Source organism: Neovison vison, chromosome 7, assembly GCF_020171115.1.
Source record: "Neovison vison isolate M4711 chromosome 7, ASM_NN_V1, whole genome shotgun sequence".
NCBI lineage: Eukaryota > Metazoa > Chordata > Mammalia > Carnivora > Mustelidae > Neogale > Neogale vison.
Genome location: NC_058097.1, coordinates 202,590,602 through 202,801,166, shown reverse-complemented (window position 1 = coordinate 202,801,166; position 210,565 = coordinate 202,590,602). Strand labels below are relative to the sequence as shown.

At 61.6% G+C, this 210,565-nt stretch overlaps 14 protein-coding genes and 1 long non-coding RNA gene across 34 annotated transcripts; 8 read left to right on the top strand and 7 right to left on the bottom strand.

Annotated features, from left to right (window-relative positions):
* Positions 1-682: 682 nt before the first annotated feature.
* On the bottom strand, positions 683-6,804 carry TMEM80 (transmembrane protein 80). 8 transcript variants are annotated; one of them, XR_006385708.1, is made up of 6 exons: positions 4,766-6,179; positions 4,098-4,273; positions 3,355-3,731; positions 3,169-3,261; positions 1,249-1,574; positions 683-921 (listed from the first exon to the last, which is right to left on the bottom strand). XR_006385708.1 is itself a non-coding variant. In XM_044259902.1 (6 exons), exons 2-6 carry the CDS (start codon positions 4,775-4,777, stop codon positions 2,240-2,242), a joined length of 1,290 nt encoding a protein of 429 aa, XP_044115837.1. In that variant the 5' UTR covers positions 4,778-5,160; positions 6,777-6,804; the 3' UTR covers positions 2,177-2,239. The 8 variants fall into 8 exon arrangements, 7 of the variants coding, with proteins under 7 accessions (XP_044115841.1, XP_044115837.1, XP_044115842.1 ...); XM_044259902.1 differs by lacking the exons at positions 683-921; positions 1,249-1,574 and adding exons at positions 2,177-2,871; positions 6,777-6,804 and having other exon boundaries at positions 4,766-5,160; XM_044259906.1 differs by having other exon boundaries at positions 683-1,574.
* A 723-nt stretch (positions 6,805-7,527) lies between these two features.
* Positions 7,528-30,363, top strand: DEAF1 (DEAF1 transcription factor). 3 transcript variants are annotated; one of them, XM_044259899.1, is made up of 12 exons: positions 7,528-7,836; positions 9,873-9,970; positions 11,812-11,941; positions 12,237-12,383; positions 12,928-13,067; positions 13,869-13,934; positions 17,334-17,460; positions 18,042-18,170; positions 18,551-18,679; positions 19,093-19,340; positions 26,344-26,430; positions 29,907-30,363. In XM_044259899.1, the coding sequence occupies exons 1-12, from the start codon at positions 7,548-7,550 to the stop codon at positions 30,009-30,011; spliced, it is 1,695 nt and encodes a 564-aa protein (XP_044115834.1). In that variant the 5' UTR covers positions 7,528-7,547; the 3' UTR covers positions 30,012-30,363. The 3 variants fall into 3 exon arrangements, with proteins under 3 accessions (XP_044115834.1, XP_044115833.1, XP_044115835.1); XM_044259898.1 differs by having other exon boundaries at positions 26,341-26,430; XM_044259900.1 differs by lacking the exon at positions 26,344-26,430.
* A 3,617-nt stretch (positions 30,364-33,980) lies between these two features.
* DRD4 (dopamine receptor D4) lies at positions 33,981-36,877 on the bottom strand. Its single transcript, XM_044261214.1, has 4 exons — positions 36,608-36,877; positions 34,934-35,046; positions 34,312-34,799; positions 33,981-34,183 (listed from the first exon to the last, which is right to left on the bottom strand). Exons 1-4 carry the CDS (start codon positions 36,875-36,877, stop codon positions 33,981-33,983), a joined length of 1,074 nt encoding a protein of 357 aa, XP_044117149.1.
* Positions 36,878-47,659: 10,782 nt separating this feature from the next.
* SCT (secretin) lies at positions 47,660-48,430 on the top strand. The gene is made up of 4 exons (XM_044261213.1): positions 47,660-47,736; positions 47,850-47,951; positions 48,046-48,138; positions 48,307-48,430. Exons 1-4 carry the CDS (start codon positions 47,660-47,662, stop codon positions 48,428-48,430), a joined length of 396 nt encoding a protein of 131 aa, XP_044117148.1.
* Positions 48,431-49,913: 1,483 nt separating this feature from the next.
* On the top strand, positions 49,914-56,496 carry CDHR5 (cadherin related family member 5). The gene is made up of 15 exons (XM_044261212.1): positions 49,914-50,037; positions 50,118-50,293; positions 50,632-50,682; positions 52,186-52,278; positions 52,356-52,457; positions 52,532-52,642; positions 52,729-52,899; positions 53,454-53,544; positions 53,692-53,789; positions 53,889-54,089; positions 54,169-54,282; positions 54,359-54,449; positions 54,578-54,928; positions 55,499-55,713; positions 55,980-56,496. The coding sequence occupies exons 1-15, from the start codon at positions 49,983-49,985 to the stop codon at positions 56,403-56,405; spliced, it is 2,346 nt and encodes a 781-aa protein (XP_044117147.1). The 5' UTR covers positions 49,914-49,982; the 3' UTR covers positions 56,406-56,496.
* Positions 56,497-58,731: 2,235 nt separating this feature from the next.
* Positions 58,732-61,360, top strand: IRF7 (interferon regulatory factor 7). Its single transcript, XM_044260348.1, has 9 exons — positions 58,732-58,751; positions 58,832-58,994; positions 59,086-59,305; positions 59,624-59,676; positions 59,770-59,977; positions 60,179-60,256; positions 60,330-60,812; positions 60,901-61,019; positions 61,105-61,360. Exons 1-9 carry the CDS (start codon positions 58,732-58,734, stop codon positions 61,258-61,260), a joined length of 1,500 nt encoding a protein of 499 aa, XP_044116283.1. The 3' UTR covers positions 61,261-61,360.
* Positions 61,361-61,799: 439 nt separating this feature from the next.
* On the bottom strand, positions 61,800-88,911 carry PHRF1 (PHD and ring finger domains 1). Of its 3 annotated transcripts, XM_044259896.1 has the most exons (19): positions 88,830-88,911; positions 85,633-85,708; positions 85,024-85,139; positions 84,512-84,619; positions 80,652-80,878; positions 78,467-78,550; positions 77,240-77,358; positions 73,781-73,878; positions 73,463-73,638; positions 72,749-72,878; positions 69,306-69,433; positions 67,965-68,146; positions 67,541-67,660; positions 67,030-67,184; positions 63,508-66,084; positions 63,084-63,241; positions 62,704-62,964; positions 62,495-62,623; positions 61,800-62,153 (listed from the first exon to the last, which is right to left on the bottom strand). In XM_044259896.1, the coding sequence occupies exons 3-19, from the start codon at positions 85,115-85,117 to the stop codon at positions 62,010-62,012; spliced, it is 4,890 nt and encodes a 1,629-aa protein (XP_044115831.1). In that variant the 5' UTR covers positions 85,118-85,139; positions 85,633-85,708; positions 88,830-88,911; the 3' UTR covers positions 61,800-62,009. The 3 variants fall into 3 exon arrangements, with proteins under 3 accessions (XP_044115831.1, XP_044115830.1, XP_044115832.1); XM_044259895.1 differs by lacking the exon at positions 85,633-85,708; XM_044259897.1 differs by lacking the exon at positions 85,633-85,708 and having other exon boundaries at positions 67,541-67,657.
* Positions 88,912-95,997: 7,086 nt separating this feature from the next.
* Positions 95,998-98,791, bottom strand: RASSF7 (Ras association domain family member 7). The gene is given in 7 exon segments (XM_044261211.1): positions 95,998-96,468; positions 96,546-96,591; positions 96,594-96,627; positions 96,702-96,830; positions 96,970-97,682; positions 97,906-98,036; positions 98,710-98,791. Coding segments are annotated over 6 exon segments (1,329 nt in total). The 5' UTR covers positions 98,030-98,036; positions 98,710-98,791; the 3' UTR covers positions 95,998-96,185.
* A 265-nt stretch (positions 98,792-99,056) lies between these two features.
* On the top strand, positions 99,057-104,879 carry LMNTD2 (lamin tail domain containing 2). Its single transcript, XM_044259889.1, is given in 14 exon segments — positions 99,057-100,413; positions 100,416-100,487; positions 100,644-100,851; positions 100,929-101,081; positions 101,428-101,806; positions 102,075-102,146; positions 102,237-102,325; positions 102,658-102,947; positions 103,250-103,376; positions 103,564-103,753; positions 103,839-103,958; positions 104,046-104,475; positions 104,556-104,608; positions 104,730-104,879. Coding segments are annotated over 14 exon segments (2,367 nt in total). The 5' UTR covers positions 99,057-100,361; the 3' UTR covers positions 104,862-104,879.
* Positions 104,880-105,275: 396 nt separating this feature from the next.
* LRRC56 (leucine rich repeat containing 56) lies at positions 105,276-122,164 on the bottom strand. The gene is given in 13 exon segments (XM_044259890.1): positions 105,276-105,727; positions 106,850-106,950; positions 107,164-107,306; positions 107,514-107,578; positions 107,658-107,834; positions 108,210-108,393; positions 109,175-109,375; positions 109,448-109,544; positions 117,254-117,314; positions 118,161-118,248; positions 121,476-121,567; positions 121,570-121,662; positions 122,103-122,164. Coding segments are annotated over 12 exon segments (1,617 nt in total). The 5' UTR covers positions 121,652-121,662; positions 122,103-122,164; the 3' UTR covers positions 105,276-105,401.
* A 3,924-nt stretch (positions 122,165-126,088) lies between these two features.
* HRAS (HRas proto-oncogene, GTPase) lies at positions 126,089-129,178 on the top strand. Of its 4 annotated transcripts, XM_044259894.1 has the most exons (6): positions 126,089-126,189; positions 127,288-127,448; positions 127,609-127,787; positions 127,907-128,066; positions 128,162-128,243; positions 128,730-128,799. In XM_044259894.1, the coding sequence occupies exons 2-5, from the start codon at positions 127,338-127,340 to the stop codon at positions 128,222-128,224; spliced, it is 513 nt and encodes a 170-aa protein (XP_044115829.1). In that variant the 5' UTR covers positions 126,089-126,189; positions 127,288-127,337; the 3' UTR covers positions 128,225-128,243; positions 128,730-128,799. The 4 variants fall into 4 exon arrangements, with proteins under 4 accessions (XP_044115829.1, XP_044115828.1, XP_044115826.1 ...); XM_044259893.1 differs by lacking the exon at positions 128,162-128,243 and having other exon boundaries at positions 126,095-126,189; positions 127,285-127,448; positions 128,730-129,178; XM_044259891.1 differs by lacking the exon at positions 128,162-128,243 and having other exon boundaries at positions 126,096-126,189; positions 128,730-129,178.
* Positions 129,179-145,992: 16,814 nt separating this feature from the next.
* Positions 145,993-147,489, top strand: LOC122914576 (26S proteasome regulatory subunit 10B-like). The gene has a single exon (XM_044261210.1). It carries the CDS (start codon positions 146,003-146,005, stop codon positions 147,170-147,172), a length of 1,170 nt encoding a protein of 389 aa, XP_044117145.1. The 5' UTR covers positions 145,993-146,002; the 3' UTR covers positions 147,173-147,489.
* Positions 147,490-158,883: 11,394 nt separating this feature from the next.
* LOC122913217 lies at positions 158,884-162,530 on the bottom strand. Its single transcript, XR_006385706.1, has 2 exons — positions 161,980-162,530; positions 158,884-159,369 (listed from the first exon to the last, which is right to left on the bottom strand). It is a non-coding gene; the product is annotated as an uncharacterized LOC122913217 (long non-coding RNA).
* Positions 162,531-163,538: 1,008 nt separating this feature from the next.
* RNH1 (ribonuclease/angiogenin inhibitor 1) lies at positions 163,539-172,955 on the top strand. 4 transcript variants are annotated; one of them, XM_044259884.1, is made up of 10 exons: positions 163,539-163,595; positions 168,913-169,018; positions 169,704-169,874; positions 170,214-170,384; positions 170,786-170,956; positions 171,046-171,216; positions 171,294-171,464; positions 171,736-171,906; positions 172,503-172,673; positions 172,758-172,955. In XM_044259884.1, exons 2-10 carry the CDS (start codon positions 168,933-168,935, stop codon positions 172,843-172,845), a joined length of 1,371 nt encoding a protein of 456 aa, XP_044115819.1. In that variant the 5' UTR covers positions 163,539-163,595; positions 168,913-168,932; the 3' UTR covers positions 172,846-172,955. The 4 variants fall into 4 exon arrangements, with proteins under 4 accessions (XP_044115819.1, XP_044115818.1, XP_044115817.1 ...); XM_044259883.1 differs by lacking the exon at positions 163,539-163,595 and adding an exon at positions 166,699-166,767; XM_044259882.1 differs by lacking the exon at positions 163,539-163,595 and adding an exon at positions 166,881-166,992.
* On the bottom strand, positions 172,909-196,981 carry PTDSS2 (phosphatidylserine synthase 2). Of its 3 annotated transcripts, XM_044259886.1 has the most exons (12): positions 196,777-196,973; positions 188,639-188,740; positions 181,358-181,440; positions 177,855-177,922; positions 176,163-176,297; positions 175,642-175,692; positions 175,301-175,414; positions 175,082-175,200; positions 174,545-174,659; positions 174,328-174,473; positions 174,033-174,218; positions 172,909-173,883 (listed from the first exon to the last, which is right to left on the bottom strand). In XM_044259886.1, the coding sequence occupies exons 1-12, from the start codon at positions 196,956-196,958 to the stop codon at positions 173,727-173,729; spliced, it is 1,458 nt and encodes a 485-aa protein (XP_044115821.1). In that variant the 5' UTR covers positions 196,959-196,973; the 3' UTR covers positions 172,909-173,726. The 3 variants fall into 3 exon arrangements, with proteins under 3 accessions (XP_044115821.1, XP_044115823.1, XP_044115822.1); XM_044259888.1 differs by lacking the exon at positions 181,358-181,440 and having other exon boundaries at positions 176,269-176,297; positions 196,777-196,981; XM_044259887.1 differs by lacking the exon at positions 176,163-176,297 and having other exon boundaries at positions 196,777-196,976.
* Between the last annotated feature and the right edge of the window lie 13,584 nt (positions 196,982-210,565).

The window sequence follows — 210,565 nt, the reverse complement described above, 5'->3', positions numbered from 1 at the left end:
GCCTGCCCTCGTCCTTCCTGGAGCCTGAGCCTGGGCGGGCAGGCACGCACAGAAGGGAGCAGCAAAGGTGGGCAGCACTGCGTTTCTGAAATTCAAGTCCCTGTCCTCAGACTGGGAGGCAGCAGGGGGCCTCTGGAGCCATGGTGTCCTCTGAGGACAGCTGACTGCCCCCTGAGTGGCCAAAGCGATAGGGGAGTCAGGTCCTGGCCTCGATCCTTGGGCAAGAGGTCATGAATGCTTAAGGCCACAAGTGTCCTGCTGCCAGGTCTGCCCAGGAGCTGGCTGAGCACTCCCACGGAGAGCAAGTACACCGGCCCCATCTTCCCAAGTCCCCTGGGGGGTGCCATGGCGCCAGAGGCAGGCAGCTCTGCTGAACACCCCAGCAGCAGGTGAGCACCAGGGCGCCCACGCGCTGCCCCTGGGGCCACAGATGTGCACTGGACCAGAGCCAAAGTCGGCGGAGTGGGGGGCGGCTGGCTCCTGCTCCCACTTGCCCCTGAGAAGGACAAGACGACAGAGTAGGCTGCTGAAAGCCGGTCTCTGTGGAGGTCCGGGACCGGCCCTGAGGCCCGGCTTTGCTGCTTTCCGGGGAAGGGGGAAGCACTGCTCCCTGGGTTTCTGGGTGAGGCCTGGGCGGGGTGTGCTTCTGTGTAGGAGAGAAGCCTGGAAGAGGCGGGCGGTCTTAGGAGAAATGCAGGCAGCTACACACGTTCCTTTATTCGACAACAAGGCCAAGAGCAACCGTCTCGACGTTCAAACAGTTATCCCGAACACGGACAGGGCGCGATGCGAACGAAGGCAAGTTACTGGGGAACCTGAACTCAGTCCTTCCAGGAGCCCTTCTGGTCTGCAGACACATCCAGCACAGGGCACGCTCTTGACGTTTCTCTGACTGAGGCCTGGACTGGAGCCCCGAAGCCCCTGCCCAGGACAGTGGCAGGCTGTTCCCGGTCACTCACCTGTTCCCTGCCTCCCTCCCCTCAGTGCCGGGGCTTTAGACCACCTCCCTGCAGAAGCCCCAGAGGGAAGGGGCCACCACTGCAAAAATCCCCCCAAACACCAGAGCTTGCCGGCTCCCTGGCATTTTTCTTTCTGTTGCAAACCTGGTGTACGCTCGTCCAGGACTTGGCCTGCTGTGGGCCACGGTCCCAGGCTCCCCACACCACCCCGGAGCTCCCAGGGGACCAGCGTGGAAAACACGGCATCCCAACAATTGTGTGCAAACGTGCGCCGTCCTCACCCACTCACCTCGGCGGTCAAGCAGGTTGGCGCAGCTGAGAGGGAGCCACCAGGCATCGCCGAGCACCCAGGACGTGGCTTCTGTCCGGGGTGTCCCACCCAGCGTGGGGGATGCCAGGTACCGCCTGCCTAGCTGACGAAGGCAGCCACGGCCACCAGCTGCAGGACGGCCTCCAGGCCGCGCAGTGCCAGGAGCGTGGCGCCGAGGACGTGGTCTGCCCACAGTACCAGCGTCTGCCAGAGCAGGAAGTAGGTGGACAGCAGGGCGCCGCCCGCGGTAAGGACCAGGCTGACGGCCAGCGGCACCTCAGCCTCCGTCAGGTTGCCCTTGGTGCCTGGAGAGCAGAGCAGACGGGTGAGTGGGTGCTGGGCTCCGGGACACCTACTCTGACCCGTGTGTGCCCGGGAGGCCTGTGAGGCGGTGGGGAGGCCGAGGGCAAGCTTGTCACCAGCACGGCCCTCTGCACGCAGGGCTGAGGACCTCCGGTCCAAGGTCCCGTTGGGGCCACATCACTCATGAATCGTCAGAAAGCGAAGTGTGACAAAGGGTGTGCTCTCCCTAGAGAGGGTAAAAACCAGTTGCCAGATAGTGTTTGAATCTCAGCCTCTGGGTCAGTTGCGGGGGTGGGAGGGGCATTTCCTTTTCTAAAATCGATACCAGTTGCATTCTGATACCTTTTCCTAATTCCAAATGGACTGAGAAGTTTTTGTTTAAAAACTTCCAAAAATTGGGGCGCCTGGGTGGCTCAGTGGGTCAAGCCTCTGCCTTTGGCTCAGGTCATGATCTCAGGGTCCTGGGATCGAGCCCCGCACTGGGCTCCCTGCTCGGTGGGGAGCCTGCTTCCTCCTCTCTCTCTGCCTGCCACTCTTCCTACTTGTGATCTCTCTGCCAAATAAATAAATAAAATCTTAAAAAAAAATTTTTTTTTTAAGAAAATTTTTTTTTTCCAAAACTATTTTACTCTGGGCTAAGGCCAGCTCCGGAAAATGCCATGCACGCCTATAAAAAATCAAACCAAAGTGAGTACTTTACAGACAAATGGCTCGATCCCAGGAAACGCTGATCCCTGGCTGCTGTGGCGGACCCAGGGGCCCAGCACCATCCGCCTCCCTCCCAGCCGCGTGGGCTCGTCTGTGACAGCGGACACGGACAGCCCCACGTGCCTAGCATGATGGCCCAGGAGACTCGCTCCTGTCCCCTGAAGAGTCCTGAGGCGCTGCTGACAAGGGCGCGCACCCCTGACGGTGCCACTGGTGTGCGTGTGCACGGGACCTGGGAGCGCCAGCTGTCACCGTTTCGACCAGCTCTTCCAACGGAGGGCGTGTTTCCCAGACGTAGTCGCGGAACACGCATGTACGATCCCATCGTGGAACACAGATGTGCTGGCATGAGTGTGCCTGTGAGCTGGCCAGAGGCGGAAGCGGGGCTGGGAGCCTGCACCCTGTGTGCTGAGCGCTGGCCGGGCCGGGCTACAGGGCAAAGCTCACGCTGAGGGAGAACCGAAACGGAGCTGCCGAGGGCCCCCGCACGGCCCGGCGCTGGACTGAGGCTGCTCAGGGGCCCTCCCGCAACTCCAGGCTCCGCCGGCCTGCTGGGGACTCGACAGAACATCCAGATCCTGCTCCAGACTGCTGAGGCCAACGGGAGGGGGAAGGAAGGAGATGAATATTTTGGGGCTCTCGGCGCCGCGCGTCCCCCTGTGGCTTCTCAGGACAGGCTTCCAGTGGAAGCTGCTCTCCCAAGGCCACTGCCAGCGTTGTCCTGAATAGGCCGGCCGGTGCTTCGTGACAGGGGGAGGCAAGCAAAGCGAGTGGCTGCGTGGTGGGCTCTAGGAAGCACGTGATAGAGGATGAATGTCGTAAAGGGTTCCCCGGCCGGAAGCGAGGAATTCTGCGGCCCTCTGCACCCTGTGGTCCCCAGCAACTCACCAAGATACAGCCGAGTCACGTCCAGAACCCCCATCAGAAGCAGCAGAGTCAGGTCGAGGACCAGGTGAGGATGAGGATAACTGAAAACCTGACCTGCAGAACAGCGGGCAACAGAGCAGAACTCCAGTTACGCAGGGGCGGGGAGCGGCAAGGACACCTCCCGTGGCCTCTGCGCTGCAGACTCACTTTTGTACACAATCATCAGGAGCGTAGCTAGGAGGTACAGGGCACAGTAGGCCCCACTCAGGGACAGCAGCAGCTGCAGAGAGACGGACGAGAGCTGGCCCGCCGTTAAGGACTCACGGGCCTGGAGACGGGCCCTGCCCCCCCCCCCCGCGTCCACCCCAGGGGGCACACCCGCCAGCTGCGACAGCTGCTCCTGCAGGTGGCCGCGGGGACCTGGCCGCCGGCTCCCTGCCTGGGGCGGAGCGGGGGGGCTTCCACCCATCTCCTCCGGTGTCACAGGAAGTGTCCTAGCCTGGAACAGGAGGGCTGCGTCTGTCCCTGGTGACTGCAGGCAGGATGGCCTTGGAACACCAGGCTTCCTTGGGGGCTCACCCTGACTGTGGCCCAGGTTACGAGATAGAAAAAAATGACTTTTTCTTTTTTCATTTTCTTTAAAGAAAATATATTCTTTTCTTGTGCAGTTAAACGCCTACCAATCCTACCGTTTTGTTTACAGTAAAAAAGTTCAAAGGGAAGGGCCTCCACCGTCTTACCCCGGGGTTGGGCGGGTCCTGGTGGGAGGGAGGCAGCCCCCCCCCCACGGACACACACAGACACACAGAGACACCCCCCAGCCCGCCCCCGCCCGTGCAGGGGAGCCGCCCACTGAAGTCCCATGGACTCTCTCAATCTGTTCACGAGTGTCCCTCCCGCGGAGCCACCTGCGCCGCCCATTCGGTTCCATCTAAAAGCAGAATTCCTACCAGAACTGGGAGAAAGGGTGTGGGGGGTTTAAAGGAACAGAAAGCTGGAACTCAGAGCTGCCTTCATGTGTCCAGCAAACGAGCTCTCGGGTGCCGTCCCGGGGCTGCCCGGGCCTGAGGCCAGCTGAGGGACCCAGGGACACAGCAGAAGGATACCGCTGCTGAGGAAGCCCTTCCTGGAAAAGAAAGCGTATCAGTGAGTGAGGCCGCAGGTCCAACGCGGTGCCCACCTGGGCCGTTTCCGGCCCTGACGGAGGATCCCGGCTTATTCTTTTCTCCTGTATCTATAGAAAGAAGCCACCCTTATCCGGGCCCGTAGCTGGGTCCCTCATTGTCGTCACCCCTGCATCTGTCCCTCCGAGGAGGGTCTGCCCTCTGCTCTTCCGAACCTGGGGCTGGGAGAGAGCACCCGGGACCCCAGCGGCGCGAGGGTAAGAGGCCGCCAGCCAGGAAAGGCAGAATCCTGCCGCGGGGCCGGAGCTGGGGCCGGGGCCGGGCAGGCGGGGCGGGCGCCGGCAGACACAGCGCTTCTCATCCCTCTGCCTTCCGCACACTGACCGCGGGGATTACAGGAGAAGCTTCTCTAATTCACGGTACAAATCCTTCTTGGGGGGCAACTGATGATACTTCCTCTCCCCCAGCATTTTGTACATTGTCCCAAACCTCACCCAAACAGTCATTTCCCACAGCAGCCATCCAGTCTTTCACGGGCGTCTCGACGTCCCCCACCCCACAGCAGGTACGCGTCTCCCCGCATCCTGCCACGGCGGCGGCCGCTCTCCCCGCGAAATGGTCTTCGGAACCAGCGCGGCTGAGCCTCTGCTTGAATGTCTCTCGGGGCCGACTTCCTGTCTTAAGAGGCTCAGGCTAGTGGCACATTCGTGACAGGCAGGAACGTCAGTGATCGTTTAGAATCTGGGCGACGGGCCCATGGAAGGAGACGGGAGCCACACCGCCAAGCAGCGAGCACGACAGCGATGGGAACCATCTGTCTGGCCTTCTCTCCAGTTCCACTTTCCCTGAACCCCCAAGAGGGCGGGAGAGAGACGCGCAGCCTCGGTGTCTGTGGGGGACATCAAAGCGGATTCGGGCCTTCTGGCGTCTCGCGTGGGCAGAGGTCTTCAAGGGGTCAGCAGGGGAACCGGCCCCCGAGACCCCGAGCTCAGCGTGCAGGAGGCAGCACGGAAGGAGGGAGCGGGAAGCCGGGCGGGAGCCTTTGGAACCTGGATCGCGTTCCGGGCAGTGAGCCCCTGAAACCCAATCTGCTCCTCTCGTGCCCTAGCGAAACGTGGCGGCCTCCGTCCGCACTTGCCGCCATTTGGGTGGGTTTCGCATTAACTGGGGTTTTCCTCCCTTTTGATTCTTCTCTTGAAGGATGGCTTCAGGCGCTTCAAATCTACCTGCCAGCCGCGGTCACAGACCAGAACCGCGGGGGCTCCGGGGGAAACCGTGGCATAAAAACCCTACACCATCCGGGGCTTAAATAATTGACATTAAAGGTGGCTACAATCGGGTCGGCTGGTCTAGGGGTTTCAGACCTCCAGGAGCTCGGCCTAAGGACAGCTTTCAGCAGCCGCACGTTTCGCCGAGTCCCTCTGACAAGAGGCCGCAAACAGGGGCAAGTTCCCATGGAAGTGAAGGGGGCACCCGCTCCCCCCGAGGTGACCGAGGACGCTGCAGAGACCCCGTGGGACTTCCTCACTGCAATGACCTGGAGCGGAGCCGGGCGGGGGCTGGGGCTCTCCGACAGCACAGACCGCAGGCCCCGCGGCTCCCCACCTCGGCCCCCTCCTGTCCGTCCTCCAGCCAGACGTTTGGGGGCAGGGCAGAGGCTGGGGAAGGAGGCTTTGCGTCCGGAGTGGGCGCGCACCCCGACGGACCCGGGCGAGCAACACAGCCGCCCTCCACTCGCGCACGTTCTTCTCACGGCACAGGGGTGCGCACAAGAGCCGTCCGGCCTGCCGACAGCCGGGAGCTGCAAGGGACACTGCCCGCGGGGACCCGCTGGCGCGAGCAGAACCTGCACCGGCAGGAGCAATGCCCACCGCCGACGCGGGGGACCCGGTCTCCAACAGGGGCTTGCCGCGTTGCCCAGCACTCTGTCCTGGACACAAAGCTGCTGGCGACGGCGACAGGGTGCCCCCGGCGCTGACAAGCTCTTGCCCCGCCTCAAGGCCCCCGGTGCCCCCTCCCTCTCTGGAGCAAGCCGCTGCCCCCGCCGGCCGGGTCCACGGCCACGCCCGGATCCCAGCGCCCGGGGCCCATGGCAGGGTGCACGCCGCCCCCCGGGGCCGGCGGCGGGAGACGGGGCCCCCCCGGGGCCGGCGGCGGGGAACGACCCCCACAACCCCCCAGGGCCGTGCACAGCCGGGTGTCTGCGCCGAGCGGGGCGCCGGCCACCGGAGGGCAAGAGGCGCCCGAAGGGCCGGGGCTGCACCTCGCCGAGACACTCGAGACGGCCGAACCGCAACCGCCGGAGCCGCCTCACACCGGTCCGCCTTTCCATCACCAGAAAGAACCAGACCCGACCAACCCCCCCCTTCCTGAGATGACCTCCGCCCCCGCCCGCCCGGGCCCCCAGCCCAAGCCGCGGGCCTACGGGCTCAGCGCTGTCCCGAGACCGTCGCGTCCCGCCCCGGGCCCCCGGCGGCTCGCCAAGCGCCCATCCCGGGCCCTCACCTTGCCCTCCGGCAGCCATCTTGCCGCCCGCCCCGCCCGCCCAGTCCTCCGCGATCCCAGCAGTCTCTCGGCTCCGCGCTATTCGCGTCCCTTCGGCCATTTTCGCTTCTGCTCCCGAAGGGGCCCGACCGCGCCGCGCTTCGGAACTTGATTCCGATCCGCGGCCGAGGCCGGTTCAACCCGTCCGGCAGCGCTCGGGCACTTTCGTACTGGAGGAGGCGGAGAGCCGAGGCTCGGGCGTATCCGGGCTCGGCAGGGTTCGGCTCCGTTCGGCTCCGCCTCGGACGGACTCGGCTCCCGCTCGCGGCAGGGGCGAGCGGAGCCTGCGGCGAAAGGTTCTCTGGGCGCGCTGCGTCGGAGGCCGGCGAGATTCGGCCCCGCAGTCGGCCACCCCGGTGCGGGGGACGGCGGGTGGCGCAGGCCTCCTAGGCGCCGAGTGAGGGTAGCGCAGAGCCGCTCGGAAGTCCTCGTGCCGCCTCGGGCCAATTCGGACAGACTCGGCTCCGCGCTTCGGGCCGCTTCGGCCCTCCTCGGTTCCGGACTCTTGGCCGTCGGCAGGGCTCGACTGGGCCGCTTCGTGCCGGTTCGGCCCCTGTTCGGGCGGCCTCGGCTCGGCGGGGCGGGCGGCTTCGGGCAGGCTCGGCTCGGCTGGCAGCTTCGGGCGGCCTCGGCTCGGCTCGGGCGGCCCTGCTCGCGCGCCGCGCTTCGGCCTCGGTCCCGGCCTTCGGGCGGCCCCGGCCGACGCCTTCGGGCCGGCTCGGTGGAGTCCGGATGGAGGACTCGGACTCGGCCGCCAAGCAGCTGGGCCTGGCCGAGGCGGCGGCGGTGGCGGCCGCGGCCGCTGTGGCGGCGGCGGCCGCGGCCGCAGCGGGAGGCGAGGCGGAGGAGCCGGTGCTCAGCAGGGACGAGGATTCGGAGGAGGACGGGGACTCGGAGGCAGAGCGCGAGACGCGGCGGGTGACGGCCGTGGCGGTGATGGCCGCCGAGCCCGGGCACATGGACATGGGCGCCGAGGCCCTCCCGGGCCCCGACGAGGCCGCCGCGGCCGCAGCCTTCGCAGGCAAGTGCCGCCGCCCGCGGTTCCCGCGCACCTGCCCCGCGCGCCTGCACCTGCCCCGCGCACCTGCCCCGCGCACCTGCACCTGCCCCGCGCACCTGCACCTGCCCCACGCACCCGCCCCGCGCGCACCCGCCCCGCGCACCCGCCCCGCGCGCACCTGCCCCGCGCACCTGCGCACCCGCGCGCACCTGCCCTGCTCACACCTGCTGTGCGCGCCCCGGCGCCCCGCCTGCCTCTGCTCCCCCGCCCACGTGCCTCCTGCGTGCCTCACACCTACCTCGTGCGCCTTGACGTTGCCGCACGCGGCCCGCGTCGCCGGCCCTGCCCGCCCACCGCGCACTCTTCCCCGAAACTGCCTCCCACACCTCTTTACCGCGTGCCAGCGCCACTCCCCCTGTGAAGCATCCTGTGCTCCTTCCAGAACCTTCCCCGCACCTGCCTCTCCCCCTGCCTGACCTCTGCTCTGTCTCTCTCTGGCGCTGGTGACCCTGGGGGCTGGGGGGTTAGGGGAGTGGGGATCCGACCTGGCTCCTGCCCCAGAGAAGCCTGGGGGTGCCTGTGTCTGGTCACCTGGAATCCTAAGGGCCAGCTCAGGGTTGACCTGAGAGCTGGGGAGCAAGACAGTGCTCACCCAGCTGGGGAGGCCCTGTGACCTTCGGGCGCATCATCCTTTGACTCCTCAGATTGCCGTCCTGGTCTGTCACTGTCTCCCCATTCTGCCAACCCAGAGATGGCAGAGACTTTCCCAGGTGTTGGACCCCGCCTAACTGGGAGCTCCCCGGTGGCCCTGGAGGCCTTGGGGACTCAGAGCTGTGTGTGGGAACCCTGGCAGAGCACCATGGTGTTGCCCTCACACATTGTCAGGCACTTTCCCCTAGGGAGCCTCCTGGCTTCAGGGACTGGACAGCAGCTGCCTCGGTCCTCGTGGTCCTGGTCACTCCAGGTGTTCACCTGGCCCTCAGGTGCAGGCCACGTCCTGCTGGCCCCCGTGCCGCTGCTCTGGGTGTGGTCTGCTCGGGGTCCTCCCGAACGAGGGGAGAAGGCTTTGTGGCTGTTAGAGTCTTTGGGTCTTGTCACTAAATTGGTTTAATATTGGGACTTGGGACCATGAAGCTTTTCTTTTTTCTTTCTTTCTTTTTTATTTTTTTTGTGATTTTTGCGTGTACTTTTTGTGGATGCGGAAAAGAAATGGGATACCGTTCATCACAGCCTCAGAGAAATGAGTTGTTTTTCCTGCAAAATTTTACCACGTTGTACATACATGAAACTATTAGTGCTTTTCTAAGTTCCTGAGGTCACGATGTTTCCAGGTGGAAACAGCCCAGCGGGATGTGAGGCTGCCTCCTCGGGGCAGAAAGCTGCTTGGCCGAGTCCGGTGTGTTCAGGCGGGGATCCCCTCGGCCCTCCTGCGGCGTGGTCTAGGGCAGGGTGCAGACGGGGGACAGGTGTTCCAGCGTGGTTTGGGGGGCGCTGGCTTGATGGAGTATGCAGGACTCCTCCAGCCCGTGTTTGTGGCTGTTTCCCACGTGCCAGAGGCTGCCCAGCAGCGTGGTGGGACCCAGCCCCCGAGCGGGAAGGAGAGCCTCTGCAGCGGGCAGGGGCCTGGAGAGGGGGAGGTGGAGGAGGAGGACAGTGAAGGGGCCTGAGCCTGCCTTGTGTTGACCTGGAGAGGGGGCGGGGAAGAGGGGGAACTGTGTGCTGGCGACATGGCAGGTGTCTGGTCACAGGATGACCACAGCACGTGTGGAGCCGTGGTGTGCGGTTTTCTCCTAGAGGGGAGCAGGCAGCCCGGGGGCAGCTCAGTGGGAGCGTGGCGCGGCGGTTTTCTCTGTGGATGAAAGGCTCTGATGCTGGGAGAGCCTCTCTTCCTGAGACCCGGGTCACCTAGGCTGCGGCCTAGAAGTGTTGCACTTAGTGTACAAATGTCGAGTCCCTTGGTTGGAAACGCAGATACCTGATGGGGAGATGCTGTTTTGGGGTCCAGGTGGGAGGCCCCCGGCTCTGATGACGTGCTGAGTCAGGCCCCTGTGTTGCAGAGGTGACCACGGTGACCGTGGCCAACGTGGGTGCCTCCGCAGACAACGTCTTCACCACGTCCGTGGCGAATGCTGCCTCCCTCTCGGGACACGTTCTGGTAAGCGGCCCTGCGAGCACTTTTCCCCAGACCCCAGAGCGCGTCTTCCCTGAGGCTGGCTCTCCCAGAGGCCTGCTCTGGGTTCCCTGGCTGCCTGGAGGCTTGTGGCTGCGCCCTGCCCTCAGGCTGTGCTCGGGTCTCCCGGGCCTTGCCCGAAGGCCGCACCATGTGGGACTCTTCTGGAGCTTTGCCACAGCTCTTAGTTACGGTTTCTTTCTTTCTTTCTTTCTTTCTTTTTTTTAAGATTTTATGTATTTATTTGTGAGAGAGGAAGAGAGAGAGAACGCAAGCAGGCAGAGAGGCGGAGAGAGAAGCAGGCTCTCTGCTGAGCGTGATGCGGGGCTCGATCCCAGGACGCTGGGATCATGACCTGAGCTGAAGGCAGAGGCTCAACCCACTGAGCCCCCCACGTGTCCCTTAGTTACGGTTCCTTTCTGGCCTTGGTCACGCACCTCGGGTGCCGAGTCACGCTCGGAGTCCCAAGCGCAGACCGCGGAGTTCAGAACCTGCTTCATTTCTTGGGTAGTTGAACGCACACGAGCCAATAGGTGATAATTTCACGCTTCCAACTGGTCTCTCCTTCCCAGCAGCAGATTGTGGGCTTTTCTAGAAGAGCCTGGAGCCAGAGGTCAGGGAGCTAGGGAGGACCATCCTGGGTGTGGTGCTCGCAGCAGGCTCTGAGGACAGGAGACCTGTGGACTCCGTGTGACCCTGCTGGAAAGCGAAAGGGAGCCCAGTATCTCTGTACTGTCGTTGGCCTCAGTGAGGAAAACGGTTCTGTGATTCGTAGCTGAACACGGAGCCGAGGGTTGCACGTCTTCAGCGATTCCGGCACGAGCCGTGTGGACGTGCTTAAGCAAGCAGTGACCCTCCAGGTGGAGAAGGCCAGGCCCTGGGTGTGGGAGCTGCTACTCACCTTCCCTGACTGGATTTTCAGAAGTGAGGGAAGGTCTTTTTCTTTTTAAAGATTTGATTTATCTATTTGACAGACAGAGATCCCAGGTAGGCAGAGAGGTGGGAGGGGGGAGCAGGGCTCCCTGTAGCGCGGAGAGCCTGATGCGGGCTCGATCCCAGGACCCTGGGATCCTGACCTGAGCTGAAGGCAGAGGCTTAACCCACTGAGCCCCCCAGGCGCCCCAAGGGAAGGTCTTTTTAACTCGCCTTTGCGGTTTCTGTTCTCACCAGGAAGCATCAGAGCAGCCCAGGTGCTGGGTTTGAGCCGGCGGCTTGGAGTGAGTGGCGCCCGCCCCAGGGCGGTCAGGGCAAAGCCTTGAGAGTTCGTTTGCCGGAGCCCTGTGAGGCGGGCGCCTAGGGACAGCAGGGACAGGAGGGGGTACCTGGCTCGCCTGGGGAGCAGGGCAGCTTGAAGGACGAGGCCAGGCTGACCCAGAGGAAGCAGGTGCTGTCACTGTAGCCCCTGGCCACCGTGGCCGGGTGTGTGAGCAGTGTGGCGGGGGAGGTCCTGGTGTGCAGCGGCCATCGGCAGAGCTGTGCTTGGGCACGGGTGTGAGAAGGGAGTCCCGTGCCAGACCCCGGCTGTGACTGTGCTTGGTTTCTCGGGACCCTCCCTGGAGACCTGTGAGCGTGCGGGCTGCTCAGGTAGACGGGAGGGCACTTTTTTCCTTTATGGGACGTGCTCCTTCTTTCCCTTTGGCAGGTGGTGCTGAGGGTTTGCACAGGGCCTCCCCGGTAGAGCATGGCCCTTCTTGTGCTTGGCCCTGTGTTTCGGGAATTGGGCACCTGAAGTCCAGTGAGGTGCCCTTGTTGTGGCGGTTGGCAAGGACCAGGGGCCAGGCCCCGTAGCTGCCGTCTGAGACGACTCAGGGATGTTCTGTCTCCAGTCCGGCAGGACAGCGCTGCAGATCGGGGACAGCCTGAGCACTGAGAAGGCCACGCTGATCGTCGTGCACACAGACGGGAGCATCGTGGAGACGGCCGGGCTGAAGGGGCCCGCTGCTCCGCTCACCCCAGGTGCTGCCCGTCCCCCTCCAGGCCTCCCGGGGCAGAACACACCCGAGTGCGCACAGAGTTCCCTCTGGGATTGGCTTAGTCTTGTGGTAAACTTGGAATAGAAATGCTGTTTGAGTCGAGGACGTGGGCTTTTCCAGGCTGAGAAGGGGCTGCCCAGGGTGGAAGGGGGCCGTGCTGCTGCGTCCGGGTGGGAGCGGGAGAACCCGCCGGTGGAGGCCAGGAGATGCTCGTGCCTTTCCAGGTAGGCTGGGTGCGCCCCGCGCCTCTTACTTTCCAAATGCTTCCTTTGCCCAAGGCCCTCAGTGTCCTCCAAGTCCTGCAGCTCCCGGCCAGGAGAGAGGGGGCACCAAGTACAACTGGGACCCGTCAGTGTATGACAGCGAGCTGCCCGTGCGGTGCCGGAACATCAGCGGCACGTTGTTCAAGAGTCGGCTGGGCTCAGGTGAGGCGCGCGGGGCCTGGGCTGCGGGCACGCCCTTCCCCCCGGCAGTCCCTGCCCCGCGCGGCCCAGCGGGCCAGGCCAGGCTCGCGGCCCTGGGCACCAGAGCTGAGGCCACGACGGGTTTGGGGCATGGTGGGGGCACGTGGAGAGGACATCGTGGCCGAGGGAAAGCCAGGGGAGAGGCAGGACTGGAATGGGCTCCCTACGTTCCCGGGTCGGGGTGGGGACCCACGGGCGACGGGGACTCTCCCCCATTCTGGGAGCGGGGCAGATGCCATGAGCTCCGCGTGAGACCGTGGGGGGTTGTGGTGCGCGGGGGGCGGGGCGCAGAGAGAGAGCAGGCACGGCCTGCAGGCGCCAGTTTGTGGGGGATTCCGCGGAGGGGGCGCGATCGTGTAGGCCTGGGCAGGGGCTCTGGTGTGGGAGCGGCTCAGCGGGAGCTGGGTGGGAGGCGGGCAAGGGGAGCAGGGGGACCCGGCTGCCGTCGGCGGGGGTGCTGCGGGCGGGCCGCGCCTTCACTCTGCCGGCCCTGCTGTCGCTTCAGGGGGCCGGGGCCGCTGCATTAAGCAGGGGGAGAACTGGTACAGTCCCACCGAGTTTGAGGCCATGGCGGGGAGAGCCAGCAGTAAAGACTGGAAGAGGAGCATCCGCTACGCAGGCCGGCCGCTGCAGTGCCTCATTCAGGTGCTGCGTCTGACGGAGGGCCGAGGGCGCCGGCGGGGGGGCGGGGGCTCCCGGGACTGGGCCGGGGGGTGTGTGTGTGTGGCGAGGGGGCTTCCCTGGGCCACCGCGCCCCGTGGGGAGCACAGAATGCAGGTGTGAGGTCGGGCTCTGGGTCCTCTGCCCCTGGGACGTGTGGCCTTGGGCCGGGCGCCCAGGCTCATCTTGCCGGGGCTTCACGCGGGGCGGTGACGGTTTGGGCAGGAGCATGACACGACGTGGCCAGTCCGGCCGAGGCCCAGGCCCTCTTTGGAAGCCCGGCTTCCCTCTGCCTCCGTGTGCTCGTCACGTGAGGACAGGCCTCTGACTGCTCCTCGCAGCCGAGCGCTTTGGGCGCTGGTCAAGAAGTGATGGCCCGGGCCGCCTGGGAGGCTCAGTCCGCTGGGCAGCCGCCTTCGGCTCAGGTCCTGGTCTCAGGGTCCTGGGATTGGGTTCCGCGCCGGGCTCGCTGCTCAGCTGACAGCCTCCTCCTCCCTCTGCCCCTCCCCTTGCTCGTACTCTCTCTCCCTGTCTTGACAACCAAATGGATAAAATCTTAAAATAGAAAGAAGGAAAGAATGCCCATAGAATCTTTTCACCTCCTGGAGAGGAAACGGTGGATCCTGCCCTTGGTAATGGCCTTGTATAGACGTGTGGGGGAGAGCAGTTTCTGGAAGTGACAGGGCTTTAACCCACGAGCGGCAGAGCTGGCTGCCCCTCTCTAGCGCTGGTGGTTTGCGCGGAAGGCCGGCTTTCTCACGCACCGCGGGGCTCTCTGAATTTCAGGACGGGATCCTAAACCCTCATGCTGCGTCTTGCACCTGCGCCGCGTGCTGCGACGACATGACCTTGGTGAGTCGCCAGGAAGTGACCAGTCACCAGGCTCGCTCAGCGGCTCTGTCTGCTCACAGGCGCTTCCGACCCTCAGCTCCCTGCTTGCGTGCCTGTCCTGTCCAGCTCTCGGGCCGTGTGTCCTTGGGTCCCTCGCGCCCCGCAGCCTAGCGAGGGGTTGGCAGTGTCTCACCCAAATTCAGCTTCTCAGATGTTACTCTGATGCTTCGGGTGGTGCACGCAGTGGTCACAGCACATGGAAGGGGACTTGTCCCAACAGTAGAAAGCGCCTGTGACGTCACCACCTTAACCCCAAACCAGACGCACGCTTTGCTTCTGTGCTTATGAGACGTGTACATGTGCTGCTTTATGTTCTACAGTTTTTAACGTCATGTCTTAAAACTACTATGTTGAAATTATTTTAAAGGAGCTTTATTATCTTTTGAAATATTTTTTTATCCTGAATTCTTAACAGGTTCGGAAAGGATAATTGTTTTTCATTGATTTTAGCGGATGTTGCTGTACGGCTTTCTAACGCGTGGTACTGACTCGCCCGAATACCCTGGTGTTCAGTCTTCCTTAGTGTTGGGTTCTGTTTTAAAATATTTTCAGATTTTAATAGCTACTTAATGAGATTTCCTGACTTTATTTTGATTACTCATCTGCTTCATTATTAGAAGATTTGAAAGAACATTTAATTGAAGAGACATCACCCCCTTGGGTGGAAAACTAAATATTCTAGAATTGTCTAGCTCCTGTATAGACCAGATGTGATTCTGGTGGAATCAACAATGGGATATTTTTGTGAAAATTAAATGAATTTGCAGTTCACCTGGACAAGCTAGTGGTGAGATTCCGGGGACTCTTGTAGGGGGAAAGCGGTGGGAGGAAATTCGTTCCGTTCGGAAGTTCGGACCACTTGGCAGAATTGCCTGCAGTTACTCCGCAATGTTGAAATGACGTGAATCTAAGAGAACGTGTACCGGATCCGTGTGTGAGAAACCTAGAAAATGCCGTCGAGAAGACCCCGGGGAGAGCCGGGACAGGCGCACCAGGGCCGTGGGGTGGACAGCGAGGAAAGTGCCGGCTCCCCTCAGTGCTCTGTAGGTTCCCGCGGTTCCCGCCACAATCTCCGCGGGGCCCTGGCGCTTCAGACGAGCTGACTTGAAAACGCATCTGGAAAGGCCAAGGGCGCAGGTCGGCAGTTTTGAGAAGGCGACTGAAGCTGGAGGCGCCCGGCACAGGCCGCGTAGGCCCCGCCCCACATTGCTGTCACGATGACCTACCGTTCGGCGGCGCCAGAGGCTCCGTGTGCCCCCGCATGTGCTGCGGGCACAGCTGGACGCCGTGCGCTGGGGACACGCCTTGGCCTCACCCCGCCGCTTTATGTGCAAGTGCCTCCAACACGCAGCACGGATCCGGATTTATCCAAAACACAAACCTAACGTGTGTGGAGGAAAACGGGAGAGCTTCACGGCCTGGGGTTTCTCGGGTGGGAAACCAAAGGCACGATCCGTAAACTAAAACTTGGTGACTGGAACTTGTAAATGCTAACACTCCGGCTTCCCCCTCAGGGACAGTAGCCCGAAGAGCCCCGCACACCTCATTCCCGCTTCCCTCCAGCGCCGTGTGCAGGGAACCCCACTCCCTGTCCCCTCGGCACTGCGACGGGACCGGAAGGACAGCAGCATTTCACGGGCCCAGTCCTGGCTCTGAGTTGCAGAAACTAAATTCTGGGCAAGCATGACCAGGAGATTGGGGTTCTCTTCCTGCACCCAGCCTCTCCCAGAGGCTGCCCCCAGGAGTGTCCAGGGAGGGATACCGTGCCCCAGTGTCCCCCAGCTTGCTCCTAGCGTGGGGGTCCGTGCCACGGGAGGCAGGCCGGGACCAGAGGCTCTGCACCTGCCCAGTGCCCTGCTGCTAAGGCAGGGCCGTTGCCCTGATAGACGTGGCGACCCTTCCTGCCCCCACCTCCGGAGCAGGGCCGTGTGGACATGAGCCCCGCGGAGGAGGCCGGCAGAGCAGGAGAGCAGCAGGCTAACCAGAGAACCAGTCAGAGGAGTCCTGGGATAAGATCAGACCCCAACGATTTGTCTCGGAAATTCCCTGTAAAGGAGCCCTCCTGCAGTTGGGGTCCGACGGTGGGGCAGTTTATGCCCCGGGCATATGGGGGCAGTGGTGTTGCCAGCGGAAGCCACGGAGCACCTCTGGGGGTGTGACCGCCCCCCAGAGTGACTCCACTGTGAGACTCTGCAGGGGTGACTCCCCGCCCCTCACAGAGACTCTGCCGGATGGGACTCCCCCACCGGGGGACTCCCCTGTGTGACTCCGCCGGGGCATAGCCTGGTCCCCAAGCCGATGGGCAGCAGCAGGAAGCCCCGCAAAGAAGGGGTCGGTCTCAGTGTTGCTAGAGTACAGCCCCTAAAACGTCCAGTTTTCAACAAAAAGTTGTAAGACCCTGAAGCAGCGAGTGCGAGCAGAAGGAAAGGCGCGGCGGACTCGGCTGAGATGTCGCTGGCACGGAGGCCGCGGTACCGTCGGTGTTCCCAGAACCGAGGGACGCATCTGGAGAACCCGCGGCCCGTGTCTCAGTCCTCCAGCGGCCGCTGCAGAGCACCACAGACCGGCGGGGCGGGGGCTTCACCCCTGCACTGGTTTCTAGCAGGCGCGGCCCCCTGGCGGCGGGGTGTGCACGTACAGCCCGGTCCCCGTGGCCACACTTCAGAAACCGCGGCTGGGGGTCCGGCCTTCACCAGTGCCCAGTGCAGAGCGGGGGCGGGGCGGGCTGTGTTTCTAACAAGTCGGGAATTACAAGAAAGCTCCCGTGGAGATTCTAGAACTGGAAGCCAGAAGACCCAGGCGAAAGCCCGAGTGGCGGGGTCCACGGCGGTGGGCCTGCGTCCGCTCCTGAAGGTCTCATGCCCCTGGGCACTGCGCGGTCCAGCAAGAAGGTGTGGCCCTCGGGGTCTGCAGTCATCATCCACCGCAAACCCCCCCCCCCCGCCCCCGCCTGGCGGATCTGGTCCGTGTTGGTCACGGCCGCTTCTGTGGTTGCTGGTGTGTTGTCTCCCCTGGGCTTGGCGACCACAGGGCTGCCTCCTCCCTGCTGAGACCCTCTGGTTTGGGGCAGGGGCTCTCCTGTCTCCTTAACTCGGTCGCGGTTTGCTTTGTCTGTTTGCACCCCGTCTGTTGGTGATACTTCTGTCCTGTTCGAACAGTGTGAGTCACGTGTTCTTTTAAAAAGTATCTCTTCTGTCCCAGTAAGGAACTTGGGGTCTGAAGGAGGTCGGTCCTTGGCCGTGATGCGTCTCGCCCTGCCCCCAGGGCAGGGGGCAGCGAGCTAGTGGGAGCTGGTGGCTGCGTCCGCAGTGGGGCCGGGGGCGGCGCTGCCCTCCCCCTCACTAACCCCTCTCCCCGCAGAGCGGCCCGGTCAGGCTCTTCGTCCCCTACAAAAGGCGCAAGAAGGAGAGTGAGCTGCCCGCAACCCCCGTGAAGAAGGAGCCCCCCAAAAACATCGCACTGCTCCCTGCCGCAGCGGCCGCCGCCTGTGAGTGGGAGCGGGCGGGGCCGCGCCGCCTCCGACCTCTGACCCCTGGGGCTTGCCTTGATGTTCAGGGCAGGGTCCCCTGGGGGTTCCTCTCGCGCGCACGTATTACCTCACGAGGCGAGCCCAGCGCAGCTGCCCCCGGGCGGGGTGGTCCGCGCGAGCCTTCCCAGCAAACGCTCTCCTTGGGTGTCGGTGCCCGCGGCCCATGAACAGCCGAGAGGACCGGAAAGTCCGTGTTTGTGGCCCAGGCCGGGGGGCAGGAACCGAGGGCGTGGGGCAGGGCCGTCCTGGGGGGCCGCGCGTCGGGCCAGTGCCAGGCACCCGCAGAAGCTGCGGACACGCGGTGGCCGGGCAGAGTCGGGCAGAGTCGGGCCACGGGGAGCTGCCTTTGGGGGGCTATGCTTTGTGCCTTGTTCCCACCGAGGCCCTTCCTGCCAGTCGGGATGCGAGTGGGGTGTCACGGAGAGCCTGTCCCCCGTGCCTCGGCGCCCAGGGTCCCTGGTCTCTTCCTGCTTTGCAGAGGCATCTAGGGCCTGCCCCGTGGGTGAGCCGGGCGGTGAAAGGTACTTGTGCTTTTCCAGTCACCGTGACTCCCTCAGGACAGATCACTACCTCGGGCGCGCTGACCTTTGACCGGGCGTCCACTGTGGAGGCTACCGCCGTCATCTCAGAGAGCCCGGCCCAGGGCGATGTCTTCGCGGGAGCCACGGGTGAGTTGTCCTCAGCACCTGCCCCGCGGGGACCCGTCACCTCTGTTGACCTGGGGCACGGTGGGGGCAGCCTGGAGCCGAGGCCTGGGATGGGTGGGTGCGGGGGGGACACGGGGCAGGCCTGCGGGCGCGGGTCCCACCGCTGTCACAGAAAGTGCTCTGGTCCGCCCATGGCTGCTGTCGGCCTGCTGCGCAGCTCGAGCCCCTGGGAGCACCGGTAGGGGCTGCGGGAGCGGTGGCCAGAAGCCGGAGAGACGCAGCTGGGGCTCGGCATGGCCCGGGGTACCCCGCTTCCAGCATCTCGGCCGCCCCGACTGAGCCGGGCGCTGGTGCGGCCATAGTCAGGTCAGCAGGCCGGCGGGTCCCGTCTGTCCCGACAGTGCAAGAGGCAGGGGTGCAGCCCTCCTGCAGAGTCGGCCACCCGGAGCCCCACTACCCAGGTTACCAGGACAGCTGTCAGATCGCGCCATTTCCAGAAGCTGCGTTGCCGACATCTCATCCCAAAATAGGTGGGTCCGAGAGCCCGGCTTGCAGGCTGGGAGCCCCGAGTTGCTCATGAAGGTGCACTTCGGAGGCGAAGTGGGTTTTGTCTGGGGTTTTCCGGTTGAGGCGCTCCAGCGGGGGCTGGCGATGTCCCCTCCGCGGCCCGTGTCTGTGGCTGCGTGTCAGTTTGAGCTTGGCCCACGTGGCGGCCCACGGGGGGCCCGAGCCACGGCGGGGACCTGCCAAGGAAGGCGGTGCCCTCGCATCACCTGCCTGCGGGGGTGCACGGTCCCTGCGGCCTCGCTGGTGTCTCCGGGGACAGCAGGGCGTGCTCAGTGTTGCCGAACGTGGAAGGACCCAAGTTGGCGTCGCTCCGCATTGAAACCTAGTAAGGAGGCGTGTTGACTTCCTGTTCCGTTTCGCTCTCCGTCTGACCCAGTGCTAACCTCGCTGCCGGCCTTGGCGGTTCCACCGTCCGCCCCCACCAAAGCCGCGTCTCCCACGGCGGTCACCGGGCTGGAAATGTCGGAGCCGCGGAGCTGGCTGTACCTGGAAGAGATGGTCAACTCCTTGCTCAGTACGGCGCAGCAGCTGAAGACGCTGTTCGAGCAGGCCAAGCAGGCCAGCTCCTACCGAGAAGCGGCCGTGGCCCAGGCCCGCGTCCAGGCAGAGACCGAGCGGAAAGAGGTAATGTCGGGCGGAGCAGAAGGCCCGGTCTGTGGCTGATCGGCCTGCGCCTTCTGCCGGCTCGGGGGCCCTCTGTGCGCTGTCTACGTTGGCTTACGTTCCCCATCTTTCTGGAAGAGTGGGACCAGAGAATCGTTCACAAACGAGGCTTTTCTCAGAGGGCGCTGACCGCTCTCCCTTGCTCGGGTGTTTCTGTTCTTGTAAATGGGGTTGGTGTGTTTCAAGAGGGAGAGTGCTCTGCCCCGGCCCGTGGTGCGTGGTTTTGGACCCTCACCTGTCACAGACCGATGTCGTGTGTACTTTCAGACCGTGGGCTCTGTGCAGTTTGCAGAGGCCTCCTCTGGGCTGTCTTGGAGGCAGCTGGTGGGCAGGCGTGTGGCTTTCCCGTTTCTACCCCCTTTCCCGTCCTAGCCCCTCGTCTGCATCTCGGTGCCCTGCAGAGACCGCCTCCTTGGCCCCTTGGGCACCGTTGTGGGCGTTTCCCTTAAAGCTTCCATCATGTTCTTCAGAATAAGATCCCAAGCATGACTCAGGGTGCGTGGGCCTCGGGACAGAGCGCTTTCTCACGGCGGCTGGTCGCTGCAGCACAGAGAAGGCTCAGCCCCTTTGGCTTTTCTTGCACGGCCTTTCCGTTGCGGGGGGCCTGTCTTCCCTCCACCGTGGCACAAGGACGCAGGCGTGCGCCCGCGGGGGCGGTCTGTGTGCAGTGGAGTGTGGTCCGTTCGGTCGCACAGGACGGAGCAGAGGCTGGGAACACTCCAGCAGGCGATGGTGGTGGTGCTTTCTGTAAAGATTTCATCTGTCTGTCTGTCTGTCTGTCACACACACAAGCAGGGGAAGGGACAGCGCAGAGGGAGAAGCAGGCCCCCGCTGAGCAGAGAGCCGCCGCGGGGCTTGATCCCAGGACCCTGAGACCATGACCTTAGCTGAAGGCGGACACGTAACCAGCTAAGCCACCCAGGCGCCCCTGGGTTCTTAATTTTTTTAGAAATTTCTTTTCAGTGTCCCAGAATTCATTGTTTATGCACCACACCAGTGCTCCAGGCAGTACCTGCCTCCTTAATACCCACCGCCGCCCCTCCAAAACCATGTTCGTTCCTCAGAGTCCACAGTCTCGCGTGGTGCGCCTCCCCCTCCGACTTCCCCCCACTCCCTTCTCCTCTCCGTCTTGGGAGCTTAATGTAGGTTTTTTTCCAAGGAAGAGAAATGTTGCTCCCTCGAAGAAGCAGATAAATTTAAAATATTTTTTGAAAAACTATAATTTTAAAGTAATACATAATCCATGATGAATTCTGTAAAAAAAGAGAAAAGCAGAAAAAAAATCTTAATCTCTTTACCTAAAGATAATGACTGGTAGGTTCTCAAATGTTTGAGAGTTTTCTAGATTTCTTCCTGATGTTGGTCTCAGACCGAATCCCGTGTCAGCGAGAGGCTCTGTGGTGCTGCTTGGCCGCTTCCTGCGACAGCTCTCCCTTGGTCAGCGGTCTGGTCGGCGGCTGTGGGTGCTCACAGCCCCACTGAGCCCCGCGCCTCTGCCCTGGCATTGGTTGGCGCATGGCGTGCCTCGTGGCGTGGCACGGGCACCGTGCCCCCTTTCCTCCCGAAGCCTGGCAGCGGGGCTGATGTCATGCAGACAGTGAGGCTCAGGAGGCCCAGTGCGTGGGAGGGGGTGTCTCCCTGTGCTGTGCTTCCCCTTGGGGACACGATGACAGCCAGCCACTGGGCCACGCGCCGTCTGCGCCGGGGCCGTCTCTCTGCAGGCCCTCTGCCCATCTTAAAGTCGGTATTTGTGTTTGCTTAGAAAAAGTACTCTTAGGGGCTCCTGGCTGGTTTGGTCAGTTAGGCATCTCTTTTTTTTTTTTTTTTAAACAAGGCAAGGATGCCCATTCTTTTTTTTTTTTTTTTTTTAAAGATTTTATTTATTTATTTGACAGACAGAGATCACAAGCAGGCAGAGAGGCAGGCAGAGAGAGGAGGAAGCAGGCTCCTGCCGAGCAGAGAGCCCGATGCGGGGCTCAATCCCAGGACCCTGAGATCATGACCTGAGCTGAAGGCAGAGGCTTTAACCCACTGAGCCACCCAGGCTCCCCTGGCATCTGACTCTTGATCTCAGCTCAGGTCTTGGTCTCAGGGTTGTGAGTTCAAGCCCCGTGAAGTCAATGTGATTGTAAAAGGTAAAAGTGACTGTGCATTGGGTCCCCTGTGATGGCTGCACGTACCCCCAGGGGCTGAATGGGTGTTGCTGGGATCTTCCCCCAGAGTTAAAAGGGATCTGGGGGATCATTTTAAAGGGTGGGGAAAGGGGCGCCTGGGTGGCTCAGTCGGTTGAGTGTCTGCGTCTGGCGTCATGATCTCGGGGTCCTGGGATCGAGCCCCACATTGGGCTCCCTGCTCAGCCGGGAGTGTGCTTCGCCTGCTTCCCCTGTCCGCCCTCACTCTCACTATCTCTGTCATTGTCTGTGTCTCACATAAATAAGACCTTTAAAGAAGTAAAAATTAAAAAAAAAAGAATGAAGGGTAAGGAAGGAATCCGAGCTGTGAAGGAAAGCCTCCTCCCCGGCGTCCTGTGGCCCAGGCCGCACACGGGGCAGCTGCCAGCTCTCCGACGGCTCCTTCTGTCTGTCCAGCAGCCTCCTTCTGGGAAGGAGAGGCACGTCCCTGCACCACTGCCGGGCAGCGTCTAGGGACTGAAAAGGAAGAAGTGTCTGCGTTTTGCTAATTCAGACTCCGCAGAAGCATAGACCGGAAAACAGACATTGGTGTTCCTACTCAGAACGGTCACTGAGCTGCGGGCCCCCTGCCCCGGGGGCACCGGGTCGGCGCCCATCCCTGGTGGCTGGCGCAGCCTGGTTCCGTGCTGCGGAGACTAGCGTCTGGGGACACTCTGTGCTCTGTGCGCCCCCCCCCAGCCGGGGGCATCGGGGCCGCCTCCAGGTGGCACCGGCCGCACAGAAATCTCAGCTTCGAGCTGGCGAGGAAAGGAGCGGGGGAGGGGGTTCTGGTTTTAGATTTTTCCACACTCATTCACGTGGGCTTTTCTGTCACAGGAGAGACTTTGTAGGTGACCCCTTGGTCAGAGTTCTCCAGTGACGAGTAGGTCAGACATGAAAGCACACGGAGACACAGTGGGTGGGGGTGCCCGTCTGCCGGGGCTGCGGCCACACTCAGCGGCGTGGAGCTCAGCACTGGGGCCGCCGGCACGCCCGCTTTCTCCCGTGCAAGAGCACACACGTTCTCTGTTCACACTCACGGTCCAAAAGCCGAACTCCTGTTGGGAAAAGTGTGTGACACGGGGGCCAGTCTCTTGCCTGTGGCTGGATTGGGAAGGTTACCCCCACCCCAAGGTGGGGCTCTGGATTTTATTGGTAATTTTATGTATTTTTAAGAAAGAAACAGACACGAAATGCTTTTATTCTCAAATATCCACAGGTGGGAGAACATAGCGTTTCTGGGAAAGGGCCGCTTCTGGGCGGCCCCAGTGTCTTCCCCGCTGAGCACATCCATCCCGTTGGTGTCCCGCGCGGTGGAGTCAGCTGGACCTGTGACAGGCGCGTCCGTCTCTTCTCTCGAGCCCTGGACAGGACGTGTCATTCAACTACTTGACAGACAGGGATCCCAAGCAGGCAGAGAGGCAGGCAGAGAGAGAGAGGGGCCCTGAAGCAGGTTCCCCGCTGAGCAGAGAGCCCGATGCGGGGCTCGATCCCGGGACCCCGAGATCATGACCTGAGCCGAAGGCAGTGGCTTAACCCACTGAGCCACCCAGGTGCCCCAGGACATGTCATTCTTAAATGTGGGTGGCCTGGTGACGTCACGTGCGCTTGCAGAGCCCAGTTATGCTCATGGGGGATGACAGGTCTGGGCTCTGTGGCCCTGTGGTGGCCACGCCTGCATTGCTGTGGTCTTGTGAAGTGAGGGGACCTCGCGGTCCCCATGGAGAGCCTGCTGTCAGGGACCTTCTGGGGCCTGGCGGGGTTCGGAAGGGCAGGAAGGCCCCCCCGCAAGCGGGTGCGAAGGGGGAGGCCCAGAGCAGGTGTCCCGCCGCGAGAAGCAGCCCCCAGCATGGGGACAGAGGCCCGTGAGGCGGCCGGAGAGCCGCGTGGGTCCACGGGCCGTCTGGGCTCTTCGTGCGGAGTGTCTCTGTGGCGGGACTCGCCGTGACAGGAGTGTTGGACCTGGGCCAGCGTGAAAGCAGATCTCCCTTCTTGCAGCTCCCGCCCACGGAGAACACACACGTTCGTGCCATCGCGGGGCGTCCTTCGCTGTGACTGCGGTGTGGGGACACGTTCGGGGTGGGAAAAGCACACGCCGCTGGCTGCTTGACTGGAAAGATCGTGGTGCAGCCTGTCCCGAAGTATGTCCCCAGGAGTATCGGGGGGTCAGGGTCAGGACACGAGCAGTGAGGGCCGTAGGGGTTAGGAAGACGCCGGGAACCCTGCCTCGGGGACTCCCTGAGCAAGAACGCGACTGTCGCTGCCGAGGGCGGCAGGCATCGGACCGCCCGCCGGACGTTTTGTCCACGATTGCGAAGGAGATGGCAGACTTGGCCGGGGCGAGGCGATTCCCACGTTCGCAGTTTTCTTCCTGCGTGGTTTGCGCCCGCGCGTGTCATTAGCTCAGCAGCCATCCCACGGGGCAGAAGAGCAGACCCTTCCCTGTGAGGGCCATGGTGTCCAGCAGAAGCCGGCCCATGGCCTCGGGGTCCTGGGCCCCGGCTGGGGCCGGCCGTGGTGCTCCTGGCTGATGGCCCTGCCCGGCCACCAGTGGCCCTTCGCTGTGCCTCAGCCTCATGCTGGTCATCCTCACTTTGAAGACCCAAGCACGGCACGGCACCGAAATGCCTGGTAGAGGGGTTGCACGGGCACCTGGGGCCCAGACAGTCCCCTGGGCCGGGGTTGAGTCGGGGCGCCCGCCGGCTTGTGGGCTCGGGTTCCCGAGGGCCTCTTCCAGGCTGCGGACCCCACGTGCTCATCGTGGGCTCCCCTCGGGGCACGGAGCGCGCTCTGCTCTCTTCGGGGCACTCATCCCTCATGGGCCCACCCTCTGGCCCTGATCTAACCCTGAAGGACCCAAGACCCCAAGGCTCGGCTTGGGCACCTGGGGGGCAGGCCACAGGCAGCAGGAGGCTCAGGGGTTCTTCCTCCTGCCCGGCAGGGCACGGCAGGGCTGGGTGCGGCGTCCGGGTGTTTGGAATTCTTGTGCATTAGAGACTCATTTTCTGTCCGTTTGTTCGCATCGGGATGGCTTGTGGCCGTGTGCTTCCTGCCGGCTGTGCCCTGCTCCTCTCCTTCCTCTGCCCGCTGGGCGCTCTCGCTTGGCTCCTGGGTCCCTCTGGCGTCCTCCCATGGGTGCACTTTCTGGCGCTGGACGACCCCCCCCAGACCTAGCTTGGCCTCCCCTTCCCCAGGCCTGGAACCAGCCTCTCCTCCGGGAGCCCTGGTTCCCTCGCTGGAGGACGGTCTGGGGAACCGAGTTGCGGGGGCCGGTGTGCTCGTCGCCACTGGGGCGTCGTAGCTTCTGGGCCCCTTGGCGGACGGACGGAGCCGCGCGTGCTCACAACCCGCGTGTACAGACCGGTCGGTGTTTCTGTCCGTGTCCGTCTGTCTCTGTACCTGCAGCTGAGGCGGCAGACTCTGGTGCCAGCCGCAGTGTGATTTCTGTTAAATACTTACCCCCGTGCGTGGGGCAGGCGGAGATGCGGGGCGCTCCCACGCGCTGGAGGCGTCCGTCCCCGGCCGGGTGTTCGTTGTGACCTTTCGATTCCGTTCCGAGGCTCTGCTTCCCGTCGGCACCTCTGGGCGGTTGGAGCACGAACCCGGGGGAGCATGTGCTCCCTGCGGGGAGAGACGCGGGGGGACTCGGAGCCCCCCTGCTCCTGCAGCGTGAAGCCTCTCCCGGGCGCGGGGATGAGGGCTCCCCCGGGTGCACGCTCCCACCGAGCCCCTACCTGGGAGGGCCTCACGCCCAGCCGCACCTCTGCTTCCACTTGGCGGGCCGTGAACTCTGGGAAGCCCTGGCTCTTCTGGAGAAATTTCCGGACGTGGCTCTAGACGGTCTTTTCTTCCCTTTGCGTGTTTGTCTCATAAAGCAGAGGCGGGGGGCAAACGGACCCGCTTGGGTTCCTGCTGTCGCTCCTACTTCCTGGAGCGAGCCGCGCTCCTGGGGGGTTTTATGAGCGGAAGAACGTGAGACACGGAGAACACGACGGCTTGTGAGGAAGGAAGCGGACGTTCAGAACGGAGCCCTGCGGCCGGCCGGCTGCGGCCACTCACCCACGCCGAGCCGGGCCCCCGGGGACCAGCAGGCGCGTCTGCCCCACGTGGGCACTTCCACACCCTGACCCACCGCCGCACGGGCCCTCGCTGGCCGTCAGTGTCGCCGGGACACTCCCGTGCTCTCTGGCCTCTGCAGACCCCGTGTCCCAGCCTGTGCCTCGCACCGGTCTCCATGCCGGAGCGTAGGCGGGGAGCCCACGGCCTGATGGCCCCTGCTCGGGCCGCGCCACTGCGGTCAGCCGGGACGGGTCACTTACCTGCGTGAAGTCCTCACTTAGTTCAAAGGCAAAGCTCCAGTTACGGGGTTCGGGGCAGAGCGCACAGAGCGTGTGTCTCCACGGACGTAGAGACCGGCGGGGCTGGTGGGGCGGCACAGGCTGGGGACGGGGTGGCGGGGTGGGGGTCCCAACGTGCTCCCGGCCACTCGGGCGCAGCCGGGGGTCCGCGGGCGCAGGCGGCGTCAGCCCCGACTGATGGCCGTCGGCCGTGGGCAGTGAAGGAGGTCGGTCCCGGGCTGGCGTCCTCCGCTTGCTCGGCGCCGATGACGTGCCTCGGACTCCGGAAGAGGCAGCTTGTTGCCGGGTCCGCGTCTGCCGTGGGCGAGGCGCGTAGACCCTCTTGGGTGGGGAGAAGGAGCTGGCTGTGGGCGTGACGGGGACGTGCGTCTGGGCACCCCGGGGGTGAGGGCGGATGGGCGGGACGCTGACCGGCCTGTGTTCTTCTTGCAGCAGTGCTGTGTCAACTGCGGCCGCGAGGCCCTGAGCGAGTGCACCGGCTGCCACAAAGTGAACTACTGCTCCACCTTCTGCCAGCGCAAGGTGCGTGCTCACCGCCCCGCCCCACCAGTCCCGCTCAGAGACGCTGCCCGGCCCCTTTCAGGAGGCCCAGCCCCCGCCCGCCCTGGCTAGCCTGTTTGCCCAGGGTCTGTGGGCTCCGTGAAAGTCCTGCAGGAGCCGCCGTGGCAAGTACTGTGGCCAGGCCTTGGGGGTCCCCTGCCCTGAGGCTGCCACGGTCCACACTTCCCGGCCCCGGGCCCTTGGGTGTGAGTCCCAGCAGGTGGCTCTGCCCGCCTCTCTGCTTCTGGGGCTCACGGGCATTTCTGGAGTTCGCGGCTCTTCCTGCGGACTCAGCACGGAGCTGAGCTGCACGGCGACCGCGGGCGTGATTCCCTCTCGGCGGCGGAGCCGAGAAGGCGTTTTGTTGAGTGGACGAGCAAATGGAGCCGTTAGGGCCGCCGTCCTGCTGCCTTTACGAGGTGGACATGTGCATCCTGACATTGCTGTCCCCAGCCAGGGCACTTGCCACTTGGTGGCTTTCCGAAGCTCTCCTCGGCCCCCAGTGAGTCTGTGGCCCGGGGTAGCGATGCTGGTCTGGAGGGCGCGGAGATGATGGGGCGGTGAGCGCCGGGTCTGCGGGAGCCTGAGGCCTTCACAAGGCAGAGGCTGCGGCCCAGGGAGGAAGGGGCCGGTTCTCCCGTCCAGGGCATGTTGCTGCTAAGGCCTTGGTGGCCTGTAGCTGTGTCTGTGGGGGCGGGACCTGCCTCCCGTCTGTCCGTCCGTCCGTCTGCGTTTCCCTGCAGTGGTTGTCAGCAGGCTCTGCACTGAGGAGATGGAGGCAGGGTTCACCGGCCACCGTGGGGCAGGAGCCTGTGCCCAGGACTGAGCTGGAGACCTGACCCGTGGGGCCGGGAGGGTGCAGCGTTCTAGGCTGGTCTCCGCCGTCCGCCCTGAACGGGGGCCTGCGCAGGAGGGTCTGTGGGTTTATTTCTTGGTGGGATTCTTTCAGACCAGGCTTTGTCTGGATGTAAACTAGGGTCTGGGGCCTCCGTCTGTGAACTGGGAGGTGTTGCGAGGCGCGGGCTTGTTGACCGATTCCCCTGCTCCATGGGCCGCCTTTCCTGTGTGTTGTGTGGACGAAGACGTGCTTTTATTCCTGCAAGTTGGTAGAAAATGTATTTTGAAAACTGTACGTCTCATGTTGGACCCAAAATGAACTCTGGACGGGGTATGAGGGAGAGCCGGGAACCCGAGCCCCTCGGAGTCGGCTGGAGATGCCAACCTCTGGACCCGCGCGGTCCCGCCGGAAGGGTGCCCCGAGAACGGGTGATGGGGTTGGTGCTGCCGGGTGGCCCCGGGCGGGGCCCTTGTGGATTCCAGCCCTCAGACCGCGTCCTTCCTGCGTCCCGTGCCCACATGCGGGGTGCACCTTCGTGGACAGGTGACGGCCACACCGCAGAACTCGCCCCTTTTCAGGTGTAACTGAGGGATTGTTCAAAATGCACGTCCCCTTCAGAACCTCCCGCCACCCCGGAAGACCCCGTGCTGCCCCCCCCCCGGCTCTAGTCTGCATAGAGTTGCCTTCTGCGGGCAGCCCAGTGCCCAGAGCCTCTGGCTTCTCGGCTCCGTGTGGTCGCCTGGCCCGTCCACTGTGAGGTGCGTCCGTCTCGGCTCCTGCGCCAGCGGCACCGACGCCGCCCGTTCCTGCCCCGTGTGCTGTGCCTTCTCGGGTGTGCATGGGCCCGCACGCCCGGCTGGACACAGTGGTGCAGGCGTGCTGGGTCATCTGGAAGTTTGAGTTTAGCTTTGCTGAGACAGTTCCCAACTGCTTCCCACACTGGGTGCCGAGCGGCAGACCGTGGCCATCTGGGCCGGGTCCGGGGTGTGCCAGCGCGGTTAATCCGCACTCCGCCCGTAACTGGGGACGCTGAGGACCCTCCCTCCCCCGCTACTGGGAGGCCATGCGTCCTCTCCCGCGCTCGGTGGGCGTTGGTGCATCTTTTTGGAGGAAACATTTATTCAACTATTTTCCCCCTGTGCGCGGAGGGCTCTGTACACCTGGACACGGTCCTTCCTCGGACTCCTGACTCCACACGCTTCCTCCCGGCCTGGGACTTGTCCGCTCACTTTCTCACCGGTGTCGTCTGCAGGGCAAAGGTCTTTAGCGGAGATCGTGCTGTGGGCATTGAGTTGTAGAACTCTTGCCAGTTTCCTGTTTTCTCTTAAAACACGTATGACTCCCGCTGTCCCACATGCCGCCACGACGCAGGTTGAGTGAACTGTCCCTTCGGGCGTCAGATGCGGCGGACCTGACGCCAGCCTGGAGGCCTCACACACTGTGAGGGTTTACAGAGTTTATTTTAGGTAATTCCAAGTTAGACTTCCATTTTTTTGATATAACGATTTTATTTTATTTTATTAAAGATTTTTCTTATTGGGGCGCCTGGGTGGCTCAGTGGGTTAAGCCACTGCCTTCAGCTCAGGTCATGGTCTCAGGGTCCTGGGATCGAGCCCAGAGTCAGGCTCTCTGTTCAGCAGGGAGCCTGCTTCCCTCTCTCTCTCTCTGCCTGCCTCTCCGCCTACTTGTGATCTCTGTCAAATAAATAAATAAAATCTTAAAAAAAAAAAGATTTTCCTTATTTATTTGACAGAGAGAGAGACAACGAGAGAGCGAGCACAAGCAGGGGGAGCAGCAGGCAGAGGGAGCAGCAGGCTTCCTGCCGTGCAGGGACCCCCCCCACCAACACGGGGCTCCGTCCCAGGATCCTGGGATCATGACCTGAGCCATAGGGAGATGCTCAATGATTGAGCCACCCAGGCGCCCTGATACAATGCTTTTAAACGTTGCTATTTTATTGTACAAATAGGGCGCACTTACTGTAGGGAGTTTGGAGAACGTAGGACCGTACCAAGACGGCAGGAGTCCTGCCGGCCTAGGAGCACCTGTTGGCGTGCGGGTGCGTGTGTCTCCCTGAGCGTGTTTACAGTCACGCGTGTCCTGTCACTTTCTAATCAAACACTGACCTCGTCTAGGGTTACGTCTGTCTGTTTTGACTAACGCCCTCGCTGGCCCTGGCCGCCAAGCCGCCTGCAGAAGCCCATCCAGGCCGAGAGGCGGCTCCACGCGGCCCACCTCGCCGGAGCTCAGCCCTCTTTCTGCCCACAAACAGGCTGGTGGCAGCCTCTGTCCCGTCTTCTCACGAGCCAGTGCCACCAAACCGTTCTGTGGACTCGTGGCTGGCTCCAGCTTTCCTTACTTTGGGATTACAAATAAAACCGCGGGCAACAGTATCAGGTATAAAAATTCCCTTGTACACACACGCATTTCTTTTGTGCGTCTCTGAAAGGCAGGAGGGGCCGGAGTGTAGACGTGCTTCTGGGTCTCAGTGTTTCAGGCTCGTCCGTCTGCCACGTGAGCTGGGCGGAGAGCAGAGGCTGCTGTCGGGTGGCCCCGCCCCAGGCCCCGCCCCGCTGTGACGCGGTCGCTCATGGTGACGGGGGCTGTGCTCTCCTTTCAGGACTGGAAGGACCACCAGCACCTGTGTGGTCAGTCGGCAGCCGTCACTGTCCAGGCGGACGAAGTCCACGTCACTGACAGCGTGATGGAGAAAGTCACCGTGTGAGGGTCCCCGGGTCCCCCCGCCTTGGTTCCACGGAGCTGCCGGGCGTTGGGGACCTCAGGGGATGTTGAGGAGAAGGTGAAAACACTTGCTGGTCAAGTTGTTAACAGACTCTTAAGTGACCTGTGCCCTCAGAAATGAGCTCCCGCCACCCAGAAGTCCTGAGGGAGGCCGGGGCAGCGGCTGGTGGACGCAGGCCCCGGGCCCTTGGCGCCTTCTCTCGGTGCTGTTTTTATCCCCTGGATCGCGAGCGCCTGGTCTTACCCACAGGCGTGGCGTGTGTGCTAACACACGTGTACATAACGTGTCTGTCAATAAAGGTGACCTCCCTGCCCCTCCGGGACGGGTGACCCCAGCTCCAGCTTCCCAGATGTCCAGGAGGTGGGTGGACCCCAGTTTCGTCTCTCCTGACTGCGTGGGGCAGCGGTGAGGCCGGCCACAGCGTTCATCCCACAGAGGCCTGAGCGCCAGGCGGGTGCTGCCCCAGGCCCGGGGCCCCTCCTGTCCCGTCTGTCCAGTGATGCGGCCCCGGCTTCCTTCCTCTCTGCTCCAGCACGAGGTTCTACCCCGAGTACCCTGACCGCTCGGAGCTGAGGCCAGCCTTGCTTCCCCCTGCCTGCTCTGAGGGGCAGAGGGCAGAGGGTCACTGGGCCCAGCGCCTGGGGGGTCAGGCTCGCCTGGCCCTGGAACCAGGACCTGCCTCCCCCCGTTGACCAGGAGTGGTACCTGAGGAGCTGTCACCTGTGTTCTGGAAGCTTCTGTGGGTTTCCAGAAATGCCCTTGTGGCCCTGGAACCCGTGGCCTGCCGCCACCATTTTCGCCGCACTCCCGAGGCTCGGAGGCTCCCCTGCGCCCGGGGAGAAGGTGCAGCCTGCGCCAGCAGGAGACCGCATCTGCCGAGCGCTGGCGGTGGCGAGCCTGCCCGGCTGTGGGGGCTGAGACCACCTGTGGGGGTCGTCCCGCGGTTTTGACGCGCGCCTCCAAGTGACGTTTCAGTGAGCCGTGTGTGCTCACGCCTGCGAGGGCGTGGAAGACCATCCCCAGCCCTGCACACACACACACACACACACACACACACACACACACACGGATTCTTACTTCCGGAAGGTTCTTCCAAGTCGGTAGCACCCTGGAGACTTGGCTTTTGGGACACCGGCTCCGGCGCGGGCCGAGGGGGCATCCACCGCGGTGATGGGCAGAGCCGTGAGCTCGGGAGTCGCAGAAGCCGCTACTGCCCCCTCAGCCGTGTCCCCGGGGCGGGCCCGGCCTGGCCCTGGGCTTAGGACATTAGCGCAGCCGGCGGCTCTCGGGGAGCCCACCAGGAGCCCCGCTCTCCGGACCCCCGCCCTGCCTCTGTGCTCCTTGAGCTCTTCAGCGGAGCTGGGTTCTTTGGGTTTTTCGTTTACTGAGTCTAACAAGTACCGGAGCCCCTGTGGTTCATCTTCCTGCCTCTGCCGCCAGCTCTCGGGGAGATGGAGGCCGAGAAGTCGGGGCCTGTGCCCAGGGCTAAGGAGCTGGCAGTGGGATGTGACCCTGGCCCCATCGTGTGCCCCAGACCGTCTCCCCCAGGGCACCTTTATCACACACGCGGAGCGGTTTTTCCGCCGCTGCAGACAGAACACGGCGGGAAGGGAGCAGTTCTCAACCCTTGGCCATGGGCCTGCTTCCCTGGGGTGGGGGCAGCAGGTCAGCCTCAGCGGAAGGGGTCTGCACCTACAGAAGCAACCTCTCCACCCCAGAAATGCTCGCAAAGTAAGCACCAGAGTCCTTGCAAGTAAAGCTCCGCCCCGCCCCGCCCCTGCGCCCCTGCCGCGGGGCTGGCTCCATCCCAGGGTGGGGGCACCTGCTCGCCCCAGGCACCTGGGTGCCTCCGTCGGTTAAGCGGCCAACTCATGATCTCAGGGTTGACAGTTCAAGCCCCGTACTGGGCCCCACACTGAGCATGGGGCCTCCGTCAAGGAAGAAGAAAAAAAGAGAGCCCTCAGGACTGACGTTTTGGGGACGGTTTTTCAGTGTCTCCTTTCTTGGCCACGAAGTGTTCTCTGTGTGGCCGCACCTGGGGGGTGGGCAGGAGACCGGAGGAACGGCCTTTGTTGCGGGTCCTCAAGAGTTCGGGTCAAGGCTTCTGACAGCATCTCCTGCTGGGCGCAGCCTTGGGAGACAGGCGAGGGGCCAGCCGTCGGCACAGGCCAGGCCGCTCGGGGTGCTGTGGGTCTTCTGAGCCGAAGCTCCAGGGAGCGACAGGCTGGGGTGACCCTGGGCGTCGGTGGGGGTGGCTGAGTGAGCCGGACAGCCGGGGCTCCTCTGGGGGCTTCCCTGGTAGCCAGGCCCTCTGCGGCTCTGTGTGTGCACCCCTACCCCCAGTGCGCACCGTGTCCTCTGCTGTGGGAGCTGCAGGTTCTGCCTCCAGGGCCAGTGGGGACCGTACGGGGTCCCCAGCAGCTCCAGCCTGTTCCCAGCTCGGCCCGAGGGCAGGTGCAGCTCACGGGTGGGTCAGCCCTGCCCGCACACGCGCAGGTGAGGAGCGCACCCAGGGACGGAGCTGAGCTCGGGAGCGGCCCGCCGTTGCCATGCGGTGCTGGTCAAGGGCACGGCTCGCTGTCTACCTGCAGGGGCTCCACAGGTGCCCCTGGCGGAAGCATCAGAGGGCACAGGGGCAGGGGGGTTGCTCTGACCTTGCCTTCCACCGGGGTCCCAGGGACCCTCCCTGGTCTTCAAGTCTGAGACCCCCAGGAGGGACCGTCTGTGCCTGGGATAGCCAGTCGGGACAGCTCCATTGTGCCATTTGGGCGTCCGGTCCCCACATCAGGGCTGCTCCCTGTGGGGAGACCCAGGGTGCCTGCTGCAAGTATCCTCACGCTTCATGGGCAAGAGGGTGCCAGAAACCCAAGGAGCCACCAGAGCCAGAGTCTACCACATGGCCCTCGCCTCCCTCCCACAGAGACCCTGAGCGAGGGAGGGCGAGCACCCACAGGCGGGGAGGGGCAGCCCCGCGTTCTTATGAGTTTGGGCCCCAGGACTGGGAGAGCAGGTTGGAGGGGCTGAGAGCCGCCCCCACCTCCCCAGGATGGCAGCTGGGTGGCTCGGCCTTGCCTTGGGCCAGGCACCTCCTCCAAGGGGAGGGAGGCTGCCTCGCCGGGCCCAGCCAGCACCCCAGCCCTGTCTCCTCAGGGCTTTGGACTTTGTCGAAGCTGTGCAGGCAGGGAGCTGCGCTCTGACCTGGGGGGCAGCCGCCAAAATGGTGGGCAAGGCCCGCTCCCCGGAGAGGGGTGTGAAGCCACCTTGGAGTTCCTTGCTGAAGCAGGGGCCGGGTCTGGGCAGGGCTGTCTTCCCCCTGGGGAAAGGGCAGTCTCAGGAAGCTGCCATGTCCAGCCTGCAGGACAGCTGTCCACACACTCCCACTGAGAGAGGGGCACCGGCTGGGCCAAGGGGGATGAGGCTGCGGACCCGGGACAGCTGGGATGGGGGTGTCAGGAGGGAACCTTTTGGAGGACGGTGTGAATCCCGTTAAGTGAGCCTGTAGGCAGCCCCGCAGAGTCCCGGCCTTCGCGGGCAAGGGCTGCGCTGGTTCTGGCAGTTTCTCCCTGGGACAAGCGGAAGGGACCTCCCTGGAGCCTCCCTCCCCTGCACCCCCCAGAGCTGGCTTGCTTCCCGCCTCACCTCCCACCCCAGCCTGGAGCCGGCTTTGTGGGGTCTGTTCTCTGGGCTTCCTCAGGAGGGAGGGGCTTAGCTGGCCGGGCCGGTTTGGAGGGGGGGTCTGCGCTCCACGTGCGGCGGAAGCTCCTCCTCCGCGCACCCCCCACCCCTGCCTCCTCCCCTCGCGCTCCCCACCACCGGCCTTCCCAGCAGGTGTTCCGGAAGGTACTGGTTTAATCAGCCCGAAAAGCCGCCCCCACCGTTGCTGGGGTCCTGCCCCCTGAGGCACCGCCAGGTCCCCTCAGAGGACTCTCGGGGGCGGGGGCGGGGGGCTGCTCAGCAGCAGAGGCGAAGGGCCTTGCGGAAGACCGCGCGGAACTCGGCGTTGAAGACCGTGTAGATGAGGGGGTTGAGGGCGCTGTTGACGTAGCCCAGCCAGGTGACGGCGCTGACCAGCCGCGGAGGCACGGCGCAGGCGGGACACAGCGCCCCGGTGATGTGCACCACGAAGAAGGGCGTCCAGCACACCAGGAAGGCCCCTGGGGGCGGGGGCGGGGCGGCGGTGAGCCGCGGTCCCCGCGGCGCCCCCCGCCTGCCCCGGGCTCCGTCTCCCGCGGTGGGCGCGGCCCGCTTCCCCTCCGCCCACCGACCCCAGGCCGGTACCCACCGACCACCACGGGCAGGACCCTCATGGCCTTGCGCTCGCGGCCCGTGATCTTGGCGCGCCTCTCCTCGCTCGCCGGCGGCGCGGGCTCGGCCGGAGTGGCGTCGGGAGTCGGGACGGCCTCGGGGCTCTCGGGGGTCTCGACGGCCTCGGGGGGCGGCGGGCCGGGGCCGCTGGGCCGGCGCGGCCGGCGGCCGTGCAGCTTGGTGCGACGGGCGGCCTCCCAGCGCCGCAGGCCGCGGAACGTGGCCCAGTAGAGCAGCAGCATGAGCGGGCAGGGCAGGAAGAAGGAGCAGACGGACGAGTAGACCACGTAGTCGCGGTCCTCCAGGCGGCACACGGCGGGGTCGCGGCCGCGCGCGTCGTTGAGGCCGCACAGCACCGGCGCCGCCACCGCGGCCGACAGCAGCCACGTGGCGCCGATGAGCAGCAGCTGACGCCCGCCGCCGCCCTGGCGGTTGTAGCTCAGCGGCACGGCCACGGCCACGAACCTGTGGTGGGGGGCGCGGCGCGGGCGGCCGGGACAGGGGAAGGGCGCGGTGAGGGCGCGGTGAGGGCGCGGTGAGGGCGCGGCCGGGCGCGGTGAGGGCGCGGCCGGGCGCGGGGCGGGGCGGCGGCGGCTCACCTGTCCGCGCTGATGGCGCACAGGTTGAAGATGGAGGCCGTGCACAGCATGACGTCCATGGCCATGAGAGCGTCGCAGAGGCCGGGGCTGAACTGCCACACGCCACCCTGGACCTGCGCGCCGGGAAGGGGCACGGGATGCGGGGGACAACAGACACAAGGCCCGCCGCTGGTCTCCCCCCAGACCTCATAGCCACTGGCACTGGGCACTTCTGACCCCCACATGCCTGGGGGAGCGGGGATGTGCCAGAGGCCCGCACACCTGGGCAGTCTCCCCACTGAGCTGGACAAGATTCCCTCCTTCCCCACTTTCTGCAAAAGCCAAGAGAGGCCTGGGGGCACCCCTGGAGATGGGGCCTCCAGGGTTCAGGACTCTGATCCCTGATGCTGCAGAGTTCGGGGGAGGGGGTGCTCCCCCAGGAGGCTGGCTGCCGGGAGCCTGAAGCCCACTGATCTCCTTTCCTCCCAACAGGATGGCTAAGAGTCAGCCTGTGTGGTTAAACTCCATCACCACTCTGGGATTCCACAGGTCACCTCACTTTTGTCCCCTCATCTGTAAAATGAGGGTGACAATAGTATCCACACAATTGCCTTGAGGGTAAATGAGTTGCAAGATGTAAAGGCCTCGGCACCGGCCCGCTGCCCCTACCAAGGGCAAAGGAGCAGACAGCCACCCCCCCTTCTAAATCCCCTCCCGCTGATTTGGGGCGATTAGGAGCTTAAGAGCTGTCACTGTGACGTCTGTCTGTGGCTCCGGGGGAGGGGCAGGTCATGTGTGTCCTTGTCCTGCTAGCTCTGTCCCAGCCCTGCCCAGTCTCACCATGTCCACTTTAGAAAAATGGAGCCTCCCCGACTCTCTCCCCTGCCTGGGTCACCGCGCTCCCCGCCCAGGTGTAAGCAGCTTTTCTTTGTCCAAACCACGAAGTACACAAGGGCTGCACCAAGGAGGACCCACCTGAGGGCCAGATGTGGTCTGGGGATGGAGGCTTCTGGGCCCTGGTTCTTGGCAGGGGCGCTGGACCCCACACCAACCCCTGCTTTGGGTTCCAGCATCAGGGCAGGGCCTCCCCTTCCAACCCTGCTCACTTCCCCTCAGCTCCTGGCAGCTAAATGGTCCTCCTGCTGTGGGCAGTATGTGTACCAGTGAGGGTCTCCTTCCCTGGGGTGCTCTGATGTGCGCATGTTCCTGGTCATGCCTGGCTGTGGCTTTGCGCAGTGATGTGTGTATGTCCCTGTGCCCCAGGGAGAGCAGGGGTGGTGGGGGGAGAGTAAACCCGAATCTGCCTGTCCATCTGGCTCCCCTGGGGAATGGAACCTCAGCTGAGGAGGTGGTGGGTGGCTGGACTGCCCACGTTGCCTGTTTCTGAGGTCCCTAGTTTGAAAGGCAAAGACCTCTCTTAGGTGGGAGACGCCAAAACAGGGACAGGAGAAGAGAGATACAGAGGAAGGACAGACAACCAGTTAGCCAAGCAGGTTAACTGACAGTGAGATGCTGCGGGGAGTCCGAGCGGACCGAGGTCCAGACCGAAGACCAGGCACAGGGTCCTTGCAGCCGCCCTGGCTCAGGGTTCCCGAGAAGCCCAGCGGCCGGGTGGTTCTGGGTCCTCAGGGTGGACGGGGACAGGGGACGAAGGAGCAGGTGAGGCGTGCGCGTGCGGTCCGGACGCGGGCTCACCTCGGAGTAGACGAAGAGGGGCAGCACCAGCAGGGCGAGGAGTAAGTCGGCGGCCGCCAGGCTCACGATGAAGTAGTTGGTGGGCGTCTGCAGGGCGCGCTCGGCCGCCACGCTGACGCACACGAGCGCGTTCCCCGCGAGCACCGCTCCGATGAGCAGCACGCCCCCCGCCAGCGCCACCGCCGCTCCGGGAGACCCCGCGCCGCCGCCGGTTCCCGGCCCGCGCCCCGCCAGCAGCCCGTCCGCGTCCGCCGCGCTGCGGTTCCCCATGGCTCCCCTGCCCGCGGCGCCAGGGCGGGCGCTCAGCACCGCGGACAGCGCCCGGGTCGCGACCCCGGGAGCCCCGCCCCCGGACACGCCCCCAGCGCGGCAGGAGTCCGGGCCGGACCCGCCGCGCTCTGTGCTCCGGGCCTTTGTGGCTCTTGGGTTCTCGCGCTCCGACAGCGCGCAGGACGCGTGCAACGGCCCTCGAGGGAAGACTTAAGCGAGATGATCGGCGCGGGGGGACGCCATCGCCCCGCCGCGCAGGGCTGGAGGTACGCGCCGGGCTGCGCTCTGGGAAACCGACCCGGGTGGAAGGTCTGCCGGACCCTCCCTCGAGGTGTGCGGACGCCCCACGCCAGCGCCGTGCCCGGGCCCCGGAGATCCCGGGCCCCACCTGCGCCCGAGGGGCATCTGCTCCCCGGGAGGCGGCTCCAGGCGGAGGCGGGGCCGCTTCTCGCGCCACAGGGCACCCCGAGAACACCCTTATCAGGCCGGTTCCGCCAGACGGCGGGAGACCCCAACTCCTCGCCGGTCTCCCCCGTGGGCCCCCTGATGGGGCTTCCCTCGGTTCACCCGACCCAACCTCTTGTGCCCCAGGGCGTTCCCCCCCCAAATGTTTGCAGGCCCCACTTTGGGGCCTGCGCCCCATCCCCTGAAGCAGCCTCTCGTCCCGACCCAGACGGACCCTGCCCAGTTACTCTCCAACAATGGTCGCGGCCGGGTCCTTCCCCGTGCGTGAAGTGAGGTAACAGGACGACTGTGCGCTCGGAGCTTCGCGATTGTCTTGGTCCCGCCTGCCCCAAACGAGACCCCCTCAGCCTGCACCGCCAATCCCACAAACTCGCAGGATCCCAGGCCAAGTCGGTGGGTCACCTCCGCCTGCCAACACATGACTGTGGGGGCATGGGAGGCTGGGGCGGTGGGGGCTGTGGGGGGCAGTGTCTCAGGTCCGCGTAGGCGGGACTGCTCACCGCACAGAGTTAGCGGGAGACAGCGGGGCGGCGGGGTCAGCCCGGCTGCGGGGTCAGGTACACGGAACTTGTCGTTTGGCGAGAATTACTAAACCAGAGTGACCCAGAGCCCAGAGCCCCTGGCCAACGGGCGGGAAATGGGCCCTCCACCTGCAGGGCTCTGTGGGACCGCCCCAGGCGCAGTTCCCACCCCGGGGAGGCCCGGAGACTCAATGGGGGCCTGGAGCACAGAGCTGCGGCCAGGAACTCACAGGGGCAGCAGGGGACGCAGTGGCCAGCTCGATGAGCCGAGCACCTGAGTATTAAAGAGAAAAAAAGGGGCGCCTAGGTGGCTCAGCATCAGACTCCTTCCTGGTTCCGACTCAGGCTGTGATCTCGGCCCCTGATCTAGGCCCCCAGGGGACTCTGCGCTCTGCGGGACTCTGCTTGCGCTCCGCTGCTGCTCCCTCCGCCTCCACCCCGCTCCCTGCTGGCTCTCTCTCTCTCTCTCTCTCTCAAATAAAGAAAACCTGGAAGAGAAAACAAGGACTCTGGGGGGGAAATGCCGTACTGGTTGTGTTAAGGGGTGAGGGCACATGGATCTGGCACCGGAAATGTGTGTGCAGGGCCCGTGTGGCTGGACTCCCAGATCTGAGCCCCGTCTGGCACCCCCATCCCTTTCGCCCGGAGCCGTTGAGGGACAGGCAGGCTTTCTGCCCTGCGGAGCCTCGAACAAGATGGCTCGTGAGGCTGGTGACTGGAGCAGGAGGAACGTGGTTCTCTCACAGTCCAGGGCAGAGGCGGCCCCGCCATCTGGGGCTGGGTGCCAACTGGTGAATGCGGCCTAGCTTCTGACCGGCTTGGAGTTTCCTCCTGGCCCCCAGATGTCGGCGACCATTAAGAGTGAAAAGGCTTGGGGTCCCTGGGTGGCTCCTGGGTTAAAGCCTCTGCCTCCGGCTCAGGTCATGATCCTGGGTCCTGGGATCGAGCCCTGCGTGGGACGCCTGGCTCAGTGGGAGCCTGCTTCCCCCTCTTTCTCTCTCTCTCAAATAAATTAAAAATACAGAAATAAATAAATAAGATTAAAAAAGAGTCAGATACATGATGTGAAAATATTTTCTCCCAGGCTGTACCTTGTTACTTCATTCTCCCGTCTTACTCTGTCTGTCTGTCCTTGCCTATGGCTGTCCGATCACCTCAGCATCATCTGTTGAAAAGACTCTTTTCTCCATGAGATTGCTTTTGAACTTCAGAAAATCACTTGATTGTACTCGTGTGGGGCTCTTTCTTTTTACTCCCTGTCCTGTGCCACTGTCTCCCACTAGCTACAGGTCCACGTGTCTGTCCCTTCAGCCACAACACACAGCCTGGACCGTGGCTTCATGGAAAGTCAGGAAATCAGGCTCTAGGAGTCCCTGAACTTTGTTCCTTCACCTAATTGTTTTGACTGTTCCAGTTCTTTTGTCTCTATGTATGGATTTTTAAAAAGATTTTATTTATTTATTTATTTGAGAGAGAGAGAAAACAAGCAGGGTTGAGAGGGAGAAGCAGGCCCCCTGCTGAACGGGTAGCCCAAACGAGGGCTCGATCCCAGGACCCCAGATCCTGACCTGAGCTGAAGGCAGACGCTTCAGTAACTGAGCCGCCAGGGCGCCCGTGTGTCTGTGGATTTTGATCAGGTTGTCTGTATCTAGGAACACAGGCCTGCTGGGAATGTGGTCGCCATCATGTTCAATCCCAGCCGCTAGTTTGGGGCCAAGTGACCTCTCCAGGGGGTGGGGTCCCCCAGTCTGTGAGTACAGGCGCTTCTCTCCATTTGATTTCTTTCTTCAGTATTTTGTTTTTAGCATAAGGATCCTGCGCATATTTTGTAAGATTTATAACTAAATGTGTCATGGCTTCTTTTTAGAAATATTTCTAATTGTCTTTGTTAACATGTAGAAATATAGGGTTTGTTATTTTTTATTTTTAAAAGATTTTATTTATTTGACAGAGAGAGAGAAACAGCAAGGGAGGGAACACAAGCAGGGGAGCGGGAGAAGGAGAAGCTCCCGGCAGAGCAGGGAGCCCGATGCAGGACCTGATTCCCGGACTCCAGGATCCTGACCTGAGCTGAAGGCAGACGCTTAACCGACTGAGCCACCCAGCTGTCCCCAGAAATACAGTTTTTGTGTGTTGACCTTGTGTCTTTGTTGTTGCTAAAAGTTATTAATGCAAGGATTTTTGTTTGTTTGTTAGTTTTCCTCAGAATTTCTAAATAAGTACAGACCATTCTATGTCTCCCTTTCTCACCTGGACGCCCTTCCTTCATTTCTTCCCCCTTATTTTACTAACTGGAACTTGAACATAGGTTCAGAAATGGTGAACGCAAACGTATTTGCCTTGTTCTTACGGGGAAAGCTTTCGCCTGTCCCCAGTGAGCGTCCTGGCAGCTGTGGGCGTGGGTTCCGCTGGCGGTTCAGGGACGTCTATTCTTCGCCTGCCTGAGCGCAAACAGGTGTCCAGTTCCATCGAGGCTTCTCACCGCCTCTGCGGAGTCTCTGCTGTGGGGGAGCTGGGTCGGGTGTGGGGTGCTGGGCCGGCCTTGCCCTCCGCACGAAGCCCGCTGGGCGGGGTGTCCTGCCTGTCACAGAGGCCGGATTCGGTGCGGCAGCGATTCGGTGCGGCAGCGCGGCCGTGTTCTCTCTCAGGTGGCCTCTGTCTGGCGCTGGTCTCCCTCCCTGCACGGCGGGCGCTCCCCTCGCTGCTCTTCTCTGCACCACCGGGGAGAGCTGCCGACGGCGCCCGGCCCGTGTTCTCGGCTCCGCGGCGCGAGGCCGGCGAGGACGCGTGTCTCTGTGCGCCCTGGAGCCGGTGTCTCCCGATCGCTCTCACGGGTGAGGGCCGTTGTGCGCACATGTCCCTGCACGAACCCTTGTCTACGCGCAGGTTTCCGTTGCCAAGGCTCCTTCGTCCCTGTGTTCGAGAAGTGTGTGTTTTTCTAGAATACAGCAGCCTTTCTGCTAGAGGTTTATTAATGTTACTCATCTCTTCAAAGAACCAACTTTGGTTTCATTGATTTTTTTCCCTACACTTTGTTCTCAGTTTCGCTCATTTCTGCTTTTATCTCTGTTCTCTCATCCTGCGGGCTCTGTCCTCAGTGTGTCCTGTTTCTGGTTTGTGAGCCCAGTGCTTTCCTGACACAACCACTTAACGCTACAGATGTCCCTCCGACGTGCGTCCCACATATTTGTGTGTCTTCCATGGATCACGTTCAGTTAAAAATAGTTTCTTCTGGGGCGCCTGGGTTGCCCCAAATCTTGCCCCAAAGACTTTTTTTTTTTTTAAAGATTTTATTTATTTATCAGAGGGGGGGGAGAGAGCGAGCACAGGCAGACAGAATGGCAGGCAGAGGCAGAGGGAAAAGCAGGCTCCCTGCCGAGCAAGGAGCCCGATGTGGGACTCGATCCCAGGACGCTGGGATCATGACCAGAGCCGAAGGCAGCTGCTTAACCAACTGAGCCACCCAGGTGTCCCATCCCCCAAAGACTTTTTAAAAATCTTTAAAAAAATGTTTATTTTTTAAGACTTTTTAAAAAAAAAGATTCATTTATTTATTTATTTGACAGACAGAGATCACAAGTAGGCAGAGAAGCAGGCAGAGAGAGAGGAGGAAGCAGGCTCCCCGCTGAGCAGAGAGCCCGATGCGGGGCTCGATCCCAGGACCCTGAGATCATGACCTGAGCCGAAGGCAGAGGCTTTACCCACTGAACCACCCAGGCGCCCCTGAATACATTTTTTTAAATTCATAGAACCATACCTCAAAAAGAGTAGCCATAGGGATGCCTGAGGGGTTTAGTGGGTGAAGCCTCCGCCTTCAGCTCAGGTCAGGATCCCAGGGTTCTGGAATCAAGTCCCACATCCGGCTCCCTGCTCAGAGGGAGCCTGCTTTCCTTATCCCTCTGCTGCTCCCCCTGCTTGTGCTCTCTCTCTTGCTCTCTCTCTCTCTCTCTCTCTCTCTGACAAGTACATAAATAATAAAAATCTTAAAAAAAAAATAAAGGTGCAGAGCTGAGCAGCTCAGCCTGATGGAATGCTGTCCTAATTCTGTCCAAAGCCTCTGGCTGGTGAAAGCTGGGATGTGCAGCCTCGAAGGCCCCTCCCCCTGCTGGGACTGATGCGTGTCTGCAGCCCTCAAGACTAGGACAGAAGCCAGAGCGGTCAGCCTCGCGGTGACACTGAGACAGGTGCTGGAGCCAGTTTTGTAGCCATTTGCTGCAGAATTTTATGGGATGCTTGAAACATTCTAGATAACACTCATTTGGCTTGCAAGAGTTGTTTGATAGTTTAAGACTCTCTCCTTAATCAATAGAACAAGTAGAAAGTCAGCAAAGCTATAGAAGAAGCTGTGTGACCATCAACCAAGTAGACAGATTTGACATTTATGGAGCAGAGCGTGCAATGACAGAGAAACACAGATGCTCTTCAAGTCGACATGGCACGTTCACCAAGCTAGACCATATTCTGCATCAGAAAAGAAAGCTTAACAAATGTTTTTAAAAGAATGTAAGTCATACAAAGTATGTTCTTTGACCATAAAGGGATTAAACTAGAAACCAACAGAAAGCAGAAAAATCTCTAAAAATTTTGGAATTAATACAATTTGAAGTAAAAAGTGGGTCAAAGGAGAAATTAGAAAATAATTTGAACTAAAGGGAAAAAACCATGATATCAAAATTTATGGGACGGAGCTAAAGCTCTGTTCAGGGGAAAATTCATAGCATTAACTACTTAATTTGAAAAGAAGGATGGTTTCAAATTAATGTAAAATGCCATTTGGCAATCCAAAGAAGAAATATCACATAATCGTATTGACTGATGGAGAAAAACATTTGAGAAAATTCAATATGTGCTCATGAAGAAAGTGCTTAGCAACCTAGAACCGGAAGGCCCACCCTCAACCCAGCAAAAGGCATCTTCAAACCCTGCAGCCAGCATGACTCTTAATGATGCAAGATTGAGTGTTTCCACCTAAACTCAGGAAAAAGGGTGTCCGTTCTCACCATTGTTCGTCAACATTGTGCTGCCATTCCGGCCAGTGCAACTGAGCGATAAAAAATACACGAATAAAATACATGCAGATTGCAGAGGGAGAAGCAAACTGCCCCTATTCACAGACAACATGACTGTCTAAGTAAAACCCCAAGGAAGCTACAAAAGCTCCCAGAACTAACAAGTCAGCTGAGCCAGGTGGCAGGGTACAAAGCTGACACATGAAGATCCTTGTGTTTCTGTACACCAGCGACATATAACTGGAAGCCAAAACTAAAAAGTCAAAGCACAACAGCATTTACAACAGCTTGTGTATTATGTACAACAATTACATTATGTATTATGTACAATTATGTATTACAATAATACATGAAACATGTAGAAATCTGACAAAACAGGTACTGGATTGGGGCTCCCAGGTGGCTCAGTGGCTAAATGCCTGCCTTCAGCTCAGGTCGTGGTCCTAGTGTCCTGGGGTGAGCCAAGCTTGGGGCTCCCTGCTCAGCGGAGAGTCTGCTTTTCCCCCTCCCTCTGCCTCTCCCCATGCTTGTGCACTCGCTCTCTCTCTCATACTCTCTCTCAAATAAATAACATCTTTTTTTAAAGTTTAAAAAATTTCCACTCATAGAATAGGAGAAAATATCAGCAGATTACATTTTCAGCAAAGGACTTGTATACAACATATATAAAGAACTCTCAGAGCTCAACAAGGACATCACAAGAAAGAAAGCTCCAGATTAATAACCCTTATAAATATATATACAAAACTCTTCAACAGGGATGACCACGGGGCTCAGTCGGTTAAGCGTCTGCCTTCCACTCGGGTCATGATCCCGGGGTCCTCAGAGGGAGCCCCGCATCCTGCTCTCTGCTCGGTGGGGAGCCCGCTTCTCCCTCTGCCGGCTGCTCCCCCTGCTCCTGCTCCCTCGCTCTTTCTCTCTCCCTCTGACAAATACATAAATAAAATCTCTAAAAAGAAAACAAAAAACCAAAGCTCTTCAACAAAATCTGAGCAAACTTAATCCAGCAGCATTTTTCAAAAGATTATGGACTTGGTGGTGTTTATTCCAGGAAGGCACCAGTAATTCAACAGAAAAAACTCAGCAAGTGTAGTACATCACATTGCTAGAACAGAGGGGAAAAGCCCATTTAATCAATGCAACAGATGCAGAAAAAGCATTTGATGAAATCCAGTACCCTTCTATGATAAAAAAAAAAAAAACCTCAATAAACTATGAGTAGAAAGAAACTTAAAAAAAGAAAGAATGAAACTTCCTCAACGTGATAAAGGACATCTATCAAAAACCCACAGGAGGGGCGCCTGGGTGGCTCCGTGGGTTAAAGCCTCTGCCTTCGGCTCAGGTCATGATCTCGGGGTCCTGGGATCGAGCCCCACATCGGGCTCTCTGCTCAGCGGGGAGCCTGCTTTCTCCTCTCTCTCTGCCTGCTTCTCTGCCTACTTGTGAGCTCTGTCAAATAAATAAATAAAATCTTTAAAAAAAAAAAAAAAGACAAGGTCACCCACTTTTGCTGCTTCTCCTTGTCATGTGCTAGAAGTTAGAACAATTAGGCAAGAAAAAGAAATAAAAGGTATCCAAAATTGGAAAGGAAAAAATAAACTATTTCTAATTGCAGATGACATGATCTTATGCATAGAAAATCCAACAAAACAAAACCCTATTACAGCTAATAAATAAATTCAGAAAAGTTGCAGGGTGTGAGATCATCATGCAAAAATCAGTTTTATTTCTGTATACTAACAAAGAACAATTCAAAAATGAAGTTAAGAAAATACTTCATTTGTAATAGCATCAAAAAGAATAAAATGCATAGAGGGCAACCCTCTCGGGTTCTTCCCTCTTCTGGAACTTTGTACTGTCACTCAATAAACTTTACTATCCGTCAATAAACTTTTTGCTGCTCACAAAAGAAAAACAAGGAATAAAATAGTCAGAAAAAAATTCCAGTGGGGCCCGTGGCTGGCACGGTTAGCTGAGACTCCACTCTGGCTTTCGGCTCGGGCTGTGCGGTCCGGCCCGACTGGGGCTCCACACTTCACTCCCGCCACTCGGCATCGCCGTGGGGTTCTCTCTCCCTCTCCCTCTGCCCTTCCCACTAGTGCGCGTGCTCTCTCTCTCTCAGCTGTCTCTGTCTCTCTCAGATAAGTAAATCTTAAAAAAAAAAATAGAGAAGAAGAAATTTAACCAAGAAGATGAAAGATGTGCACACCGAGAGCTATGAAACGCTGCCAGGGAGATTAAGGACGAGGACGTTCACGGCTTAGAAGACTTCGTAGTGTGAGGACGGCGTTGCTCGGCAAACCCAACGGCCGATTTGGTACCCTCCCTAGCCAAATTCTCGTAGCTTCTTTTTTTTTTTTAAGAAACAGAAAAGCCAATCCTAAATTCGTACGGACATGTATGTAAGGAACCACAAATAACCAAGACGATCTTGAGAAAGAAGAACAGTCGTAGGACTCACGGCTCCTAATTTCAAAATTTACTACAAAGCTACAGGAATCAAAACAGAATGGTACGGGCATACGGTCAGACATACATCAATGGAACAGAGTTTAGAATTCAGAAATCAATACCCATACATTTAAAATAAATTGATTTTCTTGTTTAGAAAGATATTTATTTATTTATTTTAAAAAAGATTTTATTTATTTGACAGCGATCACAAGCAGGCAGAGAGGCAGGCAGAGAGAGAGGAGGAAGCAGGCTCCCCACTGAGCAGAAAGCCCGATGCGGGGCCCGATCCCAGGACCCTGGGATCATGACCTGAGCCGAAGGCAGAGGCTTAACCCACTGAGCCACCCAGGTGCCCCTATTTATTTATTTTTAAAGATTTTATTTATTTATTTGACAGAGAGAGACACAGCGAGAGAGGAAACACAGCAGGGGGAGTGGGAGAGGGAGAGACAGGCCTCCCGCTGAGCAGGGAGCCAGGTTTGGGGCTGGATCCCACGACCCTGGGATTATGACATGAGCCGAAGGGAGATGCTTAACAACTGAGCCACCCAGGCACCCTTAGATTTTTATTTATTTGATAGAGAAAGAGCACGCTAGAGCACAAGCAGGGGGAGGGGCAGAAGGAGAAGCACACCCCCTGCTGAGCAGGGAGCCCAGGGCAGGGCTGGATCCCAGGACCCTGGGTTCTTGACCTGAGCGGAAGGCAGAGGCTTAACCAGCCGGGCCCCCAGGCGCCCCAAATCAACTGATTTTCAACAAGGGTGTCAAGACTGTTCATTGAGGAAAGAAGAGTCTGAGCCGCACGGTGTTTGGACGCTGCGTCCCCGAGCACGACAAGAACTACATGCAAAAAAGAACTCAAAATGGATCAGAGACCTAAATGTATGATCTAAAACTGTAGAAATCTTAGAGGAAGATATAGGAGCAAATCTTCATGACCTTGAATTTGGCAATGGTTTCTTAAGCCTAACACCAGAAGCACAAAGAAAACACCAAGTGATAACTGGATTTCATGAAACAAAAATCTTTTGTGCATCAAAGGACACTATCAAAGGAGTGAAAACAAGACTCACAGAATGGGCGAAGATATTTATAAATCACATATCTGATAAGTGACTTCTTTTATTCCCGCCGCCTGGGTGGCTCCATTGGTTCATGAGGGTGTAGGACAGGACCTTGGGGAGGCCAACCCAAGCCCCAGACTCGGGGTGGGGGGGCGGGCAGGGGAGAGGCGTGGGGTGTGGAAGTGGGCTGCAGGCAGAGCTGGATCCAGCCTCAGAACGCCCTTCATTTGAACTTCCCAAGGCTGGAGAGGCTGCATGCAGACGGGTCGGACAGGAGGTGGAGATGCAGACAGACTGCCGGGAAAAAGGCAGGCAGCCCAGTTACTCCTGCTTAATCAATAGGGGATTAAGTCAGTTTAGGCTTTTAAAAACCAGTACTAATGAAATCCTTAAACAGAAATTACAAAACTAGTAAATGAAATCATAAACCAGTAGTTTTTGTGTTAAACTTTACATTCATTTTATTTTATTTATTTTTTAAAGATTTTATTTATTTATTTGACAAACAGAGATCACAAGTAGGCAGAGACACAGGCAGAGAGAGAGAGAGGAGGAAGCAGGCTCCCCGCTGAGCAGAGAGCCCAATGCAGGGCTGGATCCCAGGACCCTGGGATCATGACCTGAGCCGAAGGCAGAGGCTTTAACCCACTGAGCCACCCAGGTGCCCCTTTACATTCATTTAAAAAATTTTTTTTTGAGTTTTTATTTATATAAGTAATCTTTACACCCAATGTGGGGTTCAAACTCACGACCCCAAGATCAAGAATCTAATGCCCTACTGACTGAGCCAGACAGGTGCCCCAAACTTTACACTCATTTAAAAATAATCAGTACAATTTCATAAAGAGCAGTTTTATGTTTAAGAAAAATTGAGCAGTAGGTTCGGGCAAGAGGCACCGGCCCAGCCTTCCCCATTCCCACCGCCCGCCCCGTCTCTCCCGCGGAGCCCCCTCTGCGCCCAGAGCGGAAACGGCGGCTCGGAGGCTTTGCACATGCTGTTCCCGCTGCAACCTCGCCCGGATGTCCCTCCGCCCTCGGGGGCGCCCCTCGCGACCCCCGCGGGCGCGCGCCCCGGCGCAGCGCTCCCCTCCCTGCCCAGCCAGCCAAGGGGCGCCGACGCGGCGGTGGGGGCGGGCGGCCAGCCCGGGCGACAGCTGGGTGGGCGGCTCTGACCTTCGGGTTCGATCGATGCCCCGCTCCCGGGCGCTATAAAGGGGCCGCGCGGAGCTCGGGCGGCCGCAGCAGCGCTCAGCACCCTGCGCGCCCGCCATGGCCGTCGCGTCCCTGCTGCTGCTGCTGCTGCCGCCGCTGCTCCGGGGCTCCGCCGCGCTCCCCGCGCCCCCCAGGTGAGGGACCCACGCCCGCTCCTCGAACCCCACCCCCGCAACCCCGGCCCGGCGCGCCCCCCGCCCCCGGCCTGGCCCTGAACCGGCGCGCGCCCCCGCCCTCCGCCCCGCAGGGCCCCGCGGCACTCGGACGGGACGTTCACCAGCGAGCTCAGCCGCCTGCGGGAGAGCGCGCGGCTGCAGCGGCTGCTCCAGGGCCTGGTGGGCAAGCGCAGGTGAGGGGCTGCGGCGCTCCCCCGGCTGCGGGAGAACTGCGGGGCGTGGGCGCCGGGCACCTCCGGGACTAATTCTACTTGGGATGCGGGGCAGCGAGCAGGACCCGGAGAACAGCACGAGCTGGACCAAGTCGGCCGAGGGCCGCCTCTGCCTGCACTGGCCGTACACACCCACCCTGCAGGCCTGGTGAGCCCCGCCGCCCGCTGTGCCCACCAGCTCCTGCCCCGCACCCTTCCTCTGCCCCCCCCACCAGGACCCTGGGTCTGGGAAGGGGAAACAGTGCTGGTGACCAGAGGAGGCCCGGGTCCCCCAGGGGGCCGCAGACTCCCGCCCCTGACCTGGCTGTCCCCGCAGGATGCCCCTGAGGGACCCCCTGGATCAGACCTGGTCTCCCCAGTTGCCTCCTGGGTCCGGGTCTGGGGCCACCTTTGCAGAGCCAGCCATCCCCGCTGTGGAGGCGACCCCGAGCAGGCCCTGAGGAAGAAGGAGTCCCCGCCCCTGCACCGGCACCTGCACGCCAGCCGCCAGGGGAGGGTGGGGAGGAGGAGGAGGGCTTGCACTTGTCGCCAATAAAGGAAGAATTCAGACACTGGCCCCGTGAGCTCACTCCGCGCCATCTCCCAGGTCAGGGCGGTCAGAATGCAGGAGGCCCCGACCGACCGCAGCCTGTAGCCCCGTGACCGCACCCAGCTGCCCTTTAAACCTGGGAAGCCAGCGGGCGCCTCTCCTCCCTTATCTCTGCTGTCCCCGGAGCTTCCCGGAGACCCACCTGCATCCCTGCCGGCCACTCGGCAAACACTCTGGGGCTCTGGGTGCGCGGGTGGGGGGCACAGGACGTCTGTCCCGGAGGCCCCGCGTCGGGCAGTGGAGAGGCTGAGGGTGGAGAGTGAGGGGGGCAAGGAGGCCCCGGGCAGGAAGCGGCGGCAGAAGGGCCCCGGCGTCCGCCCAGAGAGAAAGGACACCCACGCATGCCACGGCTCCGGCTCCAGGCTCTGTGGTCTCTCGTGGCTGGACTGCTCTGAGCCTGACGAGTGGGGGGGTCACGACACCCCGGGAGGAGCTGGGGCCTGCGGGAGCCAGGCAGGCACCACCTGCAGGGGCCAGGAGCCTTAGGGGGCGGCGGCCAGGCAAAGCTAGAGAGCGGAAGGACCACAGCCACCCCCACCCCCCACCCCCCCACCCCCCTGGCGTGGTAGCAGCCCCTCCCTCCTGCCTCTTCCTCGCTGCTGCTGAGGCCTGGCCCGTGGGGGTGGGGCGGGGGGCGCCTTTGAGGGAAGGGCAGTTGGGGGTCTGGGCCAAGGAGCCTTGCCAGGAACTCCTCCCTCTGTCGAGCACCAGAACCCATGGGGACCCGGGTCCCCCCAGGAGCTCCCGCAGCCTCCGGAAGCTCAGCCATCCTCATTTCTGCGGTCCTGCGCACCCCACCCCCTTGGAGAGGATGGGCTGGTTTCCAGGACAAGCAGGGGTGATCCCAGGGCACAAACAGCTTTTTCCTTCCAGACCTAGATGGCTGGTGTGGGGGTAGGCAGGAGGAGGTGGACCTGGAGGGAGCAGCTGGGGCCTGAACCTTGCTCCAAGATGATTCTGGAAGAAGAGGCCAGCAGAGGGGCTGCCAGGATTGGGGGGGAGGGGTGGGTACAGCCAACACAGAAGCCACAGCTCAGCCCCTGCCCCTGCCCCCCAGCTCCCTGCCCCAGCTTCTGCCCACCCAGCCACGCCCCTCAGTCCCCTCCCCAGGCCCAGGGTATCCTGAGCACCTTCTGCGTCCTGCCCTGGGTTTGAGAGCTGAGCCCCCTTGGTCCCCCATATGTGGCCCAGCTCCGTTGGGGAACCCCCAGCTCACCCCCTCCCCGCAGCAGGGTAGGCCTGGCCCGGCGGCCGGCGGGAGCCCCCTTGGAGGAGGCCGGTGGCATGTAAAGGATCATAACACAGGGCGGTGCCTGGCCGGGGGCGAAGGTCGCCCAGGCCCAGCCGCCACCAGCAGCGCCTGCCAGCTGCTCAGAGGGTCTGGCCAGGGGACGGCCACCAAGATGGGGGCTTGGGCCCTGCTGCTGTCACTGCTCGTGGCCACGGCCCGGGCCCAGGGTACCTGCGGGGCGGGGGCAGGGGGCTGGGCGGTGGGCAGGCCCCAGAAGGGCACTGACTCTTCCTCTCCAACGTTCCAGTCTGCTCTGTGAGCGACACCATCTTCGAAGTCGCAGAGAACACTAACCGGCCTGAGCCCCTGGCTGACATCTCTGTCCCCGCGGGCCAGCAGGTGACCCTCGGACCGTCGTCCACCCCCGACGCCTTCCGGATCCAGGGGACTCAGCTCTTTCTCAACGTGACCCCCGACTATGAGGTGCAGATGGCAGGCCGGGCGGGGTACCCCCGTGGGGGCGGTGGCAGGGCTCACCCTCCCCAGGACCCAAGCCGCCACCCGCAGCCTAACCCCAGACATGGCGTCCCAGACGGCCCGAGGTTCCTCCGGTTTCTGCGCCCTCCAGGCAATGACTGGCCCTTCTTGGGGCCCCAAGGCGGGTAGGGTGGTTGGGGGCTCGAGCTGCCTGGGCCCCCGATGCCCTCTGGACTTAGCAGGGTTGCTGGAGACCCTCCCCGCCTGTCTCCTCACTTGTGACGTGGGGCCAGCACGCTGTGGTCCGCTGGGCAGGTGACCCTGACCCTCGTCTGCCCCCTCAGGAGAACACGATGCTGGAGGCGCACCTGGAGTGCAGAAGTGGCGGCGCCGTGGTGAGTACCCCCGACCGCACCCCTGCCCCTGTGTGGCCGCCCCCAGCCTGTGATGTCAGCGCACTCCGGGCGACCTCTCCACTCTGCTCAGCTTGGTCCAGGGCCACTCCCCGGTGACCTCACCCTGTGCTATGTTGACGCCCACACTTCCTCCCGCCAGACTCTGCCCTGAGATGCAGACCCCAGCAGATACCCCCAACCCAGAGCCCCCGCCACGGAAGGCACTTCACCCTGCCGGGTCCCTCACCCCCCACGGACCCCTCATGTCTCTGTCAGCAGGGCTGTGGGCTCTGCCTCAGGCAGGACTCCACACCAGTCAGAGCCTTGGCCACCAGCACCTCCTTTCTGGAAACTTCCAGCTGTCAGCTGGTCCGCTGGCTCCCCTCTTGGCCAGTCCACTGTCAGGGCGGCCCAACACTCTTATCGAGCAAGTGGACAGCCCGGCTGCTTTCTCACTCGGAGCCGAGGCCGCACGGGCCGTGGGGGTGCAGGCTGGGTGCGTGGACCCCGACCTCACTCCGGCCAGCCTCGAGCCCTCTCCCCAGATGGGCACCTGCTCCCTCTCCCTCCGCCGCGCGCCTTCCCTCCGAGCTCCCCTTCCCAGGGAGGCATCGACCGCCCCGTGTTAAGCTCCGAGCCCCGCGCGCACGCACCTGCCGGCTGGACGGGACCCACCGCCCACAGGCTCCAGCGCTCCAGTGCCTGGAGCTGTCCCGGGGCAGACGGTACGCACAGCACCACGACACCTCAGCACGGGACTCCGGAAGACAAGGCCTTCCTAAAGAGCCACAGTGCCGGGCCTCCGGGAAAAGGGCTCCTCAGCATCATGTCCCACCTGACGCCCTCCCGTTCCCACAGTCACAGAGACCCCGGCAGAGCCCACCTGCTGAGGCTGGCCGCTCCCTTCCCCCTCCCTTCTTCCTTCCTAGGTTGGTGGATTCTTGAAGTCCTCTGTACCGGCAACGTGGGCCTGAGCTCACAACCTGAGGTGGAGAGTCAACTTCTCCCACTGAGCCAGCTGGGTGGCCTAAGTCTCTTATTTTATTTTTTTTAAGATTTTTAAAATTTATTTGACAGAGACCACAGGTAGGCAGAGGGGCAGGCAGAGAGAGGGGGAAGCAGGCTCCCTGCGGAGCAGAGAGCCCGACGCGGGGCTCGATCCCAGGACCCTGAGATCATGACCTGAGCCGAAGGCAGAGGCTTAACCCATTGAGCCCCCCAGACGCCCCTTCTTAAGCCTCTTTCAATCTACGGGTTCTCCTCTCTTCCTTGTTCTTGAGGATAATAATTTCTGAAGCACCTCGAGCGTTCTCCCGCTGTTCTCGTTGAGGGCTTTGCCGGGCGCCCCCCGCCCTGCCCCGCACCTGTGCTCTCTCCTCCGGGGCGCCGGCCGCCTCGTGAGCTGCGGGGCTGTGTCTGTGCTGTCTGCAATCCACGCTGAGCAGGAGCCCAGGGCCGGCGGCCACCAGAGCGCAGCACGGCTGACCCCACCCTGTCCCGCAGGTGACGCAGCTCAGAGTCTTTGTGATTGTGCTGGACATCAACGACAACCCGCCCGAGTTCCCCTTTCAAGTCAAGGTGGAGAATGTGTCTGAGGTGAGCGAGAGGGCCAGGGGCTCGACCACGGGGGTCAAGGGTACAGCCAGATCACTCACTCCCCCTGCGTCCCCCAGGACACGAAAGTGAGCACCATCGTCATCCCTGCGACGGGCCTGGAGGCCCAGGATCGCGACCAGGATGACATCTTGTTCTATACCCTCCAGGAGGTGACCCCGGTCAGTGTCCCCCCAAACCCTCCTTCTGTGTCCTCCTGGGCTCCAAGACTGAGTCCCATCCCCTGCCTCCCCAGGGCGCCGGTAGCTTCTTCTCCCTGGTGGGCACCAACCTCCCCGCCCTGCGGCTGGACCGGCGCCTGGACTTCGACGCGCGGCAGAGCATCGACTTCCTGCTGCTGGTGCGGGTGAGCAGGCGGGGGCCCAGGTCCCCCCCGAGCCGCCCTCCGCCCAGGACCCCCGGGCCTGATCCATCCGGGCTCCACCGCTGCAGGACACGCGGGAGGAGGGCGCAGAGCCCAGCCACACGGCCACGGCCACCTTGATCGTGGAGGTGCAGCCTGCTGACCTTCGCCCCCCCTGGTTCCTGCCCTGTGCCTACTCCGACCAGCACGTGTGCATCAACGCCGAGTACCACGGTGCCGTCCCCACGGGGCACCAGCTGGTACGGGGGGCAGGGAGGGCAGGAGGGACGCAGGGGGCAGGGCTCGGGAGTCAGGGGGCCGCATCTGGTTGCGATTTTCATGCGAACGTCCTTCGGAAGCCAATCCCATCCAGCCACGGGGGGCGAGCGGTGACGGAGCCCCTCAGCGTAGACGGAGGCGCGGGGCCTGGTGGTCTTGGGGCAGGGCCGGGCAGCGCCTTGGGGACCGAGTCCCGTGCGCCGGGAGAGCAGGCAGCGTGAGGGGCCATGGTGGTGGTGCTCCAGGCGGCCTCTGACCCGCCGACGTCCCTGCTCCGGCCCAAGAGGCCCACGGAGACGCCGGAGCACAGTGGAGCGTCCTGAGCACCTGACCCCGACTCCCCATGACTTCTGCCTGTCCCACGCGCGTGCCCGCTCTGGAAACGCCCGCCGTTCCATCAGTCGGGAGTCTTTGCAGCGGGGGGGGCCGGGAGGGCCCTCGCGGAGAGACGACTTTCCTGTTAAGGGACGTCGGACGGTCAGCTGGGCCAGACACCCCAGCCCCACGGCGTCTCCTCCTGTCCCTGTCCCCGCAGCCGGGCCCCCTCGTGCTCCGTCCAGGGCCCGTCCACGCTGTGGACGGGGATCAGGGCATCAGCCAGCGCATCCTCTACAGCATTGTGCGGGGTGAGTGCGGGCCGCACCCGTTTCCCTCTGTGTCCTGCACCCCACCCTGGGCTGCGGGGCTCTGGGGGACGTGGGCAGAGCCCGTGGGACCCTCGCCCTCAGCCGCTGGAGGGGGCAGGAGGCCAAGCTTTCCCACCACCCTCGTAGGACAAGAAGATGGCACGTTCGCCATTGGCGCTGACTCGGGCAATCTCACCATGACCAGAAGTGTCCCCAGCCCAAAGACCTTCACTCTGGTGGTCAAGGTGGGCGCCCTGGCCAGGCCTCCACGGCCTTCCTGAGCCTCAGGCTGCAAGACTTGCCCTTGAGCACCCGCTGGTCGCTGAGGCCTCCCCTCCCCCCAGGGTGAGCAGGCAGACGGCGCCCGCTACTCGGTGACCTGGGTCAAGATCACGGCCCGAAATGCCACCGGGCGCCCGCCCTACTTCGCCAAGAGCCGCTACCACGGCATGGTGGCGCGTGGCTCTGGAGGAGGCGTGGAGGTCAAGGACGCAACCACCCCCTCCCTGCCTCTGAGGGTCTGGGCGCAGGACCCTGACTTTCCGGTAGGCGCCAGCCCCGCTGCGGGTGGGCTGGGGGGGTCACAGGGGCAGCCTGGGCCCGGGCTCACTGGGCCATGTTTAGGACCTCAACTCTGCCATCACCTACCGCGTCACCAATAACACTGACTTCCGGATGGATGGCGAGACCCTGCTGACCGCCTCCCTGCTGGCCGACGAGGGGGTCTTCTACGCAGAGGTGAGGGCAGGGGGCATCTTCAAGGCGCAGGGGCTAAGGCGGGGCCTGCGAGGGACAAGCCCCCTTTCTGCTGCAGGTTGAGGCCAACAACACAGTGACCGCGGGTACAGCCCGCACGGTGGTGGAGATTCAGGTGCTGGAGTGGGAGGAGCCCACCCCCCCCACAGGTGAGCCAGACGCGGACCCCCCAGGCAGCGGCTCAGGGAAGGCCTCTTGCCTCAGCTGGGCTGGTGGCTTCCCCAGGGCAGGCATGCTGGAGGCAGAGCCAAGCCTGAATCCTGTCCCTTGTCCCCAGGCCCCCCAGAGACCCCCACATCCCCAGAGACCGGAAGAACAAGCAGGCCCCCCAGCAGCACCACTTCAGAAGCCCCCAGGCCCCCGGGGCCCTCTCAGGGACCCCCTCCGACCAGCTCTGCGACCCCGGGGCCCTCTCAGGGACCCCCTCCGACCAGCTCTACGACCCCGGGGCCCTCTTCAAGCACAATTCCAAGGCCACCTGCCTCATCTACGCCCGGCGGGCCCCCCAGCGTGGAAACCAGCAGCTCCCTCCCATCAGCTTCAACCAGCGGGGGCTCAACACAGTCGCTGAAGCCAGGAACCTCTCAGCCAATGCCCTCTGGGCCCAGCAGAACTCCCCAAACCTCAGGTAACCCCTCTCATTTGCCCCAGAGTCACCCATATATTCCCTGATGCTTACTGTGGGGGTCCTGGGAATCCCTGTAGGGCAGGGCCCACCCGGGGCAGGGGGAGGCCCAGCCTGACCACACTGACCATGAAATCCCAGGGGGTTTGCTCTGGTCTGGGCAGAGACCTGTTCTGGGGCCCCCAACAAGGTAACCTGGGGAAGGTGTATGGAGGACGGGGCAGAAGCCAGATTTGGGGTCCAGTGGGCCTCTAATTCCAGGCTGTTCTCTCCAGGGGCCCCAGCACTGCCTTCATGGTCCCTCCTATGGTGCTGGGCCCCCCACTTCCACCAGGAGCTGGTGGGCCTTGACCCCCATCTCCCCTCCCTCCTTTTGGCAGCCTCCCCAAGGGCCCCGGGAACACACAGCTCCTCGGCAGGGCGGTGGGCAGCAGGGGAGTGGTACCATGCCCCAGAACCCCAGCTCTGGTGGGACACCCGGTCTGGCTTGTTGTCACGGTGTCTAAAGCCTGGGGCAGGTCTGTCTTGGAAGTGCTTGGCATGCTGATGGTCAGTTGCTGGTGTTGCTCCCAGGGCCAGCCCAGACTGGAGGAGGCAGCACTGCGGGGACCCCCGGGGACAGCGAGCCAGGTGTCGGTGCCGCCGGGGACCGGCGCTTCTCTGTCGTGGACATGGCGGCCCTGGGCGGGGTGCTGGGCGCACTGCTCCTTCTGGCTCTGCTCGCCCTCCTCATCCTGGTCCACAAGCACTACGGCCAGCGGCTCAAGTGTTGCTCTGGGAAAGCTGTGGTGAGGCCCTGGGGGGCTGGGGGCAGGACTAGGGAGGGAGAGACAGGCAGGTGAGGACAGAGCCAAGGAGAGGCAGAGAGGGCGACAGAGAAGGGGCAGGAGCGGGAGCAGAGGTGAGGAAGGCTGGGGTAGAGTCCACAGGATGGGGAGGAGGCCGAAAGAGGCAGAAAGGAAGGACTAGCCTGGGTCCTTGTCTCTGGGGTGGGGGTCCCGGCCCAGGCCTGGGGTCCTGGTGGAGGACCTGGCTGTCCCTCTCCCCTCCGCAGGAGCAGCCCCTCAGCTTTGACAATGAGGCCTTTGAAGCCCCCCAGGAGGCCAACTGGGCGCCAGCTCCCTACTCCTCCCCTGGCCTCATGCGGGCGGCCCCGGAGCCCGCGGAGCCCCCGGAGCCTGCGCTTCCGGAGCCCCCCAGCACTACGACCCTGCGTCCAGCCTCAGAGTCCCCCGAGCTGACCCGCGATGGAGGCAGCCCAGCGGCCGTGAGGTCCATCCTGACCAAGGAGCGGCGGCCTGACGGCGGCTACAAGGCCGTGTGGTTTGGGGAGGACATTGGGGCTGAGACCGACGTGGTGGTCCTCAACGCGCCCGCCTCCGACGCGGCTGGCGCCAGCGACTCTGGCAGCGACGACGAGGACGCAGATGCTGGTCCCCAGGCCGATGACACGCCTAGCACTGGCTCCTCCTACGTCTAGCTGGGCTCCCCGCCTCCCCCGTGGGCAGGACCTGATGTCTGCCAGCCCCTCGCCCCCACTCCAACGTGCACAATAAAGCGACAGTTTCCCAGTTCGGCTGCATGAGAGTCAGCGGCCCGGCCAGCCAGGGTCCCCCACCCCCACCCCCCGGAGCTGCTGGCCGTGGGAGGTGACGGCCCATCCCATCCCTGGCCCCGCCCCCGCCTGCCTGCGCCGGTGGCCCTGGGGCTTCCCGTAAACCACGTGCTGTGCCCGCCGGCAGTGGGCCTTTCCACACCAGCGCCAGCTGGAGGCCTCAGTTCCTCTCAAGGCCTGACCGCGGGGGCGGGAGGGAGGCCTGCACTGCGGGGGCCCCCATCACCCCAGCTGACATGGAGATTCTTGCCCTGAAGGAAAATGAGGCTCTCCAAGATGGAGTGCAAACTCCCTGGAGACCTCGCAGGGGGTGACAGCCTGTGGGCCTGTGAGGTCCCCTGTGGGCAGTAAACACTCGGGGTGGGGAGGCACCCGGTCCTGGCTTCCAGACTGTCACCTGTGGCTTGGTGCAGGGGCTGAGTGACAGGACTGGGAAGCAGTGGCTGCAGGTCATGGGCGGGGGAGGGGGATTATGGCAGGTGGACCTCCGCTAGGAGGGGCACCAGAGCCACAGAGTGGGGGACAGAGCCTCCTCTGCTGGCCTCCCCAGGGCAGGACCGCAGGCTGGACTTCCTCCCTGACCCCCTCTACACTGTCCCTTGTGGGTCCTCTGCGTTTTTCCTATGAAAAGCCACCACGAACTGCTTTCCAAATGTCTTATTCTCAAGGGTGTGAGTATTCTTGTCTGAACAATTCTCATTAAGATTACAAAGGCGGAAAAAAAAAAAGATTACAAAGGCGGGGGGCGCCTGGGTGGCTCAGTGGGTTAAAGCCTCTGCCTTCGGCTCAGGTCATGATCTCAGGGTCCTGGGATCGAGCCCCACATCGGGCTCTCTGCTCAGCCGGGAGCCTGCTTCCTCCTCTCTCTGCCTGCCTCTCTGCCTACTTGTGATCTCTCTGTCCAATAAATAAATAAAATCTTAAAAAAAAAAAAAAAGATTACAAAGGCGGAAGGGTGGGGGGCTGGTTGGCTCTGTGGGTCACCCACGGACTCTAGATTTCTGTTCAGGCGGTGATCTCCGGGTCTGGCTCGGCACTCAGCGGGGACTGCGCTTGGAGACCCTCTCCCTTCATCCTCCCTTCTGCTCCCGCGCCTGCAAGCTCTCTCTTCCACAAATAAATCTTTAAAGAACCCCAAGCCAGCGGGGTGCCTAGGTGGCTTGGGCCGTGGAGCACCCCACCTTGCTCTCAGCGGGGGGTCTGGACGATGGGATCCCGCGGTGGGCGCTACTCTGGGTGCGGAGCTACTTTAAAAAAAAAAAAAAAATCCAAAGGGCAGGGCTGCCCCTTGGCCCACGCTCTCCTCCACGACCCACTTCCCCGGGGAAGAGAAGAGATGTGTGGGGTCTTCAGTTCACCCCACTGCCTCCCCACCCCCACTAGTTGCCAGCGGCGCCCTGCCCCGTCCCTGCGTGTGCGGGGCTGGGTGCTCCTTGAGGGAGAGGAGTGACTGGACCCCGCAGGACCCGCCAGTCCCGCCGCCCCTGCACGACCCCCACCCGCACCCGGGAGGCTCGGCGGGGGCCCGGGGAACGCGTCCCCCCAGCACACAGGGAACCCCGCCGCCGGCGCACGTGACTTCCTCGGCTGCACCTGCAGCCCCGCCCCGCCCCTCCGCCCCCCACCCCCGCAGGCGGGTCCCCATAAAAGCGCGCGCTCCGGCCGCTGCGGGAGACCAGGCTTCCAGCCCCGGCGGCCCGGCGCGTGCGGCGCGCGAGCGCAGTGAGGCGCGGGCTCGTCGGGAGGGTCCGGCGCCCGGAGTCGGGGCGGGACGGAGGGGCGGGGTCGACCCGCTGACGGGCCGCGGGTGGCGAGCGGCGAGCGGCCCCGGCTTCGGCTTAGGTTTCGCTTTCCCGGCGCCCGGAGCGCGCCCCAGCCCGCGGCCGCCCCCGCGGTGTCTCCGCAGGGGGCCCCGACGGCGCCCTCCCGCCCAGGACTGGGCGCCGGCTCCACGCCCGGGACCCCCGGCGCCCGCGCAGCCCCCGGCAGCCCCGCGCCACCGCCGCCCAGAGCCCGCACCTCGGCAACGTCGTGGCCCGCGGCCCTCCGCCGCGTCTGGGGTCCCCGCACGTGGAGCGCCTGCGCCGCACGGTCCGTGGGCACCCGCGAGCCACGCTTCTCGCCTGCGGCCGTGACCGCCCCTCCCGGCGGAGACCCCCGCGCCCCCCGCGTCGGTCCCGCGCAGCGAGCCATGGCCGCGGCCGCTGACAGGTGAGCCCCCGTCCCACCCCGGCTGCGCGGCCACTCCGCCGGCCGCCCGCACCCTCACCCGCCGGCCGCCCCGCCCGCAGGACGCCCCCGCGCCTGCTCTTCGGAGACTGGCTCCTGGGGGAGGTCAGCAGCGGCCGCTACGAGGGCCTGCGGTGGCTGGACGCCGCCCGCACGCGCTTCCGCGTGCCCTGGAAGCACTTCTCGCGGAAGGACCTGGGGGAGGCGGACTCCCGCATCTTCAAGGTGGGACCCCCAGCCCGGTCGGGTGGGAGGGCCGGCCCGGGGCTTGGCGCGCGCCCCCATGCTCGCTCACACCGTCGGTCCCTCCCTCCAGGCCTGGGCGGTGGCCCGCGGCAGGTGGCCGCCCAGCAGCAGCAGCGGCAGGGGCGGAGGTGACCAGCTGGCCCTGGAGGGCGCGCTCCGGGCGGGCTGGAAAACCAACTTCCGCTGTGCGCTGCACAGCACCCAGCGGTTCGTGATGTTGCAGGACAACTCAGGGGACCCCGCTGACCCACACAAAGTGTACGCCCTCAGATTCAAGCCTGGGGAGACAGGTGAGGAGCCGGGGTGCGGGGCAGCCGTGGAGGGGGCTAGGACGTTTGGGGCAGAGATCGGGGCTGGGAGGGCACTGGGATTCTGCTCTCCACTGGACACAGACCCCATGGACAGAGCCGTGCTTTCCAGAAACTGGCCTCAGAGAGGCTGGTGCCAGGTTATTGGGGGAGGGCAGGGAAAGCTGATTGGGACTGCTGGGATTAGTGGCCGGGCGGGGGGGGGGTGCAGCTCTGAGGGCCTACTCAGAGACACATATACAAGCATCCCACTCCACGGTCTCATCCCACACTGCCCTGATCCCAATTCTCTCTTGTAAGGTGCGGGCACTCAGCAGGGGGAGGTGGCCCTGGAAGATGCCCTGCCCTTGACGGTGAGCCTGTTTAGCCCTCCTTGTCCCCAGGTGGGGGCTGCCGCTCTTCCTGGGGACGGGGAGCTGCTGACACCGGCCCCTCCTCCCCTGCAGGCTGGGCTCCCAGGGCCATGCCTGGCAGGAGACGCTGCTGAGAAGCCAGGGCTTGGGCTGAGCCCTGAGCTCGGCGCCCCAAGCCCCCCTTTTGGCGCAGCCGACAGTGCTGGGGACCTCTTGCTCCAGGCTCTGGAGCAGAGCTGCCTGGAGGCCCACCTGCTGGAAGCTGCATGGGTGGGGAACCCAGTGCTCCCAGAGGCTCCCGGTGAGAGGCTGTGTCGGGTGGGGGCGCTCAGCCTTGCAGCGTTTCATGCCTGGGGGGGGGGGCCCGAAGGCAGGAGGGCAGAGTCCAAGAGGAGACGGAGAGGCTAGGGGTGGGGTGGGGGTGAGGAGCACGCCTGTGGAGATGGAGCCGGTCACAGCTGGGCCTGTCCGGCTGCTCCCAACGGCGCATTTTCCTCCTCAGGCCTGGAGCTCCTGAACACAGAGCCTTCTCTGACAAGGGCCGGACACACGGTCCCTGTGCACCAGGCGCAGGAGACAGGTGAGAGCCGCAGGGGTGTGTGTGGGACTGAGGGCCCGGAGGGCCAGGTTTCAGCTTGGGCCTTCCTCCCCAGATGCAGGCCTGGCCCGGGTCCTGGAGCCCTGGCAGCCTCCACCAGAGGTGGAGCCTTGCCCCGGGGTGGCTGCTGAGCCTGGATCGCACAGAGAGCCCAGCCTGAGGGCCCTGGATGTGACCATCATGTACAAGGGCCGCACAGTGCTGCAAGAGGTGGTGTGGCGTCCAAGCTTCGTGTTCCTCTACGGATCCCCAAGCCCAGCCACCACGGCCACGGAGCCCCAGCATGTGGCCTTCCCGAGCCCGGCCGAGCTCCCTGACCAGAAGCAGATGCACTACACCGAGAAGCTGCTGCAGCACGTGGCCCCGGGACTGCAGCTGGAGCTCCAGGGCTATAGGCTGTGGGCCCGGCGCCTGGGCAAATGCAAGGTCTACTGGGAGGTGGGAGGGCCCCTGGGCTCTGCCAGCCCCTCCACACCCCCCCGCCTGCTGCAAAGGAACCAAGACACCCCCATCTTCGACTTCAGCACCTTCTTCCGAGGTCAGTGATGCACCAGACTTGGGGCCGCGCCACCCCTGCCCGCTCCCGTCCTGCTGCCCCCCCCCCTCACTGGAGTCCCCTCCCGCAGAGATGATGGAGTTCCGGGCTCGCCGGCGTCCAGGCTCCCCGCACTACACCATCTACCTGGGTTTTGGGCAGGACCTGTCAGCTGGGAGGCCCAAGGAGAAGAGCCTGGTGCTGGTGAAGGTGAGGCTTGGGGTTCCGGGAGGCAAGGCCACACACAGCCCCCGTCTGTCCCGTCCTGTCTGTCCTGACGACACCCTGCCCACAGCTGGAGCCGTGGCTGTGCCGGGCGCACCTGGAGTGCGTGCAGCGAGAAGGGGTGTCCTCCCTGGACAGCAGCAGCCTTGGCCTCTGCCTGTCCAGCTCCAACAGCCTCTACGAGGACCTGGAGCGCTTCCTCATGGAGGTGCAGCAGCCTGCCTGAGGGCCGGCCCGTCTCCAAGCCAAGAAAAAGGCCTCAAGAGTCAGTGCTGGTGTCCTGCGCAGGGGTGGGCTCGGGCTCAGAAGGGGCAGCAGACTTCCGGGAGCCCCCAACACCTACAGGCCCAGGACGCGAGGCGACCACCCTGCCCCTGCCCGCCCTCCTCCGTCTTCACAATGAAAAAACAGGCCACACGCTTTAGAGCCAACAAACTCTACTCAAAGAATAGAAAACGCCCCGGGGACAGGAGGTATCTGCCCCTGCAGGTGCTGGGGAGGGGGCCCCACGAACGGTCGACTCTGTGCTGTGTGCAGCCCCCTCCCCGCTGGCTTCCAGACCCACGGACACCGCGCCCTGCTGGTGGGAGGCAGCAAACACGGGCGTCACTTACAGAGCGGAACAGACGGCTGGCCATGGCCTTCCCTTGTTACTCCAAAAAATAAAATCAGGCCATCGGCGAGGGGGGTCAAGGAGCTCCTTCCACCCGCCAGGCCCCTCCTGATCACCAAAGCCTTTGACTTTCAAGTACTGAGTCAATCAAGAAGTTTCTAAAGATAATCCATTTTTGATAAATTAGAACACAATGGAAACTGTGTATCTATAATATACATATAAAAAGGCCCAGTTCGAAACTGAGCAGGACTAGTGCGCAGGGCACATGTGATCGCGGGAGCCCTGATACGGGAGTGCTGGCCGGCTGTCTTCCGAGGTCTCTGCTCCTGCCGTCCCCAGCGGAAGCGCCAGGGGCGGCCTCAGCTCTCCGGGCCCTGGGCGGGTGCCTCCTCCCCAGCCTCCGCCCTCCGGTGCCGGCGCATGTGTCGGTATTTGTCCACATAGGCCTTGACCAGGTTGCCCACCTTCACGGGGTTGATCTCCCCGCTCTTGCTGTGGCATATCTGGGGGCGTGGGGGGAGGGGCACACATGACCCAGATAGCCCCCCAGGGGTCACATCCCCCTGCCGGGGCCGCCTCGCAGGCCTGCTGAGGACCCAGCCCCTGGCCAGACACGTGTGGCCGTGGGCCCCGGATTTGGCCCCAACGCCCTGGGCCCGGGAACCACCCCCAGGCTCTGGCCCCCCAGCTGCGGAGGCGGCGCATCCGTACCTCCTCTCTCTCGCCCGCTGAGCAAGGGACGGGGGCGCCGTCCTGTCCCCTCCCCGACACCCGCTGCCTTCTCCCGAGCACCTGAGCTCCCGCGACAGGAACACGGAGGCGGCCCCCCCCCGCGCGCACCCACCTTCTGCACAGCCTTGCGCAGGATGTCCTTGTACTCCTCCTTGGTCACCTCCCGCTTCTGGTAGAAGGGCTTGATGGCCAGCTTCACCTCCTCGACCGCCCGCTCCTGCATCTGCAGCTTCTTCATGTACTGAGGGCGAGCCCGGGGGTGACCAGCAGGCCGGGGCCGTGCCGCCAGCCCCCGCTGTGGGGTCGGGGACCCATACTTACCTCCTCATTCTTGGCCTTCTCCGCAGCAGGCCTGGGAGCCGCCGCCCTCTCCTCGGAGTTGCTGGCACCGGTGCTGTAGGCGGCCGGTTCGGAGGCTGCGGGCAGGGCGGGGGGCCCCGGGGCCGGGCTCTGCGTGACCCCACAGCTCGCCAGGGGAAGGCTCCCGTGCAGGATGTACTGCACCGCGGGCTGGCCAGCTGCTGCGTACGGCGGGAGACTCCCGGGCAGAGCTGGGGCGGGAGGCAGGTTTGGGGTATACACCTGGACAGAGACGCGCACGGTTAAGGGTAGCGCTCCCCACTGCCCCAGCAAGAGCCCCGCCAGAGAGGGGAGTCCTTGGCCCCAGCCTGGCACCACGTTGCTCCAACCCAGGCACCTACCTGAGAGGGCTCCGCCTCGGGGAAGCCGGACTCTGGAAGCACGTAACCGGCGGGAGGGGGCTCAGAGAAGGGTGCCTGCTGGAACCCCACCGAGGGGCCCATGTCTTCTGTTTCCCAGACCCCTTCCCGGGGCTTCTGGGGCCTGTGGAGCGGCATCCCTGAGGGCCAACACAGGGGAGGGTGGGTGCTCTTGGCCACCCTGGGCCAGAAGCGGCTTCCCAGCTGGAAAATTCCAGAAAGGCATCCCAGCAGCAAGGACCACGGCCTAGGCTGCAACCACCTCCCTGCCTTGTGGCCTATGCTACCCGAGGGACCGAAGAGATCTGTGTGCGCCCGCACCCCTGCCAAACACACAGCCCAACGGCCACCACCCCGTGCTGCCCCGAGCCATGTCCGCGAGTGCCCGCAGGAGTGTCCTACTCACGCAGGCCTGGGTCCGCGGCGGGGGCGCCACTCTGGGCCTCCTGCAGGTTCCACGTGACTCTCTTCACCAGCGCTTTAGCCCGTAGGAGTGGGGGCTGGGGGGGGCCTTCCTCCTTCCCCACGGGCGCCGCGCCCACAGCCCGGCTTCCCAGGGCGCCGGCCACCATGGCGGCCCCAGTGGCCTCCTGCTGGAACCCGGGCCTCTCTTCAGGGCCCTGTGCCTGGGGCGGGGCCTGGGCGGTGTCTTCACCGTGGATTGAGGACACCTCCCGGCGGATGACGGCCGCGGCCAGGCTGGTGTCCTGCTGGTGCCCGGCCGCGGGTGGGATGGAGGGCGTGGGTGGGAAGTCCCGCTCTGGGGAGGAGTCTGTGCTCTCAGGGGAGGGCGGGGAGCTCATGTCATCCAGCTGCAGGAAGAAGGCTTCGCTTGAGAAATCCTCAAAGACGTGTCCTGCCTCGACAGAGTCACCGTAATCCAGGTCCTCGGGCGGACGGCCCACCGGGGCCTCTGGAGCCATCTTGTGGGTTTCGGCCCCGGCTGGGGACGCGTCTGCTCCTGCCGGGGCCAGCGGCCTGGCTGGCGGCTCCCGGTCAGGCTTCTGCTCCTCCTGGAGAATGGGCGCCAACTTCCTCTCTGGAGAGCGAGGCCTTGGCCGCCTCTCATGGGAGCGAGGACGCTGGTGCTCCCGGGCCCTGTGCTCTGCGCTCGGCGACCTGGATCTACGCTTCCTCCTCTCGTGGGAGCCCCACCGGGTTCGGGGCCGCTCCCGGCTCCTCTCCCTCGGGTGCCGGTGCCTCCGGGCTCTCTCTAGGCTGCTGGGGGGTGAGCACTCCCGCCCCCGAGACCTGGACCCTGACCGCCTCCGCTTCCTCCTCCTGCTCTCCCTGCGTTCGTGGGAGGAGCTACCGGGGCTGCCCGAGCGGGACCTGGATCTCCGCCGGCCGTGACCCCAGGAGTCCCTCTTCCTCCTCCTGCCCTCATCCTTTGCCTTCTTCCGCTTGGCTCGCTCGTGGCTGCTGGAGTGGTCGCTGGAAGACCTCCGGCCCCGGGGCCTGGCCTGCTGCCTCTTGGGGTGGTCATCCCCTACCGGGGGCGACACAGACCGTGAGCTCCTGTCCCCAGAGCGGGAACCTGAGCGGGAGCCCGAGCGGGTCCTCCTGTGCTCCCTGGATGTGGCTCGCTTCCTCTTGGCTTTCTTCCCGCCACGGGAGCTGGACGTGGAGCGGGAGCACGACGGGGACCGCAGCTCCACGATCCTGTGGGTGGTCGTCTCTGGCGCATCAGGGCTGGGTGGGGCCTCCGGCTCGGCGACACTCACGCACGTCACCATCCGCTCCTCGGAGCCAAAGAAGGTACTGCAGGGCGGCTGGCCCTGGTCCTCCCATGGCTCCAGCGGGGAGGGCCTCTGCGCCCGGGAGGCTGAGCCCTGACCCTCGCGCAGCCCCTCGCACTCCAGGTCGGAGGTCCCCTCGGCAGCCCCCTCGCCCCGGAGCTCAAGCCCGCTGCAGGAGGGCCCCCGGGAGGGCTCGGGCTCCGTCCCCAAGCCCGTCTCCACGGTGTACGAGGTGACACAGCGCACGGTCTGCAACACTGGGGCCTTCGGGCTGTTGACGGAGATGGTGCGTGTGATCTCAGAGGGCAGGAGGCCAGAGCCCAGGCGCTCGGGGCTGCTGCCGGCAGAACTGGAGTCGGAGCCTGTGGGGTCAAAGGGGTCGTAGATCTCGCTCTTGAGCTGTTTGGTCTTCCTGATGGAGAACAGGGGTGAGGGATTCTCCTTCCTCTGCACCTTATTGTCGACCGGCCGGAACGTGTTACAAAAGCCGGGGTTGGAGAGTCTGCCGGAATGTGCTGTGTTCCCGGGAATATTGATCCTGAAGCTCTCAAAGGTTGAGCTGACCCCCTTCCCCTTCGAGGGTCCCAGTGAGGCGGGGGACTGGGAGCCACCCCCGGAGTGCGGGCCAGGGTCCTGTGGGCCCCTGTGGCTTGGCTCCCCCTCGGCTCTGGCACCATGGCCGGGCTGCCCAGGGCCCTCCCTGCCCGTGAGCCGGCTGATGCAGGAGCTGGGGATCTCGGCGCGCTGCTCGCTGGCGGGCGCCGCGTCCGTCTGTCTGCCGCCGCCGTCCTCCCTTCTGACCTTCGGTATCCGTGGTAGCTCAGAGATGTCGGGCCTCCTGGGAGCTGGCTTCAGGGCCTGGCCCAGCAACGCACCGGCGGGCGGCAGGTGACAGCAGCTACTGGGGGTCTTGGAGGGCGCGGAGCGGGGAAGCAGAGCGCGCCGGCTGTCGCTGTCCCATCGAGGGTCGTCCCTTTGCTTTAAGCCCGGCCCGCGCGCGCCTGCCAGGTTCTGAGTCTGACCGGACAGAGGGGTCACAGACGGGTCCAGTCTCACGGCCGCCCCAGTCCTGAGCGCAGGGACTCGGGAGGGCGCCGGCCCGCCACGACAGCTCAGCCCCGCGCTCTGTGGCCCACTTCCTGAGTGCGGCGCTCGGGGCTGCAGGCAGGCCCTGGGCCCACGGTGCTCGGCGTGCTCGGCGCCTTGGGATGAGCCGCCTGTGCTCCGAGGGAAGGAAACGGGTGCTGGAAGACAAGAGGACGAGCGGCCATCAGTCCCCGCCACCTGCCTTCTCCTGCGCGAGCAGTTCGTCGCCTGGCCCAGATCACAACGGCCTTCCCCTAAAAGCTGTGCTTTTAACTGCCTATTCCCGGGGCGCCTGGGGGGCTCAGTCAAAGTGTCTCCCTTTGGCTCAGGTCACGATCTCGGCCTCCTGTGACCGAGCCGTGTGTCGGGCTGGGGAGCCTGCTTCTCCCTCTCCCTCTGCCCCCCTGACTCCCTGGCTCTTGTGCCTGCTCTCTGGAATCAATGAATAAAACCTTTTAAAAAGTCACAATAAATAGATAAATAAAGGCCAGTTCCCCCCTCAGCCCTGACTGAGACCTCGGTGCACCTGGAGGTCGGGCCAGGGCTCAGGTCTCACGTGCCACCAGAGATACTTCCTCGTGGGTCTCACGGGTGTGCTCTGCACCCATGGAAAGTGTCCCTGCCAGTTACAGAGGCTTGTCATGGTAGGGGTGTGTGTGTGTGTGTGTGTGTGTGTGTGTTTGTGTGCACGCGCGTGTGCGCCACGGACAGGAAGGGTACAGCCAGCCCCATCCTCCATGGCTGGGGACCCCCACCCCAAAAACCTCCCAGGCCCGGCTACGTGGGGGAGGGTTCTACAGGGGCTGGCTCTGTGGCTGAGGGACCCACAGAGAGTCTGTGGGCTGGTCCAGAAACCCCATCATCACCTCGACTCAGCCTGTGAACTCTTTCAGAAAGGCAGGTAGAGTTAACGGAGAAGAAACGAGAAAACCGTGCCCCCTCAACGTCCATTCTGAGCAGAGAATGCGTTTTAGTTTTAGTTCAACTGTCTCCTTGACCACCGGCTCAGAGGTAAGGAGAACCAAGGGGCTCATTCCCAGAGGGTCAAGGCAGAGAGGACGTCCGCATGGACGCAGATGGGCTCCGCGTGGCAGCCACCTCACCTGCCCTCTTGGCACTGAGGGAGCCGTCCCGGTGGATGACGATGTCCGCCCCATTCATCATCAGCAGGCTCTGGCCCGACAGGATGCTCCCCACCAGGTCTGGGACGGGGGCCTCGTCCACCTCCGGCTCAGGCGCCACGGCAGGAACACTCCTCCTGCAGGTACCGACCCGCAGCTGCCTCCCTGGGCCCAAGACCCTCACGCCAGGTGGGAGCCCCCAGCCCCCCAGCGCCCTGCAAGCGGGCAGCATTGCGCACAGCCAGCAGCCCCCAAAAAGAAAAGCAGGCTGTTCGGAGGTGAGATCATCTGACGCTTCTGACCCCAAATGCCCCCAACAGTCCTGCGGCAGGGAGGGTGTGCAGTGGTGGCCTAAGCTCCCATGGCTCCTCGCCCCCACCGCACGCCCAGACAGACTGCGGCACTTCCTCCCAGGCCAGGTGGAGCGCCAGCCCCTTGGAGCCCCGCTGGTCTGGGCCGCCCCCCGGGACCACGGCCCCCTGCCCGCACACACCTGGAGAGCCCCACGGCCACGGGCCTGGCTACGGGCCGGTGAGAACGCAGCGCTGACTGGGACAGGACCCGCCTCTTGGCACTCAACGGGGAAGCAGGGTTTGCAGACGGCTCTTCACTGCTGGAGAGAGCACGCGGGCCGAAGGGACGCTGACCCCACACTATCCAGGGAGACCCTCGGCCCCTCCTCGAGGGCACACGTGCCCCAAGTGGCACACGGGCCCCACGGAGGGGCTTCGTGCCGGCGACAGCTCGCTGGGGCAGGTGTGCAAGCTGGACCTCCTCTGCTCGAGCAGAGGCGGGGTGTAGGGAGCTCCGTCACACCCCGTGACTCTGAGGGGTCCGCAATCGCCACCCTCGCTGTTCAAACGCAATGTCCGAGGCCACTGCCCACAAGGAAAGGAGGGAGGTCGCCCTGCCCTTACCTGTCAAAGGGGTCCAGCTCATAGGGGTCTCCAAAGAGCGACAGGGAGGCCACGCCGATGTCCGCACGCATCAGCCCCAGAGAGGGGTCTGCCGGCTTGTGCACAGACGGGATGCAGGCTCCACGGGCCGGACCCCGGAGGCCCAGTGTGCGGGCGATGCGGGAGCGAGCTGTGGCTTCATTCTGAACCGAAGTCACAAAAGGCAAGGAATGGTAAGCAAGACGGGAGCTGAAGGCTCCACCCACCACCCAGGAGAACCACCACCCAGGAGGCTGAGTAAACGGCAGACGGGAGCTGAAGGGCTTCCTGTGTGTTAACAACATTTAGAGGCTTTATTCCAACAGAGTTAACGAGCACATCTCAACATCCCCAACGTAACACACCGCAAAACTGCCCGCAGGAGCTGGGCAGAGCTGGTACACCGTGCCGTGGGGGCGTCCGACCCTGCACACCTGGGACCCTCCCCATCGCAGGGTGGGGCGTCCGACCCTGCACACGCACTGCCAAGCAGCATGACGGGCTGTCCAGGTGACGGCCGCCTACACACCTGAGCAGCAGCGCTGGGGGACCCACCCCCCACGGCAGGTGTGCCACCAAGCCCCAGGACTCTGGCATCGGCGGACCATCGGAGCAGCTGCCCGCTCTCACTGAAACGCGAGTGTGGGCTGTAAGCGTGAGCTCTACGCACTCAGGCCATCAGGCGACGACAAAGGTCCAGGCGTAAGTTCACGTTCAGTCGCAACAAACACCCGCATGGCGGCCACAACTGGGCTCGTACGTCCCATGTTAACACGCTCTCAGCGCGCGGCCCGTGAGCGCGGGGAGGACGACCCTTCAGAGCTGGGACGCGTGACTCAGGCGGCACACGCACCAGGAAGGGCCAGCCCTGAAGCCTGGGGGCTAAGAGAACCAGAGCATGGGGAACGGCCTGACGCGGGCAGTGCTCGCAGGGGACCCTCGAGTCACCTCGGCAGGACAAGAGTGTCCCGGACGAAAACCTGGCCACACGCCGCGGGCAGCGTTCCTCTCTCAACTCCCCCACAGCTCCCAGCGGGCTCCCGGGCACCAGGTGACCCTCCGCCTGCCTCCCGGACAAGCTGCTGGCCACGGCCCTGCGGCCCCAGACCCGCTGCGCCGCCCAGGGCCCAGCCCTCGGGATGTCCAAAGGGTCCTGGGAAAGCTCTGGTCTCAGCCCCATCTTTAATGTGTGCTGGGGAAATGTCCATTTTTATCGGTGGATCTCTAAGCAAATACAGAAAAAGGGAGCTTTTCTGTGCGACCCGCCACCTGGCCGCAGGAAGGAACGGACGGCACACGGGGAACGCTACCGTCCCAGGCTACCTTTGACTTTTTCCCTTTTCTCTTCCTCACGCGACCCTGGCGCTTCTTAGATCGCGTCCCGGAGCTTCTGCTCTTCACAGACGACCTGGACTGCGTCTTCCTTCTTCCCGACACTTTCCTCCGTCTTCCTACAAAAAGCACACGGAGAGTCTATGCTCCCCTCCGCGCCCTGAGCCCCCTGGCCCTGCCCCCGGGGGTCCCCCCTCAAGGACGCACTCTGCGCCCCAGGACCGGCGCGAAGACAGTCCCGCGCAGAAACAGGTCGTGGCGTCACCAGCATTTCCGCGTGGAGAAGCGCGGAGGGAAGGCGCGGCGGCGGCACAGAGCCACCCGCCAGGCCGGATTTTAAACCAGGGACGGTCCCACATCATTTGTCACACAGCAAAACCAAAGGAGAAGCCAAGCTACCAGCCCTGATGACACAGAGCGAAATGAGATGAGGAGGCCCAGGTACGCGGCCACCGGCCGACCCCGAGGCTGCTCCCGACGGCCTGGGGCGTGGGGCACTGACCGCACGGCTCCGGCAGCCCGTCCTCCAGACCAAACTGCCCACACTCTGTGCTTCGGCCCCGGTCCGGCTCAGGGACGCTACCATGGGCTCAAGAAGGACCCTCACTCCAGGACGCCCCAGCAGCCCCTGGAACCCGGTGGGGGCTTCAGCCTGGAAGGAGCGGCCTCCGCAGGGACGGAGCAATGGGCCCTTGCGAGGTCTGCGGGGAATAACGCCCGCCACGGCCCACGTGCAAACTCTGGCCCTCAGAGCCCTGCCTGAACTCCACCCAGCAAGTGACTAGCCAGCGAGCTTCGGCGACAGAAACCCGGGCCTGCGGAAGGACTGGGATCCCACCCCACCGCGGGGAGGCCTCTCCCTGCCTTGGTGAGCCCAGCGGGGCCCACCTGCGCCCTCCGCCGGGCCGCTCGCAAACCCAAATCCAGTCGGACGACAGTTTCGGGTGAAGCCGGGTGAAGGCGGGGGGACCCTGTGGCTCCGCTCCTGGCCGCCACAGCAGGAGGGGCGCCCCGGCCCCCCAGCTGCCCCCAGAGTCAGGAGCTCCCAGAGCCACTCACCGGGCGCGGCCGACAGTGTAGCACGGATCTTGCCAGGCTCTGGATTCAAATAAACCGGGTTTTAAAATTCCATCACATTCATGACACAATTAGAACCTTCAACCGGAGACTAGCTCACGGCCTTACGGAGCCCCTGTTTGTCTTCTCAGGGGTCGCGAGCGTACTGTGCTTCAGCTCAAAGGAAAAAAGACTGCGTCTCTCAGAAACACGTGAGAAAATACCTCCAGGTAAGAGGCTGATGATCTGCTTCAAGAGCACACGGAAGGGAGCAGGTGAGGGGCACAAGTGAGGTCGAGGCCGGACGACCCAGTGGCCGAGAGAGGACTCGGTACGCCCTTCTCCCTCCAAAGCCCTGACGGAAGCGAAAAATCCACTAACAAAACCAAAACAAAATGAAACAAAACAGGAAACCAAAAAAGAACCCAAAACCAAGGTGCCTGGGTGGCTCAGTGGGTGAAGCCGCTGCCTTCGGCTCAGGTCATGATCTCGGGGTCCTGGGATCGAGCCCCGCGTCGGGCTCTCTGCTCAGCGGGGAGCCTGCTTCCCTCTCTCTCTGCCTGCCTCTCTGCCTGCTTGTGATCTCTGTCTGTCAAATAAATAAATGAAATCTCTAAAAAAAAAAGATCCCCAGACCAAAGAAAAACTACCAGGCAAAAGGGAGCAAGCCAGACGCAACCAAAGACAGAAGAGCTGTTCTCTGCTGCATGAGCACAGGGAATGGGGTGTGGCCTGTCCTCAGTAGGGTGTGCGCTGGGGACCAAAGCAAACACCTCCAGTCCTGCCTCGAACCACAGCGCTGGCAAGACCTGAGCTGTTATGAGGCTGTTCTCTGGGGGAGGAGACGGGTGAGCAGGGGCACCAGCGAGCACTGAACTGCGAAGTTTCTGACACCAACACCTGAAGATGCAGATGAGACAGTACAAAACCCCATAACCTTTGTTCAGTCAAGTCACGAACGGCATGACCTTAGCATGGATTTCCCGGCTCTGTCCACTAGAAAGGGCTGGAAGGGACGGCCCACCCTGGCGGAGAACACGCACAGAGCGCGGTCGCACGGCGGGGAGGCCCACGAGTGCAGGCTGCCCACCCCCACACCTTCGCAAGCCACAGAGCCAGACAGTACCTGGGTCTCTGCCCCAAAGGTGGGGAACGCAGGGCACGGGAGGGCGTGTCACACACCCCGCGGGCACAGCGAGGACAAACGCCGACCATCCCCAGGACTGCGGGGGGGTGGGGGGCATGTGCTGCTGACGGGTGCGGAGCCGCAGAACCCTAACTGCATCTTCCCCCCGTGCGCCCACCGTCTCCTTCCCCAGGAAAAACCGAGCACCCGCCGGCAAGCCACCGCCACGAGGACATTCAGAACACTCGCAGCAGCTCTGTCCCAACAGCCCGCAGAACACAAGCCAGGCGACCCGCCTCAGGAAACCCGTCAACAGACGACGGCACGTTCAGGGAACGCTGACCCTCCGCAACAGAACCTCTTCCACCGCTGGCACGGGCTCCGAGAGCACCACGCCACGCCAAGTGACAAGCCACTGTGCGCTCGGGAGGACCTCACGGACGTCTGAAAACGGGCAAAGCGAGTGTCCAGGGCGAAGGACGCCGGGGCTGCCCGCCGAGGCCGGGGGCACTGGCTGGGAAGGGAGGGGCCGGGCGGGGCAGCGATGGCTCCTCTGTCAAACCTGATCAGTGCAAGTGACTCGGGAAGACCTCAGATCATAACCCAGCGAGTAAGTCCCCGTTTGCCGACAACCGACGGGGAGAAGCAGAGCTCCCCACCGGAGCCCACGCCAGCTGAGGGTCAGAGCTTGAGCCGGACCCTGGAAGCCACCCGTTGCACTCTGCGGGCAGGTCTGGTGTGGGGCGGGGCGGGTCCTGCCACGAGGACCCCAGGGCTTCTCCCCGGGAGGTGCCTACTGACCCCAGGCAAAGACCGGACTTACGGGGACAGAATCACCAGAACGAACACAGAAAGAGACAAGAAGCCCGTGAATTAGTCAGTTCAATGGCTCCCACAGAGCAAGGCCCAGAACCAGGGGCTTCCTGGTGTACCGCTGCATCTGGGGGGAAGCGACCGTTCTGCCACCGAGGCCTACAGAGTGCTTCTCCCCAACCAAGCTGGGGACGGCCGAGTCGCCCGGATGCGCGTGCAGGAGGCCTGCGGTGGATGGTCAGAAGGCCTGGGCGGACCAGACCAGCCCGGCCCACGCAGCGTCTGTGCCGTATTTCTGTGATGTGCAAACACCAGCTTGCGGAACGTGACGCGGCTCTGCGGGTGAGGCTCGTGGGAGGCGAGCACGTGGCATGTGGCCGGCTGCTGCCCAGGGACACAGACGCGCGGCCCGCCGTGGAGCCACCACACCCGGGCTTACCTACTCTCCTCCTGCGCTTGGCGGCGGCTCGGGGCGTCACGGGGCGCTGGTACACAGCAGAGCTCAGACCCGCAGCGACGGCCTCGATGGTCTCGTCCAGCAGAGAAGACATGAGGTACCGCGGGACATGCTACATGGCAAGGAGGGCGCCGTCAGCTGGACGACTGCCCACGGGCTTCTCACGCAGGCCCCGTGCCCTGAGGAGGACTCCGGGCAGGACCCCAGCAGGGCCGGCACCCCCTGGGAGCCCCTGAGGGACCCAGTGCCAGCCCCACCAAACCAACCACGGAAGCTGGATGCCCTCGGCCTGCAGTAACAGACCTAGCGGGTGCGCCCTTCTTGCTTCCGACAAACGCTGCGCGCCTCCAGCGGGCAGTCCGGGGCCTGGGAGGGCCTCCTGAGAAGCGGGTCGGGTGGTGAGGAGCCGACTGCGCAGGCTGCCAGCCACGGCGGGGCCCAGGGAGATGGGGCGCAAGGCGGACACAGGAGGGAGGCAGGATGCGGGCATCTGGGACGGGGCGCTGGGGTAGCCGCCTCCACCAGGTCCTCTCACCCGACTCCCTGAGCAGCCGGACAGCAGAGAAGAGCCCCCCCCACTCCGCCCCCGGGCCAGGGCTGTTCGTGGCTGGTGTTGCCACAGGGTCCTGCACCCCGAGGGGCTGAGTCGGGCACGGCTCCACAGCGGGACCGGCAGCCTCAACAGTGGGCGCCCACCTGAATCCTCCTGGCGGTGGAGATCCGGTTCCGGTTCACAGTCGCTCGGACCCTCTCGCTCTGCCGCGTCCTGGCAATAGCGCGGGTCCTCCCCGCGTGGGGCCGAAGCCGGCTGGTGGTGGGCACCACGTCAGCCAAGAGCAGGGAGACCTCCTCCTCACTCACAGGACCCGCATCTGGGAAGAAGGTGCATCCTAGACTGATGCGTGTCCGCCATGGCCTTGGCCGGGTAGGAGGCATCTCCCCGGGGTTCTGGGCTGCCCTGACAGAAAACCCTTCAAGTTCTCCCAGAAGGTGCGGGGGAGGCGGCACCTGTACCTGCAGCGGGAGCAGCTCCAGGCGCAGCACATTCCGGACAGAACCACTCATCCACTGGCACCTCCTGGAGAGGAGGGTCCAGACACTCCATGTGGTACCTACAGGAACGAGGAGCAGACGGGGCTTTAGTACCACTGCCACGATCCCGGGAGCCACCACCATCATCCTGGTGTATCCCCAGACTGCCATGCCCCCGCCGTAGACTGAATCGTGACCCCCAGTCCCCATGTCGAAGCTCTAATACCCAAAGCCGCTGCATTTGGACATGGGGTCTCGGGGGTGGTGAGGTTACCTGAGATCATAAGGGAGGGGCCGTGACCCACGGACCGGGTCCTTGGGAGAGAGAGGGACCCAGCGGAGAAAGGGCCTTGAGCACACAGCGAGGTGCTGCGGGCAGCTTCCACCTGGAGCATCTCGCCAAGCTGAGCTTGGGGACACGGTGCAGGCCGGCCCGCTCAGAGGTCCACATGCATCAGATGGGAGACACGAGGCTCCCTATCTTCCTGCACCCTTCCCTGGGGCGCGCTGGCTATCTCCGCCCTCCAAAGGGGGCCCAGCGGCTCCGAATCCTCCATAGGAGGTGTACTGTGTGGAGGGATGGACGCAGGTGGCCTCGTGATGGAGGGCAGCTCTGTCCCGTGGGGGGCGTGCGGCCAACCATGGCAGGTATCCTGCACCTGCCTGCACCTGGAGCCTCACTTCTGGCTGGTTATGGGACCTCAGCTTGTCCTTCCCCGCCCCACGGTCACTCGGCAGCCCCAAGAGTTTCAAATGTTGGCACCGCATCCTTTACAACCCAGTCCGAGGAGCCAAGGGAGAAAGACAGGTTCTGTGTGCTGAGAGCAAAGAGAAACGGGGCCCAAGCCCAGTCTCCCAGTGGCTTCGACCCAGTCTTCAATGAAAGCAGCTTGGGAAGATTCACTTCACGGCTGGCACGGGCTGCCCACGCCACCTCTCCAGCTTCACGCCAAGACCCCAGACAGCCCCGAGCCAGACGGACACCCAAATGGGGTCCCCGCTAAGTCTCCGAAGACCCAAGCTCAGATCCTGAGCAGCTGAAGGACCACCTGCTGGTCACGGGGTGGGGGGGGTGGGAGGACCCAGGGAGCCAGGCTGGGGGAGGACCTCCCAAAAGGGCCACAGGGACGGGTGGGAGGCCCCTCCTGGAAGGCAACCCGGCCAGGCCAGGCCAGCATCAAGTCCTGGGGGGCACCCCAACACCCCAAGTAGATCCCAGCCTCAGAAGACCCTTCTGAGAGCTCCGTGGTCACAAGAAGAGACTCGGGAATCGTACGGCTTCTCACAAAGCACTCCAAGGACCCGACGCGGCTCACTCCACGCTTTCCTCGGGCCAATGTCCAGGGCCTCGAGGGGAGGCCCCTGCTGTGTGACAGGTGCCTGGCCCGGCCAGCCTGTGTCCTGCGCAGTCTGTGCACAGGCAAGACTGGCTGGGGACTCACACGGAGGGAGGGTCACAGAGCAGCCACCTGGGCACAGCTCCCGTCCCCAATTCCCCGCACAGCGGGGTAGACCAGGCACCCAGAGCTGACCTCCTGCCTGCAAGGACCACAGCGACGGGACGCAGTGACGTCCTCAGTGGCTTCTCTGGTGACTCAATGCCTTTCCGTTCAACTGCAAGTTTCAAAAAAAACCAGGGATAATCTGTACTTCACTTCCAGTAATAGTGCAAGGATCCGTCACACACATTTGTGTATCGACAGCCTTGGGACTCCACTTCCGATGTAAGGGGGTCATTTCAGGGGAAAGACGCGCGACCACGACAGGAAGGCGCGGCAGGCGGCTGGAGGCACGAGACCCCTATGCGCGCATCTTAACGTTTAGATCCACCAGGATTTTTGCGTACTTGAGCTCTTACCTGCTAAATAATTCAAGCACGGAAAATACAAACATCGATACGTGAAACTCACAAACATACTTTATAAGAATAAAAAAGTGAACAAAGCTGTGAAACATCCCTACAAGCCTCTGTCCAGTTTCTAGGATTACACAGAGACCCTGGCGCAAAGCACTGAGGCCATGGGCCCAAGTCGGAAGCGGCAGGGACACGGGCCGCCCGCGAGCCCACGTTCCAACGGCCTCACGGCCTCACGGCCTCCTCCGGCCACTTGCAGAACCAGAAGGCACCTGAGTCTGGCACCCGGCTGGGGGGCCCTGGGCTACAAGAGCAGAGGCCAGTGGCCAGGCCCACGGACAGCCCTTCCCACCCCGGATGGCCTCTCCTATAGCCCCCGGCTGCTCCAGGCCCCAAAGGGCCACAAACACGGGGGGAGGACCGGTTTCGCAGGGAAAGCGGGCTCTGAGAGCTAAGCCCCGGGGCCCCACGAGACCGCGCTGCTTCAGCTTCCTGCCAGTACTCAGGCAAGACTGTAAACGAGGCACAGGGATGGCAAGAGCAGGGACTGGTCTCAGGGTTTGCAGGACGCCGGAGGCACCCCTCTCCTGTCCCCCAGACTCATAGCGACCAAGGAGCAGGGGGCAGTCAGACACGCCCCCCCCGGCCCCCCAGATGGAGCACCCTGAGTGGAGCACTCACACGGCACGCACGCCAGCAGCCCCTCGTGCAAGGGCACACGGGCAGAGCGTGCCAGCCGTGAGGGCAGCACCAGAGAGGGAGGCCCCGGGAGGTGCCTCAGGGAGGTCAATGCACAGCGCGCGTCAGCTGTCTGGCGGGCGAGCACGCAGCCAACTGGGGCCACACAGGAGGCCCAGGGCAGGGTCAGAGCTTGGGCCAGCCTGCGGCGGAACAAAGCGAGCGCCTCCAGGGCCAGCTCTGAGTCCCCAGGGCTCGAGACTTCCTCCTGCTGCTTCTCAGCCCGATCCTGAAAAGGGCTACCTGCAGCCCAAGAGGAAGTTCCAGACCTGCCAGCCCCGTGGGATTCTCTCATGCCCGCCTGCGCCCCGAGACGCTGCCGCGGCCCCGTCACCACAAGCTTACAGACTGATCTGCAGACGTCCAGGGGCAGCCCCTGTGGGAGTCCCTGAGAAGAGGAACCACGATGGAAGGAGGCTGGGCAAAGGCTCCCAGGAGCCAGGGCCTGCTGGACACAGGGGTCACCTGACCTCATAAAAGGCGGGGTCCCACACAAGTCCTTGGTCTGGGCCCCCGGGGCTGCTGACCGGCCCCACAGACCCCAGCTTTTCTGTCTTGATGTGTTACGTGCATCTCTGTAAGGAGCCTCGCGACATTTGGAAGGAACAGGCAGAGGGTGTAAACGGCAGGGAACGGAGGAGCCTGGGAGGTCTGCTGGCTACCAACCGGCGCCTGGGATTCAGGTGCTCCCGACACAGCGGGCTCGGCCTCGCGACCGCAACCGCAACTGAGGGGAGGAAGCCCAGAACACAGGGCTTCCTGTGGCACTTCCCAGCCGTCAGGGACTAGGGACAGCAGAAGGGGCTCGGGGCCCTTCGGAGCCACCACGAGGAGGGCCCCAGGCTCACCCGGCATCACAGCCGTCACAGAGGAGCAGACGGTCCTCCCGGTCACTCCTGCCGCACACCTCACAGAAGGTTGGGTCTTCTTCCTCGTCCTCTCCGGCTCTGGCGTCCTCCACTGGAATCTGTGAGGAGAGCCCCGCTGGTGACACGGCAGGTACAGCCCGACCCTGAAGCAGACCGCGCAGCCTCTCCCTGCCGGTGGCGGGGACGGGGCCGCAGAGCGGAGGGGGCCGGCAGCCACAAGCCCGGACGCTGGCCCTGGAGCACGAGGAGGGAGCAGGACAAAAGCAGCAGCCTTTCCTCTGGTGAGAAGGGCTGCACGACCCGGCAAAGACAGGGAGACGCAGATGCCAAGGACCCGGTCCTCACATGGGCCGCCGCACGTGGGGCCGGCCCTCAACGTGCAGGCTCAGAGATGTGGTCCTCGGAGCTTCCGTCATCTGAGCCTTCCCATGTGCGGGGTCTGGGGACACAGTCCCCTCAGATGGGACACCACCTGTCTCCCCACGCCACAGGGCACAGCCTCTGCCCCTCTCCTCCTCCTGTCACACACACACACACACGGCCTTTTCTCCAGAGCCGGGCGGGTGACTCCCACACCGTGGCTCCTGGACCTTCTCCGGCCGGGCTCGCTCATGGCTGCCAGGACCTCTCCGCACACCCAGCAAGGGCTCGGGGTCCCCTCTGGGTAAACGGAGGCTGCCCACCAGACGTGGGAGGCGCTCCCGGGTGGAGGAGAACAGAGCGCCCGCGCCAGGGCCAGAACCACAGCTGCCTCCTGCAGCACAAACCGGAGCCCAGCAAGGGCCCGAGCGCCCGCACACCTCGGGCTCCAAGAGCTGCGCCAAGGACACGGCAGGCCTACCGCCAGGAGCTCCGCGTGCCTCTACAGAGCACACGCCTCAGAGCAAAGGAGAACCCCTGAGCTGCCCTGCGCGCGGCCCTGCCCAGCGCCGGCGGCCGTGTGGGCGCAGCGTCTGCCGCGGCGCAACGGGAGAGAAGCGGGGAGGCGGAGGACACTGTCTGCGTCCCCCGGAACCAGCGGCCGAGGCAGCTCCTCCTCCAACCAGCGTCGCCCCTACAGGCTGCAGAGGGCCCGCAGTGGCTCTGAGAAGCACTTGGCCAACACGATCCCTTCGGGAAACCGACGGGCCCCGCAAGCACGTTCTGCCCTCACACAGGGACCGACGTGACCCGCGCGGGGGGCTCGACCGCTGCGCCTCCGCTTACCTTCTTCAGGATTTTACCACCGAACCGGGCTCGAATACAAATACACTTAAACACAGTTCGATCGACTGGACAGGAATTGGCATTCTGGAAGAGATAAAAGTTGTGTCAGGATCCCGCAGGATCATTTTCTCCATTCCAAATAAAGAATTCCCTCAGGAGTCAAAGACTCATTATAACCTCACCATCCAACCTTCACTTAACACCCAGCCCAAGAGGTACAGGGGCTCCCGTCCTGCCCCGTCTTCGGTCTGACCCTCGGACCCCTGTGGTGTGTCTCGTGGTGGAACCTTGCTCCCAGCTGGCCTCCTTCAAGTCCTCCGGCGGCCCCGGCTCGGGGTGAGGAGCCGTTCCCTGTCCTGACAGGCGCCCTGCATCTTCTTCCGAAGGCTTCAGAACACGGCTCGCTCGCTTCCGATCTTGAATCCGGGGGATGCTGTGTGCATCCGGGCCCTCCTTCCTTCCGTCTCACACACACGTACTGAGCCCCTCTCTCCCTCGTGCGAGACGCTGCCTGCTGCCCGCCATGTGTGGCAGGACCTTCGGGTCCCCACCACGCTCCCGGGGCCTGGTCTCCATTCCTGGAGCAAGTCCGATGTAGTCACTATAGTTTCAGAAATCTCAATATCCAGGAGGTGACTTCTCCATTTCTTGAAGGGACCGGCAATTCCTGGTATTTTCCTGGTATTTTCTGTCCCTCCTCTCCACACTTCACAATGCTTTGAGGGCCCAGGAGGCCCCGGGGTCGCCGTGGCCATCTCTTGGAGCTGGGACTTCCCCTCCAGAAAGTGCTTTCTTCATTCAGACTCGGTGGTTTTAGAAAAGGTCTTCACAGGTGTCACGTGTCGTCCGATGGCTCGCTTCTGAGTAGGACTTTTCGTCTTTGTTTATCCTGCGCTCAGCCATTCGCTGCGCTTCCCGTTCTGACAGTTCTGGAAAACGTCTATGTCGACAAACTTACTTGTGACGAGAACCTTTTCCTACGGGACACTTCTACCTATATTTTCTCGTTCTGCTAATCCAGTATGATACCAACTAGAAAACCAGCACCTTGTCAGGCTCCTCAGTTTAGAAGGCTTTGGTTGTGGAAAAAATTTAACCCTTAATCTAACCTGTGCCATCAGGTCCAGCCCCACAGGACAGGAGCGAGGAGCACGGGGGCAGGGAAGCCCTGGGAGGACACCAGTGAGGCAGCAGACAGGTGGCCTCGAGGACAGCACAAACATGGCCAAGGTCCAAACTCCTGGGCTGTCCGGGAACACGGGAAGCAGGACTGGGGCTGTGGGGTTACTGTTAAGCTCGCGAGGGCAGGTGGAGGCATGGAGGTCCACTACATCCACACAGCATCCATGCGGGTCAAGTTCCAGGCTGCCCAGAGGAGGACAGATGGCTCCTGAAGGCAGGGACGGGCGGGGGTGGGGGCGCACGTCACTTCTCCTGTCCTCTCCTTCATCTTCAGAATTTTTCACAGTAAGTAGTTTAAAAAGTTGGAAGAGGGTTACTGCTGCTCAAGGTCACCATCAGGCGGGGCGGGGGGGGGGTGCGCGCGTCTGGGGGGCTCAGTCAGTGACACATCTGCCTTCGGCTCAGGTCACGATCTCAGGGTCCTGGGATCGAGCCCCGCACTGGGCTCCCTGCTCAGCAGAGGGCCTGTCCCTCCCCTCCCCATCTGTGCTCTCTTTCACTATCTCTTTTCTCAAATAAAATCTAAAAATTAAAGTTCATCACGCAATATACTGTTTCCGATAAGTTCCCTTTATCTGTCTTCCGGTGGGCTCCCTGTCCTGCTGGTTGTCATGACTCGGTGCCGAGCTCCGTCCCACGCTCTGTCTGTGGGGTCACGGCATACCGGGCTGCCTCTGCCAGCCACAGACTGCCCTGAGTCATTCGGGATTCCCGCACACAGGTCCCCACGGGGCACTGACCCAGAAGTAGCGTTTCTCTCTCCCGCCTCCTCATCCCATGCTCCACGGGCACAACACCCCCCACTGAGCTCTCCTGGAAACCCCAAGAGTCAGGAGCACACCAACCCAAGTGAAGACCACACGAGGACCCAATGCTACGGCCTCCAGGTCTGCTGCGGAACAGAGAGCGCCACCGGCAAGAGGCTGGCAACTGCAGGGTCACTCGGAAATGGAGAGGGCTCATCCTGAAGGAAGGAAGGACCCCAGAGAAGCTGCCTCCTCACCTTGGACCATTCGACGATACAATCCAGGCAGAAATAATGGGCACAGTTCTCCGGGGTCCCCACAGCCTGGTCCCTGAAAGTATTGAGACAAATCGGGCAGCTCTCGGAATCATCATCAGAACTGAATGCGCCACTGGCTTCCAACTTCCCCTGAGCGTCCACCACAGCCACTAAGGCCTCCGCGCCCTCTTCTCCTCTTCCTCCTTCTTCTTCAGAGTCTTCCGAACCTTGAAAAAGGAGAAACGTGACTTTGCGAGCTGGGGCCCTGGAAGCAAACAGGCCACAGCGGCATGCAGGAAGGCACGTTTCTAAACCCTATACTCAGGGGACAAACACCTTTCTGACGCCCTGCCCGACAGGCCCACCCCTGGGCACCTCACTGAAGTGGCTTCCGAGCTAAGAGGATGGGACGGGGGCTGAGGGGCCGTCCCAGCTCCATTAGCCCCTCCCTTGCTGCGGAAGCTGAACACTCCCCACCAGGGCAGCTGCCAGGGGCCCGCCCCCATCGGACAACGGCCCCTGAGGAGCACAGCAGCCCCCAGAGAGGGCCACACACCCCCAAAACCCTCCCCCAAACATGGTCTTAACAAACCATCTGCCTCCACACGAGACCTTCCTTACAGGTCTATTGTTTTTTCTTTGGGGATGTAGGGGCCGTGGATTCCTAACTGGGCAATACGGCTATAACAGTTCTGATCGATTTCTGAGAGGTTCTAGGGCTGGATCCGGACCAGCAAAAAGGGGGACACTGTCAGTTCAACACAGCGGTCAGCGTATGCAAACTCCACGAGAGGTTCAAGTTCACCTGTGTGGCAGGAGGGTCCTCACAGCGCCCAGGACACAGCCACATGCAATCCCTTCCAGGGCAGACAGAGCCCGTGTCTCCCCTACAAGCCTGCTGCTGCATGGCCGAGGGAAGTAGTCCTTGCCCAAACAGGTGCCTCCTTTAAAAGCCATTTTCCCCAGTTGGTCGCAGAGAAAGAAGTCAGAGTGGAATGCGCCCGCAGGCGTGGAAGCAAACAAGCAGCTCTGTGACCTGCCGGTCAAGGGAGTGGCCTCCAGGAGCAGAGGACAGTCCCCCGCCGACAGCCAGCCAGAGGTCACGACTTCAGCCCTACCCCCTCAAGGCTCTGAATTCTGCCAACACGCAGTGCCCTTGGAGGAGGAACCTGAGCCTCAGGTGGGCCCTGTAGCCCCGGGACCCCCGATGCTGGCGAGTGAGACCTGGGCAAAGGAGCAGCAACGCACCCTGGACTGCTGACGCGGGAAACACTGCAGTTAGGAGCACACTGTTCTGAGCTGCTGGTTACACAGCAAGAAAATAAAACCTAATGAAACTGGGATGCAAAAATTTTGAAAAGGGCACAGGGGAAGCTGCCCGAGAATGGGCTTCTCTCAGCTTTCCTGCTTTGCTAAGGGCAGAGCGAGCAGAAGGGGGTTCAGACCAGGCGGTCAGATTCTCCCTATGGAATTCCGGAAGGCCAAAGAATTGGCCATCTCAGGGCCGCGAGACCCCGTGTAGCATCTGGAACGGTGCTACGGCAATGAGGGACGGTGACCAGCAATGACCGGAGCAGTAAAGACCCACGTGGGTGTGCGGGGCCCGGAGCCATCTACCTCCGTTCACCCGTCCGCAGGGGCTGCCGATGATGGTCCTGCCTCACTAGGGGATCAGTGAGGAAGGTGCGGACGAACGCAGGGTCCCCAAGAAGGGCACGGTCCATGCCAGAGCCAGAGATGGGGGTGCCCGGGGGCTGCAGCCTGAGCAGGCCACTGTCACTCCCACCCCCTCGTCCATCACAGCCCCCTGTGGAGCAGTGTGCGCTCGGCCTGGAGGCCGGGGGTGAGGCCACAGATCCGAGGCCAACGTTCTCAGTTTTTGTGGTAAGACTTTTCTAATACATTTTTTTAAAGATATATATACATTTTTTAAGATTTTTTTTTTTTGACAGACAAGGGAGTACTAGTAGGCAGAGAGGCAGGAAGAGAGAGAGGGGACAGCAGGCTCCCCGCCAAAGCAGAGACCCCGATGTGGGACTCGATCTCAGGACCCCGAGATCATGACCTAAGCCAAAACCGAGAGTCCGACACTCGACTGAGCCACCCATAGGGCCCTTTCAAGTAGCTAATACCTGAAGTTGGAAAGTCAGCAGCCTGCTATCAAGCTAGCCGTTTACAAGATGAATGCTACGGCAAGAAAAGCCGCAAGCAGAAAGAGCTGCTCTGGGAAGGGCCAGGCCTGCGGGGATATAGGAAACGCCCCTTCAGGAGATTCCCCTTCTCAAGGTCTGGCTACACTGCCCGGAACCTGCTAAGGATAGGCCGCCCCCGGTCAGAAAGGCTGGTGCCCAAGGAACCAAGGGCACTCGCATGAGCAGACAGGCCTGTGAGCCACGGCCAGGGCCTCCGTGCCCTCCCTCCATGCAGCGCCTCCCCACCTGCAGGCCTGGCACCCGCATCCCCCTCCCTCCTGGGCACTCGGCTCGGTGCCGCCTGCCCGTTTCCAGCAGCACACGGTCCGCGACCGCCAGCCCCTGCCCCTGTCCTCCACAACACAGCTTAGATGGCCCCTCTGGAGGCTTCTCCTCACCACTCTCGGCCCACAGAACCCCTCTTCTGGCGATGGCCCTAGGTACCTACTCTTGCCACGGACCCCCCTTGTTATAACCACTTCCTTACATCACTGTCTTTGCTGCTAAGTGGTGAGCTCGGGAACAGCAGGTCAGCGGGTTCTGCACTCCCTCCGGGCCCCACCCAGATTCTCTGGCATCCAGCAGGCCCTCAGACCTTTGCTGGAGGGACGAACCTCCTGCCTTCAGCTCTGCCAGTGCCAAGAGTCCGTGCCTGAGACCTGCTGCAGGTCAGCCCAACGGCACACGTCACTCGTGGGGGACAATCGGAAGAACTCTATTCGTGACCTGCAAACTCAGGACATACTTTCAGGTCCCTGTGTGCAGCATCCGAAATCCAACTGTGGACGAGTAAGTCACCGACACGCACAAGTCGCAAACTCCCACCCGCTCGTGCTGCTGCAACCCTGTTCCTTCAGGAGCCCGTTACCGTTCTGTAACATTCTAACACTGCCAACTGCAAGAGCCCGAGAGAGACCGTGATATGCAGATGGTACTTGCTTTAGGACCAGGCCTCTCTCCCGACTTGATGACTACTTCCAAAGCCCAGCGCCCTATCAGCAGTTAGGGCCAAGTGCGTCCCACCACCCCCCCCCCGGAAGGTGAGCACAGCCGGTCTCAGACAGGGTGGCCCGGCCTGGGGGCCTTGGGAAGCCATGCGGCAGCCAAGGTGGCTGGAGGGACAGGGAAGGAGGTGCTGTGAGCCCAACCAGAGTCTCTTATGGCAACATTCCCTATGCAGAAGTTCGAGGGCACAGAAGTCAACCGGCATGAACGGGCTAGGAGTTCCTTAATGAAATCACTGCCTGCGCTCGTCCGCTCTCGGGGGCTCTGGTCAGAAGAACGAGAGGAAGCCACGAATGGCTACGCGGAGCTGGCCTGTTGAGAGTCCTGGCCAGGTGGCCCCGGGCCACGGCACGCCTCTGCTCGCTGTGCCGGCAAATCCACTCCACTGGGCTCACCCCAGAAAGACCCTGTTCGTGTTGCTCCACGTCCCTAAACATTTGCGTCCTTAACGAAGCCGTGCCGTCAAACTGAACTCTGAAACGAAGGGTCACAATGAAGATGAACCCCCGCCCTGGCAGAAGGTGAGGCCCGCTGGGAGGGGAGCCTCTCCCCAGTTCCTCGCGGCCCTCCGCTGGCCAGTGTGCGCAAGCCACCGTTCCATAAACAGGGGTCCCCGTCACGGCGAGGGAAAACAGGAGGCCGCGTAGACGGCGGCACTCTCACCAGACGGGTCCTCCAGGCCCCCATCCTCGTCCTCTCCGTCCGTGCTGCAGCTGCGCTCGCTGCCCGTGTCCTCCTCAGAGCCCCCGCCGGTGCCGTCACTGCTTTCTTCTACAGCAAAAGAAGTGGAGACGGGGGCCCCGAGAAAGTGTCACGACCAAGGCAGCGAAGAGGGACGCCCCCTCCCGGAGGCACGGAGGGGCCCGAAGCGCCCACCAAAGGGACTACGAGCAGCTGCCCACATGGGTGAGGACAGAAGCAGGGAAAGCACATCCTCTCACTGTATTTACATCTGTACGACTCAGCTGCACAGTAAGATAAACGTACGTACCCCTCGTGCAATCAGAGACAAAGAATAACTTAGAAAAAGGAGTAAAAGCTGAAAACCGACCCACGCAGATAACCCTCCAAAGGGACTCGGCACACGAGGCAGCCCCGCTGCTTCTGAGAGGTACGAGCCGCAGCCCCCTGCGCCCCGCCCGGGCTGGGGAAGAAGGGGTGGGAGACCGGCTCACCAGCACTGCTGGCCAGGGCGGCGGGGCTGAGTCGCCGGCGTCCGGCCGGCCCTGGGCTTCGGTCCACAAGCTCGTCCAGACTGTCGTCATCCATCCCTGGACATTGGCGCTCGGCTCTGAAATAAACCGGAGTCAGAAACTTCTCAACTGTCCCAGGACGCAACGCTCCCCTCCTGAAAGCCCGACAGTCCCTCGGCACACAGCGCGGCCGGGGACAGGTTCGTCCGGAGGACAGGGAGGCCGAGCCGTGAGAGAAAGCAACTTGAACTGCAAAGCTGTGCACAGGTAGGAGAGAAGACACTGATTCTCACCTACAGAGCAACGAACTCAAATCCCAATTTACGACGAGCTAAGTAAGCTTCAGTCTGGCGCCTACGGCACCTCGCCAGTCCCAAGGAATCCTGACGCCAGGCACCAACGCGAGGGCTTATAAGCTGAGGCAGAGCAGGGATGTCAGCCTAGCGGGGTAGGCGTCAGAAGGGCGGAGAGGGCTCAGAGCCCTGTCGCTCTTGGCCAGCGTTGGCCGGCCTGCCCTCCGCGCACCCGGGGCTGCATGTGCGCTGAGCTGTTCTGGCCGCACCCCGCACGGGACACAGAGGTCAGGCTCACCTCTCAGACACCACGGCCACTTTGCTCTTGGGCTCCTGATGTCCGGGAGCCCTGTCCTGCCTCCTCTGTCCTGTCACTGCAAGGACAACACAGAAGACCGAGACAGATGACCTCGCGAATGCAGCAAAACACACCTACCTCCATTGCCGGACCTCCAACTTCTGACCTCCAGTAAGGGTTCCTTTCTCAACAATGCCAGTCACTTCATTTCCCAGGTGACTCTCGGAGGAAACGCTTCCCACAAGGAGTCCCTCAGTTACTTACAAAACCAGGACGAAGAAAACCCTCCCTGGGGTATGGTGTGCTTTAGGCCAAGTCCTCTCTCCATGGTCAGAGGAAATGGGTCACACAAAAGACCAGAAGGCAGAGGGGCAAAGCAAGAACTGGGAAGGAGGCCCGACCAGGTACGGCTTCTTCATGGACCCCACACGCAGGCTTCCTCCCCCATGGGCCACGTGCCAGCACCCAGAGCTTCACGTGGCAACCAGAGAAGGGCTTATCACCACCACCTCTGCACAGATGCTCCCGGAGAATAATCCCCTGGTGGGGCTAAGGCCAGACTCAGACTCTGGAGAGCCTAACTTCCCTTACAAAGCCCCCAGGTCTAAAGTAGTGAGGGCGTGTCAATTTGATGAAACTGCCAACTGCCTTATGCCGTTCCTACCCGCAAACAGTACACTCAGAGGTGGTCCCACAAAATCACTCACCCCTAAAGGCGCCGCCTTTCCTCTACTTAGTGTTCTAAGGTTGAGAACATGAGCCACGGCCCCACTTGATTAAGGGTCTGCACCCTAACTGTTTGGCAACTCAGCAACACGGCAGGGACCCAGCCATCCTGCAGCTCCCGGCCATGACTCCTGCCGGAGGCCATACAGACCTCAAGATACGACAGGGCCACAGCCCTTCCAGCAGGATGACACCTCTCCTGTGGGGTCAGGGAAGAGGGCCTAGAACATTCTGGCCTGTGTCATCACCATTCCCACAACTGGACTCCACAAGGTCATCCTGGGACACCTACTCCAATGCCTACCCTGCCCCTAAAGTGTGCAGCAAACTTCCTGCCCTGCAGGGAGGGAAATACCTTTTTGCAAGTTGGCCCCCAAAAACATGGGTTTGAACTGCACAGGTCCACTTGCACGTGCAAAGTTTTGGGGGGAATACAGCACTATAAACATGTTTTCCTTCCTTACGACGTTCTTGGTAGTATTTTTCCCTTCAGCTCACTTTATTAAAAGAAACACGCGTTCATCAACTGCTTATGTCATCGGTAAGGCTTCCATCCAACAGGGTGCCGTCAGCAACTGTCTTCAGAGGGAGTCAAAAGTTACGCATGGATTATCCACTGCACTGGGACTGGCGCCCCTAACCCCTGTGCTGTTCAAGTGTTCGCTGTACCAACACACATAACCCTACCAGGGAACGCTTCACACACCAGAAAATGTCGCCCCTGAGGCCACCTAAGAGATGACAGAGCAAAGCCGAGGGCAGATTCTGGGGCGCAAATTCTTTCCCTGATGATGTGTTATACAATCACAAGTTCAAAAGTCTGAACAAACAGCCCCTGGCTTCTCCCCTGGTGCACCAAGACCCAGGTCCACCAGGAACGGGCAGTGGCAGGGCCTGCCTCAGAGGGCTGTTGGAAGACGTCAAGGCCACGACTGGGGTTGCGATCCTGGGGCGTGCCAGAAATACCCACCCAGGAATGGGGCTGAAGTCCACCAGTCCCGGCACCTGCGGGGTTAAGTCCCATGGAGCCTGAGCTGCTCCACCACAGCTGTGAGGGCAGCAGGAGAGTGTCAGCCACGAGGCTGAACATCGTCTGGTCTACCATCACCACGTGACAGTTAACTGCTGGCAAAACACCCAGGCAGCCTCTGAAAGTACTTCCCAGAGTAAGCACCTGTGCAAATACCGAGAAGGCAGCCACTAGAGACCCCAGCAGCCCTCTCCCTGTCGGGAACACGGTGGTCAGAGCTGTGTGTTCCTGGGGCCACCAGCAGCCCCGGCTCACAGGAGCCTGTCCATGCTCACCATCCCCACCCCAGCCGGCCCGCTCCCCGCCACAGGCAGTGCTGGCGGTACTCTGGGGCTCTCCTCTCTGCTCTAGATTGAGGGAGCTGAGAGGAAACAATTTCTCTCTTTTCAAATGCAAGGACCCAAAGCACCTACGATTCTGACCATTACGAAGGAACCCAAAGAACTTCTGGTGGTAACCGGCCCCTGTGCCAGGCCCTGAGCAAGCATGCAGGTCCAACATCTCACACCCGGCCGGGGCTGTCATTCTGGACTCCACGTCCGCCACGAAGGACAGGAGACCTGAAAACTGAAACTGCAACGGAAGTGAAAAAGTAGGGCCAACGAGGTGTATGCAGGGCTGACGCGGACACCAAGCGTCCATTCTGGGGGGGCTGCAGAGAAGCCCAAAGCTGGGCTCGTCCTGGCGGAGCCCTGCCACTGGCCTGGTGCAGAGACTGCACCGGAAGGCGCCAGCCGCTGGTTCTCTGACTCAACACTCTCCCCTGAACAAACCCTCCGGAGGTCCTGGGAGGCTCGCCTGAGCCTCGGGGTCCAGCCACACGAGCCCTGGCTAGAAGGAGGCTCCCAGGCCGACTCTCACTTGCTCCGAGAAACGACGACAGCACCTAACCTCCGCGCCTGACAAGGCATAACCGGGCGCGGCTAAAAACAGCGCAGAGCAGGGGCCGGAGGCTGTGCGCTCGGCAGCGGCGCGCCCGGGGCAAGCCGCGCACCCCTCACGCGCGCAGCAGGAAGGACAATACCTACTCCGGCGGCCCGCTGCGAGGACGACCCGAGCTAACAGGAAACCATCCCGCCGGCCGATCGGGCTGCCCAGACGCAGACGAAGCCGCCGGCCGCAGGGGCCACCAGGAGCTGGGAACGAGTCGGCACAGGGTCACGCCTCGCTCACACCGGGCACGGCTCGGGGGGTGCCCACGGGACGAGGCGGGTGCGCCCCCCGCGACTGTGGACAGGCGGCGACGACTCCAGAAACCCGCGTGCGGGCCGAAGGGGCTCCCGGCCTGGGCGCCGGCCCTCCCCGCCCGCCCTCCCGGGGCCAGCGCGGCGCAGGCCTCGCCCTGCGGGGCAGGCCGCAGACAAAGCGCGCAGCGCTCGGGGACGGCCCTCGCGCCCGGGCGCGGCCGGGACCCCCAGGCCGCCGCGGGCCCCGCCCATACCCGAGACTCTTGCGTCCCTCCGCCGCTCCCGGGCGCTCGCCGCGCTGCCCGAGCGCCGGCCTCGACTAGGCCGCCGCCACCGCCGCCGCAGCCGCCGCCGTCGCCGCGCGCTCCCCGACCCGGAAGTGCACGGAGCCGGCTTCCGGGCCTCCCGCCTCGCCCCGCCCGTTGGCGGGGACCACTGGGACCAGGGAGGGGAAGAAGAGCCTGGAGGGGCGGAAGCCGCCGCTCGCCGCGGCCGAGGGCCTCGAGGCTTCGCAGACACTGCTCAATGCTGGCTCACCTCCCAGGAAGACCAGTGTCTGGAGGAGCTTGTAGGGTCTAGGCCCCCGCCGTAGGCTGTTCCGTGTCAGCCCTCCCCCGCTGGAACTTGGTACGGTCCGAGCCCCCGCCCTCCGCCCGGGGCGAATGGCAGCGGCCTTCCGGCACACCTGAGACCCCGCCCCCAGGCTTGGCCCCGCCCCACGGCCGTGAACACGCCCCCACCCTGCTGCCTGCCCCCCACGCGGCGTCCCGGCCCTCCCGGCGTTGGTCACGCCCTCAGCCCGCGTTGCTCTGGCCACAGCTGCCCCGTGGCGCTCCCGCAGCGAGCAGCTTCGTGACCTGCAGTCGCTCCTGGACCAAACACTGACGGAGTCCTGTGTGGGCGGGCTCCTCCAGGTGCCGGGCACAGCGGGAGGAGACCCCAGCCCCGCGCCCCGTCTGCTTCAGACGCCGGAAACCACCAGCGCTGTCGGTCAGCACACCGCGTGGTGTGTGGCAAGCTGACCCGTGCTGGGATGAAAGATAAAGCAGGGTCGGGTCCGGGGCTCAGGAGGCTGGGAGGACTGGCCCGTGTTAGGCAGTGAGGACGGATCTGGCAGTGGCAGGGGTGGGGAGAGCCCCGAGAAGCCGCTGACGGACGTCGGAAAGGAGGCCAAGCCGGGATGGCCCGGCCCCGTGCGGGAAGTGGCCAGAGGCGCTAGGGGCTCTGGTGGATCTGGAGCTGGATGACACGTGCTGGCTTGCCGGCCCGGGGGGAACGGGACAGCAAGGTGGGGGAAAGACTAGAGCAGTGAGGGCAGACACAGGGGGACCCCAGATCGGGAGCCATGGCCTGGGCTGGACTGGGCGCAAGAAGCTCCTGGTAGATTCTGAAGAAAGTAGATTCTGAAGAAATGTGCGAAGTAAACAGGAGGGCAACCTGGAAGCCAGGCAAGGAAGGACATGTGGGCACCTTCTGTACATACCCACTGTCACCTCCAGGCCACACTGACTAGCCACCCACCTGCCACCTCTCACATGCTAGATCCAAGCAAGGACACAACATGTGTACCCTGCCCCATGCCCCTCAAAGACCTGCACTCTGTATTCCCTGCTGGGTTTGGGTGGTGCTTGGTGCACCCTGTTCTCCTGCCCACCCCAGCCCAGGCAGGAACAGACACGAGATGCGCTCTGCTCTCTGATACAGGAGGGCGCAGCAGGACTGGGAGCTACCTTGGTTCTACCCAGCCCCCACCAGCTCTTTCCCCTGCCATCAGGCCTGCCCGCAAACAGGGCCAGAGCAGGTGGGGGGAGCCAGATACGGCTGTGTTCCCTGACTTGGGAAGGCAGGCTTGCTAGCATCCCAGGCCTGCCTTAACCAGTGACCACAGACTGGGTACCTTAAAACAACAGATGATTTTCTCACAGTCCTAGAAGTTACAGATCTGAAATCCAAGGGAGCTCTGCTCTGTAGGAAGCCCTTTCCTGCCCCTTCCAGTTTGTGGTGCTCCAGTCTTCCTTGGCTTGTGGCCACATCACCCCAAAGTTTGCCTCTGTCTTTACATGGCCCTCCTCTCATCTGTCTCTTATAAGTAAACTTGTCGTTGGACTTAGGGCCCACCCAGTGAAACCAGAATGATTTTATCTCAAAACCCTTAATTATGGCTGCAGAGACCCTTTCCCCAAGTAACCTAATGTTCCCAGGGTCTAGACATTTGGATATAGACATCTTTTTGAGGGGACACTATTCAACCCACTACAGAAGGTGATAAGGGGTGCATTTGGAACCTGCAGGACTGGGGGACACAGCTGAAGATCATACCAGTAACGCTAAGACAGGAACTCAGAGTCACCCTGACATATGGCTTCTCTCTGTCCCCCAACTCCAGACTTCTTTCCTCCAAACCTCTACCCTGTCCTGAAGGTGTGGGCCTTCTCAGGGGTCCTGCAGATTACTAGAGTTCTTCCAGACCAAGGTATCTGGGCTTTGCTGACCCCTCCCCTGATGGCACCAGTAGAACTGAGCCCGTTCCTCCGTCCTCTGTGCTCTTTCCCCACCCATAGGCAGCCCCACCCACAACATCCCCGCCTTGGGTTTCTATCCCCAAGCTTCAGGCTCCGATGTCCCAGAGCCTCTGCACTTAGCCACTCAGGCGATGGTTTTAAGGAAGAAATGAAATGAGTGTGGTAATGGGAAGGGTGCAGCAGGATCTGTGCTGGGGCTGTGGCACCTGGGGGGCTCCAGGCCCCACACAGGTAGGATGCAGGGGGGTCACTGGAGGAAGGGAGAACCGGGGAACAGGTGGTGTAGAGGCAGTAAGGCCGCAGGTGAACCATGAGGGACAGGGGTGGCTGAGGCTGAACCCCTGGGCAGTGAAGAGCCGAGGGCTCCTTTGAAGCCGGCTGGAACCAGGTGAGTGGGGTCCTCTAGGGAGGGCCAGGGTTGAGGCAGATGCGGGAGATGAGTGAGTGAGGTAAGGGAAAGTGGGGAGCCCTGGCTCACTTTGGAAGAGCGCAGAGAGCTTGTGAGGACTCCTGTGTCAATAACAAAAGGAGAGCAAGGGTCTCTACCCCATTGGGGGTCCGCATGACCCCTGGTTCTGCCTCAGGGGTCCCCTTGGCCGTGGAGGCGGGGAGGAGAATGTGAGGGAAGGGGGTCAGGGCCAAATCTCCCTTGGCTGCCACCTTAGGGCATCACCAAGGAGTCAATAACTCCAGGTCTGAAACAGTCTGTTCTCACGCTTTATACTTTTTCTTTTCTTTTTTTTTTTTTTTTTAAAGATTTTATTTATTTATTTGTGAGAGAGAGAGGGAGAGAGAGCGAGCACAGGCAGACAGAGAGGCAGGCAGAGGCAGAGGGAGAAGCAGGCTCCCTGCCGAGCAAGGAGCCCGACGTGGGACTCGATCCCAGGACGCTGGGATCATGACCCGAGCTGAAGGCAGCTGCTTAACCCACTGAGCCACCCAGGCGTCCCACGCTTTATACTTTTTCAAAGCCCAGACAGGACGGGGCAAAGCACCGATGGCCCTGCGCCCCGCGCCGTGTCCCCTCCGCACTCAGATTCCGAGCCTTACAAGGTGATGGATTCCACTGGGGTACCGCGGAGCCCCGGCCCGCCAGCCACAGTGCTCCGCGGGGCCGCGGGCAGCGCGGGCCCCATGTGCGTCCGGAGGGCGCAGCCGGGATACGTGCACCCCAACCCCGCGCGTTCCCGGGCGCTGCGGGCCCACCTCGGGCGAGAACGCCTCGGGCGCTACCACCCGCCCGGCCCGCGGGGGAGCCGCCCCGCACCGCAGCAGCGCGGCGTCCGCTGGCCCCGCCCGGCAGGTGGCGGCCCCGCCCCGAGGCCGACGTGCGGAAAGGAACGCGCCGGCCGCGCCCGCAAGGGGCCGCGCGGCGGTGGGCGTGGCGGCTCGCCCCCACCTCGCGGCCACTGGCTGGGACGCAGCAGGGCGGGCCCAGCCCGGCTGGCCATTGGCCGCGAGACTCGCGTATTTGCATACGGGCCGGGGGCGGGGCGCGGGCCGGGCGCCGGGGGCGGGGTGGTCGGGGGGCTGTCGGGGGCCGGTCGGGGGCGCCGGGGGCCCGCGGCCGCCGCCGAATTTGGGCTGAGAGCCGGCGACGGCCCCGCGCCGCGGTTGCAGGTGACGCGCGAGGGGTCCCAGACCGGCGGGCGGGGGCTCGGGCTGGGCTGGTGCGGTGGGGCTCGGACGTACAAGTTGGAGGGGAAGGAGGGGTCGGGGGTGGGACGGCCCTTCTGTGCACCCGGTGGTCCCTCCAGGCGCAGGGCAGCCACTGCCCACCGCACACTGCGCTGCTCCGGACCCACTGTGCGTGTGACAGCGGCTGATCTGTCCCTGGGCAGCGCGACCGCCCCGGCCCTTCTGTGACCCTGGTGTGTCGGGCAAGGGACGGCCAGACCAGGTGGGAGGACGAACACCAAGGCGGGGAGAGGGCGCCCCTTTGTCGCGCTCAGCAGCGGGGTGGGGAGGAAGGGGAAGCACCGTGGGGCTTCACAGCCCTCCACACGAGGGGGCTCAGATTGGTCCAGATGCGCCTTTGGAGGGAACTTTCCTTGTGTGTCGCAGGTGCCAGGACCTGCAGAGTTGCTGGATGGTCTTCTGAATGTCGCCAAGCTGAAGCAACGTGTTCTGGTCAGACCCGTGGCCCTCAGGACCGGACCCCCTACTACCTGCTACTACCTGCCTCTTGAGGGCCACCTCTGGGAACTCAAGGAAGATGGTGACAGATTTGGCTTTTCTGCGTATTTCTGCCACTCAGCAAGAATGCCAAGAACCCACTTGTGCTCAGCGGTGTGCCCTCCTGGAGGTGGGGGCACCCGGCCGAGCCCCCAGCCTGTCTGCTGCAGGGCCTGCTTTCTGTGCTGGGTTGTTTTTTTTTTTGTTTTTTTTTTTTTTTAATATTTTATTTATTTAGTTGACTGAGAGATCACAAGTAGGCAGAGAGAGAGGGAAGCATGTTCCCTACTGAGCAGAGAGCCTGATACGGGACTCAATCCCAGGATCCTGAGATAAAGACCTGAGCCGAAGGCAGAGGCTTAACCCACCGAGCCACCCAGGCGCCCCTCTGCTGGGGTTCTCAAGCCACTGTGAAGATCTGCTGGTCGGAAAGCATGGCCTGAGCAGCCTCCAGGCATGCAGAGGCCAGGATGCCTGCCGCAGTCCCTGTCTCCTCCCCAGATGGTGGGTGTCGATGGCTGGCACTGGGTCCGCCATTGTCAGAGCCGCTTGAGGGACAGGCAGCCTGAATTGAGGCCTTGCATGGACTTGGATTCACCTTTGGAGGGACACTGTCGTAAAGGTCACTGTGGTGCCCTGAGGGTCACACCTAGCAGGCTTGGCAGGACAGGTTCTGCAGGCAACAGGGAGGTTGTGGGTGGCCCTTGGGGTTGAGAACCAATGATGCCAGTTGCCTGCCACAAGGCAGTGACTTGCTGTGGGTGACCCCCAGGGAGCCCCAGTGTTCCAGCCAGCTCACAGGAGGACTTTTGTACTGGGGGTGAGCGGGAGGGGCTCCAGTGCCATCCCCCAGCACAGTCTGGCCATACAGAGACACTGATGATCACTGGGTCCTGTCTCACCTTGGCCGGGGAGCTGGGCTGACCTGGCTCGGTCCTGCCCTGCCATGGCCTGGATGTGTGTGTCTGGCGGCAGTGGGGAGCTGGGTCTCCTTGGCTCAGCCTCGCTCACATCGTTGTTTTCAAAGAGCAGCTTAAAGCTCCGAAGTAAACTTCTCAACAGCCCCAGCGTTCGCTTGCTGATACGAAGCACTTCTGGCCACTTTTGGGGGATATGGGATTTTGTCCACCTGGAACAGCCGGAGGTGGAAGGTTCTGCCCCCTTCCCCACCCCAGAGCACACTGGCTACCTGAGGACCCTTCCCAGGTGAAGAGGGCTCATCAGCTTTTCAGCCAGTAGCAGACTGGGGACAGGTCCCTGGCGATGTCTTCAGAAGGAACAGGTGTTCCTTGGAAAATAGACACAGACCAGGGGTGTGCAAGCTCTGCCAGTACCAGGACTGCTTCCCTTTGGGGTGTGGGAGAGCACAGACACCGGGAGGGAGCGGACTTCCTTCCAGCCTGCACCTGGCTTTGCCCTGTGCTGGCCAGTGTGCTCAGCTTGGGAGACGACCCTGTGCTGGTGCTCAGAGGCACCCACCCTCCTGAGTACAGGTGAGGGCTGTGGGTGGGGCGACCAGGCCTCTTTGACCTGGTGGTGACTGCCCGCCGCCCACAGCTCCAGCCCTCCCACCCAGGGCACAACATGATCGGCATTCGCATTCCAGGCTGTCGCCGTGTGACTGTGCACTCAGCCCTGTCTCCAGTGGGTGGCTGTGTGATGGACCGTGGGCTTAGGTGGCAGCGAACGTAGGAGCTATGTAGGGCTGGGGGCTTTGGAGTGAGGAGCCTGGGCCAGAAGTCCCCTGCTGCTGCTGTCCAGTCGTCACTCCCTGTCCTGTTCCACCTTGGGCAGGAAGTATCCAGTCCTCATTAATCCCCTCCCCCCCCAAGCTGCTCTTGGTGACGTCCACACTCCTGTACTCAGGACTTCTTGTCCCCTATGGTCAGCCCCAGAAGAGGAGAACACCAGGCTGAGCTCGGGGGCCACTCCAGAAGGCTGAGTCCATCCAAAAGTTGCTGACCCCCAGCCTTAACACAGAGACCCCCATCATCTAGGGTGCCTCCATCTCCTATTCCCCAGTATGTGTGGCTACACCGAGCCCCTGTGTTTTGACCATCACAGAGGGCTCCAGTGCCAGCCACGGTGCTCACAGGTGGGGCCGGCAGCCCCTCCCCGGCCCAGGACTGTGATCACTGCCCTAATTTTGAGCCTGCACACTGACCTGGGAAGCAGAGGGGGCCTGGTGGATGGCTGGGCAGCCACACCCTCATGGGGCCAACAGCACTCCTCTGGGCAGAGCTCCTGGGTTCTGGGCAGGAATCTGGGGACCTGCCCCCACAGGCTCTCCATAAACCTCAATAAACCTGATAGGCAGGTCTGGCACGTCCTTGAGTCCTCTCGTCCAGGAAGCATCTTCATGCGGTGGCAGCTCCTGCTACTGGTGAGGAGCAGGCCAGAGGAGGGGCGCCAGTCGGGAGAGCCCACACAGACACCCAGACCAGGCCCGAGGCTGCTCTAAGGCCCCACACTATGCAACTCGCAATCCAGGCTTGGGCTGCCAAGGAGAGCCCCTGGGTGCGGATGGGCACAGCAGCTGGAAATGGGAGGCCCTACAAGCCCCAGTTTGGGGCCCAACTGACCACTGGTCCCTGGGAGACCCTTTTCTCAAGAGCCCTGGTCGTGGCCAGCCCCAGGTAGCTTGGGGGACTCCCCAATGACCCTGGCTCGTCTCAAGCTTTAGGGCCCACAGTCCCTGTCCGGTACAGCTTCAGGACGCACTGAAGCCATTCTGGGCAGTTTATTGAGGTTTTAGGGCTGGGGTAGGGGAGGCGGCATGCCCATGTGTGTACGCAGGCTCGAGGAAGGCTACCTCCCACACACAAGCACACACCCACAGCTGAGCAGTGTCCACACGTCTCCCATCCTCCACAAGGAGCCGTGACCTTCCGGGTGTAGCACGTTCTGAGCTGGTCATGCCTCCTGCCTGTCCAGGGGTCTCAGCAGACTCCCTCCACCCCCACACAGCGGAAAGCCCGGGGCCCTGCGGTGCTCTGTCTCAGGCCCAGGGCACCAGGGCTTCCCACTGCATGGGAGAATGACTCCTCTGCGACCACCAGGTCTCCTGTCTTCCAGCTCAGGCTGGCCTTGGCTGCCCTTGCTCGTCGTGTCGTGGGAGCCCGGGGCCAGGCTGGCAGTGGACATCCATTTTGGGGCCAGAGCTGCTACCTCCAGGAGTTCTGCCTCATTGGGGCAACTGTGGGGAGGAGACAGGCTGAGGGCACTGAGGACAGGAAGGCCCTGTCCCACCCGAAGTGGGGAAGACAGACGTACTCTCTGGGCTCAGGCCGGACACTAGAGCAGGATTCCGAGGGGTTCGCATGAGGGGCTCTTCTCTGGCCAGAGGCAGAAGACCCTGTGGGGAGAGTAGCTCAGCTTGGACCTGGGCCAGGCCTCCCACGCCTGGGCTCCCTCTGGCACCACTCTGACCTGTGTGCTGAGGGGGCCCCTGTCTGGCCGCGGGGCTGGTGGCAGCGCAGCCCCCGTCTGCTGGATGAACTCCTGCAGGTTGCACTGACGCAGCTCCCGGTTCAGCTCCTCAAGTTCCTGAGCTTGGGCCTGGGGCACATGGGGCCCTCAGGGGACGCAGCCCCGGGGCTCCATGGCCTCGCCCTCTCCTTGGCCTGACCCGGAGGCCAGCCCCCAAACCCGCTCGCACTGGGGCCACTGGCAGGGGCTCGGGGGCCTGCGGGCTCACCTGTAGGGCGTGCTCGGCCGCCTGCAGGGCCCGGCTCACCAGGGCCAGGCCGCCCTGCACTTCCGCGCTCCGCCGTTCCTGGGCAGCCAGGTCCTTGCGCAGGCGCTCCGCTGCGGACGCTGTGGGCGAGGGGGGTCCGGGGGCCTCTGAGGCCAGATGGAGCTCCACCTCCAGGGCCCGGGCCTGGGCATCCAGGGCCTGTAGCTGGGCAGCGTGCTCCGCGGTGGCTGCGCTCAGGGCCTGCAGGCGCGCCTGCCCCTCCCGCTCCCGAGCCTGCTCCCGTCGCAGCTCCTGCTCCCAGAAGGCCTCCTGACCCAGCTCCGCGGCGTTCCTCCGCACCCTGCGCTCCAGGCCCTGCAGGTCTATGCTGGAGCCTGGGACTGCTGCTACGGGGGCCACAGGGTCAGGTGGTGCAGGGCTGGGGGCCAGTCCGGGGCACCCCAGGCTGAAGGTCCGTGCTTTGCGCTGCTCGTGGCCCAGGGCTGGCCGTGGCTTCGGGGGGAGGCTGGCACGGACTGGGCAGCGCTCAGGAGGTGGGCAGCTGTCTGAGGAGGGCCTCCCAGCAAGGCTGGGCCCTGTCCGCCTCAGGACAAACTGGACATCACTGGCAAACTGTCCACAGGTGGCCTGGGCACCCACTGGACACTCTTGGGGCAGCAGCTGCCGTTCCTTTTCCCTGAGACGCTGCACGAGCACAAAGCGGCCCGTCTGGCCTGGGGTAGGAGGAGACAGGTCAGCTGTTGCGCCCCCCCATCCACCTGGGGTAGGAGGAGACAGGTCAGTGATGCGCCCCCCCCCCCATCCACCTGGCTTGAGAAATTAGGAGAGGGCAAGAGGGATCAGCAGCCAGCCACAGCCTTGATGGGGGAAGGGGATGGAGCACCCGGCCCCACCTCAGGTGCACCTGTTAGGCTATCTGTGCCCGAAAGGACTCACCTATTGCTTGGGCTAGTGCGAAGACTACTTCCTGACAGGTGGTTTGCTCTGAGACCCCACAGACCACGCGCTGTATGCCATCCACCCACACCTTCAGCTCCATCGCTGCTAGCCCAGACAGCATCCCTGTCCTGCAGGGAGGACAAAAGCCAGAGGGTCAGGCCCTGCCTGGCCCCACCACGCCCTGGCCTCTCCTCTCCTCAACCCCAGAAGTGGTTCAGGGCTACTGCGCGCCCCCCACCTCACGTCAGTCCTGCTCTCCTACAGCCTAGCCCCGCGCGCAGGTCATACACTGCGGGGGTGGAGGCACGACCAGGCCCCCCAAGGGGTAACCAGGGTGCCCTCCAGGAGCGCTCTGAAGCTCCCCCACTGACCAGCCTCCTCTTGCCCCGCCCCACTCCCCCGGAACCAGGCGAATCATTAACCAGATCCAGCACTTCCTGCCTTCCCAGGCACCTGGCTCCAAGGGCACTGCCCCTCCCACGGGACGCCGAGCTCGGGCACCCAAGGGCGCCCTCACGAAAACACGGCTTCCCGCTGCCATGGGAACGCCGCTTCCCCGCCACTCCGGGCCCTCCGGAGCCACGGAACCGCTCCGGGGCGGCCCTCGCCGGGGCGAGCAGCGCCCTGGCCGCTCCCTCCAGCCGCGGCGCTCGCCCCCCACCCCCGGCCGCCGTCGCCGCCGAGGGGCAGCTGCAGGTGCGGCGCGGCCCCCACGGCGGCCCAGCCCGCGTCCCTCCGTCGGAGTTGCCGCCCGAGGCCGCGCCCCGCACGCGGGAGGACCCGGGTCCCTGCGCGGCTCACCTGGGCGCCCGCTGGCCTCCGGGACCCAGACTCGAACTGGCTGCTTCCCGGAGCCCGGCGCCGCCGCAACCTGCCGCCTCCAGCGCCGCGGGCGAGCCCCGGCTCGCCACTGCATTGGCCCGCAGCCCGAGGGCCCCGCCCCTCGCCCTCCTATTGGCTCCCAGGGTCGCACCGCCCGCCCTGAGCCAACGCCCATTGGCCACCCCGCCTGCGCCCCGCCCCTCCCATTGGCTCCCCGCCCGCCCCGCCCCCGGCGGCGCCCAGGTGTGGGCGGAGCTCGGCGGCGCGGAGGGGCGGGCGGGGCCTCGTCCACGCACGCCTGAAGACCGCGAGCGACGCGGAAGGGCTCGGGGCCGGCTGGCGGCGCGCGGCACAGGTGTCTGGCTCCGCTTCCGGGCCCGCTTCCTCGGAAGCCTCCCAGTCCCATGCGTCTCCTGCCGAGGGAGGGGGCGCCGGCCTGGGACCCCGCGGTCTCTGCACGCGGAGGGGCGGGCGCGGCCCGCAAGGCCAGGGACCGCCCTCGCCCCCCGACCCGGCTCCGTCCGGAGGACGGGGGCGCTGCGGGAGCGGGGGGCGGGCGCGGCCCCTCTCTGGCTGCCGCCGCCCGGTGGTCCTGATGGGGGAGAAGGCTGCTCTGAAGCTGCTGGGGACAGAGCAGGACAAAGACCCTGGGCTCTTTGCTCGCACCCCTCCCTGCTCCCAGTGGGGCCCGGCGCCCCTGCGACTTGTGGACACACGTGGGCACCTTGAGCCCAGCCCAGCAGCCAGGGTCCCTCACAGCCTCCGTGCTGTCTGTGGACCGGGCGTTGGGAGCCTGCTCTGCCTCCTCACAATGGGCCATGGGGGGGTCCTCCCCAGCTCAGGAAGTCCCGGGGAAAAGCAGAGTTGAGGATCTTAAGGAATGATCGAAAGTGGGGAAGGGGGAGGTGAAGGCTGGAGGACATTGGCCTGTGTGTCGGATCTGGTGCCTCACTTGTGTTCTGGGGCAGAGAGAACCGTTGTCATAGTTGGGAGGCTGTCCCCAGGGCTCCCCAAGGTGGGAGATGGACTGGAGAAGGACCGGCTTCTGACTTGGGGTTTAGGTAGGTGGGCGTCAGCCTCTGAGTGGGAAGATGCTGTGGGAAGCACTTGGGGGGGCTCACTGATGGCTAGAGTCGGGTAAGCCCCTCTACACCAGGCAGCCGTGTCCCCGGTACCTGCCTGCTGCCATAGTGAGGACTATGGGAGCCTCCCCAAGGTTGGCTGGGGTGGCAGACTGAGCGTGTGACCGTCTGTGAGTCTCTGAGCATGGCAGGGCCTGCTCCTTGCTCCATGGTCCCCTGAGCCTGCGAAGGCCACCTGGGCAACAACCCAGCCTTTCAGTTTCTCCTTCCGGCTGGGTCGGGAGGTGGGCCCAAGGCTCACTAAGGGCCCTGGTCTGGGGTTTCCCTGGAAGCTCCTGGTAACAAACAGCCCCTCCCCTTCTGGGTGCTGGTATCCATGGCAACACTCGAGAGCCTTTCTTTCCCTAGGCCCGCTTGGATTTCAGGCCTCAGGTGAGTGTTTGGGGTAAGGCCCTGGGCCTGGGGGCATCACAGGCAAAGGACCAGTCCCTCTGGGGACTCTTGCTCTAGGTTAAGGGATAGGACCTCAGGTCCTAGAAGGCAGGGGTGATGGGGATGACAACAGGAAATGTCCACTCAGGTGACATGTTGCCTGGGGGTGACCTGCTGCCTTGACCTGGTCAGAAATAGACAGATGTGGGCACACATGCGACCAGCAGTCTAGCGTCCTGTGGGGTATGTGCATGCGCATGCAGACACACACACAGACCTCTGTGGAGTGGTGCTGGGTAGGGCTGTCAGACTTACACACACGCATGGCCTTGTAAGGAGAGGCCCGCAGGCGTAGCCACACAGAGGACACAAGGATGACCGCCCTACCATGCCTCGCAGCTCCCCCAGGAACACCGAGAATGGCGCCTGAGTCTTGCCAAGAGGATGAAGCAGCCGAGAAAAAGGCTCCCTTATCCCAGGTGGACCAAGAGCTGGTCAGCGCCCACCTGGAGCCTCCTGTGGGCGCACCTCAGGAGCCGGGGGGTCCCACATGCGCACAGGACGCCACGCCCAGCTCTACACGGGTGGTCTTCTCCGTCCACCTACAGTAAGGAAGGAGGGATGGGTGGCCAGCCACTCGGGCCTGGCCAGCTAGGGGACGGGGCCTGATCACTGGCATTGCAGGTTGGCGCCTGAGTCTCTAGACACTCGCACCTTGCGGCTGCTGTGGGGCCAACGGGAGCTGCAGATCCAGGCTCTGCGGTGGGCTGTCCAGAACGGCCAGGACGCCCGGCACTGCCACGTCCTGCGCGAGGTGGCCGGACTTCCACCTGAGAGGTGACCAGCAAAGTGCTAGTCCCCCAGCCCAACCCCGCCTCTGTCCTGGCCCGAACTGGTTTTTGTCTGACCCCCATCCCCAACCACCGGTCCTGACTGACATTGTAACTTCTTACTCTGGCCTTAAGCCTCACTTGAAGCGTGACCCTCTACCCTGACTCCGAACACACTGGGAGTCGCTGCATCTAGACCCCATCTGCAGCCCAGACCTCTCAGAGCCAGACTTGGCCTGGCTCACTGGAACCCTATGCCCTTGGGCCCCCAGTGTCAAGGAAGAGGGGCCCCTCCTCCCTTCCTTGGCTGCTGACCTCGAGGCAGGGGCTGCTATGATTGCCCCTTCCCCCAGGAGCGCACGTAATCAGGAAAAGTTCCTGCAAAATCAGGTCCAAAAGCTGACTCTGGACTTGAAAAAGCAGAAGGAACAGGCCCAGCTGGTGAGGGGCAGGAAGGACCAGGGAGTCGGGGAGGGGACCCAAGCTGGGGTGAGGGGCAGGGCCCAGGTAGGGGTTGGCCTTGTGGGTTCAGCAGCTGGAGAAGACCCTGCGCACCTATGCACCCTCCGGGAGCAGGAGAAGACCCAGCTGGAGGAACGTCTGCTGCAGACCGTGACCACCACGCAGCAGCTGGAGGCTGAGCTGCAGGCCTTCCAGAAGTCCTGCCTCCTGCAGCTGGCCCGCTCCTCCTGGGTGGGGCGCATACTGCGCTCCTCCACCGGCAGTGTGGAGGTACGCCCCGCTCGGCCCATGCACTCGCCTCCTGAGTTCCCCTCCCCAGCCTTCCTTGGATGTCCCCTGGGTAACCATTGTGTCTCCTGCCGGTCCTTTGGTGGGGCTGGCCTGCCCAGGAAGCCTGTCTCCCCTCAGGACCACGGGGCAGGGAGGAACCCCCTGGTTCCACCCACCTGATCCACCGTGAACCTGTGCCTAGCGAGGTCAAAGGAGAGCACCTCTCTTCCCCGGCCCCTGCCCACTGGTCTCCGCTCCCCGTGCGCAGGTGGTCACCGCAGAAACCCTGATGGACTTCAATGACGTCTCTGAGAGTGAACAGGGCCCCTCCACTGGGGAGGTAAGAGAGGTGAGCAAGGTCCCCCACGTGCTCTCATAGCCGGCAGCCTTGTGGGAGGGGAGGGCCACATGTCTGTTGCTTCGGGACCAGGGTTTCCGGCTGGAGGACGTGGACTGGAACAGCATTGCCCAGCGGTATCCCAACCTCTTCAGCAACGTGGAGTCCAGCTCAGACCCGAAGTAACTGCTCCTTGTGCACTCCTCCAGGGGTGCGGGGTGGGATGCGGGGAGTGCCTTGGCATTTGTGGACCAGAGTCCAAGTTCTACCCTTAGTGTCCGTGGACAAGTCACTTTCACCTTCCAAGGTCAGCTCTCCCATCTGTAGGACGGGGTTCACAGTGAGGGGAAAGGGCTCCTGAGCCCTCACGGTCCTTCCAGGAGCCCTTTCCCCTCCCCCCACCCCCGGGTACCAGGGTGCCCCACCCCCTGGGGGGGGGCTAGATGGGCGTGGGGCTGGAGTCTAGAAGTCAAAGGCAGCCGCCGCAAGCCGATCAGCAGACTGTGGCCCACAGGCACCCACGGCCCCTGCCACCCCCGGAGGCCCCCCTGTCGAGCATGGGGAGCTCGGAGCTGCGCAGATCGGGGACAGAGCAGCGTCTCAAGAGTGTCGAGTGGAGTTCCCTGCCCTTCATGGGCACGAGCAGCTCCGGGGGCGCGGACTCCGACTCCAGCAGTGGCCAGCTGGCTGAGCGTTATTGTGTGCGGAAGGTGACAGGGCACCCCCCGTGCGCGCCAAGCCGGGACGAGCTAACTGCGGCCAGCTCCAGGAGCCTCAGCAGGGAAATGCAGGCACAGTCTGGAGGTGGGGCGTAGCAGCTTTCCCCCGTTACTGACCCCCTGCAAGGCTGTGATCTCTTCCCAAAGCCCTAATAGCATGTCCCCCGAGAGCTCGGTGTTCATGGCCGCCTGGAGCAAGGTCGCTGAGGCCACTGCAGTCTCAGCCCTGGGGCTCAGGGTGGTCTTGGAGGGTACCTGCTGCTGCCTGTGCACTCTGGCTATCCACCCAACCCCCCGTACTTGGGAGTTCTCCCTCTGCTTCCCTCAGCCTCCCGGGTCCAGCCTTCCTGCTCTGGATCTGAGCTCCAGAGCTGTGCCTCTCCCCAGTGCACCTGTGGGGTGCTGAGCGTCAGTCTGGCCTCGCGGGAGATGTCCGCAGTGCGTGCGGTGTACGGGGTGCCCCTTCCGACAGGTCTTTCCCTGGATCTCAGGACGGCTCAGTGGGACCAGCCAGGTAGGACAGTCCTGACCCTGACTGGGGAGCCCTGTGTAGCTTCTGAGCACCCGCACTCAGGGTGCCCCTGGAGGTGAGGGGTGACCCAGCGGGGTCCTGGCAGGAGGGGGTCTCCAACTAGGACGCACTGGAGGGGTGGCCAAGCCTCTCTGCGTAGTGCACCTACCCTCCTCACACCTCCCCCCAGCCCAGGGTGTTCCTGCCTGAAGATTGTGGCAGTCAGTGCCCGGGAGAGGTTCGTGCGTGTCCTCAACCAGTCGCCGGAGGAGACCGCGGACCTGGGTGGCCTCACGCTGCAGCAGCGGGAACGCGGCTTTCCTGTGTGCATGTACCGCTTCCCACCCCGCACGCTGCTGCCTCCGCGCCACCATGTCACGGTGTGCCCCCCCACCCCGCAACTCCACGGTGGCCTCGGCTCAGGCCCGCACCGCTGCTCACCCACCCCCTGGCCATGTCCACCAGGTTTGGGGCGAGGGGCCCCGCAGCACCAAGAAGCACCTGCCCTCGTCCTTGGGCCAGGAGCCCGTGCACTTCCACTCTAGCCGGGGCTGTGTGACTCTCCTCCTGAACCCCAAGGGCGAGGTCAGTGTGCATCCCAGCTAGCGGTGGGGTGGGAGTGAGCCCTGGTGGATGGGGGTGACCCCCGTGCCTCTCCCGGCCGGCCCGTAGGTCCTGAGCGAGCATCGGGCTGACCACTGCGTGTCCCCCGCCTCGAGGATCTTCGCTGACAACACCGATTTGTCCATAGACCGCTTCCCGCTCTCAGAGGCCGGGCTGGTGGCTGACACCGGCACGCAGAGGCCCGGCCCTCGGCAGCTGCGGGCAGGCAGGGTGCAGGAGGCCCCGGCCAGACGGCGGAGGCCCACATGGGCTCCGCAGGTCCCTGCTTCCCCAGGTCCCGGCCTCTCCAGGCTCCGCACCCCCCCACCCCCGCTTCTTCCCGCAGGCAGGCTTCGGATCTCACGAGCCCCTCGCCCCGTCAGGACGCGGGGCCTCTTCCCCCGGCTGAGCGCAGGCAAGACCTTCCGCCCGCGGGCGGTGCCAGCGCCGGCCGATGCCACCGAGGCGCCGGCGCCGGAGCTCCTGCCCACCATCCCCGGTGAGCGCGCGGTGCGCGGTGGGCGGCCCGGCGAGGAGGGGGAGGCCGGCCGGACCCCACGCGGTCATTGTTCCCCGCAGAGGCCGGGCTGCGCCTCGAGGACTGCCAGGCTAGGAAAGAGCCCAGGGTCCGGGTGAGTGCGTGCGCGCGCCCCGGTCCGCGCCCCTTGGCCCCCTCCCATTCCCGGCCGTGCCCCCTCCTCCGCGCAGGCCCCCACCCTGGCCCCGCGCGCCTCTGAGGCTCCGCGCCCCCAGGTGTGCTGCAAGGGCGTGGACCGGGGCTGCCCAATGGTGGCATTGTCGGTGCAGAGCGCGGCTGAGAGCAGATACGGCTTCCGCTTCCTCCCCTGCCCGCCGGTCACCGCCGTCCGGAGAGCGCGGCTGTAGGCGGGCTGAGGGGGCGGCGCTGGGAGAGAGGCGGGGGAGGCTGGCCGTGCTGGCGGCTGCGTTTATTGAACCAACATCGCCTAGGAAGTAAAGCGCATTCATGTACACCTGAGAGTCGAGAAGGGTTTGCTTGGTTTTGGGATACCCTGCCCCAAGGGAAGGGAGCTGGCTGCCCCATCCCTGCGTGGGCGAGGAACTGCGCAAATGAGCCCCCGCCCCCCGGGGATGGGAGGCCTGGCCGCACCCTGGCATCTGGAGAGGGCCTTCCAGAGAGCTGGTGGGCCTCCCTGGAAGGAGCTGGCAGCTGGGCCTGTGCTGCGGACCTGCGCTCTCTTAGCCTGGGCTCTTCCTTGTGCCTGCAGCTGGAGATCCCAACCCCCGACTCCCCGCCACCAAGAAGGGTCTCTCCTTCCTCAAGCCCGTTACCCATCCCCCAACACCCCCCAAGATGCTCTGTGTTCCATGAAGCCAGAGTGCACCTGGGGCTCCCACAACCACACTGGGGCTCCTTGGCCCTTGGCAGTGGATGGGGGCGTTACACTAGGGGTGGAATTGGGCTGGGGGGATAGGGTTCAGGTGCGGCAAGCACGGGAGGCCAGGGGGTCTGGCTGCTGGATCCGTTGCTGGCTTTGGGGCTGGACATCCTTGGGCTGGAGGGCTTGGGCCTGAGGTCACCTCCAGGGCTCTCAGAGTTGTCACTGTAGCCGGTCCTTGCCCCAGGCCAGGCGCTAAGCTACACAGGGCTCTGAGCCTCCGCCTCCCGGACTGCAGGCCGGTGGAGCCCCAGGAGCTGCTGCTAGAATCAGAAGGCATGGGCATCTTGGGGGGAGAGGGTGTCAGGTTATAGCCCAAGGTCCTGGAAGGCTCTGGAGAACAAGGAAAGACAACATGTCAGACAAGGGACCCCATAGGGATCACTAGGTGTGGTGGGGGTCACCACAGGCAAGGTGGCTCCTCCCCCTAGGCCATCGCCCCCCCCCCCCACAAGGCAGCATCCCTCTCTTCCATTCCTCTGCTCCCCTGGGTCTCTGCAGCCCTGTGACGGCTGATAGTTGCTGGGGATGCAGAGGCCACAAAACCTGGGTTCTGGTTTTGAGTCACTGGATCCCAGCCCCAAGGGTGTCCCCGGGCCAGGTTCTAAGCCTCTCTATAGAGTGAGCCCCGGCACCTCCCCCTGCCCCCCCAACGCTGGGCAAACCGGATGAAATAGCCATGGTCGCCCTGTGCCTACTTGGACCTGGTCTGGAGTGGGAGGCTCTGGTACCTTTTCTCCCTGAGTCCCCACGATCTGTCATCACTCCGTCATCCGGCTGCCCGGCCTGTTCTCCCTCAAGGGCCCCCCCCATAACTGACAGTGCGGGTCTTGGGGCCCACCCTCTCCGGCCCCAACCCCCAGGCACCTGCCGGCACATGGAAGCCGGAGGCTTTGTCTGTCGTGTGTCCCTGTTCCATCTTGGCTCTTTTGATTCGCCACCACAAGGCAGGGCCATTCAGCCAAAGCCCCCTGCTTACAAGACCTCTCCCCAGGCGGGCCCTCTCAGTTCTCCCAGTCAATCCTGACCCTTCTTTTGGGAAGCCTCCACGGGCTTGGGCTTGCGGTCCTTCCTGTGTTTGTGCCACTCAGCCACTGTCTGTCTGGAGCCAGTGTTCTGAGCCCAGCACAGGCCCCGGGAGCAGGGTATGGGCAGCACCCTCCCCACCATAGTCTCCCGGCCCATCGGGTGGCCTCTCTCTGCATTGGCCTGTGCTCTGCTCCCTGCCCAGTGGGCCTGTCCTGGCCACTCATTGCCACCCTGCCCTCTTCCGGTCCAGACTCCCCGCTCACAACCCCCTGTGACCCCGTGGGCTCAGGGAGGAGGACTTGGGGCTGGAAGCTCTTGAGTGTAAGCAGTGCCCCCCCTCAGGAGAGGCCTGTCCTGAGTCCCGCTGGGGAAGGGGCCCAAGCTGACGAATGCTGGTGTGGGGCAGTGTGTGGGGTCACTCGATACCTGGGACCGGGCACGGGGTGCCGGAGGGAGTCTTGGGCCTAGACTGGTCCTTCCGTGGGCCACGGGGGGCTACGGCACCTTCCCGCTGGGGCTCCAGGGACCTACCAGGGAGGGGGCTAGAGTGGGGGGAGGGGCCTGCAGCCCTGCCCTTAGAGCCCGTCCCAGAGGAGTGTGCCCCTGGGCTGATCCCCCAACCTCAGGCTCCCGTGGCCCGCTCCTCCCGCCCACCTGGTACCAAGGCTATCCCCGGCCACGACCTCCCACCGCACAGGACATGCGATGGTGGGTCTTGATTGCGGTGGGGGGCTACTCACCGCAGGCGCAGCTCCCTGCAGGCCGGAAGACTAGCCAAGGCCGGGGATTCACTGCTCTCCGCAGGATCAGGCCCTGGGCTGGGGGCACTGGCAGCCAGGTCCTTCAGTCTGGGTGGGCGTAGCTGCTCTGGAACCAGCCAGGCCTGGCGCGAGAGGGGGCTGGCTTGAGGTCACAGCCTTCAGGGGGGCTGGGCGGGGAGCCCCCTGAAGACAGAAGGGCTCTTCTGGCTGCTGTGAGAGAGCTGGGGCCTCTGGCCGGCAGTGGCTGTGGGGCAGGGGACTGTCAGGTTGGGATACCGGCCCCTGGAGATGTCCTGGAGCCCTGACCCAGCTGCGGACGGCAGGCCTACCTGGCACTGGTGCCGACGCTCCCACAGGCCTTTGGTGGGGTTCCCACAGAGGACTCGACTAGCCCCTGCGGAAGAGGGTGTGGCCAGGTCTGCTCTGGGGTTGAGGGCTATAGGGTCAGCTTCGTGCTGAGATGGGTTCCTTACCATGGGTGAGGTTGCTTGTGTCCCCCTCTGGAGCTGGGTCCTTGGGAAGCAGGCTTTCAGGCAGGGGACCCCCACTGACCAGTAGGGAGAGCGGCCATGGCCTGGGGGCCCATGGCTGGGTCTCAGGCAAGGAGAGCTTGGAGCTGAGTCTCTGAATGGGGGCTCCGTGGGGACAATCTGTCCGAGGGTCAAAATCAGAGGTCATGGAAACCCACACCAGCTGGCCAGCCCAAGAGCCCCACCCCCCGCCAGAACTGTCCACAGACCAGGGACCCTGCCACCCAGCATCTCTTGTCTGGAGGTCGGCGCCCCACCAGGTGCTGCTCATAGCCCGGGGGCAAGCGTGTAGGGCTTTGGGAACAAAAGGTTAAGGCCAAGAAGGGATATGAGATGTGGCTCTCCATCTCTACGAGGCCTAGGGGGGTGCTGGGGGTATAGAGCTCTCTCCCTGGGGATGGTGGGGGCTGGCAACCTCTTCTGGAGCTCAGCCAGTAAGGGGTCCAGGCTGGGTGAGGCAGCCCTTGCCAGAGGGCTGGTGAGTGGCTGCCGTACCCAGCCCAGGGAGCAGGCCATCCAGGACACTGCCCTCCTTGATGGCCTCCTTCACAATGAGCCAGTCCTGGCCCGGCTTCCAGGAGGCCGACCGGCCTGTGTGCGCAGCCGGCACCTCGTCCAGGACCTGCAGCTGGGGAATTTGCTTCCGCACCTCCGTCCGGTAGTTGTAGCCCCGGAGCACCTGCAGGGTGGAGAGTGCGGCAGGCCTGGGTCCGGGGGGCCCTTCAGGCCAGCTCTGGCCTATGGGGCTTTCTCCAGGCCCTCTGTGGGCAAGGCAGGGGAGCTGAGGGTTGTCAATGCCGCCCCATCCTGCCGGGCTGGCCTGGGTCACTCTGAGCCAGCAGGGACTCTAGGGACCCTGGGCTCTCACCCGCATGCAAGCTCACTCTCCAGGCTCACAACCAGGGCCTGGTGGTGTCCTCTGGCCTGTGGGACTGTGCTGAGCTCAGAGCTGCGGCCCAGCTGGGCAGCCACCTTACATGGCCCCCCGCACGGCGCCGTACCTCTCAGGGCAGGAAGCGTGAGCGCCGGGTGTGCATGGGCAGTGCTGGGGGGTGCGGCTGTGGAGGTTGTGGTGAGCCCCCATGGGTGAGTGCATTCCCACCAGGGGCACGCCCAGGCCTGCAGGGGATGGAGAGGGTCCCGCTGGCGTGCCTGCGCATGTGCGCGAGTCCGTGTGCTGTCTGAACAGACCCCACAGGGCTGTGTTACGGGCTGGGGGCTCTGTGGGGTCTGGTTGGGGCCCAGAGGGTCCCCAGCGATACAAGAGGATGGGCATTATTATGGTGGGCAAGTTCCAGGTGCAGGCGGGCTGTGCCCTGCAGACGTGCCCTGGGGTTGCCCCTGTTGCCCAGCCTGGATGTGGCCCGTGCTCAGGTGGGCAGAGAGGCCGCTGGGACCGCGGGGAACCCCAGAGTGCCTCCCCCTCCGGTGCACGTGCTGCTGGGGGCCCAGACACACACCTTGTTAGAAGGGCTGGGCCCCGGCCGCAGGCACACCGGGTTGCCCTCCAGGGTGAGCGTGGCCAGCCTCGGGCACAGCCGCAAGTAGCACACCTGCCCCAGGTCCTCCACACTGTTGCCCTCCAGGTCCAGCACCTCCAGCTGCTCCAGTAGGCACAGCGGGCTCAGGTCTGAGACGTTGTTGTAGGAGACGTAGAGTTCCTAGGGCATCAGGGGGCTTAGCCAGGACTTGGCCGGGCACCCTCTCCCCAGCCCAGGGCACCAAAGACCCACCTTCAGGGCCAGGAAGGAGCCGATGCCGTCCAGGTCGGTCAGGCCGCAGCGAGCCAGCCACAGCACCTGCAAGTGGGCCAGGGAAGTGCCCAGGTCTCTGTAGAGGGTAGGGTTGGCTGGTCAGTGCTGTCTAGGGCTGGAGGGCCATGTCCGTGTCCATGAAGGCCCTGTGCCATGCCTCGTGCCCATCCACCACCCACCCCTGGCTCTCTCCAGGTGCAGGGGTGCCTGCGAACCGTAGCTCATGTGTGGTACCCTCCAGGCCATGGAAGGGGCCCGTGGAGCCCCTGCCCCCCTGCATTCTCTCTTTGCTGCCACTTCCTGGTCTCAAGCATGGGCTGAATCCACTTTCTTCTGCCCCTGGAGGGCCTGAGGCTGGCGGGGGGAGTGTGGGGGGTGGTACCTGCATTGGACAGCTTGGCTGGGCCCCACCTGCTGCCCATTGCAGTGGGGGTGGGCAAGGCGGCCCCTTCCCCAGTGGGGTCAGCCCAGGGGCTTCTCCCTTCGTCTCTCTGTTTGGCCTTTCTTGTGGATGGCTTCCCCACATACAGACCCTCCACCAGCCAGCCCTGCCCGCAGGACCTCCTCCACCCCTGCCACGGCCAGTCCCCTGCCCAAGCCCTGGACTTGTCCTTGCCACCCTCCCTCTCCGCTGTGGATGGGCAGGCCAGGGCTCTTTGGGCCCCACCTCTGCCTGTGGGGTCCTCTTGTCCTCAGTGTCCCCTGAAAGGGCGCCGGTCCGGTGTTCAGGTCCTTCTGATTGGCTTCTGGGATGGTCTTGGTGGCGTTTCTTCTGTGTCTCCCCTGTCCGTGCTCCCTGTTCTCACGCATGGAGCTCTGCCACTCACGTGTTGGTCCTCTGAGAACGACCCCCATACCATTGTCTTCTCTGTCCCCTTTACCGGTTGTGGCCTTTCCCTCCGCATTCTGGGCGATTTCCTCACTCCAGCCTGGCCCGGACATTGTCTAGTTCTGAAGTTAGCGTCTGAGGAGTCTGATTGTTTTCTGACCCTTTCTCACGCTGCTCCGCTTGTTCTGAACATACCGAGACGCCCCGTCTTCTGTGGGGCTCACCGTATTGGCTGAAGGAGTCTGGAAGTCCTACGCCCCTCCCTGCCCTGTTGGTCTCCTCCGGGACCCTTCGTTTTGACCTTTTCCTCTCGTGCTGCAGAGCCCCTGGCATTCCGATTATACTATTAATAGCTTCTCGGGCATTCAGGTTGGGAGCCTCGGTGTGGAATCCTGCGGGGAAGAGCTGGGCCACTGGGGGCCCTGGCGTGGGCGGCGCCCCTGCAGGGGCACGAGGGGGTGGGGGGCGGCGCTGGGGGCAGAGTGTGCCCACGCTGGGGCGGGCTGCAGGTCTCCCCGTGTTCCCCGGGGTGCACCCTGCACCCTCACACGGGGCACTTGGCCCTCGCCCTCCCCCCGTCCCGGCTCAAGTGCCCACGTGACACATGATGACATGTGCGGGGCCCCTCTTCCAGTGCACAAGCGTGTGCACTCAGGGACGTCTGGCCCACTTCCCACCTGACCAGCGTCCCCTAGCCTCCAGGACCCCTTAGTCTGTGCCTCCCAGTTACCGAGACGCCCCATGTGTCCACAGCCTGTTGCCCCAAGTGCATTTTCCCGCTGCCTCTGAACTGGCTGAGATTTGTGTCCAGGGACTTCTTCAAGAGGGTTCATTTGACCCAGTGATTGCCCTCGGTCTCACTCCCTCAGAGCCGCTGGCCGCGCATGCAGGTCACGGTTCATGCCTCTTTTCCACGGTCCTGTCGTCTGGCTTTGAGTGTCTCTGTGGCGCAGACTCAGGAAGACGTCATTCCTCGTCTTCTGAAGGACGAGGTGGTCTGTCTCCGCGGCTGCCTCCGAGCGCCATCCTCACGTGGGCGCCTTGGTGCTGGCCGGGTGCTTTCGATGCTGTCTTCCAGCCCGCAGTTGAAAGTCTTCTTTTATGCCCAATGAGTTTTCCCGAGTCTTTGAGCTTTCGTTCTGTTCTGTGGTTTCCATTTCCTTGTGCAGCGGATGCACGGGTCAGGCCCTCGGTCCCACGGGTGTTCCCAGACTCTGTGCACGGATGGAGAGCTGGGCTCGCGGTTGTCATTCCCGTCTCCTGTGCGATCTCCCTTTCTTTTTTAAAGATGTTATTTATTTATTGGACAGACAGAGATCACAAGCAGGCAGAGAGAGGGGAAAGCAGGCTCCCCGCCGAGCAGAGAGCCCGACGCGGGGCTCGATCCCAGGACCCCGGCATCAGGACCTGAGCTGAAGGCAGCGGCTTCACCCACTGAGCCCCCAGGCACCCCCGTGCCTCTCGACAAGGCCTCCCACAGTTTTGCCGTCAAGTCTGTCTTTGTGTTTGAGCCGTTGTTATTGTTTCGTTCTGTCTGTGCTGCTGGAGAGTCTGGGGACTCCGTGCCCAGCTGAAAATGGGGAGTCCCCTTTTTATGGAAGATACAGATTGGGGAATAACTAGTAGATGTTGCCTCATCTCACATTAAATAGGAAAATTACCAAATAATTAGAACTACTGACAACAAAGCATCCAAAAATCTGTGAACCCTGCCTGAGGCGGTACATAAAGAGAAACAGCCTTCCACACTTTTACCCAAAAAACAGTGAAAGTGTTACAACGATGAAGCTGGGCCTTTAGCTCCAAGGGCTAGAAAAAGAACACCACCAAACCGCAAAAAGAACAGGAAGAGGAGACATAATGAAGGTCAGGATGAAAGTCGTGACAGCCAGACGGAACGTGGGGAAGCTGTCGGAGCCCAGAGTGCGTTCTTCGGGACATTAATGGACGACCTCCAGCCGGCCTGATGACCGGGAGGAAGATGAATGAACAGACAGCACCTGAGAGGAGGAGTCGCCGGCAGAGCAGTAATTGAAGAAACAGGAGATCGCTGCAAGCGGAGTGCGTGCCCACCGTTTTGGAGCCAGAGAAAGCGGCGCCCGAAGAGAGGGACACTGGACACCGGCCTCGCCGGCAACCCTCTGAGTCCTCAGGTCCCGACTGTCTTGGAGAGTCGGTTCTAACGAGCCGTCATGGAATAGACGCTCTCGATCTTGCACAACGATTTCTCACACAAGAAGCTTCAAAGTTAGAGCAGCCGGAAAGAACGAGAAGAGGGGTCGGGCCTTGACCCCGGAACCCGAGACGCACAGCGCCGGGGGCGGGGGGCAAAGGGGTGTCCCTTGTGGATGCGGGCGTGAAAATGCCCAGCGAATCGTCGTTCCGTGTGTCGGTGCTTGCTGGGCTCGGCCACTGAGTGTGCCCCGTGCCCCGGTGGCCCGAGGCGACTCACCGGCGTCTGACCGTGCTGACGGGGCACAGACACTCACACACACCCCCATTCAGGTAAAACGCACACCAACGGTGCCTGCGGCTGTCTTGCGGATACTGAAGACCCTGCTAGAAGGCACGAGGACGAAGCACGAGGGCTGGAAGTGAAAGACGGCCCTCGACGTGCTGATCAGACCCTCACCAAGACACAGACTCCAACGGAATTAACACACTTTTGAATTAATACGAGCTTGGCAGTTTTACTAAGGAGAAAATGAAGACGCGCTATTGCCAGATACAAAGCCCGTTGGGAAACTCAGGCGTGTTTCACTGATTTAAAACTTGTGTTCTGGGGGTGCCTCGGGGACTCAGTGGGTTATGTGTCTGCCTTCAGCTCAGGTCATGATCCCCGGGGTCCTGGGATCCAGCCTTGCATCGGGCTCCCTGCTCTGAAGGAAGCCTGCTTCTCCCTCTCCTGCTCCTGCTTGTGTTCCGTCTCTCGCTGTGTCTCTGTCATAAATAAATAAAATCTAAAAAAAAAAATAGTGTTCTGGGGGCGCCTGGGTGGCTCAGTGGGTTAAGCCGCTGCCTTCGGCTCAGGTCATGATCTCAGGGTCCTGGGGTCGAGGCCCGCATCGGGCTTTCTGCTCAGCAGGAAGCCTGCTTCCCCCCTCTCTCTGCCTGCCTCTCTGCCTACTTGTGATTTCTCTCTCTGTGTCAAATAAATAAAAAAGAAAAATCTTTAAAAAAAAAGTTTTCCAAATCAACATAATGTTTCTGTATGCTCGTAAGAGTCAACCAGAAAATGCAGCAGGAACAGGACCTCATTCATGATTATAAAACTACTGTAAATGTCTGGGAATTACTTGGTTCTGGTTTAAGGGAACTCTTGCTTCATAGAGTGCGGGTGTCCTGTCCCATTCCAAGTGGCCGTGGGGAAGGCGTGGGGGCGGGTCCTGGTGAGCCCACGCCAGTTCCCGTTCCATGGTCCTCCAAGCAGCTGGTGCTCGAGGGTGCGTACATGCCACGGCTCTGCCCAAAGAAACATAGGAAGGATGCCGGGAACCTGCTTGTTCTTACGAGTAGACACAGGAGGTCGCATCCCTGTCACAGGATGAATTGTGTCTCCCCCACCCCCACCGATGTGCGTGTGTTGAAGCTCTAAGCCCCGGCAGCCCAGGATGTGACCCTATTTGGAGCTGCCGTTGTTGCAGATATAATCAGTTAAGAGAAGCTCACGCTCCCTGGGGCTAATAATACATTATATGTTAATTAAAGAAAAAAAAGAGCTCATACTGGGGTGGGTCCTTATGGTTATGTACCTTTTGGTACTTATGTACCTTATGGTACTGCTGGTGCCATCTGGGTCCTTATGAACAGGAGGCCCAGGGACGCAGCCCCAGGTGCAGGGAGGAGGCTGCATGGACGAGACGGCAGAGACTGGGCTGCGTCAAGGGAACGTGGAGGACAGCCAGCAAAGCCCCACAGGCGGACAGGGGAATGAGGTGGGTTCCCGCTCAGCCTCGGAAGGAGCCGCGGCTGTCCACCCCGATCCTGACCTCCGGCCTCTCCGACTGGGCAGGGATGACTCCCGCCGCCAACCCGCCAGTTCGTGGGCAGTTTGCTCAGCAGAAATCTGACAATCCCCCCCCGGCCGCTGGCGCAAGGGATGCCTGGGCCTGCGGATGCGTCGGGTCCTGGGAGGGGACGTGCAGGAGTCGGACACGGGCTCGCACGCTGTGGGGAGACCTGCTGAATGAACCGAGCCCAAGAGCCAACGCTGGGCTTCTCATGGACTCCACGGGGGTCGGGCTTCTCAGCGCTGAGAACTGGGTTTGGCCCAGAGCACGGCTGGACCCAGGTTTCTGTGACTCGCCACGGAAATCTAACTGATAACAAGCTTCACAGGCAAGTTGAAAGACGCTCTTAAGCATATAAAAGAACGCAGGAATGGAGAGTGATAGCATATTTGGGCATGAAGATGGCTTAGCAAATAACCCAAGTTAGCATGTGAATCTTCTGTAATTCCCAAAAGGAACTCCAGACAGAGTCCCGTGTGCAAGACACAAGGTCGGTTCGTAAACTCCAAGTGTGGCACCTGTTCCGGGGGAAGGAAGACGGAGATGAGCGCGTCGGACGCGGATCACTGGACACAGAGCCCCACCAGCGCCAAGCGGGGCCTCGGGGCAGGGACAGACCAACAGATGAGACAGAGCCGGCAGTCACATCCACTCCTGGTTCCCCTAAAGGGCAGAGTGGCGCCCCAGCCCGCAGGTGAGCGGGGATCGTGGGGCCGATGATGTCGGGAAGACAGACTCACTTCACGGCAGCAAGGAAAACTGGGTCCCAGCCTCACGCCATGACCGAAGGTGACCTCCCAGGTGAGATGGAGCCAAGACCCGAGAGGAAAAGGCGAGACCATGAAAGTGAGTAAGAGGAAAAGCGGATCGCAGCCCCCTGACTTTGGGGTGGGAAGGAGCTTCTTCAGCAAGACCCCGATCACCAAGCAAAATCGATGCAACAGACCAAAACGAAAGTTTCGGCTCAGATGAAGGTGGGCCCGGGGGGTTCACGGGGGTGGGGGGCGCCTTGCCGTGTGAAGCCCGGCCAGGCCACGCAGGGACCAGGAAGCGGCGAGCGGACGGGCCCCTCCTGAGGGACTGCGGAGCGAGCCCGATGGCCTCGGTGGGAGACACGCATGCGGCTCAGTTAACAGCTCGTTAGCGGGCGGCGTTCTCCGAGCTGGCCGGGGCCGAGTTCTCTCTCAGCTTCCACTGGACATACAGACACTACGTTGAAAACTGTTTTCTAGTTCTTGATATCCTGCCCGAGATTTGATTTTTGTTTTTTTAAGTAATGGCTGCGCCCCCCATGGGGCTCGCAGTCTGGACCCTGAGGTCCGGAGCTGTGCCCTCCTCCCCGGGCCAGCCAGGCTTCCCTCCTGCCTGCGACTCCAGCATCCTGAACGCGGCTGTCCCCAGCTAAGGCGTGACGGGAGCTTCCCGGACTGTCAGACTCAATCAGTTTCCGTTTACGGACTTCTGTCCACCTTCAGCCCGTGGACATTAGCAAATGTCCTGTGGCCAAGCCTCAGCATTTGATAACGGAAGGAACCACGCGACTCATCATGTTTCTCACTGTTCTCATCAAGGGACAGAACAGGTTTTCTTGTAATTTATGATCGAATCATTTTTCCTGGAATTGAATTTTCTGTGTTGTCACAAATGGTGGGTCATACTTCTTAAATCTTCAATCCCTTCTGCTGCTCCTTATGACCTCCTGCTCTCAATGTACCTTATTCCTCGTTGAGCTAATCTGTACGGCTTCACGAGGAAGGATAAATGCGATTAAGCTGTCAGAACACTGCTTAACCACGCATGTGGGGCGTCTCCGAGGCCCGGTTTCCAGACGCTCCCACGGCCTCGGTGGGAACGCGCCAGGCCGCGGCTCCCTGACACCCGCTCGCAGCTTCTCTGCTCTGGGGGCCACGCGGTCTTCTGGCTTTCTTTGCTTCCATTTCCAGGCCTTCAGGTGTTTTATTATATTCTTTTCGATGATTTTTAAAAGATTTTATTGACGTAGTTGTTGGAGAGAGTGAGCGAGTAAGCACCTGAGTGGGGGGAGCAGCAGAGGCAGAGGCAGAAGCAGGCTCCCCGCTGAGCAGGGAGCCCCATGGGGGATTTGATCCCATGATCCTGAGATCAGGACCGGAGCTGAAACCGTAAGTCAGACGCCTCACCGACTGAGCCACCCGGGTACCCCAAATCAGCAGTGTCTACATGCAGCCCATTTTGCTTGAACACCTAAAACTGTCTGATGGTAACTGGGCTTTGTTCTTTCCAGCCAATGAGGTAAACAAAGGACATTAGTCTGTCCTTAGTTTTGAATTTTGTATTTTAAATTGATTATTAAAGTGCTGTTGGGGCATCTGGGTGGCTCAGTCGTTAAGTGTCTGCCTTCGGCTCAGGTCAGGATCCCGGGGTCTTGGGGTCGAGCCCCGCATCCGGCTCCCTCCTCAGCAGGAAGCCTGCTTCTCCTTCTCCTTCTCCCCCTTGTGTTCCCTCTCTTGCTGTGTCTCTGTCAAATAAATAAATGGAATCTTAAAAAAAGAAAGTGCTATTGTGTTTTACGTGAGGCCGTGCTGGTCTTGCTGGGCACAAGGGCTGATAGGGACCAGCCTGACCCCCCAGGCTCCCCGCCCCAGTGGTACAGGGATGCCCCCAAACCCTGAAGGCGTGGGTGGCACTGGGGCACCCACCAGAGACCTCTTGCTGGCTGAGGACCCTCTGCGGAAGGTCGGGGGCACCTCCCAGGCACCCCACAGTCTGTTGACCTGGGTGGTCGGTCTGACACTGACCACCTGGGCGGCATGGACCTCCACCCAGCTGGGGGCGGGTGACATAAGCTGCATGTATCCAATGCAGTCAGGCTGGAAGTGTGGGCATTAGGGCTGGGAGACGGACACCGCAGGACACCTAGGAGCCCCTCTGTGGGGACCCTCCGCTCCCGGCCAGAGGGGCACTCACCGCACGGAGCCCAGGCAGCTGCCGTTCAGCTTCAGCTGGCCGAGGTTGGGCAGGTGCACCCCTGTGCGCCATGGGAGGGAGCGGTGGGTGACCAGGCCGCACTCCTGCAACTCCCCTCTGAGCACCCTCCGGAGGCATCCGTGCCCCACCGGGCTGTCCTGGTGCAGCCTCGGCCTCAGGTGGGTGCGGGAGCTGTGCCTGAGTGGAGCGGGCCACCCGGAGGCCGAGAGGCCATGGGACTCGAAAGTCGGCTTGGAGCAGGGGAGCCTCACTGGCATGGGTGGGGTCACCACAGCTTGGGTCCTGCCCCTGAGCCACAGGGCCAGCCCCGGGCACCACAGACCATCGCCTCTGTCAGCTCGCAGCACTGGGTGCCAGAGCACAAGAAGCCCCTGCCTGGTGTCCCCGTGTACCCCAAAGCCCTGGCAAAGGGTTCCAAGTTACATTCCCTTGAGGAACAGGGCACTGACCCTGCAGGATGGTCCTAATCCCTTAAAGAGGGGTGTAGGTGGACCCGCAGGGTGTAGGAAGGGTCTGTGGGGTGCAGGGCAGTCTCGTAGGGCACAGGGCAGGTCCGCGGGGTGCAGGGGTACAAAGACCAGAGCCTGGCTGGTCACACTGGGGCCGATGGGCCCTCAGGGAGGAGGCGGAGCTCGCCAGGGCGTGGCGTGGCCAGGGGCGTGGCATGGCCAGGGCGGGCGTGGCGTGGCCAGGGGCGTGGCATGGACAGGGCGGGCGTGGGTGGCCAGGGGCGTGGCGTGGCCAGGGCGGGCGTGGGTGGCCAGGGGCGTGGCGTGGCCAGGGCGGGCGTGGCGTGGCCAGGGGCGTGGCATGGACAGGGCGGGCGTGGCGTGGCCAGGGGCGTGGCATGGCCAGGGGCGTGGCGTGGCCAGGGCGGGGCTCTCACCGAAGTCTCCCAGGCTGTTCTCACGAGTGTTGACACACATTTCCAGCATGCTCACCACTCGAAGGTCATCTACCTGGGCCAGGGCCCGCTGCAGAAATCGATGACGGGTCAGTCGTGTGGACCGGACAGGGGTTCCTCCCTCCCCATGACGTCCCTGCCCTTGGCCATGGGGCTGGGACAGGCGGCACATATTTCCCTGCCTGGTCTCTGCTGACCTTAGCCGCGGACGGCGCAGGCTGGTGGGGGATGAGAGCGCGGGGTATGAGAAGAGACAGTACCCGTGCTTGGCGGGGGGCATCTGCAGAGCTGGGCCTGAGGGCCAGTGTCCCCGCGAGACCCACGGAATGGGCCCCCATGTAACAGAGGGTTTAGGACCGGTTTGGGAGGCCTATGGGAGCGCTGCTGGGGCTGAAAAGACAGATGTGTGCGTCGTGCGGCAAAGAAGTGTCCTGTGGGGTGGCCGGATGGCAGGAAACGTGCGTGAGGAACTCGTCAGGTAAGGCTCCAGGAGACACAGGGCTCCGAGGGAAGGGAGGGCACTCAGAGATGTGGGACCGCGGGTCTGGAAGATAAAGTCATCTCTCCATTCCAATCAGCCAAAGAAAAGGCCAAGGAGGTCGGCAGGACGGGTGACTGTGGGGGTCCGTCTTGGGAGCAGGCTGGGGTTCTCTGCGCCTGCTACCCTGCAGAGGCTCTGGGGCTCCCAGGGGAGGCCTCCAGGGAGCTGGTGACCCCGTTTTCAGTGGCTGAGTCGCAGTGAGGTGTGTCCAGACCCCGTCTCGGGCTCTTGGCAGCCGGCGTCACTGGACTCTACCATGTTGAAAAGCAGGTGTGGTGACCTCTGACCTCTGACCAGCGAGCCAGGGCCCAGACTGGGGCTCACAGGGACCGTCCGAAATGCCGGTTTTCGGGACCACGTTCTCCAGGCAGGAGCTGGGCAGAGAAGGAAGGAGGCCCCAGGATGGACAGAAGCCACCGTAGGGGCAGCAATCTATGGTATAGTGTGTTCCCAGCACGTGGTGCCCAAACATGTGTCCAGTGGGTCCCCAGACCCCTCCTCAAGGGGGAGAGGCTGGTGCGTCACCCTGCTGTTCCCACCGTGCGGCTGGCCGTGGGCCACACCGGGCTTCACGCTTGCCGGAACCCTCCAGATGGGCCCCACGCAAACATTTTCTCCCACGACTGGGCTCACCTGATGTGTGCTGAATGGGGACTGGCGGTGTGGACGCTCGGGGGTGTGGGGGCAGGTGGACTGTTGCTCACACTGGTCCCTGCTCCCCTGAATTCGAACGGTCATCCGTTTCCACCCAGTGATAACACGGACCCAGAGTAGGCGGCCTTATGCATGCTGGGCTTGGCCCAGGGAGCCCTCAAGTGTGCACCTGGGTTCCCCTGCTGTTTCCCCCCAGGTGTCGACCATAAACAGGGCTGCCCCACATGGCCCTTGTAGCCTGGATCCCAGTGGGAACCTGCCGGGCAGACCCCAAGCCTGAGGACAGACACCTCATCGCAGCCAGAACCTGGGCAGTCTGTGGTCAGCGTCGTGTGTCCGCAGATGACAGATACGGAGACGCGCCAGGCCCAGGTGCTGGGGAAGGACGCCCAAGGGGCAGCTGTGGGGGGCCTCGGTGTCAGCAGGGCCCACCCGACGTGCTGTGGGTAGGCGCTGCCCCAAGGATGATGGGGGTGTCCAAGCGGATCTGCGGGGACAGAGTCACAATACTGTTTGCACCCCAACTAGCCCGATTCTGTAGGGCTCCCGGGCCGTACAAAGCCTTCTGAGCGACAGGGACATCCCCCACCATCCGTCTGAGGAAGACACTTCTGCAGGGACACCCCCCGTTGGGCACTGTCTTCCACGAACGAGCATAAAATGGAAAGGAAATGAAACAGAGAGTCCAGTGAACCCCAGGAAAGTGCAGCTCCCGGCCTGGCTCCCAGCGTGTGATTCCAGGTGGGTGACAAGGCTCGGTCCCCCTCCGGGTCCAGCTAGGGTGCGGTGGGGGGGCCTGCCCCTACCCGCACCTTGCTCCTGGCACTGCCTGGCACGGCCAGGCTGGACCCTCCCTGTCCTGCTGTCCGGAGAAGGGAGTTCTGTCGCAGCCAGCTGCTCTGTCCAGCAGATGAGACCCCAGCTCTGTGCATGAGTCAGCCAGTGCCCGGAGTGCCTTCGCAGGTCGGCCTGTCGTCCGTGCAGCCGGGTGTCCCCTGTGGCTCCAGGACGGCCCCTCTAACAAGCCCACCTGTGGTGTCTGAACCAGGCCTCGTATGTGCGGAGGGACAGGGGATCCCAGAGCTGGCCGGTGCAGGGGTGGGCCTGTCTCTGTCCCCCAGCTGATGGACTCCACGTTGGATCAAACCCCTGGGAAGGTAGGGGCCTGTGGGCATGGCTGGAGGGCCGCGCACACAGAGGAGCTGGCTTGGAGCCTGGGGAGGGGGCCGGGCGGGAGTGTCGCTCCCACCTTCCCTGATCAGTGGGATGCTTCTCTGTGAGTCAGCTGGTCAGGAAGGCGGGCAGGAACCTCAGGCAGCCAGGCTCCTTCCTGCATGCTGGTAAGCATGTCACCTTTGAGTCTCCAAGGGACCCCTCCCCGGGCACTTCACCTTCTCACCCTGTGCAAGGGTGGGTGTAGGCCTGAGGGCTGTCTGGGCAGTGCCTGGACCCTGGACCGTGCCTGGACCCAGTGGGACCTGCCGCCTCAGCATGGCCAACAGGGGGTGCGGAGTTGCCCAGAAGGGTTGCTGGGTGGGAACCTGGAGTCAAGAAGGCTCTGCATCTCCCAGTGGGCCATAGGATGGGAGTGGGAGGCAGCAGCAACCCCCTCCACCAGGTTTGGGAGAAAGCCTTCCCCAGCTGCCCCCGACACAGTCAGTGGGACCCTGGAGCAGCCGCCGCTTCGCCAGCCCACCCTGGACGGCAGGGGACCCTCTCTTTGCTTGTGTTTTCGTTGACCCCTGGAGGTTTGCCCCTTCCGTGCGCCTGGCGCTGTCTGCCGCCCAGCCGCCCAGCAGAACAGCGCTGCTCCAACAGGGGGCTTCTGGGGTTCACGGAGTGGTTCCTGCGCACCAGGAGAACCCTTGGGAGTTCCTGCCGAGCTCACGCCCTCGGGCGTCCTGAGTGCCTGGGGGCCATCGGTGTCACCAGGCCCCTGAGGCCGGCCCTGAGGGTGAGGCCGTTCTGGGGACGAAGCGGGGCTGAAAGCGGCCCTCAGTCAGGCAGGGCTCCGTGGGCTGCGGATCGGGCGCAGGCTGGACGTGCCCCAGGCTGCCCCATCGGACCCCTGTGGCCTGAGCCCTCCACCCCTCAGCACTCACCAGCCGGGCAGGCGACAGGGACTCATCATCCAGCCCCTCGGCACGCCTGTCCCTGGAGCGGCCTGGGTCCTTGCTCTGTGGGCGCGGGTCTGCAGGCCTTGCCAGCTCAGCTCCTGCACCGGGACCGTGGCCGCGCTTGGCTGAGGCCCGTGGGCTCTGTCCCAGGCCTGGGCCATTCACATCCAACCTGCGTGGACAGGCAGAGGGCAAAGCCACTAAGCCTTTGCTCTTCCCCCTGGCTGGGACCGCGTGCAGCAAGGCTCTGGGGCTGCCTGGCTCTGAAGCGGCTCTCGCTCACTCGGTCTCAGCCTGCCAGGGGACTCGTGGTGGCCTCACCATTGCCCACTCAGCCTTAGCTCTCACCCACTGGGGTCTGGGCAGGTCACCTCCTTGTGTTTCTACCCATCCTTCAGGGTCCACAGCAGGAACTCCCCTATCTGAGGTCCTGCCCAGGCTGTGCATCTGAGGGGAGGCCCCAGGTCATGTTCGCCCTGTCAGCTGGGGCCAGCAGCAAGCCCTTGGCTCAGGCCCTGTGCTGTGTGTCTCCACCAATGATCTCCAGGCCTGGGGGCCCAGGGTCAGGCTCTCAAGCGTTCCCCACACCCCTCTGCCCACTGAGCCCCTCACCTGGAGGCAGCTGCCTTTTCCCACCGGGGGTCAAACATCCAGACAAGGCAGTAGCATGTGTCTTCGGTGACACCTGCAGGAGAGAGCCATGGTAGCCTCCTGGCCAGGGCATTTGGGACAGGCCGAGCTGAGGCCATAGGGCCAGGTGTAGAGGTGGTCAGGGCTGTCCCTATGGGCACTGGCCCTCAGGTCCTTTGATCATCCTGATGGGGGACGTGGACTGGCTGATGAGGAACAGTCAGGTGGTGACTAATGCCATCCTCTCTCCAAAAGGGGTCCCAGGTCTGTCAGTCTGTACTGTCTCTCACGGATGGGCCTCCCTGGCACCTTGTCCCTCTGGAGCCCCCTCAGCCCCAGGCTCCAAGGGATGTTGTCCAGTGTGTCCCTGGACACCTGCATGAGGCTTGCCTGGAATTGCCCCTTAAAGATGCAGATGCCTGGCCTGACCCCTGGCCCTGGAGCCATGTCTAGGGTTAGAGCCAGAAGTCTGCCTGGAATGTTCTGGGCACTTCCCTCCAACTTGGGTTGAGGCCTCGCTGACCACTGCACCTGTCTTACCCCTGCCCTTCCTGGATTTACTTTCCTGAGAAGTTTGACACTTCAGCTCATTCTCTGGAGTGAGCACTGTACCCCAAGACGAGTGGGCCCTCTGCGGGCAGCGTGCTTGCCTGCTGTGTCCGCATGTGCAGAAGGGGGGCTCTCCCCCACCCACTGGATGAATTGGTGGGTGTGGTGGGGGCACAGTCCGGCACTGCTCTTCTCTCTCAGCCCCCTGGATGCATTAAGCTGTGCTCTCTCGCTCATGCCTGGGGCTGGGAGAGCGGCCAGCAGGGCTTTCGCAGAAGCCTTGGAAGGGGCTGCTGAGCCCTGGGACAAGCTGCCCAGGCCCTGTGTGCCTCCGTGGCCTCATCTGGAAAGTGATCTGTACCCTGAGGGTCCAAGGAGGTCAAGGCCGTGCAGGTGAGCCCCAACATACAGACTCACAGGGTTTCCAGGCAGGATTTCTTTCCACAGGTTCCCTCTGCTGTCTGCCTTTCTCCAGCTGGTGAAAAGCCCAAACCTGGCAGAAGGGGCCCCACCACTGTGCCTCCTGGGAAGCGCGGCCTGCCCTCATCCCAGCCTTGGATGTATAGGCTGGTCAGGCTGTAGTCCCAGGATGCCTCTGGGCATCATCGTGAGCTGAGCCCACTGCCTTCCCTTCTGTGCCTGACAGCGGATCGTTAGAGGTCCTACCCTGCCCCTGCCCCACGTACTGGCCCTGTCTAGCCCAAGGGTCTTGGGGTCCAAGAAGCCAGGCCTGGGCTGGTAGCCGCAGCTCCCTTGTAAACACGGTCCCCTCCCATTCATGCCCTGGCTGGAACTGTCCATTCATGGCCCTGCTCCCACCCTGCCCTGCCACTCTGGGAGCCCCACAAACCTCCCCAGCTGGAAACCTGCGGGCCTGTGTCCACAGGCTAATGCCAACCCCTGGCCTGGGTCATCAGCTCTCCGGGTCCCCTGCACGACTCCACCCCTTCCCCTCAGAGTAGAGGGGCTCGGAGGGCAGGGCTGGTCCCCTCCTTGGTCCCCACTATGGAAACACCCAGAGCAGAGTCTGGGTCCCTGCCTCCCTCTCTCCCGCAGGCGCAGGGCCTTGAGCCCTTCGAAGCATGGCTAGGGTTGTGGGCGGGGCCCCTGAAGGACCAGACTGGACATCTAGGGGTACCACCGAGTCTCCCACTAGCTTTGCTGCCTCGTCCTAGGACACGTCCTCCGCCTCAGTCTCCCGCAGGCACGGGGGAGATACAGCGAGGCCTGCGGCCCAAGGCCCGTAGGCGTGCTTGGCTCTCACCTGCGGGGTCGGTCCCGGTGCCACCGCCCTGGGCGCCCTCCGCTGCCGGGCGCTCACTCCGACTCGGGGTCGTTCTTCCGGTGGCAGGGTTGCGGGCCCGCGGCGCCATGGCAACGAGGCCGGAGCCTTATTTGAATGCTAAAATATTCATGAGGCCGCGGGAACCTCCGGGCTCGGCCACGCCCCTTAGCAACGGTTGCTAGGGCAGGCCGGTGGGGCGGGGCGGGGCAACAGCTTACCGGGTTGGGATCTGGAGGGCTCGGCCGCACGCGGTAGGCGCCCTGTGCGCTGGGCGGGAGCCAGGGGGCGGAGGTGAGAGGCCATCACGCGGCTGGGCTGGAGGGGTGGGGCGGCGAGGAGGCTGGGGCGCGGTCAGGCTAGGGGTCAGCCCCTGCAAAGGCAGTGTCTGGTGCAGAGCAGCGCCCACCTTTCCCGGCTGGGAGGGTCGTCCCTGAGGTCCCGGCCTTCAGAGATGTACACTCGCCTCCCAGTGTGGTCGATGCCAAAACAAAAGGAAGCGCCATGGGAAAGGATCCCCGAAGAGGAGGGAAACGCAGATCTGGACACCCGGAGGGGAATTCGGAGCGTCCATGCTCCCGAGGGACGCCGCCTCCCGCTCCTATTTCTGCGCGCCAGGCGCGAATCCCGCCCTGTTCTAGACTGCCACGGCACGTGGGGTCGGTGATGCGGTGCGGCGGGGGCGGCCCCCGAAGCGGTCCGCCAAGGTCACGGCCTGCAGTGGGGTGAGCTCCCAGAGAACAGCCCGGAGCCGGCTTGGGAGGGGATAGGAGATGGGAAGGGGTGGCGTCCGAGCCAAGCAAGTTTGGGTCTTCTGTGTAATGCGCCATTCTTTCTTTGTAAATAAGGAGGGTGTGTTTCTGCACCACTTTGAAAATTTTTAAAAATGTTAAAACCATGTCTTTTTTAAAATCTCGAAAGGAGATGGGATGTGCGTTTGTGCTTGGGATGGGGGAGATTTCAGTACACCCCTCTGAGCAACTTTTGGGTGCGATTTGCTGGGTACCATTTGTTAATTGGGCCACACGGTAAGCTTGTGTAAGGTTGGAAGGGCTGGGTGGTGGGCAGCTGGGGGGGCCGGTCTGCAGGGCCTGCTCAAGCTGGGCGAGGCTGATGGTGAGGGGGTGCGGGAGAAGGCCGGTCCTCGGAGCCCCGGCGGGGCTGCGCACTGGAGAGAAGCAAGACCCCCTATACGGGATAAAAAGGGTATGTGTGTTTCGCTGCTCCGTGGGCTCAGACGGGCCCCCATCCCTCACCCCCCGCCCGCCCACCCCGCAGAGACGCCCCGGCACCTTCTGGCCCTGGGCGCACCGGCTGTGCCGCGCCCAAGGACTAACCGAGGTGCCAGGTGTCCGGGGAGTGGCGCAGGCGCCCGTTCCGGAGCCACCGCACGGGAAGAGGGGCGCAAGGCAGCCGAGCCTCCGGCCACTGGGGGTCCCAGAGGCTTCCGGCGCGGCCCGTCCGGGAGCCTGACCCTCGCCCCGGCCGCCCCTCTGCTTTGCTCCAGGCTTCCGTCCACCCTCAGTCCCCCAGTCCGGGGGGCGTCCGCGGTGCTGGCCCTCCACCCTCCCTAAGGCTCGTCCCCCGGGTTGGCCTTCGGCTCCGGTGCCCCCTCGGTGGGCCGCGCGTCGCGACGCAGGGAAGCCCTCCCGGGCAGGGCAGGGACTCGAGCCGGACCGCAGCGACCCCGCCCCAGCCTACAACCGCCGTCGGTCCGGCTTTCCTGAGGGGCCTCCGTTCCCCTGGGAGAGTCCGGAACCTCTCCGGAGAAGCCGTCGCCCCCGGACCCTTGACCTCGCGTCCTCGCAGTCCTCCGGCCTGGCAGAGCCCACCCTCCTAGGCCGCGGCCCACGAGGGCCTCCCGGGCCCGCACCGCCCTCAGGGCCGTTTCCCGGAAGCCCCGCCCGGCCACGGCTCTTGACGGGCGGGCGGGTCGGCCAACCGGAGCGGGGCGGGACGGGGCGGGACGGCTCCAGGGCGGGGCCCGGCGCCCTCGGCCAATGGCAAGCCGCGCCGGGCTGACGGACGGGCGCAGGGCGGGGCGTGCGCCGGTCGCCGCCCTCCCCCCCCCACCTCCCCGAGTGTCCGCCGCCCGCGCCCCGCCGCCCGCAGCCGGAGCCGCACCCTCCGCGGACCGAGCCCATGAGCTGGGCGAGCCGCGCGCCCCGGCCGCGGCCCCTTTCCCCGCCCCGGCCCCGGCCCCGGCCCCGGCCCCGAGGGCAGTCGCGCCAGTGAGCGGTGAGTGCGGCGGGGGCGGGCGGGGGGCGGGCGGCGGCCCCGACCCGGGCTGCGGCGCGGGGCGTTGGAGGCGCGGCGGCGGCGGCGGGGCGCGCGGGGGCGCAGGTGAGCAGCGGGCGGGAGGGCTGCGGGCGGCGGCGGGGGCGCGGTGTGTCCGCGCCCCTGGCCCTGCCCTCCGCGGGGCCCCCGCCGTGCTCTCGGGCAGCGTGCGGGGGGCCTCCCGAGCCGAGGTCCGCCGCGGCCCCCCTCGAGTCCACGGCGCGCTCTCAAGGGCTCGGGCACTGGGCGGCCATCACGGCACACAGCCGGCGAGTCAGGGGTTAGGAAATCGCTGCCCACTGTCTGGGGACAGGAGCAAGGGCACCCCGCGTTCAACCTCACAAATCGGGACACCCCAGCCGGAGGCCTTGAGTCTTGCTCACCTGCACCCCTGCCCCGCGCCCCCGCTGGGCCTGTTCTCTCGCTCGGTCCGTTACCGGGAGCCGTCCTCCCCCCAACCCGCGCCCGGCCGCCTCCTCGGTCTTCCTTTCTCCAAAGCTCATTGGCAGCAGGATACCGTGGGTTTCCCCTTATTTTAACGCGTGCCGGCCTTTTCCTTGGAGAAGGGGGCGGGGGCTTCTTTCTCTGCCCGTCCCCCTGCTCCTGGAACAGCAGCTGGCATGCAGTAGGCGCTCTGTAAATGCTTGTCAAAGGCAGCAACATGGGGGGGTCCGCAGCCGGTCTAAGGCTGGCGCTGGCCTGCCCAGGCACGCTGCTGTGGCCCGACCTGTTCTTGCAGGGAGGGGACCGGTAACCTCCGCCTGCAGGGCTTCCAGTTCAGGCTTTCTGCCTACCCAGCAACTTCTAATTTGGGTGCGTGCTTGGGAGATGCTCTCAGCTGTCAGCTCTGCCTTTTGGGGGCCAGCTCCCTGCTCTCTCAGAGCCATAAGTGCAGCTGGAGTGGGGGCCCTCTGCCACCCCTGCGCTGGAGGGCTGCAGGTGGGGGGGGCTGGGCCCAGTTCCCTGGCTGTCTGGGGCCAGAGGGTGGGCCGGCCGCGCGGGTCCTCACAGGCCTGCTCTGTGGCGCTGGGCCTGTGCTGAGTGCGGCTCCCTCAGCAGGCGGGACCGGAGACCACCGCAGTGCCCCGTGCTTCAGCCCTTGAGGAGCGATGACGGAATATAAGCTTGTGGTGGTGGGCGCTGGAGGCGTGGGGAAAAGTGCCCTGACCATCCAGCTGATCCAGAACCACTTTGTGGATGAGTACGACCCCACCATCGAGGTGAGTGTCAGCGCTCCCGTCCCCAGCCCCGACTCCTGAGGTGGGCTTGTCTTCCGTGTGCTCCACGGTGGCGGGACTTGGGGGCGGGGCAAGAGAGGTGCCCAGTATGGGCCCATCCTAGGAGAGGTTGGGGCGTTCCTGAAGCCCTGTCCTCCTGCAGGACTCCTACCGGAAGCAAGTGGTTATCGACGGGGAGACGTGCCTGCTGGACATCCTGGACACGGCGGGCCAGGAGGAGTACAGCGCCATGCGGGATCAGTACATGCGCACCGGGGAGGGCTTCCTGTGTGTGTTTGCCATCAACAACACCAAGTCCTTTGAGGACATCCACCAGTACAGGTGAGCTGCTGGCCGGCCCTTGGGGCTTCCCTGTCCTTGTTTCTTCTCATTCTCTGTCCTGGTTCTGGATGCAGCTGTGCCTGCGGCCGAGCGACTGGCTCCCACTTTCTTCCTTGTAGGGAGCAGATCAAGCGAGTGAAGGACTCCGATGACGTGCCCATGGTGCTGGTGGGGAACAAGTGTGACCTGGCTGCCCGCACCGTGGAGTCCCGGCAGGCACAGGACCTCGCCCGTAGCTACGGCATCCCCTACATTGAGACGTCAGCTAAGACGCGCCAGGTGAGCTGGCTCCCCACCCCACTGCGCGCCAGGGACCCGCCCCGCCCCGCCCCTGCCAGGGAGCAGTGCTCATTGCCCCCTCTCCCCCGACACAGGGCAGCCGCTCTGGCTCTGGCTCCAGCTCCGGGACCCTCTGGGACCCTCCGGGACCCCCGTGACCCAGCGGCCCCTAGCGCTGTAAGTGTCCCCGGACGGCAGGGCAGCGAGGGAGGCCAGGGCCCAGGGTCTGCGCTGACCCAGCTCCAGGGAGAGGCGGAGGTCCCTGGAGAGAGCTGCCCTGAGCCAGGCCGGAGCGGCGACCCTGGGGCCCTGGCTTCTCGGCCCCCAGAGTGCCCTGTGGGCCCTTGTTGGCCCTGCCCCCTTCATGGGCTGGTGGGGACAAGGTTGGTAGGTCAGAAAGGAGAGGGACACGGGGATGTTCAAGCTGCGAGCCAGACCCCGGGCCCGTCCTGTCGGGGAGGCTCCTGAGGAGCGAGCTGCCTGGTGGGGGCAGGCCTGGGGCTGCGGGATAAGCGGGGCCCAACAGTCACATGGGAGGTGGGATGGGAAGAGGGTCGGGAAGGGCAGGGATTCTACATGAGCTTCAGGCCGGGGGTCCCTTGGTCCCCTCCCCTGCCAGGCCCCCAGGCTGAGTCCCACTCTGAACCGGCCCCTTCTTCCCAGGGCGTGGAGGATGCCTTCTACACGCTGGTGCGCGAGATTCGGCAGCACAAGGTGCGGAAGCTGAGCCCGCCCGACGAGGGGGGCCCCGGCTGCATGAGCTGCAAGTGTCTGCTGTCCTGACGTCCCTTCGGGGCCCCCCGCCCCTCCCCCCACCATCTCGCAGGCCCTCTGTGCCCCCGGAGCATGGGCACGGAGCACGGGCATGGGGCATGCAGGTGCCAGATGCCAGGAGGAGGTGCTGCCGTCGGAGGGAGGGGCAGGGGAGGGAAGGAAGGAAGCGCCCCCGGGCCGGCCCAGGCTCCCTGCACGGAGTCCGCACACCTCCCAGGACGCTTTGCACAGACTGTGGTGACCTGAGGCCACCGGCACCCGGCTGTCACTCGTCCCCCAGCCCCGTCCTGGTCCTCTGGGCACAGGCTGAGTTGCAGTAAATTATTGGATGATCTTGACGCTGGCGTCTGGGTGACATGGGAAGGCGCCTGGGTCCCTCGGCGTTGTCTGCCTCGAGGCCCCTCTGCGGGGAGCCTTGCGGGGACTGCGGAGGCGGCCTGGGCCGAGCCACCCTCTTCTGTCTGGGTCTCGCAGAGAGTCTGGGCTCCACGTGTCAGGCCGGCTTTGCGTTCGACCTCGACCACACTTTATTGAACTTCCCAGCAGTCAACAGGGGCTCAGAACCAAGGGTGCGAGTCTTCCCTCAGAACCTCTCCTTCTCCTCAGAACCAAGCAGGTGCGGACACCTGCTTCTCCTTCAGGGGAAGGCGGAAGTCCCACAGGGGCCTGGGCACTAGCGTCCCCCACTTGGCGCCTGTGCTGACTGCAGGTGTCGGCACGTTTCCCGAGTTTCCTTGAGAGGCAGGTGCTGAGGACGCGGATCTGAGCCGGGGTGCAGCGTCCGGCTTCCCGGACAGGATCCCGACACGTCTGCCTGGCCTCGGCCACTGCCCCATGGCTGCCCGGTGACTGCTGGAGACCTGCGCTCTGGTGGCCCCTGCCTCCTACTGTTGGGGAGGGGAGGGCAGGGCCCACCTGCCTGTCCATGCGCCCAGGCTGGGGTGACCTGTGGTCCCCAGCGCTGCCCTGGATGGGAGTCGTGCACCCGTGGGGCATGCCCAAGCCCCAGGTGGACACAGAGAGTCCTTCAAGACTTGGGCAGCATTGGGTCAGAACTCAGGACTGCCCAAGGCCACGGGGCCCGAGACCCATCATTCTTCCTTCTGGTCGCGGGGGAGCTCGTGTTGTCTCTGCTCCCCGGGGCCTGGGGTCAGGCCAGAGGAGGTCCCTCTAGGTCAATGACTTGTACCTCCTGGTGGGGGTGGTGGGGACTTCTATCTTCCAAGAAGTCCAGAGTGAGGAGGCAAGGCATGTGCTGGCTGCCCAGAGCCTCTCAGCCCCCAAGCTCTTCTCCAGAGGCCTAGGGGCATCTACTTTTCCCATCAAGGAGGCGACCAGAGGGGCCCAGGCAGGCTCGGGGCCCTGGGGCTGCAGGCTCAGTGCTGGCCCGCAGGTGTCTCGGCTGGACCGGTCCAAGCCCACAAAGGGGCAGGAGCTGCAGAGGCCCCAGGGCAGGAAGGGTGTCCCGGGCCCTACAGCGTCCTCCTTCCTGGGCTGGGAGGAACTCATCCCACGAGACCCAGAGACGTTTTGGGGCCTGGTCTGGGGTGTGGCCACCGGGGTGACCCCGGCAGGGGTTAAAGGGAAAGGGACCCAGTGTTGTGGCCTCAAGGCCATGTCCACAGGCCCCCCTGCACCACCCCCCCCCGGGTGTCCTGGCAGGTTGGGGAGGGAGCTGCGTTGCTGCGGGGGCAGCCGGGCCAGCGAGGGGTCCTGGGCTGGGGGCAGCTGTGCCAGAACTAGGGTCCCAGGGGCTTCAGGCCACAGGGGTGCAGCCAAGGGCTGCGTCGACCTTCCCTCCCGCAGTGGCTGCTCGGCCTTGATCACGGCCTGGTGGAGAAGGGGTCGCGGCTGCTCAGCGTGTGTGGCTGGGCCTGGGGAGGCCAGCCCGTCCTGTCCGGAGAGCGTCTCCAGGGTAGGAGCAGGGAGGAGGGCCGTGGGGGCTGGGGACCTCTGCTCCTGGCCCAGGGGCATCTTGGGGAGCTCCTCAGGGCCGGCTGCAAAGAGGCAGACTGGGTCAGCGTCTCCAGCAGCCTGCTTGTGCCCAGCAGGCTGGGCCCCCAGGCTGTGCTCCCGGCTCCCTGGGTGTCCACCCCGCCCTGCCCCTCACAGCTCATCCAGGCCACGCATGCCCTGCCCCCACGGGGAGCACCCCGATGCCCGGGCCGGGCCTGGGTTCCCCGAGGTTGGAGCAGAAGGCCAGAGGGACAGAGACACAGAGGAGGGTCCCCGGGGACTGGGTCCACTGTGAGCTGCCCCAGGAGGGTGAGGTTGGAGGGGCGGGGGACCGGAGCCCACCTGGCGGGGGCAGGTCGCACTTCCTCCGTCGGAGATGGGCCATGGAGGCCCGAAGGTGTCTGAGGACGGCCTCATCCTCCAGGGCCCAGGGCTGGGCCAGGGTGTCTTGAAGGAAGCCCTGCAGCCCTTCCAGGGGCAGCTTCAGGAGGCGTTCTGGGCAGTGGGTGTGAGTCAGAGCACAGGAGCGCCTCCCCACCGTCCCAGGATCCTGCCCGGGGACAGCGGTTGGGCGTCCCGCTGTTCCCAGGAGCACCACGGGCAGAGCCGCGCGGGAGAGGCCCCGTGTCCGCTGCTCCTCTGCAGGGGGGCCCCCAAGCCACCGGCCAGCCTGTGTCCCTCGACCAAGGCCTGCCTGTTCCTCGCCCCCGGGAGCAGTGGGCCATCTCCCCGGGCCCCCACACCTGCATGGGGCACCCCTGGGCTCCCGCGGGGTCCTGTACTGCGGTGCAGCCTGAGGACGGTGTAGGCCATAGCCGTGAGGATGCGCGCTCCGTCCAGGATGTGGGCGTCCCACAGCGTCAGGGTGAGCGCGAAGGGGGTCAGCGGGGGAGCGGGTGTGGGAGGCCCAGGGGGGTCTCCACGAGGCGATGAACTCCCCTCTGCCCAGCCCCTCCCACACCCCTGACTGCGTCGGACAGGGCCCCGGATCCCGTTGTGTGGGTGTCCTCCTCCTGGGGAAGATGGGCTCCAGACGACCTTGGGCGGGAAGGGACTGGCCAGTGCGACCCACAGACCTGGGGGGCCACAGACTCTGCCCCACCCTCGGTGCCCACACACCCCGACAGGCCTGCAGGCTGGCTGCAGAATGGCCCGAGGGCCTGTCCGCTCCCAGGCTGACGAGGTCTTCCCTGGGGAGGCAGAGATGGACAGCACCAGTCCCCCGGGACGTCCTCACGGGGGGGGGGGGGGGCTTTGGGGCTCCAGGACGCATTAGGACGGCGAGCCTCAGGCTCAGGGCCTGGCTGGTCTGGAGCGTGAGGCTGAGCTCGGGCTTCCCCTGGGCCCGGGGCCGGGAGCAGGTCAGGGACCGGGTCTGCCTGAGGGTCTTACCCGGCCGATGAAACACTGTAGAACCACTTGGTGGTGTACAGCCCCGTGCTCATCCCTTGCTCGTCCTGGCGGAAGGACACAAGGTGCTCGGGGCCCCGCCGGCGGCCGCACGCCACCCCTGCAGCCAGGGGGACACACTTCCCGTGTCCCCTCTCAGCCCCGAGGGCGCCCTGGCCCCAGCAGGAGACAGAGCAGGACACCGGGCTCTGGGCAGCGTGGGCAGGGTTCTGCAGGTCCCCTACCCCTGCCCGGGCCGTGAGGGCAGGGCCTCTGGGGAGTGTCAACTCACCAGGTGTTTCTTCAGGCCTCTGAGCTCCTTCTCCACGATGCTGTCATGGTGCCGCTGGAAACGGGCCAGCTTTGGGAATCCCGGAGCGAAGAACCCTGAGAAGGCCCCGGGCACCCCACCGTCAGGGCCGTGTCCCCAGCAGGTGGGCGGTGGGTCTGCCGGGGGCTCCGCTCCCATGCCCTGACCGGAGTGTGTGCCCACGGCCCTCCCAGCCCTGGCTGCGCCCGCTCGTCCGCAGCCGCCGCAGAGTCGTCCAGGCCTGGGGGCCGGGCCAGGGGTCCCGCCTCCTCACAGACCCAGCTGAGTGGGTGGCCGGGCTGAGCACCAGGCCCGTCGGACCCAGCACACTTCCTGCGGGGGTCGCAGCAGGGGCAAGGGGGTCACCAGCCCTGAGGGGCAGAACGAGCCTCCCACGGGGAGGGTGAGGGGTTGTGCAGGCCCAAATCCTGGGCTGGGGTGCCGGACTGAGGGTCCAGAGAGTGGGACATGCCACCGCCGGGTCTTCGTCTGGCTGTGGGCTGCCGGGGGACCCGGCGGGCAAGCCTGCTGCTAACAGGGGGCTGAAGGCCCCGTGGGAAGGCGAGAACGGTCTGCAAACGCTGGGGCTGGTGGCCATGGCTGCAGACGCCCTGAGGAGGCCGTGCCCTTTGCCGGTGGGGAGGCGGGCTGGCTGGGGGTCCCCGCCTGTGCCTCTGCTGCGGCCGCCCTGCAGGAGGGAGTCCCAAGTTCCAGGTCCCGCCCAGGTGCCCTGCAGGCCCCCTACCATGCAGGGCGTGGGTCTCCAAGCTCCTCAGCTGGGCCAGGGCCCAGAAGGCGTCTTCCTCACCCAGGAGCATCAGGAGGAGTCCCACAGTGTCGCTCATCCCCTGACAGTAGCCCACCTCCTGCAAGAGCCAGACCCCATGGGACGGGGCCACCTCGCTGGGGGGAGGTCAGGACAAGGGAACCGCCCTCCCCACCCAGGTCCCGATCCTCCCACGGGCTCCTCAGGACCCAGCCCCGAGCGTCAGCACCGCAGCGGTGCAGGCCAGAGCCCCCCGCACCCAGCCCTCGGGGACTCAGGGGCCGTCCCTCCCCCGCACTGAGGTCTGCACCCCAGCCCGGCCTCAGGCCTAGGGTGCAGGGCCCCTCGCTTGCGTCTCTGGGGCCATGGGAACTGGAGTCCCAAGTAGGAGTCCCGCCTGCTCAGGCGTCCTGGGGACAAAGGGCACCCGCGGGGCAGGAGGGCTGGCGGCAGGGACACTCACGGGGTTGTAGACCGAATAGGCCAGGAGGACGTGGAACAGGGCTCGCTGCCTGGGGACGGGGAGAGCGGGGTGGGTGGCTCTGGTCTGCCCGAGCCGCGTGGGAGCCCCCCGAGGAGCAGAGTGCGGCCCCAGGGCACCCGCGGTCTTCAGCCAGGCTCGGGCGGGACACGTGCGGCGGGGGATGCGGGGGTGAGCACGGGACCCGGGACGGGGCCGGGTGGCATTTGGGGGTTCATAGTCCTGGCTATCTCTACAAACAGTGTCCACTGTGGAAAATACAATGCCAGTCCACGCAGAAACACACCCAGCGGGCTGTCCCCTTGAGCGTGTGCCCCTCGTCCGTCCATGTGTGTCCTCGCCCGGCCGAGTCTGTGGTGCCCGGCCCCCAGCTCCCCGTAGTGCCCCCACCCACGACCCCACCCCCTGCCCGGTTCTCCTCCTACCTGCTCCACGCCAACCTTTGGGTTCCGCGCACATGGCTGCCCTGCCAGGCCCTGGCCCGATGCCCACCCCATCGCAGCAGCCCCGGGGGGTGGGTAGGGACCCCTGGGTCCTCCCTCCCACGTTCACCATGTGGCCGAGATACATTTGCTGCCGTTCCTCCCCCTCTCCTCAGAGACCCCGCGTCCTCCACTCAGAAGCCCCCTGGGTCGCGCCTGACCCCCCGAGGAGCTCCCGTGCCCCCAGAGCCTTGCTGGTCCCCCAGCCTCACCCGACGCCATAGCGGTCTCGGAACATGATGTGGTTCCGGAAGGTCCGGTTCACGTCCAGGTCAATTTGTCTGATGTCTTTGCAGGATAGTTGGGCCCGCTCCTTCATTGTCTGGCGGCAGAACCGGGGAGGAGGAGCCAGCAGCAGGGCACGGAACCCCAACTGCCACCAACTAACTGCCCCTGAAGCAGAGAGCGTCCTGAGCCGCCCTGGGCCGTGTCCTGCGGACACCTCCTTCCTTCCCTGGTCTCTGAGGCGGGCTCCCCCCCCCCTCCAGGAGCCCACCATGCCTGGGATGACAGGGATCGGGCTTTGCAGCCCTGGGCGCCGAGGACACTCCTGAGGGTAGCCCGCGGGTCTTCCCCTCCCCTGCACTGAGCCCTGTCCTCCTGGGCCCCCGAGCTCGCCTCTCCCCACGGGGTGCCCTCGGCTCCTGCCCAGGCCTCCTCCGAGGGCCATGCCTCTGCTGTGGGCGGAAGGACTTACCTCGAGGAGCCCCTGGTGGGTGGACTTCACCTTCTCAATATGGAGCAGGAGGGCCCACACCTGACCCCTCACCTGGCGAGGGACCCCTTTATAGAGGTGCTGATGCATCTGCAGGAGAGAAGGCAGTGCCGGGACCCAGAACCAGGCCCGCTCCTCCGAGCCCCAGGAGCAAGAGGCATCCAGAAGCTTCTGGTCTTGGCTCTGTGTCTTTCCCCGAGAAGCTGGGTGTCCCCGGAGCTGGGCCCCGTCTCCCACGAGGAGGAGGGGACTGGGCCCTGACCTGTTGCTCCCACCGCTGCCCACTTGGAACTGGAGAGGCTGGGGCTCTGCCAGCAGAGCCCCCCCCCCAGACAGGGGCACTCCCGTGGGGTCGGGGTCCGGGGGAGGCAGGGACTTTACCCCCACCCCCATGGGACAGATGCCGTCTGCGGGCCCCCGGCACCCACCTTCTCGCTGGGCCCGTAGTGCTCCCAGTTTCTCAGCATCTTCGCCCACTTGCCGGCCCCGCGGGTCTCCTGGCGATGTTGCTGGAGCAGGAAAAGGCGGCAGCGGATAAGCCGCGCGGAGCTGGAGACCGGCCCATGGGCAGCGTCCAGAAGCCCTGGGGGCCGGGACTGTGCTGGGAACGGCCTGAGAGGGGCCTGAGAGGCACAGGGCCGCTCCCGCTGACCGTGTCTCCGGGGCTCAGGCGCGTTCCTGGCCACGTGCGGATTCCTGGGACGGGGCTTTGGTGACTTAGCCCTGGGGACAGCTTTGGGGACTGGGTCTGCCGTCACTGGCCCCACGCCCACCCACCGTGTCCTGCCCATGCCCCAGGACAGGCTCGTACCTTGGCCTCTCGGGGGCTGAGGCCGGGCAGCTCCTTCTCCCTGGAAGGCAAGAGAAGCAGAGCCCTGAGCACCAGGCCCCGGGCCCGGAGCCCCCAAGACCCGGGAGGGGAGGCCTGACCCCGGGGAGGGCCGGGGCTGCCAGCTGCCTGTGGCTCGGGGGGGGCAGCACCATCCCGCCTGGGGCGTGAGAAGACGGTTGTTGCCAGGTGGGCTGGGCTGGGGTCCCTCAGCGGTCCCCCTGGAGGGACCTGCTCCTAAAGTGGGACGGGCCACTCCTAGTCCTGTCACTGCCGCCTGGGTGGCCCCTGTGACCGTGAGTCTGAGGACACCATGGGTCACGGAGCCTGCGTGCCCAGTGTCCGGCCTGCCTCTCCCTCACTGTGGCCATCACCCTGCTGTCCCGACTCCACCCCTCTTGCTGGTCACTTCTGCCGCTCTGGCCCCTCGTCTTGTCAGAGCCACGAGCACGGCCCCTCCCTCCCACCGACCTCCACGGCCACTGGTCACTGGGCGGCGAGCAGTGCCTGGAGACACGGGAGCAGCGTTGTGACCGCTCACGGAGTCTCCAGCCACGGTAGGTCTCGCGGGGCCCCTCGGCCTAACAGCCTCCTTCCCTTGTAGCGGTCCCCTGCCCTGTGCCCCCTCCAGGACAGCCTCCTGTCCCTCTCCGTGCCCCCCGCCCAGGTGGGTCGGTCCCTCCCTCTGCTGCCCATCACCCCTCCCTGACCTGGCCTTGTTCTGGCCTCATCCTACCAACCCCCAAATCATTCGGAATCTATGGTGGGCTTGACTGGGGGTGTCCTGGAGGGTACCCCTCGGCCCTCCCCCAGACCACACCGCCCTCCCACGGGAAGGACGCCACCGTCCCAGAGCCCTCCCCCCTGGAGTCCCGGCTGAACTGACTGGACGCACAGACAGAATGCAGGAGGCAGGCCCTGGGCCTCCCCGAAGCAGGCGTGGCGGCCCCTCATTGGGGTGCCAGGGGCCCGGCCCAAGGCCCAGCTCAATTCCTGCCACGATCTCGACCTGCCTTCCGGGTCACCGAGCTCCAGCCAGAGCAGAGTCGGGCCCTCAGAGGGCTGCAGGGGACGGGGCCCTGAGCTAAGGACATGGGTTTTGCCTCCAGAGAGAGAAGCTCCTGCCAATGCATTCTGCCCCTGAGCTGGCCGGAGGCGGCCCGGGACTCACTGCAGGAAGCCGGGGTGGTCCGTGAGCCTGCGCAGCGAGAGGTCAGCACCTTCCCGGGCGTCCCCGGGAGACCCCGCTGGGCGTGCCTGAAACAGAGAGGGTCCGTGGTGGGGGTCCCGTCCGAGCCAGGGGCAGGGGGGAAGGAGGGAGCAGATGGCTCCTCTCGCCCTGCATCCTCAGGGAGCCCAGGACCCTCGGCAAAGGGACAGCATGAGAGGCAGGCCCTGTCGGCTCTGGAGCAGGCTGACAGTGGTGCCTCGGTCTACCAGAGACGGCCCTCACCTGGCTTCCCCCACTCCTAGGGCCAACCACAGCCCCTTGGTCTCCTCTGCGGGACTGCGGCTCCGGTCCCTGCCTGGGCGTTCGTGCTCTCGCTGCCGAAGTCTCCCTTGGGGCCAGACCTGCTCCTACACGCCTAGGACCCCACCTGGATCCCCCGAGCGCCTGCTGTCTGGGATCCCTGCCTGGACCTCATCGACGACGAACCCCTAGGATCCCCGATGGACCCTCAGATGCTTCCCATGCCCGGGACCGTCCCCCGCGTCGCACTTATGCCCGAAGACTCTGGTCCTTGTCTGGGCTGAACGGGCCCATCCTTGACTCGGGCCCCACGCCTGCAATGAGGGTCCGTCGAGTCGATGGGTCCCCTCTGGGCCTCACCTGGGTGTAATTGGCCAGGATGTGGGCCCGTTCCAAGGCCATCAGCGTCTCCAGGTCCTGGTTCATGGTGCTGCCAACCAAAAACATCCCGAGGGGACCCTGCATGAGAACCTCCAGGGCGTGTGCTCCCAGCGGGCAGATCCCCAGTCTGTCTGAGCCCAGAGTGGAGAGAACCCTGGGGCTCCAAGGGCCATGCTGGGTCAATGGATCCCACGTGGGCACTGCCTCCCCGGGCACTCCCGCCTCCAGACTCCCTTCCCAGCCACTGTCCCCAGCACGTGGTCACACAGAGAGCACGGTCCCTGCACCCCGTACCCAGGAGCACACGGGGGTCCGGGTTTCTCCGGGAATTGCTGACCTGATGCTTGGGGTGGTGTCCCCGAGCCCGGGGCCGGCAGCGCGAGGCTGGATGGAACGGCCGGCCAGCGAGTGTCCCTGCAGGCTTGGGGGGCATCGAATGTGACTCTGAGATGTGACAAGCTCATGGGACAACAGGGAAAAGCCCGTGAGCGGGACGTCCCCACATGAACACACGCCAGCAAGAGTCTGAACAGGCTCGCCAGCCGGCAGCCTGGGGTTTGGGAATTGCCCGAGGAGGGGCGGAGGGGAGAGCAGGAGGGACTCTGCTCCCTGGAGGGGAGGGGCTTGCGGGCGGGGGCAGCCCGCCCTCCACAGGGCTGTGGAAAGGCTGCCTGTGCCAGCTCACGGTCAGTGCTCGGGGGGTCGGGGGCTCTTGGCCACAGCCCTGGAGCCCGCAGGCCCCACAGCGGCCCGAAGGGAGCAGCTCACACTCACCTGTGACCTGTCGCTGTGGGAGCCGCGCCTGCTGTCTCCACAGGGCTTATGGGGGGAGCGCGTCCGCGAACGTGTGGCAGAGCCGGGAACCGAGAGGGCGAGCGTCGCCAGCTGCCGGCGGTCACGGAGCAGAGTGCGCGCCAGGCAGCGCTGGAGCCCTGGGGCGCAGCCGTTCTGCCGACAGCGGGCCCGTGGCATCCGTGCGGGCCAGCAGGGTTCTGTCTGCACTGAGCCCTTCACCCTGAAGGTCTTACTCCCCTGGAGGGTCTTGGCACGGTGGGAAGGGGGGCTTGGCGCCCTCCCACCATCCTTAGCTCCCATGCTCGGGCCCTCAGGGCACCCCCCTGCTTCGATGACCGGGTCACCAATGTCCTACCACCCCAAGGGTTGCCAGCGTGCATTTTGTACCCGAGAACATTTGAGGGGTTCCTGGGGTGCTTAGTCAGGTGAAGTTCCGACTCGATTTTGGCTCAGGTCCCGATCTCGGGGTTGTGGGAACAAGTCCTGTGATGGGCTTGGGCTCCGCGATGAGTCCGGCTGCCTCTCCCCCGGCTCACACCTGTAAGTGTGCCCTCCCTCTCTCATAAATAAATCAATCTTAAAATATTAACATTGAAGAACATGTGAGAAATCTTTGTCATCTTTGCAGAGGTGCCTTTATTTCTGGAGCAGCTGTATCCGTGCCTTTCACAGATCCATTGTGATTTCTATCCGAAACCTCTATTCTTGAATATTTACTGAAGCAGAGTCAACACACAATGTTACAGTAGTTTCAGGAGTCCAACTTAGCGACTCAGCAATTCTGTACATTCCACAGCGCTCCTCAGGAGAAGTGTCCTCATCATCTGTCTTCATACCGGTTATTACAACAACCTCTTCCCTATGCTGTACTTTTAAAATTTCCGTGACTTGTTTATTTTATAACTGGAAGTTTATAGCTTATAATATTCATCATCATTTTGCCCACCCACATCCCCTCTGGCAAATCAACCAATGTGATCCGTCACATTAACAAAGGACAAAAACCGTAAGGTCATCTCAATACTTACAGAAAAAGTGTTTGACAAAATACAGCATAAAAACACAGTGGGTTTTAATGAAATGTATATCAAAACAGTGAAGACCATGTACAAAAATCCACAGCTGACCTCATACACGACGGTGAAGAAACCATTTCCCCTAAGACCAGGAACGAGACAGGGAAGTCCCTTCTCAGCCCTGAAAGTTCCAGCTGCAGCAATCAGATAAGAAAAAGAATAGACCTCTGCATCGGTAGGGGGAGGTCAAACTGTTCCTATTTGCTGAAGACATGGTACTATAAATAGGAAACCTTAGAGACGCCATCAAAAACTGTTAGAACTAATGAGTGAATTCGGAACGTTGTGGGACACATGGGGCACCTGGGCTGGTGTCTGCCTTTGGCTCAGGTCATAAACCCAGAGTCCTGGTATCGAATCCTCCATTAGGCTCCCTGCTCAGCAGGAAGCCTGCTTCTCCCTCTCCCACCTCCCTGTTTGTGTTCCCTCTCTCGCTGTGTCTCTCTGTCAAATAAATAAATAAAATCCTAAAAAAAAGAAAAAAGAAAAGAAAAGAAAAAAAGAACAAACAAAGCCACAACAGTGTGGTTCTGGCAAAAGCCAGTGGAGCAGAAGAGAGAGTCCAGAAGGAAATGCACTATGATACGGTCAACTGATCTTTTTTTATTATTATTTTTTTAAGATTTTATTAAACTGATCTTTTTTAAAAAATTAAATTTAATTTTATTTAAATCCAATTAATTACCATATAGTGTAGTATTAGTTTCAGAGATAGGAGTCAGTGATTCATCAGTTGCATGTAACACCCAGTGCCCATTCCATCACGTGCCCTCCTTAATGCCCATCACCCAATTTCCCTGTTCCCCCACACTTTTACCCTCCAGTAACTCTCTCAGTTCGTTTCCTATGATTAAGAATCTCTTATGGTTTGTCTTCCTCTCTGGTTTCATCTTCTTTTATTTTTCCTTCCCTTCCCCTATTCTCCACTGTTTTTTTTTTAAGATAGTGTTTTATTTATTTTTAAAGATTTTATTTACTTACTTGACAGAGAGAGAGTGAGAGAGGGAACACAAGCAGAGGGGAGTGGGAGAGGGAGAAGCAGGCTCCCCACTGAGCAGAAAGCCCGATGGGGGGTTTGATCCCAGGACCCTGGGATCGTAACCTGAGCTGAAGGCAGAAGCTTAACAACTGAGCCACCCAGGTGCCCCTATGCTCCTCTGTTGTGAAATCATATAATTGCCTGCTCTGATTGACTTATTTTGCTTAGCACAATACCCTCTAATTCCATCCATGTCATTATAAATGGAAAGATTTCTTTTTTTGGATGGTTAAGTAATATTCCACCATATATATATTATCTTCTTTATCCATTCATCTGTGGATGGACATCTGGGCTCTTTCCATGGCTCGGTTGTTGTGGACATTGCTGCCATAAACATTGGGGTGCGGGGCCCCTTCAGATCATTCCATTTGTATCTTTGGGGTAAATACCCAGTCGTGCAATTGCTGGGTCCTCAGGTAGCCTTATTTTTAACTTTTTGCAGAACCTCCATATGTTTTCCAGAGTGGTTGCACCAGCTTGCATAAGAGAGTTCCCCTTTCTTTGCATCCTCACCAACATTTGTTGTTTCCTGACTTGTTAATTTTAGCCGTTCTGACTGGTGTGAGGTGGTATCTCACTGTGGTTTGTATTTCCCTGATGCTGAGCAATGGTGAGCATTTTTTCATGGGTCTGTTGGCCATTTGGGTGGCTTCCTTGGAGAAAGGTCTGTTCTTGACTACTGCCCATTTGTTGGTTGGATTATTTGGTCTTCTGTGTAGAGTTCAATAAGTTCTTTATAGATGTTTGACAATAGCCCTTTATCTGATAAGGCATTTGCAAATACCTTCTCAGAAAGGTACCATTCTGCTGGTTACCTTTTGGTTTTGTCAACTGTTTCCTTTGCTGCAAAAAAGCTTTTTATCTTGATGAAGTCCCAATAGTTTATTTTTGGCATTGTTTCCCTTGTCTTTAGAGACATGTCTAGCAAGAAGTTGCTGTGGTCGAGGTCAAAGAGGTTGCTGCCCATGTTCTCCTCTAGGATTTTAATGGGTTCCTGTCTCACATTTATGGGTTTATTTTTGTGTGTGGTGTAAGAAAATGGTCGTGTTTCATTCTTCTGCATGTGGCTGTCCAATTTCCCAACACCATTTGTTGAAGAGACTATCTTTTTTGCATTGGACATTCTTTCCTGCTTTGTCAAAGATTAGTTGACCATAGAGTTGAAGGTGCATTTTGGGGCTCTCTATTCTGTTCCAGGGATCTATGTGTCTGTTTTTGTGCCAGGACCGTACTGTCTTCGTGATTACAGCTTGGTAACAGAGTTTGAAGTCCAGAATTGTGATGCCGCCAGCATCACTGTTTCCTTCCTCAACATTCCTTTGGCTATTTGGGGTCTTTTCTGGTTCCATACAGATTTTAGGATTGTTTGTTCCAGCTCTGGGGAAAAAGTTGATGGTATTTTGATAGGGATTGCATTGACTGTGTAGGGGTGGTATTTTGATAGGGACTGCTCTAGGTAGCATAGGCATTTTGACAATGTTTGTTCCTCCAATCCACGAGCTTAGAATGTATTTCCATTTCTTTGTGTCTTCCTCCATTTCTGTCATCAGCATGCTGTAACTTTCTGAGGACAGATCCTTGGCCTCTTTGGTTGGGTTTATTCCTCGGTATCTGATGGTTTGGGCGCTATTGTAAATGCGATCGACTCCTTAAGTTCTCTTTCTTCTGGCTCATTATTGGCGTATAGACACGCAACTGATTTCTGGGCATTGATTTTATATCCTGCCACTTTGCTGAATTCCTGTATGAGTCCTAACAATTTTGGGGTGGAGTCTTTTGGGTTTTCCACCTAGAGTACCATGTCCTCGGCAAAAACTGAGAGTTTGACTTCTTCTTTGCCGATTCGGATGCCTTTCATTTCTTTTGGTTGTCTGCTCGCCGAGGCTAGGACTCGTAGTATTATGCTGAACAGCAGTGGTGATAATGGACAGCCCTGCCGTGATCCTGGGCTTAGGGGGAAGGCTCTCAGCTTTTCCCCATCGAGAATGGTATTTGCTGGGGGCTTTTCATATATGGCTTTGATGATACTGAGGTATGTACCCTCTATCCCTACCTTGTGGAGAGTTTTAATCAATAAAGGATGATGTACTTAGTCAAATGCTTTATCTGTATCTTTGAGAAGGATTGAATGGTTCTTGTCCTTTTATTTATGTAGTGTATTACACTGATTGATTTGTGGATGTTGAACCTTGCAGCCTGGATATAAATCCCACATGATCAGGGTGAGTAATTCTTTTAATGTACTGTTGGTTCCTATTGGCTAGTTTCTTGGTGGGTATTTTTGCATCCCTGTTCATCAGGGATATTTGTAACTCTCCTTTTTAATGAGGTCTTTGTCTGATTTGGGGATCAAGGTAATACTGGCCTTAGAGAAAGAGTTTGGGAGTTTCCCTTCCATTTCTATTTTCTGAAACAGCTTCAGAAGAATAAGTATTAATTCTTCTTTACATGTTCGGTAGAATTCCCCTGGGAAGCCATCAGGTACTGGACTCTTGTTTGTTGGGAGATTTTTTTTAAAGATTTTATTTATTTATTTGACAGAGTGATCATAAGTAGGCAGAGAGGCAGGCAGAGAGAGAGAGGGGAGGAAGTAGGCTCCCTGCTCAGCAGAGAGCCCAATGCGGGACTCGATCCCAGGACCCTGAGATCATGACCTGAGCCAAAAGCAGTTGCTTAACCAGCTGAGCCCCCCAGGTGTTCCTCTCTCTCAAAATTCTTTAAGCTGTTCTAGCTTTCCTGTCTTTGTAAGTTTGAGAATCAGCTTATTCATATCTATAAGAAGTCTTGCTGGATTTTGGTTGGGACTCAGCTAATTCATGTATCTTGTAAAGAGAACTGACGTCTTTACTATGTCAAATCTCTCAATCCCCGAACATGGTATGGTCTCCCCGTTCATTTAAGTCTTTTAACGTGTCTTCCCTCAAAATGCTGTAGTTTTCAACATAGAGATCCAGTCCATGTTTTTTGAAGATGCATACCCAAGTATTTGATCTATTTTGGAGCTATTGTGGATACTGTTTTTAAAATTTCTTTTTTCTAAATACAGTTTTTCTGCTGCAATCTTGCATCCCAAGACCTCACCAAACTTATGTATTAGTTATACAGGTTCTTCTCATAGATTCTTTGGGATTTCCCAATCATGTCATCTGTGACTACAAACAGTTTTTTTTCTTTGTTTTTCATGTGGGTACATTTGTTAATGTTTCATTAGACTGGCTAGGATTCCTGGTAGATGTTGAATGAGCCCCATAAGAGTAGACTTCTCTGTCTTATTCCTGGTTTCAGAGAATACTTCCAGTGCTTCACCATCACATATGATGTCACCTGCTCTGTATTTCTGTAGATGCCCCTTACTAGTTGACAAAGTGCCCCTCTATTCCCATTTTGCTGAAAGTTTTTTTTTTTTTATCATGAATTGGTGTTGGGGTTGTCAGATGCTTTCTATATCAACTGATAGGATGCATGATCTTTTTTCTTTAGATCATTAACATGATGCATTTTATAATGATACATTTTTAACTGATGAACGAACCTTGCATTTTCAGGATAAATGCCACTTGGTTGTGATGCATTATTCTTTTTCTATATTATAGCACTTGAATTCACTATATTTTGAAAGAAGATTTTCATTTGGCTCATAGAGATATTTGTCTGTAGTTTGCCCTTTAATTTCTTCCTTCTTCCTTTTCCACCTTCCGCCCTTCCCTCCCTCCATCTTTCCTTCCTTCTCTTGCTCTCTCTCCCTCCCTCCCTCCCTCTGCATCTTCCCTTTTTCTTTCTTTTTGTTTTCTTAGGTGAGGGTACCAGGGTAATGCTGTACTCAGAAGTTGGGATATAGTCCCTCCTGTTCTATTTTTCTGGAATAGACTGTGTATAGTTGGCTTACTTTCTTCTTTAAATGTCTAGTAGAATTTGCCCTTGAAATCATCTGCCCCTGGAGATTTTTCAGTAAGGGTAACTACAGGTTCAATTTTTAAAAAATTGTTATAGGGCTCTGAATTGTGCTTTACAGTAAATATGGATTTTGGTCTTCATCCAGGTTCCTGGCTCATAGCTCACAAAACCCTTGGAATTTCTAAGAGCAAAGGGCACGTCTTTTGTTACCACGGCCGGTCTCTGTCCTCAGTTCCTGAGCTCCCCTCACAGCCATGAAGGTGAGGTGGGTGTCCTGTTCTGCGTAACCAGCCCCTCTCCACCACATCTGGGTTCATGTCCATGAGGGGACTTTGGGAAGGCCCGAAGGGTGGGGGCTGGCTGCCGGGCAGACCAACTGTGATCAGAGGGTCGGGGTCTCCAGAGAACTCAAGAGGAGGGGTGCTCAGAGGGCTTCCCGGTCGGTGAACCACATGCCGGGCCCCTGGGCCCCAAGCTCCGGAGGCACAAGGGACCAGGGACCCTTGCCGACCTCCCCCTCTGCATCTCTGGGTCTGGCAGTTCACTCCGCTCCTCGAGCATCCTGCGGACGAAGCCCGCCGTCCACTCCGTCAGCTGGTCTTCCCCGTTCTGTGAGCCGCTCGCGCAAATGAATGGACCCGAGGGGGGGGTTGTGGGGACCCCCGATTCTCCGCGGGTCGGCAGCAGCACGGGACACGGCTGATTGCTGTCTCAGCGGGGGCTGCCTCAGAGGCCGGGGTCCTTCATGGAGCTCTCCTCAAGCAGGTACAGCCAGAATTGATTTCACTTGGTGGGCCACATGGCCGGTGCCTGTGAGAATTGAGTGTGTTCGTAGAAGATGTGGAGACACGCACACACACGCACACACACGCGCGCGGTAAGGACTGTTCTAGTTTCTCTTGCCTCTCAAGGGTGATCGCAAGTGTGTGGCTTTGAAGAATTGTTCCGTGTCATTGGTGTGGTCCAACTTATGTGTGTTGAGTTTGTGGTTCCTTCTTCCTCCTTCCATGTGTTCACGCACTGGAATGATTTCCTTTCTTTCCTAATATTGCCACATGATGTCTCCTGTCTTTTTTTCTTTCTGTCTTGCTAGCCGTTTCTCAATGTGCTGAGAAAAAGCGACTCGTGGAGGGACATACCGTCTCTCCATGGTTCACAACCTGCAGAACAGGATTCTGCTTTCATCGGGATGCAAACCTAGTTACTGAAGACCCGTGTGAGGTTAATGGACACTGAAGTCTGGCTGGCGGTTGCCTTCACGGTAAGACTGCAGGGTGGGATTGGATTAGGTGTTCCAAGGCCTCCCATCAGGTTTTCCAAGGGAGGGGTCAGTCCTGGGTGCTTGTGATTTGGAAACCATTGTGTCTATGTACAAAAGACTCAATAATAAGACACGTGTATATGTCCGCATTCCGTATGTATACCGAAACACCAGAATCTTAGGACTGTTCCGCTGAGCCACAGCACTGCCGGTGACTTACTCTCCTTCTATGTGTGTGTTTCCTGAAAGTTTATTCTAGAAAGTGTATTATTCTCATTATCTTAAAAGATGTGTTTTGGCGACGGCTTCTCATCATGGCGGACCCTAGAGATAAGGCGCTTCAGGACTACCGCAAGAAGCTACTGGAGCACAAGGAGATCGACGGCCGTCTCAAGGAGTTAAGGGAACAATTAAAAGAACTTACCAAGCAGTATGAAAAATCTGAAAATGATCTGAAGGCCTTACAAAGTGTTGGGCAGATTGTGGGTGAAGTACTTAAGCAACTAACTGAGGAAAAATTCATTGTTAAAGCTACAAATGGACCAAGATATGTTGTGGGTTGTCGTCGACAGCTTGACAAAAGTAAGCTGAAGCCAGGAACAAGAGTTGCTTTGGATATGACTACACTAACAATCGTGAGATATTTGCCAAGAGAGGTGGATCCATTGGTCTACAACATGTCTCATGAGGACCCTGGGAATGTTTCTTATTCTGAAATTGGAGGACTATCAGAACAGATTCGGGAATTAAGAGAGGTGATAGAATTGCCTCTTACAAACCCAGAATTATTGCAGCGTGTAGGAATAATACCTCCAAAAGGCTGTTTGTTATATGGACCACCAGGCACAGGAAAAACACTCTTGGCACGAGCTGTTGCTAGCCAGCTGGACTGCAATTTCTTAAAGGTTGTATCTAGTTCTATTGTAGACAAGTACATTGGTGAAAGTGCTCGTTTGACCAGAGAAATGTTTAATTATGCCAGGGATCATCAACCATGCATTATTTTTATGGATGAAATAGATGCCATTGGTGGTCGTCGGTTTTCTGAGGGTACTTCAGCTGATAGAGAGATTCAGAGAACTTTGATGGAGTTACTGAATCAAATGGATGGATTTGATACTCTACATAGAGTTAAAATGATCATGGCTACAAACAGACCAGATACACTGGATCCTGCCTTGCTTCGTCCTGGAAGATTAGACAGAAAAATACATATTGACTTACCAAATGAACAAGCAAGATTAGACATATTGAAAATCCATGCAGGTCCCATTACAAAGCATGGTGAAATAGATTATGAAGCAATTGTGAAGCTTTCAGATGGCTTTAATGGAGCAGACCTGAGAAATGTTTGTACTGAAGCAGGTATGTTTGCAATTCGTGCTGATCATGATTTTGTAGTACAGGAAGACTTCATGAAAGCAGTCAGAAAAGTGGCTGATTCTAAGAAGCTAGAGTCTAAATTGGACTACAAACCTGTGTGATTTACTGGAAGGTTTTTGATGACTGCATGACAGATACTGGCTTAATGTAAAACTAAAGTTAAGGAAAATAATGTATGTATTGGCAATGGTCTAATTAAAAACATATGAATAAAAGTAAGTATGAATAACATTGTAAAAATTAGTAATTCAGTAATTCTACTTTTAAGATTGGTACAGAAGAAATTTGTATGTTTGTTAATGTTGCATTTATTGCAGCAAAAGTTATAAGACTATGTTAAAGCTTTTCGTATTTGCTGTGTGAGCATTTTGTAAAACATTGAAAGTAGTTTGAAATAGTACGAGAGCATTTCTTATGACTTATTTTATATCATTTGTTTTCCTCATCCTGAAAAGTTGAATAAAATGTTTGATTCAGTTCTCCTAAAAAAAAAAAAAAAAAAAAAAAAGATGTGTTTTGGTTACAGGAGTGTCCGGTCCCAGCAGACATTGTCTTTCCATTTCCCTAGCGCTTCAGCCTCTGACACCAGAACCCTGGGCTCCAGTCATCCCTCAGGCCCAGGCAACAGCTCAGCCATTTCAGAAAAGCCCCGCATCCCACCACACGCGTGGACCGAAAGGCTGTGGGGAATATAGTGTTACTGTGTTTCCAGGATCAGATGAACTTGGGGGTGTGTCCATGTGTCCCCCGACTCCTGGAACTGCAGCCTGGGGTCTGCTGGGGGCCGGGCACACTGGCGAGTGCACCAGCTCTGACCCGGAGCCTCCTGGCCCGCGGCCGGAGGGGAGCTGCTGAGTCCTGCAGGCCGGGCGCTGGGCTTGGCGGATGCAGACTTCAGGTCGGGGCCCCAGCGCCTGAGCACGCATAGCCTCCACTGTGGCTTCCATGACTGCGGCAGGGGACTGCACCGTCTCATCTCCGGATTACGACCTCTGTACCCGCCTGCAATGTCTATCTTCCCTCACTCAGGAGAATACGGCCGAGTTCCCACGCTGACCCTTGTGGGCGCATGTGCACACGCACACACCCCAGGCAAATGTCTACACTGCACTGTCTGACAGGGGCACAACCCTCATGGGGCTTACGTGTTAGTTCTAGGGGACCACAGCTGGTCTAGGAGGAAGGGTATGGACAGGGCTCCCTTGACGTTGTAAGACAGCGGGCTGTTGCTGTTGGCTTGCTTCTCTGCATTTTCACTCATTGGACAATGAACTTCTATTCTCCAGGACACAAAAGGAATGATGACTGTGTGCAACTGTGTCAAGAGAGGCTACGCGGACGCAGCGAGGAGCACCGTGCGTGGCCTTAGTTCTGTTTCTGCAGCTGCCCAGTGAGAATGCCCCGGGTGTGGGACGTGGCTGGCGGAATTCTTTGTGTTCCTGCTGGTGTAGTCGCATTTCCTACAGCTTCTCCCCCTGCTCCTGGAATGGTCTGTAGATCACCCCGGTTTCCGCCAGTTTGTCAAGTGTTGTCCCTGAGCGGTAGTGTCTTGGGACATTTGGGGTTTCCTTGTGGACACTTTTCTCACCATTTTTAAAAGATTTTATTTATTCATTTATTTGTCAGAGAGAGAGAGAGTACGCACAAGCAGGCAGAGAGGCAGGCAGAGACAACGAAGGAAGCAGGCTCCCCGCCAAGCAAGGAGCCTGATGCGGGACTCGATTCCAGGACCCTGGGATCATGACCTGAGCTGAAGGCAGCGGCTTAACCCACTGAGCCACCCAGGCGTCCCTCTCACCATTTTTAAATACATAAATTTAAACATAGTCAAAGAACGTACCTTCATGTTTGTCCGCATCAGCATCAAGGCAGTGATCTAAACCACCGCCTCCCCGGAAGCCATCACAACGCAGAGCCCGGCTCCCTGGGTCCCTGGGGAGGGACAGCACTGCCCCCACACCGCTGTCCATCAGCATGGCTGGCCGCTGGTGGGATCGTGGAGTGACAGGGACTCTCACTGGCACTGGGGGCACGACCTCCTGCAGCCACTCTGGGTTCGGTTGGGTGGATTCTTCCAGAATGACACATCCTCTTCCTGAGGGACCCCGTTGCCAAACTCTGAACCACTTGCCAGCTGCAGCAGAAGACTTATGTCCACCAAAACCCACATTGGACATGGAGAACAGCTTATTCCCAACTGCCGAGACCTGGACCACCGAAGGCTATTTTCAGTCCATGCGGGAAACAAGCGGTGACCCATGTGGACAGCAGAAGGCTACTCAAGGGTAAAAGGGATGAGCTCTGAAGCGCAGGGGGTGGGGTGGGGGATCTCAGAAGAGCAGACCCAGCAGGGGGGCCGGGGGGATGGGCTGAGCAGGCGCCAGGGATGTTCAGGGCAGTGAGACGCTTTGGTATCATACTGTCCTTGTGGACATGGGACACTGCGCCTCTGTCAAAACCTAAAGAGCTTCAGTGGATGCAAATTAGAGAAAAGGAAGGAAGCCGGGACCTCGGGGACCCCAGGGAGCATGGCCAACGGTGCAAGGCTCGCGGCATCACACCTGCGTGAGGCCACCCCAGCGACGGGGCTGGAGTCTGCAAGGCTCCAGGCAAAGCATGAACACACGAGCCCTAGGCTCTCGGAGACGCAGGCGCTTCCCGCGGGGGTCTGACCAGCTGCGCCGCTGCCGCACGCACCCTCTGGGGTGAGGGACCGAGTTAGTGGCCGGCGGAGGCTGGGGACTTGGGGTGTCCCTGTGGCGTAGGGGCGACAGGGAGTCGGAGGGAGAACGGTCCAGGAGATGACGGCTGGGAGCTGGAGGCACCGGCTTAAGGTGGACCCCGAGGGTCACACAGGGACACGGTTCAATCCGAGTACGTGCACGGGCAGCACAGGCGCACGCACAACCCTCCGCAAGGCACGGAGGAAAGTCTACACATGACCTTTGACTCCCCAGAACCGTCAGTGCTGGCGGCCCCCTGTCGCCGCAGCCCCCTGCCCCCGGCGCCCGCAGAGCGCATGAAGGCCCCAGGGGCGTGTCCGCGCGCGCCGCGGAGAAGACGTTCTGGGCAGATGATGAGGAAGAGCCGGAGGACCGACCGCGCGGAGGGGAGCGCACGGGGAGCCGCGCACGGGGAGCCCCTCCAGCCCCAGCCTCCCAGAGCCCGGGGGCGCACGGAGCGCACGGGGTTCTCCCAGAACTGACACCGCGCGCCCTCCAGCCGCCCCCGCACCGTTCCCGCAGCGGGCCCGGCACCCCCGCCGCTGCCCTTCCCCGGGGCCGGCAGGAGCTGCCACCCCGGGAGGACGCGGGGAAGGGGCCCCTGTGCCCTGTGTGCGGGAACGCGCGCCGGATCTACCGCTGTGCTAAACCCACGGTCGCTCCTCCGAAAATAAACAACGGATCTACCCTGTGGCCCGGCCTGGCCAGTCCGCTGCTGGGTGTGGAAGCGAGGATCTGAGCGGCCCTGCACTTGCTGCGTCGCCCGAGGGCCCGTCCCCAACGCGCGGATAAAGAGAACCGGGCTAGGCCTCTGCCGGAGACTACTCAGGAAAAGGAACGAAGTCCTGTCACTGTGACCACACGGATGGACCCTGGGGGCATAAAGCCCAGGGAGAGGCGTCACATAGAGAAGGACAAACACTGGGGGAGTTCAGCCGCCTGGGGGAGCTACAAAAAAACCAAAACAAACCAACCGAGGGAAAACCAAACGGACTCTTGAACACAGAGAACATACATCCTGGTGCCCAGGGGGGACGTCGTGAGGGACCGGGCAGAATAGGGGACGCAAACATCCAGTTGTAAAGTCAGGACCTCCCAGGGATGGGGAGGGCAGCACAGGACAGACCGCGACACTTCCCTGGGGGGCGCAGAGGAGTGCACAGAGCTATCGAACCCCTGATCCTCCTGAATCTAAGCAAGACGGAGGCAGGAGGACACAGAGAAAAAGAATCCACACCAGTGGGCAGCGCCTCACTCCCCCAAGAAGGAAACGAGAGGCCTCAGAGGGAAGCAGGCCCATTTCAGGCCGCAGGCAGCTCTGGTTCTGATTGTTTTCTGATTGTAAAACCAACCCTATGGGAACAGAAATCGGACGGGCTCAGGTGCAGACAGCAGTCAAGGACAGTCCTTGACGTCCCCGGCGTGTCCTCCCTGGCACCCGAGACTGGGGATCGAGCCGCTGACGGGGAATGAAGGTGGGCCCTGAGAGCCTATGCAAGGGGTCAGAGATTTCCGGGAAGGAGGTGAAGCCGTCTGGGGAAAGCAGCACAGTACAGTGAGTTCCGGCCTTCGGGAGCAGCGCAGCAGCGCTAGGAAAGGCCGTCTCCCGGCTGAGCCAGAGCGTCTGCACACGCGTGTGACCATCACACCGCGGGCTGGAGAGGCGCCAGGGGCTCTGGGGGCCCTCGGGGCTTCTGCACACACTCACGGACCCTGCAGAGGGAGCGGCAGCAGACATGAATGCTGACCGGCTGGAAACCACAAAAGATTTTCTTTCTTTCTTTGGCAGAGAGAGAGAGCAAAGGAGGGGAAGGGTCAGAGGGAGAAGTAGACTCCCCACTGAGCAGTAGGGTTCCATCCTGGGACTCCAGGACCGTGACCTGAGCTGAAGGCAGACGTTTCACTGACAGAGCCCCCCAGGGACTCCAAATCCTGCTGTCCAGTTGTGTCATCACGAGAACGAGGTTCGGAGCCCTTGGCTGTGGATCGGCCCGTGGCTCCAAGTCTCCTTTTGGCTCCCAAAGGGCAAGTAGAAAGGGGTCGGCAGATACGGTGTGACGGGAGACAGTCACCCCTAACAGCCTCGATTCTAGGTGACGCCACGCTGAGGCTCAGGAATCGGGGCGAGAGTCCGTGAGTGACGTCTCCCTGCCCGTGTCCTGTTTAGGGAAAGTCACGGGCCCCAAACGGGGTCACCTGGGCTGGGTCACGTCAGTACCCTGAGGCTCAGTTGCCCGTTGGCCTCTTCCAAGCTCCCCGAGAAGTGTAGTCTCCACTGGTCAGCCCCACGGAGGTCATCCCTCCCACGGCCGCTCTCCATCCCCAGAGGAAGATGAGCTGGTTCCCCCAATAAGTCCCTTTTGTCCCCAAATGAAGGTGACCTCATTCCAAATCCTCTCTTTTCTGTGTATGACGACCGTGTCCTGCCGCCACACACCTTCCCCTCCCCTCGCCCTCTGTAGCGCTCCTCCACCCGGGAGACGGAAGGCCGCCCTGTCAGGAACGGTGACAGCGGACCCCATTGCTAGGGTCTGTCCTGGCGCCCTGGAGGGGCCTGTCGAGCCCCTCTGGCTTCATGCCAACTTGACCTTCTCTGCTGGTCTCCCTGGGCCCCCAGCCACTGGCCCTGACCCAGTGATGGGCTTTCCCTTCTCTGGCCGACAGCGAATGCCAGCTGTGCCCAGGGCTCAGCTCTGGGTCCACTCCCCACAGGCGTAAATAAGCACCAGCTTGCGATCTGTCTCCACTTCGCCAGTAGCTAAATCACTGGGCATCTCGTGAGCATCCCGGAACCCCTACAGTAAGTCCATCCCAGCTCCAGCTGGCTCTGCTTGGCCCTCCTGTTTGGGAGGCCATGTCCTTAGCTACTCCGGCGGACACCCTGGAGTGTCCCGTCCTCTCATCCTGAAAGCCAATCCCTCGACACCGTCACTCATCTGTACCTCCAAAATACCCCTGGACACCCTGGGCCAGACCGCCATGACCTTTACTTCCAGGGGTTGCCCCTGCTCTTGGACAGAACCCAAGTTGTGCACTGAAGCTCGAGAGAGGGTCTGCAAACGTGCAGGCCTGACTGACCCATTTCTACCCTTGCTGGACCCTGGGGGACATTGGGGGGGGCCTCCCATGGAATGGAAGGACTCCGGTGGGGGGTGGGGGGGTTCCTGGGAGATGAGGTGGGGTTCCAGAGGAACAGGGTGCTCCCAGAGGGCTGATGGAGGTTCAGGGAGGTACCTTCAGGGACATGTCAAGGGACTCTTAGAGGGAAGGGGAGCTCCTGGAGAACAAGCAGCTGTTGGTGGGGGGTAGGGTGCTCCCCGTCGATGGGAGGGGTCCAAGGAAACAGGGAGATTGGAGGGGATGGTGGGGTCCAAGAGGACGAGCTATGTCTCAGAAGGCGATGAAGGCAACACGGGGAAGCCTGTGGAAGGTGCCACGGGATCCGACCCGACCAGGCCCCAAACAGGGTGCCACATTTGGCTCTGCCTCCATCCCTTCCTCTTTCCCATCCTAAGTGGGATGAGGTCCCCTCCCTGACCTTCATCACAGCAATGCTGCACCTGTGGTTGGAGTGGTTTACCTGTACCTTGAACACTCAGGCAGGGGCAGCTCAGAGCAGATCTGAGTTTGGCTGGAACCGTAGATCAGTGTGATGTATCTTATGCATCGGTGTCATGATGCTGCCAGTAAACCCTTTGTCCCGAACAACAAATGTATTCCCCTTTCTGTCTCCTTCCCAAGAGGGTGGGGTAAGGGCCCATGTCAACCAGGTACCTGGTGGATACTCTGAGTCACGCATCAAATCAATAACTCCCAAAGGCACAGGCAAGGTGAGTTGCATCTGCTTCTCAGAAATGTGTATTTCTGGGCCTCCCAAGGACTTTCAGTATAATCCCAAGTATGGGTTGCATTTTCTAATCTTGAAAAGAGGAAGGTGGCCCCATGTCCTGAGATGGTGAACAGAGGCTCAGATCAATGGCCTGCTGCGAGTTAGAGAGAGCACAGGATTAAGACAAAATACACACACCGATTAAACTGCTACCAAGACAGTGATGAACTATGCTGGTGAGACCCAGAAGAAAGTTCAGCCCAAGAGATAATCTGCTAATTCAGAAGACGACAGCCAGGAGTCTGACCAGAACTTTCTACAGAGTCCCATGGACGTGAGAAGAGAACCAACTTCAGAAACTGTGCTGAGGAAGATGGGCCCCAGTCAGTTCTCCAGGTGTTGGCTGCATCCTGGAAGAGACAGAGCAGATCCAACAAGCAGAAAGGGAACTGGCCCTGGTATGATGGAAGCTTGGCCTCAAGTGACCCAAACTCACTGTCAGGGTTGAGTCACCTGGTGATACTGGAACTCCTAGTCTAGCGGTCTGCCCCAGCAGAAGGCAGTACCCAGTTCATCATCCAATCATCTGATTCTCTGTGATTAACAGAAAATATGCAATACTCAATCAAAAGTACTTTGGCGCACCAGTAAACTTAAGGTGAGAGGACAAAGAACAGGTGATAGAGATGACCCAGCAGAGACACACGTCAGTATCATCAAAGCCATGTATGAAGAGCCCCCAGCAAGTACCATTCTCGGTGGGGAAAAGCTGAGAGCCTTCCCCCTAAGCCCAGGATCACGGCAGGGCTGTCCATTATCACCACTGCTGTTCAGCATAGTACTACGAGTCCTAGCCTCGGCGAGCAGACAACCAAAAGAAATGAAAGGCATCCGAATCGGCAAAGAAGAAGTCAAACTCTCAGTTTTTGCCGAGGACATGGTACTCTAGGTGGAAAACCCAAAAGACTCCACCCCAAAATTGTTAGGACTCATACAGGAATTCAGCAAAGTGGCAGGATATAAAATCAATGCCCAGAAATCAGTTGCGTGTCTATACGCCAATAATGAGCCAGAAGAAAGAGAACTTAAGGAGTCGATCGCATTTACAATAGCGCCCAAACCATCAGATACCAAGGAATAAACCCAACCAAAGAGGCCAAGGATCTGTCCTCAGAAAGTTACAGCATGCTCATGACAGAAATGGAGGAAGACACAAAGAAATGGAAATACATTCTAAGCTCGTGGATTGGAGGAACAAACATTGTCAAAATGCCTATGCTACCTAGAGCAGTCCCTATCAAAATACCACCCCTACACAGTCAATGCAATCCCTATCAAAATACCATCGACTTTTCCCCAGAGCTGGAACAAACAATCCTAAAATCTGTATGGAACCAGAAAAGACCCCAAATAGCCAAAGGAATGTTGAGGAAGGAAACAGTGATGCTGGCGGCATCACAATTCTGGACTTCAAACTCTGTTACCAAGCTGTAATCACGAAGACAGTACGGTCCTGGCACAAAAACAGACACATAGATCCCTGGAACAGAATAGAGAGCCCCAAAATGCACCTTCAACTCTATGGTCAACTAATCTTTGACAAAGCAGGAAAGAATGTCCAATGCAAAAAAGATAGTCTCTTCAACAAATGGTGTTGGGAAATTGGACAGCCACATGCAGAAGAATGAAACACGACCATTTTCTTACACCACACACAAAAATAAACCCATAAATGTGAGACAGGAACCCATTAAAATCCTAGAGGAGAACATGGGCAGCAACCTCTTTGACCTCGGCCACAGCAACTTCTTGCTAGACATGTCTCTAAAGACAAGGGAAACAATGCCAAAAATAAACTATTGGGACTTCATCAAGATAAAAAGCTTTTTTGCAGCAAAGGAAACAGTTGACAAAACCAAAAGGTAACCAGCAGAATGGTGCCTTTCTGAGAAGGTATTTGCAAATGCCTTATCAGATAAAGGGCTATTGTCAAACATCTATAAAGAACTTATTGAACTCTACACAGAAGACCAAATAATCCAACCAACAAATGGGCAGTAGTCAAGAACAGACCTTTCTCGGGGCGCCTGGGTGGCTCAGTGGGTTAAAGCCTCTGCCTTCGGCTCAGGTCATGATCCCAGGGTCCTGGGATCGAGCCCCGCATCGGGCTCTCTGCTCAGCGGGGAGCCTGCTTCCCTTCCTCTCTCTCTGCCTGCTTCTCTGCCTACTTGTGATCTTTCTCTGTCAAATAAATAAATAAAATCTTTAAAAAAAAAAAAAAAGAACAGACCTTTCTCCAAGGAAGCCACCCAAATGGCCAACAGACCCATGAAAAAATGCTCACCATTGCTCAGCATCAGGGAAATACAAACCACAGTGAGATACCACCTCACACCAGTCAGAACGGCTAAAATTAACAAGTCAGGAAACAACAAATGTTGGTGAGGATGCAAAGAAAGGGGAACTCTCTTATGCAAGCTGGTGCAACCACTCTGGAAAACATATGGAGGTTCTGCAAAAAGTTAAAAATAAGGCTACCTGAGGACCCAGCAATTGCACGACTGGGTATTTACCCCAAAGATACAAATGGAATGATCTGAAGGGGCCCTGCACTTCAGATCATTCTTCCTGTTTATGTTATGTTATGTTATGCCAATGTTTATGGCAGCAATGTCCACAGCAACCGAGCCATGGAAAGAGCCCAGATGTCCATCCACAGATGAATGGCTAGAGATGTGGTTCATATACACAATGGAATATTACTTAGCCAGCCTCGCAAAAAACGTGAAATCTTTATTTGTAGTGACATGGATGGAACTGGAGGATAGTAAGTTAAGTGAAATAAGTCAATCAGAGAAAGACAATTATCACATGATCTCACTGATATGTGGAATTTAAGATGCAAACCAGAGGATCACAGGGGAAGAATGGAAAAAAATAAAACAAGACAAAACCAGAGAGGGAGAAAGTATAAGAGACCCTTAATCATAGGAAGCAAATGGAGGGTTGCTGGAGGGGTACGTGGGTGATGGACATTAAGGAGGGCATGTGATGTCATGGGTACTGGGTATTATATAAGACTGATGAATGCCAGGCCTGTAGCTCTGAAAGAAATAATACCTTATACCTTAATTAATGGGATTTAAGTTAAAAATGGTACAAAAGAGAAATAACCTAACAGAGATGCAGATAATGCCATTATCAGATAAGGACTTTAAAATAACTATACTAGGGCGCCTGGGTGGCTCAGTGGGTTAAGCCGCTGCCTTCGGCTCAGGTCATGATCTCAGGGTCCTGGGATCGAGTCCCGCGTCGGGCTCTCTGCTCAGCGGGGAGCCTGCTTCCTCCTCTCTCTCTCTCTCTGCCTGCCTCTCTGCCTACTTGTGATCTCTCTCTGCCAAATAAATGAATAAAATCTTTAAAAAAAATAAAATAAAATAACTATACTTAGTATACTTCATTAAGTATCCAGTCAAATGATAAAAATTAACTAATTTGGTTAGGTGGGAGATTTGGAAACACAAACAAACTAATGGAAATTCCAATACAAGAAAAATAGCATGATTAAACTTAAGGACTCAACGGAGGAGACGGACAACAGACTCAATGCAGATAAAGAAAGGTGGTGAACCAGAAGGCTGGTCAAAGGAAATGACTGAGCCTGAAATGGAGAGTCAGAAGGCTATAAAGGCTAGTGAAGAATGTAAGAGACATGTGAGGAGAGGGGAAGGGTAGAGCATGTATTTAGCTGGATTCTTAAATGAGATCAGAAAGAGAGGGGGTGGGGTGCCTGGGGGGCTCAGTTGGTTAAGCATCTGCCTTCAGCTCAGGTCATGATCCCAGAGTCCTGGGATCGAGGCTTGCGTCAGGCTTTCTGCTCAGTGGGGTGTCTGCTTCTCCCTCTCCCTCTGCCCCCCACTCATGTTCTCTCTCTTGCTCATTCATTCTCTCTCAAATAACAAATAAAATCTTAAGAAATAAAAAGAGAAAGGGGCATCCAAAATATCTGAAGAAAGAAGAGCTGAGAATGTCCCCAAACTGATGAAAGGTATCAAGCTACATATCCTAGAAGTACTTTGTGCCTCGAGAAGGGTAAGTCAGGGTGAGGCACAGCGAGGCGCAGCCCAGTGAATGTGAAACTGAAGACAGAGAGGAACTCTTGCAGCACCCGCAAAGACATGCCTCCTTCAGAGCGTGACAGGAAGGCTGACAGGAAGTAGAAAAGCAGGAAGACAACAGAGTCCCGTTTTTAGACTACTGACAGAAATGACTGCCAACCTACAATTCTATACCCAGTAATGAATATCCTTCAAAAGTAGAGGGCACACCAAGAAATTTTCAGAAAAGCAAAAACTGCAGTATTTATCACCAGTAAACTTTCATGTCAAGCGACACAGTAGAAGGTGTTCTTCAGGCAGGAAAAAAAAAAAAAAGAGCAACCCCCGATGGAAGTAGAAAGATGCCAGGATTGAAGAGCAACAAAATTCTAAATGAATACTGACTACATAACTTAATAATAACTTATTTACTTATTATTTACTATTAATTATCATTAGTCACAAATAAAGACAAAATGCTCTAAGGTCCTAGGATTGTCCAGGGAGTGGCTAAAGTATAAGCTTATGTTAAGCTTTAATAAGTCAAAGACACATGTATAATCATAGAGTAACTACTAAAATAATACTAAAACAATGCAAAACTACCAAAGCAGAGAAAATGGTAAAATAAAAACCCAGAAGATGGCAAAAGAAAAAAAAAAAAAAGAGAAAAACAGAAACATAGAATAGGCAGAAAAAACAAAACGCCCAAAATATATCAGTGATTAAATTAAATGTGAATTTTCAGTCTAAATTTTCCAATGAAAAGCGCGATCATCAGACTAGGGAAAAAAAAAAAAAACCAGAAGTCAACTACATTCCAATTCTAAGAGAACACCTTAAATAAAAGAATCTAGAAGGGTTAAAAGTCAGGGAATGGAAAAAAACAGCATGTAAGCCCTACCCCAAGGAAGGCTGGTACGGCTGTGTCTTCGGAAACACACCTCACAACCAGCGTCCCGAGAGATGACTTCCCTGATCCGTCTCAGCTGCTGACTCGGGCCACAAATGGGCAGAGCTGTGGCGGGCTGCTGCGGCCACCTGCTCGGTCCAGGGGAGTCCCAGGGGGCTGGACAAAGCTCCTGGCCAGGTTTGCCAACGCCGCTGCTGAACCAGCGTGGGGAACTGATGATGAGAGAAGCCAAAAACTGCAGACACGAAGGTTTGGGAGAGAGGCAGCCCTTTATTTCGGGTGCCGGCTACACGGGAGGTGGCGGGCTCAGGCCTCAACATCCTACCTCTCTGCTGGCAAGACAGACCCCGAGGGTTTTACAGGGAAAGGGTCGGGGGTACGTGCAGGAGAGCAGGCACGGTGCCCGTGATCCCGGGGTGGGGACAGCTGGGACGCATTCAGCGTGAGGTCCTGGTTGAGGAGGGGACATGGGGCGGGTGTCTTCTAGGCTTCCGCTGCTCAGGGCTTTTCCGGCCTGGCGGGTGGAAGCTGCCGTCCTTGCTTCAGGCAAGCGTGGCAAGAATCAGGAAGATGGGTTTCGGCTGGGGTTCGAGCTAAGTGCTCGGCCTGTTTCTGTTGTAACTGCAGCAGTCGGTGAGCCAGCGGCCTCGCTGGCACAAGGAGGAGCATCTCAGAGGGGAGAGAGTCCGTTTGTTGGGATGCTGAGATGATTTAAGATATGGGCTCTTGACATAGTCTAGAAATAGAAAAGCACAAACACAATAGAACTGAAGAGACACAAACGCGATTGGGGCAGAGAGTCAGTATTCCTCTCACAACAGTTCACAAGACAAAGGAATCCCCCAAAGGTGTAGATTTTTTTTTTAAAGATTTCATTTATTTATTTGACAGAGAGAGACCGCAAGGAGGCAGAGAGGCAGGCAGAGAGAGAGAAGGAAGCAGGCTCCCCGCTGAGCAGAGAGCCCGATGCGGGGCTCGATCCCAGGACCCCGAGATCATGATCTGAGCCGAAGGCAGAGGTTCAAGATGTAGATTTTAACCAAAGATTCACAAATGTTAATGTCATGACTGACATTCGTATGACAAAAACCATCACAGAAAGAAACAGAAAAATCTGAATGTTTCTAGAAGTACTAAGGAAATAGAATGTATGATGTAAAAACTTCTTAAGAAGAAAACAAAGAATTTGCTAATGGGTTTTAACAAACACTTAAGGAATAGCTAGCACCAATATTACATGAATGCTTAGAAAAGACAGAAAACGCGGCAACTTTTCCCAGCCCGCATTAAGAGGCCTCCACAGCCTCGATACCCAAACAACCGTCTCGGATATATACTCAGGAGAAACGCTCACGTACCCTCGGTGAAGGACATGTGGGTTCATAGCATGGCTACACATAATAGCCAAAACCCAGTCTTTCGGAAGCACTCAGCTGTACATCGGGAAGGTGTGTGCCCGCCGTAGGAAACATGGCAGGGACACCCACTAGACCACGCCTGCTCACAATCAAACGGGTGGCTGTCACTCACTCGCACAGCTGTTCAGCAAAGAAGATACCGTGCAGTAGACTTCCATTTCTATAACGCTTAAAAACAGGCAAAAATGAGCCCGTGGAAGCAGAGATGGGAGGGTTATTCTAGACCCCTGAGCCTTTCCTCCCTGCCACATGCGTGCAAGCATCCCCGGGTACAGAGTGGCCCCCCACGTCCCTGAGGTAACGGACGGAGACTGTTGGCGCCCTCCTGTGAGCAGGCTGCTGCTTCCAGTGTCGCTTAGGGTCTGACCCGGGGTCTTCGAGGAATGGCACATCTTTGCAGCGTTTACACGCAGGAGGGAAAAGGATGTCATCCCTGTGCCAGGACCTCCGTACCAGTGCAGGACACAGGACTCCCGAAGCCACGCTGTCCCCTTGACTGGCTGCTTCCTTGCTGTAGGACTGAAACCATCCACTTAAAGCCAAATCCTCTCCCTTGTGGCAAGGAGCCTGAGCCTGAAGAGGGTGGGTATGCCCAACTTCCCCTACACCTGCCCCATCATGAACTTCGTCCTGCCCAAGGATAGAACCGAGTCCACAGATCAGAGGGAGCTCTGCACTCCAGAGCGCAGGTCTGCGGTGTAATTACAGTCAGTGACACAACGCGGGCACACGAACAGAGCAGCCTCGCCCTCCGACGGTCCTCCTCCACCCTAAATGGGTTGTAGCTCACTTGAGGGGAGGTTGGGGGAAAACCCAGTGTGCTTTTATGTTCACAACGTGCATTTTTCTGTATGTGCCTCACATTTCAATAAACAAGACATTTTTTAAAGGAATACATTTACAGAAGTAGAGTAGGAACAGGGACGTCACCCAAAGATACTCCTGGGCAACGTCTCTCAAACCCATCCTGGGGCTTCTCTCTTCAGCCTCTCTGTTCCTGTTTCCTGAGACCCTCTATGCTGAGACGCTGCAGCAGGCATTGAGGACAAGGCAAAACAGACCCAGAGGCACGCATTTCAGAAGACATATCGTTCAGTGGGGACAAGCATATGGGGCAGGTGGAAAGTGATCCAGAGGACAGACTGCATCCTGGAGATGTGCAAGAGTCGTCCCCTCTGGGAGGGGACGAGGGGAAACTGGGGGAGTCCTTCTACATACCACAACTACCAAATCCCACATCAGCTGAGCTGAGTTTAAAAATAAAAATGTGGCCTGCCTTGTGGGCCACATTCTGTGTGGGAGGGGGTACAGCCACATGTATGGTGGTGGTCTCCACGCCCGGCTTCACAGGGGTCTCGAAGTCGACAACACATCCCCCAAGCTCCTCACTGGTTCTCACAAAGGGGACCAAACAGTCTTAGGGCCAAAGATTTGTTTCAAGTAGTTCTCTTTATCAATTACAAGAATTTCAGGAAACAAATCTAAGGGGTTATGGCATAGAAAGATATAAAATGAAAGTAGGGGCGCCTGGGTGGCTCAGTGGGTTAAAGCCTCTGCCTTCGGCTCAGGTCATGATCTCAGGGTCCTGGGATGACGTTTGGCGTCCGACTCTCTGCTCAGCGGGGAGCCTGCTTTCCCTTCCTCTCTCTCTGCTGCCTCTCTGCCTACTTGTGATCTCTGTATGTCAAATAAATTAATAAAATCTTTAAAAAAAATAAAATAAAATGAAAGTAGACCATTTCAGCAGCTTTCCGAAAAACTAACTGTTGTGGTAGTCCAGGGAGCCAGTGCCTGAGTCAGCCCAGTGGAGCCCTTCCGGTGTCCGGTGATGAATTCTAAGCCTCACACCAGATTCCCACTCAAAGTGCCTTGTTTTGTGCGGCATGAATTTGCATCATGTCTTTGGAGCCCTGTGTGTCGGCGTCTACCTGCACCGCGTCTGGGTTCCTCACTGCTCAGAGGGAGGGACTTGGGTGGCGCTGGTGTCCGGAAGAAAATGATGGTGCCGTTCACCACGGGGAAGGCCACTCCAGGTCAGCTGGTTTCAGGCCCTGTTCGCCACCATCTCCTGTAAAGGTCACCGGAGGAGCGGCTGTCTGTGGTCTCATTACCGGCTCTGGGATGCAGTTCCCGTGTTTGCAAACTTGATCTGCCAAAATGTCAATTCTGAGAACTGGGGACCGGCCCACCACTTTCTCCTTGATAAGCACCCAAAATGAAGTCACAGCATTTAGGGACCCCAGCGCGTAAGCGTTGTCCGTGCAAGCACACCTGGACTGGGTGCTCGGACACCGCACTCACTCCGGGCCCCGCCCCGACAGGGCTCCACTAGGATTTCCTCTTAGACACAAGGACAAGAGACGGCAGGACTGGACGCGCGGGGCAGCAGGCGGCTCTAACCGATGCGGGTTTCTCCCTCCTCTGAACAACCCGCTGCGTCACGCCCGGATGCCCGGGACCTGTGCTGCCCCGAGGGATGTCCCACCTGTGGCTCCAGCCGCCGCTTGGCCCGGCTCGGCCCTCCGTCCTCCGGGCGCCCGCAGGGACGCGGGCCCGCAGAAGGGCTCCCAGAGCGCGGGAAACGGGAGTTTGGAGGCGCCGGTCGCCCGGACCACCAGCGCGCCGTGGCTGCAGAGCAGGAACGCGAGCAGCGGGACTGGGCAACGTCCACGAAAGCGGCTACAGCACAGCCTCGCCCGAAGCGGCGCGTGTTCCCTTGAGCACCTCCCACCCCTCGGGCCCGCAGGACCCCGCGCCGCCGGAGCGTCCGACCGTCGTCCTGGCTCCTGCGGCCGCCCGCAGGCCTTTCCTCCCGCGTCGGTCGCGCCCAGCTTCCCGCCTCCGGCCGCGGGCGGAGCGCTCCGGGGACAGCGGCCTCCCCTCCGGGCCGCTCCCCGCGGGCCCAGCCGCCCCGCCGCTTCCCGCACGAGGGTCCCTGCGGGTCGCAGCCCCGGCAGCTACGACGCAGCCGGGCACGGGGCTCCACGAGACGCGCTTCCCGAACGGACGCGCGGGGACGGGGCGGTCAGGAGGTCGGGACGATGCAGAGACACGAGCGTCGCCCCGATCACGCGCGGTCCCGGCGGTCACCCGGCCTTCCGCACGGAACCGTCCTCGCGTCCGTCTGCGCGTCGTTCCGTCCGGCTCCCCCCACGGGGCGGCGCGGCGCGGGGGACCGCGGGGCGCCAACCGGGCCCCAGCCTCGCTCCCGTCGCCCGACCGAGCCCCCGGCGCCGTCCCCTTAGGTCACCGCCGGGGCCGGACGTCCGAGGCGCACCTGCCAGGCCGGACGCGGGGGGCGCGGCGCCGGGACCACCGCCCCGCGCCGCCGCCACGTGGGAGCCGCGAGACCCCGGCACTCCACCCGCGCGGAGGGCTGCCTGCCTCCACCCCCGCGAGGCCCCGCCCCCGCCCCCGCGAGGCCCCGCCCCCGACGCCCAGGCCCCGCCCCACCGCCCGTCCCGACGCCGCAGCAAGAACGCGCCCCGCCAGGCTCCGCCCCTGTCGGGAGAGGGCTGTCCCTCTCGCAGCCTGTCTTCTGGAGGTAAGTCAGTCCAGCGGTCCGTGCCGACCTTGGTCGGATCGCCTGTGAACACGCACCGGGCGCTCCTGCAGCCATGCTGCCAGGGTAGACGCGACGTCCTGAAGTGACACTGGAGAGCAGGGTGCAAGGGGAGGGGGAGCGGGGTCCGGTGGGGGTGGCGGGCTGGCGGGGCGGGGGAGGGGCTTTCCGGGGCCGGAGGTCGGCGCGTGCTGGTGGCGTCAGAGCGTCCAAGTGCGCCCGCGCGTGCGCACCTCGCATTGGCTGCCTCCCGGGGCATGCTGGGAGTCCCGGCGCTGGGGCGCCAGGTGCGCGCGCCGGCGCTGCGTGCGGCTTGGTTCTCCGCGCGCTTCTCCTCGAGGCTCGGCGGGAGCCCGCGGTCTGTCGGCGCCCGGCGCGGTGCGCAAGCGGGGCCCGGCTAAGCCTTCTCCCCCCAAGTTGAGTAACCCTCGACCTTGTTCCCCAGAGGACAGCCGCCGCTGCCGGGGTGGGCAGCTCTGGGAGAGGACTCTCCCGGCTCCCCGCCCAGGACGCTGGACCTCGGGCACGGCCATCTCCCCGCCGGCCAGCGCCGCCCCTGTCCGGGCGCCCGAGAACCCAGGGGGGGAGCCGAGGCACTCACGTGGGGAGGGCAGAACTTAACCACGTGCGGTAGGACCGCACCTCCGGGGACTCGCTGAAACCGGAAAGGGGAGCCCAGGCCCTGGGCGCTCCTGCGCCGGCGTCCCGGGCGCGGGGACGCGCGAGTGTGGGGGAGGCTGCTGGGCTGCGCAGCATTTCCGGGGGGCAGTGGCTTGGAAGGACGCCCGAGCCGGGGAAGCCCCTCTCTGGGTGGCGTACCGGGACGGTACCGCGGGAGGGCGGGACGCGGTCTGGATGGCCGCTGCGTGGCTCGGCTGCGCTCGGGCAGTTGCGCGATGTGACCGGGAAGGCTACACTGTGTGGGGCGCCTGCCTGGCCCGGGTCGTGATCCCAGGGTCGTGGGGGGGACGGGGGGAGTCCCACATCGGGCTCCCGGCCAGGTACGGAGTCTGCTTCTCTCTGTCCCTCCGCCTGCCGCTCCCCCTGCTCCCGCACTCGCTTTTTCTCTGACAAGCAAGTAAATACAATATTTAAAAAAACAAGGTTTTTACAGAGTTAGACTGTGTTCGTTACTGGTCGGCGTACCTGTGTGTTCAGGTACACGGTGTCCGCGCAGCTCCTCCGCAGTGGGAACCACAGTTCATCGGGTGTCCGTTTCCTGCCGCCGCCGTGACCCGTTGTCACGGAGTCTCTTACTTTACGGTTCTGGAGCTCAGAAGTGGGAAACGGGCGCCAGGGAGTTAAATCCAAGTATCCGGAGGCCCGGTTCCTTCCGGAGTTTCCAGGGGAGAACCTGCTGCTTGGCCTGGCCCGGCTTGTCGAGGCTGCCTTCCCGTCTTCAGAGCCCAGCCACTCCAGCCGATGCTTCCCTGGTCACATCTCTCTGATTTTGACCTTTTGCCTCCCTTTTGTAAGGACCTTAGGACTACTTTGGGCCTACCCAGGTCATCCGGGACAATCTTCCATCTCAAAACCCTTACTTAGTCACACTGCAAAGACTCCTTTGCTGGGTAAGGTAGAGGTTTGGACATACTCTCTTTGACCATTACTCTACCTACCATTACAAATGTTTCTTTTAAGAAAACGTATTGGGAGTACAGAGGAGTAGGAGCACATACTGAGATGTCAGAGCCTTTGTTTCTGGAATGTGGGCACGCTAGGGCTTTCCATTTTCTTTTTTCTTAAAGATTCCATTTATTAGAGAGCAAGAGAATGAGCTGGAACAGAGGGAGAGGGAGAAGCAGGCTCCCCATTGAGCAGGGAGCCTGATGTGGGGCTCAATCCCAGGACCCTGGGATCATGATCTGACCTGAAGGCAGAGGCTTAACCCACTGAGCCACCCAGGCACCCCTCTAAATAAATAAATCTTAAAAAAAAAAAAGTTCAGCCTGACAACTTGACCTGCTCAGAGGAGCTCATGGTGACCCTGCGGTGGTTACTTCTGCCTTAGCCCGCCTCTCTGAATCCACTGGGTTCTCTGGGCCCCCAGGCCCCTCACTGATGGCCCAGACCCCCTTGTCCATTGGGAGCCCAGCAAGTCACCCAAGCAAGGATTGACCCAGCCAAATATTCTCCCGGATTGAATAACCCTCACTTTATTTCCCCAGAGAACCTAATCCCCAGGCAACAGGTCAGCTCCCAGTGTCCTCAGCCCCCATCCCATACTGTGCTGCTCGCTGGTGGTCGCAAAGATGGGGTCAGGTCTGCAGTGAGCACCTGTGTTTATGAAACAACACCAAGGCACCTCCCTCCCCGCCTGCCCCAGCGTCGGGGCCTCAGCCCCCAGAGGCTTGCTCGCACTGGGGAGGAGACCTACCTGACCTCTGCCCTGGCCCTCCAGCACTCATTCCCGACTTGTTTTTAATCCTGCGTTATCCCCTGCCTTGCACTTTCCGCATTGTAAATGCTATTAATTTATTTTTGGATTTCATGCGTTCCCCGCATTGGACTGTGAGCTCCGCGGGGCCCGAGACCTTCGCTCTGCCTTGCTCACCAGCGTAGCCCCAGCGCCCGGCATAGCGCTCGGCACTCAGGAGGTGCTGGGTTAGCCGCGAGGCCGTGAGCGCCTCGGTGACGAGGACGCATCCCGCAACCCCGCTCCAGCCCGTGTCCAAGTCCGCGCGCAGCCTCCGCCGGTGCGCCCGGGAGCGCGGACGCGCGAGCTCCGCTGTGCGCGCCCGGGCCGGGGCCGGGGGCGACCTCGTCAGGCGGACGATGCAGAAAGCTCCCGGCCCCCCTCAGGGGTTTTCCAAACACGGTCTTGTCCCGCCTGTTTAGGAAACCCGAAGTGCCCTCGAAGCTCTTTGCCTGCGGGCCGCGGTGGTCCTAGCGGGCAGAGGTCCGGGTTTCCTTCTTGGGATGCGGGCGCTCGCGTGAGGTCCTGCGTCGGAGCGGCCGTGTCCACGGAGCGCCCTGCCCGGGGGTGCGGCTCCGGCGCCCTCGGGGGCGGGCGGGTCACCCCCGTGCTCCGCCCGCGTCCCGGGCCGCCCCCGGCCTTTCGCCCCGCCTGCGGCCCGCCCCAGCGCGTGACCTCGCCCCCGGACGTGGCGCCGACCGCACCCCAGGCCCGACGGAAGCGGAGGCTCGGCGGCTGGTGAGCGGCGCGGGGCCGGGGTGCCGGGGGGCGGGCGCGGGGAGCGGGGCGGGTGGGCGGCGGGTGCCTGCGCGCGGGGTCCCAGCGGCCGCTCGCTCGCGGGGGGTCCCCGCGCCGGCCCGGGACACATGCGCAGTCTCCGGCGCGCGCGGAGGTGGGGGGCGGCCCTGGGCGGCCTCGGGCGGACCCCGGCGCGTCCCTGGCCGCCGCCCGCGCCTCGCACAGGTAACCGCGCGCTCCGCCGCCGCCTGCGCGGGGCTCAGCGGGCCCGAGACGCCCCTGCCCTGCGGTCCGGCTCGGCGCGGGCGGAGGGCACCGCCACCCTGCTCCTGGCCTCGGGGCGCGGCCCTTTCTCGCAAGCGAAAGCCTTCAGTGCCCTTCGGGGCCTTGGGGAGCAGCCCAGCTGCCGGGGGTCTCGATTCCGGGAGAAACGGGGGGTCGCGGCGTCTCCGCTGCGCGTCTTCGGCCTCCTGGGGTTCTCGAAGGGATCCGTGACGCACAGAGCTTCGGAAGAGCCCCCGAGCCCCGGTACCGGCGAAGAGGTTTCCGCAGGGTCCGGTCGAGCCCGGGGCGGGGCGGCGTGTGCGGGCGTTCGGCGGCCCCGTCCGGCTTTCCCGCCCTCGTTCTTAATCTCGGATCGCGGGGGCAGAGCCCGGGCCCCGGTGGGCGGGCCGCACCGCGAGGGAGGGTCCCGCAGAACTCGCCCGTCCCTCCCGTTCTCCGGGGGCGACGACGCAGGGCTCTGGAGTGGGGCATTTACTGACCACACACCCGGGCTCCGGGGCAGGCGCGTCTGGGTTTTGCTTACGTGGCCAGGACAGTGGGCTGGGCAAACTCTGGCTTCCTACTTGGGTCGCTTGTGTGACCCGGCCGGTTGCAGGACCTCCGACCCTCAGTATTTCCCGCCGGCGCATCCGTGAGGGTGTGCACTGGGGCATCTCGTCTGCTGGCTGGCACTCAGAGCCTGTACTGGTCTGTCCCCCCAGTGGCTGTAGGCTCTGAACCCGCCTGGATGGAGGCGGGGAGTCCTCCCTTGAGCACGGCCAGGCCCTGCTAGGCAGGGCCAGGAACACAGATGAGGCAGTGTTCCTAGGAAGCTGCGGTTTCACGGAACCAGGAGCCTCTTGCGGGCTTCAGTCAGCGTTTGCCCCGGCCTTTGTAAAGGGCGTCTGAATGGCACTGTTTCCGGGTGTGACTCCTTCCCGGGCTTTCTGATCACGCTGGAATGAAACCCAGCTCTCTTCTCTGGCTCCCACCTTCAGGGCCTCGGGAACACCCGTGTGCAGTCAGCGTCCACATGGCACTCTGGTATGCTGGACAGTTAATCACTTCTTGGGGCTCTGTGCTGTCCCTGGTGAGGTGTTTCCCTGCTCCCATGCCAGCCTCATTTGCCAAAGCCCTACCTGATTTCTCCGTGGGCCTGGGCTGACCCAGGGTGGGGCAGAGGACGTGTTCCGGCTTGTTGGGAGTCCCGGGGAAGGGACTGTGGACACAGAACCGAGTGGCCACCTGTGCGTGCAACACCAGAGTGCAGGCCAGTGGGCCTGGGGTCTCCACTTGACTTCCTCAGCCCATTCCGGGGCAGTCGACCTGTGGCTGGTGGCCCTTGAGGAGCTGTTAGCCGGCGCAGGCGCCTGCCCTCCCACCCGCTGCTTCAGGGCGGCGAGGCTCAGGCCCGAGCTCCTTCAGTGCCCGTGGCGGGGCAGGGTGCTCTGGCCAGGTGGAGCTGCGCCACTGCTCCCCTTGCTGGCCCTTGTGCCCCACCAGGTGGGCTCTCCACGCCGTGGTGTCGCCAGGCAAGTGAGAGATCGCGGCTTCAGATGGCCAGCACTGGCCCTGGCGCTCCCGGGTAGGCAGGGCCCTCAGGGCAGAGTGCAGGAGGCTGGGACGTGAGGCTGCTGTTCTTCTGTGGTGGCCTTTGTCTGGGGAGCCCAGGGGCTGCAGCCTCCTTTTGCCTGCCCCGATTGGTGCTCCTGGGGCTGAGGTGGAGAAGGGCACTGGCCAAGGGAGTGGCTCTGGCTTCTGAGACACCAGCAGCCCCCCCCTCCCGCCTTGGGGGTCCCGTTACGACTCCTGTCTGTCTGCTGGCCTGTCACATACTGAGAGTCCGGCTGAGATGTTCTCCTTCCTCTGCCTTCTGTCTAGAAAACACTTGGGCTCGAACCATGAACCTCGACATCCAGTATCAGGAGCTGAGTGACGCCCGGTGGACAGAGCTCCTGCCTCTGATGCAGCAATGCGAGGTGGTCAGGTAGAAGCCGGCCGCTGGCTGTGCGGGCGCGGGCATGGCGCACGGGCTCCCCCACTGCCGCCGGGCTGCGAAAGCACTGTCTGTGGACTCGCTGTGAATTGTACATGACTTTCACACGCACGAGACGTTACTGTATTTTCTTCCCACTCTCTGAAAACGTCAGCCTCTTCCTGGCTGAGGCGGGGTGGCCCGGGCTTAGCATGGAGGCTCTGAGGGCCTGTCCCCTGGCTGCAGGGCGCTGGGGCGCCGCCCCTGTTGGCGGTGGGCTGGAAATGGAGTCGAGACTGGGTTCGGTTGCTGAGCTCTCCTGGCGTGTCCCTCTGAGGCACAGGGTCCTTTTCCCAGCATTTCCTCTGTTCGGTTTCCTTGCGGAGATAGGCGGGCTTTCCTGCATGGACGGGGCCGCACGGGAAGGCGCGGGGAGCACGCGGCCCCACATGGGCCCCTGGTGGTGCCCAGCCTGCAGCAAAAGCCTGAGATAATCCACACGCTTCTCTGCTTTCTTTCTTTAAATTTACTTTTTTCAAATAACCTGTATGCCTCCTGTGGGGCTTGACCTCACCACGCCGGGATCAAGGGTCACTCATGGGAGGAGCCGCCCGGGAGCCGTCCCTCCCCCAGGTTGAGCTCTTGGCCCAGGACCGGGCCAGGACATGCCGTGTGGTGACTGGTGTCCTGTCCACAGGCTGGAGGACTGTGGCCTCACGGAGGAGCGGTGCAGGGACATCCGCTCTGCCCTCCAGGCCAACCCCTCCCTGACCGAGCTGAACCTTTGCACTAGCAAGGTGGGCGACGGCGGGGTGCACCTGGTGCTCCAGGGCCTGCAGAGTCCGGCCTGCAAGATCCGGAAGCTCAGGTGAGCCGGCGTGACCCACGTGGTCCCGGGGCATGCCCCAGCCCTGGCTCAGGTCCGAACCTGCTTGGACAGTCCTGGAGCACTGGGGGCCCTTCCTGCCTCGGCCGAGGCCCCCGGTTCCCCGTGGGGTGTGGTCGTGCCACAGCCCCGCCTGTCATTCCTGAGTGCACGGCCCGGCTTCCTCTGGACCTCACAGTGCCTCGAGCAGCCCCATTGTGCTCTCAGGAGACCCCAGATCCCTGGCCCTCTTATGGGGCTGTGCTTGGTGGGCTCCCTTGGGTACAGGATTGGCCGGAGCTGACGGGGGCCGTGCTGATGGCCAGCTTGGTTGTACTCCAGCCTCCAGAACTGCTGCCTGACCAAAGCCGGCTGTGGGGTCCTGCCCGGCGTGCTGCGCTCCTTGCCCACCCTGCGGGAGCTGCAGCTCAGCAGCAACCCGCTGGAGGACGAGGGCCTGCAGCTGCTGTGCGAGGGCCTCCTGGACCCCGAGTGCCACCTGGAGAACCTGCAGTGAGTGTGTGACAGACCACCCCCCACCCTGGGCTGCGGGGAGCTGTGAGGAAGGGGCTCTTGGGAGACCGCAGCCAGCTGTCCTGGGTGCTGCCGGGACGTGGCCAACACCAAGAGTGGGCCTGGCAGCCCACAGCAAGCGCCCATGGGCCGGGCGAGGGAGGCGGCGGCTGGAGCCCGCAAGGGAGGCTGGTGTCTCTCTCCCAGCTCTAGGGCATCCTGGGCACAGTGGGGGGGGGGGGCTCCTGGGCTGGGAGGCTCCAAGGAGACGGCCCCTTTGCCGGGGCTGCGTGGTCCTGGCCCTGCTGCCCCCTGGTCTCATGGGCCCCGCAGCCTGGGGCAGGAGAGGCCACCCTGGCAGTGCTCCCTGGGCCGGAGTTCTGACCCCCGCCCATCCGCAGGCTGGAGTATTGCAACCTGACAGGCGCCAGCTGTGCGTCCCTGGCCTCGGCGCTCAAGGCCAAGGAGCACTTCAAGGTGCTTGTGGTGAGCAACAATGCGATGGAGGAGGCCGGCGTGCGGGTGCTGTGCCAGGGCCTGGTGGACTCTGCCTGCCAGCTGGAGGTGCTCAGGTAAGTGCTGGGCCTGGCTGGGGGGGGCGGGGGGCAGCGGGTGCTGCAGGGCCGTCTCCCCAGCCCAGCCGGCCCTCCTGTGCTTCCAGGCTGGAGAACTGCGGCCTCACGGCAGCCAGCTGTGAGGACCTATGTAGGGTCGTGGCAGCCAAGCCCTCGCTTCAGATCCTGGACCTGGGGGACAACAAGCTGGGTGACGAGGGCATCGCCACGCTGTGCTCGAGCTTGCTGCAGTCCAGCTGCCAGATCCAGGTCCTGAGGTGAGTGTGCCCCCGGCCTGCACCCTCGGGGCCGCGGCCTCGGGGCCCCTGCCGTGACCTGTCCCCTGGGCCTGCAGGCTCTGGGACTGTGACATCACCATCACGGGCTGCAGAGACCTGTGCCGCGTCATCAGGGCCAAGCAGAGCCTGAAGGAGATAAGCCTGGCGGGCAACGTGCTGGGGGACGAGGGGGCCCGGCTGCTGTGTGAGGGCCTCCTGGAGCCCGGCTGCCAGCTGCAGACCTTGTGGTGAGTGCGGCCGGGTGGTGGCCGGGGCCTGGCGGGGCTGTGCAGAGCTGGGGCCCCAGGGGACCCTGTGGATGCGGGAGCACGGAGGCCCTGGGGGGCCCAGGGCTGCGGTGGCTGGTGTCTGGGGGCCAGGCCTCCGCGAGGGGGTGGGGGTGGGGGAGTGGGGCGCTGGCTGTCTTTGGAGGGTGGGGGTCGGGGGCTTCCTGCTCGGGCCCTCAGGGGCCTCGGAGAGCGCCTCGAGCTGTGGGCCCCGCTGCTGTCTGTCTCCCAGGGCGAAATACTGCAGCTTCACGGCCGCCAGCTGTGCCTCCTTCGGAGAGGTGCTGGCCCAGAACAAGGGCCTCACGGTGCTGCAGCTGAGCAACAACAAGCTAGGCGACGCGGGCGTCCGGGACCTGTGCCAGGGTCTGCGCCAGCCAGGTGCCGTGCTGCGCGATCTGGGGTGAGTGCGCCGGGGGCATGTCATGCAGGGGGCGTGGGGCGAGTCCCGCTCCCCGCAATGCACCGCGGGCCTGTCTCCACGGTCGTCTGCTCTCTGCTGCTTACCGTGGCTTCTGGGTGGGGGGTCGGCTTGGGCAGGGGGCGGAGGTGGACAAGCGGCGCTGGGCCCGTCCTTCCTCATCCTCACCCTGGAGGCCCAGAGCCTCTGTGCACCCTGTACCTGCACCCCTGCTCTTCTGCCTCTGGTTGCCTCCTCGGCAGCTCACCGTCCACCCAGCCAGCTCCCAATGCCCGGCGGTGAGGTGAGGGGTCCGATGAGGCCCTCTGGTGCACTCCCATCTGTCCAGGGAGGTTTGGGCCCTGAGTCCAGGCTGTGTGCGCCTGAGGTCAGTGTGACCCCTGTGCCCACGGAGGGGAGCTGTGTGTTCCTGTTGCCTTTGGCGGGCCCTCTGCACGACTCCAGGAGCGCCCAAGCTTGAGGTCTGGGGGACGGGCCGGACCCCGTTGCTCACACATGGTGTGCTGCGGACACCCCCCCATCACCCTGTGATCAGCGGCAGGCCCTTTTGTCCTGACCCGTGCCCTATCTACGCCCAGCCTGGGGGACTGCGATGTGGCTGATGAAGGCTGCGCCAGCCTGGCCTCGCTCCTGCTGGTCAACCACAGCCTGCGGGAGCTGGACCTCAGCAACAACTGCATGAGCGAGCAGGGCGTCCGGTGGCTGATGGAGAGCGTGGAGCAGCCCGGCTGCACACTGGAGCAGCTGGTGTGAGTGCCGTGTGCGGGGAGGGGGGGGAGGCTGGAGGGGCACAGTCCCCACAAGATCCTGACCCTGCGTCCCGGCGCCCACAGCCTCTACGACATCTACTGGTCGGAGAAGATGAATGACGACATGTATGCCCTGGAGGAGCGCAAGCCCGGCCTGAGGATCATCTCCTGAGCCCGGCCGCGCCCTCCCGAGGGCCTCCTAGCTTTGAACCAAGAGATGCTCTCAGCTCACTAATGCAAGAAAGTTCTAGACACTTTATTAAAGCACTTTTTTTGGCAGGAGGAGTGTTGTCTTTTCTGTGGGGCCCCCACCAGGCCTGGGTCGTCAGTGTGTTTCCACCTGGGCTGTCCCGCAGCAAGCACGCACCACGCACCGTGCCTGGGGCGGCTGCCTCCCTCCCACTGGCCTGGCCGGCTCAGTACAGATGCAGCAGTGGCCCCGCCCACCCGCTCCCCTGTCACCCTGGGCAACCCCTGTGTTGAGGGCAGGACGGGGCTGTGGCTGGGGGCTGGTGAGGAGGACTCAGGGCCGCAGGCCTCCGGCACTGGTGCACTTCTTCTGTTTGCTCATGAAGACGCCCACGCCCTCCTCGCCACTCAGACGCAGGGCCTTTGACTCTCTTTCCTCGGGGGACCAGTCCCATGACCCCTAGCCCCGTGCCCAGCTGTCTGTGGGATCAGACAAAACCTCCCTGGGTGATAGCTCAGACCTGCCCCTTCTCAGCCATCGGGGTGTCCACACTCCCCGTGAGATGCAGCTGGGGCCTTGGGGGGGCCGGCATGGACGCCCAGAGAGCAGAGAAAGGCCCAGCTATGCCTGTGATCTGGGGGGAGGAAACCACTGCCCAGGGCCAGCCCAGCCACACTCGTCACCCCAGAGCAGCCCCAGCAACACGCAGCCCACGTGCCCACACCCCTCCACGCCGCGTTCACACACGCGCACATTGGGGACAGGCCACCTTCCGCCCCGCCCCGCAGGGCCCCACTATGCGCACGGGAAAAAGGAGGGTCTGACCCCACGGGCCGAGGGGCTCTTGGTGGCCGGGAGCTACATCAGTCTGGGGCCGGCACCCCCTCGCTCTCCGGTTCCGTGGGCCCCGGGAGGTCTTCGGGCTCAGGCAGGTGTCCGTCCCCGTGGCCCGCGGCCGTGCTCTGGCCGCCCCTGCTCTGCTGCCGACGCCGCGTCTCCTTATACCTCAGGGTGATGTCCCTGGGGACAGCGGGAGCCAGGTCACCGCCAGCTGGCCCACGGAGGTCCTGAGAAGCTGCCCCTCACAGGGACGCTCCCAGAGTCGCAGGGAGGGACCCCCGACCCGGATGCCAGCTGACCTGGCCGGGGGAGACCGCCCACGCCCTCACCGCAAGAAGAAGCGCCAGACGGTCCAGGTGAGCACGAGCACGGAGCCGAGCGTCCAGCACTGCGAGATGTAGAAGGGCAGGGACAGCGTGAGGGTGTGCGGGTCGTACTTGACGACGATGAGCAGCTCCGTGGCCGTGATGGCCGCCACCAGCCAGGCCTGCTGGCCCAGCTTCTTGTGGGGCTTCCTGCGGGGGGAGGGCACTCGGCTGAGGGCGCTGTCGCTGGGCCCCAGGGGCGGCGAGCGGAGGGGGCCGGGGCCCGCCCACCGCCCCCCCCCCGGCCCGGGGCCCTCACGGGTCGTCCATGAAGTCGTAGATCTCCCGCATGGCCACGCCGCCCACGTTCACGAAGAACACAAGCCGCAGAAGGACGAGGGAGTGCTCGGGGGGCAGCCAGAGCACGAACTTCAGGTAGAACGTGTTCAGTTCTGCCAACAGAAACTGGGAGACACGGGAGGGTCGGTGGCGAGCCGGGCTGCCCGGCGGGGGCGCGCGCCGCGGGCCGGCCTTACCACCAGGATGATGCCGCACACGGCCAGCCAGCGCCGCAGGCTGGAGGCCGGCTTCCACTCGAAGCGGACCCAGCTGTAGGGCGTGAACTGGAAGGCGATCCTCTTCATCTTCCCCCTGGGAGCACAGGGCCCCGTCACCCCGCGGAGCCTCTGTCCCCCAGGCAGCCACACCAGGTGCTTGGAGCCCAGTGGATGCTCACTGCCTGTGGCCCCCGCCTGCTGCCCCGGGCCCCATGATGGATGGGTGGGGAGACCCCTGCTCCCCAGTACCCCGCCAGGTCTGTTTCCAGACTGCTGCTTCCAATCCCAAAGTAAAGGGATGGTAAGGAGGGCAGCCCCGGGGGCATGAAGGGCAGCTGACCGCAGGCCCGCTTCCTGGCCACCCCCGGGGCCCTGGGGGGCGGATCTGGTGAGCAGAGAAGCGGGCCGAACCCTGGTCCACTGCCCCCCCCCCCAAAAGGCGCACTGGCGTCACCTCCAGACCCCACGGGGACACCCTGGCCCCCAGGGAACAGGGCGGCTGCTCAGGAGACGCACTTGTAGGTCGGAATGTTCCAGAGGCCCTGCCACTTGTACGTCTTCAGAGACAGCCACTCGAGGGTCTTCATGCCACAGTAGATGCCCAGCCCGTTGCAGACGAGCACGTCCATGATCCACTGCGGGCAGGAGCCGGCAGCGCAGGTGAGTGCCCCGCCCCCGCCCCGGGGGCCTCTGCCCCCGGCCCCCCCCACCTCCCCAGGCAGCTGCGGCACCTACGTGATCCCACCAGCACTCGCTGAAGTTGGGCAGCTGGTGCTCCAGGCTGTACTCGAGGAACTCGAACATGACGCTCACGATGGTGCACATCCACCAGTCACGGATCATCAGGGTCTGCGGGCCGCGGCAGAGCGTCAGACCAGGCCCGCCAGGGGGACACCCCCAGCGCCCTCCCAGGCGGGGCAAGGCACTGCTGGTGCCAAGAACGAGCACAGGTTGGGGCCACAGCCCCCAGGCCCTCACCCGCCACGCTCCGGCTCTCGGAACGGCAGTGCGCATCTGGGAAACGGGCTTAGAGAACAAGGCAGGCCCAGGGCGTCCCCCAGCCGAGGTCATCTTACCTTCAGGTACCAGCCAAGGAAGTGCGCCGGTACAAAGCCATCCAGCTTGTCCTGTGGGGGCCAGACACCTGCCTCAGGTGCAGCCCACAGCCCCCCGCCTCTCGCTCCCACCACGTCCAGGCTGCTGGGACAGTCTTAGCCTTCCCAAGCGGCACCGGCTGGACCCGAGGGACACGCACACAGTCGGCACGCCCTGACCACCGAGGAGAGCCGGTGCCCTCGTCAGTGGGGTCCCCAGGGGAGTACGTGGCTGGGCCGAGACTACGTGTTCAGGCTGGATGGCAGGGACCCGGGCCCTGGTGAGCTGGGCCGGTGCCCCACATGTGGGCTGCACGACCCCTGGGGCCCTCTAACCCTCCTCCAAGTGGGCTGAGCTGAAGGGAGCCCTGGGTCTAGCAGGGGGGAGGCCAGGGCCATGCCATGTCTGATCTGCAGAATGACTGGGGTTCTAGAAACATCCAGGACAGGTCAGCAATACCCGGGCACCTGCCGAGCACCAGGCTCCTGGGCCCCGCCCATACCCAGACGTTGTGGAAGGGGTCGCTCTTGTTGTGTGGGTCATAGATGAGGCAGTTTCCCCCGTAGTCCCTCTCGGGCAGTGGGACCCCCAGCCTAGGGTCCACGTACTTCAGAAACTGGCGGCCGTCCTGGACAGTCTGCAAGGCCAGCACCCTGGTTAGTGGGGCCAGACGCTGCTGGTGGCCATGGGAGCACCCGGCCAACTCCCGACACCTCGAGCCGTGTCTGTAGCTTGGGGCGTGTGGAAAACACCTCCACCGAGGGGAGGCAAACACCGTCTCTGCCGCCGTCCCCCCAACACAGGGTTGGGCAGACTGGGGGGTCCACGTGCAAGGTGATGCCCCACTCCCCTCATGTGGGGACACAGCTGGGTCACCGGTCTTGCTGCCTCCCCTCTCCACGTCCCCTCACAGAAGCAGCGCACCAGGACAGCTTTCCCAGACACGGATGCCCGCACTGGCAAATCGCTCCTTCCGGCCTTAGCGCTGAGGAGACTCTGGGCTGCACGGTCCGAGGCCGCCCCACCTGCAGGCCCAGACCTTCCCCTTCCTCGGGCGCTCTCTGGCCACCAGCTGGGGCCTTCAGTCCACAGAGAGGGATCCCAGGACGCCCACGGTCAGGACCCTGTCCCCCCGCTCCTACCCCAAGTGCCAGCCAAGGTAGGGAAGAAGCAGGGAGGATGAGGGAGGGGGCAGAGGACACAGACCTGCATGACGTCATGTGACCACGGCCCCCCTGTGCTACCCAGGTGCACTGCCTTGTCCTGCAATGGACCCTATTCCCCGCTTGGGGTCTCTGGAAGTGACTCTCAGACCATGACATCACTGACAACTGAAATCACCCCCATGCGGTTTCGGAAACCATGGGACGTGAGGCTGGACACTGCTGTGTCCCTGTGTTTGGACAGCAGGTCAGCAGGAGCCCAGGCCGGTGGGCACGGAACCCGGACAAGAGCTGAGAAGCCTCTGGAGGCTTAGCCTGCCATGGGGACACCCCCTAGTGTGAGGTCACTCCCGAAATGCAAACAGAAGCAGGAGTCTCCACACACTGCCAACAGCGGCCACAATCCAGACCCTGACGAGTGCAGGGGGGCTGGGGGCTGTCCTGCTGCTCCTCACGGGTGACGTGCACAGGACTCATGGGCCCACAGCCGCACCTTCGAGAGCCGACAGCCCCGCTCCAGCAATGGCGCCGACGTCGCTGGCCACCCCACTAGGCAGAAGGATGAACGGGACCCAGACGCCCTTCAGGGGCCCCGGGGATGGAGGGGGAGCGGGTGGGTCGGTGGCTCTGGGGGACGCAGGGACGGGTGACCCAAGCTATGGCAGGGTTCTCCGCGGGGGGGACAAACACGCGCAGGAACGGTACTGCAGAGGAAAATGGGACCACACCCGGAGCAGGGGCGAGAGCCACTGGCAGCTCCGAGGTTGTGCAGAACGGACTTCGCAGAGCGAGGTCAGCATCGCAGCAGACCCTGGACCCAGCCGGCGAGGAACAGGAGCGACAGATGCCAGCGCCCAGTCCTGACCCAAGGTTCACAGGGCGAGGGGTTTCCAACCTCCCTCTGAGCACACGGTGTGCCCGGATGGCAGCCCCCACAGCCTCTGCCCACTCCTCCGGGGGTGCAGCCTCGCTTCTGGCGGAAGCTGCGGAGGAGCGGATGGGCCACCCCATGGGCCAGAGAAGCCGCTTACCTGGAAGAGTATGAAGATGAGGAACAGCTCGTAGACCACGCTGACGCACAGCCAGAACCTCCAGTACGCTGCGGAGACGCGGGGCGCAGGCGTCAGGCAGGGCCCCGCAGCCCAGAGAGCGCCCCCCGTGCCCGGCCTCCTCCCTGCCCTCCCGGTGGCCGGGCAGTCCCGGGTGGCGCCCCCACCCCCCCACCGTGCTTCCAGTTACACTGGGGACCTGTCGCTCAGCGAGTACGCGGTAACCTTCTGCCGACGCCGTTTATCGAGTTAAGAAAACCCACGGCCTAGGACGCAGTTTCTCCTGCATGGGCAGGACGTGGTTCCCCTCCGGTGTCCGCGGGTGGGGTCCCACCGACTCAGTTTCTGACGTGAGCCCCACTGGATCCCCAGGGTAGACCGCACGTGGCTGTGGCAGCCGGTCTGGGGAAACGCCGCATTTGGGAGGGACGACCCGTCCCCGGGGTGGTGCCCTTCCCAGCTGCTGGCGGGCCGGAGCGCACATGTGCTCCCCCAGAAAGAAACAAAACGTGACGCGACAGAGACGGTCCGTCGCTCGGCCGCCCGCAGACAACACACGCGTTGTGTCTCGTCGGCTTGTCGGGGCCGGCCAGACCGCCACAGAACGGAGAAGAAAGAAACTGTCCCTCTGGAGCCTCTGCATAGCCAGGACCCGTCGCTCCAGCGGAGAGCGGCTTCTCTCCAGCAGGCGGTTAGAAGGAGGGGACTTACTCCAGGACCAGCTCACTGCCGCCTCCGGGAAATCTTGATAACCCTGCCTGATCAAGGCCTAGGACGGCTACCTTCCCTTTGCTTACTACCACTGTTTAAAAAACCCCTAAGAGTTTGCTTTGAAAAACTCACTCCCCTTGAATAAACAGGCTGGTGCTCGCCACGGCGGGAGAGACCCGGCCCGGCCTCCACGCTGCAGGCCCGGGCAGCCCAGCGGAGGAGCTCTCCGGGCTCTGGCCCGCCCAGCACTCGGGGCCTGTGCCTCATCTGCTTGCGGGGGAAACAGCCCCAAGACCCAGGAGCGCCCAGGCTGGTGTGGACGGAAGCGGGAAGGCGGTCAGTTCTCAGGACGGTTTGCTGAAGGAATTCTGGGGCATGGGATCAAGAGTGGACGTGACACGCTGCCCTTGTGGCCCTCGGGTCTGGGAAAAGCTTGGCAAGTTATCCCTGGTCAAGGGCTGCAGCAGGACCTGAAAAGGCCTCTGGAAAGTGACTCAGGCCGCCCTCCCCGGAGCGCTCACCCCGCCGCCGTGCGAAGGCACCTTCCTGTGGACCCTCTGACACTCCTCCCCAGCCACTGCCCCCAGTCAGGGGCCGGCCATCGCCCACTACCCATCACCCTCCACTTGCAGAGCCCCCCAGGGCCCAGATCCGCCCACCCACCCCCAAACACCCGGCCGGCCGGCGCTGCGCCTCCTACATTCCGCGTGAGCTCCTGGAGCTCCCCGGAGACTCTGAGGCTGCTTTCCCTGGAGCCCCTGCCCCACCGGCCCGCTGACTTTCTCCCTTAGCAGCGTGTCCAGCCGCCTCTGTGGCCCTGGCCACGTTCTGCTTATCTAGCGTTTGGAAGGAGCCACAGATGAGCGTGAAAATCCAGGCAAGGAGGCCTTTTCGAGCAGCCAGCCCGCCCCTCCCCCAGCCCAGGGGATCCTGCACCCGCACACCCTGCCGGCCCGAAGAGCCTTCCCCGGTTCCCCACAGCTGCACCGGGCCACCTGGTCCTCCTGCCGACTCCAGGGGAGAAGGGGCTCCACAACAGGCTCCCAACGTCGTCAAACCACGACCGGCAGGGAACCTGTTGACCCAGAGCCTCCAAACTGAAAGGAAGGTGGAGCCGAGCCCAGAACACAGGCTGGGAGACGGCCTTCCGAGGGCGGGGGCCGGGCTGGCCCTCACGCGGCCCACCGGACAGAGCACACGGGCCCCCGGGAGTCCAGAGGCCAAGCAGCCGTCCAGCCCCCAGCACGGCCCAGCGCCCCCGGAGGGACCTGCCACGCCTGGACCCACCGACTCTGCCCAGTCCAGCAGGCATTCCTCGCACCTGGACTTTGGCTCTGACTGTGGCAGCTTCCAACCTCTCTCTTCCCCACTATGCCGGCTGGGAGGTCAGCGCCTTCAGAGGCTGGTGACGGAGCCATGGGAAGCTGGGGGGCTGGGTGCCCCCCAGGCAGGCACCAGGAGGTGTCACCCAGCATCAGCATCCCCAGCGGACACTGAGGGGGCAGAGCAGCAGGCCACATGGGCCCGCCGACCACTTCTGTGGGGTCGGTCCCACCGCGGGCTTCCAGGGCGCCCCCTCCCGCCCGCCCCGGCCTGCGGCTTCCACTCCCAGGGCCTGGTGTTAAACGAACGATCAGACCCACCACAGACGCACACGCAGAAATTCGCAGCCCACGATGCTGCGGGCCTGGGGACACGCCGTCGCACGTCGACGCTGGCCAGACAAGCAGCCATGAACGTCCGGCTGCCAAACACAGAACTACCCAGGGGACGTCTGCGCTAAGCTGAAGCGCGAAAGAAATGACAGAAAAGCACACCGAAGACGGTCCCACTTTTTAAGCCGTGTATGTGTGTCGACTCATAAAAACACATTAAAACCTAACAGTGGCTACTTTCTGTGGCTGATTTCTGTTTCTATTTAAAAACAGTTTTTTTATTTTTCCAATATTCCACAATGAATACCAACCCGTATTAACACAGAAAAGAAACACGTTACTAAGCCTTAAGACTTCAGGAAAACTCACCACGCCCTGTCCTTAGAGGCAGCCCCTCAACGAGGCTGGAGCCCTAGACAGCCTGGGCGGGGGGTAGGACCAGAGACAGGACAGTGGGGGCAGGACAGGGTCAGGGCAGGACCAGGGATGGGACAGTGGGGGCAGGACAGGGTCAGGGCAGGACCAGGGATGGGACAGTGGGGGCAGGGCAGGGGGAAAGGAAAGGGGAGCAGGAACAGGATGGGGGCAGGACCAGGGGCGGGGGGGGGGCGCGACAGGAGGGCAGAATGGGGGATGGGATATGGGGTCAGGACTGGGGGCAGGACCAGGGACAGCATAAGCAACAGTGTGCACTCCAAGGCTCAGGGGCTTGTTAGAACGCCTCCCTTAACTTGGGGGTCGGCGTGAGAGACAGGAGGACTCTGCCGATCGCATGTGGCAAGCACCTCAACAGCAGGGCCATCAGCTCGGGCCCACACCGACCCCACGGCCAGTCCTGGGCCACCTCACTGTGCAGAAGAAGCCGCCGGAGACAGAGCGGGGGGAAGGGGAAGAGGAGGACAAGGACAGCGGCAGGACAGGGTGAGGAGCCGAGGGCGGAGAAGGGGCTGAGGTGAGAGGAACCCAGCCCTCAGCCTCCTGAGGGGACGGCAGCGTGCCCTGGCCGGCCGGGAGGGGCAGGGAAGAACAGGCCACCCGCCCCCAGCAGCACGGACGCGGACGACCGCCCGGGACGGAAGTGTTACGTGGGCACACGCGGACAAAGAAAGGACAAGTTACCTGGATGAGGTCTGGAAAACGGCCCGTCTTTAGCTTGTGTGACTCCAAAACATAAGAAAACCAAAATACTGGCCACAATACCTCTGCAAATAAAGAACAGACAGCCCCTCAGTGCGCGCCTCCCAGGCGGGAGTGACTCCGGGGGGCGGGCCGGGAGGAGGCCTTGGAGTGCGGGGCAGGTGGGGGGGGCAGCAGGGAGGGCCGACGCCGTGGCCTGCGGACCCCGTGACCTGCGGAGCCCGTGTGCCGCCCAGAAGGGCCCCCTCCGGAGAAGGGCCTCGGTGGTGGGCTGGGCCTGACACAGGCTGCGCCGTGGCGCCCCACCACGCTGCGTGCTTCCCACCTAGAGAACCCCTACAAGGTGTGCGCGGCCAGCCAGGCCCCAGAGGGGCCTCCCGGAAAGCCGCTTCCTGCCCCACAGGGCCGGGACCCAGCCGCGGCAGCCCACGGGAGCACCGGGTGCACGTCCGGTCACGGGGGTCGCAGACACACACGCAGCGGTGCTCACGGCCGCCCTGCCCAGCAGAGGGGCGGGGGGTGCTGCGCAGCCTGCTCTCCCCACAGCCGGCCCCTTCTCGGCAAAGGCACACACGCTGCTGCCTCCGGGTGGGCTGCTGGCCTCCGACGCAAGCACGTCATGGGACCTCACCGGAGGCCAAAGGGGTCAGCCTGAAACACCTCGTCTCCCTCTGCCCGCGAAGGACACTCAGAGCCTAGGGCAGGCGCAGGCGGAGCTGGGCCCCACAGGACACCCTGGCAGTCCTGCGCACGCCTGCCTGTCCCCACACCAGGGCCAAGGGAGGACCGGGATGAGGTCTGACCATGCCGGCCGTGGGCCGCCGTGGCTGTGCTGCCTCCGCCCAGGGGACCCTGAGTCTCTCGACCGGTCTTCGGGTCAGTCCCGGCTCCCGCGGCTGCTGGCCTTTGGACTGTAGGTGCGGAGGGACAGAAGGACTCCGGCCACTCCGTGTCCCCATCACAGGAGCCCATACAGAGGGCCCACAGGCACGCACACCGGTCCGTCTGGGGGTCGGGGGAGGTGAGGTCCACACGGGCTGCGGGAGGAGCACAAAGACCCCCGCTCAGCCGCCCTCCAGGCCCCGCAGAGGCCCCTCCCAGCGTGCTCCAGAGACGGCTCTGCAGCCATGGGTGACCCGCCGAGGGCTCACCGCGAGGACAGACTGAGGGAGCTGAAATGGTAGGGCCCCTGTGACCCAGCGGTGCCGGGCGGCGCCTCCCACGCCGGGTCCGCCCCCCGAGCCAGCCCCCCGTGGGCGCTGTAGGCGACCTTCAGGGCTACTGAGCAAGCGCACCGTGTACACATGCCCCCATCTGCACACGCAGCCCCGTCAGCACCGTCCATCAGTACGGACGTCAGTCCTGGTTAACCAGTCCGTGCTGGTGCGTTAACTACACACTGTGGGTTTCCTGCTTGTCTGAAGCCCCTTCCTGGGGCAGGCACTGGGGCTCAGTGGGTTGAGCGGCTGCCTTCGGGCTGGGTCATGATCCCAGGGTCCTGGGATCGAGTCCCACATCGGGCTCCTTGCTTTGGGGGGAGCCTGCTTCTCTCTCTGCCTGCTGCTCCCCGTCTGTGCTCTGACAAATAAAACAGACTCATAAAAATAAATAAAGCCCCTTTTCTGCCCCAGGATCCCACGCAGGATGGCCATGACATTCCGTTGTCATGTCTCTTCAGCCCTTCTGGGTGGTGACGGCGCCTCAGACTTTCGTTTTGGAAGAGCTGGACAGTTCTGAAGAGGACTGGTCAGGTGTTCTGTCGGGTGTCCCCGTCAGAGCTGTCCGCTGCTCCCTGTGACTCGACTGGGGTTACAGGTTTTGGGAGTAAGATCATTTCATACTAGCAAGCTCTGCCGTCCCCTGGCTGGGGTGCCGTCAGCTGCCCTCCCTGCTCTGCCCTTGGGAGGGGTCCCTCGGCACGACCGGCACGCAAGGGCTGCGGGGCCGAGCCCCCACTCCTTGGCGAGGAGCTCCTAGTTCAGCTGGAGGCCATCTGCGGGGTGACTTGGCTCTTCTCCCTCACTTGACCCTTTGTACCAGCGGACCTACGGGTGTCTATTTCATACCCTGAATCACACTGTGATGCGACTTTATAAACTCTGTTGCTCCAATTGTTCCCACTTTGGCCACTGTGAGGACTTTCAGTTTTCTCCTGTTTCAGAGCTTTGGCATAACCCCATCCTTATGGGATTCTGTTTTTTCTGAGCTCTTCCTGGTTGGCGCTAGACCACCCTCCAGACTAGCTTGGCGTTGCCTTCCCCAGGCCTGGAATCCGCCTCTCGTCCAGGAGCCCTGGTTCCCTCGCTGGAGGACGGTCTGGGGAACCAAGCTCCGGGGCCAGTGTGCTCGCCGCCATTGGGGCGTCGTAGCTTCTGGGCCCCTTGGCGGACAGATGGAGCCGCGCGTGCTGCCCGTGCACGTACTCGGATTGAACCGTGTCCCTGTGTGACCCTCGGGGTCCACCTTAAGCCGGTGCCTCCAGCTCCCAGCCGTCATCTCCTGGACCGTTCTCCCTCCGACTCCCTGTCGCCCCTACGCCACAGGGACACCCCAAGTCCCCAGCCTCCGCCGGCCACTAACTCGGTCCCTCACCCCAGAGGGTGCGTGCGGCAGCGGCGCAGCTGGTCAGACCCCCGCGGGAAGCGCCTGCGTCCGGGAGAGCCTAGGGCTCGTGTGTTCATGCTTTGCCTGGAGCCTTGCAGACTCCAGCCCCGTCGCTGGGGTGGCCTCACGCAGGTGTGATGCCGCGAGCCTTGCACCTTCGGCCACGTTCCCTGGGGTCCCCGACGTCCCGGCTTCCTTCCTTTTCTCTAATTTGCATCCATTAGTTTGCTCTCCGTGTTGCCCAATGCAAAGGGTCCCACAACTACCATTACCGCACAGAGACCTGAAACACCCGTTCAACTCCATGCTCCGTCCACGGACCCCCACTGCCCTAGACACCACTGACCTCACCACCACAAGGCAGCACCTTTGCCAAAATGTCACGATGGAACATCACACAGTACGTGGCCTTTCCACGCGGCTCCTTTCACTTTGTAAGACGCACCTGAGTTTCACCCTCCGTCTTTGTAGCGTTAAAAAGGAGACAGCAGGCCCAAAACAAAGTCACCTGGGCTGAGCCCCAGTCGGCAACCCAGAGACCTGACACCCGCCTGAAGTGGGTCTTTACCCCAGGCATGCGACCTGCAGTCGGCACGGAGTCACCGGCTGGCGCTGGGCGGCGGTCAGCCCCGCAGACCCCTTCCGCCCCCTTCTCTGCTCACGTCCTGCCGTTCGGTCTTTACCACCTTCCCTCTCCTGCGGCTTGTGGAGCTCCTGGTCTTGCTGGACGGGACGCCATCCAGCCACGAGCCGCTCAGTAAAGCCAACTGGACCTTTACGTTCACTCGGTTGAATTTTGTTATTTAACGATGGCTTCACAGCTCATTTCTTTTTGCTGCTTAAGAATATTTCATGGTCCGGACGTACCTGTTTTTGTTCATCCGTTCACCTACTCAAAGGCACGCCAGCTGCTTCCAAGTTGGGCAGTCAGGAATAAATCTCCGGCCACACCATGCGCAGGTGTTGCTGTGGACGAGTTTTCGTCTCATCTGGGTAAGTACCTGGGATTCCAATGACCGGACCTCGTGGTAAGAATAAATGTAGTTCTACAAGGAACTGTCCAACTTCTGGTGTCGCACCGAACCCCAGGTCGGTCACCAGATTTTCTACTGTTTTCTTCTGAGAAGTTTTATGGTTTCTTATTTTACATTTAGGTCGATAATCCATTTTCAATGATGGTGAACAGTGTAAAGTCTGTATGTAGCCTCCTTCTGTGCATATAAACAGTCGGCTGTCCCAGCTCCGTTGGCTGGAAAGACTTTCTCCTCCGCCCCCCACGAGGTGACCGTACTTGGTGGGTCTGGCCCCCGGTGGCTCTGCCACCACCTCGCCGGCCGGGCAGGGTCACCTGGCCAGCTCTGCTCCTCTTCGGCGTACGAGGACATTGTGTTTCCGGCGCACCACAAATACGCAAAATACGTTCCCGTTCTACATGTGACAGCTTACTTGTGCATCAGTACGTGTACGCTCACACGTGTGCGTAAACATCCCCAGTGTCACCCGTGGTTACGTCGATCAAGGAACCGTGGCCCATCCACACAGCGGACGCTCCCCAGCAGCGAACCTGACCGACCACGGACAGGCACCGCGCCACACAGAAGAAACCAGCCGCGCCACGCAGGCCGGGCGACTCGTGTGCACGAACCTACAGGGCACACGGCGGGTGTGGAGGGCTGTATCTGCACAGACGCACGCCCCTGCGGAAACCCGCTGAGCGGCTCGCTCGAGACACGTGTTGGGTCAGTACTGGTCGATCGGGCTGACTTCGGAAGAAAAAACCTACTGCCCCCAAATGACAGAGTCTGTTAGATCCATAAAAAGAACAGTGACCCACAAGCTGAAATGGAGAACTTAAGGAAAACAAGCCGGCTTTCTGCACTTTAAATAATGTAGATAGAGACTTTTTTTTTAAAACAGTAAACGTAGCTTTTGGAAGCACCTTCTTTACATGAAACCCAAGTCTGGGGGCTTCAGAGGCTCTGACGTGACAGGAAGGGGCCAGCCCGGGGGCTGCCGGGGGAACCACCCACACACCCATGGAAACTGCCCTGGAAGCAGCAGAGCCACAGATGTGCGAGGATCGGGTGGGAGCGTCACCAGGGCAAGGGAGGCTTCCAGGGACCAGCCAGGGTAGGTTCCCGGCCACCTGCCGAAGTATGGGGCCGGGAGAGAGGTTCTTCTCCGTCACTGAACAAGGCCGAGAGGGACAGGGACTGTGTGCTCTGCACATTTCCAGTGCCCTGAGCAGACAAGTGTCCACGTCCCAACCCCCTCGAGGTGTCCCCTTCAGTAAAATGGCACAGGGGCTGTTGGGGTGGGGAGCCCCCCCCCCCGCCATGGCGGCAGCAGCTCAGGACAGGGAGCAGGCGTGAGGGGCAGAGGTGGGACGTGCCCACATGGGTCCATGGCTGCTGCCCAGACACAGCCCACAAGGCCCCTTAACCCTGGGGTCCAGGCTGGCGGGGTTTCCCGGCAGGCATCTGGTGAGGAAGCACCGACACCCCACCCTTGGAGGGCCCTCTCAGAATGCCCCACGTGGGCCCACTGTTGCCAGGGGCGCACTCCAACCTGTGGCAATGCCTGTCTGGAGCTGCTCATCGCTAGCCTAATGTCACAGCACAGGGGACTCCTCAGATGGGACCGCAGCTTGCTTGCTGGTCCCCCCTGCGCCCGTGTGCCCTGCAGATACCAGGGCTGGCAACCAATTCAGAGAGGGCCCACTAAGCCAACTGGGCCTTACTGTCTCCTGCACCCCTGGGCTCGGGGCCCCCTGGGCAGGAACCCCCCAGTGAGAGCAGCCTCAGGCCACGAAGGGGCCAAGCTCCCTCTCCTACTTCTGGACTCCCTTGCCCACGCCCGCAGCACCGACTGGCGCCCCCCAGTCAGCGGGGCACCGAACGACGGGCAGTGCCTGTGCTCAGCGCTCGGGAGAAAGAGGAAGACCTCGCACGGCTGCCCGGCCGACAGCGCGGGAGAGGCAGGAGGACCTCCTGCGGTCCGGACCGTGCAACCGGCAGCCAGGGCACCTTGCGCTGACGACAAGGGCAGACACACGAGCACAGAGCAGCAGGGGCCCCGCCGCGCCGGGCTGCAGCCCAGGACACCGGATGCGGGCTCTGAAGCACGTGCGTGCGGGCCACCGGGCACCCTGCTGACAGGGACACCTCGCGTCCCAGCGGGCGAGACACCCAGGGAGCGCGGGCCCGGATTCACGCCGCACTCCCGGGCGGACGTGGGCACCCGCCCCGCACACGCCCCCACCGCCTGACCAGCGACCTCAGCGCCGCGCTCTGCCTCTGCTCCTCCCGGCTGGCCCCGTCCCACCAGAGCAAGCGGCTCAGAGCGCTGGGGGCTTCACGGCCTGAGGACTCCGTCCAGTGCAGAAACCCCACGGCAGTCAGCTCGCACGCCGGCTCGTGTCCCTCACGCACTTCTGAGAGGTGCCACAGAGCCCAGGAGACTCCGGCAAAGAACACAGTCCACCAGCTCGTCTGTGTCTGGGAATGACAGTGAAAAGGCAGCCTGCCCACTTCCTGACCTCAGGATGACACCGTCCGAAGAAACCCGTCTGCATCAACAAAGCTCAGGAACGGGGCAGGCTGAAGGGAGCCAGCCTCCCCCGGCCATCACCACCATCTGGACCCCCCGACACCCAAACTCACAGGCTCCGTGACATTGTGATTTATATGAAGAAATACGTATTTCTCCATCCTGGTTTCTGGCACACAACCCCTAACACCCTTGCCATTCTGAAGGGATGAGGTGTCTCTTGTTATGTTAATGAGGTGGCTTCGGGACTCTCATCTACGGAGGAGGGCTGGCTGCCAGGAGAGCCAACCAAGCGATCAGAGGGCTGGTTCCAGCCCACCCTGTGACCTCCGGGGTTGGCAGCGGGGCTGAAGACCGGGTTCCATCGCCAAAGGCCAATGAGTTAGCCAGTCCGTGGCTAAGTAAGGAAGCCTCCATAAAGCCCCAAGAACAAGGTTTTGAGAACTTCGGGATGGGGAACACGTGGAGACCCGGGGAGAGGGTCTGCCCGGCAGGACCACGCACGTTTCCCCAGACCTCACCCTGGGCACGTCTGTCGGGCTGTTCCTGACTTGGATCCTTTTGTAATCCGCTGGGGATCTAGTAAGTGAAATGTTTCCCTGAGTTCTGGGAGCTGCTCTGAAGAATGACTAGAACCAAGAAGTCCCAGGAACCTCGGATTCACAGCCACTTGGTCAGAAGCCCGGGTGACAGCCCCGCCGTGTGCCTGGCCCGGCAGTGGGGGAAGGACAATCCTGCAGGACCGAACTGAACCGCAGGACACGCAGGAGGTGTCCAGAGCGTTGCTTCGGGGGTGTGTAGGGAAACCGTCCCTCCCGTCAGAACTGGAGAGCTTTCCGGGCTCCTTCCCTCCGGCTGCCCCAGCACACTCTGGCCGGTTGCTCGTGCGAATCCCGCCCAGGCTACAGGGCCCTCTCGAGGGTCCTGGACACGGGGAAACGGGGCTGAAAAGCCACACAGCTCAAGAGGCAGCCTGGGAGAGGCGCTTGGGGCACGCACAGCGGTGGGGGGCCGGGAGCCCAGCCAGCCTCCGCGTGGAGACCGGCCCCGAGCCACGGCCCGGCCGGTAGAGCAGGTGCCCGCGCCCAAGCACGCCAGGGGCCTGCTTACCTCTTGGTGTTGTAGGCCGTGTCCTGAGGGGTCTCCTCCAGCAGAGTCACGTAGCCGAGCGCGCAGGTGAGGATGAAGAGCACGGAGAGGGTGTGAGCCCGCCTGGAACACAAGCGCACGGAGCGCGTCAGACACGGGCAAGGCCCCCAGGCCACGCTCGGAAACCCCGGCCGAAGTCACGAGCGCCGCTCCCCGCGGGTCTGTGTTGGCTCCGTCGGCCCCGCCGCCGAGTGGGAAGGGCCCCCCGCGGCCGGGAGAGCAAACGGCCCAGCGGGGCGCCCGAGGCTGCGGGCTCGGAGGCAGGAGGTGCGTCTCCCGCGGCTGTCCGTGGCTCAGGGACCGGGCGGCAGGGAAACAGGGTGGTTTTCACGGAGCCAGAGAGACGGGCCTCCGGATTCATGAAATTACCACATCCGAGAGATTCCGAAGGACAGCCCCCGAGACAGACAGCTGGGACGAAGGGACACCAGCGCCCAAGTGAGGAGGTCAGTGTCCCCAGCAGTACCATTTACTCAAAAGACCGGGCAGGGGGTGCCCGGGGGGCTCAGCTGGTGAAGCCTCTGCCTTCGACTAGGGTCATGATCTCCCGGTCTCGGGACGGAGCCTCGCATCGCTCCGCATCGCGTGGCGTCGGGCTCTCTGCCCAGAAGGGAGCCTGTGTCCCCCTCTCCCACTGCCTCTGTGCTCTTTCTCGCTCTCTCTCACATAAATAAAATCTTTAAAAAGAAAAAAAAAAAGACCACGATGATCTGGCGGAGACACAGGCTTGGCCCCTTCCGGCCACCCCCACTCTGGAAGGAGGAGGCGGGGCTCTCTGGCAGCAGGGGGTGCAGCTCCCCTGGGAGCAGGGTCCGCGAGCAGTCAGGTCCCCGGGCTGCCGGAGTAGCTCGCACCGAGGCAATCCTGCACGCATCCCGGCCTGGGGGCGCTTCCAACCCAGGACCAGTCCGCATCCAGCAGGAACGCCCTTCAGGAACGGGCTGAGCACTCTCTGAGCAGGAGCACGGAGGCAGGAGGGAGGGAAGGAGGCCGGCTCTAGGAGGCCCGCTCACCTGAGTCCTCAGACAGAGAGAAGCCAGCCCACCGGGAAGGAGCAAAGGGCAACAGAAACGGGAAAGGTCGGGTGAAACAGACTGTCCTCCTCACCACTTCTTCCAAACGTGTCTACCCACTGAAAGCAGCCCCCGTAACACCGTGAGCGGGGCCCGCAGCCGAAGGCCAGGGGCTGAATGGGTCCGCATGACCCGATGCGGCAGGGCCAGGTGGCAGGGACCGCGGAAGCCCACGAGGACACACTGGGGACCTCATCAACACCAACACGTCCGTCTGCGGAGGCAGAGACACGACCAGCCACGTGCGGGAGAGGGGCAGGGGAGCAGAAACAGGGACAGGAATAAAACAGCAGACCTGAACACTTCAATACCTAAACACAAATGACCTAAAACCACCACCGAACACGGGAGGCTGTCCCACGCGTGGCACCATGCGGCCGTGGGAGGGGGGGTCTCAGACCTTACGCACCACGTGACCCTGCTGATGTGGTGCTCTCCCAAGACCAGGCCAGAGGCCGGGCTGAGGCTGCACTCCGCGCCAGGCCGACGGCAGCAGCCACAGACACCTGCAGAGAAGCCCACAGATCTGCCCGGGAGGTGGCCCTGTGAAGCCAGATTTACTGCAGGAACTTACAAAACAGTAAATACAGATCTCTAAATTGTTATGCACAATAACATTTGTCTAGGACAAAGTCAGGATCCGGGAAGTATGCTGGGAGAGCCACGAGCAGATCCTACACACTCTGAGCAGGCGCGACCCAGACACCGGCCAGGAGGAAGAACCCTCCGGGGCCCAGTTCCAAAACGCAGCAGTTCCAAGAAACAACGGGTTTCTCCGACCAGTGCACATTTCTTTCTTTTTTTTTTTTAAGATTTTATTTAGGGGCACCTGGGTGGCTCAGTGGGTTAAAGCCTCTGCCTTTGGCTCAGGTCATGATCCCAGGGTCGGGGGATCGAGCCCCGCACCGGGCTCTCTGCTCAGCGGGGAGCCTGCTTCCCACCCCCCACCCCCGCCTGCCTCTCTGCCTACTTGATTGCTCTCTCTGTCCAATAAATAAATCTTTAAAATAAAGATTGCTGGGCGACCTGCCACCCCCCTGCTGCTGGCACCACATACAAGAGGCACCAGTGGGTGTCCTGCCAGGACTGCCTCTGTGGGGCACAGAAGCTAAAATTAAAATGGGAAAGCCTTTTGTCCCAGTCTTTTTTTTTTTTTTAAGATTTTATTTATTTATTTGACAGAGAGAGATCACAAGTAGGCAGAGAGGCAGAGAGAGAGAGGAGGAAGCAGGCTCCCTGCCAAGCAGAGAGCCCGATGCGGGACTCGATCCCAGGACCCTGAGATCATGACCTGAGCCGAAGGCAGCGGCCTAACCCACTGAGCCACCCTGGAGGCTCCATGTGGAGTCCGACACAGGGCTTGAACTCATGACCCTGAGATTAAGACTTGAGCTGAAATCAAGAGTTAGACACTTAAGTGACTAGGCCATCCAGGCGCCCCTGTCCTGGGTCTTAAAACCAGGTTTCTTTCATAACACTTTGCACAAGCAGTCACCTTCCTGTAGTTTCTCTGGGCTAACACACATGCCCTGATGCGCCCGGGGCAGCCCTGGTCATACATCTTTCCATCCTCCACAAGGATTATCTGAAAAATAAAAACAACTATTTGTCCCTTGGGATCAATGGTCACACTATCATTCAGGCAGTCAACCCTGGCCCTGCAGAGCAGAATTAGGAATCAGCAGGACCTCCTCTGTCCCCTCCGACAGAGGGAGGCAGACGGTCAAGAAGCCGGGGGAAGAGAACAGGGCACCACAGTCTTGGAGCAGAACAGACTACAGAACTGCTAAAATCAACTGCTACTAGAAAGCAAAATCTTTATTATTAAATATAAAATCCATCTTTAAAAAGCTCCCCTCTTCAGGGCACCTGGGGGGCTCAGTGGGCTAAAGCCTCTGCCTTCGGCTCAGGTTATGATCCCAGGGTCCTGGGATGGAGCCCTGCACCGGGCTGTCTGCTTGGTGGGGAGCCTGCTTCCCCCTCTCTCTCTGCCTGCCTCTCTGCCTGCTTGTGATCTCTGTCTGTCAAATAAATAAATAAAATCTTTAAAAAAAAAAAAAGCTCCCTCTTCTGTACAGCAAAGGAAATCGTTGACAAAATGGAAAGGCAACCTAGCGAAAGGGAGAAAATAGTTGCAGATCACGTATCTGATAAGGAGCTCATATCCAAAATACATGAGGAACTCACCAAACTCAACAGCAAAAAACCAATCCAATTAAGAAATGGGCAGAAGACATGAACAGACACTTTTCCAAAGAAGACACCCAGATAGCCCAGAGACAGGAAAAGATGCTCAACCTCACTCAGCATCAGGAAATAACGAACTGAAACCTTGATGAGACGCTACGTGACACCTGTCAGAACGGCTGACAGCGAGTCGGGAAACGCCAGGCGTCGGCGAGGACGCGGAAGAAGGGGAGCCTCGCCCCTGTGCACGGGACGCGAGCTGGGGCAGCCGCGTGGGAACACAGCGGGGAGGGTCCTCAGAAATTAAATGAAACTACTGTACGACCCAGGAATTCCACTACTGGGTATTGGGAGGAAACAAAAGCACCAAGCTGAAAAGATGTCTGTACCCTATGTTACTGCGGCATTATTTACAGCAGCCGAGATGCGGAAGCAGCCCAAGCGTCCGTGGGCCGAGGAACGGATAAAGCAGACGTGTGTTTATACAACGGAGTACCACTCAGCCGCAAACAGAAGAAACCCTGACCTGTGCAACACAGGCGGCACCCGAGGACACTGTGTTGGGTGAGGTAACAAAGAACACACGGTGTCATCTCCCTTACCTGCGGGATCTAAACACAAAACCCAAACTCACAGAGGTGCCCGGGGGGCTCTGCTGGCTGGGCGTCCGACTCTGGATTTCGGCTCCGGTCAGTCGTGGGGTGGTGCGACTGGGCCTCGAGGCAGGCCCCACGCCGGGCACGACACCTGCTCAAGATTCTCTCTCCCTCTGCCCCCCACCCACCAGCTTGCGCACACGCGCTCTCAAAACAAAACAGGAAAGCCAAAATCACAGAGACAGGCTGATAGTTATAGGTGGGAAAATAATAAAGTTGCCTTCTTGTTAAAAATTTTTTTGTTAAATCACTTTATAAATATACTGTATTGACCAACAGTGATGCTAACAGGTACCGTATTCGTAGCTCTCCGAGCACCGGCAACACATTATTACGGCACCTCGATGAAGAAACATTATCAGCCCAGTCCTTCAGTTCTTAAACATTTTTAAAGATTTTATTACAGAGAGAGCGCGCGTGTGCACAAGCAGGGGAGCAGAAGCAACGGGAGAAGCAGGCTCCCCGCTGAACAAGGAGCCCAACGTGGGGCTCGATCCCGGGACCCTGGGATCACAACCTGAGCGGGAGGGTTAACCCACCGAGCCCCCCAGGTGCCCCAGCCCCGTTCTTTGCGGCAGAATCGCAGGTGCAGATAACCTGCCCTCACGGAGACCAGGTAGCATCTGCAGGGCCACACCTCGACCCCCACAGAGCGCTCTCAACAGGCAACTTGTGGCAACAAAGGGAAGTCCCAGGGCAGCGGCCAGAGGGGACAGAACTCCGTTCATTCTAACGGTCACACCATTGCTCAATCCAGGGTCTGTGCTTTCCTTTGAGTTCCAGCGTAAAGCTTACGTTCGCCACTGTGACACTCTTCCTTGGGAGGCGACGGGACACAGTGGGAAAGCACGGACTGGACTACCAGGCTTGCAGTCTTGAGTAACTCTCTTCGTCTTTTAAGTTTAATCCCCCCATCTTCGAAATGAGAATAGAAACACTGGCTTGCAAGTTTGGTGTAGAAAATGAAAATGTTACCCTGTAAGTCTGGTAAGAACCAAAATAAAACCCAAAACAAACGGCCCCTTGCCTTGCACACAGCACCATCTCCACCGATGGGATCGAGGGGCCACTCCGGAGGGCACCCAGCGCTCTACAGGCAGACCTCCCTGCCCCTCCCAGATGCCTCCTTTGGTGCGGCGGGTAATAGGTAACTCAGGGGAGGTTTGGGTCCTGGGATCCAGGCAGAGGACGAGAGTGGCCCTAAGTCCTGTGACTCTTCAGTCACTCAGTATGCTGAGGTTGAGGACAGCTGGCTCCCTGCCACTGTGAGCGGCAACTACCCAAACGCCAGTCCCTAGAGCTGACCACACTCATCATGCCAAGCGGGCAGAGAGGCCAAACCCAGGAGAGGAACAGGAAGGTGTGGCCAGCACACGGACAGCACAAGGAAGCCTCGGCCAGGAAAGGCCAAGGCCAGAGGGCTGGCCCCAGGCATGCAAGAGCTATCTGAGGCCATGGCGGTGACCCTCCTGGCCTGCTGACCAACATGACCGAAAAGGCATCAGCTGCAGAGCCAAGCCTCCCAGATGTGGGCAAAGCTGGCGAACCCCCGTCCCACCAGGCCTGAGAAAGGCATCTCGGAACGTGGGCACTCACACCACGGCCACGTGTTCCTGCAGCTACCCTACGACCCACTGCAGACAGCAGGGTCCAGGGGTCACTAAGAGTGCTCGCCCGAGGCCCGGTGGCTAAGACGCATGCACTCCCAGAACATCTCCCTGCTCCTGCCTTAGGGGCTGGTTAGGAAGTGCGCTAACCCAGTAGCAACACCCAACTTCCGGCTCCAGGTGGCAAGCCCGGGGGCACCTCTTCAGGACAACAAGTCTCCAGGTGTCTCCTAAACCATCTTCAGAAAACGAGTCAGCCCGTCTTTGTGCTGTTCCCCTGAGTGTGTGTCCTACACGGCGCCCAGAGGCTCCATGCTGGAGACCACCACTGGGAGGGGAAGCACTGACCTTCCCACTGAAGACCCAGCTGTCCTTACGCCCCATCCCTTGGGCCTGGTTTCTGGGAGCCCAGCTTCAGGCTCCATGGCACAGGCGAGCCCTGAACCCTAATTACATACCCTGTGGCTAACAAGTGGTAACAGAGACACCCAGAGTCCTCCGCGGCCCAGTGCAACCACCAGCATGGGGCATATTTTGGGAAAACCCTGTAAAGGTTTTGAATCATACAAAAGTTCCTCTGGCCAATTCTGGAACAGAAAATCATTTCCACAAAAACATACTTTTAGTCTTTACATGAATTTTTTTATAACATTATTATTCATTATTAAAATTCTCTAAAACACAAAATGCAAGTTTTTAAACCCTAACACAGCAAGCCAGTGGGAGGGGGTTCAGAAGGTAGCAAGTGGCTTAGCTCTGCAGGTAAGAATGAGTAGCCCTCACCAAGCAGGCAGCTGGTTTGCTGCCTTGAGGAAACGTGAAGCTCCTTTCCCTACCCAGGTGAGGCGAGGCCTGGGGTGCCCCGGGGACCTGCACAGACCCAGACCCCAGGGCACGGCACACGGCACACCTGTGGTGGGGAGGCATGAGTCTTCCGCCGAAGACCCGCCGGCAGGCACCTGAAACCGGCCGGCCCTGTCCCCTTCCCTCCTGGAAAGCCTTCGTGGTCCCCACCAGCTCTCCTCGCAGGTAGGCTCAGCTACAGCAGGCGACTGTGTGTCCAACTGACCAAGCCCCCTGTGGGCAGGACTTAAGGGCGTGGGTGCCAGTCTGTGCTTCTAAAGCAGTCAGCACGCGTCTTCCACGGCGCGGCTGAGGGACTGCTCCCTGAGGTGGCTTCCTCGGGCGCTGCGTCAGCATCCCCGCGGCCGGGATACTCTGCCTTCCGAAGCCCCAGGGTCAGGCCAGAATCTCAGCTCCTTGCTCAGTTCTCTGCTGAAACCTACAGAACAGTACCTAACACCCAGGTGCCCCCCAATATGTCAATCAATCGGAAACGGGAAGCAAGCACGGCCAGTGCCTGCCCTGCACCGTCGGAAGGGCACGTGCTGGTGGAGAGGCCTGACCGGCATGGGGCTGGCCCAGCAGGGTCCATGAGTGCTCTGGGCACTCAGGGGCCACAAGTCCCTTGACGGGGCACACTGCCCCTCTCTCCCTCCCACTGGCTCCAAGGCCCCCCGAAAGCATGATGTCCCCGAGGCAGAGCTAGTAGCCATCCTGGTGCAGCAGCTGCTGGCACCCACAGGGAAGGCCCTAATTTCATCCAGATGCAGGGCTGCTCCCCCATGAACACCCCCAAGAGACACCCCATGTCTCTTGACTCTGATAAAAGCCAGGACATCCGCTCAGCCCCAGGGGCATGTCCTGCACGGTTTCCAGCCTGGAGCAGCGCCTTCCCCTCAAACAGTCACTCCCCTGCCCAGATCTTCTGCAACGATCCCACAGCTGGTGCTTCCAGGTGGCATCCCCTTCGCAGCTGTGGTCACACCTACTGTGCCTCTGTCGCCCCAGGGCCGACCCCAGGTCTAACATGCTGGCACTCTGCTGTTTAGCTGGACAGGAGCTGAGCATCCAGGGCGGCAACACCAACGCCAGCGCTCAGCAAGCCTGCCTTCTAGGACACGGGGTTCATCTCTCCTGCCAAGGAGGAAAGAAAGGCTCCAACAGGTGAAGGGCTACCCCAAGGTCAGAGCCCTCTGACCCCACTCGGCATAAACCAAGAGCGCCACGTCTTCCCACCAGGCTCTGGAAGGGCGGGCGCTGCTCGCGGGGGCCCCTCCCTCCCCGACGCCCATGGAGGCAGCCTGGGGGACAGCCTGACCCTGAGCCGTGGCCTGGACTGAGCCGCGCGGGGGTCGAAGGGCTGGTTCCGCAAGCGGCAACCGACAAGAGACCGAAGCCGTGGGCGACCAACACCCGCCCCGGTCCGGGCACGTGGGCAGGTGCCCGTGCTGGCGACGGTCACTGCTACGTGCCTGGGCGAGCGGAGACCGGGTCACCCAGGCGAGCAGCAGACGCCAGAGAAAGGCGCTCCGGACGGCGGGCCCAGGGGGACTCTGCAGCCGGGTGGCCCGGGAACAGGGGCGAGGGCCCGACCCGCGCGCTGGAGCAGCGGCGGGGGCCGGCCGCGGCGGGGCTGCGCGGGGGCCGTCCCGCGGCCTCGGGGGCGGCCGCCGCCCCCAGCCCCAGGCGCCCGCGCGACCCCGGCGGCCCCTCCGCCGAGCCCCGCCGCTCACCAGAAGAAGGTGTTGGTGCCGTCGTCGTAGACCTCGGACTCCGTGCTGCGGCGGCCCGCGCCCCGCCCGCTCGCTCCGCCCGCGGCCGCCCCGTCCGGCGGCTCCTCCAGCGAGGCCTTGCCCGCGGGCACCGGGGACCCCGGCCGCGGGCCCCCGGCGCCTCTGCGCTCGCCCCTCCGCATGGCGCCCGCCCGGCCGCTCCGCCCCGCCCCGCGCCTTGGCCCCACGCACTGAGGGTCACCGCGAGGGCGTGCGGCGCGCGGCGCGGGGAGCGCCGGGAAGGGGTCGCGGCGCGGCCCCGGCGGGGTCTCGAGAGAGCGCGGGCGAGGGGCGGCGAGGAAAGGGTGGGCTGTGCATTGTGGGACTTGTAGTCCGCGCGCCTGGGGCGCGGGGCACGCTGGGCCTCGTAGTCTCCGAGGCCGCGGGTGGGAAGCGGTGCTTGCTGGGAAGGATGCCGCCTGGTTGCTAGGAAGCCGAGCCGGCCGTCCCCGGGGCCGCGGGTGGGGGCTGCCCCAGCCCCTCCTGCTCCCGCGGGCCGGGCCCCAGCCCCTCCACCCTATCGCCCCTTCCCGCCCCGCCGCCGGGCTGCCGCGGAGCGTCCTCCCGTCGCGAGCCCGCACCCCGACCCTCTGGGGCTCCGCCCCACCGCCCACCCGCGTGCGCGTCCGCGCGGCCCGGGGTCCAGGCTGCGGGGTCCAGGCTGCGGGGTCCGCCGGGGCGGGCAGGTGTCTCCCGGGGCTTCGCGGGCAGAGCGGCGTGGACTCCCGGACTTGGGTAACTCCGACTGTGCGCGTCCCCCGCCGAGCCTCGAGCCCCTGGAAGACCGGGGCGGCTCCTCCGAGGGCTCAGCGCGGAGTGACCCCGGGGCCCAGCGCGTCCGCTCCCGGACACGCGCGGGAGGGGTGCGCGCGCGGCCTCACGGGACAGGGCCTCGCGGTGGACAGCAGCCGTCGTCGTGACAGCCAGAGGGGGAGCCCCGAACGTGCCCCTCCCGGTGCATGGGGACCGCAGACGGGGTCTAGCCAAGCCGTGGGGAGTCCCTCCGCCTACGGGACTGGAGTGTGACACCCGCTGTGACACGGCGAACCCTGGAAACGGGGTGTCGGTGGAAGAAGCCCGTCGCCAAAGTCACGCGCGACCCGTTGACACGAAGGGAGCAGAACAGGCAAAGCCACAGGGACGAAGATGGTCCCCGCAGGCTGGGACACGGAGCGCGGCGTGGGAGGCGGCGGCTGCAGGCTGCTGGTTTCTTCTCCAGGCCGTGAAAATCCTCTAAAGTGGACTGTGCTGAGGGTCGCACGCACTGGACGGTGCCCTCCGGATGGGCGAACTGTGCGGCGTGCGAACTACGCCTCAAGACAGGCTGTTGCTAATGGGTGTGTGTGTGTGTGTGTGTGTGTGTGTTGTCGGTACTAAAATAAAACTGTCGGTTATTTTGCAAGCAAAATGGGTTTATACTGGAATAAAATTGCGACCTAGGACAAGCCAGCCGCGAGAAAACCAAAGCGAAATCCTGGGAACAGAGGGCAGGGCAGCTTATTTATTCAGGAAGGGGAAGAGTTGGGGGAGGGGGCTGTTAGAAGCGCAAAGCCCAACCTGGGAGCTGGAAGTATAGTAGCTTCTCCTTGGCTGTGAAAGGGGAAATCTTGCTTCCTCAGCTGGGGTTGTAAATCCACCTGCTGGCCTTGGCGGTGACCACTGCTGCTGGGCGCTGGCCTCCTGACTCCATTCTACAAGAGAGTTTCCTTTTACTAATTTTCACATTTCCCTCTTTGGATCGGGATCATTCTTTGAAAGCATCCTGATCAAAAGTCAGGTTTTCCGTACTTAGTGCTTTTGGGGCCAAGAAGGACCTTTTCTGGTTGTCATGTTCCATGTTGGAGAGAAAGTGCACAGCTGTGGGAAAGCACTTAAGGACACATTGGAGTAACAAGGAAGGTCAGGAGGGAGAGCTCCAAGAGACTTCCCATCTCTAGTCCATATTTACCAGGATTATAAGCATTGGAGATCATGTATTGAGTACATCATTTTCACAAAAGTTTGAGAGGCAACAAAATTCAAAACTTAACCACATGAAACAGAAGCAACACTGCAATTCCAAATTGCAAGACGGTGCTAAACTAGGACCCTTGGTCTGAAAGCAACCAACTTGTATTTATCGGCCCTTATTCTGACTTACAGAGAAGGCTCTCTCCACAAAGACAATGCTGGAGTCACACAGGGCTCCCGAAAGCCCCCATCTGCAGCCATGAAAGCAGAGTAGTGAAGACATCAAGAGGACATGGAAAGAATTAATCGGGTGTGTTTGGGGATATACAATGCAGGTATGAACGTGAAGCAACAGATGAACTTTTTGCAAAAATAGCAAAACTTCAAAGATGTGTTAAAACAGCGTTCTTATGTCGAAAGAACTGTTTGGAAACAAATGTTACCCAATAAGACAGACTGTAAGGTTGCAAATTCAGAGGCCGTGAATTTGGAAAGGAATCCAGAGCCAGACACACCTTCAGATGAAAGAAACAGTTGTGAATTCTGAAACTTCAAACCATTCAGGAAAAAACAGCTAAAAAAATTAATCTGTTACAAGATCATGATGAAGCTGTTTCCAAAGGGTCATGATCTAAAAAAGTTTTCTCTTTCTCAGTGGTTTGGGAAATGCAGACAAGGACATTGGGTCTTTCCATGAGAGAGAAGCAACGACAGTGAGAAAGGGCCCACAGGCCTCTCCGGACACCTTGGGAAAGAGATTGTCTCCGGACACCTGGCCAGAGATTGTCCACTGCCATTCCAGGAAATCTTTTTTTTTTTTTAAGATTTTATTTATTTATTTGACAGAGAGAGATCACAAGTGGGCAGAGAGGCAGGCAGAGAGAGAGAGAGAGAGAGAGAGAGAGAGGAGGAAGCAGGCTCCCTGCTGAGCAGAGAGCCCGATGCGGGACTCGATCCCAGGATCCTAAGATCATGACCTGAGCCAAAGGCAGCAGCTTAATCCACTGAGCCACGCAGGCGCCCCCAGGAAATCTTTTTATTTTTGTTTTAAGATTTTATTTGTTTGAAAGAGAGCACACCAGCAGGGAGGGGCGAAGGGGCAGAAGAGGGACAAGCTGACTCCGCCCTGAGCAGAGAGCCCAACACGGGGCTCGATCCCCGGCCCCTGATCGTGACCTGAACCAAAGGTAGATGCCTCACTGACTGAGCCCCCCAGGACGCCCCCCAGGAAACCCTGACTTTCAGGTCACGAGATGGCATGCCGGGGCAGTCAGGGATCGGGGCTTTCTTCAGATGCGTGCTGTGGCTCTGAGACTCTCGTCCCTGGGATTTGGCGGCACAGGGTTGGTTCAAGGTTCCTGATGAGGGCCTTTCCAGAGAGGTTGAAGAGAATCTTTCCGGGTGTCTTTTCCCGTGAACAAAATCTCCAATTTGCAAGATATGATACTTAAGCTCGTCCTCTCCTGGGGGCACACAGTGAAAAGATGGCTGTTTGTGATGGGAGCAGTTGGGCCTCTGCGGCACTGAGCCTTGTCTCCTCTTACCGCTGTGGGTCGGAGGCAGGGGCCAAGGGCACTGGGACGTCCTGTGACGGCCTTGAAGGGCAAGAGTGTGTGAGTTCTCAAGGGAGGGGATTTGAGGTTCAGTTGGACCAATGGCAGCTCTTCTGCCGAGGCGCTGGGGGCCTCTGCAGGCTGTGCCACCTGAGTCTTAACAGTGGCTCTGGTGGGTTTGAGAAGCTCTGAGGACGGAGGGCGGTCCACACCGTGGGAGTGCCGGAAAACCGTCGGAACAGCGCACAGCTGTCGGAGAACCTGACCGGTAAAACGGACTCCCGGGCCACGGGGAGTTGGGAAGGGTTCCCAGGTAGGGATAGTCTTTTCTAGCAGAATCCTAGCCACCAAAGTAGCATGGCCTGTCTGCCAGAGAAAACCTGCGTCCAGAGAGGGAACAAGCAAACTGTGACTAAAACATACTGATCTCCACGGGATGGGGAAGCTCCAAGCTCCATTTGTGTGAGAGGGAATTCTGTGCATTGCACGTCAGACAGGCAGGACCAGCACGTCAACAACTTTTGTGGCCTTGTTACTATTTCTCCACCGATGCTGGTTCTCCAGTGCTAGCTTCGCCAGTAGGTTAAATGCTTGTATAGTGGTAAGTAGTGGGAATTTTAGAATTTCTGGTACAGTCGGATTATTATTGGGTCCAAACCAGAGTTCTAACAAAGAAACAATGATTAGATTTCCCATCTGATTTTTCCCACTCTGGGATCAGTGGGTGGGCATTTGTTGTTGGTCCATTTTTGTACATATCATGGAGAATATTCCTTTGGACCAGAGGTTTGGCTATTGGTCTCTTTGGGAGAGATGTTTTGTTTTGGTTTGGTTTTTGTGGACCTATCAGTGGGGTGGTTTCCTTCAGCCTCCAGGGTGTTGAGTCTGGAGAGCCTGGGAATATTAAAAGTAACCAGAGCCACTGGTAAGAGTATGTCATTTAATTAATTCTGCACACAGGGGCCATTTTAAATTTTAGCCCCGCCGGAGGCAAGGACAGTTCATTGTTTCCATCCTGTTCCAGATCCTGAGCTACCCGCCCAGTGACGTGCCAGCCGTAGGTTCGACCATCTGTGGTTTTGCCGTTGGCTAGGGTACCAGCTGGAATAAGGGGCTGGGCTGACGTAGCCGCTCGGAGAGTTCAGATGGGAGCTGCCACGGCACATCCGACACGACGCTGACCAGCGCCCTCTGTCCGACAAGAACCACCAGCAAACCAAGACGAAGCGGCGTAAGAGGAATTTCCTATAAATTGCCGGAAGAGTCGACATGTAAGGGCTCTCGTCTGGGTCCAAGGAAGTCCTTCTTTTGGGATGGAATGTCGTGACAATCTGACCTGCGGGTTTTTCTCTGGCGACCACGATCTCCCTTTCAGGCCAAAAGTTTTAACAGGCGGATGCTGTTCCCTGTGAAGAGATTTGAGAAGGGGAGCGGAGAATGAGACCATCTATGAACTGCAACAAAACAGAGGCTGAAGGAAACTGTCTATTGTCTGGGTCAGCTTCCAGGTTTGTGAAAAGTAAGAAGGGCTCAGAGGCCCAGGGCATGATGGCCCAGATGCGCTGCTGTTCTTGCCCAGTGAGCGCAGAAGGGTGCTGGCTCTGCATATCCACCAGGACACCAAAAGATGCACCGCCTGGGTCACTTACGGTGAAAAACTTTCTTTCAGCGCGAATTACTGTGTGTGCAACGTGAGGGTCGGGAACAGCGCGGCGGAGGGACAACAAGGCTAGTGGCTGCTCGGAGGTCCCACGAACCTCCGTCCTCAGTGGCGGGATTTTCCCACGGGTAAAGTAAGGGTGTTACGGGCCCTGAGGCTCACGATCCTCTGTGACGGGAGTGAAGGGCTTCCTTATGGATAGGGTGCTCATGAGTTCTCAGGAGCAGTTTTGAGGAATCTACTTCAGTCTTTCTGGGAGGTGCACTGCGGGTTCTGCCAACATCAGCTGAAGATTTTGCCCATAAAGAAAAAGGCAGCTGATCGAATAGGGACAAACAGCCAGCGTCCCCAGAATCAACCATAACACCATCAGAGGCAGAGCATAAAAAATAGACCAAAAAATCATGGAACGTCCCCGGTTCTCTATTTTGATTACAATTGTCAAATTCTAGAATTGTTTCCCTCTTTTGGGAGAAAAAAGATATTTTCCTAAGAAATATCAGTCCAGTAAAGGAATAGAGGCAGAGGACCTAAGGTAAAAACCCGAGTATCCCTCAAAGGGCCTCGACTGAAGGGAGTAGGCTTCGAGACAAGAACCTCCTGAGGTTTGAACTATCTCAGAGCTTCAAGGCAGAGGCTGCTTTATAGCAGGGGGGTTGGGCCCGAGAGTATAGCTTCTGGTCAAGAAGGACAGACAGAGATTCACTCCCAATCTGGAGAATGGTTTCTCAGCTGATGAAGGGGAAGGGTTGGACCCCCAACAACAGGAATTAGGAGGACATTGGGAAAGGCTGGCTGGAGTGCTCTGGCTCTTTCCCAGTGCCCGGGCCCTCTGTAATAGCATCAAGGGGTGGGGGTCGGGGGCTGGTTGTTTAGGGGCCGAATTTGCTGGAGGTGAAAATTGAGAGTGGTCGTGGTCTTTCTTTTAGGTGAGTCATCTAGGATGCCAGCGAGCTGGTTTTCCAAGTTAACTAAGTCTGGAGTGGACAAGGTTTCCTATGAGATGATGGTTCGGCTCGTTAGTAATGGGGTTAAAGGCTACCTGGGTGGATTTAGCATCGAGAGGAAGAATTCTCTTTGAGGACAACGTGGAGTCGCTCGTGATGGTCATGAACAGGTTCATCGGGCTTCTCTGAGGAAGCCTGAGTCTGTTCCAGTCAGCAGGCTCAGAAAAGGGTCCTGTAATTGCTCGATGTTGCTTGCAGCCCTCTCGGGAGCTCCCGGGTACGATCCCAAATCTGCCCCCTATTGGCGGAGGGCAGGGACAGACCGAGGAGGCGGCCACTCCAGGTTCGTAGGTGTCCGTTCTAGTCATCAAGGGAACTGACATGCAGGGCTTGTCCCGGGCAGCAGCGGGACGGCTGGATCCCCACATCTGACTCCAAATCTTGAAAAGTTCATGAAGAGGCCGTAAGTGGGCTCAGCCCTGTCTACTCTGCACATGTTCTCAAGACCACACCACATCACCTTCTCAAGGCCGCGTCCTTGGAGCAGCCTCTGCGGGGGTGTGGGGGGACACACAAAGGGAACCCAGGGTCCGAGGATGCAGGAACGGAGTGAGGAGCTTCCAAGTGCTGGGGTCCAGGTCACAGGTCAACTGGGGGTCACACCTCTTTGATGACCTTCCCCAACATCTGGAGATTTCCAGCGAGTGTTCTGGTACCTTGCCCAAACTCAGACATCTGTTTCTCTAAATCCCTTTCAGGGTGCTCTCATTGGGCTGGTTTTATCCAGCGTTTGGCCTGACCCTCACCGGCAAGCATATGGACCCATCGACATAAATCTGAGAAATCAGATCAGGAAGTTTGAACGACCGTGTTACGTTCTTCAGCAAATTCTGGGGGTCCTCAGTCACTTTAGGACACTCTTGCAATATGGCTCGAAATTGAGCCTTGGTCCAGGCAACACGAGCAACCTAGTGTTCACCTGGGCCCCAGCAGAGTGAACTTCAGAAGCGGCCGGTGTGAACAGGTTCAGGAGATGGAGGAGGTGGGTGGGGAGAGGTCTGGAGGTAAAGGGAGGCTCAGCAGAGGGTTAGAATGAGCGATGGGTAGAAGGAGGTGGGGACTGTGCCGAGGGAAGAGGAAAACGGCTCCAGAGGCAGGACCGGAGCGCAAGACCTGCCGGAGACAAAGGAGGTGGGGAGGGCCGGACTCAGAGGCCGCGTTGACTTCTTTCAGTTGTTTTCCCCTTTGGAAAATGCTATTTCTTTCTTTTTTTTTTTTTTTAAAGATCCCATTTTTTTTTAAGATTTTATTTATTTATTTGACAGAGAGAGATCACAGTAGGCAGAGAGGCAGGCAGAGAGAGAGGAAGGGAAGCAGGCCCCCTGCTGAGCAGAGAGCCCGATGCGGGACTCGATCCCAGGACCCTGAGATCATGACCTGAGCCGAAGGCAGCGGCTTAACCCACTGAGCCACCCAGGCGCCCGGAAAATGCTGTTTCTAAGTTAACGAACCAAAGAAGGGAGAAAACTTTGAACCCTAAAGTGTTTGGAAGCCTCAAGGTACCAACTAAAATAACACGGCTGTCGGATTCAGTTGTGAGAAGAGTGGATTTGGGGAGATGGCAGGTTCCCCATCATGGCCATCGAAGCTGTAAATTACTTTTGGTGGAGTCCGTCCATTGAGTTAAGAATGCACGTGAGGAGGGACCACAGTTTTGAAACCTAGAGCAAGCTGGGGCCCCAGAAGTGTGGGAGTGTGGGGGCAGTGGTGTCCTCCAAGCGTTTGATCCCCGGGACCTCCTCTCCGAGAGGCTTTTCCCTAGGGGGAAGAGAAAACTTTCCAAACAGTACAGTCCGGTAGGAGCAGCCTGGCTCTAGGAAGGCGTCGGACCCAAGGTCAAGCGAGGACTCCGAGAAAGGACAGTGCCGTCTAAAGGTCTCGGATAACGCCTGGAGAGCTCACAACACAGCCCAGGAGAGAGCTCACCCTCGACCCCAGGCTCGGTGGGAGAGCCGCGAGCCCGACTCGGTCTGTGGGGCCTGGCACCTGCTCGCTCGCGGCCTCAGAACCGCCGGGCAGCGCCTGCATCCCACTTCTGACACCAAGTCACGTTTTCCTGAAAAGCAAATCTGCCTTCAGCAAAATGGACTATTCGGGAACAGTAGAAAAACGCAGTTTGGGACAAGCAAGCTATGACGCAACCACAGGCAGTTTCCCAGGACAGAGCGGAGAAACGCTCTTCTACAGGAGTGATGGGGGAGGGGGGGTGTTCTGTGAACAAGAAGTCCAGGGAGGGACCTGGGAGCCGGAAGTCGGCTGGGCTCTGCCCTCATTGGCTGGACTCTGCCCTCATTGGCTGGGCTCTGCCCTCACTGGCTGGGCTCTGCCCGCATTGGCTGGGCTCTGATCAGCTCTCATGGGCTGAGCTATGGCTAACTCTCATTGGCTGAGGTGTGCTGTCACTGGCTGGGCTCTGCTCTCATTGGCTGGGCGGTCCGGATGGGCGTAGCGGCTGCTTCCCGCGGGGAAGGTGGAGGGCGCGAGGAGGCCTCGGTGGGCGGGAGAGCGCCCCCTGCCGGCCTCCGCTGCGCGTTGGCCTTTACTGTGTCTCACTGGGTGTCCACACGGAGATCTGCTTCCCTGGCTCCCCTGCCAGGCCCACCCGCCAAGGCCCGGCCAGGCCCCGATCGCTCTGTGCCGCCTCCCGAGAGGCACCAGCCGATGTGCCGGGAAAGGCCGGTCCCAGGAGGCGGCTCTCTGGCTCGTGAACCCGAATAAAAGACACCTCGTGCGACGTTCCTCCAAACGTGGAGACAGAGCTGCCCACGCCCAGCCGTCCATGCGGGGTGTTCACCCAAAGGTCACAAATGTGGCGGAGGGGCGCTCCCGAACGTTTCCAGCAAAGACGTCCACAAGAGCCGGACTCCGGGGAAAGCCCGGATGTCCCCCCCGCAGACGGACGGACGGGGAAAGCCCGGATGTCCCCCCGCAGACGGACTCCGGGGAGGGCCCAGATGTCCCCCCGCAGACGGGCGGACGGGGAGGGCCCGGATGTCCCCCCGCAGACGGACTCCGGGGAGGGCCCGGATGTCCCCCCGCAGACGGACGGACGGGGAAGACGTGGTCCCTGCGCACCGCGGAATAGGACGCGGCCGTCGGAAGAAGTGATCCCGCCGTCCGCAGCGCCGCGCGTGGGCTAGAAGGCATCACGCGGAGCAAAACAAGTCAGTCGGAGAAAGACGATCGTCCGACCTCCCTGGTATGAGGAATTCGAGAAACCAGGCAGGATCGTCGAGGAAGGGAGGGAAACATGAAGCAAGCCGCAACCAGAGAGCGAGACTCTCAATGTCGGGGAACAAACTGAGGGCTGCTGGGGGCTGGGGGCAGGGACAGGGAGGCTGGGGGTGAACACTGGGGAGGGCGTGTGCTACGGTGAGGGCTGGGAGTCGCGTAAGACGGGCGATGCACAGACTTGCACCCCTGACACAAACAGTCATTCTATGTGGGTAGTGATAACAAGGAGACCTTGTACAGAGCGGAGTCAGCAGGCAGAGCACTCGGGCCGGCCCCAGCTGTCAACGGCCGCGCCGGCAGGAAGAGACACACCTTGTAGGAGGACACTACAGCCCCTGCAGGAGGAGACGAGAATGCCTCCTAAGCCAGGCAGTAGGCCCGCCAAGGGGAAGCCACAGACCTGTGGCTCCGGGTTTGCTCTGGGGGACTTCTCATCTACAGCTGCCCTGACCACCCCCTGCTCTCTAAGAGTTTTACTCCCCTCAGTTCTGGGGACTTGGCTGTGGCTTTGCTGCAGCTCGTTTGTCCCAGTTTATAATTCTCTGCTCATCCCCAAATAAACTCATTTTGCTGGTAAAAGAGCTCCCAGTTTTATTTTTAAGGTTAACCGGCCTTGCAGTGCGTGGCTCCTGCCGTCTACCTGGCCCTGGGCCCACCCACACCCCAGGCCCTGACACACCAACGTGGGCCTGGGTTGCCAGCTTCACTGTGGCCACCGTCCAGTGCCTGTGCAGGTGAGGACAAGTGAGGCAGGAGAGCCCAGCCAGGGTTGCACCTGGGTCTCCATCCTGAAGCCCACAGGCGGCGTGATGAGGTCAGGCTCACCTGCACTGTGGCTGAGCTAGGTCTGTAGTCCGCACTGCACTGGCCTTCACTGACTGACACATTGGGACTCGCTTTGTCTGGGGAAGTGATGCTGGACCCAAGTGCCGAGAGCAGGCCCGCTCCCGTTCACCCCTTCTGTCTAGCAAGTGCCCCTTAGGCCAGTTCCTCACCCCGCCCTGGGGGCCCAGAGCCGTCCTTCAGGACCTCTCTTCTCCACCGAGCTGGTGGCACTCAGATTCCTGCTGCTGTTGCTTCCTGGCTGTGGGTGTTTCTCCCAAATTTTGCCGGGAGCCGCCCCCTTCCTGCACGGAGAGGGCCACCGCCTCTCACGGGCACAGAAGCTAAACAGGACGGGGCTGGCCAGGGGCAGGGCCAGATCCCAGGAGCCTGTCCTGGGAGTGGGGGTGGTGTGTGTGCGGAGCTGGGATCGGGCCCATTACGAGTGGGGCCAGAGTGGAACCGGGCAGGGGCTGGGCGGGATCCCACAGGTGCCTTCTGCCCTGTGTGCAGTCGGCCACATGTTCGTTAACAATAGCCACCAAGCTTTGGCCACATGCCAATGAGAGCTCCCAACGCTTTACAAATGTTAACTATTGTGACCTTCACAGCCCCTTGGGTCTATTTTTAATCTCTGGCTGAGAGACTAAGACGCTGAGGCACCGACGGTCAGTGACGTCCCCCCTCAGCTCCTTCCCTGCTGGGGCCTGGATCTCCTCTCCTGACAGCTGCCCGCCCCGCCATACTCTGTAGGTAGTTTCCACCTGCGGCTTTGCACCCGGGGCCTGATACCATGGTCTAGCCTCTGCCAGTTCCTGTCTCGACCACTCCCTCCAGACACACGTGGCACAGCAGGGGACGCTGCAGGGCTTGGGGACATGGTCCATCACCTGGTTCCTGGGACCTGCTCTGCCTGGGGAAGGGTGCAGAGGCTCTGACCTTCCTCAGCCGCAGAGGGGAGTGCCTGAGGCCCCGGGGCACCGGTGGCAGTAGAGGTGGCCAGTTCTGGCCTTCCTCGGGAATAGCTTGTCCTGTAAGCGCACCTGAGAGCCGCAGGTCTGGGCTGATGTTTCCGTGGGTCAGTCCAGCCTCGGGCCCCGAGGCTTCCCTGGCCTGCACGCCTCACACTCATGGTGGCCAACAGTGAGAACACGGACAGCCACGCTTTCTTCAACTGTCCTTGGAGGGACGGCAGAGAAAGCTGTGGCTTCCGAAGGGACAATGACCCTTGTTTCTGCTGCGGGGTCTGTCAGGGTGGGTGGAGTCCAGAGAACTCGGCCCCCGCAGGTCTTCCAGGGCCGGTGGAGGGTTAGGGGCCACGGCTCTCTGCTCCTTAAGACCGAAAACAGAAACCAGTGGGAATTTAAGGGCCAGAGGTGTTGGGGGACAGCACTCAGGAGACAGAACTGTCCCTGGGGTGAGGACATCAGGGCTGGGGTCCCCACACTGAAGCCCTCGTGTGACAGGCAAGGGCCAGCATCTGGCTGACCCCAGCAGCATGGGCACAGCCTGGGAAAGTCTCCCCTGCAGGGCCCTGAGCCCAGGGAGCTCCCCGCCCCGGACAGGGGCTGTCAGCCAGGGAGACCAGAGGGGGCAGGGGAGATCTGGGACCAGCGCAGAGAGAACATGGGACGCTGACCTGTCTGTGAGCCTCTGAGAAAAGGCCTCAGGGAGACTTTGAGTGTCTTTGGGCCACATCTGATGTGGGAAACAAAGGCAGAAGGAAATGTGGATAAAATTAAATGTCAGCCCGCTGACAGGTTCTCGCGACAGGCCGAGTGTGACATTCCTCTGAGATCTCGGGTCTCTGGTAGCAAACGGCAGTCCTCCGGGGACTTCCCTCACCTCACCTTCTCCCAGCCCCAAGGGTGTCATCACTTGCTCCTCATAACCCTGGGCATTGGGGAGCGGCGCCAGGGCCTCCTGCCCGCTGGGCCTGCCCCCGTGCTTCAGTGAGACCACACTTTGCTCTGGAGACGTCTCCAGAACTGGGCTCCAGACCCCACCAGTCTCGCCGACATTCCAAAACTGCATCACACCCAGGCCACTGGGGTTGGGAGGGCAGATTCCAAGCTGAGGACAAGCAGCGATCCTTCCTGCTTTTCCTGCCTGCAGGGTTTCACCTGGGGCCCTCCCGGAGGCTTTGTCACCCCGCGGCCAGCAGCCCCCCGGTTGGGAGTCTGAGGCAGCCTTGGACACGGCAGGAACAGGGCCCGCCGCCTGCTGCACTTTGGCCCTCGGAGGGAAGGTGACAGATGGGCGGGGTGCTCGGGAGCTCAGAGGAAGAAGGAAAAGGGAGCGGGTGCAGGGTCCACGGGGGAAGAGCAGCAGGCCTGTGGAGGCCACGTCGTCTCCCCAGGACAAGGCAGGGCCGGCTCTGCCAGCAGCCGGGGGAGAGGGCACACTGCGGGCAAGGGGCTGACCTCTGAACTGCGGCGTTTTCAGACGATGCATCTAAGCCCATGACCTGAGCCAAAGGCAGAGGCTTCACCCACGGAGCACCCCAGGCCCCCCCGTGTCTCACCACTCTTCGAGAGCATACTATCTCACGGCTGCTCAGTCCGTGTATGGACATACCGTGTTTGCTCAGACAGCTCTCTGTTCCTGAGCATCTAAGTGGTTGATAATTTTTGCCTCAAAGGACATATTTTTACACATTTTCATTATTTTTTTCCACTTAGGATAGTTTATAAAAAGTTGAATTAATGAACCAAACCATAAACAATTTTTAGGCTTCTGATTCTTTTTGCTGAATTGCTTTCCCAAAGGGCCGTCCCTGTTTTCTCTCCAGATGGGCCTGGATGGGATCTGTCCTTATTCTCCTGTGGGGCCAGGCCCGTGCTCTCCCAGCCAGGCTGGGGACAATGTCTGTGCTGGCAGGGGCAGCAGGGTCTGGATGTAACGTGACTTCCTTCAGGCCCTCGGAAGTGGGATTGAGAAGCAGTGTTTCTGCGGCAATGCAGACAGGAATGCCGAGCAGAGACGGGGAGACCCCACAGCTTTGGGGACACCCGTAGTGGTACCTGGGCCAGGGGTACCTGCAGAAGGTTCATGAGTGGGCTGTTTTAACATGATGCCGCTGTAGACGCAGACATCCTGAGCCGGTGCAGTTGGAGACCAGGAAACAGGGAGGCCAGGAGCTGGCTGGCAACCTGGATCTTGAGTTCGAATTACTCTGGCTCAAAAGCCCTTGCTGACGGTTTTCTGAACTTGAATAGGCCTCCTGAGACCCTTTAGCCTGTGCAGACAGCAGGGTGACGCTAGTACCCTTCTACCTCCTTCAACAGGAAAAGTGACCCAACTTCCCAGGCTTCCATGAGGGTAGTTGAGGCCATGGGACCACGTGCCAGGTGGAGTGCCCTTCCTGCCTCTTCCTGCTGGTTTGGATGGGGGTGTGATGCCTGGAGGTTGAGCAGCCATTTTGAGCCATGTGGTGCCACCAAGTGTTTCAGGTGCCAGAGCAACAAGTCAGGCTAACACCAGTCCTGGCCAGGCCCGCCCCAGGCTTCATTTATGGGAGGAGC

Bases quoted from the DNA above. Each gene is read 5' to 3' on its own strand.
- TMEM80 (XM_044259902.1), bottom strand. The intron at 3,732-4,097 runs GTAGGAATTCTG...CCTGGGCCACAG, and splicing joins CACCCTTTCTCCCAGTTCTG to TCAGGGTGAGCCCCCAAGGA. The intron at 2,872-3,168 runs GTGAGTTGCTGG...CGTTGGCCTCAG, and splicing joins CGTGACTCGGCTGTATCTTG to CAGTCTGGAGCAGGATCTGG.
- DEAF1 (XM_044259898.1), top strand. From the start codon at position 7,548: ATGGAGGACTCGGACTCGGCCGCCAAGCAGCTGGGCCTGGCCGAGGCG. The intron at 13,935-17,333 runs GTGAGTCGCCAG...CTCTCCCCGCAG, and splicing joins GCTGCGACGACATGACCTTG to AGCGGCCCGGTCAGGCTCTT. The intron at 18,680-19,092 runs GTGGGTCCGAGA...CGTCTGACCCAG, and splicing joins GACATCTCATCCCAAAATAG to TGCTAACCTCGCTGCCGGCC.
- DRD4 (XM_044261214.1), bottom strand. From the start codon at position 36,877: ATGGGGAACCGCAGCGCGGCGGACGCGGACGGGCTGCTGGCGGGGCGC. The intron at 35,047-36,607 runs GTGAGCCCGCGT...CCCGGCGCGCAG, and splicing joins CCCTCTTCGTCTACTCCGAG to GTCCAGGGTGGCGTGTGGCA. The intron at 34,800-34,933 runs GTGAGCCGCCGC...CCCCCACCACAG, and splicing joins TGCGCCATCAGCGCGGACAG to GTTCGTGGCCGTGGCCGTGC.
- SCT (XM_044261213.1), top strand. From the start codon at position 47,660: ATGGCCGTCGCGTCCCTGCTGCTGCTGCTGCTGCCGCCGCTGCTCCGG. The intron at 47,952-48,045 runs GTGAGGGGCTGC...GATGCGGGGCAG, and splicing joins GGCCTGGTGGGCAAGCGCAG to CGAGCAGGACCCGGAGAACA. The intron at 48,139-48,306 runs GTGAGCCCCGCC...CTGTCCCCGCAG, and splicing joins ACACCCACCCTGCAGGCCTG to GATGCCCCTGAGGGACCCCC.
- CDHR5 (XM_044261212.1), top strand. From the start codon at position 49,983: ATGGGGGCTTGGGCCCTGCTGCTGTCACTGCTCGTGGCCACGGCCCGG. The intron at 52,458-52,531 runs GTCAGTGTCCCC...CTGCCTCCCCAG, and splicing joins CCCTCCAGGAGGTGACCCCG to GGCGCCGGTAGCTTCTTCTC. The intron at 52,643-52,728 runs GTGAGCAGGCGG...CCACCGCTGCAG, and splicing joins ACTTCCTGCTGCTGGTGCGG to GACACGCGGGAGGAGGGCGC.
- IRF7 (XM_044260348.1), top strand. From the start codon at position 58,732: ATGGCCGCGGCCGCTGACAG. The intron at 58,995-59,085 runs GTGGGACCCCCA...CCCTCCCTCCAG, and splicing joins CGGACTCCCGCATCTTCAAG to GCCTGGGCGGTGGCCCGCGG. The intron at 59,677-59,769 runs GTGAGCCTGTTT...CCTCCCCTGCAG, and splicing joins AAGATGCCCTGCCCTTGACG to GCTGGGCTCCCAGGGCCATG.
- PHRF1 (XM_044259896.1), bottom strand. From the start codon at position 85,117: ATGGATGACGACAGTCTGGACGAGCTTGTGGACCGAAGCCCAGGGCCG. The intron at 84,620-85,023 runs GTGAGCCGGTCT...CTTTTGCTGTAG, and splicing joins CGCCCTGGCCAGCAGTGCTG to AAGAAAGCAGTGACGGCACC. The intron at 66,085-67,029 runs GTGAGGTGGCTG...CTTGTCTTCCAG, and splicing joins CCTCAGTGCCAAGAGGGCAG to CACCCGTTTCCTTCCCTCGG.
- HRAS (XM_044259893.1), top strand. From the start codon at position 127,338: ATGACGGAATATAAGCTTGTGGTGGTGGGCGCTGGAGGCGTGGGGAAA. The intron at 127,788-127,906 runs GTGAGCTGCTGG...TCTTCCTTGTAG, and splicing joins GAGGACATCCACCAGTACAG to GGAGCAGATCAAGCGAGTGA. The intron at 128,067-128,729 runs GTGAGCTGGCTC...CCTTCTTCCCAG, and splicing joins CGTCAGCTAAGACGCGCCAG to GGCGTGGAGGATGCCTTCTA.
- LOC122914576 (XM_044261210.1), top strand. From the start codon at position 146,003: ATGGCGGACCCTAGAGATAAGGCGCTTCAGGACTACCGCAAGAAGCTA.
- RNH1 (XM_044259882.1), top strand. From the start codon at position 166,896: ATGCGCAGTCTCCGGCGCGCGCGGAGGTGGGGGGCGGCCCTGGGCGGC. The intron at 166,993-168,912 runs GTAACCGCGCGC...CCTTCTGTCTAG, and splicing joins GCCGCCCGCGCCTCGCACAG to AAAACACTTGGGCTCGAACC. The intron at 172,674-172,757 runs GTGAGTGCCGTG...CGGCGCCCACAG, and splicing joins TGCACACTGGAGCAGCTGGT to CCTCTACGACATCTACTGGT.
- PTDSS2 (XM_044259886.1), bottom strand. From the start codon at position 196,958: ATGCGGAGGGGCGAGCGCAGAGGCGCCGGGGGCCCGCGGCCGGGGTCC. The intron at 188,741-196,776 runs GTGAGCGGCGGG...CTTGTGTTCCAG, and splicing joins GGCACCAACACCTTCTTCTG to GCGGGCTCACACCCTCTCCG. The intron at 175,415-175,641 runs GTAAGATGACCT...CGCGGCCCGCAG, and splicing joins TCCTTGGCTGGTACCTGAAG to ACCCTGATGATCCGTGACTG.